This window comes from Podarcis pityusensis (assembly GCF_964106645.2).
Source record: "Podarcis pityusensis genome assembly, chromosome: 2".
In the NCBI taxonomy this organism is placed as follows: Eukaryota; Metazoa; Chordata; class Lepidosauria; order Squamata; family Lacertidae; genus Podarcis; species Podarcis pityusensis.
The window spans coordinates 58,935,611-59,179,325 of NC_138029.1; the positions used below are offsets into that span (position 1 = coordinate 58,935,611).

Here is a 243,715-nt window from a genome sequence, read left to right on the forward strand (position 1 = left end):
AGCCCATGAAGAATGAAAATGCTCACCGGCAGCTTCAGCATTCGAACAAGGAGTTTAAGGCCAAGCTGCAGGAAATGGAGAATGCTCCAAAGTTTAAATACAAGTCTTCCATCACTGTTCTGGAAGCAAGGACAGTACAACTGGAAGAACAGCTGGATGCTAGAACAAAGGTAAATAAAGTCCCCAGCAAGCAGGTGCAATGTACTGAGACGAAGCAAAAAGGTGTAGTACTGCAAGTGACTGCCTCAGTTTGGGTTGCTTCACTTCAAAAAGGGTATCATAGAATTGGCAAAGGTTTAGAAAACGGGAACCAAAATGACTGAGGGAATGGATAAACTCCCATATGAGTAAAGGATCACAGCATTTGGGGCTTTTTAGTTTAGAGATGAGGCAAGTAAATGGCAACATAACAGTTGCATAACATGGAGAAAATTGAGGATAAAAGCTTTTTTCCCCTCACATAAAACTAGAACTCATGGAGATCCAATGAAGCTGAATATCAAAAGATTCAGGACAAATAAAGCTACTTCTTTACACAATACATGAACTAAAGAATTCACTCCCATGAGAGGCAGTGATAGCCAACAGCTTTATGACGTTTAAAAAAGAGGATCAGAAATTTATGGAAAAGAAGTTCAGGCTACTGACCCCGATTGCTATCTTGTACCTCCCCAGTTGGAGGCAATATGCTTCTCAATACCAGGTTCTGGAAGCCACAGGAGAGTGTGCTTGCACTCAGGTCCTGCTTCCTGACTTCCCATGGGCATCTGAGTGGTCTCTGTGAGAACAGAATGCTGAACTAGGTGGGCCACTGATTCAGCAGGGGTATTATTAGGTTCTTATGAGAATCGTAATGCTGTCAAGGTGACCTTAAGTGAAATTCCCACAAAGCAATGGTTTGGGATGCCTACAAACAGGGGACAAGAGGTTAGCTCCACTGATTTTGACTTTGAGACAAGAGTCTTTGGCACTCCAAGAAGCCCCAAAGAGACATTCCCTCTAGAGTTCATGAGAGTGGTGGAACCTCTTGTTCACGACAGGGGATAAGTTGTGGCTCTGACTAGCTTAAAGGGACAAACACAGTCATGCGGGGTACATGAGGATAGGTATCATTAGAGCAGGGCAAATGTAAGGCCAGCTCCTAATGACTTTAGAACACAAGCAATGCATCTGGGAGGGGCATGGAATGGTGGTAGTGGAAGTGAGTCTCAGTGAAGGAAGTACAGTTGGGGCAGAGCAAAGTAAGAGGCCAGAGAGAAGACACAAGGGGAAGCAGCAAAGTTATAAAGAAGATGGGAAAAGGGATCTAATGAAGGATACAGAAGAAGGAAGAGTAGAGAGAGAGCACACAGAAAAGTGAACTCTGAAAGACCAAAGACAGAAACTGTCACTTAAATGAAAGCAGTTAACTGACAATACAATTCATTTACTCAAGAGATTCACTGTTGCGAAATAACCAGCAGGTGTTTGCTGTTGGGTGTTTTAATTGTTCATGAATTATTGTAATTTTTGTTTCCTGGTTGTGTGTGCATTTTTTTATGACAAGTAAGTAGTTCCTTGATGCGAGAGTGATTGCAGCCTGCTCCTTCTCATCCTGATCACAGAACCCTTAAGCATTATAGCTACATCTAGTCAGATATGCACCTTGTGTACCCAGCAAGTCAAAGGCCCTGCTTAATGAGGTTAGCCAGATAGCAGGTCACAATGCTCTACATCAGAGCTTTCCAAACTGTATATCGTGACAGATTTGTGTGTCGGCTGCAGCGTGTAGGTGTGTCACACGAATACTCCCCACACTCCTCGCAGGGCTGGAAAGGAGTTAGTTTGACCTCTGGTTTGCTAGTAAAGCTGAATTACTGTGACGCGAAATGATGCATGTCTAAAAAGTGTGTCACCAACATGAAAAGTTTGGAAAGCTCTGCTCTACACTCTATCCCCCCAAGGGTCACAGAAACATTGACAAGTCCCTTGATGACATCCTTTAAAATGCCTAAACCACCTAGGACACAGTAAGCCACTGTTTCGTGCTCAGTATTCTCACGATCCTATGACCATCCTCCTGTGCCACCTTGGCAAGATAACCAAAAAGGCACCAACCTTCACCACCTTCCTACTACTGATGCCATCTGCCAAATTAAGCCTCTGGTGACACCTACTTCCCCATCTAGCCATCTCTCCACCACATAACTGCTGGTCTCCAGTAAGTGAGCAGGCATATTGATCTTGTCAAGAACCTGGGCATGGAGCAGGCACCACTTGTATCCTAGTGCCTACTCTCCCTGCCACCACAAAGCAGAGACAGACAGGCATATTTGCACTTTGGCTGCTCTAGATACAGTATTTGCTTCTCTGCTCTGAGCAGCTGGTCCTTCTCCTCATCTTTAGCAAACCAGTACACAGAGAAGACAATCTGCTAAACATGTTACATGTTAAGACTCTTGAACCTGGGGGAAGACCTTTGAACCAGGCCCCCATACCAATTTCTGGAAGGGCTTTTCTGTGCCGGGTGATCAAAAGGGGAAGAATAAGAGTCTTTAGTACCTTTTAAAATCTGAATCAAGATATACATTTTTTTAATTAAAAAAAACCCCATTAAAATCAGTATCCAGTGTAAATATAGCCTTATTTAAAATGCATCTTGGAAGTGATCCTTCTTGCAGTGTCAGGATTGCAGTCTTCCACGTTAAGCCGATTGTGTGGCATAATGAAAGCTTGACATCTCTTCTCTTGGACACTAGTGTTGATTCTAAAAGAAAAAGAAAAAGAAAAGTGTGCAGTAGAGGGTAGTTAAGCCAATCACAATTGCATCTATCTGAAATAATGAAATTATTATTTAAAATGTTTAGTTTACTGTAATAAAGCTTTTAATAAAGCACTAGAACTGATAAAAAATAAAATAAAATAAAATGTTTAGTTTAGTCATGCATTAAATAAGGCACCTCAGCAATAAGAAATCCTGTAGCACGGCATGATCATTCTCAAAGTTTGTAATTTATTATGTATCTCCTGCAGGATGAACGAAAGCCATACTCCCAGTTTACTCACTTGTAAGTGATTCTAAAATAAGTCATTAACAAGTAAATAAGTCCAGACTAATTCATAGAACCATTTCAGCCCTTGGCAGCTGGCCTACTTACCAGATGCTGTGGTACTCCAACACACATCAGCTCCAACCTGCATAGGCCATCAACATCAACACTAGTTACTACTGTATTACAGTTGTGTAAGGCCAGCTGTGGGTGTTAAGTGGCATGTGCACACAACTATGCATAATATAAATAATAAATCTTGCCATGACCTGAGTTGCTGAAGTCAGCACTGGCTTTCCCCTATGGCTACTATATATTGAAATGATTGCAAGTGAGCCCTGGGACACTGCATTATCATATGTTAGCGTTACTAAAACAGATTTTAATGACTTTTTTAATACAACCAAGCAGACAGTCTGATCAGCACATACCTGTCACATTACATAGTTTTGATTCTTTTCCTGACACTTAAGTCACAACAGATCAAACTGGCTTTCACCTCCTCTACCATATGCTTAGCACAATACTATGTATTGTCTACAGGGACAATTTTCCATAGTATTTTAGTAAGCAGTAGTGCCATGCAATTATCAAAATGCAATTAGGTGCAACATTTGCTCAAAATTGCACATTTTGTGAATAGTTAAAATTTGATCTAGTGGAATAGAGCTTTGGAAAATAAGGACAACTAGGATTTGGGTAAAGGAAGTCAAAGAACTATTAGGCAAAGGGAAACTAGGGATGTTGGTAGTCTTTAACCTACCTCTATTTTTTTTTCAGCTTTCCCTAAAGCTGCATGCATGTATTCACACTTTTCCCTGCAACCATAAAGACAGAAAATGTTTAATTTATAATGGCACCAGGTTACATAAGTTAATGTAAATGAAGTCAAAGGGTTCTATCCAATGGCGGCTTTGCAATGTAATGTGCTGCATGAAAGCAGTTTTTTCAAAGTACTAGAACACTAAGATCAAGAGAGAACTAGGTTACTTTTGGGGAGCTATAATAAAATACTCAATAACGGATCACAACATTCTCTTTCCAATTGAATTAATTATGTGTATTAGGAGATCCTATTCTGATCCTAACCAGTTTCAGTATTTTCAAAAGTAGGTCCCTTCAGCATTTCAGGTTCCCCACCCCAAGAGTTCCCAAATCATGAATATTCACCTTTTTCATTATCTCATCACGGGTTGTGAAATGTGGTGCATCTTCAACTTCAATTCCCTCAGCCATTTCAGTTACCTTCTCCAAGAGATCTTTGTTGTAGCTGAATAAAAAGAAGAGTAAATGGAATATTTGTCCAAAATTTTGCTGTTCCTCTCGGTTCTCAATACTCACAATCCATGTGTGATTTTTAAAAAGTTTAGCCTTGTAATTTTAGCAGCTGAAACTGCAGCATACATTAAAGGTAGAAAAGGCTGAAAGGGTGAATGAGGAAAACTGGGTTCTTCTATCTAGACCAACTCAGTCTTCTTCTTGGATTTTTTTCAACAAACAAGTCCTGCCAGTGAAAACCTGTGTGCAAGGGACCTTCATTAGCACAATTGAGTTTCCTCCCTGCAACTCCAACCCCAACCCACAATTGGCTGCTGGTGGTGGGGGTGTCAGGAAAACCACCAAGAGAGGGCACACTGCTTCATCAGGAAAGCAGAAATGCTTGCACTGCTCTGAGCAACTTGTTTAGCACTGCACTGAATTCCTCTCATTATTCCCCCACCAAGCCAAGCAGTTAGGAAGTAAATTTTATTAAGTTTCTCCTAACAATGCCTGGAACAGATTACAGTGGTACCTCATGTTAAGTACTTAATTCGTTCTGGAGGTCTGTTCTTAAGCTGAAACTGTTCTTAACCTGAAGACCACTTTAGCTAATGGGGCCTCCTGCTGCCGCTGCGCCGCCGGAGCCCGATTTCTGTTCTCATCCTGAAGCAAAGTTCTTAACCTGAAGCACTATTTCTGGGTTAGCAGAGTCTGTAACCTGAAGCGTATGTAACCTGAGGTACCACTGTACTGAAGTGTGAAATGTATCTGCTCAGTTTTAGCAGGGGAAATATTGTTGCCACTGCGGCTGCAATCTTTACCCTCTCCTTTAAACACAGCAAGATCGAGGCTTGCTGTAACTTCTAAGTACTGTAAACAAGTATAGGGTGCTGCTGCTGCTGCTGCATCGGAGCCTTTCAACACCTGAGTCACATAATATTTTTATACTGAAAACCTACAATATGGTCACAGAAGCAAGGGGATTTCCACGGACAGAAACAGACATGTTAGCTGCAACTCGCAGCATCAGCAACTGTTAAAAAACTCGCAGGTGGGCAAATATGGAAGGGAACCATGTGTGCGTGCCTGCAAAAGCACGTGGGGTGGGTATTGTCTCCTTTTTTTTACTATTATTATATAATGTGTTTTGTGATTTATGTTGTAAACCGCCCTGTGGTCTTTGGATTAAAGGCGGTATATAAATTTAATAAGTTAAAAAAAAAGGGAGCGGAAGTTAGATTCTGCCGCCACATGCCGCTAGTCCTTTGGAAGGCGGGAGGGAGATGGGGCGGTACCTGCATCCCATGAAGATGTGATTGGCCCAAACCATAGAGAGCGAGAGCAGCTGGTCCACGCGGAGCGGAGAGAGCGCCTCCCCATCTCCCGGCGGATAATTGCGCACGATGAAGGCACGCCGCGCCTGCCAGTGCTTGTCGTTTTCCGAGTAGGAGCGGAACTGCTCGGGGAACTCGGCCTCGCAGTCGTCGCTCACCATCCCTCTCACTCTTCCGTGCTCTACAGCCCGCCAGAAAATAAAAGGGGGGGGGACTGCGGGGAAACGGATATGACGCACCCGTTCGAAAGCGAGGGCGGGGAAGAAAACAGGAAGAATAACATTGCCGCTCTGGCCTTGCCCTCTCTTCTCCTCCGGTGCACCTCCGGCTGCTGAATGTGCCCAACACTCCCGCTCTCTGGTCAGGTCGCGCATGCGCTATGGGGTCGTATGGTATCATCTTCCGTTCCCCAGCTCGCTTGGGGCTGTGGGATGGCGAGTTCAGTTGAGGCGTCTCAAATGGACGTCGTTTACATCTCTTCGCCCCCCCCCTCCACGCCCACTGCTGTCAGCATGAAACTGCCCCCACCCATCCTGTGTTTTCATGTGTTTTCCTACGTCTCCGGCTTCCTTTTCCTACGCTGGCGATTCCATAGCCCCGCCTGACGTCATCGGGATGCCAACTGCGCTGCGTCCCTTTCCCGCCCTCTCTGCGTCGCCTCACAGGAGGACGAGAGGGGCTGCGTTTGACTGCGCCAGATCCACGCAAAGGAATGTGCAGATTACGTGTTTTAACACCCCCGGCCCTAAAGCTTCAGATTCTTCCAAAGCACTTCACTCACTGATCTCTGAGGGGTTTAGCTTCTGGGGAAACGAGAGCCCATGATGTGCCTGCACACGTTATGCGCCAACCTTGATGCAGAGTGCAAATTCTAACTACAAAACAGAAAGGAGATGCCCGCGCTTGTGCTCACACTCCTAAATCTGCCCCCACAGGGATTATAATCCCCTGAATCCAGTATCCCGAGTTGGATCTTTGCTTCAGACTCATACAGTCTACCCTCTAAATGTCAACTGACCAGTACTTTCCCCCCCCTGGGGGTACTCAAGGACACACAGTACTTGCACCTTTCTTTCCAAAATGTTAAAAGTGTGGCATTTAACTGTAACAACTACATGGTGAGTACTGGCAGCTTTTTTCATTAAAAAAGCACTGCAAATAATTATGTTAATTAAAACCACTGTTCCGACAGAGTAGTCAGGCTATCCTATGCAAGCCTAGCTAGGCAGGCAAAGACAAAATGCCCCACAAGGTTCAAGAGTGACAGTTTACTCCAGTGTACTTCATACAGCATTAGATGATCATCTCTGAAAGGGAATTAAACCATATGATGTGGTTTGGGGATTAGATTATGCATGAACAAGCCTTATTTCATAGCACAAGGCTATGCATGTTTACTCAGGTGTAAGTGTGCATTGGATGGCAGCCATTTATCTTCCTGCCCACATCTTTAATTTTTAAGGCAAGGATGGGGAACCTCTGGCCCTCCAGATGTTGGTTTGCAGCTCCCATCATCCCTGACTAATAGCCATGCTGGCTGAGGCTGATGGAAGTTAAGAGTTCAACAACATCTGGAATGACACAGGTTCCCTATCCTTAATAATCTAAAACGGCATAGTCAAAACATGGCCTTTAATTATTTTCCCTTCCTCTTAACTGTACTTAGAGAGGCTAGTACATACACATTACAGAGGCTAATGTGCACACAAAGCCCATTATTGCAAAGTGTATCCTAAATCCCTGAAACTAAACTAGTTCCAGAGCCTCACCAGATCTCCTATTGCTGAAACCCTGTTTGTTCAGGTAAAAATAACTCCTCGTTGATTTCCACTATCATTCCACTGTCCCCTAAATCCCCAAGGCCTAATTTAACAGAAATATCTGAGAAGAGAAGAAGACACTTGGGGCCACTACAAGGCTGTGCCATGTTCTATAGTGTAATTAGCTCTGCAAAGCCAATAGATTTCCTTATAGCACATTCCAGCTAATACATCAAGGGACGAATCAAGGGGGAGTATGAGCACTTTCTGGTTCTCTGTTGAGCCCCGCTAATGTACAGCAGGAGCTGCAGTTTAGACTGGCTACCTCATTTACTAGTCCTTTTATATTGAAAACATGCTACTTTGCACCAATCTCTATCAACATGATGCCACCCCCCTCCCCATTTAGTATGATGACATTTTTTTCCTATTTAAGCTGTGTAGTCCTTCTCTATACAGCCTTGTATTATGCTGATGGGCTTCCCACTTCTGTCTCATTTCCTATAAAAGTCCCATCTCCCACCCTTTAGCTAATTAAGACTGCAATCCAATACACACTTACATGCAAGTATGTCCCATCCAGCTCAGTGGTGCTTACTTCTGAGCAGACATGTTTGGGATTGTGCTATAAGACAGCAATCCTAAACACTAGGGCATAAGTCCTATTGAATTCAGTGGGATTTCTTTCTGAATAACAATGCTTGGAAGTGGGCTGCACAAACTTCAGCAGCTTGCAAGGACTGTCATTCTTCAGATGAGTTGAGGTTGAACTACTGTATCATACGAGTTGGTCCAAATTATTGCTTTCCTGTTGCCAGTGCTCAATAAAATAAATCCTCACACAGCATGTAGATACAAGTTAGCAATGTCTGGAGTTGAATATTTATAGTATTTGACGGTTGCAGAATGTTCAGCAGGCTTCCCTTAGTACTGGAGCAACCCAGGCACAATAATCACAGGCATCTTCCAGATGTCTTTAGAAAACAACAACAGTGAAATTGATGTGGGTTTCATTTTCCATTCTCATCGTATTCTAAGCAGTCGGGGTGAGGGGGTGAATTTCTAGAATCTGCTTCAGTTTAAAAAGAGTGGCTTCATGCAGCATTCCCTTGCTGCTTCGCCTTTTTGGATTCAATTCTTTACCACTGTCTTCCATGTGGGGCACTTTGATTCCTGTGCTGTCTGTCAGAGATGCAGTACATAAGCGAGGGTGTCATATTTTTCAAAATGTGATTTAAGCCGGTCTGCATTTTAAGCCTATCTATGAAAAAACTGGTCTTTAGAAAGGCAGATTCTCAGGCTTGCATGCATCTTTATTTACTATAGATTGGCATAAGGCTGAAATTGTATGCAAGCTCTCACCTGGAACTTACTTCCAAGTAGACATATATAGGAATGAGGGATACATTTACAAAAATAAATAAATGTTGGAACCTTTCTCAGGACCAGCTGACAGCATCCTAACAATAGATGGTGTTTGGTTGCAGATACTGCCATTTAGGTATGTGCATACCTTGCCATTCCTATTGTTAAGCCTGCCTGTTTCCAAGTTCTGTTTCTCCCAAATTACAAAAACACACACATGCAGACATTGTATTCTGCTAGGACAGCCTTCTACCTACCTGCTCCCATTTTTAACCTTATTCATAGTCATCTTAGTACATTATGGGCTAGTCCATACTTGCACTTGTCCCATGCCTAGAAAGCATTGGTCCGAGAGGCTTTTCATTGGTCCCACTCCTTTCCCAGGGAAAATCCGCTCTTTAATTCTAAATCAGAGCAAAATGTCAATCCGGAGAAACCCCAAAATGCCGTTTGCTCCGAATGAGAGGTAAAGAGCAGTTTTCCCCAGGGGAAAGCGGCAAGATAAGAGGAAGTGTGGCCAAGCCCTCAGCCTACATTGCAGCAGTTCACTTCCAAACACTATCCAGCTCAGCTCCCGGTTTTCTCTTCTTGTTTGCTTACGTAGCCCAATCTTGGCCAAGAAGAATATGTGTGCTAGGAATATTCCCATTCCCTCTAGCATACTTGGGATAGTGCCTAAGTGTACAGGAACTTCCTGTTTCAGGGCAAATAACCAGCAGAATGACCTATATTGATGTGGAAGCCTATGATGCAGTTTCCATGCTCTTGCTTTCATTGAGTGCCAATTGCATTAGCTGGACAGTACTAGGGATGGGATGATACCTAGAAGGGGAAAAGGAAGTGGCAAAATACACTTGGTGGGGCATACTTGGGACTGTAGAGGAATGGGGAGTGGGAAGAAATGTTGGATTAGCTGTGAATGCCATTTCCTAGGGTTTCTTTTCTGCCTGACCCACGGAAATGTAGCAGGTGGTTTCCCCTGAAAAAATGAAAATGAACTATTGGTGAAACGATAAGGTAAAAATCTTAATCCTTGTACAACACAGTCCTATGCATGTCTGCTCAGAAGGAAGCCCCATTGAGTTCATTGGGGCATGACCCCAATTAAGTAGGAATAGGATTGCAGTTTGTTATACAAAGGAGGAGCACTGTGAGGTGAAAAGGTGACAATCCCATAAACATCAAGAAAGTCGGGGGACATTGCTTATAGTTTTTTTGTAGCACAAACTACTACAGGAAATAGCTTTATTAGGGATAATGGGGGGAAGAGAGAGACAAAGCATGTGTTGGAGTAAAAAATATGTTCTAAATGATTTGTGTAGGTAGCATTCCACAGCTTTACAGCCAAGAGATCAGTTGTACTGAGCAATCTGACAGATTGGAGAAGATTTTATTCCTAAATTCATGTCTGCTGAACCTATAACTGTAGGTATAAAACAAGGAAGAGTGTGTTTGCAACACTATACAGGCAATCTGCAACACTTTCTCTACTGTGGCTGTCTGGCACATCACTGTATCATCCCTCCAATTCTTTCTTCCTCTTCTTCTTCTTCTAGAGGGTGCACCTTGGCCTCTTCAAACTGGATGTTGTCTAGTCCTGAAAACCACTATCAGTTTTGACATGTATTCAAGATAATATGTATGTTCAGGGCTGTTAGTTTGCCAGCAGTTTCTTTTGCTGTATTGCGTCTTTCGTATCACACTTAACCATGAGCAAAGAACATACACAAGGAAAAAACTTTTAAAGATAAGAGCTGTAATTAACATCATAAGACTGTAGAAACAATCATATGCCCCAGAGATTTCCTGTCATTCTTGTCTCTCACCCACCCCCATTGCATTTTTAAAGCAGTATATTTTGTTGGCTGTTGAATGAAAATTAATATTCTGGTCCTTCATCTCGTTATCTATATGTCTGTTAAAATGGCATCTCTGGGTTGATACAAAGCACTTGTAACATAAGCAGCAGAAGACTGACAAAAGTGATGATTATCTATGTGTCTTCATATATTTCTCTCAGGGGTTTCTAGTAGTTTAACCAAACTGCTAGCTGATTAATACTTTTTGTAGGCCAGAGAAATCATTCTTTAAAAAATATGGGATGGCTTTTTCATGTAGTTTAAACATTTGAAACTAGAAAATGAATTTTACTGAAGGCAAACAATATTAAAGGATGGAATCCTAATGCACACATAAAGGGGGCTAAATCCCTTTGAAAACAGCAGAATTTAGAACTGAGTGAACGTGCATAGGCTTGTGGTATTGGGCTGCAATCCTGCACACTCAGCTGGGATTAAGAGCAACACGGTGAATTTATGAGTGAATATGCTTAGGGTTATGCTCAGCAAAAGGCTCTTAAATGAAGGTGGAGCAATTCTTGGTCTAGCTCTCTGGCTTTTCTAGGTATTGTCAGAGGTTTCTGCCTCTGGCTTACCAGATTTAAGTTGCAGTCCTGTGTACTGGGTTTTTGGGGAGTAAGCCCCATTGAACTCGGTGGGATTTACTTTTTACTAGACATTTATAGGATCGTGCTGTTAAACGCCCAGTTTAAGAGTCATTTGTGATTATTGAATTATATCATTTCTCCTCCTGGTGATGGGTGTGTGTGTGTTGATACATCTCCTTGCCAGGGGTGCAAGAGACCAGGGTGAGGTGCGCAGATACAGCTCCTTGCCAGGGGCACAAAGGAGCCTAGGTATGCCTCTGTTTCTAGTATCCTGGGAATCTGTCTCATCTAGCTCAGCATCCTCTAAATACTAGTTAGGGTAGTGGCTCTCCAGGATTTCAGCCAGGAGCCTTTCCAAGTAGGCAGGTTGGGGATAGAACCTTGGACTTGAACCTTATAGGAGGAAAAGCTGCTTAGGTAGGGGAATGATTTGCAGTGAGCAACCTATAGATGGAGGAATAATAATAATAATTTATTATTTATACCCCGCCCATCTGGCTGGGCTTCCCCAGCCACTCTGGGTGGCTTCCAAAAAAATATTAAAATACTGTAATACATCAAACATTGGCTTCATCAGCCCTTTGTCTTCTCCCCTGCTACAAATAACACCTTCCTGAAGTATTGCAGCTTAGCTTGGCTGGACAACTGTGTGAGCTAAGCTTGGGTTCCTGGATCTTTTCAGGTTTCCAGGACTGGGTATGAACAAGTTGCATGGGTGACCCATTCTAGCTACTGGTGATATTTATTTAATTGCATTTATATCACACCTCTTACTCCAAGGAGCTCAGGGCAGCATAGGTGGTTCTCTCTGCCCACATTGTATCCTCACAACAACGTTGTAGGCTGAGAGATTGTAGCTAGCCAATGGTCACATCCTGAGCTTCATGACTCAGTGGAGACATGAGACATGCTCCTTGTCCAACACTCTAATCTTGTACTACATAAACCTCTTAGAGGTTTTTGATGATTAAGTGGTATATTAGACAAAGATACAGCTAAAGGGAAATACCCATGGTCTAAACAACATAGAATCTTGGGTCACCTTAAAGACCTACACATTTATTGTGGCATAAGCTTTCGAAGACTACAGTCTGCTTCATCATTATGGCTAGAGACGCTATACCCATGACTGTGAGTTGTTGGGGAATACCAGTGAAGAGTGGTGTTGTGCTCATTGTCCGCTTGTGCGCTTCCCATAGGTATCTGGTTGGCCACTGTGAGAACAGGGTGCTGGACTACTTCATTTGATCCAATGGGGCTCTTACGTTCTTCAAAATATCTTGGATAGCTGCACTAGGAAGAGACCTCTGTGTGGAAGACACTATCATTTTAAGAGGATTGTGCTTAAATGTATTGTTTGTGGGATCTGAAAACAGCCTTCAGTAGGAAATTATCTGGGGGCAGCAGTGACTATAGTTTTTCTATTAATCCTTCATTTTGTAAATAGTTAATAAAAATTGGTTTGCTACATTTTGAACCCTGAGAGTATAAATACAACTACCTCTGGCTGAGTTCTGCTGGCAACTGAAGCAAGACAGTACAAGGCTAGACAAGCCATCATCTGACTTGGAATAAGACAGAGTTCACATGTTTCTGTGATAGGGTGGAGCTGAAACAACTTTAAGAAGCTCTGTGGCTTCTGCTGCTGCTGCATTTTCACCATCCAGGCGACTGGCTTGGAAGCCCTCCAAGTGGTTTAGGAATATGGTCTTCTGTGATTACATTCTGTTAGCCAGAATTGGTTGTGATCATTCATTTCCTGTGTTCAGCTGTTATGCAATGTTTCTGTGTTTTGATGAAGAGGTGCTGGAGGAAGTGAGCATTGTTATAGTTAGTGGGAGAAACAAAAGCTTTTGAACTTCAAATTTCTGGGAATAAAAAAAAGTACCTCCTACTGTTTTCTGGGAAAAGTAGACAGCAGAAAACCTCTCATTCTACAGTGTTGTGCAAAACTGTCATATGCAGTTCTTGGGAAGTAGTTGGCTATAATCTGCACTGTTCTTTCAAAAACTTTGGCAGCGAACCAGAGGACCAACCAACAGCATGAGGAACAAACTCTGTACCAACAAACATCATCCCCAACAAAAGACATTCTTGTGTTACATTTTGTAGTGGGGGAAACATTTCCCTGCCCTTGTAAAGAAAATAAATGGTGTGTAGGGAAGGTGTTTCCTTCTGCTGATGCAAATGAAATCAAATATATGCTTAATGCTTACAGTGTATTTGAAATATTGATTGCCCTAGATTGCTGAAGAATTCAGACTCATCACATAAACTAGAGCTAGGTGTGATGCTAATATGCCATTGATGGCTTCACTCCATTTAGAGAAAGGATAAGGAAGCTTTCAGTGGAAGTTGTGCATCCTCCACGTTTGGGGGGCTAGACACCACACTGTTTCATAAATCTCATCGAAATTAAATTTGGTCATACAGTTCCTATGACAATTCCTGAAGAGCAAGCATGCAATGTGTAAGAATGTGGATTGGGTGAGAAACAATACACTACTTGCAGCAGTTTTGTGCAGCCTCCAGGACCTCGACAGATAACAGAAAACCTCAACCTTCCTATTAAAAATGGTCCTTGTGGATTTAGATACCTGGCACTTGAAAATAAGATGGCAAAATAGATTACAGGCTTCAGTCATCCTCCATCCTGAAATCAGTTTTATAATCTCCAAATTATGTGAGTGGTTTCTTGGTGGTTTGAGCCTACCCAGAGATGGCTGTGGGCAGAATTTGTGCATTTGCAGGGGTTTGGACTAGATGACCCTTGGGTCCCTTCCAACTCTAAAGTTCTATGATTCTATGGTGAGAATGTTCACTTCTCCAAGTTCACTTTGAGATGTTGGTGTCATCCAGAAGGAAAGAGGATGGCAAAGATACAGGGGTTGAAAGAAGGGGTGGTGGTGGTTAAAGGGCAGAAACACAGTTTTGAATGTCACCAATGTAAAGGCTGCAGCTGAGGCCATGAGAATGAATATGAACTAAGAGATATTGTAGACTAGTGTGGTTGCCACAGGGCCTCTATGAGAAATAGATTGGAGTAGAGACAGTAACAATGTAAGTGGTGAGGCCATAAGCATCAAAGCAGGCCACACAATTGGAAACCTTTTGAAAAATATACCAAGGAAGATTGTCATTACCATTTCCTCTTATTTATTCATCTAATCAATTCATTTATAAATCACTTGCCACAAGGCACCCCAAGATGATTTATGATGTAACTTACATAAAACAGTTACGTAGATTAAAACAATTGCATATATTACTAACATGTGGCTAGTAAACTGAAATGCTTTTCATTTCTTGCTTATCGAGGCTGTTTCAGTAGCCTTGGAAATGCCAGGTAAGAGTCGTGGCCGTGCTTGGGATTACTGCCCCTGCTGTAAGATTTTTATTATCTATTTTTTTAACAAAAAAGCAGAGTCGTCAACTCCCATTAACCAAGCCTAGTTGTGTGTCCAGCATTCTGTGCTGAACACTTTACCCTCATTTATCCCATGATGTGCAGGAAGGCAGGAGACGGGAGCAATCTCCCATTCTTGTTAACGGGAATTGTGTACCTCATTCTCTGTGCATTGTGCTGAGAATGAACGGGGAAAGACGTGTTTGGAATCAGCAAAAAGCTTCTTCTATTCAGCTGGAAGAAAGCGCTGGCTAGAGCTGGCGAGTAGAGGGAAGAATTGGAAACAATTGCTTAAAAAGAGAATCGGTTGGATTTCTCCCCAAATTTCTGCTGAGGCAATGACAATTTGGAAGTGTTTTGCAGCCTTGCTCCCAACCTGGTTGATAACCTTTGTGTTGTGTGCAATAGTGCTGTTACCAGCACTTTCATTGGTACGTCAGTTTTTCATCTGTGCTAGCTAATGACTAAAACAGCCCTGGTAACGTAGTTGCTTATTTTCCAATATAATTATTTCTGAGCACTCCTACATTTGCTGCTTATCCCAGGGGACGGGCTCTCTGCTGTGCTGCTTTGATAGAGCAGTCCTTTGCATTCTTCTACACCTTCCCTTCAGGTGTGGCAAATCAGGTTGGCAGCACCGCACTGTTTTCAAGCTCTGGTGGCATCCCACCCCTTCTTCTTGGCTCTTAGGCTGGCTCTGTAATTAAGCAGGAGGTGGCAGGTAAACACTGACTTGTACACCCCTAATGATGCTACTTTCTGCCTTGACCGAAGACCCGATAGCATCCTAAGCATTAATGAACAAAGCCTCACAATGCCACCGAGAGCAAAAGCAATGGGGAATTAAGGTCCTGTTTACTTGAGCTGTTTGTGAGCAGTTAAGAGCAAAACCGTGTCATTGTGCAGCAAAGGGAATCAGAGAGCCACTAATACAGACTCCAGAGTGCATGCTGCTCACCCAAAAAATATGTGAAGTGCTGCATGTTATTCCAGCCAATGTTAAAAATTTAGAAGGAACTCAAAAAGACATCTGGTTAACTTCTTCTTCTTTTTTTTAAATATAATTTTTATTAACAGGCCAATCAAATCACATTATTTCCAAATCACATTAGTTCCAAATTATACAGCCAAATTTTTAAATTTTGTTGGGGGTACCCATACTTCAAGCTCCGAACGGGGGTCCAAGCATCACTTTTATTGCTGCTTTAATTAGACAGTTCAATTCAGTTCTATCTGGATAGTCTCTTTATTCATCTTCTTGTTGTTATCGTATATTCCTTTCTTTGCGATCTCTGATAAACTTCACAAGTGGGTTGAAAGCAAACATCCTGACATCTGGTTAACTTCTTCAGGGTGGGACCTTGCTTCTCTCTCTCTCTCTCTCTCTCTCTCTCTCTCAGGTCATTACCGAGGAGGCAGGTTTAGTCGTTGTTTGAGGACTATCCCTGCCTCCAGGTCTAGTCCTGACTGGAAGGATACAGGAATCAGCAAGGGAAACCCACATGACCTGAAAGTGTTGCTGTGCAATGCCAGGTCAATGATGAATAAAACCACTGCCATCCACGACCTGATTGTGGATGGAGGATTTGACCTGGCATGTGTGACAGAGACTGGTTGGATGAAGCAGATGGGCCTGTCCTTGCCACTGCTTGCCCACCAGGTTTCTCTTACGCACAGCAACCCAGGTCATGTGGGCAGGGAGGGGGGGTTGCAGTGATTGTTAGGAAGTCATTAGTCTGCACCAGGCGTCCTATTGGGAAGACCCAGTTTTCTGAGTGCATGTTCTGGAAGTTGGGCAATAGGGGCAGTACAGGATTCCTACTGGTGTATCGACCTCCCCGCTGCACCAAGGATTCCCTGCCCGAGCTGATTCAGGTCGTGGTGGATATGCTCCTGGAGACACCTAGCTTGGTTGTCCTGGGGGATTTTAACATCTATGCCGACACGACCTTACAAGGGGCCGCTTGGGACTTCGTGGAAAGCATGGTCTCCATGGGGCTGTCCCTGAATAAGTTTGGCCCAACTCATATGGGCCAAGTCTAGGACATGCCTTAGACTTGGTGTTTACCTCTACGAATGTTGGTGATCTGACACTAACTAAAAGCGAAACAAAAGAAGTGCCATGGTCAGATCACTTCCTGGTGCAACTGGACTTCTCCGCAACCCTTCCCCTCTGCAGGGAGGTGGGACCGATTCGGATGGTCCGCCCCCGCCACTTAATGGATCCAATTGGCTTCCAGAGAGTGGTAGGGGATGTTTTATCCCAAGTTGATGGCCTTTCAGCTGATTCCCTGGTGGCCCGCTGGAATGCGGAGTTAACCAGGGCTATTGACTGTCTGGCTCCGAAGCGCCCTCTCCGATTGCATGGAGCCCGGACAGCCCCGTGGTTTTCCCCGGAGCTGAGGGCGATGAAACAATCGTTGAGACAGCTAGAGTGCCGGTGGTGGAAAACTCATTCTGAATCAGACCGGACATGGGCTAGAGCTCAACGTCGAGCCTACCAAGTGGCAATGGCGATGGCGAAGAGGGCCTTCTTCGCCGCCTCCATTGCATCTGCAGAAAACAGCAGCAGGAGACTTTTTCAGGTGGTTCGCAATCTATTGGAACCACCTGTACCACTGGGGCCTGGTAGGGACCCCAAGATCTCCTGCAATGCTTTTGCAAAGTTTTTTGCAGATAAAGTCGCTCAGATTCAGAAGGAGGTAGACTCCACCGTGGGAGCAGGTCCAGGGCAGGAGAGTGCTAGAGTTCTGTCTGGTCCTGTTACATGGGATCAATTCCAATCTGTTACCTCTGAGGATGTGGACAGGCTGCTTGGACAAGTGAAACCGACCACCTGTCTCCTTGATCCTTCTTGCCCATCCTGGCTGATAAAAGCGAACCGGGAAGGGCTGGGCGATGGGCTCTGCGGGGTGGTGAATGCTTCCCTCTGTGAGGGAGCCTTCCCAGACCCGCTGAAAGAGGCGGTCATTAAACCGCTTCTTAAAAAAACATCTTTAGACCCGGCCAATTTGGCCAACTATCGCCCAGTCTCAAATCTACCATTCTTGGGCAAGGTGATTGAGCAGGTGGTTGCTGAACAACTCCAAGCACGCCTGGAGGAAGCAGACAATTTGGATCCCTTCCAGTCGGGATTCAGGCCTCACCATGGGACTGAAACTGCCTTGGTTGTGCTGGTTGATGATCTCTGGCGGGCTAGGGACAAAGGTGAGAGCTGTTTCCTAGTTCTGCTGGATCTCTCAGCGGCCTTTGACACCATCGACCATAAGGTCCATCCAGAAGGTCCACCTTCTGGACCGTCTAGAGGGGCTGGGATCTGGGGGCACTGATATACAGTGGTTCCGCTCCTTTCACCTGGGCCGTGTCCAGAAAGTGGTGGTGGGCGATGAGTGTTCAGACCCCTGGGCTCTCACCTGTGGGGTGCCTCAGGGTTCCGTCCTCTCCCCCATGCTTTTTAATATCTATATGAAGTCGCTGGGAGAGATCATCAGGGGGTTTGGACTGGGTGTTCATCAGTATGCAGATGACACCCAGCTCTACCTCTCCTTTAAATCAGAACCAGTGAAGGCGGTGAAGGTCCTGTGTGAGTGCCTGGAGGCGGTTGGAGGATGGATGACGGCTAACAGATTGAGGTTGAATCCTGACAAGACAGAAGTACTGTTTTGGGGGGACAGGGAGCGGGTGGGTGTGGGGGATTCCCTGGTCTTGAATGGGGTAACTGTGCCCCTGAAGGACCAGGTGCACAGCCTGGGAGTCATTTTGGACTCACAGCTGTCCATGGAGGCACAGGTTAACCTTGTGTCCAGGGCAGCTGTCTACCAGCTCCACCTGGTACGCAGGCTAAGACCCTACCTGCCCGCGAACTGTCTCGCCAGAGTGGTGCATGCTCTAGTTATCTCACGCTTGGACTACTGCAACATGCTCTACGTGGGGCTACCTTTGAAGGTGACCCGGAAACTGCAATTAATCCAGAATACGGCAGCTAGACTGGTTACTGGGAGTGGGACCACATAACACCGGTTCTGAGAGATCTGCATTGGCTCCCAGTACGTTTCCGAGCACGATTCAAAGTGTTGGTGCTGACCTTTAAAGCCCTAAACGGCCTCGGTCCTGTATACCTGAAGGAGCGTCTCCACCCCCATCGTTCAGCCCGGACACTGAGATCCAGCGCCGAGGGCCTTCTGGTGGTTCCCTCATTGAGAGAAGTGAGGCTACAGGGAACCAGACAGCGGGCCTTCTCGGTAGTGGTGCCCGCCCTGTGGAATGCCCTCCCATCAGATGTCAAAGAGATAAACAATTACCTGACATTCAGAAGACATCTTAAGGCAGCCCTGTTCAGGGAAGCTTTTAATATGTAACGCTGTACTGTTTTTAACACTTAATTGGGAGCTGCCCAGAGTGGCTGGGGAAACTCAGCCAAATGGGCGGGGTATAAATAATAAATTATTATTATATTATTATTATCTTTATTTGAAACCTATGATCTTCAGGGAAACATACTGGGATAGTTACTAGCACACCTAAGACACAGATGTGATAGGTAAAGCCAGCCATACCACAAAGATGGGTGCCATGTCAGATTTCAGGAAGGGACTGAAATCCAGTGGGATGTGGGTTTCCTAGAGGCATCTGGGTGGCTGCCTCTGTGGGAAGGAGGATGCTAGCAGAGGCAGTTTTAGGGTGGCACAACCAGTGCGGTCGCTCTGGGCACCGTGTGCTGCAGAGGGTGCCAAAATAATGCTGTAGAACAGAGCACGAAAGGCAGAGGGTGCCGAATTTTAGCATTGTCCAGGGCACCGCTGAAATTTGAGAGCTCAATGTCCACCACTGATGTTGAACCAGATGGACCTTTGGTCTGATCTAACGAGAACAGCTGTCATATTCTTATGCCAGTTGAATTGCAAATATTTATTGTGATTTTGCTTTTTCGTGTATCTCACAGTACCTAGGGGAATGTTATCAGCATAAGATAGTACTCTTTCCCTCTTTCTTGAGAAAAATCAACCACCAAGGGATTTGTCTCTTGGGACTAGCGTATGGAGGAATTGAATATTGTTTATAAGAGTAGTTGCACATCATAGACAACCACTGTGCTTGCCTGAGACAAAGATACTCCTGAGGGACAATTCCATGGGTGGTTGTATCCAGAGCAGATTCATTGCAATTAATGAACATGGCTAAGTTTGGTCCATTGATTTCAATGGATCTGCTCTGAATAAAACTTAGGTGACCTGAAGGGGGGGTGATGACTGCCCCCTGCTCAATATTGCCTCTCTTCATGGACTATGTTTGTTCAGTACCATGAAGCACAGCCATTAATTAGAAACATACTGGCTTTTAAGGCCTTATTGCTGTTACCCAGCATGACATCATTTTAGTGGTTTGATTGGTAGAGCACTGGCTGGCTGACAGCTGTCTTTAGGTCATTGGCATCATTTATCTCATTCAGTGTTTTAACGCAATGAAGACCCACAATATCTCTGCTTTCCCATCTCTTTTCTGCACAGCAGCTGCCAATTACCACTACACAGGTGTTCAAAGAGAATCTAAAGGATTTCAGATTTAAGTTTTGCCCAGAGGGTTTCCCCTCTCTTTCTTAAAGCAATTTGGTTTGCTAATCTCTCCAGTACAGCAATTCTAAACCTGAGGCACATATTTATTTTCCTTTAATAGTTTCAAAATTAGGGATACCCAAAGCGGGTGGTTTTATTTACCAGTACATCTTCTTTTGTCTGTCCTCCCCAACTGAACTTCTGGGCTGGGGTTCAAGTTGTATTTCTGTGCAGAAGAAATACAGGGCAAACTGGCTATCCAGCTGTAATATCCACAGAGATCTCTTGTATTCTGCCTCTCAGTTCCTCAGGAAGTGGACCAAACAGAACCTTACATATAGGTGCTGCTTCCTGGGTTCATCCTTTAGTTGAGATTCCTGCATTGCAGGGGGTTGGACTACATGATCCTCAGGTCCCTTCCAACTCTACGATGTTATGATTCTACAATCAAGGAAAAGGCAAAATGCAAAGCTTCCGTGTAAGCAATTTAGTCTGAAACATTAATTTATCCAGGGTGCAAGCAGTAAAAAATCACCCATTTCTTAGAGATGGGTGTGGATGTGGGGAAGAAATACTAAGTATTTTTTATTATTAAGATACTAAGTAAAAATTCGATTGCAGGATGGTATGTTTTAGCTATATTTTAAATGTAGCACAGGCATCCACTTCTCCTTCTCCCGCTGAGAGGAGCAGATTTCTAATATGTATGCATTACCTCTCATTAGGAAACGAGCATATTTAATGCTGGGTAGTTCTTTGAACTGAATGACTGCAAAAGGAGGGATGTTTTTCACCTTGAAGAGTTGCCATGATTTCAAGGCAACACATTCCTGATCACCTTTTGAGTTAATCTCAATCTGACATGAGCAAAGGTGGGATGCTTGATAGTTGGAAAGAGCAGCCAGAGTTGAGAGCAGAGTTTGGCAGTGATGTGAGCCAGAGGAAAAGCAGCAAGCTGGAGAGAGTAGGAGCCATGTTTGATTTCTGTTTGAATCCAAGATTGTAGCTATGGGGAAAATAAGGCCATTTTGGGGTGTTAATGCTGCAAACTCCTCCATCGTAGGCTCAGGTTGTACATGTAAATCATATATCATAAAGACACCGCAATCTCTTCTGTGCCTCATTTCCAAAGGAAACACAAACCCTGGGTAAGCGCCTGGAAGCCCTGGAATCTTGCGCTGATCAGAGACTGGGGTGGCGCACAACTATACTATCTCATTGCCAGTACAGAGATATGATTCAGCTGCCAGTCCAGTTGGCTTTTGTACATAGAGTGGTAGTGGTGGGGTGCCATTTTATCCTCAGGCAGCAATATGTCTTGAGCTGGCCCTGATGCCGCAGAAGCAGCCGCCAATGTGGCTGTATGCCTTGGAATTCCTGGCTGTCACCACTGGGTAGAATTCAGTGCAATGCTAAGTGGGGTTTGCATGCAGGGAAGGAGTTCTGTTCACACAAGGAGACTCCCTCCCCCCATGTGCACCCACTGAACCTGTCCATGGGATCCCCCATCCCTTGAGAGCATATTTAAGGGCCACAGGAGGGTGAAAAGGCCCTGTTGTGCGAGTGGACCCCGTTCCGTATTCCAAACAACTCTTTTGAATCCCACCCACCAGGGAGGAAAGAGGAATATGGAGTCTGCTATAGGCCCTTGTGCATGTGCCAAATTATCTTTCAATGATAAAATAGGGTCTTATGATGAAGAAAATTGTATCTGAACCTAAGATTAAGAGTAATGATACTATTTTACCTGTAATCAGGATAAAGGTGTGGAGAGGTGTTAATGTATCTTTGACATATGTTCCAAGAGCTCCATTGGTGAGCCTGAGATGGGGCTGCTTCACCCATTCTTGTTGTGTTCCGTCGCTCCTTTACACAGTCAGATCTGAGTCGGATGTGTAGTTATTCTGATGGCCATCTTCCCCTCTTCCAGTGGCCAGTAAAGACATGATGGACCCTGACCCACACATTAAATTCTCTCCTGATAAGCAGTGAAAGTGCACCATGGGTGCCAACTTAGAATAAAATATGGGGGGTAAGCACTTGCACCCCATTTGAATGGCAATGTCCATTAACTTTGGAGTGTGTGGGCCCCTCAAATACTTTATAGGGGTGCTGCTGAAAGGACCTCGAGAGTTGGCACACTGCCACATTGAGTAGAAGTCTGAGTTTGGGTAACCAATTCAGATATATACTAATTTTTTTAATACATCTGAATTGGTTGCCCAATTTTTATCCAGTTTACCTTGATTCCTAAATAGCAGAGAGGCTAAGCTAATGATGTTCTGAATTTAAGCAGAACACACCAATAGCGGTTCCAGGAATAAACTTTACAAGGTTGGTTGTCGTTATCTGTGGCTTCTGATAAAAATACAAATGTGCTAACCTGAGGTTATGCCTTGAACTGTAACTCCACATTCAATTCCTCAGAATTTCACCAAAGCCGCCGCAACAACAAAACAGTAGTTTAATCAGTGATTGCTAAAGAAAACAATGTGTCACATCCTGAGAATGTAGGCATCAAGCTGCCAAATCCCTGTAGGTGGGCAGCCAGCAGTGCAAATAGGAGAATGCAGTATTGATATCTGGGGAGGAGGGTGAGTCAGAGAGTTTTCTAGAAACAGGAAGTCAGGAATCACTCCTCCTCAGTCCGGCCCCAAAGTCTTTTCAGCTGCAAAACTCACTGGGGGCTAATTTGTTTCATTGGTCCCGGCCTCTCACTAGCCCTTATAAAAGGTAGGAGGCATCTCTTACTACCTTTAGGCTCCTCAGCAGTTTGTAAGTGGAGTTTACCTGTATCCTTAAACCTGCCTGCTTTATTTGCATCTGTTACTCCCTTTTCATTACTCTACTCCAGGCTTCCTCAACCTCGGCCCTCCATATGTTTTGAGACTACAATTCCCATCATCCCTGACCACTGGTCCTGCTATCTAGGGATCATGGGAGTTGTAGGCCAAAAAACATTGGGAGGGCCGAGTTTGAGGAAGCCTGCTCTACTCTATCCCATCATTTCCATTGGTCTCTCTAGTGCCTGATCTGGCAATGCCCCTTGTATCCCTGTAAGCTCCTAAAACAGAGTTCAACTTCAACAACTGGTCAAAGGAAATTATTCCATCTGAAACATTTGTTGGCCAAATTTGTTGGGGTGGAGGAGGATTGTGCATGTTTGGTCTGTAGGCATTGTCTGTCACGTCAGTTTGATGCAAATGCATCATTCTGGACAGATGATATCTTTATCATTGCATTCCAGTAATTTTATTCACATTCTCATGGTGATTTTTTTGGTGGGACTAAAATTTGTTTTTTTATTCTATACACATTTTTAAACAGTGTTTTATATATATGTTTGGTGTTTCCCAGTGGTATAGTACCAAGTGAATTTTAGAAAGCATTGCTAATATAGAAGCATTGGCAGTACCCAATTTGTAATGTGTTTGAAAGTAAAATTATCATTGTCTAAACAATCAGATAGGACCTACCGTAGCAACTAAGGCCTTGGTGTTTTACCTTGGGTCCACTACATATAAGCTCATCTGAACTATGTTGTCAGAAAACATCTCTGTACTATCGTGACAATTTCATTAGTCTGAAGATGGGCAAGTGTCCCCATATTGCAACCTCCACATAAAAGCATAGATGAACGAAAAGCCTAACAACTAGTACTTGTAATGACAGTATATAGTTGATAATCCTTACCATTCTACATTGCTATCTTCCACCACTACCATGATTCCTGGGGAAATTCCTCAAGCCCTTGGGCCACTGTACACTTTCTGAGCAGCAAGAAAATCTAGCAAATTGCATCCTTTGGCACCAGGGAAAAAACATTTCCCTTTAACCTTCTATGTCATTTTAAATCTGTTTGTGGGAGAGGGGTGTTACTGGTTTTATTTTTGTTTTTATTATGTATTTTGTATTCTCATTTTGTATTTTTATATTGTGAACCGCCCTTTGATCTTAATCAATAAAATCCTTCTATTTCCTCCAGCAGTGCTGTGCCCATTTTGGGTCTGGGGAGTCACTGTCTTGCCTCCTGCTACAAAAGCAAGCAAGCAGAGGTTCTTACCTGTAAGAAAGAAAGAGACTTTTATTCATGGAATGAACTGTACAGGCTCAGCAGCAGACAGAGTGCTGAGGGGTCATGATTCAGGACTTCAGGAGCAGGGCAAGAAGTTTAGAACTGGACGGAATCAATGAAGATGTCCCAACAAGTTTCCATGCCGCGTCTGCCAAGCTTTTAAAGATGAGGTATGGCATGTTCACTTGTGAGACTTGCTTGCTTTGCAGGAATGTTGGGATGGCATATGCATGCTTCATCAGGGTTGGTGAAGATCAATGGGATCAAGTTAGGTATTACTAACTCAATGAATGAGTATTTGGTGACCTAAAGGTATAATGACTGGGAACCACTGATAGCTTTATCCTCTGTGAATTTGTTCAATGTTAAGTATGTTTTGTGTGACTAAGTCCTTCCCTTTGTCTGTCTTGAACCTTCTGCTAATCAATTTCATTGGACAATTCAAAGTTTTGGTATTATCAGAAAGGAAGGCTCTCGATCTACTTTCTCTACATTATACATTATTTAACTTCTGTCATATCCCACTTACTCACTTTTTTCTAAGCTAAAAAGCCCCAATTGTTGTAGTTTATTCTCATGGGCAAAGGGTACAGCTCCCTAATCATTTTCCAACTCTAAATTTTCTTTTTGAGGTGAGTTAACCAGAACTGTACATGGTACGCCAAGCATGTCCACACCATAGATTTGTGCTGAGAGTGTTATGATTCTGGCAATTTATTTTCAGTTCTTCTCCAAGTAATCTCAGGCATAGAATTGGTCTTTATATAACTGTTGCACAATGAGTTGACATTTTTCATTCAGCTGTCCACTATGACACAAATACATCTCTTCTAGTTTGTAAACACCAGTTCAGCTCCCTGGTATGCAGACTGTTTGTAGCTTCTTCTTCTTCTTCTTTTAAAGAAGATCGACCATTTCCTGTGTCTTTAAGAAATTTTGGCTTGATGTCATCAGGAGCTGGTAATTTGTTAATGTCCTAGGATTTAATATTTTGTTCTATTTGCTTCAGTTCTTCAGACTTCCTTCCTGAGAAAGTCTGTTCAGGCACAGGTATCTGACCTACTTCTTCCACAGTGAAGGCAGACGCAAATAATTAATTCAGCTTCTCTGCAATCTTCCTATTGTCCTTCAGCATACATTTCTCTCCCTCCCTTGTCAGTTAGTAATCCTGGTTCCTGTTCTTCCTGCCTCTGCAGTATGGAGATAGAGACTGCAGGGTGCCTGAGTCTGCATGTCCTTTTCCAGACAAGTGCTCAGTCAGGGACTGTGGGCCTTGGAAAGGAACTGGGCCTAGTGGATTGGCCTACCACCTGTTCCTTATTTAAAGGAATTGTTCCTTATTCAATAATACTAAAAATTAAAAATTGGATAAGGAACCCTTCCCTGAAATGAGCAACAAGGCCTGGCCCAGCCTACTGAGTTACCATGTGCATGTTTTTGATATTAATTTTTTGTATCTTTATTTTATATCTTATTATGATTTATGTGGAAATCGTTTAATTTGGTTGTGTGCTTTTTGATGTTCTATTTGTTGTTTATGACTACTTTTGATAGGTGGCACACAAATAAAATTATGTAAGTATGTAAGACATCAAAGTTACCATTCCAAGCTGACTGTGTTACCCAGGCCTCAAAGCCCTCTTCAAGAGGCAAACAGAGATGTTTAGTGCAGCATAGGCTCCTGGGATTGGCAGGCTGCATGCAACTATTCGAATGGTCAGGTCTGGTATAAAGACTGGTACCTTGGGCCTGCCTTGCCCTGGTCAATAGACCAGGCTCCTGAAATACAGCTTCCAGTTCAAATCATTTAGGGACCCAAAGCACCATCCATGTATAAATTTGGGTACAGTTGCCCTTTGCCCTAAGTAGCCTGCCCTGGCATGCTTGCCTCTTCCTTCTTCCTGAAGATGTTTGCTCTTACATTTTCCCATATTAGGGGAATATGTGTTGACCACAGACAGAGTCTTGAAAATACCATGAAATTGTTCCCAAATTCACTTGATTTGCAAGACCTCCTCTGTGGCAGAGGCTTCTCACAAACTAATGTCCATGTGGCTTAAGCCAAACCGCACAGAAATTGTTCTGAGGATGCTGAGCCTCACTTATTTTCAACCACATGTATATTGTAACATGGAAACATTCTCTATGGCTTTGAAATCTTCCACATCTTGTTAAATTGTCTCTGCAAAAGGTCCTGTGGTTTTGACAAGCATTTGAATGTGAAAGTGCTGGTGACTGCATCCCAGGCTAGGCAGAACGGAATTCTTGACTGAAGGCTTAGAGATGAGGAGCTTTAATATGTCTGGAGTACCTGCTCAATAGGGGTCAGCACAGACCACTACATGAAAAGCATCTCTGCTTGAGCCATGTGCCCTCCCCAGCAAGGAAGGACGGCTGGGTTCCTGTGTAGGCACATAACGGGGGTTCCACTCCCCCAACCCCCCATGTAATGGGTGGATGGCCAATCAGACACATAAAACAGTTTGACACTGGGAGAGATGAAATGTACAATGGCGACTGATGCCAAACCAGGTTATAAACTATTGAGTGAAAAAGAAAAAGAAAAAAGAGCATTTGAATGATACTCTGTCGTCTTAAAAATACACACATAAAACTGCATTTTCCTTTTGAGAACTATAATTTTATGAATGAAGAAGCAGAGCAGTCAGATTCCTAGCCAGCTTAAATATACATCTGGAGTACATCTTATTGTTTCCATTAGAAGCAATAGTTCTTGAACACTCAAAGGATGGGCTTGCTAAAGATACCATCATTCTGTATACAGGCAGATGAAAGCAATGCCAGAATGTGATCCTTCGCCCGTCTTAGAGATGGTTCTTCAGGATCAACAACCCAAGCAGGTGCATCCTTGGCCCAGTCTGCCCCCCCCCATCCCTTGCCCCTTCCTTTTTCCAAATACTTTGCTTACAGAGCAGCTGGGCAGGATCCAAAGCAAAGTGCAAGTGAGACCCCAAACCCTGACCATCTTTCTTTGTTCAGAGGACATATAGTTTTTATATTTTATACATACATTATATTTTATACATACATTTACATATTTTATTTATTTCAAATATGCTTAGCCCACACTTCATCAGATGATCTAAGGGCCAGTAACAGCCACAAAAACCTAACAGTATTATCAAACTTCTATTTGTTCTATTTATTACTTCTATGACAGTAATAAAATACTTAAAACCACCAATTTTTACGTACCGATAGAATGGGCAAAACAGTGTAAGGCTGATGGAAGCTACCTAAATTCAAGCAGTTCAAGCAAGAGGAAACAAGTGCCGTTTTCAATTGGTGTCAAAAGATACAGAAGGTTTGTAACCAAGGTTGTTTAAAATAGAAAAACTGTATACACCCAAGAACTACAGGGTTTTTTAATATCTTTGATAATTCTGTGTCATTATTTATTTTTATGTTCTGTATTTTATTTTATTTTTGCATATAACTAAAAAAAACCCTTCATAAAAAGAGGAGAGGAACAGAGCGTTGGCACCAGCAGCAGCTTCAAAGGGAAGAAGATTCCTACAGAGAAGGGACTTTCTCACATAGCCACATCATATACTTCACCCAACACCAGCACACTCAAAACAGCTATATAAATCAGCATTTGCAAATCTATGTCATAACCCCGTGCCCTGGGTTTTTTGAGCTTCTGGCAATGCCCCTGCACCCAAGGGGCAGCCTGTCTCACTCTTAAATGTTTGAAATTATTTCCCTAGACCAGTTGGCCTCACCCTTGGGAGCTCTGGAATAGCGCTAGGGCAGGAGTAGCCAATGTGATGCCCCCCAGATGTATTTGTACACTACAACTCCCATCATCCCTAGCCAGTATTGCCAGTTGCCAGGAATGATGTGAATTGTAGTCCAGCAACAGCTAGAGGCCACCAGTTTGGCCCACCCTTGGTTGGGGACCATTCAAATTTATTAATTAATCAATACAATTTTCTTCCATGCTCTACCACAGTCCTGTCCGCTCATAACATTTTCAACCCTTCTTCTTTTTAAAGTCTTCCTTCTTTTCAACGTCTGGCAAAAAAACAAACAAAAAGGTATTTATCTTACATTCTCCATCATCTCTATATTTTAGTAAGTGTGAGGGATTGTATTGAAGCCACAACAATCATATCAGAAGACACAAAAAGCTCAACACCAAAAAAAACCAAAAAAAACCACCACCACAAAAGAAAGTGGATCATTGTCATTTTGAAAGTTGGCAGCATTTAAGGAAATAAATTTCACCTTACTTTGTAGCACATGGAACAATTTTATGAAGCCTCACAAACTCTGAGTGGGCTGTACCATTTCAGAGCACAGTCAGCTGCCTTCTACTGAGTGAGAAGAGGGAGCGGGTGGCACTGTGGTGTAAACCACTGACCTTGCTGATCGGAAGGTTGGCAGTTCAAATCCACGCGATGGAGTGAGCTCCTGTTGCTCTGTCCCAGCTCCTGCCAACCTAGCAGTTCGAAAGCACGCCAGTGCAAGTAGATAAATAGATACCGCTGTGGTGGGAAAGTAAACAACGTTTCATTACGCTCTGGCTTCTGTCACAGTGTTCCGTTGTGCCAGAAGCGGTTTAGTCATACTGGCCACATGACCCGGAAAGCTGTCTGTGGACAAACGCTGGCTCCCTTGGCCTGAGCGCCGCATCCCAAAGTCGCCTTTGACTGGACTTAACCGTCCAGGGGTCCTTTATCTTTACCTTTACTGAGTGAGACCATTAACATCTATAAGTCTACTTTGAGTAGAACTAGTACTGGATACAACCCATAATTTGGGATGAACATTAGAACTATGTTTTAATTGTCATCACTAATTGAAACAAAAACTAATATACAAATCCTTCAGAGCACAGAATTAAGGCTAACTGTTGTAATATCAGCAAGGTGCAATAGCACTCTGAATATGTTCAATATATCAAGCACCATTGCCTCTAGATACTCCCTTGTTGTAACACTGAATAATAATAATTTTTTGGTCATGTAAACTTTTACCTCTTGAGCATAAAGCTGAATCATCACACAGACCATTAGCTTTATCTGCAGTAAAATGTACAGTCTAGTGGGAGCCCCCAGCCCCATATGGTTTCACATCTGAATTGTTTTAAGCCATTTAAGTAACAACTTGAAACAACCTTCCTTTCCCCATATGTTGAGGAGTGTTCCTATTCCCTTGTACAAAGTAACTCCTGCCAGTCTTTGAAGAGCATGAATCTGTCTTTGATCTGCATGGAAAGAAGTGGCCCAGTCTTATGGTGGCAATACAGCTCTGTTTCTTTCACAAGTACCTCATCCAGAGAACATTATTTATGGTTGCCAAACATTACTGATCTTCATCAGGCCAGATTAACTTGAATTTATGCTATGTATTTCCATTCAGACACTAAAGGAGCTTAAAAGGGCTTATTCTTATCAGGCCTTCTTGCAACAGAGCTAAGAATGTGGGGAAACTTAATATTTGTGATGCAAATTAAAATAGTTGGGCAGGAAGAAGAAGCCATTGTTGCTGATCCCCAGATTTTACCATAGAAATGAAAGTCTCTTCTAGCTATTACTAAGCACATTTAGATGGGCTGCTGCTTTTTATGGATTCACTTGGTAGAACAGAGTACAGGAGAACTCTAGATTTAATTGACCAAATGCTTCTCTTCATAGTTCTATAAATAGCCTCAAAGAGACAAACTACATATTATGCAGGAGATTCGAGATTTAGTACTTCTTCACTTGAAGGGCCCAGACATTTTTGCAATTATGCTACCCACATTTTTCTACAACTTAATATAGCAGAAAACTATAAGCACTGTACATGAAAGCAATAAAAACACATCTACTACATTCAACAAAAGAGTCCTAAGAGCTAGATTAAAACAAAATGCAACTGTCTATCACAAATAAACTTCAGCAGTGTGCAAAACAAAACTAAATAGTGTGGGCTTCACCTAACAGTCCTGTCAGCAGAAGCACTGTACAAGGACTCCACTTGCACAAAGGGGCTTTCTGCCCCCCTCAACTGCCCCCATTCCCTGAAATTGTCTTGCGGGGTCAGGAGAACCCCCAAAATAGCATGCATTGGGGGGATTGTTCCATTTGGCAAGCTGAAATGTTTGCGCAGATGGAACAACTGGAAGAATGTGATGTTAAATTACCCCCTAAAAGTCAGAGTGCAGGGAAGCATGTAGATTCTTAAGAAATATCTAAATGTCATTACTGTCTTGACCTCACAAATTACCAAAGGGAAAGGACATCAGAAGGACGGTGCTATCACTGAGAAGGTCTGCTTCCATGTTGTCACCAAGTGATAATGCACTGATCATGGTATAATTAGCAAAATATCCTTGGAAGATTTTATAAATCTGTTCGGTCTGTCTAAGAAGAGGCACAATGCCCTTCAGAATTGTGAAAGGGGGGGAAACAATACAATATGTTGTTGTTGTTGTTTAGTCATTTAGTCGTGTCCGACTCTTCGTGACCCCATGGACCAGAGCACGCCAGGCACTCCTGTCTTCGCTGTCTTTGATATAGAGATATCAAAATGAAAAGATTTATTCTATCACATTTTAGATTACCTGAGATTCCTTTTACCTGAGGCTCCAAGAAATCAACATTCTGTTCCACAGGAATGAGAGACAGTAGAGGAAGACCTGAAGTTAATAAAGTATGTCTTAACTGTAGAGCCATGTTAGCTTTATTATTAACAGAGTGACTTTTGCTTTCCATGAAGAAAGTTCCTTCCATGTGAGCTTCTTTGAAGATTAAAAATGTTCTCAGTACTGACCCAGCAACCTATATATGTCTTCTCATATGCCTCCTACTTTTCTTCTGACCTACTGACCTGCATACATTTTTGAATACAACTCCTATCATCTTTTATCATTGGCCATGCTGGCTGGAGCTGATGGGAGTTGTAGTCCAAAAACATCTGGTGGGCAACAGGTTGGGGAACGAACAATGCTCTAAACTAGGGGTGGAGAAGCTGTGGCCCTCCAGTGTGGGACTATGGGAGCTGTAGTTCAGCAACATCTGGAGGACTTAAAAAACCCATGCCAGCATACATGAGCAGCATAGCATGTGTGAGATCCTCAGCAGACTACAGTAGACTTCATAGCCCATCCACCCGCCCCCAGTAAAGGAAAAATCCACTTTAGCTCATTGTCAGGTTCAGGGGAAATATACATAACAAGGAATGTGAACAACTTGTCAGTCAGGGTAGCAAGCATCCAGTTCTGGGGCTGGCACCCAAGTCTAGACCTAGCCTGGAATTCATTTTAATTCAAGTTTCATAAAGCACCCTTCCATTGAACTTCCAGGGTAATTTACAAAAACATTATATCATATATATTAAATATAACAAACAACATGTTAAAAAGAGCTAATATCTAATAATACATTTTAAAGCCTAGGATAATGAAAACATCTTTGCTGGAGAGTCTAAAATAGGCTTCCTCAAACTCGGCCCTGCAGATGTTTTTGACCTACAACTCCCATTATCCCTAGCTAGCAGGACCAGTGGTCAGGGGTGATTGGAATTGTAGTATCAAAACATCTGGAGGGCTGAGTTCCACCACTGAAAAGACTCTCCATCTCTCTTATTTCCACTTGCCTCATCTTGGATATTCAGGGCACCTGGAAGAATATGATCTCAATGCAAGGGCCATCAAGGATGACCTCAGTGCATGGACAGGTTGGTGTGGGAGCAGGTGACTCTTCTGGTACCCGGTTCACAAACCATGTAAAGGTTTGGAGGCAAGAACCAGCACTTTCCATTGTGACAGTTCCAACTTACTGTGTTTTCTGAGTGTATGAAAATAGATATTTTTGCAGCAAGTATAAATTAACATCAGTTGGGAGCTGCATCTATCCATTCCTGGAACTGATATGGAAGGCAGAGAACTTTTCAGATGGCCAGGTTTTAATAAAAATCCAAGTGACACACTTATGGTAAGAATCACAGGTTGTACTTGGTTCTTGTGACTGTTAATCAATGGGATATGTGGTAAGTTACAGTATATGTTTTCAGAGGTCTGCTTCACAACAGGAAGAATTCTTTTATCTCCACACAAGTGGGTGGATTACAACTTGGCAGCATCTCTTATTGGAGTTTAGCATGAAAATATTTCCCAAGAAATTAGGACTTTGTTATACAACTTGATAAAGACTGCATCTAGTCGAAACAGACTTTTACCAGTATTCTATATTCACTGTATGGTGCACTGCAACTATAAAAATGTATATTCAGTCCTGTTGTTCATGTTATTGTGTGTGCGTGGACCCTCATTGTGTATACTTTTGTTCTCTTTCGATACCAGAGGCATATGTTCCCACAGATCAGGCCTAGTGCAGAGCCCAGTGGATGCATTTTGAAGTAACTGAACAGGCTTCAAAGGCGGGCCTATTTATTTATTATTTATACTTACAACCTGCCCTTCACCAACTGACCCCAAGGTGAGTTACAAAAATGTCACAATTAAAAGCAAGTACAATTTACATTATATTCATAAAATAAGACCACAAAACAACCAATAGCAAAGTAACAAACAGTAGCACAGAACAGTAGTGGACAGCAATGCAGGAGGAGGAAGGCCATCTACTCTACCAAAGATCTGGTGCTGAAGAAGAAGAAGAAGAAGAAGAAGAAGAAGAAGAAGAAGAAGAAAAAGAAGAAGAAGAAGAAGAATTTGGACTTGATATCCCACCTTTCACTCCCCTTAAGGAGTCTCAAAGCAGCTCACAATCTCCTTTTCCTTCCTCCCCCACAACAAACACTCTGTGAGGTGAGTGAGGCTGAGAGACTTCAGAGAAGTGTGACTAGCCCAAGGTCACCTAGCAGCTGCATGTGGAGGAGCGGGGACACGAACCCGGTTCACCAGATTACGAGTCCACCACTCTTAACCACTACACCACGCTGGCTCTGGTGAAGAGGTGGGACTTGACCAATTGCTGAAAAGCATACAGTGATGGTATAAGACATACCTCAGAGAGGAGGTAATTCCACAACATGGGGGCAACCACAGAGAAGGCCCTCTCGTGTGTCACCACTCTTAAAACCACAGAGGGTGGTGGTACTCCCAAAAGGGCCTGTTCTGCTGGGAAGGTTGATGTTGGGCTAGAGTAGGGGTTTATATGACAGTACTGACCCCTTAAATTGGGCTTGGTAGAGAAGTGGAAACCAGCAAAGGTCTTTCAGTACTGTCGGAAGAAGAACTGGCTGGAGACACCATCAGTTCCTGTGCTACTAGGAGCTTTAATTGAGAAGGGGATGCACCACCACCTCTTTTAAGGGCCAATCCCTCTGCCCTGCAACACAGCGTTCAGCACAACCTGGATCCTTCCAGCCACACCCTGTTGGCTAGTTTTTATAAATCATGATGGACAAGGGTCAAGAGGACATAATGCATTGCAGCAGTCATCCCTGGATATCACTACAGCATGGATAAGTGCGGCCATGAGCGTAGCCAAGGGGGGTGGGGCTTGTGATATCAGGTGACTGACAAATGGGTGTTCCCACCTGCCTGTCAAACTTGACCTTCCAATGGACCAGATCCAGTTCTCCACCTTTGAGCTTAAGGAGAGGAGGCGTGGTCTTGGAGGACAATGTTCAGCTGTCAGGTCTGGTGTTCGCCACTCCTGCTTTAGGGGAAGTATAACCCCATCTGAAACAGCTTGACTATAATTTCTCTTCACAAAGACACTGCCTGTCCACAGAACTGAGTTGTCTTTCCAGCTCATTGCTGATTCCAGGCCCTGGTTCTGCTGTTCTACTTGCTCACCTTAATCCACTGAGGAAGAGACAGAGCTGGGTATTGTCAGCATGCTAATAGCACCTCACTTCAAATCCCAAAATGACCTCTCCCAGCATTTCCATGTAAATGTTTGAAAGCTGGGGGGACAAGACAGCATCAGTGCAATGGGGCAGAGCAGCAGCACCTTCTGAAATTGACAGGAGTAGAATTTCCCTATCGCCAAGTCTACAACTCTCAACCTAGAGAGCCCATCCAGAAGCGCACCATGGTCAATGTTATTGAAAGACCGGAGAATTAGCAGAAGTGTGCTCTCTGCAAATGTCCTTCTTCTGGCATACAGTGGTACCTCAGGTTAAGTACTTAATTCGTTCTGGAGGTCTGTTCTTAACCTGAAACTGTTCTTAACCTGAAGCACCACTTTAGCTAATGGGGCCTCCTGCTGTTGCTGCGCCGCCGGAGCCCGATTTCTGTTCTCATCCTGAAGCAAAGTTCTTAACCTGAAGCACTATTTCTGGGTTAGCGGAGTGTGTAACCTGAAGCGTATATAACCCAAGGTACCACTGTAGTTTATTCCATCTGGTGTCCAAGGCAGTCACCAGACCTGAAATCAGATTAAAATTAGTCCAGACAATCACTCTCATCCAAGAGCACCAAAAAATGGGATACGGTATTAGTGACTGACCAATAATAATTATCCTCAGTGTCCAAGGAGGGTTTTTTTAGGAGCAGCTTCACACCTGGGCTTTGAGACTCCAAAGCCTGCATTGATGAAACCCTCAGATATGCCCTGTCACTTTGTGCTCAGATCTTTATACATTAGCAGGATCGAAGCTTGTACACTTTTAGGGGTGCTGCAGCCTCCTCTTCCCTCCCCCACCCCAATATATACATAAACTGATTATCTTCATGTTTTTTTTAAAAAATAAAAATTGCAGACACAATTAGAAGTGAAGATTGCCACATGGATTCAGATTCCTTTCTAACATACATTTTTAAAATGTTAATTCCTTCTTGTTTCCTCTTTATTTCAAAGATCTGTGCTACTTTTAAGAACATAATTTGTCAGCTTAGAATACAAAGTATTGATCAAAGGACAACTGGCAACTCTTTTATACAGTGAAACAGAAATCCAAGCATCAGAACTCTGCATCAGCAACTGTAAGTTTTTAAAGCTTCATTCAGCAATTCTATTGCACCACATTCCACTTAGCACAGATGGTTTTATGGAGAAAAACAGATTTTCCCAAGCAAACATATTATATTAATTAGGCTTCTCTCCCCATTCAGGTTATGACAGACAGAACCATTGGCTCATAGCTAGAAATCAAGCTTATCTCCTGATCCTTTAATTAAATAACAATAAAAAATAACATTTTTTTGTTTGTTTATCACCCTTTCTAAATATTCATCCCAGGGTGGTTTACAATGAAAATGAAAATCACAAAGCAACGTCAATAAAAATATACAATTAAACAAAACAAATAAGATTATTAAAACTGTAACACAGTTAAGGACTGGAGTGAAAAACTTAATTCTCAGTGTTTAAAATACAACTTCCTCCCAATATGTATACTCCAAATTTAGCACTTTGTAATGTAAGGGATTCAGATACTGTACACTATTGCACTGATTTCATGCCCCCTGTAAGCCTTACAATGTGAACACCCTGCCTTCCAGATGTCATTAAACTCCCACCATCCTTGAACTCTGACATACTAGGCCAGATAATGATGATGATAATAATGATAATAATAATAATTTTATTACTTATACCCCGCCCATCTGGCTGGGGATTTCTGCACATCAGAAGGGGCACAGATTAGCACCCTTGCTGTAAGGTAAGCCAAATACTGTTATCCCCATATGCTCAAAGATCTGCATTGTTTGCCAGTCTGTTACTGGGCCAGGTTCAAGGTGTTGCTATTAGTATATAAAGCCCGTAACAGTTTGGGATCAGTTTCCTTGAGGGATATGCCCACACGACAACTTCAGTCTTTGTAACTGTTATTGTTACATGTGCCACACAGTATTCGTTCTTCACTTGTAAGGAATAAGTCTTTTAGTGTGACAGACTCATACTTCGGAACTCCCTGCCTATTGACATCAGGCAGACTCTTTGCTGTATCCTTTTTCGGGGCTTGTAAACAGAGGAAAGTGATTATAAATGTCCTTGTTTCCAGGAAGTACATCCCCGCCCCCTCTCTTATTACTGGCAGGCTTTCCTGAAGGATATTTGCATTTAGACAAAGGTATATTGATTGCAGCTGTTTTGCAGAGAATAATAGGCAAAGAGAGTAAACATAGTTTTTAAAGAGGCTAAAATATATCCTGAAATAAACAAAACTAAACTAACTAAAATAAAATACAGTGTGTTATGAGGAGTTTGTGACATTCCTAAGAAGTGAGAATCCCACTTACTTGCTTTTCTTTTTGTTCTTTGGAACTTTATAAAGACAGTGGAGTAAACTAATCAAAAGAGAGAAGTGAGGAGAAAGATGTGAAGTGGTGGGGGGTGATATTGTTGTGTTTCCATGTCTCTGTGTTCAAACACTGAGAGGAGGTATGACTGGAGGCAGTGGCATAGACTGGAAGGAGCCAGAGAAAATACCAGATGGACTATTGAAATGGTGGCAGGAGGATTCAAGATTAGGCCTGAAATGACTGAGGAAGCCTTCCTTAAGTTGTGGCATGAATTTAAAATAACGTTGCTTAACATTCATATTATTTGAGCTTGGTATATATGTTACAGTGGAGTGAAGAAATAGTTTGGTTGAAAGCATAAAGAAACGTATGGTTGAAAAAGTAAATATTGTGTATGTTAAAATAAACCAAACTCCATATTTAATCCAAGCCACCAAATGCCTGCCGGAACACAAAGGTTTTTAATGTTTTCTCTTCTGTTAACCTACAGGTGAAGGAAATCTAGAGCTGGTCTACAAAAAGCCTCTTTGTGTAAGTCCCAGATGGAGGGCCAGAGCTTAGCCCCCCCCCCCATACAGATGAATTGATGAAGGTGATTGGTTTTGTTTTACACCAATCACACTATGGTGTGAACCTGACCTCAAAATCAATAAAGTGGAAAAGGAGACTAAAATAGCCATGGCACAAATCAGCAGTGAATTAGGGGAGAAGAGCAATGGCAAGGATCACTCAGTCACTTGTCATTCACCATCTTGAATTGTGTGAAGAATTAAAAATGGTGATTAAAGTCTGTTATGGAATATGTAACCTGCAAGAAGTGATCTTGAGTGAGCACCCACAAGATCAGTCTCTCACGCTTGCTGATAAATTTCTGTGCTAGCACTATTGCATTACAGCATTTCCCGCATTCCATTAAGCATTGCTCAGCCTAGCTTGACAAGCAACTTGGCTGCTGTACCCTCTTGTCTTGCAGCTGTGTGAACAGCTTGCACTTTGGAGCAGTTCTCTGTACACCTTGGACAAGGGAGCAGCCAAAAGCCAAGGTGAGACTGCATAAAGTTAACTGAAATGTAATGGGTAAAAGCATGAAGTGATCCAAATGTTGATGGATGAGAGTTGGAAGCCACACTTAATAACTGTTGACAGTTTGCTCTGTAGAGATGCAAAATGACATTATTGTGAAGCTTTTGTATAGCTTTCTGTCTAAGGGTACTTGCTTAATGGCCTTGGAAGGCTGGTGGCTACTAGCTACTGCACACCCACCTGGTACTGGGGACTGAAGGAAGCCATTTGACTGTTCTGAACACAGCCAGAAAAAAGAGAAATAAGTCTGAAAGTTTGCAGCTTTCTGAAAAGAAGCAGTCTTGTGTAGACTGCGTGCTGTTCCTTTGGGGAAACGGATGCTGCTTTAAATACCAGCTTTGTTTGTCTAGGTGTCTGCCTGCTGCTCTGTACTTAACTTGCATTTTTGTAAAAAACTTTAAAAACCACAACATCAGAAGTCCTCAATATTCACAAGGGAACTGGTCCTGTGTAAAAGTTGCTTCTGAAACTTCCTACTATTAAGGAAAGTAGGCTTGTGAAAGAGTAAAGCAAGTGGGACAGGGGAGGAAAGGAACCCCACATTACAACCCTGGATGTTTTTAATCAAGTTGATTCATTCTAGTTTCTAAATCTGTAAGTGGAGACATCAAACTGAATTTTAAAGTCCTTTTCATTCAAGGTACAAGTTTAAGCCAAATAATAACCATTGTACTTCATCTATGACCTATGTAATGCTCAAGTCACTACAGTACTTTTCCGGCCCCCCCCCCCCGATATATCTGCAGGTTTTTACTAGGCTTCCAAATGCTGTTTCAGCTTGATTTATAGAAAATGCTTAGTCACTGACATTAGCTTTGCTTTTTATGTGTGAAAAAAGAGACACTCCTTAGCGTTCCTTTACAGCACTTTCTGCCAAGAAGCTGCAGCTGCTCTGCTGTTGAGAAAGCTGACTGACCAACTTCCTAAAGGTCTTCCTCTATGGCTGCAGATGAACTGTGGTGTAGCAGTCAGACCATCAAACAAAGGGATTGGGTGATTTAAGTCAAAATCCCCATGCAACAGTGAACTTCACTGAGTGAGTTTAGGATAGTCACCACCTCTCAGCCAACTTTTCCTCACAAGGGCTGTTGTGAGGACAGGGGGCATGTATGCTGCCTTGAGATCCTTGGAATATCAATCATGGAATTGTAGAATTGGAAGGGGCCCCAAGTGGGAAGTAAATAAATGAATAAACTTCTGAAATCGATGCACAGAAATTCAGCTACCTGCAAAAAGTACAGGAGACTCGTTTTTCCCCCTGAAGTCCAGCCAAAGAACAAAACAAGTACACAAAATCCTCTGCAACTAATCTGTCACTTTTCATCTGCTCTGATGAGAAAAAAAGTGCTCAATTCAGTTAAGATGCCCTACTTTTAGGCTGAGGAGACCCTGACAAATTTGGAATTTCTAGACTAGTTACTTCAGCCAGTTATTATTGGTAGGAAAACAAAAGGATTGTAAATCTGTGGATGGAAATTACCTCACAGAGGAAGGATGTGGACAATTTGGTGAAGACTTAACAGCTATCTTGAAACATTTGGCTGAGAGGCCTGCTGCCTTGTTATGCAAAGGCGTTGGCATGGCTTGGTCATTGTTGTCAGACAAAGGGTGCTAGTGGGCAATTTAACCTTTCTTTAAAGCCCTTACGAAAGGAATGTACCTTGACTCACCCTCACCTGCAGTGCCTGGGGCAGGGAACCTTTTTCAGTTGAAGGGCCATATTCCCTGCTAGTCCAAGGGTCCCCCAACACAAACCAGTGATAAGAAGGGCCAGGGACTAAAGTAGGCAGAGCAACAAATGTTACTTCTACCTTTGTGCAGGAGACTCATTTCTTCCAGGGCCGGCCAACGGGTAATTGCCTCAGGTGGTAGGATTGGCAGGGGCAGCAGATCCAGCCTCCAAGGAATGCACTGCTGCTGCCGCAGGTGAGGTGGCAGTGATAGCTCCTTTGAGGCCAGATCTGCCACCTCCTCAGCAACCCCCCATCCCCATGCTTCATCTACAGTGGTCTCGTGGTGAATAGGAGGTGCTGCTGGTCGTCTCCTACCCTTGTTCTTCCCCTTGTTCCTAATGTGCATCTTCACTCACCCCTTCTTCCCTGGCAGGGGAGGATGCCATTATGTGATTTCCCTCAGGTGTCAAAATGTCTTGGGCCAGCCCTGGTTTCTTCATGCACAGACATCCCTTCATCTAGTTCAGGCTTCCTCAAACTCGGCCCTCCAGATGTTTTTGGCCTACAACTCCCATGATCCCTAGCTAGCAGGACCAGTGTTCAGGGATGATGGGAATTGTAGTCTCAAAACATCTGGAGGGCCGAGTTTGAGGAAGCCTGGTCTAGTTCAATAAGAAGCATGAGCAGAGCCAGACAAAAAAACAGGGCTGGGGAAGGGCGTGGTTTGGGAGAGAGTCCTGAGGACCAAACATGGAGGAGGGCCATATTTGGCTTCCAGGCCCAAGGTTCCCCACCCTGGGTTTGTGGAGCAGAAATCTGTTTTACTTAATATAGGAGAACGTATTTATTATCATTATTTCAATATGGTTTCTTCCCCGCTTTATCCTCACAACAGCCCTGTGAGGCAATATGACTGACTGACTCAAGGTGAATTTCATAGCAGAGCAAAGATTTGAACCTGGCTTGGTCTCCCCAATCATTGTCCGATAGATTAATATGCTAGTCATACTATCATACTGGTTCTCTTGCCTGCCAAGAAATAAGCAAGTAGTTTTTGGATTCTAAACTGGTCTTACTTCTTTCTGACAAGTGCTACCTGCCTGAATGTTTGCATTTGCAGCCCCATCACCTGTCCACATTCAACAACGCTACAGCTCTCCAGCTTTGTTGTTGTTTAGTTGTTTAGTCGTGTCCGACTCTTCGTGACCCCATGGACCAGAGCACGCCAGGCACTCCTGTCTTCCACTGCCTCCCGCAGTTTGGTCAAACTCATGCTGGTAGCTTCGAGAACACTGTCCAACCATATTGTCCTCTGTTGTCCCCTTCTCCTTGTGCCCTCCATCTTTCCCAACATCAGGGTCTTTTCCAGGGAGTCTTCTCTTCTCATGAGGTGGCCAAAGTATTGGAGCCTCAGCTTCAGGATCTGTCCTTCCAGTGAGCACTCTGGGCTGATTTCCTTAAGAATGGATAGCTTACACACTCATATCTTACAACACTCAGAGAAGGGCTAGTTTGAAGTTCCATCCTGAGCTGCTAAAGTGATATTCTCCCCCTCCTCTGGGGCAGGCAGGGGAGGATAGTTAGTGGTTCAAAGCTATTACTAAAAAAATAGACCTCAGATCACAGCCAGTAGACAAGATAAGCTGCATTTCTCCCCTCTATGCTATTCTCCAACTCCAGAATTGGAAGCTAGAAATTGCAGCTTTGGATGTGATTGGCAGAAGTTAAGCGAGACCTCAGTACTGCTGAATCTAATTCACAAATTAAAACATTTGCTAAGAAATATACACATTGCCAAGTAGGAAATGGGAAAGACATGTGATGACATATTACAGTTCACATATTTTATTTGCCCCCAAACTAAGAACATTTCAGCAGAATAGTGTCCTTTGAATTTGACGACAGCATCTGTGAGCTGTGTAAGTAGGTTACTTGGAGCTGTGATTCATCATTCTAATATGAATTCCAGAAGTGTGCCCGTATTAGTCAGTAACAGCAAGAGGGTACTCCTGAAGCACCTTACCTAGTAACTCGTTTAGCCTGGCATGAGCAACAGCCTTTTTCAACACAGTGGAGTAGGAAGGTGGAAAGGAGTCATATCAATTGGCGTACAGAAGAGGGAAACCAGGACTCATCAAAGCTGCTTGAGGTCTTTATAATGAGGTTTGACTCACATAACCTTTCCCAGGGATGAAAGTGTATTACATGTTTCCCCCCCACCACACACCAAGATTACGGTATATCTAGCCTGGGGAACAGTGCTTGTGTGCCTTTAACAATTATATAATGGGCAAGTGCAATTCCTGATTGCTGCATTTCCAGGTTGTGGGGTAAAAAAGCACCTTTTCAAATTCTAGCTGTTGCACAGTTGTTAAAGGCACAGAGGATGGTACCAGAAAAAGGTGGCATCTCTATAAAAAAAAATAATTTAAGCCTCTAGCCCTTATATTTCCAGATATATTAAGGGAAAACATGCAGACAATATTTTGCTCACATTTTCAGTATGAAGCAGGCTTGCTCCTGCTTTCCTGCATCCTACCCAATGAATGGAAACCACTGTTTAATGATTAATTGATCAAGGAGAGGAAAGCAGCAATAGCTCTGCTAATTGGACAGAATTTAAAGGAGGGAAACTGGATTTTGATGTGTGGCTGTAGGATGGGCCAGGGATAAGAAACTAGTGGCCCTTCACACATTGTTGGATTCTAGTTCCCCACTACTGTTCTAGATTCAGCCTTAGAATTAAGACTTCACGATGATTGCTTAGTAATTTCTGGTGCTAATTTCAATTACTTGCAATGCATCTTACTGTATTACATTTACTATCCATGGTCTAGAAGGATTGTGTGACTTTATATTGGGGAGGTGCTTTGTGCTCAGTCCAGCTGTGCAACTGGGGGGTCAGAGCTTGGATCTGTTTGTTTCCCCTGACTTTAAATGCTTGTTTATTCCTGTGAAGAGAAAGATTGGTTTCCTTGACACCCCCCCAAACATGAATGTTATTGATCAAATTCTTGTTTTCACCGTCAAACACTGCAGGCGATATTATGGGGGGTGAATTATAATAGCTTCACAAACAGGCCCCACTGCTCCCAAACCTGAAGCTAAACTGTTTGACTGATGCAGTGCTATGGGTGTGATCTGAAAGAAGAATCAGGTTGTCACCTTTTTGTTTTCAGAAACTCAAAGCTGGGAGCCTCTGAGCGTACATGGAAGGCCTGTCCTTTGACAAGTGCCTGCTTCCTGCTTGTATTAGTGAGCTGGGGAAATCTGGTGGTGGAGCCTTTAATCGCAAGGGTAGCTTTGTGGTGCCATATATGTTACCCTGCCAAAGAGGTGGCCTTGGATGGGAGAGAGATGGTTTGCAGCATCGGGACTTAGGGGGAGAATCTCAGGTTCTGCCAGACAGAGCTCTTAAAAGTAAGAATCAAGTACCAGTCTGGTCAGCTTGTGGATGTGCCAATTTGTCCTTTGCCATGCGCAGCAAAATGTCTTGGGCCAGTCTTGTTTCATGCTAGAAGGTCTAGTCCATGAGACTGATTACTCTTATAGTGATGGCTGATCCTCTAATGACCTTCCCATGCCTAATCCTGCATCTGAGGACTCCTCTCTTAGCGCAGGGGTGAGGGTGTTGCTGAACTACAACTCCCATCACGCATAATGCAGGGATAATGCAGTTTGTAGTTCAGCAACATCTGGAGGGCTTAAGGCTCCACATGCCTGTCTTAGTGGAAGAGAAAGTACTCTCTGCTACGGAAGATACAAGAGCAAGTGTTTTTTAATTTTGTTTTTTAAAAGAAGTGGGAAAGCTTTTCCTTTCAGTCTGTGGCCTGTTGCTAGGAAAAATTACCTCAAGGCCTGTTGTTAATTTCCGAGACCTCTGACCCCACAGATTTGTGCTAATCTTGCCCATTAGCCTTGCCTTGTTCTTTTGCCTAATAGGCTCCAGGGACTGGCCTCTTTCTGAAGCACATCTTATTGATTCGAAGCCAATGATTTGACGCTGATATGGTTCTACAGACCATGTAAACTAAGACACATAACTTAGAGCAGCTAACTTGTGGCACTCGAGATGCTGTTGGGCTCTAACTCCCATCAGCCCATGCTGGCACCGTCAATGGTGAGGGGTGTGGGGAGTCCAGCAACACCTGGAAGTCCACAGTGTAGCCACCCCTTGCCCTAGAGTTTTTTGCGCCTTTCAAAGAATGTAAGATCCTTGGTTTGAAACTCACGGTTTTGTTTGGTGGAGGCAAACTATGAGCCTCAGCTCATATGGTATCTTAAGCCAAACCATGGCTTAGTGCTGTGTAGCGCAGCAGCAGCAGGACTGAGGAAGGAGCACAGCAGCCTCTCTAGGAACCTACGTGCTTGTATTCTTTGCACTATGCTATGGTTTGGCTTGGGGGTTACATGAGAACTGAGCCAATGAGAGAGACCATTCTGTGCTGGCAGAAGCTCCTTCCTGGACTTTTGTGGTCTTTGCTAGGAGCAAAACACAAAGCATTTGGTAGAGAATGCACACATTAATGTGCCTGATTTGCATAATTTGCAAGTAATTACATATCAGGCTACTCATATTGGGGGAACTGGGTTTTGACCATCTTAGCTGCTGGCATTGATTGGTGCTGACTCAGTTTTGGTCCTGGGCCTTGAACTGTAACCTAACATGCAAAAAAATTGAGCCTAGGCAAAGGGGATTCCTTCACTTATTTTGGTGCCTGGAAAAGCTTGATTTCTGCTTGCCAGTCTGCTGTTAAAGGCACAGCTTCAAAACTAGTTAAAAAAAAAAAAAGTTGGCAACCTCGTTCACAAGAAAATAGAGTTACAGGATCCCAGTTTGCATTCTTTCTGACAGTTCTTCGTACACTGGGGTGGGGTAAGTTCCTCTGGTTCCTCTAAATTAGATAAGGTGCAACCTTGTTGTTGTTGTTGTTTAGTCGTTTAGTCGTGTCCGACTCTTCGTGACCCCATGAACCAGAGCACGCCAGGCACTTCTGTCCTCCACTGCCTCCCTCAGTTTGGCCAAACTCATGCTGGTAGCTTCAAGAACACCATCCAACCATCTCATTCTCTGTCGTCCCCTTCTCCTTGTGCCCTCCATCTTTCCCAACATCAGGGTCTTTTCCAGGGAGTCTTCTCTTCTCATGAGGTGGCCAAAGTACTGGAGCCTCAGCTTCACGATCTGTCCTTCCAGTGAGCACTCAGGGCTGATTTCCTCAAGAATGGATACGTTTGATCTTCTTGCAGTCCATGGGACTCTCAAGAGTCGCCTCCAGCACCATAATTCAAAAGCATCAATTCTTCGGCGATCAGCCTTCTTTATGGTCCAGCTCTCACTTCCATACATCACTACTGGGAAAACCATGGCTTTTACTATACGGACCTTTGTTGGCAAGGTGATGTCTCTGCTTTTTAAGATGTTGTCTAGGTTTGCCATCGCCTTCCTCCCATGGAGCAGGCGTCTTTTAATTTCGTGACTGCTGTCACCATCTGCAGTGATCATGGAGCCCAAGAAAGTAAAATCTCTCACTGCCTCCATTTCTTCCCCTTCTATTTGCCAGGAGGTGATGGGCCCAGTGGCCATGATCTTAGTTTTTTTGATATTGAGCTTCAGACCATATTTTGCGCTCTCCTCTTTCACCCTCATTAAAAGGTTCTTTAATTCCTCTTCACTTTCTGCCATCAAGGTTGTGTCATCTGCATATCTGAGGTTGTTGATATTTCTTCCGGCAATCTTAATTCCGGCTTGGGATTCATCCAGCCCAGCCTTTCGCATGATGAATTCTGCATATAAGTTAAATAAGCAGGGAGACAATATACAGCCTTGCCGTACTCCTTTCCCAATTTTAAACCAATCAGTTGTTCCATATCCAGTTCTAACTGTAGCTTCTTGTCCCACATAGAGATTTCTCAGGAGACAGATGAGGTGATCCGGCACTCCCATTTCTTTAAGAACTTGCCATAGTTTGCTGTGGTCGACACAGTCAAAGGCTTTTGCATAGTCAATGAAGCAGAAGTAGATGTCTTTCTGGAACTCTCTAGCTTTCTCCATAATCCAGCGCATGTTTGCAATTTGGTCTCTGGTTCCTCTGCCTTTTCTAAATCCAGCTTGCACTTCTGGGAGTTCTCGGTCCACATACTGCTTGAGCCTTCCTTGTAGAATTTTAAGCATAACCTTGCTAGCATGTGAAATGAGTGAAATTGTGCGGTAGTTGGAGCATTCTTTGGCACTGCCTTTCTTTGGGATTGGGATGTAGACTGATCTTCTCCAATCCTCTGGCCACTGCTGAGTTTTCCAAACTTGCTGGCATATTGGTGCAACATATAAGGTGCAACCTTAGCAAGGAACAAAGAACTGATCTTGTAAGCAACAAAATTAAAATCCCTCTGACCTCATAGGCAGGGAGAATGCCCTTGTCCTTGTAGCGACAGCTCCAGACATCAGGCCATGAAAGCTAACTTTAGTCCAGGCTTTAAAAGGTTTCTTCTGCCATTAGACAGAATTTGCCTCCAAGTTTTCATTTCAGTGTTGGCATTTAATGCTCCTGCTCTTGGCCCCAGCTCTCTGGCTTTGAAACTTTCTCTGGCGCAGGCACGTGGGGAGGGGGGCAATGCCACCAACCAACAATATCTCAAGGATTATCTGAGCAGTAAATGCTAAGTAGGCAAAAACAGATAACCCCTCCTGAGTTCTCATTAACATGCCAACCTTTGTTTGCCAAGATCTGATTTAAAAGAAAAGAATACAGATCATATTTTTGGTGCTGTCACTTTAATGAAAGTATCACTTGACAAAACCAACAGAAGAGAGAGACATTTGCAACCAATTATGTTATTGCTGATCAGTCAAATTGCATTGAAAATTACATGTTGAGTTTTATTCAGGGCTGCTGATAAATTAACTGGCAGCCTAGTGCTGAGATCCAGTATCAGTCTAATATCACATTGGTTTAATTTGAAATGCAAAAGAAGTGGGGGCATTTGTGGCAGGAGGCTAATGTAAGCTACATGGTTATTAACACAGTGTAGCAATAGCCATCATTAGCAATGGCTGGAGGGATCCCTTTTTTTGTACCCCTTGACCCAATCAAAAGCAGCCTTTGAACAGGGTATAAATCAGAATGGGATTTGGCTGTGTCTTATGTAAATTCATAGCTGTGGCTACTTTTAAACTTCTGCTTTCACAAAATATAAAATTATTCCTCATAACCACAAGAGGAAGTTGGGTACTTCAGCATATAATTCAGAGGTTACCAAATCGCTGGCTAACAATCAGTTTATGGAGAAATACTTGCTCTGCACTCCTGCTTCTGGGGAAGATAGTGATATTTCCTCCCCACGGCAGATGCACTTCTTGGGGGTTTGCGCACAGCTCCATTTTCTTAATTAGTACTGACATTTTGAGCTATCAAGTCATAAGCTTTTTTGGGGGATGGAAGAGACCCAATCAACTGATGTCTTCAGAAAACTGTTTGATTTAAATGCATGGAAAATAACAGGTGAAAAAAGAAAAAGAAAATTCATATCTTAGGACTGGATAATAAGGATATTGTAGAGGTAGCAGGGTTTTTTTTGTTTTTTTACATCCATGGCTATTGGATACACCATAGAATCCAAGCTGCATGCCAATGACATTTATACTATGCACTCAGAAAAAATTATGTAGATTGATATATCTTGTTAAAAGAAAGCTCCAGTTTTGCTTTCCCCCTTTGCTCTTCATTTGGATAAACTGAAAGCATGCAAATCTAATTTCTGCTTTTGAAATCTGCATTGATTCCTCCTTTTTTGGTGCTGGCAGGGCTTCTCCACTTTTACCGCTGATAGGCAGAAATCCAGCCAGTGCAGCTTTTCCAACATAGAGGTACAATGTGCTCCGGTTGAATTTCTGCCTCTCTGTTTCATTGTTAAAGTCATAGGATGCTGTTAGAGAGAAAAGGTGGTAACCTTCCCTACCAGGACTGGCTGGCTGGTGCAATGTGGGATTCCAGAGTGTGGGATAGGTGATTAAATTCCCAACTGGCTACAGAAACCACAGGCCTCCAAACTGGGGCTAGAGAAGGGAAGGGCTGAGCTCGCCTTTTGACGCATGGTTGCCTGGAGTACAAAGGGTGCCGGGATGATTTTGAGTAGTCGCCTCCCTATTTTTTGTTCTCTATTGCTTCTCCTTCTGCTCTATGAGGGACAAAGAGGAAATCCCTCCAGCTCCCTAATTGTCTTCTGCAGGGTTTTTGAAAGCAGACTTTCCTAACAGACACCCAACTCTGAAAGGAAAAGAAGAAATTCAAAATGAACACAAAGAGATAGGTGTCTCAATACTGCAAGAGATTGCAGTACAAAGCAGTGTGGTGTGTTTCTTGAAGGTAGCATGGTGAGACCTTTCAGTGCATGAGAAGCCACTAATGGCAAGTGATACCAATCATGTTTAGCATCAAGTTGAATTCAGTTGCTGGAGTTGGCACAATCTGTGTGTTTGCGGTGTGTGTGTGTGTGTGTGTGTGTGTGTGTGGAGACTTTGGCAATCTTTTGCAATATGTCACTCTGTGTGAGGCCCCTAAATGGATCTTCTCAATTTTGCGCTCCCTTGCCTCAACGCCCTCTGTGGACGAACCACCTGCACCACCCTAAATCCTGTGCTGGTGTATGCAGGGACATTTCGAAACCTCGGATGGGTTTCAAAAGCCACCAGCTACATTCTGGAATTTGATGATTGTACTGGAATGGCTGGCTTTCACCTTGATGCTGATACCAAGAACTGCATGTGAGAGAATACAGAAGTTCTATGTGTAGCTGGCTCTCTTTAGCTCAGGGGTCAGCAAACTATGGTCCGAGGGGGCCATCAAACCGGCCCCCGGCCTTTGCTGCCCGCTCAGTCAGTCCCTGCATGGAGCTAAACTGGCATGGCGCACCGGTTTAGCTCCGTGCAGGGACTGACTTCCAGGATGCAGCCACGGCTTTCTATTGGCTGCAGGAAGCTCTTGCAGCCAATAGGAAGGCGCAGACACCTCCTCCCCTGCCATGGCTTCGAAAGCCAGCGGGGAAAGAGTGGCAGGTGTGTACGCTTGCGCATGTGTGCGTGCGCTCCTGCTCTAGCTTATGGTAAGAAACACGACTGGAGAGGGTGGAGCTTTTTGTGTTCTATTTCAGCCCTGAGCAGGACGAAAGATAAACCACATTACTGATTTTGTACCTACTCCTCTGACCAGTGGCAAATGCAGGACAGCATTTGCATGCTCAGTTCCCTTTGGAAAATAACCCCGGAAATCCACACCACACCTTTAAAGCACATCCAGTGCCCATTTAAAGCACATGACTTCCCTCTAAGAATCCAGGAAACTGCGGAAAGTCATGTGTTCAAAATGTGCCTTAAATGTAGTGTGGATCTGTTTCTTCTTTCTAAGCAACTGTTTACAGAGATGCATAGGTTGACCAGGTATTTTAAGGGCACAGCAGCAAGCCCTTGGGTGATTCAAGTTCCAAAGCAACATGAGTACGTTTCAGATTTAGTTTAACCCAAGAGCTATGGGCTCCAGCTCAGAGAGAATTGTTCCGTCAAACAACCTGAACTGTAGCCACTGTAAACCAAAACTCTAATGACAAAACCCTCGAGCAGTTTTCCCGATCAGCTCCTGCAGGATCTAGGAAGCAACAAATGCAGTTATTCTTTTTCCTTGTTCAAGGATATTCCTTCACATGCAGCACATATACCTTCTTTATTTATGGTGAGAATGTGAACATCGCACTTCTCTTCGCACGCTTCATGTTAAAACCTAGGTGTTTGGGTAAACTGGTAACTTAAATGTTCCAGAGATTTAATTACCAAAGCTGTGGGTGGGTGGAGAAATAAAAAGGTATTTAGAAATATAGATTACAAATAATTTAGAAGAGCTAGTAAAGAATAATCATGAGAAATTATCAGTCCTCCAGAGCCTGCCTTTGCATTCAGGGAAAGCCCCTAACTCACTGAGGGTTTGAGACCCATTGGCTACCCTCACCTGGTATAGGCGACCAGTCAAAACTGTTTTCCAGGGTGTGGCCACTGTCACATGCTGCCAGCTTCTAGGAGCCACAGGTGAGAGCTAAGTGCAGGATGGGGACCAAAGGTGAATAAGATACCCCAGAAGAAGCACAATGTGTCCCCCACCAGAAGTACTATGCCTCTCCTAACACCTCATACATCCCACAAAATATATTAACTTTTGAGGTACAGGTGAAACTCAGAAAATTAGAATATCGTGGAAAAGTTCGTTTATTTCAGTAATTTAACTTAAAAGGTGAAACTAATATATGAGATAGACTCATGACATGCCAAGCGAGATATGTCAAGTTTTTATTTGTTATAATTGTGATGATCATGGTGTACAGCTGATGAAAACCCCAAATTAACAATCTCAGAAAATTAGAATATTAAATGAAATCAGCAAAACAAGGACTGCAAATACAGTGGTACCTCGGGTTAAGAACTTAATTTGTTCCGGAGGTCCGTTCTTAACCTGAAACTGTTCTTAACCTGAAGCACCACTTTAGCTAATGGGGCCTCCTGCTGCCGCTGCGCCACCGGAGCATGATTTCTGTTCTCATCCTGAAGCAAAGTTCTTAACCTGAAGCACTATTTCTGGGTTAGCGGAGTCTGTAACCTGAAGCGTATGTAACCTGAAGCATATGTAACCTGAGGTACCACTGTAGAGCAATAGTGGACCTCTGAGAAGTAGAAGCATGCATATGTACTCAGTACTTGGTTTGAGCCCCTTTTGCATCAATTATTGCCTCAATGAGGCATGGCATGGATGCTATCAGCCTGTGGCACTACTGAGGTGTTATGGAAGACCAGGATGCTTCAATAGCAGCCTTCAGCTCTTCTGCATTGCTCGGTCTCATGTCTCTCATCTTTCTCTTGGCAATGCCCCATAGATTCTCTATGGGGTTCAGGTCAGGCGAGTTTGCTGGCCAATCAAGCACAGTAATCCCATGGGCATTGAACTAGGTTTTGGTACTTTTGGCAGTATGGGCGGGTGCCAAGGTCCTGCTGGAAAATGAAGTCGGCATCCCTATAAAGCTCGTCTGTGGAAGGAAGCATGAAGTGCTCCAAAATCTCCTGGTAGATGGCTGCGTTGACCCTGTACTTAATGAAGCACAGTGGACCAACACCAGCTGATGACATGGCTCCCCAAATCAACACAGACTGTGGAAACTTCACACTGGACTTCAAGCATCTGGCATTGTGTGCCTCCCCATTCTTCCTCCAGACTCTGGGTCCTTGGTTTCCAAATGAGATGCAAAAGCTGCTCTCATCAGAAAAGAGATTTGGGGAGCCATGTTATCAGCTGGGAAGGTAAACTGTGTTTCCGTGCGCTGCTCTGGTTTGTCAGAAGCAGCTTAGTCATGCTGGCCACATGACCCAGAAGCTGTATGCTGGCTCCCTCGGCCACTAAAGCGAGATGAGCGCTGCAACCCCAGAGTCGTCCGCGACTGGACTTAACTGTCAGGGGTCCCTTTACCTTTAAACTCAATATACATAAATTTTAATTAATGACTGATTACTTTGTAGCAGGTGACTTCCATTTTTTTATTAGTTATTTTAAGTTTTTCTCCATCAGTGTTTATGTTATGTGCCTAGAGATTTATTTCCAAACGCCACACAAAAATATACAGTGTCTTTCTCTTGGAACAAGTCTCTCAACCCTTTAGGCTGCCCCTCTCTGCATAATCATTATTTATCTTTGCTCTTAAAATGTTCCTTCTCTGAATTTGTCCTGTCCAAGAGGGCTTAGATCACTTCCCTTGCTGCACCATAGCTGGGAATTTGCAAATACTTTTATTCAGTTTGTTCTATATAGCACCTCTTACTTCCCAGATGCTGGCTTTCGGAATTCTGGAAATCAACGAGGTGCAAACTTGGATTCCCCAAATGCCTACTTGCATGAATAGAAACACCCCTTTACATTCACACCCCACAAGGTAGTTAAGAAGGTCCTCTCTTTGGGTGTTTTTGGGTAGAGACAACAAAGAAACACAGCAGTCCTGCCTCAATCAGAGGCAAGAGATGGCCTGGGCTGCCAATGTATACAGTATAGTGTGTGGGTCCCACTTAGACTTGTCATATTCTTTTTACCAAAAAATGGTGCCTCTGCAATGTGAATTTCACAGGCTTATTAAATGATGAAGAAAAAGGCCACACAGTGTAGGTAAGCACCTAGTGCTCATTGGCCCATTTATCTTGTGGGTTTCATAACAAAATGGCAGAGTCCAATCTTAGACCAGCATTGAGAACCGGAGAATATGAGCTGTTGCTTCAACTTCTTTTATTCCTTTCACTTTACAATTGAAGTAAGAGAGCCTTGGGCCTATGGCTGGCCCAGAACGTTTTGGTGTCTTGAGGCTGAAAATACAATAATAGTTTAAACAATATATTGATCAAAAATATCCTTCCTTTTAATAATTCCTGAAATCTGACACCCAATGCAGCCATTTAATTCTACCTTATTGCATGGGCAGCCTTGCTTTATACAAACAAAATAATAATAATAATAATAATACTTATATTTTTGTGTGTGGTGCTTGACTTCTTAGCATTTTAGTGTACAGTGGTGCCCCGCAAGACGAATGCCTCGCAAGACGGAAAACCCGCTAGATGAAAGGGTTTTCCGTTTTTGAGTTGCTTCGCAGGACGAATTTCCCTATGGGCTTGCTTCGCAAGACGAAAATGTCTTGCGAGTCTTGAGATTTTTTTCCGCTTTCCCCCCCTTTTTCTAAGCCGCTAAGTCGCTAATAGCCTTTTAGCAGCTAAGCCACTAAGCCTTTAATAGCCGCTAAACCGCTAATAGCGCTAATCCGCTAATAGGGTTGCTTCGCAAGACGAAAAAACCGCTAGACGAAGACACTCGCGGAACGGATTAATTTCGTCTTGCGAGGCACCACTGTATTTCTGACAAGTGTCCTTCCAGTAAATTCCAATAATCTCCTAGAGATGGTAATACTTAACATATTACAGCAGGCTTTGGGAACCTATGGCCCTCAAGATGTTCTTGGACAGCCAGCATGGTTGATGTTCAGGAATTATAGTCCACAAACCACCCACCCCTGTGCTATGGAAAAGTAATCTGCAGCTGTTCTTGCCTCACTGTTGAATGGGGTTTGCCAATGGAAGGGTTGTCTTATGTCTAAGGACCCAGATTGTAGCCTGCTCATGTCTAACAAGGGGGAATAACATTCCTGGTGAATACCAGCTCTGTTACTTGTTACCCCCGCCCACCGCCCGCCATTACTCTTATCTTGTGAAGTGAATTGAGACTGATAAGAGTGATGTCGGGATCTCCTCTGTCTACAGTCTGATAAGATGGAGTGGAAGAGAAGTATCAGTGCCTTTTAACTTCCAAGTGTTTTGTCAGAACAGGTAGTTGCCTCTTTACGGGAGGAACATGAGTCTTCCTCCTGATAGGGACCTGGAGGAAATGTGTTCGTGTTTCTTCCATGATGGATGACACAGCAGTTTATCCTTGAAATCGCACACCCTGGAAAAGGATAATCAGGTTTCAGTTTCAAAGGTGTTTTCACACATTTGGCTTCAATCAAATTTTCTCAAGCTTTCTCTCCAAACAAATATTACCTTTATTTTGTTTGCCATGTACATTGTACGGCCCAGGGAGTCTCAAAGCTCCCCTCTAGAAACAAGAGACTGCAACTTAATTCTCTTTGCCACCTTAGTAGCTTTCTAGAAGAGGGAGTTGCTGAGCTTCAGTGCCAGCACTTCTGAAGGCAAGAGGACAACATTGCAGCTAGCAGGTAGTCATGTGACTCAAGAGACCAATAGGGTTTGCTGTAGGGCAGGAGTGGGGAACCTAATTTGTATGCACATATGCAGTGCGTTTTTTCTTTAAAAAAATGTTCGGGGGTACTCTCATTTTGATTCAAGAAAATCACCATTTTATAGTTCAAATTAGGGGGGGGAAACTGTAAATGGACAAAAGTACAAAGATTCACAAAGTGTTTAGGGTATGCGTATTCCTGCGCACCCCTAGAAAAAAGCACTGCATATATGCAAATTTAGAAAAAAATACTGTAATTTAAATAGAAATACCAATATTTTACTATAGAAATACCATTTTACTATGGTGAGGAAGACTGTGACCAGATGACTTGTGAGCCTGTTCAGTTGTCCAGGTGCTAACTGTTAATGGGCACCCTCAAGTCTTCTCCTCTTCCTTCTTCCTTTATTTATTTATTTATTTATTTAATGCCTGAAAATGTGACAGGAAGGTTGGCAACATCAACCCCACCATATGAGAATCCCTTACAATCACCAATGCCGGGAGACAGACAGTCAGGTTGTATATCCACAGCGTTTTTGCCTAGTGCCTAAATATATGTAACAAACGTGCCAGGCAAGTCTCCCTGGGGAGAGCATTCCACAAACAGGGAGCCAACACAGAAGAGGCCCATTCTTATGGTTCTTTATCTTTATAATGGACAGCATTTCAAATAGCATTTCAGACAGAGGACTCCTCCAAAGAGATGACTGTCACCTGCAAAGTACCCTACTACTACTACTACAGCATCAATGAAAAATTTCTTTGTGAAAGGCTGATCGCCATAACCAGAAATGATGCAGAGGAAGCTGCCCTGGCCTACAGAATACATCATTATCTGGCACAGAAGCAGAGAATAATATTTACAGCCTTCCAGCACATAAAGTGGTTTTGCTGAGAGACGCTGCAAATTTTGTTTGTCATGGGTGTGGACTGGAGTCTGGAAGCAATGTGTCAGAGCTTACCAGGTCTACTTTTGCTCATCATCCTAAGTCTTTCCTCCTCTTCCTTAGCAGGATAAAGAAGCGTCCAGTTGGCTGAAGAGGCTTATCAGCTCTGTCTGTCTGGGTGTTAACAATCTATTTGTCTAAGTACCTGTCACATTCACATGCCATGTTTCCATTGTGACTCACTATATTTGTCTGGTTATTTTTTTTCCAGTTCAGGATTGTGTGTGTGCGTCTGTGTGGAGGCTCTCTGCCTTGCCTTATTGGTGCCACCATCCTGAGGCAACAGCTAGTTATATATAAACGTTGTCCAATAACAAATCAAGCTCCATTCATTGTCCCTTTGAGGCCGTTCCTATATCCCACATACAACTCCCGAAAAACTGTCTCTTAGAAACCAAGGCTGTGTTTATTTAAATCAACAAGCTGAAATAAGTCAACCTTTGAAATCAGTAGGATTTGGCTGTGCAAGATGGCATCCTCACTGGGGAACCATTGCGTTCTTTGTGTTTCAGGATGAAATCAGGGCTGACCCTACCATTAGGTAGTGTGAGGGAAGCCACCTCAGATGGCAGATGCTATGATGTGGAGAGTAGAAGCAAGATGCTGGTACTCAGAGCTGCGTGTGCCACACAGCATGCCCTGTGCCCTCTAAGCTAGCTTGTGATGGAAGACGGCTTTCCCATCAAGCATTACAGTCAGATTCAGCTACCAGTCTGATTAGCTCCCGTGCATGGAATGCAAAGGGGTGCCGTCGTCTCCTTTGGCTCAGGCAGCAAAATTAAATTTGATAAAATGAAACAGAAATCCTCCTACCTCCTCCTGCCACACTACCTGCTACCATCAGGGACCAAGAGCTCATTTAGACCTGATGTGCCACAAACCACCTTGCTGTGGTTTTGTGGCAGCAGGTAAAAGCAGATAAAGCAAATGAGTCAGGTGATCCACAGGCTGAAGGAAAAGGCAGCTGCCACAAGCCTGCTGGAAATATGAATTAACTCTTCCCCCATTGCCTGTGCTGAAGGCGCTGGCATGCTTTAAAGGTGGCAAGAGTAGTGGTTCCCCACCTTGTGATACTTGGGTTATGAATGTTTCACCTCCTCCTGGATTATATTTTAAGCACATTGCACTCTTACACCCAAAAACATACTACATATGTATTTTTTCAGTCTTTCTTCTAGGGCTTAATTCTGCTTCCACAGATTTTAATGAGTTCCTGAAATGGGTCTTTATAACTTGTAAAGAAAGTGAGTGAAGCTTATCATTTTGGATTTGTAGAATGAGTGTACAGAATGTTTGCGAACCATTCTTGTATTGAAATGCAAACAGAAAACCTAGACCAGGCTCCTGTTCTTCAATGTTTGACTATGTTGATGATGTTCCTACCATACTCAGGTTTGCTGTATTGCCTTAAATAAACATACTGCCCAAATGTGCAAATTGTTCTTGAGGGGGTCCTGAAACACACTGACTGTGAACCATACTTCTAGTGAATTTGCTAATGAACCCATCAACTATAAAACTGCTTTTATATATTCCTATATTATTATCTCCAGGCTGGTGGAATACTGCTTTCCACTATATTTACTGAGTCAATATTTGTTGTAATGAAAACAGAATCACCAGAACACTTTAAACACAAGATAACAGTTTACACTTTAGAAACTCTACTAAAATTTCTTTTTTCTTTTTATCAGTGGTGATATAGCTATCAGATGACACTTGAATAGTTTCCTGTTGCACTATCACTTACACAGCTGCAATTTATAATGCAGATATATTTAATAGCGCTTCTAAGCCAAAGCAAATTCTTCTAAAATGCAGTACTTGTGGAAAACAAATGTCATTCTAGCTATTTGTTGCTTATTGTGTGCATATACTGTATATACTGCTCCATTCTGTCATGCAGTAAATTAGGCACTTGCTTTTGGTAAATTTTTCCCTTGGGAACTAGAGGCTTTAAAATGGAATTCTTCCTCTGTTTCCCAGGAGAAATGTTGTGGAAATTGACTAAGTGCTTTATACACTGAGCAGCTGAAGGAAATCCATATAAAATGTTGGATCTATGCAGTTTTAATACATGCAATATATGTAGTTTCAGGATCAGTTGTGGGAATCCTGATATTGTGGTAAGGTTCTCTCTACTCAACACCTGTAACAGTTTAGTTTGGCTTCAAGCCCAGTCATGACACTGAAGCCACTTTGGTCATCTTGGTTGATGCCATTTGTCAAGATGGCAATGGGAAAGCATGGCTGATGACAGTCTCTTTAAGGGGCAACTTCTGGTCCTTTTAGGCTGAGTCATTGTCACCAGTACAACCCTGTTAAGTTAGAAAATGGGAGGAAAGTCTCTATGGCAGTGCACAATGCCATCTGGCATTACCCTACTTACAAGATTCAGGTTGTGTCTATAGCTGCAGTGGCACCAGCACCAAGTTGTTGATTCTACGTGCTTTTTAGTTTAGCTACACAATCATTTATTTATTTTCAATTTCCCCTCCGGTGTATTTGTACAAAATAGGTAAGAAAATTCTTCTTGCAAGAGACAGTTAAGTAAAAAGAGGTTAGCTATAAAAAAAAGAAGCACAAGCAAAATCTTTGTGGTAGATGTAAAAATTTCTAGCCACAGCTGAAAACCTTTTGCGTTTACAGCAGAAGTAAGGAATCTGTGGCCCTCCAGATGTGGTTGGAGTCCAAGTCCCCTCAGACCAGCCACCAGGCCAACAGTCAGGGATGATGGGAGTTGTAATAATGATGATGATGATGATAATAATAATAATAATAATTATTATTTAATAATTATTATTATTTATACCCCACCCATCTGGCTGGGTTTCGCTAGACACTCTGGGCGGCTCCTAACAGAACATTAAAAACACGATAAAACATCAAACATTAAAAACTTCCCTAAACATCCGAACAACATCCAAAGGTTGCACAGGTTCCCCATCCCTGGTTTGCAGTATTTAAGTTGTCCCCAATTATATCATCAATATTATTTATTCATCTATATTGGCCAATAGGCCCCTAATACATTAGAGCAGGTGTCTTTTTCTTTATTTAAAAAACTGCACCCCCCCCCTTCCCTTTCCTTAGCTTCATGTAAATATGTAGGCCTCTGGAATGCCCTCTTATGTAGTTAGTGTAGGAACAAACGTTTAAAAAGAAAGCCTGCACATTAAACGTTTGACATTTTAAGGGGTCATGTTGAAGCGGTGCAAAATATAAGGGATCTTGAACTTTTGGATAAATTGTGGTTGGGAACATTAATTCTTGTAAAAGGGCTGTTTGAAGGACTGTTGAATAATGGAGGCACTATTGGCCTGTGCTATGAACCATTCTGTAGTTTAATTTTGACAAACTTTGGTACTGCTCCAGCTCCCACTCCCCATTAGTGTTTTTTGGTTAGGTGGTGGTAATAAAAGAAGAATCCCCTCATTCTTCTAAGATGTTTGTCTCAACAAAAGCCTGTTTGGGGTCTAAGTGGGGAAAGGGCCTGTGAGTAACAACTGGAAGGAAGGACAAGGAGCAAAGTATTACAGTATATCCCAGCAGGAAGTTCTTTTAATAAGTAAATCTTGTAGTGATGACTTGTAGAGATTCAGAGAATGGTGTTGGATAAAACAATAACAACACAAAACATTTATTTGCAGCTTGTGACAAGCATTTGCATTTTCTTTTATATATACATATGAAACTATAAGGTGCCTTTTCTTCTACCATTGTGTCTGTTAATTACTTTTTCTTGTTTGTTAGCATTGGGGCTGTCACCTTTTAATGGGCAGAAATTCTGTGTTTGTAATAGAGAAAGCTTTACAACAGGCGGGTAGATGAAAGAAATGCAACTTTATTGTGGCTGCAAATTTTTGCACAGCTTCCACATATCTTCCTCATAAAAATGCTGTCCTATGTTATTTCTCAATTTAATCTGGATTTACCATTTCCGCAAAAAACCACAGTAAAAAAACACCTTAAGAACACAGTAGATTAAATGGAGATGGGGTGGTGGATATGGAATGGGATTTTTATGAGAATGCTGTAGAAAAACATGCATGCATGAACGGCACCAAATCCACAATAAATTGTTGTGTGGAAGCGTGGCCTGTGTTGGGAGAAACCAATTTTTGCCTTTCATGTAGCTGTTCATTGCACAAATCCTCTGTTTATAAACTAAAATTAAACTCTTAACCAGGCAGCACTGCATTTTAGGCAGCACTCTTGGCAGGATCAGGACCTGATGGGTGAGTTTATTCTGAACTGGAGGCTGCACAAGGCAAACAAGCACAAAGGTGGCAGGCAAAGCCCAGAATCTGAAATCCAAGTTTGACAACTGAGTGAAGGTTTTGAGAGTGCAAAGTTGTAAGGGATTAGAAGTTGTTTGCAGGAAGAAATAGGAGCCCAGGAGGTGCAGCAAATGTAAGTGAAATTGATAATACTGAGCTATAGAAGGATCCCGGTAGGAAGTGAAAGGAAAGCCCTAAGTGGGCAGTCATAGGACCTTCATGTCCTTATTCAGGGCTTCTAAGAAGATCCATGGACGCGGGTGGTGCTGTGGTCTAAACCACAGAGCCTAGGGCTTGCCGATCAGAAGATCGGCGGTTTGAATCCCTGCAACGGGGTGATCTCCTGTTGTTCGGTCCCAGCTCCTGCCCACCTAGCAGTTCGAAAGCACGTCAAAGTGCAAGTAGATAAATAGGTACTGCTCCGGCAGGAAGGTAAACGGTGTTTCCGGGTAAACGGTGTTTCCGTGTGCTGCTCTGGTTCGCCATAAGCGGCATAGTCATGCTGGCCACATGACCCTGAAGCTGTCTGCGGACAAACGTCGGCTCCCTCAGCCAGTAAAGTGAGATGAGCATCACAAGCCTAGTGTTGTTCGCGACTGGACCTAACGGTCAGGGGACCCTTTACCTTTACCTTTAAGAAGATCCATGCCACCCACAACCAAATGTGGATTATACTCTCCTACTCCATCAGTTCCTGACAAGAACCCCGCATAGTCCTCACATCCTCAGTCACCTCACTCTTCTTTCAAATCTTTTCCCTGTATAGCATTACCTCACTTCCTGATTTTTGTGGCTTCTTCTGTCCTTACAATAAAACTATGATCAGAATGTATACATAGCCTAATTAACATATGTGGTAGTAAGTTACACAGGTGTTATTTGAGTGTTTGGAGCTGCCTTACTATGAAAGCTGGTGTAGCTTTGATTTAGTTTTCTGTCTCCCAAAATTTCTCTGCTTTGAAGTATTTAGTGGCTCTTACATCCAGCTAGCAGGGTTTGTTGCAAGCAATTATTGCAAGGTAATTTATGTTTTTTATGTATGCTGATTCAATACTGTTGTATTAATTTGCAGAAATAAAAAAAATGGGGGGGGGGGTGCAATTGTGATTAAATGCAAAGAAGTAAAAGTGTGAGCAGCACCTGTTCAAGCCTTCAGCAGTCTCAGTCTGCAGAATATTTATGGGAAAAGTAAGTAAGAATCTTGCAGTTCTTGTAGAGAGCCCTCTTTAGTTACTGATTTAAGACCATATAAAACCCAATAAAAGATAAACTCTTTGTTACAAAACATCTGGTAATTCCACTTGTGTTTTCATCATGCAAAGGCTATTTCCCTTTTTCCTTCTAGATAAGCAAATGCAAGTGGGAGTATGGTCTTAGTGAATAAAGATGGGGGGGGGGGGAATAAAGCAGACATCATCTCCAGAGATTAAATTTCTTACGTATTAAACTGTTAAGTGCATCGTTCTGCCCTTTCAGTAGAGAGAATTCCTTTTGGGGTTCCCAGTAAAGTCTGCACAGCACAGCACCGCTACCATACACCATTCACATTATTGAACCATCTTCAGGGTTAGGATGTGGTTGTTCTTAGTGGGGCAAGGGGTCAGATTCAGCAGTGGCTGCTGCTACAGGAGACTGCATCAGATTTTCACTCTACTCCATTCCCACCCCAATTTAGCAACATGGTTTTCGTTTGGGTTATTGCTTTTCCATTTATCTCAAAGAAAGTATAGGGACATGGCAGGTTGTGTGTGTGTGGGGGGGTGGTTCAGTTCACGAGGGAAGGGTAAATAGAATAGCACATTTGATTTGTCCACTCTCCACATTTGTTATGGGATGTGTGGCAAACAAAGGAAAGAGAAGTGGAGTAAAATGGGATGCAATGGAACGAATCAAAGCATGGAATTTATCAGAACGGAGCAAAGTGTTATGTGTGTATATAACATTTTTACTATTATCTCAGTTCTGTAAATTGTTCAAGGATAGTTGGCCAAATCCTATAAAAAAGGTAAGGGCTTTTTTTTTTTTATAAGTATATGAGCATTTAGTATATTGAATTTATGTTTGAATTTGACACCCCTGCTTCAGAAGAGATAATATTATGCAGTGAACTTCCGTTGCTTGGTCCCTGCTCTTGCCAACATAGCAGTTCGAAAAGCACATCAAAATGCAAGTGGACAAATAGGTACCGCTCCGGCGGGAAGGTAAATGTCATTTCTGTGTGCTGCTCTGGTTCGCCAGAAGCATGCTGGCCACATGACCCGGAAGCTGTATGCCAGCTCCCTCGGCCAATAAAGTGAGATGAGTGCTGTAACCCCAGAGTCAGTCACAACTGGACCTAATGGTCAGGGGTCCCTTTACCTTACTACATTTATTATTATATTCATTTCTGCAGTGAGCAAATGTTTGCTGAACTTTGCATTTCCCGCCCCACTTTCAGTATTATGTAAACTGTGTTTCTTATTTATTAATCTAATAATTGTTTTCTAGAATGTCTAATTATTCAATACACCAGCGTGTCTTTATGTCTCCTAGGAAGATGAAGGAACAATACATGGAGTTCCCATGTGGTCACTGAAACTGACCAGATGAAGACCTCCTTCTCAACGGTGTTGCTGCAACCTGTAGATCAGAGATGGGGAACCTGCGGTTCTCCAGATGTTGTTGTATTACAGTTCCCATCAGCCCCAGCCAGCATGGCCACTGGTCTTACTATTTTACAAACGCAGAACACCTGATGAGGGTTTGTATTTCTGAAAGGGAAGCCGGTGGAAATGGGCTGGCGGGGTGAGAGGGGAATGTTGCTTATGATTGCTAAAAAGCCATGAGTAGTAGAAGACAAACCTAGACAGCATCTTAAAAAGTAGAGACATCACCTTGCCAACAAAGGTCCATATAGTAAAAGCTATGGTTTTCCCAGTAGTGATGTATGGAAGTGAAAGCTGGACCATAAAGAAGGCTGATCGCCGAAGAATTGATGCTTTTGAATTATGGTGCTGGAGGAGACTCTTGAGAGTCCCATGGACTGCAAGAAGATCAAACCTCTCCATTCTTAAGGAAATCAGCCCTGAATGCTCACTGGAAGGACAGATCGTGAAGCTGAGGCTCCAATATTTTGGCCACCTCATGAGAAGAGAAGACTCCCTGGAAAAGACCCTGATGTTGGGAAAGATGGAGGGCACAAGGAGAAGGGGATGACAGAGGACGAGATGGTTGGATAGTGTTCTCGAAGCTACCAGCATGAGTTTGACCAAACTGAGGGAGGCAGTGGAAGACAGGAGTGCCTGGCGTGCTCTGGTCCATGGGGTCATGAAGAGTCGGACACGACTAAACGACTAAACAACAACAAAGTAGAAGACAATCTACTATTGATAAAATCTTTGGCCTTAGTAAAAACAACTCCAATTAGTTCAAAGAAGTGTGAGAGATAGGGACTTCCGGGGGCGGCGCGAACGGCAATGGCGGTCCTCTTCTGAACGGGAGAGGAGGCTCCGCAGGCAACGGGTCGTCCGCTACGGCGAAGCGGAGACCCACTTTGGAAAACCCCAGGCGGCAAGAGCCTGGGGTCTTGAGGCTCGGTGGGCGCCTAGAGCGACCCTCCAAGTGCAGAAGGAACCCCGTAAGGGGCTCCGGAGCACGGAGGGGGGTTGCGGCGCTGTGAGCTGTTTCACAGCCTGAGGAGCGAAGCCGCGCTGCTACTGTCGGTGAGCGCTGATCCCTTTTCCTGCTAAATTACGGATCCGGACGAAAAAGCAACTAACTTGTGAGTAAAAGACTGAATCACTTGAATTTGAGACTCTAAAAGGGAAACTTAAATTGGCTTGAACTTGGCTGAGAGCGGAGAGACGTGGAAGCAGGAAGTCCGTCTTCCGCAGCCATTGAACTTGAAAAAAAAGCAATCAGCTGGAGGAGTGGAGGCTGAAAGAAAGAGACTCTAAGCTTTACAGATCTAAGCATCTATTTGAACTTGCATCTTAAAGTAAAGACTTTAAGTTAAAGATTTGGGATTTCTATTTGTACTTGACTTTCCTCCTCTTATTGGATTACAAATTAGAAGGTGAAACCCAGAGTCAGGAGCTGCCTGAGTACTAAGGGAGCTGTCAGTACTGCAGATTTGGATACTGTATATTGGAACTTGAAACAATCTGAGGGTATTGAGACCTTTTAAACTTGAAACATTCTTTTTGGAGATAAATAAGCACTGTCTGCAACAAAGTGACCATTTATAAACTCTGCTAAACATTTGTATTTGAAGGTTCTTGGACATCAAATTAGACTCTGAAAGACAGATTAAGCTCCCTCTAGAGGATTGGATTATAACAGTGATTTTACATACACTTTTTACTTTCGATTCCCTTGCTGTTTGCTTGCTCTGGACCTTTCCATTCCCATGGGAATAACTCAGTGTGACCTTGACTGACAGATAACGTTGGAATGAGTGGCACAAGAAAAAGAGGGAGAGCTAAACAAACAACTCTAACAACTCTAACCTCAGCCTCACAGACACGCAGATCATCTGTGCCTACTTTGCCCTCAGAAGTGGAGGGAGAGGGCGAAGCAGAGCAGTTACAACTGGAAGATATGGCCTCAGGAGCATCTGTTTCTGTACTAGACAAAATTTTCGAAAAATTGGAAGCTTTGGACAAGAAAGCAGATGCGCAATCAGCAAAGATTGATAAAAATACAGAATGTCTAAATAAATTAACCACACAAGTGGCACAGAATGCACAAGCAATTGGACAGCTAACGGAGGCCTCAGCAGAAAATCGGAAATTGACTGAGGACACTAGACAAAGATTTGAAAATTTAGAGCAAGAGGTAAGACCACTCACTAAACAAGTCGGGGAACACCAGATTTATCTCTCGATGATAGAATTGCGAAACCGTGAGAACAATTTAAGGATTAGATCACTACAAGAGGCAGAAGAAGGACATCTAACTGAGTTTTTGACCAAAGAATTCTCCAAGTTCTGGAACTTGGAAGAAAAGGACTTTAAAATTGTGTCAGCTTTCAGACTTGGAAGATTTATAAAGAAGGAGAGGCCCAGAGACTGTTTGATAACATTGAGATCAAAGGAGGAAAGGGATAAGATTTTGGGACTACACTTTGTAAAATCACTGGAGGTGTTGGATAGAAGAATTGAAATTTATAAAGATATCCCAAGATTACTGCTTGATCTTAGAGCCGCCTATTCTGAACTTGTTAAACTACTAAGGAGCAACGCAATTCCATTCAGGTGGGAATTTCCTCAAGGATTATCTTTTACCTTTAGAGGGAGAAAGGTCAAAGTGAGAACACTGGAAGAGAGAGATAAATTCCTGTCTACATACGGAGAGGACCTTCAAAAAAGAATTGAACTACCTTCTGGGCCTGAGGCAACGCCAGTACCAACATCAGCATCTGTGGAACCTGAAGACCCTGAGAAGATACCACCCCTTGAAAAATAACCAGATAGTTCAGGATGTCTCTGCAACTGTTGAGCTGGAATATTAATGGTTGTAACATTCCGGAAAAAAGGAAGAAAATATTTCATATATTAAAAAAAGAACAATTGGACATTATTTGTTTGCAAGAAACACACGTGACGAGGCTCCATAGAAAAGTGTTAATAAATAAAAGATTGGGCCAGGAATTTGTATCTTCGGACAAAGTTAAGAAGAGAGGCGTGGTGATATATGCAAAAGAGAGCCTGTCACCTAAATTCCTATTTAAAGATGAATACGGAAGAATTTTGGCTATTGAGATACAATATCAAGGAGAGAAATTGCTGATATTAGGAATTTATGCACCTAATGAAGGGAAATCGGAATTTTACAAGAAGTTGCAGGAGACAATGCTGGACTATCTAGACTACAACAACATCATAATGATGGGAGATATGAATGGGGTCGTATCAACTAACATGGACAAGTCACAAAGTCAAAATGTTACAAAAGACGGCAGACTACCTAAAACCTTTTTTGAAATGATTGACAATATGGATCTGATTGACATTTGGAGGACAAAGAACCCACTAGGAAGAGAGGGAACATTCTTTTCTGAAGCCCAACTGACCTGGACAAGAATCGACCAAATATGGATTTCTAGAGGCCTGGCACCTAAGGTCAGAAAAGTGGAAATCTGCCCAAAGACCTGCTCCGACCATAATGCAGTAAAGATGGATATGACACTATTACCAACTGGATCCTTTAGATGGAAGATGAATGACAATTTGTTTAGAGATCAGGAAATTACCAAGAAGGCCCAAAAAGTTTTGAAGGACTATTTTGAGATAAACATGAATAATATGGTGGAAAAAAGAATAATCTGGGACGCAAGCAAAGCTGTAATGAGGGGATTCTTGATACAACAGAATGCAGTGAAGAAAAGAACACAAAATGAGAAAAAAGACAAGATCTTGGATAAAATAAAAGAATTAGAGAAGAAATTAAGAGTGAATCCGAAGTCACAGCCAACTCTGAGAGAAATTAAACTTTATCAAACACAATATTCTAAATTGATAAATCAGGAAATTGAATGGAAGGTTAAATTAATGAAACAAAAAACGTTTGAGTCGGCGAATAAATGTGGAAAACTGCTAGCTTGGCAGTTGAAGAGAAGACAAAGATTAAATACTGTTACAAACTTAGAGGTTGATGGAAAAAACATCCAGAATCCAGTGGACATTAGAAAGTGTTTCCAGAGATACTTCAAAAAATTATACACCCAAGGGCCGCAAGATGATGTTGAGATTAAACAATTTTTGGCAAAAAATGGACTATCTAAATTGTCACAAGAAAATAGGACAATCCTGAATTCTAAAATAACACGACAGGAGATCGAACAAGCTATCCAGAACATGCAACTTGGCAAATCTCCAGGACCAGATGGGCTGACCTCCAAGTACTATAAGACATTGAAAGACTATTTGATACAACCTTTGATGGAGGTCAGCAATGAAATTATGGAGGGGAGGAGGGCACCGGAGTCGTGGAAGGAAGCGTTTATCACATTAATACCAAAGTCGGAAGCTGAAAAGACACAACTTAAGAACTACCGTCCCATCTCTCTTTTAAATGTGGATTACAAAATATTTGCAGACATTTTGGCAAATAGATTTAAGAAAGTTTTAAATGAAGTAATTCATAAGGACCAGGCTGGCTTTCTCCCAGGAAGACATCTGTTTGCTAATACAAGGAACATTATTGACATTTTGGAACTTTTGCAAACAGACATAAATACAAAAGCAGTATTAATTTTTATAGATGCGGAGAAGGCCTTTGACAATATCTCCTGGAAATTTATGATGGGAAATTTGAAAGAGATGGGAGTGGGACGGGGTTTTGAGAATGGGATTGAGGCGATATATTCAGAACAGAAAGCTAAACTGATAGTTAATAATGTGGTTACTGAAGAGTTTAAAATTGAAAAAGGGACACGACAAGGTTGCCCTATTTCCCCTTTGTTATTTATTTCGGTTCTGGAAGTGCTATTGAACATGATTAGAAGGGACCGGTTGGTGGAAGGAATTCAGGTCGGTCAGAAACAATATAAATTAAAAGCTTTCGCAGATGACCTGGTTTTGACCTTGCAGAAGCCAGAGCCCAGTACGAAAAGAGTATTACAACTGATTAATGACTTTGGTCGGGTGGCTGGATTTAAATTAAATAAACAGAAAACTAAGGTTTTGGGGAAAAACTTGACTAATACAGAGTCAGAACGGTTTCAGAATGAGACGGAACTTAATGTGGTTAAAAAAGTAAAATACCTAGGGGTAAACATAACAGCAAAAAATCTAAGTCTATTTAAGGACAATTATGAAAAATGTTGGACAGAAATTAAGAGAGACTTAGATAGTTGGTCAAAATTGAAACTTTCTTTGTTAGGCCGAATTGCTGCTATCAAGATGAATGTATTGCCAAGGATGTTGTTTTTATTTCAAACACTTCAGGTTTTGGACAAAACGGAGTGCTTTCAGAAGTGGCAGAGAGACATTTCTAAGTTTGTCTGGCAGGGCAAAAAGCCCAGAATTAAGTTTAAGATATTAACCGATGCAAAACAAAGAGGGGGCTTTGCCCTGCCAGACTTAAAGTTGTATTATGAAGCCGCAGCGTTCTGCTGGCTAAAAGACTGGCTACTTCTTGAAGACACTGATGTGTTAGATTTGGAAGGGTTCAACAATACCTTTGGATGGCATGCATATTTATGGTATGACAAGGTTAAAGCAAATAAGGCCTTTAAGAACCATATTGTCAGAAAATCATTGTTTAATGTCTGGACAAAATATAAAGACTTGCTGGAAAATAAAACACCAAGGTGGCTTTCACCTTTGGAAGCCAAGGCCCGAAAAAGACCCAATATGGAGGCTAAATGGCCAAAATATTGGGAAATACTAGAAAAGGATGGAGACAATTGGAAATTGCAGAGTTTGGAGAAAATGAAAGACAAAGTGCGAGATTGGTTACATTACGCTCAGATTAAAGAAGTTTTTAAAAATGATAAGAAACTAGGGTTCCAGGTGGAGAAATCGAAATTAGAAACAGAATTGTTAGAACCAAAGATTAAGGTACTTTCAAGGATGTATAACTTGCTGTTGAAATGGAATACACAAGACGAAACGGTTAAATCGGCTATGATAAGGTGGGCACAGGACATTGGGCATAATATCATGTTTGAGGACTGGGAGAGGTTGTGGAGTAATGGATTGAAATTTACTGCATGTAACGCCCTGAAAGAAAATGTAATGAAAATGATTTATAGATGGTATATGACCCCAGTCAAACTTGCTAAAATTTACCACCTGTCTGATAATAAGTGTTGGAAATGCAAAGAGTGTGAGGGAACGTTCTTCCACCTCTGGTGGACTTGCCCTAAAGTGAAGGCGTTCTGGGAAATGATTTATAATGAACTGAAAAAGGTATTTAAATATACCTTCACTAAGAAACCAGAGGCTTTCCTTTTGGGTATTGTCGGCCAAGGGGTGGCAAAGAAGGACCAGACATTTTTTATGTACGCAACAACAGCAGCAAGGATACTTCTCGCAAAACATTGGAAAACTCAAGATCTACCCACACTGGAAGAATGGCAGATACAACTGATAGACTACATGGAACTGGCTGAAATGACCGGCAGAATCCGCGACCTGGGAGAAGAGAGGATCGAGGAGGACTGGAAGAAATTTAAGAACTATTTACAAAAGTATTGCAATTTGAGTGAATGTTAAATAAGATGCTAGATCAAAATAACTGAGCACCACTAAATTTAGAAGTTTGTAAGAAAATAAGTAAGACTGTGAAATTTAGCTCCTTCTGAGAATTATAAGATTAGGAAATATAGAAGGGATATAAGAAATTTAAATAAGAGGATAAATTGCTGACAAAATGTTTTAACGATGAAAATGGGAGCGGGAGATGTGAGGAAGTCCAAAGAAAATGTGAAAGTATGTTAAGAACAATGTTATATTGTTTATCATGTTTATTTTTATTGTAAAATTTAATAAATTGCTTTAAAAAAACAACAACAAAGAAGTGTGAGAGATAGAGCAAAATGGAGACTGTGATTCTGCTGTTGATGTATTCAGTTGCATACTGGAGTATGCAAAGCATATGTGCCGCAGCTAAACTATCCTGCCCATCCAGTTCTTCACCCTGTCATGACCTGCTGATGATCATGCCAATTCAGTACACTTTGATATTTTGTTCCATATGCCAGACAGAAGGCAAACCATGCTTATGATTAGGGCTTGAAAACCCCACTGGATCCCTCCAAAATATCTAGCATATGATCAATGTTAATTGTATTACATTTAATTATTCCCTTTTTCTGGCACAGGACATGTGTGTTCCAAGGGCCAAAAACAATGTGATATGTTCCATGGCATGTGGTTCTGTAGCCTGACAGATCAGAAGTGGCTAAACACAAATGTGGGAACAAGGTGATAAACTGACCCATCCGTCTGCCAAACTATCTACCTAGAAACTTGTGTATGAGGCACCCCAGTGGCTTCATTGGTTCTAAAATACACCAGCAATTTACCTTATATCACTATCGCACTTCTAATGTACATATGCTAGAGAGTTAGTCATCAATAAATCAGAGGCAGCATGGTTTAATGAATGGAACACAGTGATCTGTAGTGACTTAGGCTTCGAAAACACAAAAGAGGATAGATACTCTGCCCAAGAAATGCACCAGGGTCTAAAAGTTTATAATATTACCACAGAGTTAAAACTAAGCACACAGTTTGAATGCTACTATGAAGGCCTCATTCATTTGGCTGAGTTCCATTTGTTCCCTGTGGAATATACCCTAATGATCACTTTTCTTAATATAATTGCTGAGGGATGTGTGTTAACTCTGGGATTTATTTATTTTAAATCTTCACTGGGAAACACATGAATGGTTTTCCTAAAATGGCAACCTCCCTGAATCTTGCAGTGGCTCTGAGGCATCCCCAGATAGTTTGAATGTATTGGGGTTCAAACAGTGAACATCCGGACAGAAAAGTTGCAAAGATGCTGACCTTATTTTGGCAAAATTGCAAATTTTGAGCTACTTAAAAAAAAAAAAAAGGCAAAAACAGCACTGTGGCATGGGCTTCCATACGTCTGGATTTTCCCAGACATTTGCTGCTGCTGTGAGTGCTGGAAGGAAGACCTGCTCCCTGCTGCAAGGCCCATTTCCACCTGGCCTAGGGCCGACTCACCCTGAACAGCTAAAAGGCTCCTGGGAGGCCACTGGGACATTGCTGGAACAATTTTTGGGTTGGGGCAACTGGCTGAAATGTTTTTAAATGTTTTAAACGGTTCTAATTTTGGTTCCTCTGTTTTGTTTTTGTCAGGGTGGTGGTGGTTAAATGTTTAGTTGGGGTTGGCAATTATTTTAATTTTGGTATAACTGTAAACTATTGTTGTTATTGGTTTCTATTGATTTATTGGTTTTCTATGTTGCTTGTATACCAGGATATTTTGTTTTTTAATGTTTGGTTGTGTGTTTATAGATGTTGTAAGCCATCCAGAGTGGCTGGGGAAATCCAGCCAGATGGGTGGGAAATAAATAGTATAATTATTATTATTATTATTAGCCCAAATTCCTCCTGAACACTGCTAAAGACAGCTGGATTCCAGCTATGTCCGGGAAATCCTGGACATATGGAAACCCTAGAATGTATAGTTCCAATACATGAGGTAAATATATAAATACCTCCATATTTTAGGACAAGGATGGTAGCTCAGTGATAGGGCATCTGCTTTGCTTGCAGAGGGTCCCAGGTTCCATCCCTGGCATCTCCAGGTAGCGCTGTCTGATATCTTGGAGATGCTGCCTGAACTGCAACAGCATTGCACTTTATGTTTCCCCTAACCACAACAATACTGCAATGTTGAGTGTTAGGAGAATGTAGCTATCATGTCAATAAGAAACTCTATGCTGGGAGGTATATCTGGTTTTCCTACCACATCTGAATAACACTTGCACATGTACCAGCGAAAAATCCCTTAGCAAGCCTACATCTTGAACCCAGAGCTTTGAGCAGCAGCTCCTGAGGAAAGTTCTACTTTTGAAAATGCACAAGGTTCTTAGTTAAGTGGGAACCACTCTAGAAAGGCAAAGCATTATTAACAAGTGGTGGTGGTGTGCGATGGTTAAGGAGGCACTTGGGGGAGGCTGCTGCCTTGAGTGGGCGACAGTTGATCAGGCAGAAGGCCTCCCCTGCGTGAAATAACTGTTATTTTATGAGAAGTAGGTGCCTGCCTCAAGCAGGCAGCGGTGGGTGTGGCCAGCTGGATGTTGGAGCTCTTCTCAGCGCTGCTACTGCCGCCGCCACCACAGAAAACAGACAGGCAAGAGCAACAGCAACAAACACCCTTCCAGCAACGGATTGAAGTGTATTGTTTGTGCATCACAAGGTCAAGTCGAGAACTACAGGAGGGCGGACCTGGCTCCTCTTCTTCCTGTGCAAACTGGGCAAAGTTCTTTTTCCTCTTTGCCCTGTGGAAAGCTTTTGGTAGTAAAAGAAGGCATTTGGAGGGATCGAAACAAACAGGCTCAATGGGGCAAAAATGTTAAGCGCCCCCCAATCTCTCTGTGTAGGGGGGGGTGTCGAATCATGCCAGTCAACCCCTGCTTTCAATCTCTCTCTCCCCCCCCCCTTTTGGCACGGTTGCTGAAAAGGAGCAAGTGCTTAACGTCAGCATGCTCCCGGCTGTAAGTGATCTGGATAACTATTTGAATTAAAAGCGACCCCCCCCATGCCCGTCTCTCTCCAGAGTGGTAGTATTTCAGCACAGAGGGGGCCGCGTAACTTTTGTGACCCGCGGGAAAACGATTCTGTTCCGATCTCGATTTGCAACCTCCCCCCCCCCCCGGCTTGCTTCACTCCCTCACCTCCCGTGCCCTCCTAGCGAATGCGAGCTCCCCCCCCCCCCCAGTCCCCACGCGCGGTTTTCGCTGCGAGGGTCTCTTTCCTCCTTTCCGCGGAAGAGGTTTCTTGGTCGGCGTTTCTTTCCCCTTAATATCCCTCGCCGCCCGCCTTGCACCTCATCTGTTATTTGCAAGAAACGTCTTTTTGACGCAGGAAGAAATGGCAAATTTGAAGTACGTCATTAATATGGCGCCAAAAGATTTTGTTAAGTATAAGCTTATTTTTTGTAAGGTTGCAGCAGCAGGCTAGTGTGTACGCCTGTGCATAGCTCCGGGGAGGTGAAAGCGGCGCGGTGGGGGGGGGGGCGCAGAGAGAGAGAGAGAGAGGAAAAAAGAGGGGGAGTGTGTATATATGAGAAGGGGAGGAAGCAAAGAAAGTGTTGCAGCTCTGTGATCTGTGTGTGCACTGCTGCCGCCGTTGTGTGCGCGCGCGAGGCTGAAGATCATTGCGAAAGTGACCTGATCAGGCTTGTAGAGAGAGAGGGAGAGAAGGAGAGAGGGAGAAAAGGAGAGCGAGCCCGTGTATGCAACCCGACCTCTTTCCAGCTGCCCAGGGCACAAGAGAAAAGAGATGGGGACTCAGCGCATCGGAGGGAGGTGAAGGCGAGGGAGGGGTGGTGGGTGAGCAGTGCGTTGGGGTGGGAGGCAACACATGCCGAACACAATCAGGGATGGGACCCACGTTTGCTACTGCCGCCGCCGCTGCCGCCGCTGCACCTGGACCTGCTGCTCGTCAGGGAGGAACAACAAACAAGAAAATAAGAAATTGAGGGAAGGGGGTGCGAGGGGGCGTGGGGGGAGGAAGAAGGTGGGGTGAAACCGCCAGCATCACCCTAATTTATATACTACTCCTTTGAAGAAGTCCCTTCTTCGCCAGCAGGGGAAAAGGGGGGTCGGAAGAGAAAAGAAGAAAAAGGGCAGTCGCAGGATTTCGGGCAATTGCAAAGAGATCCGAAAAGAAGTCTGGATTTAAAAAAGAAATAGGAACACGCAGGGCTCGCTGGATTTTGCACAGAGCGGCCATCTCAGCTGGAAGCAATTCTTTGGAATTGATTTTTTGTTGTTTTTGTTTTTAATTTTGCATCCATGGAGTTACTTTGTATCTACTCCTAAAAGAAGGGCATCATCTTCGGATCCTACAAGGGGGATGGTTTGCCCCCTGCGCAATGGTGCCGGATTAGTCTTTGCAAAGGGAGATTCCATGAGCGGTTACGTTTTTGGAGCATCTCTCCCCACACCTCTCTGGTAACCCGAGGGACAGTCTCAACTCTTGGAGGACGCTCTTTCCCAGGCAAGGTAAAAAGGGTGGAGAATTGCTCCATTTTTATTTTTTTTTTGCAGCTTCTCTCGATTCCCCCCCCCCCCTTGCATTTGTTTTACTGCTCCCTGACTGTGCTGCCTGCAAAGGAGGATGGGGGGTGGAAGAGTGTGTAGCGTTTTTAGACATGGATTGCGCATGTTGGTCAGTCATGTTTTAAAAGGGAGGCGGCAGGAATGTAAACAACAACTTTTTAAAGGATCAGAAGCCTCAGGAAACGTTTCCTCGAATTAATGACTGCGGCAGAGCTAACCCCAAAAGGTCTCGAAGCAAGAGGGTGGCCGGGAGAGGGGAGTTAAACACGTTTTATTGAGGTGGAAGGGGGAAGAAGGCGCTCGAGGGGCAAAAAAGGGTGGCGGGCGAAAAGTGCGCGGCGGGTGTGTGTGTGTGTTGTGCCCTGTATCCGCGAGTAAAGAGAGGTTCGCGCGGCAATTAGCAGAGACACGAGTTTCATTTTTGTTGATACGCAGCACGTTTTGGAGCCTTTGCATGTCTTGAAGCTGCACCCACATGATCGGCTCCTCTCACGTGCTAGGGTTGTGGGGTCCCTGCCAGCTCCTGCAACAGACACAAACAATGCGCCCAGGAGGCAGGCAGGCAGGCGAGGAGAAGAGGCGCCTTTCCTTGGCGAGGGTGGGCGAGCCCGGGTGGGCTTGGAAGGGCGCAGGCTTTTCCGGGGTGCCGGTGGCTTTTGCAGTCGGGCTGCACAGCCCAGCGAGGGCGGTGGGCGGTTGCCCGGGCTGGGAGGGGGCAGGGCGAGAGTCGCGCCGCTGGGGGGCATGGAGAGATTTGGGAGTGGAAATGTACAGGCAACGGCTGCGACGGAGCTGCGCGGTGGGGAGGAGGACTGTAGGGGGCGTGGCTGTTGTTTACCTTCTCAAACTCTCCCGGCTCCCAACGGGCTCGTCCGGGGGCGTCTCATCTCTTCCTCCATCTCTGCCACTGAATCCCTCCCTCCCTCCCTGCACTTCCTTGCAGGCTTTGCACTTTGCCTGGGCTGGGCATTCCTCCTGAGGGCGGCGCATCCTCTTTTCCTGCCCTGCTGCCCCCACCCCTCGTGCGGACACCCGATGCCCCGCTTGCGGCTGCTTTCTATACAGTGCATTTATATGGAGTCAGAGGGACAGAGACCTGCAAGGCGCAGGTTCTGCCCTGGAAGCCCACCCCTCGTCCCAGAAGTGTGTGGGCTGGTTGTGGTTTACATGACCCTGAGGACAGATGCTACCTCCCCCACGGTTAAACCAAAAGGCCTTTTCTTCCATTATGGTTGTTTGGTCTCTAGGGCTGAGTCCTCTGTCAGCTTAACCCCTGCAGGTCTTTCTTCACTCAAACATTCTTCTCTGCTACAGGTGCCGCTTATACCCCCCCAAGTGCTGAACACATTTCTGTCTTTCCCGGGCTTCGTCAGTTATCTTTTCCAGGCTGAGGGCAGGCATTCTGAATAAGGGGAGATACCCTTCAGCAGGGGTGAGGTGCCTGTGGCCCCGCAAGTGGTGTTGGACTCCAGCTCCCACCGGTCCCGGCCAGCACAGCCGGCAGGTTAGGGATGATGGGAATTGTAGTTCAGCAATGTCTGTAGGGCACTATGTGAGCTACCTCTGGCCTTCAGCCTCCTGAGCTTACATCATGGTGGGCGGTTGAATACTGGTGAAGGAGAAAGCAAACAAATGGCTGGGAATCTTTAGGCAAATTTGGGTGTCGGAAGATGCTCAGAATCAACATGGAATGAAAATAAACACATAGCTCACCCCATCCCTCCCAATCCTTCATTCTTGTGTTTCCCAAGGGATTAGATTAGGCCTCATTCAACACTTCTTTAAAATGAGTGTTAATCTTTTTTAAAACAAAAAATCTTTCCCATACAGCTTGCCTACCCCATCCCATCTTCCATTTTTTCTCTGCTCCTTTTCCAAACTCTTAGGCTTGACTTCCTTTTACATGTGATTTTTGTAGCAGTGCCTGAGCTTCCTACTCTTACCCAAGATTGTTCTCTTGCCTCTTTAACATTCTTTGATGCATTCTGCACTTTGCTGTTACCCTTGCTTCAATGGAATCTCCTTACCCTTCTGTTAAGTTGTCAGTTATTCTGTCACACACACCCCTTGCTATTTTCCTGTGCCACTGAGACAGTCATACCTTCTTTTGATACTTTTCCATTGCTGGCACACTGGGACTATGTCTCTTCTGTATAACTTTGCTTCTCCTGTAGTCCTTAATAGTATTAGCAGCCCTCAAGGATGCCCAGGTGCCCATCTTCTCTAGCTTCAGTAAGCCCCACAGCAACATGATCATGCTCACTCCGTATTCCTGTTCTTAATTGCAATCCTCATCCTTTTTGTCTGCTACTTGTTGATATGTGGATGCCTCCTTCCTTTGGTGGGACTGTGAACACCTGGAAGTACCATAAATCATGAGGACTGCTTGGTAGATTCTGGGTTATTGTCCAGAAACTTAGAAGTAAACAGAAATGCAGGTTAGCATTTAACTGTGTTAACTGTTGGTTAATCTCCCTCAAAGCATCTCAAAGATAGTCAGTTTCTCTTTGCCAGTTTCTCCCTCAGTCAGCTTCCTCTGTTACTCCTCTGTTACTCTTCATTCCTCAGTAAATGATGCTTGATGCTCCTTGCTTTTTCCACGTGTCCCTCTCATTTCTCATTTTGTCTTGCTTACTCTCCTTCTTCTTCTGTGGAATTGAGTTCATAGAAGCAAACATTTTAATCTCTCCTTGCTTATGTTTGCATAAAGAAAAAACATAATCTCCAGAAGGTTGATTTCTTCAAGTAGCTTTGCAAATTGTTGGGGCCTCCCAGCTGTCACTCTGGTATATAAATTAATCTCTTTGCCCTCCACCCTTGAAACTTTGAGCACATTTTCCCTACAAATCAAATGCCCGTCTTTGATCGTGCGGCTAACAGCATTTTAATTTTAGACCTAAATTGAATATAATATCCTAATTGCCTTTTCAAATGCTAGGGAATCTGTCAGCACCCCTCTTAGAAATTGCATTTGTAGTTTTAAGTTGAGGAAGATGAAAATGCACCTGATCATTGCAAAAAGCAACTGAATTTCAGATGCATCTGTATAGATCCCTAGGTGCTGTGAACCTTATGCACAGCAGCAACAGCTGTTTGCAAACAGGCAATTGATTATTCCTCCAACTGTCATTAAACGCAGTGCACTAATTTGGTAAATCTACATGCAAAACAATATCAGAAAGACCTTTGCAAATGAGTCTTTGGCTCCTGATAGGGCAGCAGTTCACTTACCTCATCTTCTCACTGGGGTTAAGCAATATTGGCCTTTAAGAACTATACTTGACCTTTAAACATTTGCTGGCCCCTGAAGTTGAAGCATATTTGAGACTGAATGAAAAATAGTTTGTATAAAGGTCAAGTTTGCTGTAGGAAAATTCAGCTTGGGTTTTGACAGCCAAGGCTGCTGAAACAGGGCAGGAAGGTAAACATATTCCTTGCTTATGGAGGCTGGCCTTACTCAAAATTTCCCTAAGGTTGTTGCCACTGAGGATATAATTGGAATAACTATAGTTGCCTGCATTAACATGGTCAGATGTTGAGGAGGACAGAACTTTTAATGTTAGGTAAAAGAGGGAGTTCTGTCAGGAAAAGCTTTTATCATGCAGAATTGAGAAAAGCTGTCCCTGCTGAAATTGCCTTGTTTATATAATTATTGAAAATATTGAAACCTTGGCTTCTTTGGACTTCTGTCATGCTAGTCCAAATAGGTATCTTAAAGTCGCATTAACTTCTGTTCTGTTTCCAAGAATCTTAAGGCCTGACTATGTTTACCCTGCCTTAACCTTGTTTGTATGAAGTTAAAAATGAGGAATGAAAGTTGTAACCTGTCAAATCTGGCTGTGTGAATGGAGCCCTGGGTACTCCTCTGGCACTAACACACATTTTTCATTAACCTTCTGATCTTGTTCTATAAATAACAGAATTCCTGTTCTATAAATAACAGAAAATGGGAGGTGAGAAGTTGTGGGAACAGAAGACTGAAGTATGACTTAAGTTGTCAGTTGTCAGATACATACGTTGGAGCTGCTTCTGATTTGGGGAAGATGTTGAATAGTTTGGGACAATAGTGCACAGATAACTCTGGAGAAGATAAATTTGCTGCTAGGGTTACTACTCTTGAGTTTATTTATCATTTTATTTATTCATTCCATTTATATCCCACCTTTTTTCGAAGGAGTTCAAGGTGGCATAGCTGGTTCTCATCTCTCTTTCTTTAATCTCTGCAACAACCCTGTGAGTTAGGTTAAACTGAGACTAGCCCAAGGTCATTCAGTGAGTTTCATGGCCAAGTCTCCCAGGTCCTAGTCTCACACATTAAGCACTATGACTTCACTGGGATAGATAGCTTTCAGTTAAAAGCTGTAGATGGTAGAAGTTATTTTTCTCCCTTTGCTAGTAGTGCAGCCAGCAGCTGGCTTTGAAAGTTGGTTGCCAAATCATTTTCAAGGTGCATATTTGCCAGTTATTGTAGGATTCCAGAATCGGCCTGGAGCATGCATATTCTGTATTTGGCTACCCACCATCTTTGAATAATTTTGTTTAGAGTGGGCTATGCTTAGTTGTATTTTTATTATTGTTATGCTTAGACATTACTATGTTGGTGATGCCCATCTCTCCTCCCTGTATCTAGATTAACATCTGTTGTCATTAACTTAATAATAATATAGCAATAATTTATTATTTATACCCCACCCATCTGACTGGGTTTCCCCAGCCACTCTGTTGCTAGTTTGTCTGGATATGTCTTTGGATAACCAAAGGGTTAGCAGAATAAAGAGAGTCAGAAAGGGAAAGTAGGATCATAAATATGTGTGATAAAAAAAATCCTCCTAGATATAGAAAAATGCAAAGCAGACAAAGTGAACACAAGAGAGTTTTGTTTTAAATTTAAATGAGCTTAGAAGTTGCTCCAGGAACCAAGATAGTGAGCATGGCTAAAGCAAAATCAAAAATACCCAACCCTAAGAAGTATGTGTTGATCAAAGCACACAGTGCTAGTTTAACCCCTCAATCAGAGTAATTGAGCCCTTGTTGCATCTTGAAATGTCTGAATGCAACTCTTTGGTAGCTTTTTGCTGGGTGATTGCACAGACAAAAATGTAGAGTAGTTTCACTGGATCCATCTACCAGCTGCTTTTTGGATACCAGAGACCAAGCAATTTCAGATGGAAGCTGCATGAGTCATGGGGTAGGAGAGAGAGAAAATATGTGGTGTTCGGTGACCTCTGAATATGGCCAAACAATGCTTTCAAAGCGGCATTTTTATACTGATGCTCTGCTAAATAAATAAATAAAATGTTTACATGCTGTCTTCAGACAGCAAACTCGCACAACAGCTTGCAAGATAATAGAACAAATCCAATGCTGATATAGCTGCTGATGATTAAAGCTATGTAAAGTAATACAGCAGAGCACAAAAATGCAGAGTATCCAAAACCAGCAGAGAACAGTTAAAATCACCAGGTTAAAATCATCTAGCTGACATCCTAGAAGACCTAGGCATATAAAAATGTATTCTGGAATCGGGCTAGGTGAGCCGATCCTGGGAAGGGAGTTCCAAATGTGGGGGCACCACAGCTGAAAAGGCCCCCTCTATTTACTACCTTCAGAAGAAGGGGGCTTGAAGAAAAGCCTCAGGTGACAAATGCCAACCGTTGGGGAGACTCATGTGGAAGGAGGCAGCCCTTTAGGATCATAGAAAGTTGCCATCAACTGGGTCAAGCCATTGGTCCATCTAGCTCAGCTTTGTCCACACTGATAGGCAGCCGCTCTCCAGGGTTTCAGACAGGAGTTTCTGGAGATGCCAGGGATTGAACCTGGGACCTTCTGCATGCAAAGTAGATTCTTTACCACTTCACTATCCTTCATTCCCCTTAGAAACCGAAGTCCCCAGCCATTTAGAGCTTTAAAGGCCAGCACCACCACTTGTGCCCAGAAACTGACTGGCAGCCACTGTTAGCTGGACAAGCAACTTACAGTTTTCTTCTTCATTCATTCATTCATTCATTTAATAAAACTTAGGCACTGCTTGATTGTAAGCAACCCTCAATCTTCTTATAGCCAGTCTTGGTTAGCAGCATAGTCACTGTATTTTGAAATAACTAAAGTTTCTGAGAAATTTGCAAAGTAGTTGCCTGTGCAGTGCAGTAGTTTAATTTAGAGACTACTGGAACATGAATAACTCTAGTTGGGCTAGCAGGAATTGAAGCTGATGGCAGGAGGTGCATAATATGACCTCCAGTGACAACACTAGATCTATCGGCACCCACAAAATACAAACTTGATTGTTTAGGTGGGTGTAACCATGCCCAGAATGGGTATTGTCACAATTTGGCTTCGAGTGTATTGCTTCTTGCCTGGTCCATTATTATTATTATTATTTTATTATAATATTTTGTAAAGAACAATTAGCAACAGAAGAAAATCAAAAGATGAAAAACAAAGCAATAAAATAGGCACATAGAATGAATACAGTTGCCCATGGGTTAAACCAAAGTCCAAGTAAAGACCATCAGTGTTGTCAGATTATGAAGTATAGTTCCAGATTTGCCAGACTTGTGACAAGGGTTGTCATGAAAATTATGGTTCTGCTGACCTAGTCCGTTATTGAGCCTTAACACTGGCCAAGTTAGCTTGTGATCCTATACTGTGGTTTATCACTATGTACATGAGCTGCATCCAACATAATTAAACAAGCCAACTTCATAGCCAGTGTTCTGAAGTTGGCTTGTTTGGAAACTAAGCAGAGTTGGTCACTGAAGTACAGGAAAATTAGAAGGGCCTCGCCCTCCCTGTCCTTTCACTTGTGTAGGTGATCAAGGCTGTTTCAGGGTCAAAACCAGGAGTGAAGCTAGATTTAATGGATCTAGATTTTTCATATGTTGGAGCTGGCAGAGGAAGAAGCAGGAAGTAACTTTTCTCTTTGTTTAGAAAGATGACTACAATTATTGGAGTCATCCTTTTCAACGGGACCTATTAAGTGGAAAATGTTTACAGGAGGCACACAATCCATACTTTCCACACAGGCCAATCTCCCATTCAGTTTCTAGATAATCCAAAACAAGGGTAAGTGCAGGGCTTTAAATATAATGGGACTTTTCCTTCATGGTCTTTTATTAGTTGCTGCTTCCTCAGGTATTCAGGTCTGTCATATTTTTAGATGTTGAAACGTGTAGTGCATTACATATTCAGCTATGTGCATAACTACTACTTTGTGTAGTTTTAAGGAAAATGGATTACAGTGGTACCTCAGGTTAAGTATTTAATTCGTTCCGGAGGTCCGTTCTTAACCTGAAACTGTTCTTAACCTGAAGCACCACTTTAGCTAATGGGGCCTCCTGCTGCTGCCGCGCCGCCGGAGTATGATTTCTGTTCTCATCCTGAAGCAAAGTTCTTAACCTGAAGCACTATATCTGGCTTAGCGGAGTCTGTAACCTGAAGTGTATGTAACCTGAAGCGTATGTAACCCGAGGTACCACTGTACTTTTTAGTGAAAGCATTTCTGCCAGAGATGGGAAGCGCCTAGTCATGCTGGGGGGTTGTATCTGAGGCTGGAGAATGCAATAATTTACACATCCTTTCCACAGGATCCCCACACACAACCAATGGGAATGCTGCAGTTATTGTCCTGTATTGTTACAGTATAGTATTGAAGATGATTGATAAGTAAACACAGGGACTGAAAAACAATTGAAGCTTTTTTGTTTGATTCTGTGTTTCTGATTCTATGGCATATTTCTCATTGAAAACTAGAAAGTAACTTAAAAATGAGAACTAGAATTCACAGGATTCTTTAAAAGAAGAAGAAAAACTGAATTCTTGGACACAAAAACCAAAATTTGGTGTATACAGCATGGAGGGGGGATGGGTCACCTTTGCTTTTCAGTTATGCACCAGGAAAACCCCTCTCCCACGGTAGAGGTGCAAGATACCACCCAGTGTGTGTGTCATGCTTGATGGTGCAAATGCAAGAGTTTCTCTTTGGATCTGTTTAGTTAGTCTACTCCCCTTCTCAACTTTGTTCTTTCTTCCAGTAGAGGGCCTTCTTATCAGTTTGGAAACTTCTCTTTCTTGGAATAAGTAGAATGCTAAAAATAAAAATTATCCAAGAGAAAACCAACTAGGATAGTTAGATATGTGGAAGGGACAGAGAACAAAGAGCGCAGTCCTACCATGTCTACTCAGCAGTAAATCCTATTGAGTTCAATGGCGTTTACTCCCAGATTAATGAGATTAGGACTGTAGTTTTAAAGCATGGTTAGGATTGCATCCTAAATGTGGTTAAGCATCTTAATACTAACAAGTACAGAACATAAAAATAATGAGTGCCAAGTCAGTTCTATGCATTAAATAAAATATTTATTGAACCATTTAAATAAAATATTTATTGAACCATATAGATACTATAGAGGAACTTTATCCATATTTTATTGGCTTGTGTATCTCCTTCTGTTCCATGGTATTGAACTTAGTACATAAGAATCCCAAACTTTATATTACTAAAGCTCTTTTTGGAAGATCATTCTTCTCTTTCATAATGTGCCTTTCTTTTGTTAGTCACGGAGGGAAATGTTAAGCGTTCCCATTGGTTCAGTGCAGGTAAAACCAATCAGAATAGCCAGATTGTTGACCAGGGCTGGTTATAGGAAGCATATTGCTACAACACTTCCACTGGTGACCGGTCTGTTTCTGGGCACAGTTCAGCATTTTGGTTATAAAGGCCTACAGGGCTTAGGTCCAAGCTCTCTGAAAGACCGTATTCCCTCATAGGAACCTGCTCTTCTTTCAGTTTCTCTACCCTCTCAGGCACAATTGGTAGAGATGCAGGTACAGGACTTCTCGGTAGCTTCTCCCTCCCTAGAGAAGCTAGACTGGCCTCCTCTTTGTTGGTCTTGCTGCAGCAGGTAAGGCTCTCTTGTTCCAACAGGCTTTTGGGAACTGACTGCTTTTAATGAAAGGGATTGTGCCGTGCTTTTTAAATTGCAATTATTGATATGTTTTAAATAGATTTTATATATGTATATGGTTTTAATTTTATCCATGTTCAATTGTTTTTGTATGATTCCCACCCTCCCCCTATGTTTCTAGCGGTTCTTATTTTATATGTAAGCTGCCTTGAGTTCTGTTAGGGGAAAAGGTGTAGTAATAGTAGTAGTAGTAATACTAATACTAATACTAATACAGTGGTACCTCAGGTTACATACGCTTCAGGTTACATACGCTTCAGGTTACATACTCCGCTAACCCAGAAATAGTGCTTCAGGTTAAGAACTTTACTTCAGGTTGAGAACAGAAATCGTGCTCCGGCGGTGTGGCAGCAGCAGGAGGCCCCATTAGCTAAAGTGGTGCTTCAGGTTAAGAACAGTTTCAGGTTAAGTACGGACCTCCGGAACGAATTAAGTACTTAACCCGAGGTACCACTGTAGAATGGAAAAGTTAGCTATATTATTATTTCCCAGCATCTGAAGTTTGAAAAATGCAGAGCACAAGCTAAACAAAATGTCAGCTTGGTCAGAAAGATGATAAAATGAGATCTAGGAGCTTAGTTTTCAGATGTACTCTGAGCCAATCTTAGGAGTGTAGGAAGCAGCCCAGTCAGACCACACTGGTTCTGCCTAGCTCAGTATTTTCTACACTGGCTGCCTATGGCTCTCCCAGGTTTCAAGCAAAAGCTTTCGCCAGCCCTACCTGGAAGCAACAGGGATCGGACCTCTCGCATGCAGTGCTCCATCACTTTGAAACTTGAAGCTAGTCAAACACTAGTCGATGGAGCAGGTGTGGAGGGGCATGACTAAAAAGCTTTAAACCTCATTTGCTTTACTAGCTTCAGGCTTGAAGATGGGCTTAGTGTATTTTGAACACATCGTGGGCTCTTATCATACACAAAAGCCCCAGAAATCTGAATTTGATTGATAGCCTTTGAGAACCATGAGAATGACTTCTTTGCTTTTTATTGTAGAAGAGGAATTTAGAGCACCTGGCTTGGACTCATTCTTTTCAGATTCATGAGCCCTCTTGTCTGAACCTTGAGTGAGGCCTAGTTTTTACTGAGGTACTAAATGTGGGTCTTGGATCACTTTATAGTGCAAATGAAGTTTTATACGGCTGTGAATGCTGTATGACTGCAAATAGTTCTAGCCATTCTGCCCCCCCCCAAAAAAAATTTCTGTTATTATTATTATTTGGTATAGAGTAGTATTCAATCAAGAGATGCAGCCTAGGCCTTACATAGTTTTGATTCACAAACTGTAGAGGGGAATGTTTTATGCCATGGAGCAAAGAAAATACAAAGAAGAGAATGAAAACCCAAGGATCAGTAAGATACTTTTTAAGGAAAAAGGTTAGCTATATTTTCTAGAAGTTACCAAGCAGTTTCCATGAAAGCTAAAAGGCAGTGAACTGTCCCGTGTGTTTTTAGCTGACAAAAAGAAAAGTGTCTGAAAATGGATTGCTAGAGAAGAATTATGGATTCAGAAAGAAGATTCCTAACATGCCACCGGGGGTGCTGTTTTCTTTTTTTTATTCAGGTATGTAGGAAGAACAAACAGGAATGTGGTTTCTTTCAGCCGTACCACAACTTGAGAGAACACAGAATTCAGTGTGTGCGTTTCCCTTGACCACCATAGGATAAAAAATGACTAGGGATGGGGAAATTTGAGCCCCAAACGGGACACTGTTAAGTAAGGCGTTCCAAAGGCAGATTATCTGATGACCAAACACTTTTTTCCTTTTCTCTCCCAAGACGGTATTTGAATAAATTAGTGATATTAAAGATAGAGATTCCATTCACATGTTGGAGTGGTTTAGGCATTTGCACATTACGGTTGCTGTATAATTCTCGCTTTCATGTTAAAGAGTGCCACTCTGGGAGAGACTTTCCAGGCAAAAGTACTTTAGATCTTATTAGCATCTCATTTTATTCAACTTCTTAGTGACCTGCCACAGGGGGAAGTATCAGAAGTTGCCTCCTGCAGTTAGCATTGTCAATTTAAAGTGTGTGTGTGTGTGTGTGTGCGCGCGCACACACACGCTTATGTGTATCACTTTGAGGCAATGGCTTTGTGGATTGTAAAGCTGTTGCAAAGCTTATTCCTACACTGGGTAGGCTGGCTGATTGAGCTGTGGGGAAAAGTTAATGCAGAGGTGTGCTAGTTTAGAATTTATGCCAGAATTCTGCCAGATCCTTGCAATATACGCCATACAAAATAATGTGCCTTCTGAAAAGTTGTAGAACTTGTGATACGCTTCTGAGGGACAAGGCTGCTGGACTTGCATATATGACTTGTTTATGCACGTTATCAACCTTAAAAAAAAGCGTGTGTAGAAATAATGTAAATAGAGGATTAGTTTATGAGTGGTTTTTAGCAATGAAAGTTAAGTGGGCTCTCCATGTTCCGGCCAAACAAATGACTATCACCTCCTGTAACTTGCTGTGAGCCTTCATAAGTATCTGGCTAGCTGAGACCGAAAACAGAGTGCTGAACTAGATGGCTTGGAATGATCCAGCAAGAAAATGGATATGTCCACAAGTGAAAGTTTTCAAATAAAATGAGGGAGCAGGCCATTGTAAGTCAGAATTTTCTACGCCTGAGAGAATGACACAGCTAATGCGTAAAGCAGAGGAAGGAATGCATAGAATGTCATTTCCCCTGCTGGATAGGGTAGCCTAGTAATCTAATCAGCAGGTTGTGGTTATTTAGAGACTCTGGAACCGCATATAACATCCAAAGCCTGGCAGGATTGACTCAGCTCTTCTTCCAAGGGGAAAAGGGAGAGCACAATACAGCTTGCTGTTAGGAGGCTCTTTGAAGAAAATCTTTGAAAGAACATTCATCCTTAATTTCTTTTTGGAAGAGTAAAGTTCTCAACCCACATTCCTGCAGTTATCTGCCAGGCCTAATAACGTTAGCTTGCTTACTGGTGGTCTGCTTTGTACATAAAGTAAAATTACTGCCAACACTGGGGCTTCCCTTACCATCCCTGTGTGTGGCACCTGTGCCGTGCAAGGACCACTGCCCCCACAGCATGTCAGATCTTTATAAATGATTATGGCTCAGTTGTTCAAGAAATATAAAAAGGTCAAACATAGTTGTCATTCTGTTGCACATAGATTTTGAGGAGTACCTTGGGACGGTTATAAAAACATTCTTAGATGCTTAATCATCTTTGGCAAATTTAGTTAGTAGATGTGATTAACCAGGCTCTTGCCTACGAAATCTCACTTTAACAAATGTGCTGGCGTTTAAGGAGCCACAATATTTTATTGTTTTTTTTGCTGCAACAGACTAGCATGGCCACTCTTCTAGAATTTTTATATCTTTGCAGCAAACTTACGCAGTGCCATTAGGCAAGCTGTGAGCACTCAACCCCAGACCCCATTTGCTATATGAGGATAATAATGCTGGCCATCCTTACAGGGATGTTGTATACTGAAGGAATGCATGTGGTGCACCTTGAGCACTAAAGCGTGTTTTTTAAATAAATGCTGATTATTATATTGTGACTGTTTGCTAACCTAGAAGGACTTCACCATAATTTCACACATTACAGGAGCAGCATGAAAAACATTAGCCTCTCAGCTTGGTGCAAAAGGGGAGGAGACAGGCTTTACTAGCATTATTTTACAACTGACAGCTTAAGTATCCTAGAAGAAGCCTGGTGATCTCTGCCAGGTAACTTGTTTACTCCCGATTCAGTGAGCTAGGCTCTGGAGTGCAGTGCCTGCTCATGGACCTCCTACACCTACAAGCGTTTCTCCATTTCAACTCAGTGCCGAGGAATTGGGCACACAGCATCCTGTGCCATTGAAGTGGCGCAGGGGACTCTGAATTGGCACAAATAACTTTGCCACAGCTGGCAACAATATTAAGAAGTAAAAGTCTCAGTGGAACTTAGCAGAATTTTGTAGCTCTGAGTCTTGCACCCTTCAGGATATTTTTGCATTTCATTTGCCCCACAAATACTTTTTTGCAGGAGAGCTTGTGAGGGACAAATATCAAGTCCTCAAACGAATCTTTCTCTGCCCATTCTTAGTTCCAAAGAGTAGAAGCTGCTCTGTTAAGTATTTATTTTTTTAAACTGACCTGGTCAGCAAAACCCCAGAAGGAAGATGCTCAGTTGGAATTTCAGCTTCATAAACTGTCTTCAAATCCATCTGCGGCATCTTTCTCTCTCCCTGAAATCTAATGGCCCTGAAGTGCAAGGCTGGTTTAATAACATCTGTTCCCCCTGAATTACTGGAGAAAAGTATTGATATAGCCATATTGTCAAGAAGTAATTTTAATCATGTTTTGACAGGGCAATTCTTTACCACAGCGTTGTCAGTAAAAATGTTTATGTTACTTTGCTGTTATTATCCTTCGTAGTGGCATGGTAAAACATTGCACATGTGCTGGAAATGAAGGCAGTGCTTAGGATTTTATGATTTAGTATTTATGGGAATTCCTTTGCGGATTGTCATCTTTTCCAAAGGATAATAGCATCCTGTGGTCTTGTCATCAAGTGCAATTTTCTCCTAATAGCTCTTGTGATTAAACCACAAACAAAACTATTTTCCACAGTTTTGTTCTTTCCTTCCTCATTCCTAGAAGAAGAAAAACAGGGTGGTGGTGGTGAATGGTATCTAGTCATTGGTACCTTAGAGAACCCCTGCCCTGTATGTTATGATTTCTTATGGTGGCGGCTTGTGAGATAATGTTGTACTTGGGGATTAAAATATGCTTATACTGCTTTAGTTATGATGAAACCAGGCATATTTTGGAAAATCTGAAAATGCACAGAAGCAGCAGAAAAAAGCTGGCTTTTGTTCTTAGGGTTTGCCAAATCAGGACCCAGAGGTTATGTGGGTGGTTTTAAATCCCCCTTTGTCATGAGAAAAGAGGTAGCCAGAGCTGCTTCTGCCTGTTTGTGTTCAACCAAAGGTGAACTGTTCTGCTAATGCCATCTTGGTAGTCAAGATAACCCCACAATTAATTGGTAGTTGTTGCAGCAATGAGCTCATATATATTTATACTCACTTGCTTTGATATAAGTTAATGGGCTTGCTTTGATGTTATCCTTATCTGTGGGCTTGGGGTGCTGGGCTCTGAGCCCAGAAAAGGGGAACTATCTGTTAGACTTGAGTATTTGCCATCCATGCCCTCATCTGGGCAGGTGAGGCAATGGGAAGGCCTAGACAAAGTGATGTTTGCTGCTTTGTGTATAAAGAATATATGCATGCTTGTTTGGGCATGGACAAGCCATCTCCTTTCTGTGGTGTCCATCCCATGTCTGCAAAGGCTGAGGGTGCTTACCTTTTTCCTCTCTTGAGAAGTACATAGAGCTAATGCAGGAAGTTGGAAGAGTTATTGGAAGAGCTCAGATTAATTTTACTGGATCCAACGTTTACCTGCATTGCTTGGAAATGTAAGGCATGTGTGTGCATGTGTATGCTTTCTCTTTCTATAAAAAATATTCCTTCTAGTAGCACCTTAAAGACCAACTAAGTTAGTTCTTGGTATGAGCTTTCGTGTGCATGCACACTTTCTCTTTCTATGTCTCTGTGGGAGGGGGCCCCATCCAGGAAGGTGGGAGTGAAGGGATCGGAGGATGGTACCCATGATGCTTGCTCAAAAGTCCTAATGTCCCCATTGGCCTAGAAAGTTTTGTGATATATGACTTGTGCAATTCGGACTAGATGTAGTGCCATCTGTTGCTAGATAGCAATATATAAGGGAGGAGGAATTGAGAGTAGGTGTAGTAAGGATGAAGGGCTCCATTTGTGTTGCATAGGGTATCACTGTAGTTACATCCAGCACAGTTAGCTGTGATGGTGTGTTCACAGCAGGGTTTCTGTACAATTGGTGTGTGAATCTCTGTTGCCCTTAATATTCTTTTTCTCTCAATATACTTGGTTCAGTGGACAGTAGGAAAAATGCTTTGGATTAACCATGGATACTGTTCTTAAAAAATAAAGGAAAGGATAAGAGTTCTAGGAATTAGTGTTCCTAGAAATAACTTGGGCCATGTCTGCCTTACAGTTTATATGGAGTGCAATCTGATTTCCATGCACATCTGACCTGTGTACAGATGTGCATTCAACCCTTATGCACCATAGCAGAGAGTTAATTGATGTAGATGCAATGGGTTTGTATGTAACATGGCATCTGGCATACTTCTTCCTCTTGGGAATCATTTGTTTTGCAAACAACTTCCACACCTGCATGCAAATACTGTGAGAGGGACGCATAGGCTTTTTTTTTTAGTGTTATGTAGAAACAATGCCACTTACCATGAGCTCTGACCATTGAGATACTTGCACACCCACCCACTTTGTATGTACCAGCGGAAAGAGTGGTAGTGATAATGTGCAGCACAAGTGAGGCTTTGAATAATTGGAAGACAGTTGGCTTTCGGTATGGACATAAATGAACTGAAGTAAAGATTAGCTTCTTCCATCTTAGAGATTTGGTGGTGATCTTGTGGTGTGCACCTCCCTCTCTCCTGTTTGAATATGAAATTTGGTTTGTGCCAAAAAATAAACCTCCAGAGTGGCTTCTTGTGCTTCTGGAGTGTGCTGGGGCATATCCTGATGTGGATCCTCTAGTTTAAACAGGCAGTGGTTCATTGGTTTGGGCACTATAGTACTGTAATAAAAGGTCATGGGTTGAGGAGAATTGTGCCAAGGTGCCATCTTTAATCAATAGTGCCACCCTCCCCTCAAGGTAAATGGCGTTTCCATGTGCTCTGGCTTCTGTCACGGTGTTCTGTTGCGCCAGAAGCGGTTTAATCATGCCGGCCACATGATCTGGAAAGCTGTCTGTGGACAAATGCTGGCTCCCTTGGCCTGAAGTAAGATGACCGCCGCTCCCCATAGTTACCTTTGACTGGACTTAACCATCCAGGGGTCCTTTACCTTTTTTTTACCTAGTTGCAGAAGCTCAGTAGGAGGCTAGTCTTTTAACCCATTTCATACAGGAAACTTAATCAGGAGCATAAATTTCTGGGAACAGAAATTTCTCCCTCAAACCCTTCTGAATGTCAGTCCTAAAATCTTGGTGAAAACCCTTGTGAATGTTATTGACTTGGTGCAATCCATTTTAGTGGCTTGTTGAATGGAGCCAGCCACCATGTGGTTCAATTTTCAAACCATTACCATGGGGCTATTGCTTGTCCAAGACTACATCTCCCCTTAGCAAAATAATTTCCGCCTTTTATTTGACTTCAAGTCATAGATCGGTGCTGTTGCCGCTATGGGCCATGGATGGTTTCTAAAGGGGTTCTCCCAAACCTTTTATCAACTTATTTGCTCCATTGGGCAGTTGGCTATAAGTAAGTGCTGACCTTGATCCATATTTAGATGCATGGTATCCTTGAGTTCTCCACGCCACAGTGATGGACATTCCTTAAATTTGTATTGTAGAATTGGTTTGAAAGTTTTGGTTTCCACGAATTCTGCATAATTAAAAATAAAACACACCCAAGTGGCAGAGGGATATACAGTGGTGCCTCGCAAGACGAAAATAATTCGTTCTGCGAGTTTTTTCATCTTGCGAATTTTTCGTCTTGCGAAGCACGGTGCTATGAGTTGCTCCTTGAAGTCAAGTCGCAACTGCACCTCTTCAAGCAATGCACCCTGGGTATTAACGGTTTTAAGAAAAAGGAAACAAACTTGCAAGACGTTTTCGTCTTGCGAAGCAAGCCCATAGGGAAATTCGTCTTGCGAAGCAACTCAAAAAACGAAAAACTCTTTCGTCTTGCGAGTTTTTCGTCTTGCGAGGCATTCGTCTTGCGAGGTACCACTGTAGAAGAGAAGTGTTACTGCACCTTAAACTGCAGTGGTTCAGTGATGTTCTTTTTCACTCTTTAAGCCCCTGGTAATTCTCTTGTCATTAGGCTAAGTATTCACTGGTATGGTTGGGTTAATGCGATGTGTGGATATCCTGAGATAACAGTGATTTGGTGCCATAATGAGTTTCCTGAACAGTAAGTGTAATATTCACTTTCTTTTGTTACAGATGGAAGAGAAACGGCGAAAGTACTCGATCAGCAGTGATAACTCAGACACCACTGACAGTAAGACCTTTAATTCAAGGCTTTGAACAAGATAACTAAACGATTCACCTCCAGCAGGGAAAGCATTTGAATAATTACTTTGCAGACAGCCAGGGAAAGCTACATTTTACTGGGTAGTCCCTGAACAATAAATTGTACATGGGGATTGCTTTTCAAAATATGCTACAAGACGTTAATATCCACTTGCATATCTGGCAGTGGGGTGCCTTTTGTCTGATCTAAGTGTCCTTCTCCTCCTGTGAATGGTGCGCAAGAGGAAGCCATAAAATAAAACTGATTATAAAACTTTGACTCAGACAAAACCCTTATTAGACAGCACACTGCAATCTATCTTCTCTCATAACAGCTTAGTCAAAGGACACTGGGCTTCAGGAAGGAGCAAGTGTTTGAAATAAACTTAACTTAAAGTAGTCTTTGGCAAGGCTGGAAGCTATCTGATGGCTACGTTACAGGAACAAAAACTGAGGAAAACACCAAACACAAGGAAGCCAAAAAGAGGCGAAGCCTCCAAGTGGTGCTTAGAAGTACAGCATTTTAATTGAAAGATGCAACATAGTCAACACATTTTGACATACAACTTCTTCCATGTTCAATAAAGTGTTCTGTTTCCAAGCATAATTTTGAGTACTGTATGGGAACTGTTCTGGCTCAGTTTTCCATCAGTAAATTGTGTAGTTTAGGCTCTTAGCACTTCAAGGGCAGAATGTTTGTTGGCATAAAAACAAACTGTAGGTGGTTAAACTGGGCATAGTATAGGAATTAGTTTGGGATGTGCAACATGAACACAATTTACTTTAGTGTGCAAATATTACGGACTCTTCTCCGTAACTTCCCATGCTTAAACAAGGTACAAGATGTGGCATTTAAAACCGTGTGACAATATGCAGCTACTGTCACTTCCTGGAAAAGGAAGGTCATGGCTGTGTTTACAGTTACTCTGCAGGAGAGCATTTGTCAACAGTTAAAACATCACCTACTGCATAAATACCAAAGTCCAACTGAGATAAGGTGGTGCAGTTTAATACTGTGATTAACAATGTTTTAACCCCTCAAGAGCCCTGAAGCTCTCCTGAAAAGTTTTTTTAGAGGTTTATTTTTTAGGGTTAATTAAAAGGATAAGACTAAACCATTGGGCAGCAGCTTGGCAGGGCTACTTTTGTAAAGGAGTCGGATTCATCCGCTGGTACAGCCTGCTGCTGAGAGGAAGGGGTGATAGTTCAGGGATAGAGCATGTGCCAGGCAGGCAGAAGGTTGTTGAATGGCTGGCATCTCTTGTTAAAGGATCTCCAGTAGCAGGGAATCTAGTGCAGCCTTCCCCACTGGTGCTTTGCAGTTGTTGTTAGACTCCCAACTCCCACTCAGTCAGTATTGTAAATGGTCAGGGACAATGGGAAGTGTAGTCCAGAGCCTCTGGAGGCCACCAGGTTGGTAAAGGCTGATTTAAACAAGACACTGCCAACTGAGTGGACAATACTGGTCTACATGTTCTAACTCAGTAAGAATCAGCTTCATGTGTTGTGCTTTGCCTCTTGAGTTAGCCATGTGAGGCTGGATGATTCCACTCTTAGGATCAGACACTTCCTGGGGATTTTCACTTGCTGACCCAAACTTCTAGGTGGAGTTTAACATTTCTTCCACGTTTAACTTTTTAATACAGGGGTGTACACATCCAGGACTTGATACATTCAAATGCAAAATGAGAACAGCATATTATTACACATCTTTCATTATGTCTATACACATCTTTATACGCAAGTGTCTTTCTTAAAAGCATAACCAACCACCTCTTAGAATAGAGCATCCAAAAGCTATATGCAGGTACAGGACTGTGATCTGCAGTGTTCTTTAACTCATGTAAGAGTAACAACACAGTACAAAAATTGGCTTGCATTTGGTTTTGGGTTAGATTTCCCCACACAAATGTTTTCAGAATAGTATACATGGGTGGGCCTCAGCATGGCCTATATAGAATTACTTCCATAGCCTTTTACCCCTTGAGGTAGTGTATGTGCATCATTACATGCTGGCAAAGAGTTTGTCTACCCATTCAGATTTATAAGTGTCAGACTCAAGGAGGAGTTGACATGTGGGGGGGAAAGTTTGCCCTCCTGACCCACAGAATAAAGCAAGTTTATTCTGAACCGAGAAAGCCAAAAGAGATAAATGGCAGCATAAGGTTCTATGTTATGATTTAATTGGAACAAGTCAAGCAACAAGGACCTTTTTAGCCTGCGGGGACTTTTACTGCAATGGCAACAGCAGCTTTCCCCCCCTCTTTTTTTTTTTTTTCCAGACTCTCTGCATGGAGAGCCATTAAAAAAATTGTAAAGGTGTGATCTCTAGCACTTGAGAGAGGATCAGAACAGAGCTTCTGCATAAACTATTTAAAGCAACAGCTAAAAGAGCAAGTTTCTGTGGCCTTCCTCTAAATAGCAGAAGCACATAACAATGGATGGTTTTATCAAATACCCTGGCTGGCATCTTAAATTGGATTAGAAGAGACTTAACACAATTAACAACAGTTTGTAATCCTTGAATGTCTGCAACCTGTAAAATCCACTCATTCTGTGACTGCTTGTGTGAGTACTCAGCACCTCATGTGAAGTACACTTCAATGACCAATAAAATTAAGGCTTGTTGATGACACTTGAGATGCTACGAGGGCTCTTTCCGGGCTGCTTCATTGTAGACCTCACCATGTCTAAAAGCTGCCATTCTTGTCACTTGGTAAAGCACCTGAGTGGAGTTGCTCTAGCAAGAGAATCCTCCCAGGACCATAGGAAGCTGCCTTAAACTGAGTTTATCAATATTTCTCCATCTAACTCAGTACTGTCTACATTGACTGGCAGTGGCTCTCCAGGATTTCATGCAGGGCTGTCTCCCAGCCCTACCTGGAGACGCCTGTGGGGCAATGATGGAGCAATCTGCTTAGCTGTGTTGCATCCTTCACTTTGGGTCTGCATAGGTTGGCTCACAGTGACTGAGATATATGATTAGCACAGGGGGGAAAGCAGGAAGGAATCACCCAACAAAGAGTTAGAGCTAATTAAAAACCTCAGCTTTGTTATTAGATTTCCACTAAGGTTTGTCCACTCTTAATAGGCTTAAAGCTACTAGCCCATAACTGAAGCAACACTTGATTCTTCACCTGGATTTGTATTTTCTTAAGACCCAGATGCTTATCCAAATTAGAAGCATTTGAAGTACAATAGCTACACAGGATATTCAAGAGCATCATTTAGCACAGTGGTTCTCAATCTGTGGGTCCCCAGATGTTGTTGGACTACAACTCCCATCATCCTTGAGCTCTGGCCTTGCTAGCTAGGGGTGATAGGAGTTGTAGTTCACCAACATATGGGGACCCACAGGTTGAGAAAGGCTGATTTAGGAGAAACCTATATTTCCAATCAAATAATGCATCTAGCAAAGAGATAATTCAAACAAGAGGCAACAGGAGCAAAACGAAGCTGCTGGCCTCATGTAGAACCAGTTTATATACCTCTGCTAACTTTCACCCAGTCGCTCTCTCAGAAGTTCTGGTGCATTGAATTATTCTCCTCAGCAACACAGTTGGTGTTCAGATTGCTGTCCATAGGTCCTGAAGAATCTTCAACAAATGAACTGTAAATTTCTTGTTAGACACCAGTTAGATGGTGATTAGACTTTTCTTCATGGAAGTCTTGCTGTTGTTATCTTAATGAATTTTGTTTTCGTTTGAAGGTCAGACAACATCAGCTTCAAGATGCTCCAAAATTCCAAATACAAAATCCGGTTGGTCAAGACAGAAGGAGAAGAAACCCTCAGAGGTAAGTTGCATTTCATCTTTCTATTCAGCCTCTGTGTTTGGCGGAGTGTGTGTGCGTAGGTTTAAATACAAAAAGTAATGATCTCAAACCTGAAGTTAAGGGTGGCACTTGACACACCAGCAGGGATCAGAGACACTAGAAGAAAGCCCATATCTCTCTCCTTAGAAATACATAAACAATTCTAGTGAACTCCCATCTGAAGATGCAGAAAGCACATCCAGCACCATTTTAGTGCAGGGCCAGAACTCTGCTTCTCATAACGCCTCTCCAGCTAACAGCTGTAGCTGGGGCTAGATCTGGTCTGAGGAATTACAGCTATATGACAGTTCCCAGTTGAACTTTGCTAGAGCTGTCTGTCTAATTGCTGTCCTTGGTCCTGCAATACCTACTATCTTTTGGCTTTCATTGCACTTTTGATCCAGGTAAACCCCTAGTTCACCCCAAACTTGAGTCCAAGACAAATGAAAGCCTCTGCAGACATTCATTCACTGTCATTTGTATTCTGGTTCCACTTTTTGTCTTGACGTGGTAAAACTTTAATTACATGTTTACTCCTTGATACGCTTACATATGTATATATTTTAATTTTGCACACTGGTGTGGAGTTGTTGGGTAAGCTGTGACCAAGCAGAAGGCATCCAGAGTTGTGGTATATGACCATCCACAGAAAGACTTGGGGACGGTCCAGTAAATGGCTTTCCATAGAGCTCACTAAAACCTAGGGCTAGCCTTGAGCATATCGTTTGTAGATGATGGAATGTTACCATCCTTGCAGCACTCATGGATCAGTGTAATGTGTGAATGAGCCTGACACAGTGGGAAATGCTCCAACAGATTTCCATATGGCTTCCAGTTTCTTTAGCTATTTTAAGACAATAGCTAAATTTGACTGGATGATGAGTATTCTCAGTAGACCACAGTTTAGAGATATCCTGCATCTCCCAACAAAAAGCAGTTTGTGTGTGCATTTGGGTGGTGCCAGTTTTAACTACAGCTAAAGATGCAGTGCTGCACTAGTGGCGTTTGGGATGAAGACTCCACGTAGTGCAGGAACGAATGTATTTTATTTGTTCATTCTAACGTTCATTGGCTGTGTTTCCACTGAAAACTTTGCTTAAGGCAATGCACAATAAAATTAAATGCACAGAATAAAAGAAGCAAAACAGTAAACTACAACTCAGCAGAGAACGAAGATCAAATTCTATACATCAGTTACATTTTTTAGTTTCGCTACCTGGTACTTGTGAAGAACAGCTCATTTGACAAGAAAGGTTAGTTATACATATTTCGCTAGGGCCCCAGGAAGTGTGTGACACACAGTACCCAACAGAAGAATCAGATTCCTCGGAGATGAGGTGAATCACTCATCACAAGCTGAAGGAGAAACAGCCTGGCCCTTTCAAATGACAACTCAGGGTTGGAAAACTGTTCTCTTTGGTTGCCTGAGGTGTCATTCTCCATTGCTCTAGCAAATACCATTCCTTTCCAAGATACCACGTTTCAGGAATTATGCCTTTGCGCAGACTGAGAGCACACATTACTGTAGACTGAAAACATGAATTTTGTTGCCATGTGGGAAGAACTGGCTGTTGATGGTGAACAGGAAAGAAGATATAACGGGTGCTTTTAACACATTTATTTATTTATTGTGGCTACACCTGTATGTGCGGTTACTGAGATAGAAAGGAATCAAAAGCATATAGACAGGCTTGAATAAAATGGCCTTGTGGGATCTAAAAAACATTCCCTGTCATAGCACTGGTGAATCTTCACTGTAGTGTAAGCATTATTAAATATTTATTTCTAAATTTTAGATTTTTTTTAAAAAAAGTACTTAGAATTAGACAGCACTTTCAAGCAGTGACTTGGATCCCAAGTTGCTCCTCCATTCACACCAGGGAGATGGCAGTTTTTGACTGCACCCACCCGTCCCAAATCATCCCCAAAGGTTTCACAGTCCCCAGGAGCGTATTTTCAGGGGACATCAGAGAAAAGCTGAGGCATGAAAGCCCCATGATCGTGAACTCTGTTGTGATCCAAGCCATTACAATGAAACTCTTACAACAATCCTGCAAGGTGGGTGTGTATTATCAGCCCCGTGCTGTAGATGTGGGTGTTGAGGCTGTGAAGCAACCAATGACTTGCCTAAATCTAGACATTAACGGCAGATGTAATACTCTGGGACCTGCTGATTCATAGCTCAGTCTTTTAGCCACTCTGCCACATTGACTCTCCAAATGAGCTAAGATGCCATCTCTGGCACACTAAAAAGCAGCCCTGGATTCTGGAAGGCGCAAGATCCAAGATGAACGACCCTAGGACTGTCCCTCTTGAGGCTGTGTTCTAGTTCCATCTTTGAGCTGAGATGCCCTTCTTGTTTCCTCTAGATAGAAGCATAGGCAGGAAAGATAAGGAATCAAAGGCATTAGTGCAACATAGTCATTAGCTAAATCAAGAGTGGTGCTTATTATGAAAGGCTGTGTGACAAGGGATTAGCTATGTGCATTTGCAGTGCAACTGGAAAAACGAGCTTCTTTGCAGAGGAAAAAAACACACCAAGCCTTTTGTCAACACTGAGGTCATTATGCAGCATTATCAGGACACCCAGCAACAAGCCTGAGGCCCGTTCCAAACAGTCAAGGTAGCTGCCATGTATCTGTGGAGATGGTGAGACTATAGAGTCCTAACACAATATAGGCTTCTGCCTGCATATGCGTTAGCAATGTGGTTTACAAACATGTGCCATAATGGCTCTCTTTTGGCAAGACAATATATATATTCCTTTTGACAGCCTGAAGATGTATTTAAGTGGTGATAAAGCATAGTGAAATCGTAGTATGGATGGAATTGCAAGGCTTTTCACTGTTCACCTGTGTCTGTTCCTCTTATTCAGGGGCTGGCTAGTGACATATACCAAGGGAATATGTATGTAAAGAAGTACAACCAAAGGAATTGGGGAATATCCTTCTTTTGGCTGCCGCAGCACAGGTTACCCAGATACAGTGGTACCTCGGGTTACAAACGCTTCAGGTTACAGACTCTGCCAATCCAGAAATAGTACCTCGGATTAAGAACTTTGCTTCAGGATGAGAACAGAAATCATGTGGCGGCGGGAGGCCCCATTAGTTAAAGTGGCACCTCAGGTTAAGAACAGTTTCAGGTTAAGAACAGACCTCCAGATCGAATTACCGTATTTTTCGCTCCATAGGACGCACTTTTTCCCCTCCAAAAATGAAGGGGAAATGTGTGTGCGTCCTATGGAGCGAATGCAGGCTTTCGCTGAAGCCTGGAGAGCGAGAGGCATCGGTGCTCACCGACCCCTCTCGCTCTCCAGGCTTCAGGAAGCTATCCGCAAGCCTTGCAAGCCCGGTGGGAGTTCCCGCGGGCTCACAAGGCTTGCAGGCAGCAGCCTGCAGCCCCGGCGAGTGTCCGCAAGCCTTGCGCGCCCGGCAGGAGGTCCCGCCGAGCGCGCGAGGCTTGGGGCAGCAGCCTGTCGCCCGAAGCACGGGGAGCCCTCCGGAGGGCTCCCCGTGCTTCGGGGGAGTGTCTGCAAGCCTTGCGCGCCCGGCAGGAGGTCCCGCCGAGCGCGCGAGGCTTCGGGCGGCAGCTTGTCGCCCGAAGCACGGGGAGCCCTCCGGAGGGCTCCCCGTGCTTCGGGCGAGTGTCTGCAAGCCTTGCGCGCCCGGCAGGAGGTCCCGCCGAGCGCGCGAGGCTTGGGGCGGCAGCTTGTCGCCCGAAGCACGGGGAGCCCTCCGGAGGGCTCCCCGTGCTTCGGGCGAGTGTCTGCAAGCCTTGCGCGCCCGGCAGGAGGTCCCGCCGAGCGCGCGAGGCTTGGGGCGGTAGCCTGCAGCCCGAAGCAAGCGAGGCTTGGGGCGGCAGCCGCGGCGGGGGGGGGGAATAATTTTTTTTATTCATTCCCCCCCCCCCCAAAAAACGAGGTGCGTCCTATGGGCCGGTGCGCCCTATAGAACGAAAAATACGGTAAGTTCTTAACCCGAGGTACCACTGTACTAAAAACAAAGACTGTACAGTACGTGGTTAAGTGATCTTAAGTGTGACAACCTCTTTTGCCCTTTTCCAATCCTGCAAGACCTCTGTCATCACCTTCCCATTGTTCCCTGAGTTTCTGGTTCAGATCTGACCTTGCTGTGTTTGGGATCCATATTAGCTGAGAGCTGCCAGAAATTGTCCCCTGAAACTATCAACTTAATGTAGCCATTCAAAGAACCAATAATAAAGAATATATAATGCCTCATTTACAATTATATTCTGCCTGCCTTTTGAATATTGAGCACCATTTTTGGTTGCTGTCTTATGGAAAGGATTTAGTAGACTTTGGAAAATAAAGCAGAATAAATTGACCAGGAACATGGACCAGGGGCCTTAGACAGCAAAAGGGAGAGATGGATGGTAGTACTATATCTGCATAGTACTGCTCTATACCAAAAGTGAATGAGGAAATGCTTACTTAAACACACAGGTTTTAAAACAGATGGAAGGAGATACTTTTACACAACTCACTATTAACCCACAGAACTAATTATATTGGGAAGGAGTGAAGGCTAACTTGCAACCAAAAAAGGTTTTTATATTTTCACAGAAGTGCATCAGTGGTTTTGACCAAGATGTCCAGAGGCTTGGAATGTGAATTAAATTCTGCATAAGCCTTTTGTATACCTCTTCTGAAATTGCCAATACTTGCTGCTTTCAGAAAAAGGGTTGAAAACATCACTTTCTAATACATAAGATTCAGAACAATTATTCACAATGGGGCCAGTTCTCAAACACACACTAATGAGAACAACACAATCCTATACTCAGAAGTATGTCCTGTTGAGCTATATGGGACCTGATCCCACATAAAGACGTGTAGGATTGTAGCCCTCAGTGCCTAATCTAGGTTCCAGTCCCACATCCAAGCTTAAGTGAAAGCATTAAGATAAAAGCCAATTCATTCCCATGGCTCCAAGTCCCTATCTAGCTGCCCATGCTGGTCTTGGAACTCACATTCCCATTTCTTGCCAAAAAGGTCCTGAACTTTGAGCAAAACAAAGCATTGCAATTCAAATTAAGCATGTTTATGAAAAATGGCCTTATCTTCTAGTTAAAAGCAGTTTTATTCTTTGTTTTAGTTTTAAAGTCCAAAACAGAATCAAAAGCTTTAGATCTCAGCCAGAAGCAGATTTCACACAAACACAGAAAAGTTAACCAAAGAGGAAGGAACTCTGGTGTTTTCCAGGGACGCTTAAAGCAAGCTAGGTGTCTAGCAGCCCCAGATTTGCCAATCTGCAGCTGCTTTTAAAAGCATTGGCTGTTGGTGGAGGGTTTAAAGTGCCAGTTGAATTCTAGTGAGATTGGCTAGAGCTTTTGTAGGTGAATAAAACAGCCTTGAAACGGATATAGAAAAATTAATAGGAAAGCAAGTGAAGAGGCTGATGGGAAGAGAATAAAGTGAAGTGGTTAGATATGAAGCAGAAGTGGTTTTGTGCCAAGCCAGTGAAAAGCAGCACATTATGGGAGATGGAGAATTTCAACAGTTGCACAGGGGTCTGACAAAACTGCTGACCATTATCATCTTCAGGTTTCTCTTGTTTGTACGCGTCACTGGGGTAATAAAGTTGAGTCTTCAATGCAGCAAGAAAATGGCTTCTAAAATTATCTTCCTCTAGATTAGGCTCCAGTGGAAGTCTGTTTATGGTGGTGATGTCCCGCTTGTTTCAGCACTTTGCAGAGCATATAGGCACTTCTCGTGGTAGGCATGTACTTACTGTAGACTGCTAGCCACAAATATGCTTAAACTGCTTAATTGATTTGACTTCCCTGTATTTAAAGCAATTTTATTGCTTGAAGAGTTCCTACTTGTTTGGTCCTGTTGGTCAGCTGACTGTCAGTTGGAAACCAGACAGCAGTGGTAGTGGTGGTGGGGAATCTTCAGAGCCCTATTTGAAGATCCTGGGGATTGAACCAGGAAACTTCTTCATACAGAGCAGATGCTCTGCTATTGAGCTACAGTGCTTCATGTGTAACATCAATTCATGGATTCCATTTGCACCCCTCTTCCTTTCCACCACATGCATCCATAAGGGAATGCCTTGCAGAATGGTAGTTTTCCCCAAAGTATAAATGCAAGTAGGCCTGAAAATGATCTGCCTCCACTCAAAGTTTGAGGACTGTAAATTGTAGTCCTGTCGGGCCAGTGAGTAGAGGCTGATCATTTTCAGGGACGCGGGTGGCACTGTGGTCTAAACCATTGAGCCTAGGGCTTGCTGATCGGAAGATTGGTGGTTCAAATCCCCACGATGGGGTGAGCTCCCGTTGCTTGGTCCCTGCTCCTGCCAACCTAGCAGTTCGAAAGCACGTCAAAGTGCAAGTAGATAAATAGGTACCGCTTCTGCAGGAAGGTAAACGGTGTTTCTGCGCGCTGCTCTGGTTTCACCAGAAGCGGCTTAGTCATTCTGGCCACATGACCCGGAAAAACTGTCTGTGGACAAACGTCAGCTTCCTCGGCCACTAAAGCGAGATGAGCACCACAACCCCAGAGTCGTCCGTGACTGGACTTAACTGTCAGGGGTCCTTTACCTTTACCTTTTTAGGGCCAGTGAACACACTTGGTTGCAGCTTGATCCTGAGATGTGCTCACTACTTAAATACAGGCTATGCCCGATTTGTGCGTGGTTGTGTTCTGGGTTATTGTGCATGACAGTGGAGCATGCATAAGCCCGCTCTGCCCTATTAAGCCCCATTCCACTCCCTTTCCTGGCCACCTCTGGGTTGCCGTGATGCGTGCGTGCACAGTTGTGCACATTCTAAACGTGTGTGAATTGGTCCTTGCCTGTAAACTGTTTGGTTTAGTACAGAATATACTGACCACAACACCCATGGAACTAAAAAACCCATAAAGTGTGATTCACCTAAAGATCCTGCATAAGGAATTCCACTTGTGCCATGGAGTTCCCCCCACCCACAGTCCCCTTCTAAATTTGGCTCTGGGGAACACTGGGAGAATCCCCAGAACAGCATACAGGGGGAGGAGCAATTGTTCTGTCTGGCCAGCTGAAAATTTTGTGCAGACAGACTGATCGCCTCAGCTTGACATTGAATTCCACCCATAACATTATGTTTATACTGAAGGAGTGTTATACTGGCCTTCAGGGCAGATTAGTCAGAACAGATGTTTCAGATTGGAGTGTTATGCTTTGGTCAGTTACTTTGGAGTAATCTCAGTGGCTTCAGTATACGTAATCTATGCTAAAGATTCTGCAAATCATAGCCTTAGGCTCATTTTAATACTCATGCAATAGCATGAACTGAGCATAAACAATTGTTCCAACACATTAATGAGCCTTCTCAGTGTGAGAACTACACAGCCTGCATCAGTGTCAGATTGTTCCTTTATGGGCAAAGTCTACAGCTGATAAAGTATTCAAATTAAGCAAATTTATGCAAAACTGTCTGATCTGCTAATTAAAAGCGGTTCTAAGCAAGACTTCCTTCAGTTTACTTAAGATGTCTAAAATGAAAATGATCACTTATCCTAAACATAGTTGCTTGGAAAGTAAATCTCACTGTTTCAGTAGAACTTTCAAGTAAGTTTGTTTTGGATCAGGGCTTAGAGTCTCATTTCAGAATATGGCAGTGTCATGGATTGGCTAGAAATAATGATACTTTGAGAAGTGGCTGATTGGTTCTGCATTGATTGATTATACAGTTTCTTTTAGATTCTGCCAGCCTTCAAACCATTCATGAAGTTAGTGCCCAGTTGACTTACTCTTGCTTGGTAATTCCAGAGCACAGTCCATTAGGGGCTAACCTCACTGGATTTTAATATTCTAGATTGCATTTTCTATGTCTCTTAAAAATAATATAACATCTAGTTGAACTTTTTTTTTAAAAGAGCACTTCATATTCGGGCAGGTATAGCCATAGGATGGCTTCCAACTCTATGACTCTATAAGTTGCTTATGAAAAGCTAGACGGCAGCCTTTATGATATTTGTTTATGATTATTCTTGTGATCTCAGGTTCACACAATCAAAGTATTTCCTCGGCCTTGAACCGAAACCTGTGATTGGTTGTTTGAGCTCCGAGAAGTAAAGAGTCATGCTGGTTGGGTTATCTTTTGTTATGGCTGTGGCTAATGTATGGGGCTATTGCTTCCTATTGATTCAAGGCTTTTAATTCTTCAGAAGTGTTTAAAAAGAATACCAACCCACTTTCCTAAGTAGGCAATAAATAAGAACCTTTGCAAATAGCATGTTGAAACACACTTGTGGTGATTTGATTCAGCCTCTGCCAGTCTCGGGAGCTCAGAGGAGTGGAAATGACATATATTTCCATTGAGCTGATTTTTAATGACAGTATTTATCATGTTAAAGCAGTAGCCGATGCAGAACCAATAACTCAGAAGGACAGATTGCCAGTCCAGCACCTGCAGCACTTCCTAATGCAGGGTTTCTTACTGGCTTTGGAAGTTATAGATGTTTGCTGTAGGTTCTTTGGGAGCGGGAACTTTTCTCTGGGTGAATGAATTCTCCATTCACAAACTGTGTGAGGCAAGAAGAGTTCTGAATGGATGACACAGAGCTGATGAATGGCACCACAGGGGCGCCAAGTATGGGGTGCTCTGGGTGCCTGAGCACCTACCCAAATTTTGTTGTGGGTGCTCAGCAGCCACACCACAGGGCCCCCACACAACTTCTGAGGTCGTGCAAGGCCTCGGACAGCATCTCTGAGGCCTCAGAGATGCTTTCTAAGGCCTTCTGAGGTTTTAGAACCTGACTTCCGGTGGTACCAGAAGTCAGGTTCGAAGGCTGGGGGGCGGGGCGGGTGTGATGTCATACGCTGGGCACTCATAACCTGGGGCCCAAGTTGGCTCCCCTGGTACACCATAGGCTTTATTAGAGCAACCAGTTGGCAATTCACCCATCAGTCAGTACAATGGCCCTAATCCAATTAAAGTTGGTGGTGCCAAAGTCCCATTGAAACCAGTGGATAAAACACATGGACTAACTTAAGTCCAGTTCCTTTCAGTAGAATATAAGGTCAAAGGGTTATATCCAATGGAATCCCCTCAAAGACAAAAGGCTTATTGATCCAGTGGCAGCAAAACACAGAAGGGAAGTGGTTTGAGCTTATTCCTCCTCTCGCTGACAGTTCCGTCTGCCTTTGGGAGTGGTAGTGCAAGGAGGCTGCAGGATTGAGGGTGAATTGGCAAAATATACACTCCCTTCTCATTGCACTAATGGGAACTTCCACTGCATCAAACAGGTTTCAGCTGCTATCTTGGCAGCTGTCACCAACTGAGTTTACTATTAGCAGAATCCGCACATTGGAACTCCCTGATTATTGACACCAGGAGAAAATATACATAAATAAGAAAATCAGGGGAAACATAAATAAAATACAGCATCTTCACAAGCAGGGAAAGAAAAGTAATACAATACAGTGTTGTGTGAACAATTAGTCTATCAAACTTAAATTTATATGTGCGTTCACAGGCTTGTCAGATAAATAAAAAAGATAATAGCATTGCTTCCTATGCTCTCTTTTCTCAGTTTTTTTTCTAACCAAAACTGTTTTCTGTTAAGACTAATACCTCAGACCAGAACATGTTCACACTATCCAGACCTTAGTTTCTGGCCACGCGTCTCCTAGTTTGGAAATGAAATGAAATCATACTGTTCAGCAAGGAATTTTTCCTTTGTACTTCTTTGTCCCCTTGGATACTTTATTTATAGGAAATTTCTCCCAGGAGGGCAATTTGCCATACAGGTAACTCTCAACTTAACACACATATAACTTGTGCACATTCAGCTTGATGTGCTTGACAGTTAGGGGGAGGGGGAAAGAAAGGGGGTGGGTGTCCATGGAAAAAGACTTTGGCAATCTCACCTGCCATTGAACCCAGTGTGTATTGGCTTTACACGCTGTCCCCAGAACGTAACCCCCATGTAAGTTGAGAGTGGCCTATCCTATTCTAAGCTGATCAAGGGTCTTTCAGAATTTTACTACATATGACCATGCCAGTGCTAACAAATACAAAATGATCCCTTTGTTTAAGTCTGCCGCCTCCTTTGTGTATAAAAATCAGCAGAGCTAAATAAAGAGGAATGACGGTCTATTTAATTAGAATGCTCTCATTTGTGCTGACAAAAAGGTGGTTTAGACCCCTGCCCATTCCATTTCTGCTCCTCTAGTGGTGTTCCAGTTAAGTTCTCACCAGAGTCTCTGACTCTTGAGTGGAACCAAAAGAGGCATCAAATCAATATTTCACATGATAAAGAGACCAAGCCCTTTACAGGCACGTTTGCATCTTTATTTACTTGGCTAAATTGGATTAATTACATAGTGGCGTCCCCCTTTTTTGCCTATGAACCTAACAGAAAAGACCTCAGTTGGCAACCCAAGAGCCAAGTGTGTCTTAATATTGGTTGTAGATAATGTTTTTCATAGAAGTCCAATAGAGTGTATAACTGATGAGGCTATATATTAAATGATCTGCTATTATATTTGAACAAGAAATGGCGCTGCAGTAGGATAACTGGGGCCATTCCCGATGCCAAGTGTCTCACCCATTTGGTCCAAATTTTAAATGTTGTCAATGTATAAGCATTTTCGAAGAATTGTAAAGAACCAAAATTTTGTTTCCAGAATGGGAGGGTGCTGTGCTGTGTGTCCTCTAACTACATCCCTCATCCATACCCGTTGTTCATTTTCATTCTCCGTTAGCAAAGGAACCATATGGTTTAGTTGACATGTTTCCAGTTCATAAGTTTATTTTTCTAGCCAAAAGCCATGACAAACTTTTATTAGGCAATAGTATTAATAAAAATAATACAGAACATACATCCACAATATAAAAATCCATAGTATAACTAAGGCTTTGTGCATCTCTGACAGCTAAAACTGTTATTTTGCCTTTTAAAAATCCAGCTTGCCAACACCCATGATGTAAGAGAGAAGTTTCCAGAGACACCAGCAAACTGAAATCCAGCTTGATTTCAGATTGAACCTCCGAATCACCACAACAATTTATAGTGATTTTCCTGATGCTTTTGCAGCCAGTGCGTAGATGGCCACTCTCTGTGTTACGAAGCTATTATTTTCCTTCAGAAGAAACCAAATCCTTTCTGCTGGGGTGTGCCTGCTTGCTTGTGTGAACAAGGGTTTCAGAAAGTGATCTCTTGGATCTCTATATGAGGGGCAGTCTAACAGATAATGAGTGATGTATTTTACCTGAGGTTGACCACAAATACAAAGTCTGTCTGAGTATGTTATAGCAGCCATCCAATACTGCAGTGGGTGTCGCTTGGAAATGCAGCTCAGTAAAGGCATTTCTTAAGGAAACTGGTGAGAGTTCGGTCAGATAATGAGCTCTGAAATGCTCTCTTCTCAAGAGTGGATACCAAGGGGGGGAAATGGTGTTTCTAATTAGTTGTAGGTTCCTTCTGGATTCTATCTAGAAAAGCCAGTCCTTTAGTTGACACTTATTCAAGGTCAAAATAGAGCTCATTTCTGAAAAATAATAATACAAACATCTTGACAAGCTGCTTTCCAGAGTTGGTTATCACCTGATTCTATATAGCACAGTACAGGAAAATGCTCAATAGGCACAGTAGCAACTTTAAAAATGTACTTCAGCTGAGTACAGTCCACTTTTGCCTTAATTGTTGGACTGGACTCTGTGCAAAGAAGAACTGCTCATATCCCTGATGGTAGAGAGTAAAGCTTCTGAAAAAAAGGAGTGCCAGAACTGCCTCAAGCAAAGCCAAAATAATGCAGCCCAACTCTCGTTGGGGCAAAATTTCCAAAGGTGTTCGTGGCACTATCCAGACACTTAATTCCTGCCCTCTTCTGTTCCATCCTTTCCCCTCATGGTGCCAACATCTGAAGCTGATCTCTTTGCCCAAATGGCAGAAGCAGTCATGGCTTCAAATGCTATTACCTTTCATCTTCCATAACTTCCATACTCTGCTTTCTTCTCCAGAAATTTGTTACATAGAGAAGGCCCACCTGAGCAACTAATTTCTACTTGGGGGTGTCCTGATTGTCTTTTGCCCAGTGGCTACGGAAAGGCCAAATAAACTAGAGCCATAAAGCTGATTAACCTATCATATTCCTGACCAGTTTATCATTCTATGAAATTAGAGGTGTATCCCTTTAAACGTTTCTCATTGTTTGGAGAAGCAATTAACATCTTCCAAGCAGATCAGTGGAACTGGTGTTGCTAAGCAGCAGAACTTTAAAGATAATTTGTCAATTTCTGCAGAAGGAAGAAAATAATAAACAGTCCTATTGAGAGAAAATTGCTCGTTTTCCAGTATGCAACTTTCCCTCCACCACCAGGTCTTCAGTTCACCATTGCTCAATTTATTCTTTATTTAGCTTCTATAAATAATTCGGAATTGAGTGGAATGATTGAGTCTTTTCCCAAACGCTAATCCTAGATAATTTGAAACAAAAGGGGGGAAATGTTCAGATTACAGTCTGAGTATATTAGCTGTTGGTAGCTTTCCAGACCACTTCTGTGGTTTCTTTTAGGCCTTTTCTGCAGCCTTCCATCACTTCTAAAGGGCCCTAGTTTGAACATTCATATTTTTGTGCATTTCCAGCTCCACATCAGAAGAAGTATCATCATCATCACTAGAGTGGTGGCACACTTCCTTGTCTTTGAATGTGGGAAGCTTATCTCTTCAGAGGGGCACTAAACAAGTGAGGTAGCAATATTACAAATCAAGGCTGTGCATGCCTTTCCATTTTCAAGGAAATAGATGCAGTCATTTGGCATAATATTAGAACTAATCTGCTGTCTCGGTCCTGATATGAAAAGCCAGAAGAGACAGCTTGGGAGTAGGGGATTCTAGGAAAGGGTAATTTAGTGATGGAAAAAGCAGAAGTTTGCAACCTGTGTGGATGTTCAGGTAAGATATTTGTCCCAAACATCCATTCTGGATTCTACAAGCTCTCTTGAGCTTTGATACCCTGCGACTGTTGCGTGTTTTCCATTCAGTCCTGGCTCACCAGGTAGCCAAAGCCTCACACACAGCTCAGTATATGTAAGCCTCTCAGCAAAGATGATGCTGCCAGAGGCTGCAGCAGGTGAGAACATGTGTTCAAATACAGAGAAGCCATGACCCCAATTAAAGCCATCCTGGTGACATAGAATGAACTAAATAAGTGGAGCCAGGTAGCTGCTGGAAATCAGTCAGTCAGTCAATCAATCAATCAATCAATCAAACAAACAAACAAAAACACCAACCAACCAACCACCACCACATTTCATTTTTATGGTAATGAGCTTGCTTGCAAAACAAGATTCCTTTCTCATCCAGGCGCATGTCAGGGAGAAGGTGTGTCCACCTGCTGCTACAAAAGAACCCCAAAGTGATTGATTTTTAATGCTTGATCTTTAATGCTTGATCTTCACTGCCTGTGTGCCTGCGGCATAGAGGTTGGGGGTGGGGAGGGAGGGAGGGAGAGAGAGAAAGAGTGAGTGAGTGAAGAGGGAGGGGGACTGCAATGAAAGCAGCAAACTGTCAGGTAGCTGACTGTCAATTAAGCGAACTGCTCTTCATTCATGACCTTCCGTTAGCCCACCCTCTGCCGAAAAGGCCTCCAGATGGTGGGGAGGGCGAGGAGGAAAAGCACTTTGCTGCAACAATAACAGATTACGGAGGCACGCTTAACTCTGCTGACATTTGGTCTGTGAATGAGATCTTCCCCTTTGTAGGGGTTCATTGGGTGGGAGTTCAGACGCTGCTTGGATGGGACAATATAAGCAGATAGACAGCCAGATTAGATGGAGTTAGCTTTTATCTCCTGATCCCCTATTAAAACTATTTGGGTGATTCACGCCATTGAAGATTCCCATCTGTGGCTTTCTTTCTTTCTTTCTCTTTCTTTCTTTCTTTCTTTCTTTCTTTCTTTCTTTTGCATGGACTCTGCAAACAGTATCAGTCCCCAAGCGCTAATGCATTATATAGTGCCCAACAGCTTGCCATTTAGTTCTGTTGAGAAATTTTCATTTTTGTAGTGCACACCTCTGCAGTCATGCCTGCAAGTGAAAACATAGTACTGGTTGTATGGATTTCTGGCTTCCATTTCCAATTTCCTTCTACCACATCAAGAACAAGACAGTGTTTCTCTCTTGTAACAATTTCCAGAGGGGTTAGCTGTGTTAGTTTCTTGCAGCAAAAACCGAAATGAGGGGGGGAAAAACAATTTCCCTCTGACCTTGCTGTTTACAATTCCTAACCACCAGCAGCCTCCAACCAAGCGTACAGATAGATAGATACCTGTAACTCAGGACAACACTTCATGCATCTGATAATGTGGACTGTATTCCATAAAAAATCTTTGTCTTTAAGGTACCACAGGATTCTTTGTTGTTTCCTCTTTTGTGCTCCAGTACTTCCATTTTACCAGAATATATTGATAAAAAGGTCCCAGCCATTGCATACCCAGATTTACTAATATCCCTGTTCATAGACACCTATAACTTAGCCTGACATGAAGCCCTAAACTATCCACATGAGAATACACTGTTTTATGTTGAGTTTAATACACTGGGTGCAAATTCTGTGTTTTATCGATGGTAGGTAGAAATGGGTTAGGGTTGGTTAGGCAAGTGAAGAGTTGAAGCTATGTGGGATGCTGGTGTTAAGGGCTTGGCAGAGCTAGGAACTCAAGCTTTGCATCAGCAGGACTATCTGGGATGGTTTCAGGACCATGGCTAGAGTGCCTATAATATTCTCTGACAGGCAGGTAACACCGACCATGTTTGAACAATCAGATCTTTGTTTAATAAACCAAAATGCTCACGAGCTCATGGTTTAGTGTGAAGTTTGAAAGTGTCCCATGTAACATGAGAGCAGAGAGCAAGAGCGTACTTGCGCAGGATGCAGAGCTCAAGGGAACAACGCATTCAAGCAAAGCAAAAGCCATTCCAGATTCCTGCAGGCAATCCCTTGCTTGGACGCAGGGGGAGGCAGAGCTGAAGTATCACTACAACTTAAACCATAGGATACTTGAAATGTCATTCCTTCCTATTGTTTAAGTTGTAGCATGTGATTCTCAGTTAGCATGCTTTAAAAATGGGAATAAACAGATTCATAGAGGATAAGTATGTCAATTCCTCTTAGGCATGATAGCTATAAATTGAACCTCCATGGCCAGAGGCATCCATCTATTGATTATTGGATGCTGGGAACTTTCATCCGGGGGGCGGTGAGTGGGCTTTGCTTCCAAGTCTCCCTCGGGGTCTCTGATTGGCTGCTGTTGCAGACAAAAAGGTAGACCAGACCGTGTCACATTGCTTTGCTCAAGCATTGCTGCTTGCTGCTTGTTTTCTGTACCAGTTTTGCACTGATGGGGAGCTTCCAATGTTAACTTTTTAAACTGACGCTGTTGGCTAAAGCTGCTGCGATAAATCCCTGCCCTGTTCCACAGTTGTTTTTGCCTGTGTCACTTACTGAAGAAGCTGCTCTTGCCAAGGTTTCAAAATGCCTATTTTCTGGACAAAGCTAAGAGCTTCTCCTGTGTCTTCTTTCTTCTTGGTCTGTCTGCTACTTCCGGACGCTATCAGTCACATCACCCTCTGATTCTTCTCTTCTTCAGGCTGTCCTCTTCCAAAACTCTTCCTGTCTCTCCAGCTGCCTTTTATTTGGTCAATTCCGTTTGGTTCTTTCATTCCCCATGGGAGCTCTAGAGAACTTACCGGTAGCCTTTATTTCTCTCCTCTTCTCACTCTGTATGTTTGTCTTCAGATGTTTTCTTTTTCTCCCTTTATGTTGAGGAGTCTCCAGTCTGCATTTCCACCCCTGCCTCTCTCCGTTGTCACTATGGCTGGAATCCAGACATGTCCACAATGGACCGAGAGGGCCAGCTCTTTGCCTCCTGTTTTCAGTGTGCAAGTTCCCATTGCAGAAGAGGCAAGCTACTTTTTAACATTGATAGCAGCTTGTTTCTTGGACAGTGGGAATTTCTGGTGCTTTTGCCCTGAGGTCAACCCTTCCATTGTGAACCACCCTGGGATGTTCAGATGAAGGATGGTATACAAATTTAATAAATAACAACCCCCATCTTTCTTCATGTCATGCTGCCCATTGAAATTCAATACAGCAGAGACAACATTCCCAATCTCTTTAGCAAATCTGTTTCCTCTCCTTGGGTTTTTTTTTGCCGGGGGGGGGGGCGGGGGGCGTTGGTTATTGTCAGTGATACTTTGTAGTCTCCTTCAAGCAGCCCTGGTCCTCTCGCCATCCTTTACTTTCAATATCGATGCTGTTTTTTGTTTCTTTGTTTTAGGTCTTTAAAATCCTGAAGCATTTAAAGGAGGCTTTTCAGAGATGGAGAGAAAAAGAGCAAGGTTTAAAATGGGCATAAAATGCTGTCATTAAACCACATCCAATATATGGGCAGGCAGATTGTCATGGTCACCAATCCTAATAGATATGCAGCGCTTAGCAGACTAGGCATCTGGTGGAGGCTTTGCTTTATCTTGTTTGCTCTGTCCCTTTAGGAGATAGTCACTTGGCAATACTCAGTAACTTAAAACCACCTCTAGCCTGATATAGTGACAGAGAACAGCAAACACATGGAATGTGTTTCTAAAAGGGCAACAGTGTTCATTATGTTTTAGAAAAAAGTCCTAGATTAGCATTGGGCTTCCTTTCCTTTTTTATTAGCTGTCTTATTGCCTGATAACTAGATATGCAAAACTGCAAGGATTCTGACATCTTTTGCAAATCCTGCCTTGTGTTTAATTAGCATTTATCTTAATCTCATTTTAATTTTTTTTTCCACACCCAGCAGCGCAATCAAATGCTACTGCGGCATTTTTTAACAATTATGTTATGTTGGCAGATAGAGACTTCAAGGAAGCTGACCTTTCTCAAGCCCAGACTTATAAAAGAGTAGGCTGTTAATTATGTTTTTATTGGAAGATGCATCCCGACTGCGTCTGGGCAGTCCAGCTTTGCTCTGTTTAGATGGGGTTGGAAATGTTCTCCAAACAAATGTGGTGGACAGAAAGAGCTGCTGGTGTGGAAAGAGGGGGCCCTGACTTTAGAAGAAAAGGTTGCTTATGTTTTTGTACTTTAGCTTTAATTGGGTTATCAGCTGCAGCTTCAAGGCTTAAACGAACTGACCTAAATATTAGATCTCTGTTGGGGTTAAATGTTCCCCCTTCCTATAAAGATTTGGTTTCCAAAGTAACTTCTGGAGCGTTTTAGCTCTGTGTTGAAAGTATAAAACTGCCTTTGAATCATTTATTACTGTTCACGCTGAGCAGTAGTTAGCTTGTCGAGAATAAGCACTCAAAACAAATTAAAAGGCATCTGAAGAAAACACCTGATCCATCTCTGTCCTCATGTAAGATCAGAGAATTTGCTAGAGAGAGACTGATTAGAGCTGGTGGTATTTGAGTATTATTGCCAGTTTTGTAGATTATCATTTCAGATAATAACATATAGCAGAAGGAAGGCAAAATTATCCATTTTCATTTACAAATGACCCTTTATTTCCTGAGAAGCGGGACGGCTGTAGTTAAATCAAAGGCTAATTCTTGACAGAAAAGCATTATTTGCCATGATGGAATTGTTGTTCTTGTTGCTGTTAGGATGTTATTTCTTTTACCCTCACAGTGTACATTAGGGGAATCTATAGAAGGAAAATAGGAAGGAGATGGGGGTTGAAATATTCTCATGAGAGCAAGCCTCAGCATAGATCTTGGTGTTGCAGTTTCATGTGTCACTGAGAATCTGGTTGGGTTTGGCTGCAGACATTGTCAAGAAAGACAATGGCTACCATTTTGTTTACTATTCCCACCCTTTCTCTGAATAACCTTTCCCCTTTCTATCCCCCCCAAGATGATAACCCCCCATTCTTCTAAGAGAAAACGAAACAATAAAATACATGTATATTTTGTAAGCCACTTTGAATTACTTTTGAGTTATTGTAAAAGAATAAGTGCTAATAATAATATTATATCTTAAGTCAAGGTGGTGATATGATTTCAAGGAGGTATATTTTGCAGCAAACAGGAGTCCTCTCAGTCTGGGCCATTTCAGAAGTGAAGATAAAATCTGCAGTCAACAAAGAGCTGCAGAACATCACAGCTTTGTGACAAGTGTAGTTGCATGAGTCACCTACAAAAAGGCAATGTGTGAAGTGGTCTTTCTTCAAAACAAGGTTTGCTGTAAAAGAAAAAAACGGTTTAAGCTTGTAGACAGGTAAGAGCACTTCCATTGTGTCCAGCAGCTGCAGAATGTTCCTAGGTATTATTACTCGGAACTAGGAGCATTCTTTCCAGCTTGCTGAGAGGCCTCACTTCTGGGAGAAGAGACAAAGACCTTTCATTAGCTCAACAGATACAGTGTTGATTCATACAAATACCAGCCAGGAAATCCCCTACTCATGGTGGAGGTAGACTCCATGCACATGCTTACCACCACAGTACACACATACATCTAGTTCCCTGTGAGCCTTCTAGCTTGAAAACAGTGTACAGTGGTACCTCGGGTTAAGTACTTAATTCGTTCCGGAGGTCCGTTCTTAACCTGAAACTGTTCTTAACCTGAAGCACCACTTTAGCTAAAGGGGCCTCCTGCTGCCGCCGCGCCGCCGGAGCACAATTTCTGTTCTTATCCTGAAGCAAAGTTCTTAACCTGTAGCACTATTTCTGGGTTAGCGGAGTCTGTAACCTGAAGCATATGTAACCCGAGGTACCACTGTACAGTATAAAGTTTGAATAAATTGGGCGGTATGAATACTTACCTTTTATTGGTTCACAAGTACACCTGGTGCAGATGTTATGGATGCCTTATGCATGTTGTTGGGGTCTTGTAACCCACCACTTACAAGGGGTTCCCAAGGCTGATAAATATACGAACAAGTTTGCCTTCAGGACCACGCTAAAATGTGGGCTTTCAAAATTTCCACTGGTGCTTGTACACACTTCTGTCTCAATCAGGTCATGCAGAAAAGTTAAGATGGGAGAAGTCAGAAAGCGAAGAAGCTTCCACCACTTCTAGCAACCATCTGCACCTCCTTAATTTAAAGACAGAGGGTGGGATTCACCTGTCCCCCCCCCCCATGTGCCCCTTGAACCTCCAGAACAGCAGGGGAGGGGAAGAGTGGGATGTCTTGGCAGGCAGGCTGATATGCTTGTACAGGCGGGACACTTGTAACAGCATGACACTGAATTCTACTCAGAGTATTTATGTAAACCTGGGACACTTTCTTTCAGAGGGATTACTCTGTATTTACTGGTAATGTACTAGAGTGCCATGGATTTGTAGTATTCATAAATAAAAATACAAGCTGAGTCCTCACCAGGGTTGTAAGAACCACCCTAATTATTATAAGTGGTATATGATCTCTCATGAACTTCCTCAAGGCATAGTCTAAAAAAGTAAAAGGTGACCTGAGTTACCCAGGCTAGAAAGATTTGCCTGGTTCTGTGCCAACATTCAAGTGCCACACTCTACTTAACATGTGGGTGAAACACAATCATCTCAGCTGAAAGACAACTAGCAAGAACTGATATGTCTTTCTGCTAGCCTTTTGTAGGCTGTACAAAAATTGTGCCATGAGAGTTAAACTGGTCAGTTTTTTGTGTTTCTGATCATTAGTAGATTATATGGTTGGGGTCTTTGGCTGCTGTAAACTAATTAATGGCATTTTTCTTAACAGTGCTACAATTAGCTTGGTCCTTTTCCAGTTTGCTTTTGGCATAAACCCAGTGGAGAGTCAAGAAGCATGCTTGGAGTCATGCTTACTTCTGATAACAAGGCAATGCAACCTTTAGTTTTGTGGGGTTGCTGCTGTGTTTTAATCCTTATGTTTAACAATCCAGCATCTTGATGGTTGCTGAATTGGGCTCTGATTTGAAAAGAATGCTTTCTAAAGAACCAGGTGTGGGAGGGTGGTTTTATTTATTTATTTTTTTGCTGCTCTGCCTGCAATAATATATAAAAGAGTAACATGTATGAGAATCAGCTGACTGCAGTTGCACTGCTGCATTTATCTGGACCAGCCATTCAATTACAAGAAAGAAAACATCAACATGCCCTAGGAAAGGCTAGCACAGTGGAAAACCTGAGTCATTTCAGTTGCTAAATTAGTTTTAAATTAAATGTTTCTGAGGCATTTTACCCATTGTCTGGAAAAAGGACAGTGTTTGGACTTTTGCTCAAGCAACCGGCGGCTTCCATATTAATGTGGAGTGCCATATGAAACTTGGATCACCTATTCGTCCTCTGATTTACACAGAAGTAAGGTGGGGTAACTTTTCATTTGATACATGCCAATTTCAAATCATGCTCAGAGTTCTGTTTATTTTTATTTTTATTTTCCTTGATACAGTCAAGGAATAAAGGCAATGAAAATAAAGAGAAAGATCAGCAACGGAGCATAGCAATTTGCAGTGCAGTATTATGCAGTTAAAGTAAATACAACCAGAACAAAACTAAAAGAAGGAAGCAGTGGGTGGTGGGAGGAAGAAAAGCGGCAGGAGAATAGGTCCTGGCAGAACCTGATGGGCGTGTGCTTCCTTCAAACAGTTTCCAGTACAACTCCCAAATGTCCAAGTGTCTATTCTCTTTGTGCCACCTACTGAAGGTAGCTTCCCCCCCATATGGTGCCAGAGTAGATGAGCCCTCTGAGCGATTGTGGGTGTGGTAGGAGTGGAGAGATATATGCTCTTTCCACTAGTCTTTGGACCAGCAACAGGGCACGCAAAGTCTAATTACTTTGCTCCTCTGTCAGGACCCACAGGATAACTGAACATAGTGTGAGCATCAAATAATTTTGGGGATTTTCCCAGGACCAAGACAATATGGATAATCCCCTCAGGACAGAGATCAGTCTGGGTGGCATGTTCATTTTTATCACAGGAACCTTGCCCCACAGACTCTGGGGTAAACATTTCCACCATTCCTAGTCACGCTGTATTTCCTTGATTATATGCATAAGTTTGCAGTTGACCATGTTGCCGCTGTCTCTGGGAACTAGAATTCCCAGATATGCTAGTTTAGCGGGACACAAACCGAAATTCCAAGCCTTGTAAAAACTGTGGGGCAGGACATCATCAAGGGATACAACTTCTGGTTTGGACCAGTTCATGCTGTATCCTGAGAGGTGTCCAAAATAATGGATGAGAGTTGTCAGTAAGTGACACAGGCTCAGTGCCATTAGTTTGAACCGGAAATGCTGTCTACCTCACCATAGAGGACATGGGCACCAGCTTTTTAGATTTCTTCCTCTGGCATCTCACTGCTGCTTTTTGTTCCCTTGTGTCAAGGAGGAAAGGATTGGGTGACATTCAGCTGAATATTTTTCCTCCCCCCGTGGAGACCCATTTGATGAGCAGTGTGGCAACCTTAGTTAGGACATTCCTCGTTCTTCAGTAATATCAAAACCTATATTTCCCTCTTTGCCTTTCTTTCTTGTCAAGCTTCTTCCGTTATTGGGAGCGGATTGGATAGGCCCAACTGTTGACTCAGTTGCGCTCTTGTGTGTCCATTTTAGAGCATTTTGTTATACTGTAGAAGTGTGTCACTGTGCATTAGTCTGGCTGGGACACACTTGGCCAAGAAGCCCTCTGGGTGGCCCTGAGGAAGTCACTGTCTATCAACGCAGACTTCTTAATAAGGTCCTTATGAGGTTAAAACATCTCTCTGAACTCCCTAGAGAGCACAGGGGTGGGGCACATTCACTCCTAGGCAACCTTCTGGGTTGCACTGCAGCAGTAGGTAGTGCCAGAGGCAAAAGTGGGAAGAGCAAAGGAAGCAGCACACCTCCGTACAGTGACTCTATTCCAGCTGTGTAAAGGCCACAGGGTTCTGTGCAAGCAAGAGGCATTATTGCAGTTCAAGACGTATTGCAGGCAAATGAAGGCACTTGAGAAAGACATGGAGCTGGGTATATGTTAATGAATCTACAACAAGTAATTATGGATTATTATTCTAATAATGGATGTTGGAGGGTTTTTTTTGAGATAAAGTCTTCATACTGGGCTGGAGGAAGACTATTCTTGACATTTAGTGATAATAACAACTGGGTACCCCCTTTTAGACTTTTTGTGTGGAAATGGAAATGAATGAACTTGGGGTGTCTGGGGTTGAAGATCGGAAAATAATGTGATAACAATAATTATGTGACAAAATATAATGATACATATTTACAATATTTCAGCTGCTACTAGCACCACCAGTATTACTACTACTACTGTTAGCAAGAAGTCAAAATCCTTTATGCGTCCAAGCTAAGCGTATGCATCTTTTGAGGAGTAACTCTGCTATTATTTGACTTAAAAAAAAATTCCATGGAACAGTTCACAGCATGTATATGCTAAAGGAGATGACTCATCAGAGAAAACAGTTTCAATCAGTCAATCTTTGTGGGTTAGAGTGAATTGCTGGGAAATTTCAAGAAACTACAGAGACAAGAAAACAAACAGAAAGTAGGGTTCAGTGAAGCTACCCTGCAGTACTAATTCCAGTAGTTATCTCCATGAGTGAGACTGTGCTGACAAATGGATTCCTAGTGAAGCAAGTACCCATAAGTCCTCCTGGGATACAGAGACATTCCCTTCAAAAATTATTTGTTTTGCACTTCCAACTCTTCCTTCAGAGTAACTTGCAAATAATTGGTTCCAAGTTTCCTTGACAGTGGTTCCTTTTGACAATATTCAGTACTGATGTAAGAGCTCAGCATGTATATAGGAGCTAACTTATTAGCCACATTTGCTTTTGTGTATCTAATAACTTCCCTTAATTATCTAAGGCCTGAAGAGGTTTCCCCCATAGATACATGGTACAGCCAGGTGGTAGACATGAATTTCTACTCCCAAAGGCCAAGTAGAGTGCCAAGGATGTGTCCTGCCTCTCACTGTCCCACTCTCATCTTCTTCTCCAGGTTTTTCGTACCGATCTGATAACAGCTATGAAAATCCCAGATTCTTACCAACTGAGCCCAGATGAGTACTACATCCTTGCTGATCCCTGGAGGCAAGAGTGGGAGAAAGGTGTTCAGGTGCCAGCAAATACAGAAACAATCCCTGAACCAGTGGTTAGGTAAGCCTGATGTTCTTCTGTTTGTGAGATACCTTCAGTTGGTTTTCCCCCCTCAGAGAGTGCCATGTTCTGCCTCCTATGATTCAATGAGGAATCTTTACATGATCCCAGTTGTATAGGGTAGCTTTATGGGGTTAACTTTTCCTGTGAGGGAGTTAGGAGTCAGGCCCAGTGCCCAGTGTCACCATGTGGCATCGTCCAATAGCTGTTACGGTATCAACAAACTGCTTTCTGATTTAGGGCTGTTTGATATGCCCGAGAGAGTCTCATTTCTTCTTTGACTCACTTGGGTTCTGAGCTAGAAGGCAGAAACAGCATTAACTTAGCTGTGCTGCTGTTGGAATAGGATCAGTCCCAGCTTTAACCACTGCACCAGCAGAAATCGGATTGCAAGCATGAAATGGTTCAAAGGAGTTAGTGGTTAATGAGAGGGTTTATGTGCACCTGAAAATCTACCTTGGGTGTGATTTTCCCTGAGGTGGCAATCCAAAACCTGCTTGCCTGGGTTAAGCCCAATTGAATTCAGTAGGACTTGCTTGTTACTAGACATGATTAGAATTGTGCTGTTACTCCAGATAATTCGAGTGGATTTTGGCTGCCAAAAGCCTACTGCAGGTTGCATTATATGGAATGCTGTTGGGGGATAATAATTCCCGGGCTGTTGCTATGCTTTCCACCCTCCTGATCTTTCCTATTCTGATGGCTTTGCAAAGTCACAGGACAACTATGGTAAGTTAATGTCCCCCCATCTCACCAAATTCTGTTTTCAAAGATTTTCATAAATCCAAACTGGACAGAACTGCATTCTATCTCCCTGCTTTCAGAGTTTCTTTCAGTGATACATTATATAGCAGGGATGTCCAACAGGTCGATTGCGGGGTGTCCCTGGTCAATCCCGGGACCCCGATGCCCCCCCAAAAAAGCTCAACAACTTTCTTTGGCTCATCATCATTTTTTTAATAGTGGGAGTAGATCAGTAGATCGCAGTCTCTTGGAAGTTGGATGTACCTGTTATATAGGGTCACTTGAAACTCTGAAATTGTTCTCCATGTATTGCACATTTGACCATCCCCAGGAATGCATTCTTATAGAAACCATAATGCGGTCCAGGCTGCCTGTACATGCAGCTTCAGGGAAGTAATTGCCACAACAAGTGTGCTGCCACAAGGGCACAAATTTCCACTGGGAATCTGGCTTTTTCCTTGGGCATCCTGTGACTCCTCATGGATGAGGCTGACTGTGAGACACCCCATGATTTTGAGAAGTGTTATCATTGGGACATATTGGCACAACATACCTAAGTGAGTGTCTGGTGCTGAGAAGTTAATGGTGTTGAATAGGCTTTTGTCTTTCCTTTTTTATGGTATATCTTGTAGATCAGATATTTATGGCTTGGTGCTGTGATAACCCGGTTTAAGACTTTATGATAGAATACAACTCTTAAGTAAGTATTTGTTCAAGATTCTGCAAAAGAATTCTGGCAGAGAACAGTTCCAAACCCAAATCTCCCATCTTCTGGCATCCTTATTAGCTTCTTATTAAACGCTGAAGCCCAAATGGAAAAGGTCCTATTTAAATTAATTCAAGGCTGCTCTTGCACATGATGTACTGCAAAAGCAACTGACTAGCTGTTGAGCAGGCTTCGGCCAATAATATCCCTGCCTCTGCATTTGCCATTTCTTTTTTCTTTCCTGTGTCTTTTCAAGTCAACTTTGATATCAATATCAAAGATCCTGGGGCTTTCTGCACTTAAAAGATGTTACATGTAATTCTGAAGCCCACTGTTAATCTGTGAAAATCAGTGCGTTGAAAGAGCTCAGGAGGATTTTAAGCGCATTAAGGTGTTTTCAGATTTCATGCAGGAAATTCCTCCCCTCCCCCCTAAAAAGGATGGAAATATTTCAGTAAAGTCAATAATTGCCTGAAGCACAGCTTGTCCAGCAGTGACAGCAGCAACAGCTGTTGGTGGAGGAAAGTTATGAAATAAACTTTTGTGCACTCATCTCCTTCCATAAGGATTTGGGGAAGGTTGGGGGATGAATGACACGACTGGAAAACAACCAAACTTCAATGAGGAATCTAAACGCGTCCAAAATGGAAGCCATAAAAATGGAATTTGAAGTTTATTTAATCCTTAAAGAAATGTTGGGTGGAATATCTATTTTTACCAACTTTGATATACAACCACAGTCTGTAGTCGTAAATGTCCTGCTCTAGAGCTGAAGGTTGATTTTGGTGCTGTGTCAAGATGAAAAGTGATAGCCTGACGTTGCCTGGGCCGGAGGTGCCTATTTAAAGACAGACTAAACGGATTCACTTTTTTTTTTTGGCAAGTATACTTTGCAGGCAAGCAGTTTGTTTAATGTGATCTGCTCTTTCACCCCACTGAGGAGGTAGCCAAAGGCTCTGGACACAGCCCAGCACAGAGGTGGGCACCCATAAAGCCTTTGAAATCAAGGCTTAAATGTTCCTAACTCCACGTTGGACTGAGGACTCTGAATGATATACCGAGACCAAGGGATTGCATATGGAAGCTGTGTTGTACAGTGCTTCAAAGGGGGAGAAAAATGCTTTTGCATAAACCAAAAGCATTTTTCTTGAGTAAGGAAATGTGTCCAGTCCTAGGGTTGTTGTGCTTCAGTCTTCATTATTCCACCATCTTTTCTGAACTAATTGAATCATCTGCCACACACTATCAAGCCATTGTTGGCATTTCACAATACCATCTGAAGAACTCTTGACTCTTGGCAAAGGTTATACTGAACCCATTTGTTCTGCCCTATCTGATTTCCAAGGTTCAAGCAGTGGCTTCTGTAAACCAGGCACTGATTTCCTACACCAGTCATGGGTAGACCTAAGGTTTGCAGGATCTACTTTTGACTGTTGTAACTAGAACCCCAAGATCCACCAACCAGAACTAGGTGCAAAATTGTGGCTCAGAGGCCAGAGCCAGAAGCAAAGTGGTGATTAAGAGGTAGCCTCAGTTAACTATTGCTCTCAATGAACCATACACTTGAATAATCTCTATATGCAAGTATAAATCTATATCCAAGGTACTACAAAAGAGAGATTTCAATGTATTTGAGGGGATATCCTATTTAGGGGCATTAGAAATGCCATTTTACTACAAATCATCCTACAACGTACTAGTAGATCCTGATGTACTTTTTATCCACTCTTGCAAGGGTCAGTGGTCTGAGACGATGAAATAAGTTTGATATGGGATACCAGCAGCGCAGCCTGGAAGTGTCCTGCACTTGGGAATCAGGTGATCTCAGATAGCCAGTCACATGCTATTGCCTGCTGCAGTCATTCAGTGTGTTCAACCCATCACTTAGGGAGGCCACCTGAGTCCCTATCCAGCTCCAGAATGTCTGCCGCTGGTAGACCTGACCATCTCAAACTACACAGGAGCACCTCTCACAGTTCTGCAGGACGTGGCCCTTCTCTGTTGGCTGTGGATAGGGTGCCACCCAGCAGAGTTCATCTGTGCTTCTATCCCTTTCCTGCATCCATCCTTGCTCAGCCATCTGCACATCATTCTAAATTAGTGAGTCGAGATGGAAACCACAGCTTCCTGTGTCAGTAATGCAGGTGCATCTAAAGTGCCCATTATTTCCTGTCAAGTGGCCATTTCAGTTTGCAACTTCTTACATTTTCTCATAGGCTAAAAACAAGAGTCCCACTTCCATAGGAACATATCAAGGCAGCTTTTATCTCCTAAGCTAAGTTTCAAAATAAGGAGTGACTTTTCAAGAGTGTTGCTACCACCTTGCAAGTCTGTTGTATCTCAGTTGTGACCACATTTTAAGAATGGGTAGCATAGCCACTTGCCATAAACGACTGTAGTTAGCGCAGGCAACAGAGAGAACCAGGAGTGTGGAATATAAATAGTGACACTGACGGCTGTCTTTATGGCAGCAAACAGGAAGGAGGGACAGGGGATGTATGCATGTATTGTTCCTTCTCTGAATACCCCAGGGGCATAATCACTTGTCCAGGTGTTTTCCACTTTCTGTCATATGCTAGATGATAGTCCCATTCAAAAGAGGAAGGCGGATTTCAAACACAGAGTTTATGACTTCTGGCTATAAACAACACTTTGCACGTTTCACTTTATGACAAAAACATGCACCCTCAACATTCTGTACGTGTGAGACCCTGGAAATATGTTTTCTGTTTTGTTCAAAAGCAGGCTTCAAATAAAAACTGAATTTATGGAGGGGTTTCAGACTCTTCGGAAATTTTCTTTCAGATGTTACAAAGTCGGTCCTGGTTAGCTGATGTTAGAACTGCTGTAGGGGGACTTTGTGATGTCTGAAACCACGTTTCCCCCATAAAGATGAAGTAGCTACATAGTTGGCCCTTGAACAGTCGCTCTAATCTTTTTTTTCCAGAGTGACTACCCTGGACCAGTTGAATAAGGAGCAGGTGCTTCAGGGCTTTACAAAGCTGCCCGTGTCTAATAAATGAGTAGATTATTTGGATTGATTTTGTGCCATCTGAAAATAGTCACAAAACCCCCATGCCAAAGAAGCCTTGGAAAATCCCACACCTTACTTACAAGAGGGATTTGGCTACTCGTTAGAGAGGGATGGCTCTGCCATGCAACTTAGCAACTACTCCCCTTTTTTCTGCAGTGTCCCCATTCCTACAGTATACACACCTGGGGAGGGCCTTAAAGCTGTTGAGTTGACATGTGGGGAATGAGGTAAGAATATGTGACTTACAGAACCTGTACATGAACAAAGCAGCAACTTTCTTCTTCTTCTTTTTTACCAGTTATACCACATCCTTCCACTGCAACATTTGGAATCTCAGACCTTAGTGGTTGTCTTCCTCTTAGTGTTTTCTTTTCAATTTGCTCAAATAAACAGCACAGATGACCTAATGCTTGCTCAAACAAAAATGGGCAATTGCCCCCTCTTTAAGGTCTCTTCATAATGGGACAGCGTAAATGCCTCTCTGAAAGTGAAAATGAAGGCTGTGGGGTTTTAAGCCAGCAAGGAGACAAATGCCCTGTGTTCTGTTGTGCTAATGCTGTCATTCTTGACAGTGATTTACATTGGAAATTCCTAGAGGGGAAAAGAGCCATACCAAGGTCTGGAAGCCACAAACACAGGCAATAGCATGTCATGACACATTTAGGAAATAATTCCGCTACATGCCATAGATAAATAATCTTCCTTAGTTAGCAAATGTTTAGATGATGCACAGATAATTTTTTTCCCCTGGGAGGGAAAGACAGAAGCAAGATAATTTCTCTGCCTGTTCCTCCTCCTCTCCCAGCAATGAAGTCATTGGCTTCTGAAGGAAAATATTTTTTTTGCTTTTCTTTTCATCTTTAAGCTTGGGTATCTATAAACTGACAGCCTACTTCCTCATTGCCTCTAGGTGTGCATGCCCCAGACTGAAAAATAGGTTGTGGGACATATTTCTAGTGCTCCTGAATTCTGAAGCTTGGGGTAGGGAAGGCAAGAAGGATTTATTTAAAGATATATATATATATATATGTTTAAATTATGATAGTGAAAGCCCCCTTGAAACCACTTGGTCAAGAAGTAAGAGTGCTCCCATTACTGTTACTGAATACAAAGGAAGGAGTGATTTCTTGATGGTTTTCTTGGGTCTGAGCCCGTTTGATCCAGCCACAATCCTCTCTCTTGTTCCCATTTAAAGTCTGCTTCATACCATGTATTAATTTCTTTGCTCTCCATTATCATTGTGTCTCTTACCTGGCAAAATTTTGGCACAGGCGTCTTGCATCATGAATTTGGGAAGGCAGGCTCCCAGTGCCTTACTCTTTGCACCATTGTGCTCGCATTCCAGAGATGATACCCACTGACCCGCTCTCCACCGCCATTCAGTATCATCACTGTGAAACCTGTCTTGCTTGAACCCATTTGCCTCCAGATTGTCTGCCCTGACAGCTATATTGCTCATGCCAGGCAATCGTTTCTTCATCATCCTTTTCTGTTAAAGTTCTGCTATTTCTTTATTTTTTTTGCAGAGAAGTTCACGGCAATTTTTTAAGAGACCAAATGGCTGCAACAATTTGAATTGATAATCCCCTTCAATAGTTTCTCCAAATCATGTCGGGGAGAAAGAGTCAGACAGAGTAGGGCCCACAACATGGCTCTGCCCCCAGAGTCACATCTCCTGCTAATCCTAGCCCTCACCGCTCCACACCTCCATTAGGGCTGAAGATCTGAAGTGGGGATCCTGGCTCCCCATGTGATTGGGATCCCTGATCATGCAGGGTTCTCAGGCATGCAGGGAACCTGCACTTGTTGAATGCCACTTGTGAATCAGCTGAATAAAATGGTAGAGTTCAGTGGTAGAAACCACAGCTTGGAAACATTAAGTTCCAGTTTCAACTCCTGGCATTTCCAGTTAAAAAAGGATATCCATAGCAGGGTACCTCCATAGCAGAGAACCTCTGCTTAAGGTTCTAGAGAACTAGATGGACCCCTGGTCTAACTGAGCTGAAGCAGTGGTCTTACTCTTTATAAAGCGACTTTTTATTAATGCAGGGAAATGTTCAATTGGAAACTTGTTTCTGTTAAAAAGGAATTGGAACCGCTTATGGTTAATGATAGCTATATCCCCCTTTTTGCAGTACTGTACTGAAAGACCTCAGAATGCTTTGCAAACAGTCACAACTTTCTGGCAGTGCCTTTTCTGTGTATAGGTAAAGGTAAAGGTACCCCTGCCCGTAAGGGCCAGTCGTGTCCGACTCTAGGGTTGTGTGCTCATCTCGCTCTAGAGACCGTGAGCCGGCGCCGTCCGAAGACACTTCTGGGTCACGTGGCCAGCGTGACGAAGCTGCTCTGGCGAGCCAGCACCAGTGCAGCACACGGAAACACCGTTTACCTTCCCGCTATAAAGCGGTCCCTATTTATCTACTTGCACTTAGAGGTGCTTTCGAACTGCTAGGTGGGCAGGAGCTGGGACCGAACGACGGGAGCTCACTCCGCCGCGGGGATTCAAACCGCCGACCATACGATCGGCAAGTCCTAGGCACTGAGGTTTTACCCACAGCGCCACCCGCGTCCCCTTTTCTGTGTATACTCCATGTGTAATATGAATCTGTTTGTAAGTACATTCTGGGTCATTGAGCAACTGTTCTTGATTAGTGTTTTCACTAGACAGTGTATTACAACAGCATCAAGGTCTGGTGTGTTAATACTTTCGAAACAGGGATGCTTGATGAGGACTTTTTCCCTGGGTGTGACAGGTTGTGAAATCAGTATCCTCTATAATTCTTGGATTTCACCTTAGTAACTGGTGAGGTGGTTCAATTATCAAGATGAACCATTGTTTATCGTGATGACAACAATCTGCAACAAACCTTGGGCTTGTGTACTCTCCCTCCTCTCTCCTCAGACATGGCTGCAATGAGCAGATTACAAGGTTTTGCTTCTGGTTGTTGTTGTTGTTGTTGTTGTTGTTGTTGTTGTTGTTGTTGTTGTTATAAACTAAAACTTCAGCCAGTTTGCCAATCTTAGCTATGGTTTGTTTGAAACAGGCCAACTTCAAACCATTGAATTCATTGGGGTTTATTCCCAAGTAAATGTACAGTGGTACCTCGGGTTAAGTACTTAATTTGTTCCGGAGGTCCGTTCTTAACCTGAAACTGTTCTTAACCTGAAGCACCACTTTAGCTAATGGGGCCTCCTGCTGCTGCTGCGCCGCCGGAGCACGATTTCTGTTCTCATCCTGAAGCTAAGTTCTTAACCTGAAGCACTATTTCTGGGTTAGCAGAGTCTGTAACCTGAAGCGTATGTAACCTGAAGCATATGTAACCCGAGGTACCACTGTACTTAGGACTGCAGCTTTCATGTATGCACTGGCCTCGGGTGTAGCTTCCCTCTCCTACCCTGTAAACATGTAAGTTTTAATTATTGTTTCTAGTCATTCCCATTCTGTATAAAGCTGTGCAAATGATACCATATTTTTTTAATGGCAATGTACATTTCTTGCCTGAATTCATCTCTGTGAGTAGCCTCGTTAATATTTTTGTAGGTCAGATTTCATAGAATTCTAATCAGCTGTACAGGATTTGAAGCACATAGCAGATGCATGAGTGCGCACACCCACCAAATACAGTTCCTCTTGTCTTTTAATAGGTGGTTGCAAATGCATGCATTTTCAATTGAAACGCTTCTGGAAACTTTATGTTGCTTCGATAATGAATCCTAGTCCTTTTAATGTTAGTAACTCTGGTCTAGCTCAGACCTACACAACTTTTGACACCCCCACCCCAAAAACCAACCAGAGTCCACAAGCCATACATTTCAGGCCACCAGGATCTCAGTAACAACAGCCAGGCTAGGACTGTAAAAACAGATTTGGATTTAGCTTCTGTTGGCAGTACACACTATCTCTGAGAAGTTCCATCCCACAAATTATTACGCTTCCCTCCCATCACATATGCAGAAATGTGCCCCTTACTCCACACTCACATTGTCGGCAACAAAGAGGGGGCATAGATCATGACTGGCATCCAGTGCCCCCTTAAAACTCCACTCTGTTTTCAAGAACTGATTTACGTATGCAGTATCTCCTTGGTCCCAAAGCCTGACAAGTGAGTATTCAGTTCCCCCTACTGCCCAATCCATTCCTACCACTCAGAAGGGCCTTTCTCATTAATGGTTTCTCTGAAGAATAGGCATTAACAGCTGGTGCATCGAGCAGCAAATATGCAACTAATATCACTGAACATTGCTGATATTTACAATACAGCAAAATTGCTTTTTGTCATCCAATCCCCTCACCCCAAAAATCTGTCCCTTTGTTTTTGTTGGAATGGAACCAAATCTTTACTTGTTGCTTAGTGTCTTGATTCGATTTGTATCCATAAGCCATTCCATAAAATACTGAAAATGTTCCCCTTAATCTCTTGTGTTTTAATAATAGACTCCCGATTATCCCTCGGAGACATTGCTGTAGGTCGCAAGTGCTTTTATTCTCAAGGACTCTGCGTGGCAGTTATCTTCTGGATGATGGACTGGAGTTCAGACTTAAATAATTCATTTGTTCAGCCTGTCAATTTTTTCTAGAAATGTTAAAAGTGGGAAAGGCATGAACACCAACACTTTTTGGACTTAACTAGTCGGCTGAGTGTCAGGCTATTTTAATACACCAATAACAGCTTGGGATCTATTTTAGGAATGCTGTCTACTGGATGGCAGCTTAGTCTTCCTGTTTGTTTATTTATTTTTAACCTGTTAAAAATGTATCTTCAGATACCTCCCCCGGAACAGATTTCCTGTGAAATTTTCAGAGCTGCATAGGAATGTGGCCAAGCTGCATGCATGTTCATATTTGTTGTGAAGGCTCAATGCATAATGGGATTTGTAGTGTTCAATTTTGTGGATCAAAATGGGGGGGCACATGCTGTCACTTAGTACAGTTGGAATAGGTTGCAGTGAAGTCAGCTTTGCAAGTGACATGGTCTGCAGCTTGCTGAGAACCTCCTGCGTTTCTTATTCAGAAGAGAATTGTGGCACGTATTGGTAGTGTTGTTGCTTGATGCGTTGAAATTTCAATGAGTTAAAACAACCACGTGTGCATATGCAAATGGGCACATGCGATTTTAAAATAGGATAATATAGCTATCGCAAGAATAAATAATTCCCATTGCTGCTCATGTGGTAACAAGAAAAACTTTCCTGGTCCATGGCGAGTCTGTGGTGGACTTGCAGAAAGTAACAGAGCAGCTTAGAATTGAATCCAGGCAAATCAGAAGAGAAAACCTGTTTTCTGACTCACTTCTACAGGCATTGTTCGCTGTGGCTAGGATGGATAGTAAACAATCATGGTAAGGGTTTTAAGTTTCATTCCTGTGATGAAGTGGATAAAGTGCTGGGACTGAATGTGAGAGATGCAGACTGAAATCCCTGCTGAGCCACAAAGCTCACTGGGTGGCCTTGAGCCAAGTCAGTGTCTCTCAGCTTAAAATTCTTGGGCCATTACTGTAGTCCTGTGAATTCTTTTGACCCAAAGTCTTAAAGGAGGGAGACACAGGCAGGACTGTTTGCACAATACTTTTCCACGCTTCTTCCCCACCCTCTTCACAATGCATAGAAAGCACATGTGCATTAGCTAATATAGGTTATGATTCCTGTGTGGTTTGGGGAGGATGGGAACAGGGCAGGAAAGGGAGCACATAAGCCTAAGCCCAACTCCTAATCTCATAGGGCACAGAGATGAGTTCAGAAATGCATCACATTTTAACTCTCTCAAACATGCCACCAGCTGAGATATTCCATTCTAGACGGTGCTCTTGGTAGAGCTGGAAGTGTTCCAAACCAAAGGTATTTCTCTGGTAGTAGACTTTAGATGCCAACTCTCTTTCTCTCTCTCTCTCTCTCTCTCTCTCTCTCTCTCTCTCTCAAGCTCTTTTAAAAACGAGGGATAAGGTTTCTAACACATTGTTAATTTCAATTTAATGAGCCAGCTCGTGTTTGAGAATTGGTATCAGTGTTGCCAAAAGTGTATGAAAATAAGCTTTGAAAGGGGGAAGGATGGAGCAATACATTAACTGGAGCCAAATTACTAATACAAAAGCATCTGGAATTATTTATCTAATTATCAAAGCGGCAATATTTTCAGAATTCTTTCAGCAATGAAACAGACAACTATTCATTTGCACTCCTCGGCTGAAAAGTGTGGAAAGTGCTGCTGTCCTCCCACACCCACCAATAAACTATAATAATTCACTTTCTGATAACAAATATCACAATGGCACTGATTCTCACTAATAACGGAGAGATGGTGAGATGTCTACCAAAGAGGGATCATAGCGTCCTTGGTGTATACATGGCAGCTGGAGCCCATATGTAATTTGGTTGCAATGTAAACAGACCAGTGGTTATTGATGCCCATTGAAAAGTTGGAGGACTTCATGGGAAAGTTTATTAACATTTAAAATCCTCTATTGCTCCCTGCTACAACACTTGATTTTAAGGATCATAGTCATGGCGGCTTAGTACATGCCATTCATGCACAGAGACGGGTTCTGTGTGTGGATTGCCCTTTTGTCTACCTTGCACAGAAGAGTTTTCGGGGCCGGAGTGGGAGAAGAATGCTTCCAATAGTTGAGGGAGCTATGATTCAGAGATGTTTGTTTCCAGACATTTTGGGATCTCTATTGACTTCAGTGGGAGTTTCTAAACTTCTGTCACCTCGTCTGCAGATTTTATATACCATTCCATACTGTTGTCTCTCAGGGTGAGAAATGATATCGGAGTGAGTGTGGGATTCATCCCCCCCCCCACTGCTCTGTCTATTTTTGCTTCTTGTACAACAGCACACCAGCACACCTGCTGCACTGTCATGCCTTCAGACCCAACCAGTGCAAGGGGACTTACTTAGCATGCTTGTTTTTATCCATAGAGTGTTGCTTGTAGATAGGATCACAGCTTTTACTTTCATTGAATGATATTTTGATGGTTTACCAGTGGGTAACTTCGGAAAACTTTTCATTCTTTCCTAGGATTTCTCCCCCCCCCCCAAGATAATATCACTAGCCCCTTCCCATGTCTGTGAAAGTCATAAGATTTGGCAAAGCTCTAAATCATTTTGCCAGATACATTTAATAAGCAGCTATAGTTATCAGAAAATGAAAAACATCCCTTTTACAGTGTGTTTCATTATTATTTTTTGAGTTGTGCTATTTTTGTAAGATAATTCCTGAGTGAATCAAGGTGGCAGTAAATAACAATGTGAGATTTCATTGAAGACTGCTAGCAGAACTATCTTCCCACTTTAATAAGCTGATTTGTTTATGGGCATTGGCCACGAAGGCATTATACTAGAATGTAGGTAGAGAGAAGATGACTGACTAATGCATTTGCCATAATAAAATTACGGATTTGCATAAGGAAATTAGTACAGTGGTACCTCGGGTTAAATACGCTTCAGGTTACATAGCTTCAGGTTACAGACTCCACTAACCCAGAAATAGTGCTTCAGGTTAAGGACTTTGCTTCAGGATGAGAACAGAAATCGTGCTCCGGCGGCACGGCGGCAGCAGGAGGCCCCATTAGCTAAAGTGGTGCTTCAGGTTAAGAACAGTTTCAGGTTAAGAACGGACCTCCGGAACGAATTAAGTACTCAACCCGAGGTACCACTGTATATGGAATGATGTAGCATGCCTATCTAGCACATTAAAGAGGAACAGTTTGTATATAAAATAAGAAAACACATTTGCTCCTGCTGGTTAGCATTCTTGATACCGAATACCCAGGACCTGGACTGAACCATTTTTCAACCACGCACCAGCTTCATAGTTCAGCTATTGGCATATTCTCCTCCCCCGCCGCCCCGCGCCTCTGGCAATTTCTCATGCAGTGTTTTAATTGTTGTAACCTGCCCTGGGACCTTGGGGTGAAGGGCGAGTAATAAATTTTAATAAGAACAACAACAGTAACATCATAATATTACTACTCAGGGGCAAGCCTAGGGTGATTTGTTACAGAGAATACCAGAATTTTTGGCCAACAAGTGTTCCCTGGCAAGCGGACTGGTATGGTACACATGTGGTTGCCACAATTATGCAATACACAGTTAAGTGCATGCTTACTGTATTGTATGTGTGTGCTCAGAAACATACATGAGGTGACCCTGCAGCTATTAAAACTAACATTTTTATTTATTTATTTTTGCTTCTGCAGCTTCCTTGAGTGTGTCAGGGCTGTTGCAGCCATTCAAAGCTGTGCCCTGACTGGCCTTGATGCAACAAGCACTGTCTGCAAATATAGTAACAGCTAGCCAGAAGGGATCACTAATTGCAGCAACGGAAAATGGGCTGTGCCTAAGGCATGAAACATGACCAGGACTCTGTACAGTTGTACCTTGGAAGTTGAACGGAATCTGTTCTTGAAGTCCACTTGACTTCCAAAGCATTCGAAAACCGGAGCATGGCTTCTGATTGGCTGCAGGAAGTTCCTGCAGCCAATCGGAAGCCCCATCGGATGTTTGTCTTCCAAAAATAGTTCGCAAACTGGAACAGTCACTTCTGGGTGAAGGCTGTTTGACTTCTAGGGTACGACTGTATCTTTTTTTTGTGGATATCCTGGGCCATATATTGCATGCTCCACACAAATGTTTCCCCAAGGACAGTTGTGTAGTGAAGATTTGAAATACCTGAAATGGCCGCTGGCTTCCAGTTGCATGGCACTTTATCGTGCATTCTTGCATAGTTGCTGTTCAGTAGGCACATGGAACCAATCACCCTTATCCACCTTTCAGAATGCATGCATTTTATTTTATTTATTTTATTATTTTATTTTAAAAGAATTAATAAAGATATTCAGAAAGTAAGGAACCACTGTGGTGTTATGAAGCAGCTACAGGAGAAGAAAAGCTAGAGGTGAAAACAAATCATACTGTATGAGAAAACCCCATGGCATCTGGTTGAGGCCGAGGGCCAGGCAAATGCTTTATTTATTTCATGGCCACATACTGCGCCCCCCGCCAGTAGTTAAGTCATGATTATTTGTTCCATCGAGGTCTCTTGGGCTGGAGTGACTCCCCAGGGGGCAGAGCTTCAGCAATGTCCTTCATTGGGAGGGCTGAGGAGATGGCAAAGTCATGGCTGCACAGAAGCAGCAGTGGGAGCAGCAGATTGGCTTTGCTGGTGTGTCTGCCATGTCCTGACCTCACTGCCTCCTGTTCTTCCTGCTAAGCATCAACAGAAGGAGGTGCTGCAGTAGCTCCACATGACCAGGAGAGCCATTCCTGGTCAAGATTAGTTTTTAAAAGGAGTATTGCATGTTTGAGATGTGACCTCAGACGCTGCTGTTTCTGGAATCACTATGCCATACATGTCACCCCTGTGTTCCAAATCTACCAATCTCCACACATCTGTTTGAGGCCCTGGTTAAATGGAGCAGCTCTTTAGCCCAAGGTGTAGTCACGGTTGTTCAGCCATGAACCCTCCAGTTCATGTCTAATTTGTAATTATGAAGATAAACTGTCAATCTGGAGTTGAATCAAAATGATCTATATGACTCGGGGCACACCAGTTATAGTCAAACAGTTGGATGTTGGGATAAATGTAAGTGCTGTTCACACTGACGCTCCTCTTACTGCATAGTTTGTTAATTACCTTCTACCTTTAATCAGGGGGAGAGGTGGTGGAGGGAGCACACAAGTTCAGAACCCGCTTTTGATCTTGCCCTATATAGAATTCGATGGTGAAGCAATATCTGAACAGGTCCCAATTACTAGTTAAGGGATGCTGCTTTTAATCCTGGCACGCAGAATATTCACAACAAATGTTCAGTGTCGTGGATGAGTAACACAGACAATAAATTTGTTGCAACTTGTTTTGGGGGAGCAGTAATAATCTGGGAATCACTTCTCTGCTGGGTTCCCAAGTATGTTTTGACTTCAGTAGAACACAAATCTATGCACATTTAGTCAGAAGTAAGTCCTGCTGAGTTCAGCTGGGCTGTGTTGATACCAAACTACTGCATTTGGTGACCAAATTGGCAAGGGATTTGTTCGCTTACTCTTCTGCAGAAGCCTTTTTGGTCTCCTAGTCTAGGCTGATATTACCAGAGCAGAGCCATAAGGCCTAAGTTGCTCTTTGTCACTTTTGATTGCACTAGGCAAGTCACTTCTTTTCACTGTACATCTTGTTATCCCATTTATCTTGCAGCAGTAACGATTTATTTCTCACATTTATTCCCCACCCTTTCTCTATGGACCTGGCGGCAATTTTGGTCCTTAGAGAAAGGACCTTGAGGCAGGGCCAGCTGTTCCCATATGAATTTGCCTCAAATGTTAATACCCTCATCAGGCACCTAGCTCTTAGTAGCCCCACCTTCTGAGGTTAGGTGAACAGCTGCCAGGAGCAGGATCATTCCCCTTTTCTACACCCTATTTATAGAATTCCCTACCAACCTGACGGTCCCTTTGATGATGATAGTGTGCCAGCTAAAATGATTTTATTTGCCCTGGCTTTTAGTGGCAAATAATAACAATAGAATCATAGACTTGTAGAATTAGAAGAGACCACGAGGATCATCTAGTCCAACCCCCTGCAATGCAGGAATCTTTTGCCCAACGTGGAACTTGAACCCATGACCCTGAGTTTAAGAGCCTCATGCTCTACCAGCTGAGCTATCCCAGACTGAAAAATCAAGAATGTTACTGTGCTGCTGCTGTTGGTTTTATTGATGTATTTTTTGTTTGTTTTGATATATTTTATGTTTGCTTGTTTTTTCAAAACTATTTTGTCGTAAGCTATCTGGAGGACTCTGCTCAAAAGGCTGGGTAAGCATTTTAAAATAAATAAATACACAGATTTCACTCCCATGTTATCCTTGCCACAGCCCTGTGAGACACAACTATGCCAAGATCACCAGTGAGATTCATGACCAAATAATATTTTGAACCCAGGTCATTCTGGTCCAATTATAGCTTCCTAGCTGCTATATAACACTTATTCTCCAGATATATCATATTACAAAAGCTATGAATGACAAATTACAACATAGAAGCAAATGCCAACCCATGGAATTAGTGTTCAATGCTGTGTCTAAAAGAGAGGCTTTTGCTGTGTGGGCTGAGGTGAACTGATGGTAGATTGTAACCACAAATGATATCTTTGACACATCTGGTCTGAAATACGTTTAGGTTTTGCCTCCTCTCAGTTGAGTGCATTGTTTATTTATTTCCCTTGTATTGTGCGCTTTCCAACCAGCTCAGTAGACTACTTCCCTTTAACATTATGAATTCAGGAACTAAAATTTCTGTCCGAATTTCTGTCTACAGCCCCATTCATGTGTGCCACTTAGCACTTAAAGCTACATACAAGCAGGGCAAGTGATGACGAAGGTGCTAAACTTCATCCCACCCCTATGTAACTGTGCCCATCGCCACCAACAAGTTGGAAGGCAAAGTCCAAAGTGGGGAGCCTCATTTACTAGTGGAGGCTGTACCATGATTTAGATGCCCAATTTTGCAGGGCCCTGTGTGATGTGGGAAGGCTCAGCAAGCAGAGGAGTATCTCTGCTCCAGCTCATAGAAAGCGGCTGGCTTAGCAATGCAGAGTGTCTGTAGAGTTTACCATGCTTGGAGACGCCTGTGCTGCTTGTGTGTAGCCTTCGCATGCAAGCAGCACAGCTGAATGGGGCAGTTGAATGTGTGAACTGAATCCATGGAACAGAATTACATTTGAGGTGATAGGTAGGACCCCCCCCCAAGCACTGGAAATAATGCAGGGGAACAAGTTTTTGTTACTCAACGCCATCCAGATGTAGGTCCTAAATTGGAATCAGTGTGGATTGAGTTACCCGCTAAACCTTTCCATCAAGACCTTCCCTTCCTTAAACATACTTACCGTATTTTTTGCTCTATAAGACTCACTTTTTCCCTCCTAAAATGTAAGGGGAAATGTTTGTGCGTCTTATGGAGCGAATGCAGGCTGTGCAACTATCATAGAAGCCAGAACAGCAAGAGGGATTGCTGCTTTCACTGCGCAGTGATCCCTCTTGCTGTTCTGGCTTCTGAGATTCAGAATATTTTTTTTCTTGTTTTCCTCCTCCAAAAACTAGGTGCGTCTTGTGGTCTGGTGCGTCTTATAGATCGAAAAATACGCTAAATATAAGTGTCTTCAAGAAAAAGATAGGCATAAATTACAGAAACGCATCCACTACCTCTGAGCTGCACAGTCCCTAAAAGGCACCAGAACTTACTCAGCAGAAAGTTACTCTTTCGTGGCAGCCCTCCTTCCTTATCATGCTGAATTCGGCCTTGAACTACTTGCCTCCTGGCTGTCTATCTGTTTTAATAGACCTCCCTTGTCATTCATATGCCACCAGGAATCATGGGAATGCAATTTCCCGTGGGACAGGCAATAGCTCTGCTTTGCACATAGAGGGTCTCAGGTTGAATCGCCAGCATAAGCTCCTTCCCTTGGGATCTCTGCTCAAGGAATGTTTAGAGCTTTTCATTTTCCCACCCGCAGACTGGGATGTACCATCCCACACATTTCACTGCCTTAATGTTTGATGAGCCTGGGGTGGCACACGCTTAGGACTCCAGGTTAACCCTATGCAACCCAATCAGCAGACAGGTAAAAACAAGCGATCTCATTTTATATACAAGCACTCCAGGACAGTAAAGTCCACTTCCTTCACAGTCTGTGATAAAAGTCATTGTTTGATGTTGTTCGCTTGCATGTTTGAAGTGGGCCTTCGATGTCTTGTTCTCCTTGCTTTCCAAATTTACATATCCATCGTTTCAGGGCATGCCCGTGTCCACCATGCATTTAAACATTATCTGAATATCTTTGATGTCCTCCATCTGGGCCATTCAGATGAATGTAGCTGAACTGTGTATGAACAAATGGATCTTGTACCTCCAGTGCAGGCTTTACATTTTCAGACATATCTGCTTCCAGAGTAAGGAGCCCTCCAGTGCCTCTGGCTGTAAATGAAAGCTTTTAATAGGGTGGTTTGCTGCACACCCTGAGAGGAGCTCTCAGAGGTTTCCTGTTCTAACATCACTTATTAACATCATCTTGAGATGACTCATCTCTGCCTTTCAGTTCGTCTTGTTACTCCCACCTCTGGCACGAACTTCAAACGGCTTCAAAGGGAAAAAAAATATATAATCAGCATACCAGACTGCAATAGTGAAGGAGCATCTCCTAGCTATTTGCTTAATTTTTGCAGGTACAAACCTTTCCACATATGAACATGTGGGATAAGCAGCCATGTGGCTCCTCTCTTCCATGGTAATGACAGAGATGTGGGGCTTTTTTTAAACATCAGCAATAACAGTATGCCCATCGAACATTTTTTTAAAAAAACTTTTGAACAATCAATTATCTTTGCCTGGGGTAGGGGAGGAGGGAACCAAGCCTAGCAATTGGGCTCTAGGTAGATGCTTCAAATCTAAAAACAAAATTTCCCAATTTTAATAGAAAAATGATTTCCCATATATTATTGTATTTTGCTTAGTCACCTTTAGGTTGAACGCATTTATTCTTTTAATGGTTTCCCCTTTCAGTGTATTTATCCCCTGCCCACTTTCTAGCCTGTTTGAAAAGATTCCCTCCGTACATAGGGATGAGTCACTCAGTTCCTGTGACATTTTCTACCCCCTCCAATGGTTATGATCAATTCTTTCTGTTCTCTTATCTCCCTGTATATACCATGCAGAGCCTTTAAAGTTCAAAAGTGTTATCTTGTTCTCTTAGTGGCAGGCTTATCTCGACATAAAGTTGGTTTCATTCATATTGTTCCCTCCTTTAAACTTAAGAACACTCATCCTGGGCTTTTTGATGTTCACTCTTGGTGCTTCACATTAAATCCCCATCTTTTTAATTCTGAACCTGGAACATTCCTATTTTCCACCCCACCCCAATACCAACAGAAGCAGCTAAGATATGAGGCAAAATTGCAGCTGCCAGACCAAATCTGCAATGGGTGTTTCACTTACAGTAGGTACGCTTGGCGCCTCCTGTTGGCCCAGACTGAACATCATTTTTAAGGATGCAAAGGCATGCTTTTAAAGCATTACATGGCAAGGATTTCAACTTCTGTATCTCTCTCTCTCTCTCTCTCTCCATAATTCACCATTTACACCATGACAAATAATAATGCCTGTTAGCTACCAAGTTATTTTCAAGGTTTAGGGACTGGGATAGCTAAAGGATTGCCTTCTGTTACTCAGACCTGCTAGGATGTTAAGATCAGTGGAGGAAGCTTTGTTATTAGGTAGCTTTTTACAATATTTTTCTTGCTGACAACATGGATGGGCCTTCTCTGTAGTGGCACCCACTCATTGAAACACTTTGTCTCCTGCTAGACAGGAGACTCTTAAAACACATTTCTTTTGCTGGGGCTTTCACCAACTAGTTCGTTGGCCCATTTTAGATATTATGTACATTCCTGACACTGGACAATATCTAACTAATGTGTCTTGCTAGCACAAGTGTTTACACTTGTATAACAGAACATCCTTCCTCTGCATGCCTTCTAAAGTTCCAGAGCAGATTTGGGGAGGACACAGGGGGAGGAGAGGGGGAAGCGCCATTGCACAAGTGTAAATCCTTGCACTGATGGGAAGCTTGAGTTGGATGCTGCCTGTTTATTGTTTGCTATTGATCTTCTTTAAGTCACTGTGTAGGGTTATATTTGCATCAGCCCTAGCAGTGGTAATCACTGATTAGGATTGACCTTATACTCAGAATTTGAAACCAGAGTTTGAAACAGATATGCAAACCCTGGTTATGAGTGAATCTGGTTATAAAGTTAAAGCAAACTATAGAATTAATGTGTGGGAGAAGGAAAGAAGAGGGGTATGGAGTATGCATGTCTGCATCATGTTTCTGATCTCAGTTGTGACTGCATTGTAACCTGATAGCTCTATGCCACCAGAATGCTGTTGGTCAATGGGAATTTTCATGCTGGCCAGATGTAAAAGTAGAGAGGGTTCCTGCCTCTTTATAGAGTTATGTAGAAGAGGTAATTTCAGCAAGTCATGCGAAGCCCTGTGTAGGAGTCTTTCATGGCCACCATAGTTGTGTTGCCAGTTTTTAATCTCTCCTTATCCTTTGAGGCTTGTGTGGTACTAGGGAAGTACTTATACTTTGCGTACATTTATGTGAATTGGTGCTCAACATATTTTAAAAACGCACACACAAGATCTTGTTAGAAGATAAATTCCAGATTCTGCACAGGCCTTCTTCAAAAGTGCCAAAAGTGATTGGTCATAACAGCAAGGCTCCTTTTCGAAAACAGCGATAACATAACTTACATCTGAATCTATGACTCATTCCATAACTGCCTCAGAAGTTACATGTAATTAAGAGGGCTGGGGAAAACACACAAATCTTGGCTTTCCCCACTTCCACCATAAGACTTGAGGTAGACCAGGAATGGGTAGCATCCTGCCCTCTGTATGTTGTTGGACTACAACTCCAATTGTCTCTTGACTATTAGCCATGCCAGCTGGGGCTGGTGGGAGTTGAAGTCCTCCAACACATAGAGGGCCACAAGACCCCCATTTCTGAGCTAGACAACATTTTAATAAGTGGGAGAACAAATTTGCAGTATCCTGCCTAAAAAGCGATACCATGAAAGAATTGCACTCTCATAGAACCTTCCGCTAGCCTAGAACATGGGCAGAATAGAAGGAAAGGATCATAGAGAGAAGGAGCAGTGAAAGAGGACGTTTATTACAGAATATGTGGCAGACAAGGGTGACCTTAGACCCATTAATTTCTCACCCATAATTAAAATGGGAATAACAGTGATCTACCTCATGGTAATAGTGTGAGGGTGAATGAAATAATAGTTGTATAGCACATCACATGCTGCAAATGCTATAGAGATGACTGATGATGATAATAAAAAGAATTTGGGCCTCTGGTGAGCACCCTTGACCTAACTATCCATCCTTCCTGTCTCCAGATGATGTTTCACACCTGAACCATAGTACATTAGCCTGCCTTTTATGCCTCTCTTTTATTTCCATTGTTAACATATTTATAGCAGGCAGTATTCACTGTGATGGCTTTTTTTTTTTAAGCCTTAAGTGGTTTCACAATGGTGCTGTATATTATAGTGCTGGACCCCTCCAAAAAAATAACTTTGGGGAAAGGTAGTCGTTTATACGTTCCTAGGGTCTCTGATGCCCTATTCATAGGTGATAGTAAGGAACACAATATCCCTGGGATAATGTTCGGTTTTAGATTTCAAGGAAACTTGAAGTATATTTTGGCACTGGACTTCACATCAGCCCACTCCTCTTTGGAGCTGGAGAGGAGGGGTGGGGCTTGTTTTTGGCAATGGGCCTATGAGGCTCTCGCAGCACAGCTCCACAACAGCAAGGCTCACAGTGCCAAAGTAATAAATTCCAGTCACCTCCTTCGGCTTGGAACTGGGAAGGAGGAGACCTGGGATCTTCCCCATTCTTATGCAGGGCTGAGCACCTCCACAGCACGGCACAACAGTGGGGAGGATCCTCATCCCCTCCCCAGCTCCATGGTTTGGTAGAAGGTTGAGTCATGACACACTTGCCAAAGGACGAGGCAACATTGGTGGACTTGTGGAGCTCTGGGCGTTATGCTTGGCATGTTATTTTTAGACCCATTCCTTAATTATACTCAACACTGGATTTGTCTTTATTATGCTTGCAGTATACTGAGTCCTTTTTTCCACTGAATTTTCTACAATCCACTAATCTTTTCCTGATAGTTCAAGACCTCATCAGTGTATATGTCGTTAGATCTCTCCACCTCCTCTCGTTTGCATCACTTTGCCTTTGCTAATGTTGACTCTTACGGGCCAGCACTCCCCAACCTGGTGCCCTCCAGATGTTTTGGATTACAGCTCCATACAGCCAACTCATGCTAGCTGGGGCTGATTGCAGGGCACCAGGTTGGGAAAGTCTGTTTTAAGCTGTTGTGTGGATTTGTCATCCAGCTTAGAGAGCTACTTTTCTACGCTTTTCCACTTTCTTTGGGATTTCACCATCCTGAATTAATTGAATGTTATCTGCAACTTTCCTAGCTCATTGTACATTTCTGGACTCCATATAATTTATGAATAAAGTAAACAGAACCAGTTGCAAGTAATCTTTGAGAACCTTATGTTTCACTTATAATAATGGTAATAATTATCGACCCCTAGCTCTTCTCTCTCTTTTTTAATTCACGTACATGATGTTTGGTGGTCACTGCTCTGTGCCCGCTGGCGGAAGAAGAGGAATGCAGGGGGAGCTCACTGCCCCTGGACCCCCCCGCCCATCCTGGGTGCCACGCTCCTGCAGGCAGCGTGCCCCACGCCCAGGACGCGCACTACGCCCCCGCCTACTCTCTGCCCCCCGGTGCCGGAGCATGAAGCTCCGCCACTGTCTGTGCCTTCTTAAGACCTTCTGAGGCAGAATGAGTCAACAAGTTTGATAATATTTGTTTCATTTATGTATCATTTCCGTTGAAGTGATTTCACGGAACAATAGAAACATATACAAAACAATTGCATATATAAAAGCAGATAAAACGGTTGCATATATAAGAACTATTAAAACAATTAACGCATATTAAAATGACTGCACATACAAAAACAATTTCCAATCAAATACAGATAGATACCAACTGGGACAAATAAGCTTTGTTGAAAGAGGGAACTTTCAGTGTGTTAGCAGCCATTACTCTCACCTATGGAACCCAGAGCAGGAAGTGCCTACCAGCAAATTGTTCTGGGGCCTTGGGAGCAGAGCCTTTATACTCAGTAGAAAAAGGGAAGGGTTTTGGCTGTTGTTACCAGGCAGGCACACTATACAGGTTAAAGCTTACTGAGATCCCAGGTTGAAAGCAGCAACCCAGAATAGTACCTCAGGAGACCCAGAACCATGTTTCATGTTAGCTCTGGAAGGCCTTTGGCCACCACACTTCATATTAATTAGCAGGAGCAAAAACCCAGTCACATAATGAGAAATATAGTTGCCTGCTCTTCCAGCTTTTGGGAATATTTCTCATTTTTTTCTCTGAACTGACTCTAAAAAGTAACAAGACTCCCTTCATTTCACCAGGGAGTTAGTCGCTGGCATAACTCTGGCAGCCTCCTTTCTTCTTTCACTTTTGAAAAACAAAAGTGGAGGTTACAGTGTAAGGACACAACTCACTGAAATCCTGAGAAAGCCCAGGCCACAGTTACCATCTAGTTTTAATCTATAGTCAAGATTCAGGTTGTTAATTATGTCAATATCTTCAGCCCACAGGCAGAGGTACCTGGCCTTCCCCCGAGGCAATTGAGCGAGATACTGTGTGTTTACCGTCCGTCTGCGACCTCCGGCAGGCTAGGTAAACAAACCGGCGATCCTCCTCAAACGTGAGCAGGACACACCCTCCTCCTTCCTCTCCCTCCCTGCACTCCCCCAGGGAGGGGAAGAAAGACAGACAGGAGTCCTTTCTACATGTTTTATTCCTGTCACTCAACAGTACATAGAAATGTGACTGTTCCCTTCAGACTCCATTAGAAGAGTCACCACTCCTCCCCTGTACTTCCAGCACAGATCATATGACACACTGAGCTAACATCCGGTGCTCAGTACAGAGAATAGGCTCCACCTTTTCTCCAACAGTACATCTGCACTGTTTTGCATTCCAGCCATCTGGAGCTGGCTTTTGCCTTGGTGCTTTTTCCCAACATCCTCCCCCAAAAGCATCAATTGGCAAAACATGATCCAGAGAAGAGAACAAACAGTTGTTATACATATAACAGTCCCCTGTTGTTTCAGTTCCACCCTTGGAACTCCCCACCACTGGTTTCACCAGTGTACCTCTCTGGTTGTCTGGCTTCCAAGGAATGAGTGCTTCTGCATTACCTTGGCTAGCTACCCTCTGTTGTGTCTTTGTCTCTGACTTAGACACTGCTTCAACCTGCTTTGAGTTGTTAACAATAGCAACACATGCAACAGCTAAGTTAGCAAACTCTTTTGAGTACCTCTTTGGTGGTATACCCTTTGTAACTCTCTCAGACCTGCGTATGAGGTGCTGATCCTCTCTGCTCACTGGTTCAACCTCTGGACTCTGTTGAGAACCAGTAGCAATCAGTGGTTCTTCCTTCACCTGTGAAGGTCTATCCATTGTGTGAGATTTCCTCTCAATGACTGTTACAACTGAACTCTCTGAGCTATCACTGTCATCGTCAGTACCACTGTAATCTGTGACATCAGAAAAATCATCATCATCATCTGAATCGTTACCTGTGGGAAATGTCTGTACTATCCGCTCTTGCTTTGGAGCACTCTCTAGGAACTTTGTGAGAATCACCTGACCAGATTCAGACAAAATTACTCTGTAGAGACCTTTTTCATAACCCACAAAAATGCCTCTGGCATTCTTTACTCCACCTGGAGCTTCTGTTCTCACATGAGACCCGAAAACCTTAAAGTAGGCAACAGAAGGTTTTCTATTGAACAGCTTCTCAAAAGGAGAACATCCCAACTCTGTTGAGACTTTTCTCAGCCACACATGAAGATAGGACGCTAGCGACTCGGCCCAATATTCATGTGGCAAATGTGAACTCAGCAATTGCGCATTCATCCCCTTTTGCAATTCTTTGTTCACTCTAACACAGACCCCCCCTGTTCCACGCTTCTTGCGAAACTGCAACTTTGTGGTCTATCCCTTTTCCATCCAGGAACTTCTGAAACTTCTGTAACAGAAAAACTTGTTTGTCATCTGTGAAAAGACAATCAATGTTAGCATCATGCATATTTTTAACCTTGTCACAAAACTCCTGAAACTTTTCTAAAGTTTCTTGCGGTTTCTCCATCATATAAACCCAAGAATAATCAGTGAAACAATCCACACACAAAAGGTAATATTTTGCACCGCCTCTAGATGGTTCTAGAGGACCAATCACATCAGCATACACCCGCTGAAATGCTCTGTCGACCTTCTTGGTCTTGGTCACCTTCCTGGTGCTCACACTGGTCACACCTGTGAGAGAGATTTCGTTAGAAACAGAAGAATTACATTTCATGTAATCACTTTGATCAAAAGTCAACAAATACAGTCCATCTTTCTCTTTGGCAGTAAGAAACAGTTCTCCATCTTTGTAGATCTTGCAGCTTTTAGCATCATAGGACAGTTTCAGTCCTTTCTTTGCAATCTGCGACACGCTCAGCAGATTAAATCTCAGTTCTGGAACCAGGTAAACATCACTTATAGTCAAGTTCAGACTCTCAAGATACACAGTTCCAATTCCGGTCACTTCCAACTCTTGACCGTTGGCCTGTTTCACAGCGAAGCTTTGCTTCTTCAACGTCGTAAACAGTTGTCTGTGCAGGCACATATGAACCGTTGTGCCCGTGTCAATTATGAACGAGTTCCCAACATCTGGCGTGGTTCCTTTCGCCATCATAGCCTTTGCAGGTTTCACCTGGCACTTGGAACGGCTTTTGCCTGACGCCTCAGGCTTCGTAGAGCTGCTCTTTGCTCCTCTTGACTGGCGCGGCTTCTTACAGTTTCGCTGTAGATGCCCAGTCTGTCCACAATTGTAGCATTGGACAGCACTCAATGCTACTCCATGCTCCCTAGTAGCATCAGCAGTGGGGGAATTAGAACTCTGTTCTTCCCTCCCCCTGTCAGCAACATCCATTGCACCTTGTTCAGGAACACCAACAGTTCCAACAGCCACAGTTCCTGCACTCTCCCCTCTGGGGTCAAAGCTCTCCTCAGCTTTCGTTGAGCTCTTAGGAACTTGGCCATCATCATCTTGGCTCACCCCTTCTGGGGTAGTTATCCATCCAGACTCTGATGAATAACTGTCTCTGGTCAGGGGAGATGAGTTAGGCAAGTCTCCCCCCCTTCTTGGCATCCATTTTGAATCCAAGCCTCTCTCACTCTGTCAAACAAGCTGTAAAATCCAACAGTTGTTTTTTCCTTTCTCACGCAGGCAAAACTGCAAGTTGTTTACGCCCTTTTGCACCTGGCAGCTAAACTCAGGCTGCTATGAAAAGTCCCTTCCAAGGGCACGTAAACTTTGTAGCCAAAACACTCTCTGGGTTTGTTTCGCTTTTCTCAAGCTTCATAATCACAGTCCAGCCCCTTTGCCAGTAACTTTCCAACTTTCCGTTACTTAGCAACAATGCATTTCAATAGGACATCTTATCTTTACCACAAGAATTTGTGGAATGCAGGCCTCTTCTCCCGGAGCTGTATTTTTCCAAGACGCAGCTCCCCGTGAACCAGTGAATTAATCAGACTGCGTTCACACTTTTAGCCCGAAATGCAGCAGCATACCTTGAACTCCGTTGCTTGGAAAACACTTCTTCTTTCCACCAGCCGTCTGTTGAGCCTCTGGCTTCTTTCAGACGCTTGCCTTCTCCCTTGGAGCAGAGGAGGACAATCCACCAGCCTCTCATGCAGATGTCCGATGAATCGCAACCATCCGAAGGCTGCCATATGTCAATATCTTCAGCCCACAGGCAGAGGTACCTGGCCTCCCCCGAGGCAATTGAGCGAGATACTGTGTGTTTACCGTCCGTCTGCAACCTCCGGCAGGCTAGGTAAACAAACCGGCGAGCCTCCTCAAACGTGAGCAGGACACACCCTCCTCCTTCCTCTCCCTCCCTGCACTCCCCCAGGGAGGGGAAGAAAGACAGACAGGAGTCCTTTCTACATGTTTTATTCCTGTCACTCAACAGTACATAGAAATGTGACTGTTCCCTTCAGACTCCATTAGAAGAGTCACCACTCCTCCCCTGTACTTCCAGCACAGATCATATGACACACTGAGCTAACATCCGGTGCTCAGTACAGAGAATAGGCTCCACCTTTTCTCCAACAGTACATCTGCACTGTTTTGCATTCCAGCCATCTGGAGCTGGCTTTTGCCTTGGTGCTTTTTCCCAACAGGTTAACAGGTTGGCACTTTTGGCCTGAATTTTAATTGAACAGACCAAAGAAAGTACTTCATCACAAAACACATAGTGCAATTCAACATTGCATTATCGCAAACATTCTGTCTGCTCAAGCAGATCACTTTGCCAGATGGAACAGTCCCCCTCACCTCCTCCGACACACTGTTCTGGGGCTTCTTCAGAGCTGTTCAGAGCAACTTTTGGGGTGAGGAGAGTGGGGCAGAACCACCGTTGCACAAGCAGAAGCTCTTGTTTAGAGCTTGATTTAATGGAGTGTGTCACGTGAATGCGTCCTGTGTTGTTGTTGTTGTTGTTGTTGTAATTCATTGCTACAAGACATTGAAAGGGGATTAGATAAATGCATGGAGGATAAGTCAGTCAGTGGCTATCGGCCATGATGACTAAATAGAACTAATTTTGCAGGATAATAACTATTTCAGGATAATAACTAAGTTCACCATTACATAGCCTTCTCTAACCTGGTTCCCTCCAGATGTTGGTGGATTGCCGTCCCCATCAGCTGCAGTCAACTTTGCCAATGGTCAGGGAGTGATGGGAATTATAGTCCAGATCACGGGGTGCAGTAAATTTGGAAAGGGTGGCATCTAGGACATCATCGGTATACAAATTCAGTCCATCCTGTGAATCTCATGCAGTGGGCAATTGCTAGGAAAACTCCCACCACAGCCAAACAGTTATCACAGAGTTTTGTGGCATGATTTGCTTCTATGGTAAAATAAATGCCATAGATATCTAAGTCAATATATTTAAAAGGTTGCCCTCTTCATTTAGGACTTCACACTCGCACTGCACAGGTGTAAATGTGTTGCTCAAGTCAAAAGTAGTGAATCCAAGCATTTAAAAAACACACCCAAATAACCGCTGTTAGTAAAAAGAAACTTGCAGCCCAATCAGTTCTAGGAGCCACATACAGCATCAGGTTTAATGCACTGCCTTAATACACTGTTGAACCAGTGGTGTAAAGCTGGTAATCCAAGACAGCTTTGGGACATAGGAGGAAAGTGGAAACCTGCCTGTTGCACTGGCAAGAGCCACCAGATGCAATGTAATGTTGATGTGCAAAGCTGTTTCATGGGTCAGAAATGGGCAAAGCAGGGGCAAGGACCCATATGTTCCAGCTTAAAGGTGTTCCAATAAGAGCTAACTGTATTAATTCAGGCTGTGAATCTGCAGGACCTGGAAGACCTCCTATGAAATACATGTTGATCTGACATGTATTCAGACTGGTGTATGAATAACCAGCATCTGGCCCCTAGTTTCCCTCCTGTCTGAGCAACAGCAGAGAAGCTAACCCACACAGTAATGCTACAGAGAGTACGGCTCAACAGAATCCATTACTCTCAATGTACGGTCTTGGTAGTGGCTCTCCTCCCCCCCGCCCCCCCCCCCGGGCTAATGGGAACAGCTTTACACCTATTACATGGACATTGTGAAATTCTGCACACTTCAGGAGACTTTCTTGGAAATGAAAAAATACTTTCCTTTTTTGTAGCCTCCCATCAGCTTTGTGTCAACATTGGAAGCCTTCTGCTGTGTTTGCAATATAAACGACTACAGCGGGATTCTGGTAGTTTGGAGACAAGGGCTGTTTTTAGTTCTAACCATTTTATGACTAGCGGTTCAATTACTTAGGTTCTCAGCTATCAAATGGACACTGTGATATTTATTTTAAGAGTGTGTCAAGAGGCTTGATTCGTGTACATTTGTAAATTAGGCACTGTGAATTATTGCTGTTAGATGAGAGGCTGATGCCTTAATTAAGCTATTAATAGCCAGCCATAATACCCAAACTCTATCCTGTGGTGTAACATATGGAAAAGAAACACTGAGACAAATAAACCGTTTTTGACATGTTTTGCCCTAATCTAGCGATTTCTTATGCATGTAGGACTCCAATATACACAGAGATTCCTCGCTTGAAGCCGTGTTACACATTATGTTCTTTTCTTTGTGTGAATTTTTTATCCGTTGATATAAATGGATTTATACACACCCAAACTACAGGATGGGCATTGGATTTCTGTGTTTCAAAACCTTCCCCCACATTTTACATCAGAGGACTGAGACAACATGAATGTGACTGATTTTCTAGTTTTACAGCAGTGAAATGTTTTTGTTCTAGATCGGGAACTGCACTTCTATTGCAAAGTATGTGTATCATACTTCACTACCAGAAGTTTTTATCTAGAACTCCCGTAGGGCTGATGAACAGTTATGGTCCAAAGCATATGGAGGGCAACAGATTGGTGAAGCCTAGTGTAAGATTCGGGGGGCATTGAAGGTATGAAACTTTTGATTGATGTGCAGGTTACACTTGTCATGTGGAAATTGCCCAAAACAGTGCATGTGTGGTGCCAGCTCTGCATGGTAGCTGTAATATATGAAACGGGTGCAGCCAGCTGTGTCCCTCCAGATGTTGTTAGACTCTTTAACTCCCATCACTCCCAGCCGGAAGAGTCAGGGATGGTGGGGCTTTTAGTCCAGCAACATCTGGAAAGCTACTGCTTCCTAACTCTGGTATAAAGCAATCTTGCAGTGTGAACTAGACTCATTGTGCCTCCATGTTGGATCAGATATTCTTGATGGAAGTCGATGTTGGTGTGGAAATGCTCCCATGTGATCAAGGTGGTCCACTTGGCAATCCATCCATTCTACACATTGCAGCTGTTGCATTGGTAACTCACAATGTGAAACAACAACAACAAATAAGCTTGCTGTGGCATAAGCTTTCACAGTTCAGATGCAATTTTAAGAGGTCTTCATGATGCGACAGTGACATAAGAATTGGCTCCAGGAAACATGAGCTAAATGCAACTTGCGTCCGCCTTCCTTCAGATGTTGATGCATTCAGAGCAAACTTTAAGAATGAAGCTGTGCAGGATCTTTAATCAGGCAGGTCAGAGGGGCTATGGGAACAGCTTGTGGGAAGCGTGTGATTAACAAAACGAGGAGCTATCAAAGAACTGAGAGGATGGTTCTGGAGAACAACCTATTAATGAGGTGGGCGTAACCTTAAGTTAAAACATAAACAGACTTTCTTTTAAAAATGGTATTGCTAGGCATTACACAAATCCCAGTTCATTGTCATTTTAAGAAAAGTCAAAGGCTGTAATTTACCTGTGAGAGTGACTGACAGCCTGACCCCTGCTAGGCACTGCACAAATGTAACTCATGGGATTTGTTATTGTCACCATCCCAGAACTGGCATAAACATGCAATTGCTGAGCTTTAGGCCATGCAAGAGGCATACTCAAGTCATGATGAGGTTGCCAGCAGCCCCTTCCCCAGGTCACAGGTACTGCTGGAACAGTTCTGTATCGTTCGCACAGGCACAGACTCTGGATTGACACTGTCTTTCCTTTCCCCTGGTAATTTAGAAATCATTGCATGGCTCGGTCTCACTTGTAGTGTTCAGGATGCTAACTTTAGCTGCAGTGGCATAAGTCAGTGTTTGCAACTAAAGTAGCCCCTCAGGACTGACTGCCAGAACTATAATGTTCAGTCCACATCTTCTCTTCCGTGATAATGTTTTTTATCTCTACCATAGAGCAACATGTAGAAAGTTAAGAGTTAAATGTAGTTACTCTGTACCTCAGGTTTTTAGGTGCTTGTAGCCATTATCAGCATTAGACAGGTGATTGCGAGACTGGGTGAAGATTTATTTCTCACCATTGGAAAGTGTCTCACCTCTAACTTCAGCAGAGCTTCATTTCAAATTCTCTTCTGCGAAGTGATAATTTTGAACAGAAGCCCTCAGGGAGACACACACACACACACAACACCCCACAAGAGTTGTGCATGCACAGCTCTCTGCAAGCCACCAATGCTTAAAACCTGAACTTTCAGTTATCTTGGTACAATATCATAGGTGCAATGTTCAAAGCCTTCCCCAACCGCATGCAGTCTGCACTTGCATCAGTATCAGAGCTACTGTATTCCATAGGCTTTCACCGCTCTACTTGAACAAGCTCTTTGGCATTATTCTCACCAGCAAGTGCTTTTAGCTTTTGTTTAACAGATGCTTAACACACCCTATCTCCACTTGTTTTGTCACAGACCTGTAACATTGCAGTTCGAATGCACAGAACAGGAATAGGGAACCTGTGGCTGTCCAGATGTTGTTTGACTTCAGAACCCATTGATCAGTAATATTTGGAGGGCCATAGGCTTCCTGTCCTTGGTGTAGTGCATGAGAGGCGTTCAATGATTGCATGGACTGAGCACACACATGTTGGGCTCTATACTTGTATTCCCCTGTGTGTAATGCATGGATGGGAGGTCAGCCCAGGAAACGGCACTGTGCATAAACTCTACAAAGTTATTGGATTAGAGAGACACCCACCCATCGCAGCTGAGGAAGTTACCTATATTCATTCCGGGGATTCTTCTGTTCACCATCATTTCTTCTTTAGAAATCAAACCTCCAGGATAGTGTCATTTAATTTCACTAAGCACAATCCCCTTTCATTGGGGAAAAAGTGGTGAATGAACATAGAATACAAATGAAACAGAAACCAGTCATTCCCAAATAACCCTAAATAACCCTACAGCAATATCTGTAGCTCTTTGCTTTTGTCCATGTGAATGTAGCCTTGGATAGGTACAGTGAATGATCTTTGCAGTTTAATGCCAGGCTAAAAATAAAACCTTCTTTCCGCTAAGGTTCAAAGCCCAGTGCTTTTTGAGCATCATCAGTTGGATGCATTTCAAACTATCACCTGTTGCAAGCTGACTGTTCTGTAAGCAAGTTATGTAAGTAGGATTAATAAAGGTTTAAAGCCTGGTCATGCTGTGTAGCTGGATCAGTTCAGACGTTCTTAGTGGCAGTGAAAAAGCAACACATTTATTGTCGCTTGATCAATTTGCAAAAGAGCACTAAGCTTTCTATTTAAAGTAGCTGCCTCATGATTTAACACAGACTTAGATTGTACTGATACTAAGATGTCAAGAGAGTGTTTAGGGCTGAAATCAATCATGGTGGCATTTTTAAAACTTCAACAGACCTTTAGAATAGAATTGAGCCTGCAGATTTTAAAGGAGTCTTTTCCTCTTTAATCCAATATACAGTATTTCTGGAGAATCAGTCATGCAAAGGATTATTAGACGGCATTCCAAGTATGGAAGACCTCACAAAGGACAGTTTTGTTATATGTGCAGGAAGCTGTATATAGAAAAATTGTGAGGATAAACAGTTCCTGGCAAAAAGAGAAAAGGCATAATTCACAAATGTATAAAAAAATAGTTTTGATTAAAACAAAGCCCTAAAATAAGGTCTGTTCAATATGGAACTAGCCATTGGGAGTGGAATTGATCTATATTCTAGTCTACTACCCTAGAAAATGTCTTCACAGAACTGTAGGTGGAAAGACAAAAATAATTATTATATCTGAAGTGGTGATAGAGAATTTGGTTACCACTGGTGACTTCACCTGTTGTTACACTTGCTAGATAAATATACATCCCAGGTTGAGGGGAAAGGCAAATTTCCTAGATACAATAAATTGTTGGCATCCATCTGTCTCAAGAGACAGTGCCTTATAAAAGTCATGGATTCAGGTATGGGGAAGGCTACCATCGCTTAGTATGCCTAGCTCAGGCCTGTTGGTTGAAAGCATTATTCAAGCTATAACTATTAAAACATGAACTATTAAAACACTGAGGTCCTGCTCCGAGGGCTTTCTGGCAGTTCCCTCTCTGCGAGAAGTCAGGTTACAGGGAACCAGGTCCTGTGGAACATCTTCCCATCAGATGTCAAGGAAATAAACAACTATCTGACTTTTAGAAGACATCTGAAGTTTAGGGAAGTTTTTAATGTTTGATCTTTTATCATGTTTTTAATATTCTATTGGAAGCCGCCCAGAGTGGCTGGGGAAACACAGCCAGATGGGCGGGGTATAAAGTATTTATTTATTTATTTATTTATTTAGGAGGATAAGCCTTGCTAATGGAAACCAGTGTTATTCGTGTAAAGAGAAGCTTTCGCTTCACCAACCTTTTTAAATATTAATTTTTAAAAAATCAGTATAACATGATAAACATAGCATATGACACAAACTTTAGTGCTTCAAAGAACATCAGTTGTGATCCTACTCCCACCCAATTGTTTAGGTAAGAAAGACACCACAGAAAACAAACACGAAACTTTTTTTTTTAAATGCTCAGGAATCTCTCCAGATTTCCCTTTCTAATACATTATAACCTTTGACCAATGTTCCATAAATCCTGAAAAATCACATTCCCTGCCTTTCCCCCTAGCCTGCTGAATATAAGTCAGTTTTTCCATTTCAGTGTGACATGCCAGACATTAAATAACCACTCATTCAAATCTGGTGTTGTATTTACTTTCCAGTGTGTAGCATAAACATTTTTAGCAGCTACTAGGGAATCCATCAAAACATTCTTCCTTTTACATTTACTTCCTTCATTAGTCTCCTCAGAATGACTTTTGGTTCTTTTCTATGTCTTCCCCTCTCATCAAATCCCAGGAACTTGCCTCCACTGGGCAATCTCATAAAACATGTCAATCTGCGTCAGTCCTAATGGATTCCCAGTAGCAATATATAATTGCTTGGATTCAAAGGCATATTGTGTGAGCAGAAAGGCACTTCAACTTGCACACCGTACCTCACCCCCAACCTGAATATCCCAGTTTCCCCAGTCCCTCTGCAGTTCCAGAAGGTTCCTTGACCCCCAGGAGTGGTTTTTTGGAGGGTGCAAAACATTTTTTTTATGTGGACTCTTCTGTTCCAGAAGATCTCAGTGAAACTGTTGAGGGACATTTCCTTCTCATCCCTCCTCCTCCCGCCTTCCATATTCTCTCTTGAAAGTGTAAGAGTGACGTGAACTGAATGATCACGAACATCCCAGATTTCAAATTATTTCCTGAAGGACAAGGAGGATGTTGCTCTTCCTCTGCTTGTTTTTGTCAGCACCAGTGTATATTGGCATTTGTGTCACAATGTGATATTTCCAGGGAGAGATGTGATCTTTGCAAATACCATGGCAAGCTTCAGCTCCTGAGTGTGCCGAGAGCTGTCAGAGCTGGCATCACAGCCCGCTTCTCAGGCCGAGCTCTTCCTGTGATGGTATATCATTATGTGTGACACTGTTGTTGTGTGCGTGGCAAGTGTCATGCGTAATGGTGCCAAGCTGCTGGAAAACAGCAGGAGAATTGACAGCAAATGCCCTTTCAATTCCCACCCAGAAACTACATGGGCAGACAAGGCCCCTCTCCTCTCCTCATCCTTATTTCTCAGTGTTCAAGGCCAATCTTCATGAGTGATGTGTGTGACACCTTCCCTTACGAAACATCCCCCACATCCCAGCACCTCTGGGAAATAGAGAACATTAAAACTAGCATAGAGCACTGTTGATATGCGGTTGCCAATCTGGGCTGCTACCCACATGTGCAGATGTCTACAGTACTAGGTACCACACACTTAGTATGTAGAAGTCTCCACATATGCTATGCTGCATACAAATGAACTGCTACTGTATAGTGAGAAATAGACAATGTATTTATTTATGAATCGCTTTCCCATGAAACATATTGAAGTGATTTAATGACCAAAACGTCTACAACCAAAACATACGTAATCATCAAATAAAAGTCTCACACAAGCTGAAATTGCCTGCCCACTGAGGAGCCTGTCTGCTGCATCTCTCAGTGATTCACGGCTTCAGCCTCAATGTCTCCCACTCAGCTTTTCCTGGGGGTGGGTAACTTTGCTGCATGTCTGCGTTGGGTGTAGTTGGATCATTTAGTTGATCCTGATGCAGAGATGTGCCAGAATTAATAGCCCTTCAGAGGAAGCACAGCCAAATCCAGAGCTCTTGCACACTCTCAAATGAACCTTTTTTGGGGGATAAGATTGAAACATGCCTGCAGCTGTAATTCACTCATAAAAAAAGAAACAAAAAAGTGTGCCCAAGCTGTCAGAAGTTTTGGGATCCCTAAGCAAGCCTGGCATGGATTCTTTTGCTGTTTAACGCCATTGCCAACAGGGAATTAGCTGCTAAACAGAACATAGACATGTCATGGTCCCTGCCCATGGCTTGATGCTTCCTTCTTCCCAGTCCTCGGGGCCAATAGCACTTGGACCTTGTACATGAGGTTGCTGTGCATGGGACAACTAAAATGTATGACAACCTACACTGTTTTTGCCTTTCCATTGTCTCCTGTAATGGTTCTAGGGGTTGCTCGTGCGTAAGCCGGTGCTTATCTCCCCGGCTGGGTGCAAACACCTGGCTGGGTTGCCTAAGTGAACCTTTTCTGTCCGGACAGCCACTCACCCGTGGCTGACTCAATCGCTGGCAGAATCCGTCAGTGGGCGTTTCTTAAACTTCTTCCAGCAAAGAAGCTCTTTGACGCCTAGTCTCCTCCTACTCTCTCTGCGTGAAAGCCTTCTGCGCAAGGAGGGCGTAGGCAGCGGAGGACCCCTACTCTCCCCGCTGGTCCCAGGCAAGGAGTCATGGGACCGCTTCGCCGCTTCCCCCATCTGCCCCCCTTCTCCACTGGTGCTACGCTGATTCTCTTCCCCAGAAGATGGGCTGCTCCTCCCGATCCCTGGACACTCTCTGGAATCCCTCTGGCCTTTGCTCTCTCCCTCCGGCACTGATGGCAGTTCCCTGACATCCCCTGTGTGTTTTGGCAACATTTGTGCCCTTTTCATTAACCATCTGGCAAGGATGCTGTCCAGAGAAAAATCACTTCTGGTTAAATCCCCTTGAAATCAATGAGATGCCAATTCTTAAATTCAACTTGGGACCAGTCTTTCATTTAAATGGGACTTAAGAACACCCCCAACCAAAAAATGCCCGCCATGTATTCCAGCCTTGATGTTCCACAAGAAAGGCAGATGCACCCCTCTTTTTTCTCTGTGGCTCGGTTTCTCATACTTAACCATTACGACTCAGCAGCTGAGTTTGCTTTCTGTTATTGGTTTTGTTTATAGGAAACCCTTCATCAAAAGACAACAGGGTGGTTTACAGTGCGCAGTAAAACAATAAAATCAAACAACAACATTGCAACCAATAAAACAATAAAATTCAAACAAGAATTTGCAGATCCATAGTAGCACAGCAGCAAATTAATAAATATAGGTAACCCAGCTCTAATGAGTGAGGATGGCACAAAGGCCTGGGTGAATAAAAGATGGTGATGAATTATCAGCGCCGGAGATGCAGGACACGGCACTACTGCAGAGAAGGCCTTCCCACAGTTCACAGAACAGGCAATGTCCACAGCCAGGACGACAATAGGATGGTGGATGGTGCAGCGAGAGCTAGCTGGTTTATGGAGACACTAAATAGCAAGGAAGTTGTCATTTTGTGAAAAAAATACAAAATTCCTGAGCTTCCCCACCTTTAGAAAAAGGGGCAGGAGGCTTAGAAAATAAGTGCTTTACCCTTAACAAGCACAGTTGTCAGTTTCTATTTTTTATAGACCAGAAGAAGCAGAATTCTTTGGGCTTATTGTCTCCTTCTGGAAGCCCTCAAAGTAAATGACTTTAATTGCTTGGCTTTGCCTACCTCAGCTGAGGCTGAAACAGCCTGTATTCACTTATCATTTTGTATCATATATAAAAATCCCATGGTTATTTCCCCTCCCTTCTCTTCCTGAAGTGGTGGTTTGTACATGTGATTATTCTGAGTGATATCCTCAGCAAGCTCCAGGGGAAAGAAAGCCTCCAGTGTCATAGGAAACATTATGAGAAGATTGATGCAGGCAGATTTAGCCGTAGGTAGGGTTATTTGTTTGACTTCAGAATCAAAACATGTGGGAGGTTGTTGCCGACAGGCTTATAGTAATGCTGGCAAAGCAACAACAAAAAAAGGGAAATAAAAGAATCACATCTAGTGGGAGGGTGGGAAGAACCACTTTAATTCATTGTGGTGTGAGCATAAGGCATTTGAGTTTCAGACAATCTTATGGGCCCAGCTCTACAAGCTCTACTATTGGTTGCACCCAGTAGCTTTTCCATAGATCAGGAGATAAAAGCAGAAACTAAAGACATGACTCAGTCTGTGCGTTGACTGTGGCAATGTGTGCCATAGCAGGTGGACGGGAAGTAATGAAGCTGGAGGGAAGTAGTCAGGAATTGAGTTAATCATCCCCTGAATTTACTTCAGAAAGAAACTTGTAGCTTTCGGTCCAGTGTAACAGACAGAACAACAGAATTAGAGAAAAGGAAAGACCAAAAGGCATCTTGTCCATCCCTGTAGATATATTCACAGGGTGTCATGGGGAGGCTGGCCGGATGTTAAATGAGCTCTTGCACCTTTAATATGTGGAAGGAAGAATTTCAGCTGAAGTTCCTAATTCTTCAGAGCTATTAAAGGTGCTTGAGCTCTGTCTTCTTTTACATCTGGTCACCCTATTCTGTTCATATTTGTGGCAAGCCTCTGGTGCACCAGATGAAGAATGTTAGATTAAGACTCTAGTAAACAAAATCCCATTACCATTGGGCCACAAATGCAGCACTAGAACAGAAAAACAGTACGCCAACATGGGAGAGTTTTTGGGTTTTGTTTGCTGCTTCCTTTGTTCTGGAGAGGTTCAATATTTTGCTATTGTAGTAGATAGTCTTTTAGTCTTTTAAAAAGCACTTCCTGATTGTCAGAAAGGTCAATAATTCCCAAACAAACCATTATTTTTGTGTCATTGGTTTTGACAGCACCTCAAAGGTCTTTCAAAGAGTCGGAAGTCAGTGCCACTTTTGAGGTGATTCTAAATTGGCTTTAATAATAAGCAGGTGCCCCAGATAATTTTCCTATTCTGGCACTTCAGCCCTGTAGAATTTGAGAAATTTTGGGAAGTGATTCCTTTTAACTTCTTGGTCATTTGTTTGTTTTTGGTGTGCATCTGCAAGTTTTGGAGTCTCATTGAACTCTTCAGTCAGAAATTACTAAAAACTGCCATCTTTTCTCTCCACGTCTTAACCAGCTTAACTATCACACCTTCTCTGAAGAAATCCTAGTGGCTATAGCTCTGTGAATATGCCAATAATCTTTCTAATTGAATTTTTAACAACTTCACAAAACTATGCTTCACAGGTTCCTTGGGAAAATCCATAATGGTCAAACCAGTTTCCATTTGTGGTATAAATATTGCTAAATTATTCTGCTCCAAAATGGTAAATTTTATATCAAGATGAGTTGACATTTAGGCATAAATTAAGCTTAGGCTTTTTAAATTTCAGTATTTAAATGCCCATTCTTGTAAAAAGGAACTGCTTCCTCCCTGTACCTCTCTTTTATGTCTATGCTTGTTTTCTTCCCTAGGATCGTTCCTGTTCTAGAACATGCATCACCACAAACCTCACCAAGCAACCTGTCCAGCTCTGACAGTTTAGATGTCACCAGGACATACTCCCAAAGAGCAAGTCGCTATGACCTGGATGAAATCGATGCTTGCTGGCTGGAACTCTTCAACATGGAGCTTAAGGAAATGGGTAAGTGGTGGTGGTGGTGGTGGTGTTTGTTGTTGTTTTTAATTCTCTCTTGGGTTGCACACTCACCAGTCTTAAACCAAAGGCAAATTTTCACAACCAGTAGGCTTTCGTGCATATTGTTGAAAAAAGAAGGGAAAAACTGTCCCAGTCTATGAAGGATGATGATCTTTGAGAAGTTGAAAGGCAATAGGCAAAAGTCAATCTAGATGGAGGATAAGGCTGCAGTTGGTTACTGGACATTGTCTGTTCTCTGCCTCCATATCAGAGGCAGTATGCTTCCAAATACCAGTTGCAGGAAACCATGGTATGCTGGGAATGCTCTTCTGCTCATGTTCTGTTTGTAGGTTTCCCACAGGCATCTGGTTGGCCATTTTGAAAACAGGATGCTGCACTAGATGGGCCTTTGGCCTGATCAGCAGGCTTTTCTTATGTTCTTACTGATATTTTTTTTAATAGCACCCATTACTTTGGGATTATTGTGACTCTTTCATATCCTACAAATGTTATAAGCAAAAAAGGGAGGAGGAGAAGTTATAATGACTAAGATGCATTCTTACTTTAGCAGTACATTATTTGCCTAGGACAATTATTTTGCACTAGTGGACATATCTGCCAATCACTTTGTCCCTTCCAGATTTGGGTAGAGTGTGTTTGGGGACAGCCCCATGGACTAGGACTCTGTATGTTACCAAGGCAAGATAGCTCCACGTTACTGATTTCCTCTAGCCTCCTGCTGTTCTGGTGAAGGGTCATATTTGTGAGCATACCTCACCATAGCCTATCTGAGCCTTCAATATACTCAGTTCTGTGAAGTGAGATGGTGCTGTGGCCTCCAGTTTTTGCAAGGTTGACACAGCCATTTACCGAACGTATTACAGCAAATAAGCTGGGAATTTACCACATATCTCCTTCACTGAGGGTTTTCCCCCCTTCTCAGGACTAAGCTATATTTATACAGTATACATGCACAGCCCCCACAATCACACTCTTATGAAAGATTGGGTTGAGGTAGATGTCACAGCGTGTGTGTAAAGGTGTGATAAACTCCATAACACATTTATGTCATTTCTCTAGGGCTGTGTCCTACATTTTTATCCTACACTAAAGTTGTAAGCCTGCGCAAACTTATTTCTGAGTATGCCACATTAAAGACAGTAGAAATAGGACTGTAAAGCAGTCCGGGAAGTTTTGACTTAGAAGTGTCCAAAGTCTTGCTTTAATTAGTACCTTGTTTCCCTTCCCTTCCATTGCTGGTTCCACAAATTCTCATATTGCAGTGGGAATTCCCTGCTTAAAAGTGGGTATGGGGACAGATCTGTAGCCATATGGATTGTAGATTTGTTGGCACATTGGTCTGAAAATGCAAGGTTTCCAAGAAGTCAAGTGACACCTTATTGGGGCCATCCTGAGAAAATAAGGCAGCTTTAGAGTTGTACCAAATTAGGACCCTAATAGGGGGTCCTAATTTTAGCTTATGGAAGGCAGTGTGTTGGCTGTTGCCTGTTCCTCATCTTGTATATTCCATTTTAAAAACAAACTAGTTCTTGTCCTCAAAGGAAAAGCAACAATGAAGAATTGCACAGAAGCTTACTGCTACATAGAGGGTAAGGAAAATACCTATTAGAACCTCTAGTTCACCCGCCTGATGACATGGAATTGCTCTACCTAGTATAATTTCTAATGCCTTTTCCATGCTAGTTTATATCCTCCACCCCTGAGATGGGATTTTTAGCTGTGCTGATTATACATGCCTCCCAGAAATAAACAAATATTCTACTTTTCTGGAGTACTTTCAATATAAAGTAGACATCTTTACCCAGAAACAGAAAAGCCTCAATATAAACAAAATGTACAATTAATTCATCAAGAACAAAACAGAAAAAGTCCGTTTTCTTTTTCAGAAGCTCATGCTGGCTATCAGCTCCCCTACTTGGTGAAAATACGCAATGTAAAGAGCTGCCAACCGATAACGTGATGAACATTTAACTGTGTCTGATGGTTTTATTGGTTGCTGCTGCTGCCATGTGCGATAATAAAGAAAGTTGGTCTAAAGTAATTTGGATCAAACACTGAACTACATTCACATATAGGACATTATAGGCAGCATAAGACTGTTTTCCTTTTAAGCAGAAGCTGGGCCATTTGTGTTTTTATTAAGATTTCACGCCATATATTGTGATCTCCGTTTAATCCAAAGCTATTGTATGGTTGTGACTAGTGAGACTTCAAAGGCATGAAAAGTCCCTTCGCTGTTACATAGCCATCTCTCCCTCCCCCCCCCCGAGCCCCCCTTCTTTTCTATCCTCCTGATCACTAGCTGAGCTCAGTCTCTTTCTGCCACAAATATATTCTCAGAGAATTTGCAAAAAGACAATGGGTTTTATCTAGTGAAGTCATCCCATTACTGCAAGGGCTTCCACCTGTAGCTCAAAGGTTCTTCCTATGAATCTCAAATTTAATCTCAGCTGTTCTAACGATTTCCTTTGACACAAACTTCTCTGCATCACTGCACATAGGACTGAGCTTAGATTTTCAGTTTCCATATTCTCGTGCTCCTGCTCCCTCCACTGTGGTTGGCATCTTAGGCTCCTCCTTGGGCCACAGTGGCAACAGCTATGGGTACTATTGCTTCACAAGAACACCTTTTTATAACTTATTTCCCACAAGAGACAGAGAAACAGTGGGAAACCAATGACCACCCCCCCATCCTAGTATATGTGAAGAGGACCTCCAGCTCCTATTGCAAGCAATGTCTTAGCCCAGCTCAGAGCCATAGTAAGATAATTTACTCCTTTTTTTGCCTTTAGAGGCAAGCAGAACAACTTTTCCAGCTCTGTTCTTCTATACCTCTTAGGGGCTAGTTGAGAAGCTGATGACCCCATTGCCTGCCTCAAGCATTATACCATGGAAATATCTGTTTGTGCTCCTAAGAAGGAGATATGATCATTCCAACTGACTTCCATCTTTTGTTGTGATGGGGGTACTTTTTCTTTAGCAGTTGCCCAATGGCCCCAAATACTGCAAATCCAGCTTTTCCAAGTAGCCCTACTTCCAAAAATTTAACACAGCCCTAACTAGAAGAGTTACCTGGCCTGTTTATTGAAATGCTAAGACTCTTCAAGGTATATTCCATTCTGATGGTCCTAGGCTGCTGTCCTTCTCTCGGACTAAGTCTCATTGAATTCCTTAGGGCTTATTTTTTGAACGCACGTAGGATCATTTTGTTTTGTTAATTCGTTAATTAGTTACAGGATGTAACTGGAAGTAGGCGATGTCTTTAGTCACCTGAGGCGAAGTGGGTATGAAACAGTTCCAGAGGGATGGTCGCAAGATCACATGTTCTAAATGTAACTGCACCATAATGTCCTCTATAATCTACTGGTGAAGGTAGCAAATAATAGAAAACGAACCAGCAGGAAGACTCCCAAGAGAATGTGTGGCTTTAAGCCAGAGAGCCCAGAGTCTGAAAACACAAATAGCAGCTTGCCCTAGAATCCAGAGTCTCCAAAGGAAGCTCTTTAAAAATGGACAACTGACTAAAGGAACTTTTAAGAGCTAAATACACATAAATAAACCGCAGCAATGCTGATGAAGGGAAAACCAGAAAGCCCTGTGTGGTTTGTTTGATGGCAATAAAATAAGTGGGCCACAGATTCAGCAAAAGATTTATAGTAGGTGTCTTGGCAGTTTCTAATACAGGAAATCAGCAAGCAGGCAAGGTAGATGCTTCTTGTTTTAAAAGCCAACTTGTGTAAAAATATTCATTGGACTGTAAGATGGCATGATACTGTATATTAAAGATTGCCTTAATATATCCTTTCATATTCAGTCACGATGCTATAATTCATAGGATGCAGTTGTATGTGTTTGTAGGTGTTTGTGTAGGTGTAGACTGTAGGCAACAAAACCATATCAAATTACTAGTGAAAGACTCAGAGACCACAATATGTTATTTTCAAATCCATTGTGAAATGCACTTCAGATTGTTCATCTAAAGCATCCCGTGGATCTTGGAATTCAGAATCAAAGGCTTCCCTACCGAACTGTCTGACCAAAGACTTGGAAAGCATGTTATGACATCAGAGCAACTAAGCCGATTGCAATTGGAGAGTTAGAATATTGGGGGTCTTCTTTAGGCATTTAATGGCATAGAGATCCTTGCATCTTTAGAGTAAGGAACCTGGCCACTTGCAAGAGTAACAAGCCTACTGTGGCATGAGAGCATTAGCATCAATAGTAGCAGAGCAATCAGAGGGGATGCAGTACTGTCAAAAAAGAAGTTTAACAGTATTCATTGTCTGTCATCCAGGCAGGCTTGCACATATTAATACTGAACTATCAAGTCATATGAGTGACTGGTTTTCAATACATATGTCTAAGCAATACAGAATTCATAAGAATCAGTGCTAAATTCTGTTACCTGTATAAATTATACAAATTGGACAACTTCACGTACTTTATTTTGCAATTTAACAAATTTGCATAATTCAAACATGGGGAAGGCAAGGAGCCGCTGAAAATCTTTGACATCACCTGTCTGACTTCTTGATATCTCAGCACAATTTAAAGCATATATTTCACACTATTTATGCCATTTCAAGCATATCTTCAAATCCATAAGAAGCAGAAATTACTCTTTTTAAAGCTGAAAGCTGATATTCTCAGGGAGTTGAATTCTCTGCTTTTTCCTGCAATACGACTATTGTTTATGCCAGAGGTTTTCAACCTTTTAAAGTCTACAGCTCAAAACTACATTCTTTCTGCGGCACATCTTCCCTTATTGAGTGTACCCTCAGCCTAGAAACTGTCCAGCACTGGCATTTTCATTCCTCCATCACTCTTGAGTATGGTAGACAAAAGTGTGTCAACTAGCCCTGGTGGAACGCTGAATGCACCAGGTCCCGTGGTACAAAGGTCTTACTAAGACTGATAAGTTTAAGGGTACCTGGTGACTCCCCCAGGTGTTTGTTACTTGATCTGAAGGGCACATTCAAACTCCAGTCTCACAGCTCAGTCTTTGGAGACACTTAGTTTAGGACAGTGATCACTCGTGATTTTTGGTATACCTCACATAATATTTTTATGACATTTTTCAATTTTAGCTTTGAGGTGCTTTCTCCCAAAAAGTTATATGCTGCATTGTATTTGCAGCTCCACTGTGCTGTTTACGTTTCTCTCTTTTATTATATTATCCTTTCTACCATTTTTCTTCCTCTGTTTGTCCTTCTTTGAGTCTTGGAGCTGCTTTCTCTACTTGCATAACAGAATGAAATAAAGGCATATTGGAGGGGCAGGAGGGGAGAAAATTGTAGCTGCTCAGGTACCGATGGCCAAGCTAGGAGTCCTTCCTGTTCCCCCAAGGGTCTCTTGTGCCCTTCAAGTGGGGAGGGTGGCCCCTACCGATTTGAGAAATCCTGATCTAATGCACAGTCTCCAGTAAGGCTTAATTAAGGTCTATTTATTCCTCAAGGAGGAAGGGAAAGCAGTTATTAAATTGAGCTTGGGTGCGTGGGAGCAAAGCTCTTCTCATGAGCAGTTGATTTCCTGATCAGTCTTGTTTGTACTGCCAGTAACAGCTGATTAGAGGCACTGTCAATAATGTCTCTGTGTTCGGCTTTCTCCTGATGAGGGGGGCTGAGAGATGAAGATACACTTGTAGATGGAACTGTAGGAGATGTTTCACATATAATTTCCTGAAATACAGTTTAGTATATTGGTCTTTTACAAAACAGCTAGCACTTGATTTTGAAATAAATAATTCTCTTGTACACTTTGTAGACCCAGAAATGTGTATACTTTACAACTGGTTTCGACTTTAATCATCAGCATCTATATTTTACTCAGTTTTTGGACCAGAGCACATATGCCTTCTACCAGAACAGACTGTTCATCCATCAAACCCAGTATTGTTCACTTTGCGTGGCAGTGACTCTCCAGGGAGTCAGGCAGAGGCATCTTTAACATCACTTGCAATGTGGTTTCCTAATTGGAGATGCCAGAGATTTAACTTGGGGACAAAGCATGTTCTCCAACACTGAATAGGGTAGTAGTCTGGCTAGTGCTTTCTGTGTTCTGCAATGTGTGTCTTATGAATGGGTAAGGTGGATAAGTAGAACGCAAACCCTACTCCAGTGGTTTTCAGACTTGGTAAGGTGCATAAGTAAGAATGCAAACCCTACTCCAGTGGTTTTCAGACTTTCTTGTCTGGACCAAACTTCCTTGTCTGAATAAAAATTTGTTCACGCCACACCAAATTTTTTTTTACCGATATATACATTGGGAAACAAAAAGAAACGACCCCTAGAATCATAGTATCATAGAATCATAGAGTTGGAAGAGACCACAAGGGCCATCGAGTCCAACCCCCTGCCAAGCAGGAAACACCATCAGAGCACTCCTGACATATGGTTGTCAAGCCTCTGCTTAAAGACCTCCAAAGAAGGAGACTCCACCACACTCCTTGGCAGCAAATTCCACTGTCGAACAGCTCTTACTGTCAGGAAGTTCTTCCTAATGTTTAGGTGGAATCTTCTTTCTTGTAGTTTGGATCCATTGCTCCGTGTCCGCTTCTCTGGAGCAGCAGAAAACAACCTTTCTCCCTCCTCTATGTGACATCCTTTTATATATTTGAACATGGCTATCATATCACCCCTTAACCTCCTCTTCTCCAGGCTAAACATGCCCAGCTCTCTTAGCCGTTCCTCATAAGGCATCGTTTCCAGGCCTTTGACCATTTTGGTTGACCCCTGGCAGTGCTTGATTTATAACAAGCGAAATCAATTACCTTATAAGATGAACATGGGGAATCCAGAAAGTATAAAACAACAAGTCTTCTCCAGCACTTTTGAACCGTGATTCTGGATCACAACTAGGGTTGTCCTCAGTATCGATTGATGCTCCCGTTCTCATTTTGAAAAGATACCTATCCATATTCTTCAATATAAATATATATAGAGAGAGACAGTACAGATACAGATACTATACTGTACTGAAATGTTTAAATGTTTCTTTGATTGTCCTTGAATCTTCTTGCCACACCAATACGGCACGCCACACCCTTTGAGAACCACTGCTCTACTCTGTTGCCCTTTTCATGTTCCGATCTTTATTGAATTAAGGATTGGTTAAAGATTCTTTAAACTCCCCCCTCCCGCCCTCCCCTGAGCTGTGTTACAATCTATTTTATTTTGTCTTTGCAGTGCCTTGTAGGTATCTTCAATTTATGGAACTGATCTTTTTTTGCGCTTCAGTGAATGAAGTCTGAATCAAAATCATTGATATATTGGTATTGTATCTGAAGTAGTGCTTAATACTGTTCCGTCTTTCATCTCCTTGGCACTGTGTATTTTATTTCTTGAATTGTGGGTGGGATGTGGGAAGCCATGTCCTTTTAAGCATGGATTCTACTTCCTTTAATTGTCAGGCCCACTTCCTTCTATCTGCTTTCCAACCAGTTCCTGTGGTATAGATCATCCTTGTTCATGTCTGACTACATATTGCTATTCATATATTACAAACAGGAGGAGGATGACATTAAGAGTTAGTTCACCCATTTGTCTTCCACATGTATGGTTACCAAGCTCTTTGATTTTGTAGGGGAAGTGAACTCATCTTAGGATAAAGTTTGCAGGAAATACCCTATAATCAGTTTAGAAGGCAGCTTTCATTTTCTTGGAACTCTTTTTGGTAACCCATGTGTTGCACAAGAAGCTTTCAAGTGAGGGCTGAATTTTTTTGTTCTCATCTCTTTTTGTATGAATAAGAAAACCAGTAAACCCACTGCCACTTAACACTGTGTTAACAGTTTTGAATGGAGGATGCAATCAATCATAGGAATTAGATGTGAACTAACAATTATAGAAGCCTTGGAAACAGATCTGGTCTACTTAGTTTTTCACCACTGTCAATCTGAAGCAGCTCCATTGGACATTCCAGAGCTGATTTTGTTGGTCTTTCATTAAATAAGTTATTACTTTTTACAGAACATGTGCAACATTGCTATTAAAATTGATTTTTTTCAAATGTATGCAGCCGTGGGATGCATTATTAAGTTCATAATATGAAGTATTTAAAAGCCCTCAAGTGATCAATACAAATAAGTGCTTTATAACTAGAGAGACCCGAGGTCTCATTGACTGCAATATTTGCCTTCATGGGGGCGCAGAAGCATAATTCGAGGAAAATGTTCTGCTGTATTAGAATTAAAAATCCATGCAGATCTCTCTGGGACAGCACTTGAGGAGCTAGTAGTGATTCAGTTACTGCTGGAAAATCCATTAGGATTACCACTTCTGATGTAGTGGATGTTCTTACAAAGAATGATAGAAAAAATGACAAAGCCAGATTTGTTGATGTTCCGATCATTTTACTTTGCCTGTGGTTGTGATCCTATTACAGACTTAATCCTACTAAAAAGCACCATTGAACTCAGTGGGATAGAACTGTGTTGTAACATAAGGAAAAGGGCCTTTTCAGTTGTGGCATTCCTTCCCTAGAGAAGCCCAGCTAGTGCAATCACTACTGTTCTTTGAGAAAACAGTGAAAACAGGTTTAGATAATTCTCCACGTTCATTTAATCCTACTCCAGGACCCCCAGTACAGGAGCAGTGCTTCTTTGGGAGCATTGGGGAGGTATGTAAGTTGCTGCTTTCCCTGCCCCTATCTCCTGGTAAGCCCCCCTCATACACACACAGGAACAGGGCTATATAGGGGCAGCACTGGGGGCACTTTGCCCAGAACCTCCTCAAAACCTGGAGCCAGTTATGCATTCGGACTTGAGAGGATACTAGGAACAAAATAGCCTCATAATCAGAGTTGTCTCAGAACAGTTCTGTGATAGGAGAGCTTTAATTCAGAGGCTGTGTGTGCTGATTATAAAGTGACTTCTAAAAACATTTTGCCATCATCTTAAATTTAAGAAATAATTGATGTTGGTGGGTGGCATAAAGGGTGCTAATTGGTTCCTGTAAATCTTTTAAGTGCATTAGCGGGATGTGCTCATAATGAAATATCTAGGAGCTTCATAGCGCACACTTGGCTCATCTGTTAGCTGTATTTTGTTTCATTTATGGAGAAGGGTTTGTATGGCACTCATCACTGTATCACCTGAGCATCTTAATGCACCACTTTAAAAAGAAGCAAGCAAGCATTGTGTTGTTCCTTTTATTCCTCTTACAAAGGAAGCAAAATCAGAGGTAAATATTTAGAAAGGAAGGAAGCATGGAAGGGTCCCATCAATTTCTAAATAATCCCTTTGACGTTCATGGGATATATCCAGAGCTGGTGATTTCTCAACAAGTTCACCTCCCGATCCTAACAGAAAGCAAGTTTTAGCGATTTCAGAGGAAAGCACTTGCATGTACTTAAACAGAGATCTCCACCAATATTGAAGTTCGGTCACCGGTATTTTTGATTTAGGACTTGTGAGTTCAGAAAGCACTGGAAAATGTGATTTTAATGAACTTATATGCTAAGAAGGTTTTTAAAAATATACCCCTTCCAGCTCAGAATTTCCTGACCCCACCATGCTGTAGCCAGATTGCATGATTTATCTTTTGACAGAACTCTGCCTCTAATTTCCATTGGAATATTTGAAATGATTTGGTATCATTGTCACTGAACAATCAGAGCACACCAGGACAAAAATCGTATGTGCCCAAAATCCAAAGGAAGGGTTTGGGGGATTAAGGGAGAGAACCAGTCCTATTTATTTCTCGTGCTTTGAAATCCCAGTTCACATTCTGATAGTTTTAATAGTTTTTATTCTTGCAGAATCCCTGTGGGGTAGGTAAAGGGCATTTTCAAAATAAAGCAGACAGATTTTAAGTGCCTTTCTTTAAGCTATCTACAGAAAGAACATTATTGTTGTTGTTGTTGTTGTTGTTGTTGCTATTGTTATTATTTATTAAATTTATATACCACCCTTCATTTACAGCATAAGAATACCAAATGAGAACACAAAATATGTAACAACGACGACTAAACCAATAATCCCCCTCCCACAAACACGTATAAAAGGTCATAAATTAAATGTAAGATACACATTTAGTGCATAGGAAATACTGTCTCTGATTTGAAATCTGCCTTATGCTGCTTTTAAAAAAAGGATGCCCACATGCTTACTGCTGAAATTTGCCAAAAGAGTAAAATAAAAAAGAAGACAAAAGACTTAGGGCTTAGGCAGTAGAGTTTCTTCCTGTTAAAATTGTAGGATTGCAGCAATATTTATTATATCTCAGTATCTAAGAATGGTTATATATGTTATACATATTAGTATGCGTGTGTGTGTCTGTGTGCGCGCACACACACAATTAAGTTTGTGCTGTTGGGAATCAACTAATGGCACAGCCAGTGGCCTTAAAATTGTTGCTCATGAGCAATTTTATCATCCTCTCCAATATACTCTGCAGGGCGAAAGGAGTTCTGGTTTCAGTAAATTGATTTCAGTTGAAGTGCAGTTTAGCTGGAAATAAGTCTCAGTTATTGCACAAGGTGGTTCATCTGTTAATATTTCTCTCTGGCTTATTAAGCAATTCATTATCAGAACACTTCAAAAGTAGAAAAATGTGTATTTAATGGGAAACTGTTGATCCTCTTGCCATGGGACTAATATGAGTATGCCAAACCACCACACCTCTACCACATAACATCATTATGAAGACGTGGTTGATGAGAGTCCATCCCATTCTCAATGATTGGAGCCTCACCCTTGCCTGATGCTAATCTCAGCGGAGAGATTGCATTGGCAATGCAAAGTGGGATCCTTTTTTAATAGTGTTTTGTAGTACTGCCCTGGGGGTAGAAATACTGAAGGACAGGATATATAAATATAATTACAAACCAACCAACTAAACAAACAAACAAACGGAGTTCTGTTTGTAAGTTTTGAATTTATGACTACTTATTTCAGACCATTGTGAGGTTTTGACACATTTCATTGCCTTTTGCTGTCTATGAAAAACACTAGAGTTGACAACCTTCTTACTGGCATTGCTCCTGTACCTGTATTTTTGCTCTAAAGCAGGACTGGCAGAAATTAAGCATTTGACACTTTCCTCAGAACATAGATCTGATGGGAAGCATCACCTGTTCTGTTTCTGCCTGTCATGCAGTTTTTAGGTGCAGCAGTCCTTCCTTTTAAAAAAGTTGGCAATTAGTAAACATCCATCAAGCAGTATTTATATCCATTGTAACTTATTTTACACAAGGAGGGATATAAATAGATAGCTTCCTTTCCATAGTGGTTGAACCACGGCTTTCCCAGGCCTGTTTTTATGTAGCAGGTCCCCGCTATCAGAATGCTCATTATCCAAAATCTCAGTTATCCAAACACAAAGAATTATACCAAACCTCACTACACAAATGGCTGATTCAGATATCTTGAACAGCCGAGAGTTTGCCCACTTCCTTACTTGTTTGTGTTTTGCTGGTTGGCGGCAGCCATTTTAAGCAGAAAGCATGGAGGGAGGACGAGAGATCAGACAAATTGGAGAGCTGGAGAGATCAGACAAATCCCCCCCCCCCCCGTTTGACTTCTGCTGATTGGCTGCAGCAGTCTCAGTCAGAAAGCAGGGAGGGGAGGAAGAACCAACAAATCACGAATTAGATCTGTCCCCATAGGAAATAATGAAAGTCATCAACTTGTTATGCAAACACTCGCTTAACAAACAATTTCCTGGGATATTGAAAAGCAGGACCTGCGTGTACTTTTGAATTCGTTTGTGTTAGTCTAATTACATAGTCCCTTAGCACTGTGTCTGGGATTGCAATAGTGATTCCAGCTCTCTTTCAAGGGGCTGCTTGCATATTACATTTCCCCTGCTGCTCTAGAGTGAAAAGCACTGAACTGTCTAGAAATGGTGCTGGCTCTGCGCTTTCTCTCTCTCTTATGCCTGTGACATACGTGAAGAACAAGATACTTGATGGCCAAGAGAGCTCCTCTGTTGAACGCTGTCAAAAGCCAATAGTTCCGCTCAGTAGTTTTTTTGAAAGAAAACTTTATGAATAGCAATAACTTTATATGATGCTGAGGAAGATAAATGGAGCATAAATGGAAAAAGAACTTTACCCTCAGGCCTCGTCGTTTAGCGATTCATAAGCCATTAATCGCCTCATACCCATCAAGTACATTTGTCACTTGAATAGGCTCCGGGGTACTTGTGAGTGGAGCTTGGCAAACTAATTACAGTGCTAATGTAATTACACATAAATGGAATGCAAGTGTATGTGTGTAAGAGACAAGAGAAGGAGATTGGCCGCATAACCAACGAGCGTTCCCGTTCATGCAGGCATCGCATATAATTCTTGCTTACTGTTTAAAAGCCCCAGTGGAGCTCCAGTCTTCTGCTCACCTTCAGAACTAAGCGAAGCCAGCCAGGAGATGGAAGAGGTTTTTCAGCAACTCTGTCCCATTTCTTGTGGGTTCAGCTGGCGGTATCACTAACAATGAAAAATTTACAGTCTTCATTGGCCAGAGGGAAAAGGCTGTAACAGAAGGCGTAGGGTAAGGATACAGTTGCAGGCATAAGAAGTTTGTTTCCACTTTGAATTAAATAGGCACTCTCTCAGTGCTTTTGTCAACTCTGGCTTGGTGTTACATTTCTTTTGAAAACCCTCTCCGTACCTTCTTCACCTTTGTCCTGCTCTATGAAAGGAGAACAGTTCGGACCCAATGCTAAGCCATAGTTTGTTTAAACCACGGTTTGTGAAGAAGTAGGGTTCCACTCACAGACAAACAAAGGAACAGTGGTTTATTTCATTTGAGGTTGGTTTCTTGTCCCCCTGCCTCTTTTTAGCATTTCAGGCCTAGCTTCTGTTACAGAGTTTTTATTGGGAGTAGTGACTTTCTTATTTCTTCTTATACAAGTGTTCATATTCCTGTTTAACTGCTGAGTTGAACGATGCAACCTCTGTAGGCCTACTTCTTCAGAGAGGTGGCTAAATACTACTAGATTATAGTACATTCTCTGGAATTCCATTTGCACCTCCTATCTATTCCACAGGTTGACAAAGATCCTTACCTTTTCCTTGTTCCAGTCTTTGACTGCATGCATGTGGGGTGCCAATTGCTGTGAAATCCTTGTATCCTTAGCAGCAGCAGAGGGAGTCTATGAGAGAAAGTCTTGTCTGCCGTAGCTGTGGCATAGACACTGACCTCTCCGTGTGTTTTAGGTCCCAAGAATACCAATTTAGATTACACATATTAAGAAGTTTATTCACCTTCCAAGGAAACATGAAGAAGTACCAGGTGTGTGTATGGGTTTTTTATTGTCCTTTACTGGACAATACCTGTCACATGCTCTTCATAGCCTTGATACATAGGGTCCAGCATGACTGCCTCAAGGGAGCATTCATGCTTGGGCTGCTTGGGTCCATGGAAATGGCTTTCTGGAGTCACTCTTCGGTCAACAATGTACTAAGTACAGAGGATTCGCAAATGTGGCTTTCCCAGAAGCAGAGCTGCAAAAAGCACTTGAGTGTGGAGGAACAAAGGTTGGCGTTGTCTGCTTCCTTCGTGTGGGTTTTTGCATTGGTTTTTAAAATGGGATAAGTTGCTAAGAGCAAAATTATGCTTTTATTATGCGTTCCTGGATAGATGTTAGGAAAATGGCCCAACGTTTTTCTCAGGTTTTTTCTTCCCACAGGCGTGCTGCAGAGCTAGGCTGGAGAGAGAGGGCTAGTCAGCAAGGAGGTTTGTGGAGGAAGAAGCCTGCTGTCAGGTAGAGTGAGGACAAGGTGCAGAAAACGTTGCCCCGTACCTCTGTAACCATGCGAAGTGAATGGCTGGGATGGAGATTTGGGGGGAAAACTAGGATGAAGTCAAGATAGTCTGATCAGATATGACACCAAACCATGGTTAATGCAAGTCAGGATTGCCATGGTTTCAGATTATGGTTTGTTGGTTCCCAATAAACCATACAAACCATAGCTAATTCGTTGGGAAGCGAGTTGAGAAGTGGAAATAAAACCACAGTTAAGCTAAACAAACCATGGCTTAGCATTAACTTGAAACATAGATTCATAGCAAAGGCACTGCCATAATTGCTGTTCTACTTAATATCTGTACTGTCTCTGCCTCAGATTTAATGTATGGGCATTAAGAAAAATGTGGTCACTTACAGTAGACTATTTGTTGTCCTCCACCTTAGTTTACCTGTTAGGCTGCATAAAAGAAAAAAGAAAAGAGAAGGCAGGAATCATGCAAACTAGGGCTTCCAAATATTGAAACTTGTTTGCTTGACTGGCTTTGAATTACTTAACAGTTGGTTGACATAGAAATAATTGGTTTACATTGAAATAAATACATGTTTTTTCTCAGCACAGGTGTCATTTAGGTTATTTGTAGAATGGAAGTGCTGATTTCTCATTTAATAGCACAGCAGAATAATTTGTTTAGACAGACCTTGCTTCAACTTGAATGGATTGTTCAGTTAATGCTTTCAGTCCTATGAAAGAATACTTCCAATAATATATAAACAAAGAATCCTCAAGCTAGCTAGCTTTGTCACATCTGGACTGTAATACACACTTCGGCTTCTGTAGCAGTGAAGAACAAGTAGAAAGGCACTTGTTTTCCAAAGCATAACTGGATCCTGAAATGGTTGATGAACTGACTTGTTCTCCTCCAGCTGATGGAAAGCATTCCAGTCGCTTCAGGGCTAGGGTCCTCCTCCTCCCGTTTTCCAGAGGCATGGCCCTTCAACTTTTGTTGATCCAGAAGGGAATGGATCTCCCTCCGTGTTCCCATGTTGGACCTGCCTAATGTCAGAAATACAGAGTCTTGTCAGAGCTCCAGAGAAATTTACAGTCCTCCCCAAAAGGATAACTTTGATCTTTTACCCAGCCTGTCATGAATTAGGCAGGGCAAGTGCAAGGGAAATGGAACATTAGTCCATTTGGTACCTCTTTGCTCCCTCTTACAACTGGGCGGTGGGAGTGCACAACAGTGTCTGCAGGTTCTGTGGGTGGAATGAGCATCTGGGGGCAGAAAGGTAAGGACAGCAAAGGGATTGCAGCCTAGACCACAGAGGTATTTTGGTGTAGAACACTCCGTTTTCTCTTCTCACTGCCATCCCCCCACATCACTGCTCAGCAATGGCATGATATAGGCTCTGCTCCTTTGGTGGGGGGGGGGGGAGGGCGGCCTGATCAAAGGGGCCTTCCCCAGCCATTCCTTACCCTGGTCTTCACTCAGACAAGAAGGGAAAAGGGAATAGAAGCAGCTCCCCAGGAAGAGGCAGAGAGAGAGAGAGGCACTGCAAGAGCTACAACAGGTTTTCTAGCATTGTGATCCTACTCAGTCCTCAGAGAAAAGGCATGTGTCGTGGTCAGAAACCTGCCAGGATTTGATTATCTAAATGCACATAGCCTCTCCTTCCTTGACTCAGGATCTCGATTAGGGAAAAGGCTTACCATTTTAAAGGGTGCTGATATGCATACTCAAGCTCTCGCTGGACAATGCTTCTTTATACTGCCATCTTCAGTATAAGCCAGTAGCTATAAAACCCCTCTCAAAAAGTTTTCTGTGTGTACTGTGCCATGAAGCAGTATATACTAAGACTGTGTACCAGCCACAAGCTTCAACCTGTACCTGTAGCTTTGGGAAGCAACCCATCTGTTTTAGCAACTTTTATGTCTTTTCAGCTCAACACATTATTTGAGACCAGATAGAACTGTTAGAAAAATTGCCAGAATCTGTTGCTTTCTTTCCATTGCCAGAATCTGTTGCTTTCTTTCCATTCACTACAATGGAAGATTGCAGACATAAGAGCCTCTCCAGAATGGATTAAGCCAGCAAAATTGTAGGCAACTGATTAATTTTTTTATTTTTTAAAATGGGGTTTCTGTTCCCCATAACATATTTTTGCAGATACAGAAAGAGAGAGCTTTCTATCAACTATGCTTCACTTTTCCTTTTTTCTTTTTTTTAAAAAGCCACCCAGGTCTACCTGGGACTTTAGGAAGTTCCTGATCCATTGCTTTGTTAACAGCACAATCCAACTACAAACTATGAAAACATCACCCAAATCACCCCTATTTGCCTTATAATTTGGGAAGTACACAGAGTCAATGCATGCTTCCTATTATAGATCAAATTTAGATTCTGTAAGCATCCTGTAGTCATCCATGAGGTTTGCCAACAGCAAAACTGGTACTGTTAGGTTTCTCTGCATGTTCTAGCGTAACTATTCTAGCATTTGAAAGCCCTAGCAGGGAATTGTGTTGTCTGGCTGGCTGAATCCCAGACTGACATAGACATGCAAGATGCCAATCCAGATCCTTGCCTAAACTTGTCAGGCCAAGCAAAACAGCATGAAAATGGATGGCTCTTTGAGACGCTCTTTATGTTGCCCAGGTGTCCAAGCACATTGTAGATCTGCATGTTTTCTGAGCCAATTACTCCTTGCCAAAATCCAGATAGTGGTATCTGAATAAATTGTTCAAATCACATACACCTTATTCTCTCTACAATGTTTAACTCTCCCTTCTCCCTCTTTCTTTTAATATTGTGCCTATCCTTGGTCTTCTGCACAGCTGTTAACACAAAACTGCTCAGATTTCTGCATTATTTTCCATAATTTATTCTGTGTACAACCTTAAGTTTTTCAAAGAATTGACAAGAGGTGGGGAAACAGAAATGAGTAAAGAGAGAGAAAGGACTGGATACTGAGACCTAAACGCTTGTGAAGGGGTGTGTACTGGGAATAGCTACAGGCCAAAGAGAATAGAGAACCAAAGTCCCAGCTCTCAATCACTGGCAGTGCTTCACCCAATGCTACAAAAAACCAGCTTCTTTCTACTTAATAGCTTTAACTAGGAAGTAACTACTTGTATCATAATCATACCCTAGATCAGTTGCTCCCAACCTTTTTTGGCCATGTCCCACGTAAGCATCTCTAAAATCTGATGCCTTCCCCCCATGAGATATAATTCTTACTATTTAAAAAGTGAGCTATTCACATGGAGGAAGCCTAAAATGAGTTATTAACTATTAATAACTCATTCTCGAATTTCCACCCCCTTAAAAATCAAATTGCCCCCCTGTGGGGTGTGTACCCCACATTGGGAACCATGGTCCTAGACCCAAGCCCAGGAGGGGGTGACATTTCAGGGTCAGGACATCCTGGACTGCAGGCCTGTTACCATGAAGAAGAATAAAAGAGGCTAAATTGCCAGATTTAATTATCTGTAACTATATGGGGTATCTGGACGCTGGTGGCACTGTGGTCTAAACCACTGAGCCTAGGGCTTGCCGATCAGAAGGTCAGCGGTTCGAATCCCCGCGACGGGGTGAGCTCCCGTTGCTCGGTCCCAGCTCCTGCCAACCTAGCAATTAGAAAGCACATCAAAGTGCAAGTAGATAAATAGGTGGGAAGGTAAACTCCGGTGGGAAGGTAAACAGCATTTCCAGGCTTCCCTGGTTCACCAGAAGCGGCTTAGTCATGCTGGCCACATGACCTGGAAGCTGTACGCCGGCTCCCTCAGCCAGTAAAGCGAGATGAATGCCGCAACCCCAGAGTCGTTCACGACTGGACCTGATAGTCAGGGGTCCCTTTACCTTTACCTTTACCTTTTATATGGGCTATCTACTAAAGGTGCATCATATATATCCACACTTTTACAGGGCTATGCATACCTTGAAAAAAATTGGGGTGGGGATATTTGGAGACCTGGGGAGGAAATGGCAAAATTCTTACACCTTTTTAGGCTCTCCTTTAGGTTACTGGCTCTGTAGAGCAAACACACAAACAAACAAACAAAACATGCTTATAGATGAAATTCTAGAATTTGTGGTTTGAGACACAAGAGAGTCCTGTGCCACTCTGTGTGACATGCTGTCTCAAGAGCGACAAGCCCCAAAGAGTTCCTGCTGGCATTTCCTAGTTTGAGGCACCAACAGGGTCTGGCAGCAGGAGGGTGGAACAAGCACTACAATAATCAAGGGCATTAACATCACAGGGAAAGTGGGAGTCCATGTTGCCAGTAGGATTTATAAGCCCCAGGACATATGTGGCTTCCAAATCCTGGCTTGCTTGGAAGCCGTTGACCTTAGTTTCAGAGATGTACATAGGGTCCCTTGCATCCTTGCAAGGAGCTGATACAGCACCCACCCATCCGCCTAAAAATACCACTTTACTGCACACTTTTGTGCCATGGTGCAGGAAGGACTGGAAGCTCCTCCTGCATTTAAATTCACTGCGACAGCGGCGGCATGCCACCACACACATACATCGTACACTCCATAGTCTGAAAGGTGATTTCTTCCCCCTCCCTGGGCCTGCGCCCCCCAGCAGGGGCCAGTTTCACAAACCCCCGGGTACGTCTCTGCTTAGTTTCCAGTACACATATGGCAGTAAGCTATGGTAAACTTCACTTCCTACTTCGTTTTGTCCACTCACATGAAGGAAGGAGTGAAGCAGCAGCAAGGGGGTTCTGTGTACTTGCATGAATTTCCATTCATTCATTGAAAACATGTACCTCCTGCTCTGCAACTGGAAAAGCTCCCAATTAAACAACTAGCAAACCAGGCTTTCAATACATGACGAAAAGAAAAGGGGATGGGAAGCAAAGAGGAACAGAAGCTCAACCTATTATTCTGTTTATTTTGCAGTCTGGATCCAATCTTTACACTATCTTGCAGTTGTTACTTTTCTGCCTGTATTAAGAGAAACCTTTTATTCCTCCCCTCTTTTGATCCTCACATTCAGTTCATCACATCATTGTCCCAGGGGTCATGGCCAGAGGTTAGGGTGCACCACCTTAGAGATCAACAGGAAGCTCATTGGATAGGAGCACCTGCAGAAGAGCCTTTGAAGATAGCTTACATTGATTGGTCAGATGTAACCAGTGTATTTGGTCTCAAGGGGAGTTCATAGAAGAATGGATCTGAGTGATGGGGAGCAATGTCTAAAGGGCGTTTGTTATTTGCGTAAAATTAATATGTATGCTCGTCATATTCTCATGTCTGGCAGTCATGCAGCCAGAAACATAAGAAACTTAAACAAAGGGACCTAAAAAGCCGAAAGGACACCAATCAATGCTCTAATATTTCAAAATAGGAAAAAAGGAAGCAGATCTGTGTTACAACTTTGTATTGGGTGCAGAGGAATAATTATTGGGCCCTGAATATGCGCTACAGGAGTGTAAGTTGTGATTAGCCAATTGTGTTTACACTACTGATTTTGCACTGAATGCAATGTGTGCATATTGCAGATAAATCACAGCATCATTCTGTACCATGAACATATGGTGTGAACCATAACTGAAAATCACTTTTATGATCCTGCTTATGAATAAGATAATCTGTATTGCTCTACAAATTTAGTTAGGTGGTTGTAATTGTGTACTTTTGATTTAATTGTGGTCATCTAACCTGTTTTCTTTTGCATATTCATCATTTATTTATTGATTTAGATTTCAGTTGGGAAAATATGATGCAAATATCCTTAGCAAAATAAAATGTGTAGCAGCAAGAGTGTCTTGCAAATATAGCACTTCTCAAAGTACCCCTCTGAGACACCCTGCTTATTCAGTGTTTTTAAAGGTAAGAGCTATGGTGCTCTAGTTAGCCTCATTGTACATGCTCAATGCCAGACTGTTCCATTGAACAGTGGGGTTGCATTCCTATTGGCCTTGAAAAAGTGTTGGAATGGGGAAAAAAAAAACAACCCTCAAAGAAGAAGTTGGGTGAGAATGAAGGCTTGGTGAAATTTTAACATTTGTAGATTTTCCTGCTTTAGTTGCTAGTTTTTATTTATTTATTTGTATCTTTTTAAAAACTGTATATCATCTCTCTCCCATTATCAACATCTTAGCTAATTAACAAAATATCAATAAAATGTCCAAAGAACAATTATTAAAAAACAAATAATCACGTGACTAAGGTAGCAGCCAGAAATTACTTTTGCTAACAAGATGCGTTTGGTATAATTTCAAAGTAAAGATTCCTGCTGTGGATCAGCCACTGACAGGATCACATTACTAGCTATTGTTACTGAGAAATCTGGTATAATGAGAATAAAAAGCAAACTAAGACATACAAAAAGTAAGCAGACCACCCCACTTTAGCATATCAGCTGACTAGGGAAAACAAAGAACCACTACCACAAAAAGGGGTCGATTTTAAGAGTGCAAGAAAAAAAATATTTATAAAATACAGTTAACATAAATACCAAAAAATACAAAACAAATTAATTTTTCACTTTTTGTAGCGTTTGTGAATGCCCCCTCCCTTTTAAATTTTATGCAGGGGTGTAAAGCAAACTAATAAACACATTGTGAGCAGTTGCCATTACTGTTAAAGTGGATCAGTTTTCACAAGCTTATTTGCATCAAAGCATTCTTTTTAAAAGTTCAAACAACAGAGAACATCCTTGCAAGACATAAATGTTGATACTGCCAAAGCAAATTATTGGCACTGGTTTGACTGATCTCATCCCTCTTTACTACCCACTGTTTGCCACTTTAATGGACACATCTTTTTGTTACTAACTGTGACACATAAACTCAGCCTTCAGAACCAAAAGCAGCTTTCTGAACAAGACCTTGTTTTACCAATCCATTTGTCTATTCAACACTATAAAGTGTTTCTTTTATGTGCAATGGCCTTGTGAAAATACCCTTTATAGGTAGTTACTTATGTAGCTCAGGTACAATGGCAGGTACTCCAGGGAGTTGATTCCAGGGCTTTAAAGCAAGACTGGTTAACAGAACAGTCATAGTCCACAAAGGGAGCAGGATTGTTGTTTCTTTAAGTAGGCACCAATTATAGTCAAGGGAGGCAAGGATTCTTTTCTATGCCCAGCTTTGGCACATATTTCGATTGGGCTAAGGTGATGAGGCTCTGTCAACGATGTGCTCCTTTTGCGTCGGTTGTGCTGCAGTTAAACATAACACCCACCCTTTCTCACTGCGACAAAGTTTGAGAACCCTTGACATTAAAGTAATTTGAGCGTTGTTGTTTTTGGTCTTTTAGAAAAGCCAGAAATGGATGAATTCACCTTGGAAAGAGTACTGGAGGAGCTGGAGACGCTGTGCTATGAGAACATGAACGTTGCCATCGAGACAGAAGAAGGTCTCGGCATAGAGTACGATGAGGATGTCGTGTGTGACGTGTGCCGCTCGCCAGAAGGAGAGGATGGCAACGAGATGGTTTTCTGTGACAAATGCAACGTCTGCGTGCACCAGGTGAGTAGCATTTCTCACTTTGCTGAGGCAGTACAGCCCCCACCCCCAGAAGACTTAGTTGCCTGGCACACACCAGAACCAAGAATGACAGCCATCCTCCATCCATTACTGCCGTGGTTTGTCACGTCCTCTCATGACATGGGAAAGTTTGGGCTTTTCTTCACAGTTAGCATGTGCACTGAGACAGCAGTCTTGCCTCAGAGGTAAGAGAGAGGAATCACTGTGCTAGGGAATAGAGGATGCCTCCAAACTCGTCCTGCCTGCCTTTTGCATTTCTTATTTATGTTCTTCATATGTTATTTCTCCCTGCATTTTGTTTTGTATTGTATTGTGTTCACATTATTGCTTACCATGATATTGGAGGAAAAAGAGACTTCCTTCAGGCCCACCTGAACATAGGCTTAAGTAAATTCACACATGCCTGTGTTGACCAATAGCTTACGCTGGTATAAAAACAGTAATATAATGGGTATAAGGCATGGGGCTAAGTTCTTAAGTTTCGCCCCATGATTTCCTTCCCCTTTTTTACTCAAGTATAGTTGAATCTGGTATATCTTTAACTACTCATTTACATGCTCTTTTGTAACAAAGTGCTGGTTGATGATTTAATGGCCTTGACTGAGCTGAATATGGCTGTGACTAAGAGAGGATCTTGGATAAGTCGCTCGCATTCAATTTAATAGACAAATACGTAGCAAATATCCTATACAGGTCTGTCCAGTCAAGTTTCCCGACTGTCCTTTAGAAGGAAAGAAAATCCATTGAAGGCCATTGAAGTCAGGCCATCAATAGTGTGAACCTGACTCTGGGATGTTCTGTGTAATCATAGGTAGCTTCCTTTAGGCAGAGACAACAGGCTTTCCCCTCTTTCTCTTTTGGCGGAGTTTCAGTGCTGTCACTTGCTAGCAGGATTTGCACCACAGCATTTTGGGATTTAGGAAAAGAGTTGTTGAGGAGGACACAGGGCACAGCTTCCATCACTGGTGTCCATTTCCTAGTGGATCACAGTTATGCAAGTCTTTGATACGTTAAAAGTAAAACATTATCATATCTTCCAGAGATTACTCTTAGGATGTTACAAGACTAGCATTACAAAGAGGAGTCAACTCTAGTACAAAAGGTGCATGTCCTTAAATAGAACATGGAAATGAAATGTGGTATTTCTACAGAAGTAGCCTCATGTATATGGAAAAAGTAGTCAGCATCATAGTGCTAGGAAGGCTATGGGCTTCTAACTTTTCCTTTCCAGTGAGTCTTCTTTTGTTTTTTGTTCCCTGCCCTCTTCATGTCTATAACAACTCCTCACTTATATGACCAGCCTCTTGTCACTTTTTTTCTGCTTCCGTGTGTTGTGACACAGTATAAGATGCTTTAAACACCCCCCCCCATGAGTTCTAATGCCAAGGAGGCCCAGGAATCATAAAGATTTCTTACACAGCAGAATATAGTGTGGGCAGGCTATATACCTGGGATGATCCAATATAATGGAAGAAAAGGGTTTCGATAACTCTTTAAGTGTTGTGTACATGAAAGAATTTCAGAACATGCTCCCCCCCCCCCCGATCAACTATATACAACAAGCTGCACCTGTCAGACAGCTGCAGAAGTTCACTTCTCCTTTGTATCTGTTTACCCTCATCCAGACAAATTCTTCCCTGGTTTATGTGCTTAAGCAATAAATTTATGCAAAAAGACACAGAAGTGGTCCCTTGTGAGGTTTTTTATTTGTTTGTTGGTTTTGTCTAATTGCTTCATTTGTCGATTTCACAATTTCCCCCAATACATTCAGCAGCTACAATTTTAAAGAGAAGTCCAGCAGGCGCAGCTATATTTCCATGGTAGAAAAAAGTTCCTGGTGTTGAACTTTTGTCTGTCTTACATGGGACAGAGCCTTTGTCAGAAAAACGATGGTGCTTAATGCACCTCATTGGAGAGTTTCACGCTGTGTTAAGAAGCAAGCATTTCTTCTCTCCCTCAAGGCTTGGGCTCATGATTGAATTCCTCCAGGAAGGCAGGAATTGCTATGTCAGACTGGCTGCATCCTGAGCAGTGGCAACCAGCAACCCCAGTCCCTTCTGTAGCCTCTTTAAGACATTGCAGTAAATTGAAATATGGCTTACCAAAACCATACAACTGAGCTGGCTCTCAGAAAGAAGCTTTCATCCACTTTGCTCCTCCTCAGTCCTTTTAGCAGTGCTACAGGTCATGGTTAACAAGGCGAGGCCTTAACTAGGATCCTGGGTTCAGACATTCTGCTCAGCCAAACCTTGACTTAGCTGCCCCACCATAAAAGGACCAGGGAAGAGCAAAGCAGGTGCAAGCTCATAGTTTGCTTTATCATGACATGCAAACCACATGCAGACGAGGAAGGCATGCCTTTCAGTTGCCCGCAAAGTGTGTCACCAGCAGTTTTTGCGCACGCTAAAATTTTACGACCTTATTTTGGCCCTCTACCAAAAAGCGGGTGAGAAAACTTTGCCTTTAAAAAACAACAACAGTCATATGAATTTCAAAATTGGAACTAGGTAGGGGTGCTGAGAGCTAGTCTTTGAAGGAAATACATTTTTGTTTGGTTCATTAGTACCCTTTGCTACTTCTTTGGGTGCAGCTTGTGTGTGCCCCCCCCCTTTGCAAACAAGCATGCTGTTGATCTCAGTGTAGGGATGCAAATGACAGGTGAATTTGAAGCCAGTTGATTATAGATTCCTCTTTGCTCCTAAGGATTTCTTCTTACTCCATTCTCTCTGGCACAGTTAAATCAAAGCTGTTTAAACACTGTGCTTCCAAGACACATGAGCTCAGAATGAAGAAAATGGATATTGGATTTTCTTTAAAAGTCCATAATGTGATTCACACACTAACCCACAAGTGAACTAACCTGGAAGGAAGAACACAACAATCTGGGACACATTGTGAATTTTAAGGAGCTTATAGTTAAAGATTGCAAACAGCTGCAGGAAAGAGCACAAATTCTACCTTTTCCAAGAGGAACTTTAAATTGTGCATCAACTGCCGTCTTGCCACACACGTCAGATCAATTAAATGAATAAGTCAGTAGCTGGTTTTGGATTACCTTTAGGCTTTAAAATTTACCACCTACAGAGGGACCTGCTAATGAGGCAATGAGCTTTTAACGTCTAATGTATTCATTCCAGTATTGGTAGCCCACACTGATGGGCTTGAGCTGTAGCTTGTGTGGAAATGAACCGGAGGTGTTACTCTTTCAACAAGAGTGCCTTGGTGACTTTCAGGGTGGCTTGAATTCAACATGAACATAAGGAATTGCTCTTTACTGAGTCAAACTGGTCCATTTACGCTGGGGGAGGGAGAACCTGTGACCCTCCAGATATTATTGGACTCCAGCTTCCATCAGCCCCAGCCTGCATGACCAATAGTCTGGGACAATGAGAGTTGTAGTCCAGTAAGATTGGGGTGGGGAATCTAACCCAAGAGTGTATGCTCAGACTGGAAGCATCATTCTCCAAGGCTTCAAGCAGGTCTCGGGCTTCTTTAATCTTGCTAACTTGAAATGCAAACATACTCCCTCCCCCCCATTTTTTAAACCAGGAGGTGCCAGGGCTTGAACCTGGGACCTGCTGTATGTGACAAAAACTACCCTCTAGAAATCCATGACTCTTTAGTACAGGCATGTCCAACATCCGTTTCGGGGGCCTAATCTGGCCCGCCGTTTGATTTAATCCAGTCCCCGTAGCAGTATACGTCCTGGGGTAAAATCCTAAAAAAAAAAAGCCCAACAACTGCAATCCTAAAAACAGCTCAACAACCTTGGGGTCAACTTCAATCCTAAAAACTCAGCAACTTCAATCCTAAAAAAAAAGTTTAACAACTTTGGTCGGCCCTCACGCATGTTCACTTCATCAAATCTGGCCCTCCTTGAAAAAAGTATGGGCACCCCTGCTTTAGGATGTTAATATGCCTAAACTGCCTCAAAAAAACAAGAGCCCAGTACCTGTGTTCATTCCTCCCATGTTCACTCCTCTCCCAGTTGTTCATTAGTAGCAAAGATATCAAGTTCTGGGATTGTCAAAACACCAGAGAGAGAGGAAGAGCTCTGTAATGAGATCATCATTCAGCCCCTATCGTGGGTGAGGGCCAGTTTAAGCTTAGGGATGTCCACAGTACATATTTATTTATTTTTTATTTCCATTTATTAATTTCTTCCTTTCAAATATCTCAAAGCAATCTTAACAACAATTTTTTAAAATTATTTAATTTAAATTAAATAATTAGTAAATTATTTGAAGTTCATTCTAGGCATAATTGCACAGTGATGTACCGTTTAAACATCATACATAATATGTGGGTGTATAATGAACGAAATCTGGAAGTTAATGCCACTTTTGGCATATAAATCATTTAAACTTTGCTGTGGAATCCTGAAAGGCGTGTTTGGAGCATGCCTACACACACACACACACACACACACAACCGTTGCATAACTTCTGGAATACTTAAGATTTGGACACTTGTGACTTGAACTCCAGTGCTTTGTAAATAATCATACTGAAGGATTCTCAAAGACTAAGAAAATAAGACAGAATAATGTAAGAAGTGCAATATGTCTACCAACAGGTTTAGCACATGGAATTAAATGTATCAGAGATAGCCACATTTAATTTGCCTGTCTTGGTTGTAGTGTATTTTACAGTGTTGTTTTCCATCCCTCATAAAAACAACTTACTTTTTGCAATATGTTTACTTAGGCTTGCTATGGAATCCTGAAAGTTCCCATCGGAAACTGGCTTTGCCGAACCTGTGCCCTTGGAGTCCAGCCAAAGTGTTTACTCTGCCCAAAGAGAGGGGGAGCTCTGAAACCCACCCGGAGTGGGACAAAATGGGTCCACGTTAGCTGTGCCTTATGGATACCTGAAGTAAGACACTAAATGACTTTCTAAGTGGTAGGTAGATGTGATGTAGATGAGATATATTTGGATTTCACCATGCCAGGTACTGTCCGGAACCATCACCTGTCATTCATGCCAAGGATTATGTTGACCATACAGGACTTAAGGATGCCTGAAATTAAAAGCTTATGGTTGTTGAGCACTGTGATCTCTAAACAGTCCATTCAGACATTCAGAACCTTCTCCATGCAATGTGCTATAATTATCCCCAGGGCTATTCACACTGCAGTTGTAACATGCATTGCAGGCATTCCATGGATACACCTGCAGTTTCCTGGTAGCAGTTTTCACAGTTTAATTGTGTTTCACACATTACATGGTTGATGTGTCGAATTTAGTTTGTAACAGAGCCACCCTTAGAGTTCTGTTCTTATCCTTTGAGAAGATACAGGATGGCCAATAATTGGTGTGTTCTGTGTTGTGCTCAGGTTAGCATTGGATGCCCTGAAAAAATGGAACCCATTACGAAGATATCACATATCCCAGCAAGCAGATGGGCTTTGTCATGCAGTCTTTGCAAGGAGTGCACTGGAACATGTATTCAGGTAAGCAGTTATGTGTAGTCGAACTGTGCACCACCCATATCAGAAAGATAAAGAAATTGTTTTAATGAAATGCGTGTAGAGAGTCACTGGCAAATAATATACACAAGCAACCAAAAGGCGCAACCTGTTAGGCCTTGCTGGGGGTTTATAACTTTTGTTATAACTTTTGTTTATTTATTTATTTCATTTCTATACCACCTTTTTCTTCCAAGGAGCTCAAGATGGTGTACATGGGTGTGTGTCCCTGTCAGAATGCTAGGTGGTAGTTGCTCGTGAGTAACCAGGCAGGACTCTGACCTGTCTTTTACAGGTTTTATTGTGCAAACTATATACAGTGAAGATACACAAGGTTCATGTCCGTCTTAGTCACTTAGGCAGAATCCAGGAGTTGCCCCTTCCGGCTTCTCCCCCAACATAAGAACTTAGACACCCCAAATCTCCACCTCCCCTCCTTGTGTTTCACCCCTCTGCGCAAGCGTGGCAACGGAAGTGGCGTGTGTGCCTCCTGGCCAGCCGGGCTAGGTGAGGCGCTTGGGCTCTCAACAGCATCTTCGAGCCCTCTCCTCACTTGGCTGGCCCCTTCCCTCTCTTCTCCACTGGAGGTGTGGCTTTTCCCCTTGCTGGAAGAGGAACTGCTCCTTAGAAGCATTGGAGGCTCCCTGTATCCCGACAGTGTCTCTGCCTCTCTCCCCTGTTCCAATGGCAGTCACCTGACACCCCCCCCCCCAAATTTTCATCCTCACAACAGCCCTGTGAGGTAGGTTAGGCTAAGAGATGGTGACTGGCCCAAGGTTACCCAGTACGCTTCTTGACTGAGTGGGCGAACCCTGGTCTCCCAGGTCATAGTCCAACCTGCTAACCATTATGTTACTTTACATTGACCTCACTGGCTTTTATCTCATGTGCAGCTTTTAGTTGGAAGGGAAAGGAGAGGGACTCCCCCTCTTCTCCTCTCCCAGTGTCTCCATGGAGTCAAGGGGGTTTGTGTGTAAATTATTTCCCTTCCTGTCAGGTTTTGCAGGAGGTAGCAGTAGAATGTTGGTCTTTTTTATCTTTAGTTCCCAGGTAACAAGAAATGCCACTGAATACAGTCAAGTGTTCTTTTCCACTTCTTTTATCACAGTATTTTATCTTATCCAAGCTCACTTTGATCTCTAGGAAGATTACCGAAGTGTTGATCTCTGGGTCCAAAGGGAGGATCTGTCAAAGATTGTTTGTATGTTGAGGCTGCAACTGTGTGAGACAGCTATCTGGTGGAAGGAAAGTCATGTGCTATATGAACAGAAAGTGTGAAGCCACCACCATAACGTTTGGGGCATTGTAAGGGAGAAATTTTAAAGCAATCCCTTTTAGCCTGAAGTGAAAGCTCTCACACATGTTTCATTAAATCTTTCCAACATTTGATTCAATTCCATTTGCGATGGCTCTGGGTGGATCTGCTTATTCACCCTGCCAGATGGAGATATTCTGTCATAATGGCAACTGCTTTTGAAGAACGGAAGGGCAGGGAAACGAGACGGCTACACTTGGCAGCGTTGGGGGGGGTAGGAAGAAAAGGAAGAATTCAGTTTTCTCTGAGACTTCATCCTCTTAGCTCTGGCTCGCGTGTTAGTTTTGAAATGCTCTGAGCTGAGTGGATTTGCATGAAAGGTCACCTGAAATGGAAAACAGGGTTTTATTGTCTCCTTTGCTGACATCCCACATTTCATAAGTCTTCATAAGACTGACAGTTAAGCTTTTGTTGGCACTGGCCTCGTAAGAGGGAGAACATTTTCACCAAAAGAAGGAATGAAAGAAATATGTAGATGATTCATTTGTTTAAACGTTTAAGCAATGACTAAGCATCAAACTGAAACATGGGGGGGGGGGGATTAGAATTTAGATCTGCCCCCACTCTCATCACATTAGGATTGCAAATCTCATTATTTGTGTTGATGTAGCATCTCCATCTGGGTTTGCTTATGCAGGTGAAATTTAGCATAGAAGACTCCACAATAGCTTTATAAAATAGCTTTTGGCCAAGGGCGGGGGGTAACTTTCCTGAAACCTTCCAGGCAAAGGGATCAAAATTCATGCAGCTCAGTGAAAGTGACAATAGCCAGGGACTTAGTGGAGAAAAGTAATGGAGTAGGTAATGGAGTAATGGGGTTGCTAGGAATTGTGTTACTTGTTTTTATAATCGTATACAAATCCTTCCTCCTTTACTTGTATGATTATATTACTATAACCCACCCTGGAACCTTATGGTGAAGGTCAGATAAAAACTATTATAAATACATTTGTTGTTGTTAAATTTATTACCCACCTTTCGCCAACAGGTCTTGGGGCGAGTTTCAACAATCTAAAATTAAGAATTAAAAACAGTTTAAACAGTTTTCAGCCATAGGAGTACCTTGGGCTCACAGGCAGAGCTGTGTCTTGAGCATTCTCTGAATACTCTATAATGAAGAAGCCACATGCACCTCTGTAAGAGGGGCAGACACAGAGAATGCCCTCTCCTGGGAGGTGGCGCTACCAAGAGGGCCGCCTCTGCTGATTTTAACATCTGGGAAGTCCTGTAGGGAAGGAGGTGGTCTGGGAGATAGTACCTTTAGGCAAGGCAACATCAGTGCAACTACACTGGTTTAGAGGTTCAACAGTGATACAGAGGATCATTCACAATAACCACGTTGGCGGGTAGACATATGACTTTGGTTTTCAAAGGGGCAGGGATATGCAAGAGTACAGTACTAAACAATTCCCTTTTTGAAGACTACGTCTACAACCCTATATACACATGAGTGTAAATCCCACTGAACTCATTTGGGTGTTTTGAGTAGGATTGCACTATAAGACATCTCCCTCCATGGTTTTTTTCTGGGGGGGGGGGGATACATTTTTACTGCTTGCTAGAAATATTTGTGGTTGTGGTTATGATAACATTGATTGACTTGCACAGAATGCCCTCTCAGTGCCCAACCAGGAAGAGGTATTTGCCATGGAGATGGGAGTTATGGTCCAGCGCTACCTGGAGAACAGCATGTCACTGCCCTTAAACAATGAGATAGCAGTATTCCAGATAATCAACCAAGTTCTTTTTTGATAGCATCTAAGAATTGCTCTCTTTTACTCTGAGAGTAATCTCTCCTATTCTTAAAACTGATAATCTGTGGCCACTTAACATTCCAGTACTCCTGTGAATAAGGAAAACCAAACAACCCCAGTAACTCAGGGATTCATTATCCTAAACATTCATGGGTAAACACTTGAGGTCCAGCACCAAGGGCCTTCTGGCAGTTCCCTCACTGCGAAAAGCGAAGTTACAGGGAACCAGGCAGAGGGCCTTCTCGGTAGTGGCGCCCGTCCTGTGGAACACCCTCCCATCAGATACCAAGGAAAGAAACAACTATCTGACTTTTAGAAGATATCTGAAGGCAGCCCTGTTTAGGAAGTTTTTAATGTCTGATATTTTATTGTATTTCTAATATTCTGTTGGAAGCTGCCCAGAGTGGCTGGGGAGGCCCGGCCAGATGGGTGTAGGGTAATATGAACATTAACACAATTCCCAACTCCTTCTACCTTTCAGTATATTCTTCCCTCCCCCCCACTCTGCTGTATGGTTTTATTCTGCTAGCTGGGCTGGAGGAGGGGAATAATGCATCAATAACGTCTTCATTATCACTTTAATGCAAGGTTCTTTGGTAGCTACTGCTGAACAGGTACTTTTCGTTGTTGACCTGTCAGCTCAGCTTGCTAATTATTTCCTATTTGCATTTCGGGCAGAGTCCCTGACAACTGCTACTTGCCATCTGTCAGAGGAAACCCAGGATGGGTGGCATTCTGTTTGTTTTATCTCTAAGGTAGCGCGGATAATCTTTCCTTCATAAAAGGGCACTGTGTAGGGTGTTGTTCTAGCAAAAGTCATAAACAATTTAATAATGATATTAATACTGTTTGTGACGCAAATAGGGAGGCGAGGGGAGAAACCGAGATGCATTTATTTCAAAGCCGGAGAGGTCCTTGCCCAGCTTTCATCTCAGCACTGCAGCTAGTTGTGTGCACAACAGCACAAAGGATCTTTCCAATCACTCATTTTAAAGTACACCCAGATGTTACTCCAATATAAACACAATTGGCTCCATCAGTAGCTATCTAGCTATGTATGCAGTAAAATTACAGCTTTGGCTACCGGACAAGAAAACTCAATCAAAGCTGTTTACTGCTGGCAAAAGCCTGTAACCTCAAAATGCAATAACACTTAGGAAAGTGACTCCGCTGCATCTTTTCAACATAGTCTCCCATCCCCAGCCCAGGTATTTATATCAGGCAGGCCTATGATAAAAACCGCATGATAGCAGAACAGCATTGCTTTACAAATCTGGGCACTGATACTGTGCATCCAGCAAAATGAATGAAAACTCAATACTCCGATCCTTAGGTCATGTCTGTGTCAGTGCATCCCACCACACCTTATCCCTGCATGGAATGCAGTTTAAAATATTTGGTTAGATCTGCTGTTTAGGGGCTATCAGATCACCACCCTGGACAGATTTCTGTTAGTAGCTCCACAAGTGGCAGTGTCCCATAGCACTGTCATGGCTCTTTTGCCCTCCTTAAGATCCTGCAAATATGAGGACCAAATCTGACATGTCAGACCTCTTCGTTTAACCCTAGGTCTGCCCCAGTCACAGGGATACGGGTCTGCCTTTTTAGAGGAAAGGGAGATGCTCAGGTGAGGGGAAAGTGAACTCTCTTTGCCCCAACCTCTTATATTCCCTTAGCATCGTCTCACCAGATGTTTTTCCTGGAGCTCAGCAGAGGAGAAAAGCACCTTAAGGGACCAGTGGGGCAGAGATAAAGCTGCACAGAGTGTGCATTTAAAACTGAACATAAAATTGTTTTTCCTCTTCCCTGAAATGCCCTCACACTCAATTGAGTACGTGTAGTATCCCGAAACGCTTCTCAACATCCTTCAGGAAGTGTCCCCTTGCGTTAATGCGATCATTCAAGCTGGAGCAACCATGGTTCTTAACAAATATATCTGAACTATGTAAACTGCTCAGTGTGGTGTCTTCAGCAATAAGGTCTTCAGAACAGCTCCTTATTGCTGTTTAACTGGCCATTAGCAGCTGGAATAGACTGATTTCTTATGGGTTATGGCTTAAATAATTACCTGACACTCGGAGCTATTAAAAAACAGTTAATGAATAGTGGGTGGATCCATGAGGAGACAGCAGAGTTACATACAGCTAGCTGGGGAATGTGTTATATTGGGTAGGAAATGGCACTTCAGATGTTGCTGCCTGGGGGAGGAGGGGGACAGAACAAATTAGATAGGGAGGGCTTTAATAAAATTGTTTGTTTTTTTTTCTTTAAAAGAACTGTTGACAGCTATTTAGCGACTGCAATGAGCGTTAATCAGTTAATTTTTATGTTACTAGCTTGCCGAAAGCTTGAGGCTCACTTTTTTGTTCTCTTTCTTTTTAATATATAATTAGAGGACATATATCAAAGGGGAAGATACTGTTAAAGGTCCAGTCTTTCCAGGGGCATTGCAAGCCCCCAAGAGTGTAGATTTATTCATGAACTTGTGACCCAGTCTGCGACCCAAAAATCACATTAGCTAAGGTAGTTCAAAAAGAACAGAACACTGTGGTAGAAACTCTGGTCTCACCACCACCCTCATAAACACACAATAATATAACATGAGTGTTTCAGAAGGGCAAATGTATGCTTCAGCACCATTAGTACATTTGTTGCTCTGCTTTATAGGCAAAATCTCAACCAGAATTATTTGGGGAGTGGGGGAGAGTATCTAAAGTCCATTTTCTTTCTACTGTTACTGCATTTTAGTACAAAACAAAAAGCAACCCACTCATTTATCAGAACTTCTCCATACCTTGCTCCTTTTATACTAGGGTTGCACAGCCTGTGGCTCTCATCACCACTCACCATTAGCCTTGCTGACTGGGGTGGATGTTTGTTGTGGCCTCAGAACATACTATGGAGGGTCACAGGTTCCTCTTCCCTGTTTTGGCACATGCACTCAGCTCTACTCAAAGGGTTAAACATATTACTTAGTTTAACAGGAGATTACTTTCTATGTCAGCAATGTTTGTGTCATATATAAATACCCTCACCTTGGGTATTTACCTCCAGGAAACCAGTAGAACTATGTTTACCACTTTGAGCTCCTTGGAGGAAAGCTGGTGTATAAATGTAATAAAGAAAGTATCCTCAATTTTTTTTGACAGTGGCAAAAAAAAAAAAAAGTCCTATTCACCATTCAGACATTACAAGTAAAATGTTTTTTTCTGACACATTTTTATTGAATTCCGTTTTCCTTGCCCTTCCCTGTGTCACAGTGAAAAAAGGATTCTGCAGTGTTGGACATGTGGGATAGGTTTAAATGGGTAGGAGAGGATATATTGATTGCAATTTATCCCACCAGGCCCCCATGCGTGTGGGTTAGCAGAGTTTGAAAATCCCATCTTTGGCACCCCAATTAAAAGAATAGGAATTAGTCTTCTCCTTTGGAGAAATTTCAACTATAAAGTAAGCTGGCTTCCCCCTTCTTACCCCACTTAACAAAGAATCAGGCAACAACTTGTAATGTAAGTTTAAAAATAAGATTTACCTACTTTATAATCATGCTTTGCTTCACAGCAACAGTAGCAGCAAAACCCCGTACCTAGAGCTGCAGCAAGCAGGGACATGACTATATCCAGCACTAATCAAAGGAAGAGAGAAGAGAGAGGAACAGGAAGTACTATATGCTGCTTCCTCTCCAGGAGAGGAGGGGAAATGATGTAACACACAGTTCTCTCTACCAATTGTATTTCTATGGTCTGAGTAGACACTCAGCAATTGCCTGTCAGCAGTACAGCTCTATGGTATTAGCCCCTTCTCATGCTAACTAACAAGGAATATGCATTAGTTACATTTGGCTGCTAATTTCCCACAGTTCCATAGTTCATGTTACCCCATGCTAATTAGTATTATATCATAGCTAGCTGACCTTTTGACCAGCACGCTGGCTTCAAGTATCAGTAACTTTCAAAATGTGGTAAGCAGGACAAAGGCATGGCCCTTGCGTTCTCTGAATAATTGGTCACCAGGGGAAAATATGGAGAGGAGAAATAAAAATCCTCCATCGCTCTTTTCTGATTTCCTACTTATCAGGATGTTAATGTTTGTGACATCCTACAGAAATTGCATTAGCCCCTTGGAATCCTTTTGGATGAAAGGCAGTGTAAAAATAAACAAGCCAGTAGATAGATAGATAGATAGATAGATAGATAGATAGATAGAATGACCTGTACTTCCTCTGGGATGCAGCTTGTTAATGTGAAATCAGTGCACTCTTCCTGCCCTTCCCCCCCAGAGGAGAGGCCACCTGGACAAGTTTTAAGAAGAGCAAAGAAAACAGCAGATCTCATCTTTACCCCATTCCACATAGCACCTCTTCCTGGATGGGCTTTCATTCTATTTTTTCTAGAACAAGGCTTCTGAGTGTAATCAGTGGAAATATAATAAAAAATTGGGAAAACTTGGCCTGGCCATGCAAAATACCTGACCATCACACTGAGCCAATTTGGTGAGACACAGGATCAGCTGCACTGTATAATTAAATATCTCCTCAGCAAAATCAAGTAGATAGATCCCATGAGGAATGTTTACATGAAGGAAAAACAGCAAGAACATAAACGTAGTGTGTAAGCAAGCTGCAGTGTAGTGGATAGAAATGTACTGTGGAAGATGAATAGTGAGAGAGGGCATTATGGAGGGGTATTTTTCCATCTCCTCAAGAAAAGTGAGGGTCTGAACAGAGAGTAATGTGGATGTGGTACTTTCCACCATCACCCTCCGTTAATTTTACTGCTAGCTTTAATTACGGCAGGAAATTTTTTGCTGTTGGTACTCTTGTAAAAGTGATCCTAGTTGAAATGGTTTTGCAAGAATACTCAGGTCTTCGCTCTACTTTCTCCCCCTACCTGTTGCAGTGTTCCATGCCTTCCTGCATCACAGCCTTCCATGTAACATGCGCCTTTGAACGCAATCTGGACATGCGGACGCTTTTAGCAGAGAATGATGAGGTGAAGTTCAAGTCCTTCTGTCTTGAGCACAGCAGCGGTGCCACTAAACCACCAGACGAAGCACGGACGGATGCAGATCAAGGCAAGCTGGATATGGAAAAAGTAACGCTGAGGAAACAGAAGCTCCAACAGTTGGAGGAAGACTTCTATGATCTTGTGAAGCCCTCTGAAGTGGCTGAGAACCTTGACTTGACTGAGGGGCTAGTTGATTTTGTCTATCAGTACTGGAAGTTAAAGAGGAAAGCCAATTACAACAAGCCTCTAATGATGCCCAAAACAGATGAGGTGGACAACTTGGCTCAGCAAGAGCAAGATGTGCTGTACCGACGCTTGAAGCTCTTCACACACCTCAGGCAAGATCTTGAAAGGGTGAGTAGAATTACAGGCTTTGTGAAATGTTCTGCTGTTCTACCGTTTCTAGTAATTCTTTAACTCCAGTGGCCTGATTATCCTAACAATCACTTTAAACTTCACAGCGCCCAGGCATAGCTTCTGTTCTGATCGCTATCTGTATATTCATTTTCGTTACGATTTTTACTCAAGGAGTTCCATATTTTTCATTTGCCTGTCTAGATCATCCTTTTGTAAAGATAACGAGAAAGGCCCCAGCCTTCCTCTTTACCTTGGAGCTAGTGAGAAGGCAGAATTTGTCCCCACAGCTGAGTGAGCTTCCGAGGGTTCAGTACAACAGTGGAGAAGATCCCCACCCTCTCTCCAACTCAGAGAGGAAGGTTTGGCTGGCACATGGATCCTCTTGGCCACATGGGACCAAAATGAGCACCAAACTTTTCCTCCTGTTCCTTGGGTAGCTTGTGTGACAGAGTGAAGGACTCAAAGCACTTTTGTCAGCCAGAACCAAAACAAGTCCCTGCTCCTCTTCCCCAGGTGACAAATGAGGGCTGCAGTCCTGTGTATATTTACCAGGGTTAGGCCGGAATGAACACAATCAAACTTTACTTCCATGTAAACCAGAAGTTGTGGGTCCATGCTTACTCCAAGCAAGCACAAAAATCAAATGGAAAAATGGGGGTAGGAATTGTGTGTGTGTGTGTGTGTGTGTGAGAGAGAGAGAGAGAGAGAGAGAGAGAGAGAGAGCGCGCGCGCAGAACAATACTATCTGTTGTAGGTCCATGACATGGAGTGTCTGTCAGCACAGACCCATTGGCTTGGTTAGAATTAGCTCTTGAAAAGCTCAGTAGGGAAGTCAAATGCCCATAAATCCTGCAGTCCCTTCCACCCCACCACACATTTTGGTCCCTCCTAAGCAAATTAAGGGACGTGGGTGGCGCTGTGGGTTAAACCACAGAGCCTAGGACTTGCTGATCGAAAGGTTGGCGGTTCGAATCCCCGCGGCGGGGTGAGCTCCCGTCGTTCGGTCCCAGCTCCTGCCCACCTAGCAGTTCGAAAGCACCTCTAAGTGCAAGTAGATAAATAGGGACCGCTTTCTAGCAGGAAGGTAAACGGCGTTTCCGTGTGCGGCGCTGGCTCGCCAGATGCAGCTTCGTCACGCTGGCCACGAGACCCGGAAGTGTCTTCAGACGGCGCCGGCTCACGGCCTCTAGAGCGAGATAAGCGCGCAACCCTAGAGTCGGTCACGACTGGCCGTGATGGGCAGGGGTACCTTTACCTTTAAGCAAATTAAAAGCACACTGCTAGGATAGCATAGACAGAAGGGTATCTTTTCTCATTAAATTTATTATTTCCTTTGTGATTAATTTTTATAGTAGGAATCAGTTTCTAGATAAGGCCAGGGAATGCTTTGTTAATAATCTTTTCAAAGGAGTGGTCAATGTTTGTGAAGTTGCTCAGTGTAACAATTGATGATGGCAGACCTTCATCTACTTTTATTTTGCCCTACTTTTCCCCTGCTGTGTCTAGTGCAGGCTGTGCTGCCACATGCAAGACAGTAAAAGGAAATTTATTAGAGTCCTGCTTTCTGAAGTTCCACGCTGCCAGAACTCTTGGACTCTTGTAAATTTCTCTTTTATTAGCTATGCATACAAAAACAAACAGTGGCGGAACCAACTGTGATGCTACAGAAAGTAGAGGAGATGGGGGCAGAGTTGGCACTGCATAAACAACTGAGGAGATGGAAGACACAAAACAGATTGCCTAGTGAACATCTCTTGAGAAAGGAAAACACAGAGAAGCAGAAAGGAAAAGCTAGGAATGGGAAGCAAAGAGGATTTAATAGTGCATGGGAATAAATGTACAGTGGTACCTCGGGTTAAGTACTTAATTCGTTCCAGAGGTCCGTTCTTAACCTGAAACTGTTCTTAACCTGAAGCACCACTTTAGCTAATGGGGCCTCCCGCTGCTGCCGCGCCGCCGGAGCACGATTTCTGTTCTCATCCTGAAGCAAAGTTCTTAACCTGAAGCACTATCTCTGGGTTAGCGGAGTCTGTAACCTGAAGCATATGTAACCTGAAGCGTATGTAACCCGAGGTACCACTGTACAAGGGCTAAGCTCTGACAGAGGGTATTTCAGGCATCATCCTTGTGACTGACTGCCCTAGTTGTGCCAGGTTCAGAGGTGAAACTGTGGAGGTTCAAATAAGCCATGAAAATATAAGATCCGTCCTGATCAGAGAGAGGAAGATGAAGAATCAAAGCATTTTGTAAAACATTGTATTCACACTTAATTTTGATTCTTTCTCCTATGATTATATGTGTGCTTACATTAAAATGTATTGCTTGCCTTTCTACCATAAACAGTACTCAGCAGCACTCTTTTTTAAAAATGCATCAATGTATATGGTGCTTCAAAAGGTTCACAGGAAATTCAATTCCTGATCTCTACCATGTGAAGCTGGGGGACTTTTATGCATTTTGTGAATAAATGCCACTGGGCCTTAGGAAGTGTTCTGTGTGTAAGAGATGAAGTGACCCAAAGAAATTGCTCTTCATGAAGGAATTTAATGCTTCACTTTAAAAAAAACCACACCTTTTTACCCCCTCAAAAATAAAAAAACCCCAGCTAGTGTTACGTTTCTTCCAACTCATTATTATTTCTGCACCAGCTGCTGCTACAGTCTTAAAAACAGGTTTGAAACCAGCATCATGCCCCCAAAATGCTATCCAGATCTCTTCTTATCATGAGGATGGGGCACCTGAGGCTATCCAGATTTTGTTAGACTCAACCAGTCCAACAACATCTGGAGGACCACAAGCTCCTCATCCCTGTTTTATGATGTAATTCATGGTCAGAAACCTGTTTTCTCTGCTCTTTTACAAATATTTTAATTGATATTAAAAACTATAAGAGAACCCAAATTAACTTTGTCCATAAGATACAATTGCATCTAGGACAAAATTGTTCATAAAACCCACTATTGACACAATTTCAATTCAAAAGAACCAGGAACAAGAACAGGGCCAAGAAGAGGAATATCACAACACCTGAGTTGAGGCTAATAGTGCAAGTTCTTTAATAAAGTATTGGTTTTTGTGGAGCGGGTAAAGGGGCAGGATCCTGCATTAAACAGGAACAGTAAGTGACAGATCACAGGATGAGGCATGGATTGAAAAGGGGGGAAAAACTTGTGCCAATCTGAAATATCTTTAGAATTGGACTAAAAGATTTTAAAAGTGGAATAGAGATTTCCTGAACCAGATATAACCTTTATCCTAGATGACATGATTATGCATTGAGAAACTGTGTTGGACTTAAAAGATTGATCTTCAGCCATGTACATTCCCTTCCCCCTTTATTTTCTTCCTGTAACATAGGAAAATGATTCTCTTGCTTACATTTCTGATCTCTGTAATTTTAGGATGTTGAAGCTGTGTTTTTAGCAACAAAGACAAACACAGCAGAACAATCTTCCACTGAAAGCCACTATCCTAAGTTCCCCCGAGACTCAGTGAATTCAAAACAATGCAGCTGTAAAAATTAATTTATCTTAATCAACTTCAGCAAAGCTTCATAATCTTTCAGTTACTTGATAGAGAAGTGCAGCTTGTTTATGGTGTGTGTGTAGTTTTAGCAATGCTGGTGAAAGTAGTTACATGGCCAATAAAAAGCATTTTTCTCTTAGACATATAAATTAAGAAACTGAAAGACATTCTAACACATATCTTGCCAGAGGCAGCTGTTTCCCTTGTAAAGAGATTTCAGTCTGATGTTCACTTCAAACCATAATAAATCGAAAGGTGTGTGTTAAAATATAGATCACATAAAATATATAGTGCATAAATCACATTTCTATACTTGAGTCTTGGGTATTTATTCTTACCGTTTTTTTCTAAAAACTTTTCCACCTCTAAAACGGGACCTTCCAGAATTTCTTGAGATAATACTAACATTTTGTATGGGTTTGCAGTCCAAACCATGTAGGTCTGACAGGAAAGTGCATCACTGTTAGAGCAGTCATGATACGTTTATGCAGATAAGATGGTATTGTCTTGCACCAGCTTCCTTCTCTGTCATCCACTTTCTTATTGCTTCCTCCACCAGTTTTATGGTGGGATTAGGAGCTGTCTGAGTATATTTCAGTGTGTGTATTATAAGACCAAGCAAGCAATGTATAGAGAACTTCACCTAGGGAATCATCAAAAAGAGCATACAGGATATATTGACAGTGTGAAGACTGCTTTCTAGGGTGTTTACAGATAAGACAAGCATTTTACTGTTTAAACCTTCTTCCCTAACACCTGCTATTCCCGTTACAGTGCCGTCCAATTGCTAGACCCATCTGGTGTTTTTTTCATGCCATAAACCTCCCATCATCCTCTGTTGGTTCACCTCAATTGTCCCACCTTTCACAACTAGTCCGCATTTCTTTTAACCCGTTTTTATACCACACCATTCCCAGTCTCTGTAGTCCATTTTCACCACCAGGTTTTGATTCCAAGCAGTCCATAGTATTTAGTTTAGAGGCTATCTTTGCTTTATTGCCCTGGGTTACAGCCTGAAAGTTCACGTAGAGGCCCCTTGTTGGCTATCTTCAGTTACAGATATTGCAGCTGGGGAAAGTGTCAAAGGAGTTGCAAAGTGTAATCATGGCTTGAGTTGGTATAAATTTACAGATCTGAACCTAATGCAGAAGTGGACTATGTGAAAGGGAAGTTCACAGAGCAAAGTGGACTATCCACCCAAACCTAAAGTTAAGGAGGGCAGAATATCTGGCACAATTCCTACCAAAAGGCAGCTATTTAAGCAATGATTGATCTCCCCACAAAAAAACCAACAAAAGAAACATCATTGATAGGTTTAAAATAAGCATTCTTTGATCACTGAGTACCCACAGGAGTTAGAAACTACTGAAAGCCTCATCTATTAGCTGGAGGTGTCATACCTTATAGTATTTAAGGCTTGTTCCTGTGAGCAGATTGATTCTTGTGTTATTATTCAGAATTAGCTGTCCATGTAGGAACTACTTAATCCTGTGAGTGCTTAACCAAACTTTTAGCCTGATCCTACCTATGTTTATTCACAACTCAGTCCCACTGAGTTCGGTAGGCTTTCCTCCCAAAGAAGCATGCATATGATTATATCCCTAAAAAGTAATTGTGCAGTGGGAGCCAAACCCAGGAGCTGTGTATTATTGAGGCATTGTATTGAATCCAGGATTCGGGCTACTGCACTCACGCAGGACCTTTGTTGCTTTGGCAATGGGAGAGCACAGCCAGAGCTGCCGTGAATAAAATTATAAATAAAACTTGCAATTATATCCTCATAAGATGATTGTTTTTAGATTTGGTGCACAATATGCATTTTACCAATCTACTCAAACCCTTTTAAAACCTTAATGAGCATGTATCAGTAAAGCCAAGTCCTCTACTTTTGCATATTTAGTTCCCTTTGAACTGTTACAGCACACATTCGTTTCAGGAGGGTGGTGTTCTTTTTCTGGCTAATTAGGACTTATTGAGGAATTAGTCATATTTTCAATTCACTTTTGATTGCTTTTACTTCCAAACTGACATCATATTTTGTATTCATGTTACTCCAGGAAGCCTTTATTAAAAAAGAAAGAAAGAAAGAAACAAAACCACCCATTCACAGATGTGACAATTTTAAAGTATTCCACTGTCCTGTTTCTTTGATTCTTTTGCCCCTCACATTATTGACCTTGATAGACCAAAACTGATGCGGGTGGTGCTGTGGGTTAAACCACAGAGCCTAGGACTTGCCAATCAGAAGGTAGGCGGTTCAAATCCCCGCGACAGGGTGAGCTCCTGTTGCTCAGTCCCAGCTCCTGCCAACCTAGCAGTTCGAAAGCATGTCAAAGTGCAAGTAGATAAATAGGTACCACTCTGGCGGGAAGGTAAACGGCGTTTCCGTGCACTGCTCTGGTTTGCCAGAAGCAGCTTAGTCATGCTGGCCACATGACCTGGAAGCTGTACGCTGGCTCCCTCGGCCAATAAAGCGAGATGAGTGCCGCAACCCCAGAGTCGGTCACGACTGGATCTAATGGTCAGGGGTCCCTTTACCTTTTTTATTCGCTACCCCGGTCTAGATTCCATTGTGTCTTAGGGTGGTAAAAAGCCCCCATGCAAAGCCATGTGTGCTTTGTCAGAAAAAGGGCACCTGCATGTTTCACTGGGTCAGTTTTTGCTTGCAAAACTGCATGGGCATTTTTTTACCTGGATATGTTAATATAGATAGGGACAACAAAGCACCTCAGTGGCAAAAAAAAATCAATAGATTCCAGGGGTATTTTTTCCCCACCAAACACCTTTCAGAAGCATAAAGAACCAGAAATTGTAATACCTTAAATTTTGGGACATCAGTTACTATTGTGCAGGTGACAGTCTCCTAGAAGGATTACATTGTAGGTCTACTCTGACATAAACACTGCAGTGAAAATGCACCCAGTCTGGATGCAATTTTCTTAACTGCACCCAGAGAGAAGAATAATTGTTTGAGTGCAGGGTTTATCCTCCTTAATTACATAAGGAACAGGCCCTTGTTTTTATTTGTCTTGCTGGTTATTTACAATTAAGATCCAGGAAGCTCACTGCCCAAAGTCTCACTCACATTAATTCATCAGTGAAGACAGAAGAAACCCAGATAATTGGGCAAGTGTAAATTCATGGTGTTTCTGTCACCATAAAGCTTTCAAAAAAAGCTTCTGACAAGCAAACAACTCTGTTTACTATTTTGGTTCCAGCTAGCAGAGATTAATGGTGAGGGGCAGATCAAATGTGATGTCAGAGATACACAGGCTCCTAAATACTTGCACTGTTTTGTAAAAGCTTACCAAAGGGATGCATAGCCATGGATATCCAAGGCTTACTAAAGAGATGGATATTCATCTCCCCCACCAAAAAGCGAGGGGGAAGAATGAAAAATGTTATGTGAATATCATTCTATGTCTGTATAAATTACTGGAAATATTGTTGAGGACATTGTGCATTAAGCACTCCAGTGAGAATTTACTTTTCCTCCCTACGTTCACGCCATCCCACAGTTTTTCTTCAGAAATACAGTGCTATTATGAGGGGGATTTGTTTATTTAGACACACATAGCCTAATCCAGTCAATTGGCCTACAAACATGGAATCAAGCTTCCACATGCACAGTCCCTAGTTGGAAGAAGATTCATAAACACAAGTAGATGTAAACACAACAACAACAACTATATTTATACCCCAGCCATCTGGCTGGGTTTCCTCAGCCACTCTGGGCAGCTCCCAACAGAATATTATATTAAAAACCATGATAAAACATTAAAAACTTCCCTAATCAGGGCTGTCTACAGATGTCTTCTAAAAATCAGATAGTTGTTTATTTCCTTGACATCTGATGGGACAGCATTCCACAGAACGGGTGCCACTACCGAAAAGGCCCTCTGCCTGGTTAGATGCATTTGTGATCCATCTATTAGGGCTGCACACGCATAGCTATTGGGAACTCTCTTTTTTCTGGAGTGGGTGGGGAGGAGCTGAATTTAGTCATTTTTCCTACCTTGGACACTGTTCCTCTTGTGCAAATACTTCGCTGAATTCAACACCCACCCACCCATCCCTTTTCTTTACTTGCTTGGAGATCGCTTCAGGACTTTTTAATGTAAATCTATATACAAATTTAATGAGCTAAACATCATGCAAGACACAGAGTTTGTACTTAAATTGGTTCAGAACTTCTTTTTGGTTTTGCTTATTTTGGGTCGTCCCCCCCCCAAGTGCCTGTTATACACACTGATGAAATAGCACAGTTTCTTATTAGTTTGATGCAGGTAGGAGTTGGCAGGGATTCTGAAGTAGGGGTCTCCAGAGAGATTTTTTGTTATGTGAATAAAGCTTTATTTTCATACCAGCTGCTGTTATTGTTCATGGGCATGAGTGTAACAGCATTGCACAGGGCTTTAATGAATCAGAATTTGGCCCAGTTAGTATATGAATGAACCAGGGCAGACTTAGGTCAGAAGAGGATGGGTATATTTAGATGCCTGTAAAGTCTATATTTACTTCACACTGTGCCTCTGACAGTGTGTGACAGGGTGGCTTAAATCATCAATGAAGTCCTGTTAGAGATTAGCAACAGGCTTTTCATGCCCCTGTACTGATTTGGAAAAGCAAATGTTAAAAATCAGGAGCTCTTCTGCTTGAAGACTGATCTTGAACTTCAGGGGTCAGGGGTTGAGGTCTCGGACCCCTGCAGTTGCCTCAGCATGATAATGTGTCAGGAAGTAATTTGACACTTGAACAGCTCTTTTTGGTCTCCTTGATCTGTGTCTGGGCTTTGCTCTCTCCTGAACAGCTATGCTGTCGAAACAGGATAGCCAACTGGTACAAGGTTTTCTTTTACCACTGACATTCCCTCTGCATACAGTATTTATGCTGAATGGAGCTTTTCTCTGAGGGGGATTTCTTGCAACTGGGTCATCAGTCACTGGTGAAATGACAGCAGCTCTCCTGAAGGAAGCAAGACAGAAGTGACCTTTGGGTGACTGGGTTTGTTTTAGAAGCACAGTCATTTGCTGTACACCTGCCAGAGAGAAAGGTGTTATTGTTTTGTGTGGGGGTTTTTTATTTTTAATTTTTAAAAAGAAGCATTTGGAAAATTCTGTGGCAGATTGCTGTCCGTGGGGACAAAGCAAGCCAGTAGTATTAAACCACATCCCCTGTCTTAGCACTATGAAGAGTTGTGGTTTTTCCCACTCCTTGTAAACCACAATCTGTAGCCAGAGTTTGTTAGTGTACCGATCATGGTTTGTTGGAGTGAAACAAACCATAATCTCTGGTTCGGATATAACACTAAGCCAGAGTTTCCTCTGCATGCCAGCAGGGAGCCAACAAATAGTCCAGAAAGATGCACTCATGGTGAACCATTAACTGTGGTTTACCATGCCATGCAAAGTGGGCCACTGTATCTTTTTGACATTTGTAGATCAATCCTGCTCCTCAAGGCTCCAGCAGGGTCTGCAAACTGAGTCTTTGCTGTATAATTCTCTTCCACTATACAAAGCTATTACTAGCAACACAAGTACTTTAAACGTAATGACAGAAAAACTTGCTGCAGTTCTACTGCAGAATTCCATAAAAGTACTATTTTATATAGACACATCCTGAACCAAGCTGTATAATTAAAACAGTAGGTTTTAATGATATTAAACGTATCCTACAGATGTTGCGATTTTAAAGTTCATTCCCGTTACCAGAGCCATGCTCAAACAAAATAATGTGTTGTACCAATAGCTCAGTCTTTGTTGGAAGGAAGGACAGCTGGGCTGCCTCTGGTCGCTGAAGGCACAATAGTTGCCTGCTTGAGAGCGGTTGTACCATAGTGGCTGGATTTTGAGCTTGGACGTAGATGCAGAAGACCCAAAGTCCAATCCTTTCTTATCTTGACATTCATTTAGTGGCACTGGCCAAGTCACTATGTCTCAGCCCTGCCTGGGTGACATTGTCATATGAGAAGGATAGGAGTTGTTGTATGAGAAGGATAAAATGAGACAATTTCATCTCTTCCAGCCTAGAACTTTGTTGTGCCCTGCAAGTGTAGGGTAGAAAATTTTCTTTAGAAGAAGCAGAGACTTATTTGTCAATAATTATTAAAAGATTCAAGACACTACAGAGGTTTTCTTACCCCAGTCTATGACTCATTAATATTTGCTAGTCATTGCAATTACACAACCGCCAACACTTGTAGTAAGTACTGACAAACATGCCCTAAAGTTCACCCTTATGCCAGGCTGTGTGAGGTTTAGATTGAGTGGCAATGTCACTCCACTCGGCTCCGCTGACTGATTTGACTGGCCACCAAACATGTGCACAGGAGGGCCACTGGTCGTATTGCTGCCGGCAGAAAGCCCCCCAGCAAGGTTTCATTGGATCTCGAGGTGGGTCATAGCTGTCTGCTTCAGGCCCAGTCTGGAACCAGTTGCTGTTTCAGGCTGCAGCAGGCGTGGGAATTGGGCTTGATCAACCTGCCCACCCTCCTCTCTGCTGTGACTGCCATGAGTGATTAGACTTCACATGCGGTGATGGCTCCACAGTTCTGCAAAGCCCTGTCAAGGGGGCGGAAGAGTTGGCACTGCAGCCTTAGTTACAACTAACATTAACTGCATTGGGGTGTTGGCGTTTCCTAAAATGGTCTTCTAATGCAGAGCAGACGTGTTAGCTGCAAACATTTCCCAAAGGCTTCAATATCGTGGGCAGGACTTTTTTTTCAGCCGGAACTCAGTTCTGGAACCTCTCAGGTGGGCGCCATTGCCATTATAAGAGAACAAGGGAGGTATTCATGGTGAATGCTACCTCTTTTTCTAGAAAAAAAGCGCTGATCTTGGGTAACAAAACATCACCCTTAATTAACAGAGACATAGGTAGCTTACCGCATTTTACTTCCTCTTTAAAAGAAGTTACTTTGCCTCTCCCCAGCACCAGCCATGGTCTATATATTATGTTTATAAGAGTTTGTAAGCTTCCTTAAAGTTTCAAAAACATGCAAAGAAGCAGTTAAATATTCCTTAAAGGCAACCTAAAATTAACAAGGACCCAGAAGAAATAATATTTCCTTTGTTTTTCTTTTTCTTCATGGAAGTTCTCCTGATTCAGAGAAAAGGGTCTTGAGAAAGTGAATTGTTTAACCCAATTTAAGGGCAAGATCTAGGGAGACTCCCCCACCCCAAGAACCAGCCATGTGTAAACTGGAATGTGCAGGTTAAGGTGGTTGTTTTTTTAGAGTAGTTTAGAAACTGTAGGATTTAATTCAAGCCTTCTTATTTTAATTATCTTAGCTAATATGCTTTGATTTTGGTTTTATTTTCTTGAAAATGTTTAAAGAACTATTTTTGAAATAAGTAGTTCTGTTCATTCCTTGATCCCTTGGATAGTCTTGACACCACTGTCTCTTCTCTGTTTCCTTCATGAAGTTCTCTTACACAGTCCCCATTAATTTCAGAGGGGTTTGCATAACTCCCCAGTGACTCTTGCCCCTTGTATCTAAAATGGGGACAATGATGTACTGCCAAATGTTAGTACGAGAAAAAATGAGAAGTGGATTGCAAAATACTTTTTACATTAAAGGCATAAGTTCTGCCTGCACTTAAGGTATAAGAAAGTACAGGGACTTATTTGAGAGATGTACTGCTGCAAGTTTTCCAACAGGGTGCTTTCTGACAAGTGCTCTCATAACCAGAAGAACCCACACTTCATGGCATGCGTAGTCCTCTCTCCTGCCCTCCACAGATCAACTCCATTCCCAGATTAAGAAGGCAGCTTATGGCAGCCTTTGCCTTAAGCCCAGGTATAGAAAACCTGCCACTCTCCAGATATGGCTGGACCCCAACTTTGACCAATGGTTGGGGATGGTGGGTATTTCACCAACATCTTGAGGACCACAGGTTACCCATTCCTGCTTTAGGTTATTGTCAGTTATTCATAGATATCGGGCTGATAACTGATCCAAGAGGGAGGTGTTTTTTTATTGGTGGTTTCTTGCCCACAGTATTTGCATTATTCGAGCTGCCTCCAGAGTGTACAAGAATGCAGGCATGAAAGATGGAGAAACAAAGTGTGCCATGGAAAGATTTGATCACGATAAACAAGAGGGCAAGGATAAGCAGAGAAATGGGGTGGCATTTTAAGTAGCTGAGATGCCAGTGGATTTTTGTCAGAATTCACTACTAAAGTAGAAACCGGGCTTTTTCTGTTTTGCAGGTTAGGAATCTCTGTTACATGGTGACAAGGCGAGAGAAAATGAAGCACTCCATTTGCAAACTCCAGGAACAGATCTTCCACCTTCAGATGAAACTTATTGAGAAGGACCTTTACCCAGGTATATGTTCCTTCTGGGGCCCAAAAAGCCTACTGTCAACATAATGATTATTGCTGATGCGTTTGCTGACATTTTAAAGTGATTGATTGATTGATTGATTGATTGATTGTAATGGGTATGTATGTGTTCCTGTAAAGATGCATTAATTCAAGAGCTTAATTTCTAAATATAAGCTGCAGGGGCTCAACTTTGTTGGATGTCATACTCACTCCCTCTTACACTCCCTCAAGCCAGTTTAAATAAGGAATGGTCAGAGATTTTTTTTTTAAAAAAAACACACTTAATGTCACTGTGTTAAGTCATAACATGACCTATAAAAACATATTTTTTTTGTTATAATAGGAAACTACCACCTAACCATTCCAGAGAATTAATTATTATTCATTTGTAATGCCAAGCCATGAAAATCTGAAATGGTACTACAGTTAATTGCCAGTTTGCCATTAGCTACCCAGGGCCTAGCTTACTTACACAGTAGAAGCTGTAGCTGTTTAAAAGGTAACCCAGTGTGTCATCACCCAGCTATTAATGGGGATAAGCAACAAGGTTCCTTCTGAACACATATGAAATCATCTTAGCATAGTTAGCAAGACATCAGGGCAAATCCTTTAATTTCCTGATTTGCAGAAGAGCCTGATATCGCAGCTCCTGCTGACCCTGTGCAAACAAGCCACATGTCACATCTAAGGTGGAAATCCTAACTGCATTAGTTAATTTCTGTTTAATCAACCTGACCTGTTATGAAATCCTATTGCAGAAGCATGCTGTTTGCTTCCCACCTTCTTTGGATTATTATTGCTCATCTTGGCCCCCAAGGCTCTAGACTTTAGTGTTTTTAGTGGCAGCATCTGGTTCACTAGCATGATTTGCCAGCAGTTACACTGGCTTCCTGGCAACTGCCTCTGACTCTATTAAGGATCAAAGGTTGAACTGCTGGCAGCTGATCTTTTTGCTCCTCTTTGCTCTTAGCTTTATCTGCAAATTAAGTTGTGGCTATCCGTTAATAAGGAGAGCCTTAAGATGCATGCAACCATCGGAAGATTTTAAAAATAAGCTCCTTTGAAAAGGCGCACACCCAGCCAAAAAGCACATAGTTGTTGAATCCATATCTTGTAAATTAAAAATTAAAAAAAAACCTCCCCTTTTGCAACAAGAGCACAGAACCCAAAACTCAAAGCTATGTAACATTTTCTCCAGAAGGAGCATCTGGCTGTCTGGCAGAGTTTCCAGTCAGTTGTTGTGCTTGTGGCTTTGGAGCCTCCTCAGAAGCCATCACGTGGTTAGGGTTTCTTTAGGACTGTCTGGACCATGTTCTCTTTTGCTGAAAGCTTTCTTCTCAAGTTCAATTTTGAGGGTCTGAGGAATGTGTTACCTGAGAAATGTGCGGTTCCACGTTTGTTTGACCATGATGCAAACTTTCTTTGTGCGCAGAAGATAAGATCCCATAACTACATTTATGGCAACCCTAGCAGAGGCAGACAAAAGCTTCCGAAAACTCGCCACATCAGGGACACCAGTGTAGGGCCCTCCAAATCCTATTTTACACGTCCCATCAGTCCCTGCTAACTTGACCAGTGGTCAGGGATGATGGGAGTTGTAGTTAAACAACATCTGTTAGAATAGACTCCTGTTGTGAATGGATCACTCTGTTTTTACCTTGTATACATTTGGGATTGTCATAGAAATGTCACAAATCTCCTGCTGTATACTTGTGTTTTGAGGCATGGTGTTTACAGTTTTTGCAGTATTCATGCATCGCTCGCTGCCAACTGGGGATCGTTGTTTATGCATCTAGTGGGCTCTGGTCCAGAAATGTTTATGCCAAAAGTAATATGTTAAACTGCAGTTCTTACCCTGGCTGCTGCCTGGCAGGACTTAACAGAGCAGTGGGGCCACAGTAGGATGTGCAGCCCTCTAGGTGGGTGGGGACATCCAAATGACTGATGCTGTGATCATGCCCAGATCGGCATCCAGTAGGTCTGGGCTAGCTCAGCCCTGGAACACAGGCAGAAGGGGAAACGTCCTGCTGCCGGAGCCCAGCAGGGCTGGCACAGGGACATCCAGGACAGCACAAAGGGGGTTTGGATCACAGTATTTTGTCAGCTGCTGTGTAGTGCTCTTTTCTCTATAAAAAGAGAGAGTTAACAAAGGAAAGAAGTCTAAACTCAGCCATATTTTCTTCAATATCTTAAGTTTTCTTACTGAAAGGAAACAACCACGATATAACAAAGTGTTAGGGAAGTTCCAGAATTTCCAGTGGGTTTAAGGTCACCTAATTCTGTGCCGGATTCTGGACGATGTGTTTTCCCTTTTTTTAATGGCATGACTCATCCTATTGCTGCAACAGTCTGTGGGGATCACACATTTCATAGACTTCATTTGCTAGGGTTACTTCCTCATTGGCTAATATTTCACTTCAACGTGTTTGTGCAGATTAGGTTGGGAGTCAGGTGTCAAACAGGAGCCTGCATAGCAGAAAAGGGGAGTTATATTTATGCTTAATTATTTCCAGATTGAGGGGGGTTGCAATAATTGGGGCACATTACTTAACAGCAGCTTTTCACTCAATTAATGGAAATAAACGGGAAAATAGAGATAGCAGTGGAATTAGGACCACTTTGGAAATTCTGTGTCCAAACAATATTGCCATTAGCAGAACTATTAAGAGGGGTGGGGGATGGGGGGAGAACAGAAAGGTGAACGTGGTAGGGATGTCATGAAAACCTTCAGTGCATCAAGAATTGATGCTTATCCCCAGCAGCAAGTTACACAGTGGCTAAGGGAACAAAATTCATTTCAGGCTGAATAATTTAGAGTCCTTCTTTGTGAACATTCTATGGAGCGTATATGTTCAAAATAGTGCTTTGCCCCGCTTGCTTGCTTGCTTGCTTGCTTGCTTTTTTGCAGACCTTGAATTTTCCGTAACTAGTAGCAAAGCAGCCAGCATTCTAGAAAACATGTGAATTTGCAACAATAATTTATTTATTTTAGTAGCTCTGTTTGAATACACTAATAAACTCTTGTGAAGATAGCAGTCATCATGGCACAACTAATCAATATAACCTACCTACAAGAATATTCAAATATTATCTTGGAATTTCAATTCCTATACAGTGGTACCTCAGGTTAAGTACTTAATTCGTACTGGAGCTTGTTCTTAACCTGAAACTGTTCTTAACCTGAAGCACCACTTTAGCTAATGGGGCCTTCTGCTGCTGCTGCGCCCCCGGAGCACGATTTCTGTTCTCATCCTGAAGCAAAGTTCTTAACCTGAGGTACTATTTCTGGGTTAGCGGAGTCTGTAACCTGAAGCGTATGTAACCCAAGGTACCACTGTATTACATGCAAAATGCCATAATAAATACAAATGATGACTGGTATCCAGAGTGAGTCATGGGTACTTCTGCACAAGCATGGGTGGTTTTTTTTCTTTCTTTCAGCCTCTTTCCACATTTGGGCATAGCTGTCAACTTTTTCCTTTTCTTGCGAGGAATCCTATTCAGAATAAGGGAATATCCCTTTAAAAAAGGGAAACGTTGACAGCTATGCCTTTGGGAGAGCACTAAGGTTGAGGAGTTTCCACCAGAAACAGTGAGATAAAAATACCATGTGGATGCATAGAACTTGTGCAATGCATTTATAGTTGTGAACCACTTAAAAGCCATTTTGGCATATAAGCAATATTTAAACTAATAAGCAATTGGAGGAATCCAACATAGCACTGAGCAGGTCACTCCATCAGCATACGTATTTCTCAAGTTTCACCCTCACAAGTTGTGGTGATAGCCATTTACTTGAATTTCAAAAAGGATTGACAAACTGATTTAAGAATTGGTCTATCAATGGTTAATGATAGCTGAAAGGTGCCTTGTGGACCTCCAGCTGTTGTTGGGCAACAGAGAGTCCTTATCCTGTCTGTGACTCCTTCCCTACTCACCCCTGTCTTTGCTGCAGAATTTGGATCGGAGCTTTTCGTTTGTGTTCCTTACACAGAGTATATATAGGCCTGCATGTAATCAGACTTCAGATAAGGGAACTGTTGTTTATATAGGGTGATAATGGTAACCTTGAGAATTCAGTTGAACTATATTATCCATGAGCCACATTTGGATTAGAAGTGTGTTAATATTGCATGTATGCTTGGGAAAGACTGTCCCCACCTGCTAATCTAGCGGTTGTTCCTGCCAAAATAAGCTGTCAAGGAGAATATTGCAGCTACCATTTGATTCACATGGCAGCTTCCATGCCGGTTTTGTAATTAGCCAGGATGTTTTGGTGCAGGTGTTTTGTTTCAGTCGCCTACTCCAAATGGTTCACATTTGCCAGTTTAGATTTTTATTTTATTTTTTACAGGAGCTGAACTGATTGGAGCTGAGTTGTCTTTTCTGTTTCAGTTGTAGTTGAGATTTGACTGCTAGCCTCAGGTGATGCAGACTTCCACAAAAGAGCTAGTGAGATTGAGAGAGACTTGAGACTGAAGAAGCTCTTTCCGGCTTCCTGTTAAGTGAAGTGGAGCTTTGCCAGTGACAAATGCGGAAATGGGATCAAGCCACAAATATCAGTTCTGTGATTTAAGGAGAAATTGCAGCTTCACTAGAAAAAGCAATCTCAGCCATGAACACAATCATAAGGCGGCATCTTTGTTTACTGCTCTCTCTGATTGTAAGCCTTTAGGCAGAGCCTCTCCCCCACCTCCAGCTGGGTATAGCACCTAATTATTTTACCTGTTTTAAAAATAGTTATAACAAGAATACATGGGCCTCATGCTTATCTCCCCATTTATACAAATCAAACCTCTATTTAAGTGAAATAGGAATAGGTTTTTGTTTTTGTTTTTCCGAGACTGATATGCAGATCATTCACATACATGCCACTCTGCTTTGGCAGTCACTAGCTAGACCTGCGATAATCATTTTCACACATACTTTCTACTTACAATGTGTTTGGATAAATAATCACTCTTGCCCTGGGAGTTTAATTTTGGCACATCATTCCGTAATCCCAGTGGTCACAGAGGCTATTAAGTAACCCCAAGAAATGCATGAGAGTTGCATTTCACTCTTTTGATCTGTAGCCCAGAAGCCTTTACTTCCAAAACAAATCTGTTTTCTTGGAAATGTGCTTAAAGTGGCCTTTCGTGCTGTCACTTGTGGTCACTTTGGAAGCTTGGCTTGTGAAAGATGAAGTTATGGAAATTCTTGTAGCTTGTCCTATATATCACAGTGTAGGTTGTATATTCATGTGATACTCCAATCGGCAACTATATAAGGGCTATTAATGGCGCAGCTTATGGCCCATGATAATCGGGTTTGCGGTTGCCACTAGCCAGGCCACCCTGCCAGCCCCTCCTCCACTTTGCAAGCAGGAAAAAAATGCATTATCTGTAGCTGCTGAAGGAGTAGTTAAATAGATGAAACTTTTCTCCTTCAAGGTTTCTGACTAATGTATTACCTCTCAGCACCCCTAAGAACAGCCAGGCAAGTTTCATGGAAGGAATAATATCTTACCTGGCCTCTCTCTATCTTTTAGCAAGTAGAAACCATAGCTGGGGTGAGGGGCGGGGGGGGAGAGATAACCACCTGGACCAGGAGCTGAGAGTTGGGGGAAGATAGCGCCCCCCCCCCCCCCGTTTTCATTTCTCTTGAAGCTGTTTATTTGTATGGTAAAGGAGGACTTGTGTTTATGCAGCCTGTAAATGTATCCCCCCCCCCAAATTGGGCAAATACTAATTTGCAGGAAGAGATTGGGAAAATATATCATGGGGCAATGGGAGACTTAACTCTGTTCCCCAGCCCAACTGTCTCAGTCTGTATCACACCTCCCTCCCCAGATGCTCTTTTCCAAAATTTAAAGAGATGGAAGAGCCAATTGTGCAACTTCCTTGTCTCATCTAGTTTCGCCCCCAGATACACAAAAATACCAAATCGCCACTCTAAGGAGGATGGGCACAAAGTTTTGGTATTGACTTCTTCAGAGCTTTGGTCTAGGAACTGGCACTTGCAGGTTTCTCTTTAACCCACTTCTGGTTTCCAGAGCAGGAAATGGTTGAGATGAGCAATAGACTGCCAGCAGCTTCTATGAAGTGGGCGCCCTGGTAGGAGGCAGTGGGCTGGAAGATGAAGTGCTATAGGCCATATGTTGCTCACTGTACTTCACATAATATATTTATGTCTGTACCAATTCCTGGGTGCAAGGGATGGAGGAGGTTTGCTTTTTTATGATTATGGGTCAATTAGACAAAAGATGAAATCACTTCCTCAGCAAGTAGTTACTCTGTGAGTTATAGCCCTGCCAAATTGGCATTGTTTGGAATCGAAAGCCTGCATGGAGCTGGTAGCCCTTGGAAATTGGCTGAATATCCTCAACTCCTGTTGCATTTAATTGGGCACAAGGATCAGTGCTGTGGATAATTCGTTATTAGTGTTACTATCCTTGCACGGAACGACATGCTTTCTGAACAAAATGCATTGTTGAGATTGACCCAAGATGTCTTTGTTGTCTTTTCTTTCTGGAGGGAGAAAATTCTTCCTCATCCATCATTAGCCCAGTGCAAGTTATTAATTAATGTATGCCACAGAGGTTAATGAGCAACATCTTGGTGAAGCACATTTGGCACACTTCACTTTTGGAGACGGCCCTCGTAAAGTTAAGCTTGCTTTTTTATTTTGCCACTGATGAATAATCATTTAGGCATTGCCTCTTGAAGTGGGAAGGGGCTGCCCGTTTAAAAGTGGGAGTTTTCTATTTATCTCCCGTGAACTGAAAAGCAACCCCCCTAGCTGTCAGGCTTTGAAATGCAGCTGTTGTTCCTTTTGACAGACTTCCTTTTCAGAAAGGCTAACATTCATATTGCTGTTTGGAAGCATTGCAGCATCTAAACAAAAGCCAGATACTTTTATTTGTTAAGTCAAGTGAAAAATGGGTCTGCCCTTCTCCAGTTAGCTGGCAGGAATTGAGCAAACATCAATGTTGCTTTTCTTTCTTCCTGGAAGTCAGTTCAGTACTTGTGAGGGCTGGGTGCGGGGAGGGAAGTATTTGATTGGCATGCCTGGAAACATAAATTCTCCACATCAGTGGGTTTATTAAGTGACTACCAAGGACAGCCTAATTAGTTTAAGCCAGCAGTTCTTGAACACCACCACCATTTGTATTCTTCCTCTTAACACCAGACCGTTCTGCATGCTTGGAAATAGGTTCATAATAGTACGGCCTATTGATGTGTACCATGGTAGCTGCTGTGTTTCTCTCTCAACCACCAGCCAGCATGTAGAGGCAATTCTCTTGCATTAAGCAAGTAATCTAACCATGAGCTGTCTATTTATCTCACATAACATCAAAACGGGTAGAAGCCTACTAAAACACAGGGTGTTAGCATTCCCATAACACTACTACAACAAGCTGTCCACCACAAGCAGAATCAAGTGTGCAAATTCATTTTTCATGTGGCATCCTAATACGGTCCTAGGTGTAAACATAAGAAGAGCTTGCTGGATCAGACCAGTGATCCATCAAGTCCAGCGATCTGTTCTCACAGTGGCCAACCAGATTCCTATGGAAAGCCGTAATCAGGACCTGAGCACACAAGAGCTCTTCTCTCTTCTGCAGCCTCCAGCAGAAGGAGCTCTAGGCAGGACCTCACTGAGAATGCCCGAAATCCCAAGGAATAAGTAAAAAGCTTGGAGAAGTTCCTTTGCTGGAAAAAAGTAATATTTTAACAAAAGTCCCTTGTTATTTTAGTATGAATCAGCCAAGGGAAATAAATCCTGGGGATTGTTCAGATTGTTTTGTATAAATTAAATGTTGGAGCAGGATTCAATTTAGTTTGTTGTATTTGTGGAATGAGGTCAACTCACACAATGGGACATTTTCCCACCACTATCCCGGCAGCCCCTAAATCTGCTCTGTGGGGAGGGAACCCAGAACAAGTTTAGGTGATACACAGGGGAAGGGGGAAGGCCCATTACACAAATGGAACTTGTTGCATTTGCATACAGCCATTGGGCTGTTTTGAATGGAATTGAAGATAAGCAAAGTGTCGTAAAAGATAAAGAACCAGTTGATTATGTCCTCCAATAGCTGGAATGCTCTGCTGTCCCAAACTTTCTAGAGATGTGCAAAACTGGTACCATAAAAGTGGATTGTGAATCAAAACCTAATAGTCTGATTTACGAAGAGAGGTACTTGACTTTAAAAGATACTGGTTTTAATCCAAGGAGTCTTACTTATTTCAGTGGTTCACATTGAGTTAAATCTTATGTATTCAAATAAACCCGTGTACCAGTGACCCCATTCGTGTGTCTCAAAACAAAAAAAGTCTTAGACTATGTGACATAGAATTGCAGCCTGTGATGCTTTGCTCATGGGCCACAAGGCAAATTTGCAATGTCCACTTTCCTAAAACAGTGGTAAATGATTTTTCCATATAACTTCACGATCTACTAGCAGCCATTGTAATACTTTGTTACATATTGTTTCTTCTTAGTTCCCTCTGTATTTCCTAAGTGTCTGCTGGTTGTGTTTAGTATTAATGATTTCTGTTTTTTAAACCCAAACAGAGCAAACTGGAAAGAAAACAAAGGGAAGAAGAAGTGACCCAAAAAGAAAAGGAAGAGATGATAGGAAAAGCAGCCCAGAGAAGAAAGAAAAAAGGAAATCGGGTAATGAGTTGGTGCTCGGGCAGCTAGGTAAGTTTGGCTTCAAAAAAGCAGCTTTAGCACCTGTGGAGAGGTTAAATGCTTTAAAAATGTTGCCCATGGAGCTTATGGGTGGGAAGTTTAATGATTGCCCCATTCAGAAGCTTTTATTCACATGTTAAGTGATCATGTGAACAGGACTGAATAGCTATGCCCCAGGCGTGTGGGCACTGGCCAGCAAGGTCTCAGAGTATCACATGTGCAGCATGCCCAATGGCAGGGACCGGCAGATGGAGTCTTGAGTCCACACACCCTGGAACTCTGATTGTTATTGGTATTGTAGAACAATTCATACATTAAAGAAAGAAGGTTCTACTGTTGGTGAAGTAATCTTCAGTATGACTCCTTTAGCAGGGCTGTTTGTCAGCCAGTGACTCTGAGGCCCGTGTTACCGCCTGCTGATCCTAAGATAACTTTTATTGAATTCTGATCTGATGAGGAAGTACTAATGTATTTGTGAACCCCATGTGTTTCGTGAAAAGAGTTGGCTATTTAGATCATAAAGAATCCACTCACTCACTCACTCCGTGGGAGTTCATCCAAGTCTAGGAGTTTCCATCTGTGTAGAGGAGGGATCCCTGACCTTTTTGGACTAGGCACTTCTGGAAATCTAAGAAACAGTTGTGGGCACCACAATATACCCATTTCACAGAAGAAAAGCAAGCAGTTCTCAGGTACTCCTCCTCAAACAACAAACAAAACAGCCGCCCACACTCCAAAACAAATAAAACAGAAACAGCCAAAAAAGAGAGCGGGGGGGGGGGACCCAAACAAGGAAAAGGTCCCCCAACAAACAGACAAAGCACCACCATGTGGGGCCCAGAGGAAATCTGGAGAAAGGAAGGATGCCTTCTGTCCCGCCCAGTGCCACCCATGGTTAAAAGGGGGGGGGGGAGTGAACATGTCAAATTGAAAATACTAAGAAATTGGAAGGGTGCCATTATGTATGCAGGTGCCGTGTTGGAGACCCTAGGATGTAAAGCTAATGATTCTCCTCTTGTTCACTCCTAGCTATAGAGTTTCATGTTACTATATCAGGGCTTTGTATCCAGCCATGATAAAATATTTGATGCAAATAGGTGGCCGTGTGATTCACATTCAGGCTTCCCCGGACTGAACAGTCTACTTAGGAGTTGTGCTATTACAATCATACGTAATGTAATATTTTGCCTTGGTCTTTCTGAAACTTCTGTCTGCCTAATTACTGACCCAAATTTATTTATTTATTTGTTTGTTTGTTTGTTTGTTTCCGTAGCCACCCTGTACCGTAAAGCCCCATGCTGAGTTACAACAATGTAATATACAATTATAAAAATTAGATTAAAATGTTACAATTATAAACAAATAAAACTGTTCTAATTGGAACAGAAATTACCTTTGTGACGGCGGTTAAATGTTTACTGAATCCTAAGGTGTCCTGTTCTTTTTCTGCTCCTTTTTGGTTTAGGTTTGTCCACTTCCTTTCCCATTGATGGGACCTTCTTCAACAGCTGGCTGGCTCAATCTGTACAGATCACCACTGAGAACATGGCAATGAGCGAGTGGTCCTTGAACAATGACCACCATGAAGACACCACCCCAGGCCTTTCTGAGGAACTTCTACAAGACGAAGAGACCTTGTTGAGTTTCATGATGGATCATTCCCTGAAGTCCCCGTTGAAGCACAGTGACACAGCAAAGAAAGCTAGGAGCAAAGTGCGAACGCACACGAAGAAGAAAGTGGCACGGAACGGCTTGAGTACCATCTTTAAGAGACACCAAGAGGACTCACATCACTGGACTAATGTGAGCTCTTTGCCAGATAGCACCACCAAGTCCTCACCCCATGATTTAAGAAACAGCAAAGCAGAGAAAGGTGGGGACAAACTTCAGCCAGAGCGCAAGGTGATGTGCGAAGTGAAAAAGTCGGCTAAGAAGGGCTCTTCACACCCCACAACTCTTCCAAAAGCAAATGATTCACATGCCTCCCAGAGCCTGATAAGTAACCTGAGCAATGAGAAGGAGGAACCACTGAAATATACTCCATCTTCTGATCCCAAACCCCTGGTTAAAGTGCCTGATTCAGTAGGTAGTCCGAAAACAGTAGTGAGGTTCAGATTACCAAAAGAAGGCAGAGGGACTCGGAGATCCCAGAGCGAGAAGCCTGCTGAGCTGGTTAATGGACCTTCAGGAAGTGAGAGGTCGAAAGTTATCTTACACCCTTTTGACAATGAGACTGATGGCTACTTCTCAGATGCAGAAATGAGTGACTCTGACACAGAATCTGGTAGTGGCAGAGGGCACCATAGCCAATTAGATTCAGGAAATGAGGATAATTTCAGAATGAGCATTTTGGCATCCTAATACGCCAGATAGACCAATTGTGACAGCTCTGTGAGCCCTAAATCCAGTTACAACTGCCATGTCTAATTTCCACCTGGTATCATAACAGAGGGTTTTGTTTTTCGTTTCGTTTTTAATTTGTATATATAGTTTAAGAAAAAAGAACTGTTGTTTTTCCTCTTCTCTGTTTGACTCAAAGCTTCACTGACTTATATACTGTAACAGTAGCTAGCCTCTCCTAGTCAAAACATGTGTATCATAGTGAAACAAAATGCAAGCATGTGCATTATTAGGGGCTAGTGCTTGCTGGTAGTGAGCAGGACATCCTAGAATTTTAACAAGGAGGCCTGAGATTGCCAGTATCTGTTGTTCATGCAGGGATGACAGTTTTATGGGCATTATTTAAACCAAGCAAATAGATTTCATGGTCTGCCTGGGATTGCCTCTGTTTAGCAGGCTGCAGAATGGGGGTACTATTGTAGTAGCCAACTATATACACAGAACTTATGGAAAAGAAAATTGTGTGTGTGCATGTGGGCGTGTATGCATACATCTGCAGGATTTGTCAGTGTGTGTGTGTGTGTGTGTGTGTGTGTGCGCGCGCGCAACTATGAAGTAAAATAAGCGATTATTTTTTAAAGAAGCACAACAAGCTTATTTGAAGAAAGCACTTAATGGTTGGAGGAAAGACAACATTGTATTTATGGTCTTTTAAATCCTTGATTTTTCTTTTTTACCTCCAGTTTGATCCAAGTCCATCCAAGGGTTCAGGAACCAAGATTTAGCCCTATCACTCACAACTTATCAGCTGGGCAGCACCATAAACCCTCATCCAAGGGTCTAGGTAGATAAAGAATGACATATCTTTGTTAAAGCTGCTCTGCTTTTAATCAGGATGCATCCTGCATCCAATAAATTTATCTATCTATCTATCCGATATTATTTACTGGTAAAACCTAAACCTTTGGTTGTCTGAAGCAATTCCCGTAATTTGCTCAGGTTGATTAAAGTAGCCTCTTACCAAAACACAATGGAGATAATAGGACAGAAGATGCAACTCCACAAACCTGAGAAAAATATTACTCAAATGTGTTGGGGTTTTGTTTTGTTTTTTTAATCAAATGGCTTCAGTTCCCATAAAAGAGGTCAGTCTACATTTTCAGCATAAATACCCAAATTATGGCTCCTGTTCAGGGAGCAAAACATGTAAACCTCCTCTGTACAATCATTTTACTGTAGACATCGAGAGGCGATTGAACCTTTTTTCCTTTGCCATTTCTTTTCTTTCTTTAAACACTGTAATGGAATTGATGGTTTTCCTACCCTTTCCCCCCTTGCATTTCATAACTGAAATCCTACTAGGAGGCCGTTGAAAGTGATAGACAGATGTCACCATTCTAAATATTTCAATACTGTTGTGCATAAATTGTGTCTAGTACGCCTTAAGTGTCATTCATAAACTCATATTACCTATGAGTCACACAGGTTTTCTATGTTTGCACTTAATTACACCATTACTTCAGTTTTGGCTTCAAAGGTCATGGTTAAGGTTTGCTACATACTTTCTTGGAGTGACCCCAGTGTGAGCTCAGGGAACAAAAACAAAAAGAAAAGTGAACTTCACTAAAACTTTTTGTTGTTGGTATGTTACTTTAAATGTGTGTATGTGAGCGTGTGCGTATAGATATAGATATATATATACTGGGACACTTCCGCTTGTTAATCCATCACTTTCAAACTGGGGGAGATGAAGACGTTGCAGTTGTTCAGATGAATCAGTTAAATTATTTTATGGATGCCAAAGAATATTTTGAGAATAGCACAGCCAGAAACCGGAAATTTGTCATTTTGGGGAGGGGGGGGTGATGAATGAATGAAAGCTGTTTAGCTGCAAAAGGACTAAATCAGTGTTCATGACACAGCTGAGGCATTAGGTTGCAAGCTTGCTGAAGATGATGCTTTTATCATTTGGATCACATCCCACCATTTTGATTTCTGATGCTCTTTGCTCATTGCATTCTGAGCAATGTTGGTTTTATGTTTTCTGATGCCAGACATTGGCTGTCCTTGGTTTTTTGAGAGTCAGTCATTTTACAAGCCTTCCAAAGTCCTTAATATCACTCCAGTTGAGCCACAACTTGGAGAACCTTTATTCTGAAAAGAAACCAAAATCAGGAGCCAAACACACATCAGTGTTTTTGCTGAATTGAGAAGTTATGTTTGCAAAATGATTTTTCAAAAGCACTGACTGAAATGGAACAATTTGGTATTTGCCTAACCCATACGAGTTGGCAAGTAAATTCTGCTCCTTAATTAAGGCTTGGTATGTTCAGATAATGTTAAATACAGTAAATAGGACTTAGTTTTATCTTATCAAGCTTGCTAGGCTTTAGCTACAATATCCTAGTTATGTCATACAAATAATCAATATGCTGCCTTTTAATGGCTCTTGCTTCCGTGTGCTTCAGTTCAACTATAGCTTAAAAAAAAAAAAGAGAAAGAGAGAAACAGAAATCCAGAATTCTCACTGTACACAGCTTTGTTCATCAGCTACTGCATAACCTGCCTGCTCACCAGTACAGGACAGCAAAAGGAACAAACTTTAAAGAACAACCAAACTAAAGCAGCACCTATCGTCTTGATTTGGATTATATGTAGCACTCCGAGACACTCCCATTGTTACTGTGAATAAGAAGTAATAGTGAACCAAAAACAAAAATTAAAAATATATGGGGAAAAAGAAATGCTTTCTTCCATTCTAGCACCTTCAGCCCATTAATGAGACCCTGTACACAAAGTCTCTGAAATTACACCATGGAGTTACACACTAGGAGAAGCCCCACAAAATGGAAGAGAGCCAGGGCTGCCGTTGTTCACAAGGGAAACCAAAGCCCTGTGGAGTCTTGGATCACAGCCTTTCCATGTAATACATCCACGTTTGCAACTAACAGGGAATAACACTGGGTGTATGTGGATTCTGGCCTTTTTGCATGGAGAAAGATGAAAGAAAAAGATGCAGACTACTTTACTGGAAGCCAGGAATATAACATTGTTCCTAACTAGTTGATGACAATGCCCTTCTGTTCACAATGCCCTTCTGGCTTGGATCCAGAAGGGGCTTCTGCAAACAGAAGTATGGGGTGCAGATTCCCCATGCAGCCCCCCACCTCCCATGATGAAGATTGGGGGGGTAGTATTTTAAACAATTGTGTCACACATGTGAACAAAAGAATACCATTGGATCCACCTGTGTGTTAGAAAATATATTCACTGTATTCAGTGTAGACAAGCATGCAGGAGGAGACGTAACTACTTTTACCTTGTTGCTTTGGCAAAATGTTAGTATTTTTGTATAACTGCTGTGGAATCCCTTGATATGGATTCTGTAATGTGCTTGGCCTGGCAATAATGCTCCTGGCGTAACTGCAGATGTGGCGGCGGCAGCCAGTGAGTGCCTTGGAACAAGGCATAGTCTGGAGTTGTAGAGGAGCCCATGTAAGCTGCCACCTTACAAGCAAAATGCAGTGCTAAGTACACAGAGGTGCTCCGTATGGTTAGTCCAGATTCACCTCTGGCATCAGAGTTTTGGTATATATCTGGCTGGCTACGCTAAAACGTTTGCAGCCAAAAGCATTGCTAATGAAAAGGGGTTTTCTGGCAGTGCAGCTCTGACTTACTTTAAATCATTTCCAGTTCTGATTATTTCATATGGTCTCCAGTAGTGACCATCTAAAGTCTTGTTGACATTTCTGTGCGGTTGACATATCTGCATATTGCTCAAAAATATTTTTAGAAGAACTCCAATCTTCCTTCGCTGTTTTGCACTTGCCTTTTTCTCAACAACAGCAACAACAAAGATTTGCGTAAAGGAAGAAGAAATTGTCCATGGAAAATATTTTTATGAACTGTAAATGTATTTTGAGATGAACAGAGAGCTTATATGGTCTATTTTATTAAGCAACGGTCTTTAAGATGATGTGTGAACGGCAAGCATTTGTATTTGCAATGTAAAGGATGAATCTCATTTCCTTTGGAAAAGCAGCGTCATACTTTGGCATTAACATGGTCATAACGATTCTCCTCTTTTGTTCATCAACAAGAATCAAATCTTGCTTTTAAAATATCAGTGTTCAGTCAACTGAATTTCCTAAAGGCAATTTTGTAGCATATTTTGCATCTCTTTGAAGATTTTAACATTTATTATTAAAAAATAAAATTAAACTATTATTTGACAGAGCTTTTCCTCAAAACACAATGGAGAATTAGCCATTTCTGCAGGAAGAAAGGAGAATATTTCAATCCCACCTGGCTCCCCCCCCCATGAGCTCCTCAAAGTGAGGTTTTTGCAAGCTCTCATAAAAAGACTCCTGTTTCCTGTTACCAGGTAGGTGTGTTAATTTGGTTGTTCTTTAAGGAAACTGTAGTATACTTTGCTCCATTCCACACAGACGCAAAACAGGCCCACTCCATATCAGTTACAGGAAACGATATGAATGTCACAGAAGGTAAAGCCCTTCTGTTTTCTTTGTTTCAAAGAAAGTGATGTGCCATTTGTTAATATAAAAGAGAAATATTGAAAATATATTGAAAAGAGCAATTTTAAATTATTTTTGGCTTATGTTGCGATATTTATTTTCTTGTATTAGAAATTCCTTTGTAGAGAAAAAAATGTATTTTTCATTAATGCAAAAACCTATTTCTCCTTTTGTACATTTTCCATGTTAGTTAATCCTTAAAGCAATATAATGTATCAAAAGTTGTTCTGTGTGAAAGCTGTATTATGCATGCTGTTTGTGTTGCTTTGGAATAGGTCTGTCTGCCATAATTTTCATCATGTTTTGATTCAGTGTATGCTTTAATACACATTGGGACCATGAACCATTTGCTTATAAAAAAAAGAAAAGAAATACCTTTGCATTCTTCAATGTGTTGGCAAATGCAGTCAATAAAGCCGTGTTTTCTGTGTACTTTTGTTTGGCTATTGAGTATTCAACAGGACTAACTCACCTCCATATCCAAAGGAGTCATCTTTTTCACCTTTCCATAAAATCTCAGTAGCAGTGAGCCTTAGACTAGTTAGTATCTATGCAATATTAATCAGTTTCTATCAAGATTGAGGGCATAGTTCCTTTTTAATTCCTCAGTACTGTTTTTGCCACAGGACTTTGAAAGTGCAAGAAAGCTGCAGAATAGTAAACACTGTAGAAAAGGGATGTATCCCTTCTATTATTAGTAGTAGTATTATTAGAGCAGGGTCCTTCAAAGCATGCCGCCAGCGTAATCATATGCACCGGAGTTTACTCCCAAACAAGTGCACATAGGACTGCAGCATCAGGAGTGTAAATGCCTTAGGCAATCTTAAACAGCCTTACCCGGAGGTAAATCCCATTGAACCCAAAGGTGTACACGGCAGGGACCAGGTGCTATACACCTCAAAAGTAACATTTTATAGGAGTAAGAACACAACACACTGAGCTGTGAATCAGTTGTATCTTTGAGGTGCCATTTCTTCCTAGGGATTTAAATTCTAAGGCAGGCATGGGCAAACTTGGCCCTCCAGATGTTTTTGGACTACAACTCCCATCATCCCTAACAGGACCAGTGGTCAGGGATGATGGGAATTGTAGTCCCAAAACATCTGGAGGGCTGAGTTTGCCTGTGCCTGGAACTACATCCTGCTTCCCACAGTGACCAAAGTCCACTGGTTGGGCATGAAAGCAGTTTCTTCTACTCCCCAGCCACTGGTCATCTTGACGTGCAAAGTATACACAGGTTTATCTCACTGTGTTGTATGTATTCACCTTCCCAGCCAGCATGCAGTATGTAAATATACAAAGAAATAGGGAGAGGGAAGGCAGTCGTTTCAATACATGCTTGTTATTTCTGTGGCTTCCATACATAATGCTTTAACCCCCATTGGTTATGTGTTCCAATCTAGTAACTGAATGAGACAACCACAAAATACAATTTAAGGTAAGGGCTTGGAGCTTATACTGTAATCCTGCAGGAATGGTTGACTATAATAATAGCGGGAACATATCAACAGTGGAGAAAAGTACAGATAGCCCCCAAAGAGAAGGAAAGACAGACCAAATTATTAAGTATTCCTTTGTAGCTTTATCCTAAGAGAGAATGATTCCACCACTCCCACTGTGTATTTCTGTTGTATCATTGCCTGATCAACAAGTTTGCAAGTTCACACTAGATATGGCAGGAACATACCCTTGTCATCTGTTAAACTGGAGAGACCTATACTGTCACCAAGGTAAATGGATATACACATTTTGAAGATGCAACCTACCACATTCTTGAAGGAAACATGCATGCAATATTGCATGAAGAAAGCTCATCAAGAGTACAGTTCTGGAGAAGATCACACACTACAAGGCACTTATAAGACAAGACACACTACACACTTATAAAACAAAACCAGCAAAATATCAGAAAATAACGAAAGGGCAAAGCTCTTTAATTTTATATCAAAAACTCTGAGGCTTAAAATCACAGTCATTTATAACAGCTGGGTTTACATGTTCTTTTCTATATAATTTTACTTTTACATATACATCCCGTAAATGAAAAGTATGATTTTGCATCCACAAACACAATATTCACATGCTGGGTCATTCAAAATAGTAGTAGGTGTATAATGTCTGTAAAGGCAGCTAAACTGAGTATTCTGATCTTTGTTTATGCGAAGGTGGCTCTTAAATCATATGAGCGCTCAACATGAAATTTTACACCGTTATACTTCTTACAGTATTTTAACTTTCTAAATTTGAGGGAAGTGGGAGGATTTATATATATAAATAAGTTTTCAGCGCCACATTGGTTTTTGCAGTTAACTACTGGTACATGTATCCTAGAATTTGGCATGCAAGTCAGGCCTATAATAAGCCTTAGAGCAGGAAAAAATTCCTGTGGGGAACCATCTGTCCCCTATTAGAATCCCCTCCTCTGGACAGATGCGTGGCCACAACCTGAGACCTACAGGGAAGTCATCACTGCTCTTCCCTTTTCAAGGCCCTCCTGGTTCTAATAGATAGTGGGGTGGGAGGAAGGTGGGGAATATCCTGCATGCCTTCCTTTGCCTCCCTTGGTTCCTGCCTTGCAGGTGGTGTGACACCACATAAACCACTGGTCCCCTCTCCTGAGTCACTCCCCTGGTCTGCTGCCTCCGCCACACACTCTTCAGGGCCTTGCCAGTCCCTGGCCACCCAGTGGGTTCATAGGCAGGATTGGGAGAAAATGGAAGGATTGGGAATAGCACTTTATTTTTCAATGTGGGGAGGGAATGAGATTTTTAAAAGCTAACATTAATCCAGTGGCCACTGATACATCTTTGGGTGACAGACAGCAAACAAAATCTAAGATCTATTTAGGAAGAGACTGGAATTGTGCTAGACAGTTTCTACCGCCTTCTGTATGTTTGAAGAAGGTAAAAGACAATTGTTCCCGCTGGCTCATAGCTAGACCAAAACACGAGTTCAACAGAGGCATTGTTTGTTCATCTTCCAAATGTCTTAACCAGACCAAATATAAACTTTTAAAAAGCAATACACCCCCATCTCCTTTTTCTGAAACTGCACATTAGGACAAATGGAACCAAATCTATTAAAAAGTAACGTTTTGCTAATGTAATACCCAAATGTAAAAGAAACAGCTGAAACATATAAACTGCTATCAGCGTTGGTCAGAAGCCAAAGAAAATAACAATAAAGTTGCACTCTCTCATATTGGAGATGAAATATTGGCTACTTTTGCTGTAAACATGAATAATGGCCATAAGACAACCGCCGGACTCATTCGGTGGAGTTTTTTAAAAGTGATAAATGGCCATCTAGTGGCAGTTATGGTTTCCATTCATAACAGAAATGCAGCTTCACCCAAACAAACGATAATCTTCCAGCCATGTGATTGTTCTCTCAGATCACTAGATGATTACCAGGGTGGGTCTGATTGTGTCAGAATATAGGAAATGTTTCCCCCTGTTGTAAACCTTGGCTCTCACTAGATCAACTCCCTGCTTTTATAAGACAATAAGTGGTCTGGGACACATTTGTAATGTTTTTTCGTTCTGGGCCAACTGCCATGTCTATAAGGTATGCAGTAAGGTAACTTGCTTCTGAAGAGATGCTGCGGTATGATGACTGCACCACTGCTTTGTTAACCAAAAGAGAACAGTAACTTTATTATGCTGAAATCAGTAGTGCTGGAAGAGCTACGAATGCATCCCAGGGCCTGATTCAAAAACACTCTCACCAAACCTAATGGTAGCAAACAGGCCATGGCCATCCATTTTTAAGGATGCTACAAGCCAGGTCTTTCCTATATTGGGCTCTACAGCCACAGCAGGCACTCTAACTCTCCAATGGTTTGACCTCACTCCCAAAGGCACACTCCTCCACTGTTCCCTGAGACAGACCAACAAGTCAAAGGCAAAAGGAAGTCAGGTTTTCGTCAAAGCACCCTATATATTAGCAGGAAAGCAGCAGGAGACATTCTGATTGGCAGGTTGGAGGCAAAATTGCAAGCACATTCAACTTGACTCCCCCACTCCCTGAGCTCGAGCCAAAAGGCTGGATTCAACCACACCGTTGTGCTAGTGGGAGCCAGCACAATGAGTTGTGCTAGCACAACTGGAGTTTCCATCCTTTCCTCCCCTCAAATTGGCTCAGGGTGGGGCGGGGGCAGGAGAATCCCCAGAACAGGCCACAGGGATAGGAGAGACTATTTCAGCATAAATGCTTGCACTGATGGAACAATCATAATAGCATGAAGCTGAATTCTTCCCAAAGTTTTGTGTGGTTACTTTAAATTACTAAATAATGTTCATCTTGCCTCCCGTATCCCAGATCCATCCCAGGTCAATAACGGGTCCCAAGGGTTTCCCCAATTTTTCTTCTTGCTAAAAGTGTGCAGCCTGGTCTGTTTTTAGGTTCCGTGTAGTTATCCAACCCTTTTCTCCCCCTCCCCCCAGCTAGGAATGGGGGAGAAAAGGGATGGGATTCAGCTCACAATGAAAGGCAAATCTTCCTCATTTTGCACTTTCTGAAGCAATATGCAAACCAAAATTTAGCCAACCTTCAATATTCACACTATTCTGAATTTTGCAGTTTCCCAGCCAAGTACAGTACTGTGCACAAAAATGCATATACTAGAGTCAAATGTGCACTAAAATGCATATAATAGTGAAAATAACATATAAAGTGCATTCTAGTAGGGGGAACTGCTTTGCAAAAAAAAGTGTCTGTTAGGAGAAATTAGCACTAAAATGTTGATGAATTTTCACAGGGACTTTTTTTGGTTTATTGCAAACGGATGTGGAAATGTGGGGAACTGAATGTAAGACTGGTAAAATGAGAAACTGAAATTGACGGATTTGCCCTCTTTCCGGGCTTTGCTTTTCAGCTGACTCTCCCTTCCTACAACCACCCTGGCTATTTCACATCCTGCTGTCTCCACATCCTCTGTTTCCTTTCCCACATTGATTTTACTATCACCAATCCCCAGCCTCTTTGCAAGGAAATCTTAGGTCTCCACATTTCCCCCCAGCAGCGCTGAACCTCCTGCTCTAAGCAAAGCAATCCCGTATGGCTTCTTGAAGGAGAAAGCCACCAAGGTTCAGTGTCACATATTTGCATGGAATGTGTCATTAGCCCTGGAATCTGCACAGTGTGATTAGAAGCGGAATTGAACAGGATGCTCATTGATGAGCTCTTTTCCAAGCATCACCAATGGCAATATAATGCAGTTATCTCAGTTACATTGTTCTGTACTCCACCATAGTGGGGTTGGACTAAATGACTCTCAGGGTCCCCTCCGACCCTGTGCTCTTGCTGTAACTCTGGATTCTGAAGAAAAAGAGGCTGCTGAAGAGGTCAACCCTCTTCAGAACAAGCTTAGCCTGGCAGATTATGTTATGCTGGGAGGTTGGGCCTTTGCAACAGATGGCCAAGTACAAATGACGTGTTGCCATAGAACAAAGTAGCTGGCAACACATCTCTCTTATGTCCCCTGGCTGGTGTCTGTGTAACTCTACTGACTTTGGGGCTGCCCCAAAATACCTACAGAGGGAGCAGTTCTGTGGATGCTGTGAATCTTCCATCTTATACTCAGGTTGTATAGTTGCATAAATAAAGCCTCATATCGCAGAAACACTAAGTTCCCAGTAACCTTCATTCAAAGAAAGGTAAAAAATGTAAAGGTAAAGGACCTCTGGATGGTTAAATCCAGTCAAAGGCAACTATGGGGTGCGGCACTCATCTCGCTTCAGGTCAAGGGAGCCGGTGTTTGTCCACAGACAGTTTTCCAGGTCATGTGGCCAGCATGACTAAACCGCTTCTGGCACAACAGAACACTGTGATGGAAACCAGAGCACACGGAAATGCCGTTTACCTTCCCACCACAGGGGTACCTATTTATCTACTTGCACTGGCATGCTTTTGAACTGACAGGTTGGCAGGAGCTGGGACAGAGCAACAGGAGCTCATTCCGTCTTGAGGATTTGAACCACCAACCTTCTGATTGGCAAGTCCAAAAGGCTCAGTGGTTTAGACCACAACGCCACCCGCATCCCTTGTTTCAAAGAAAACCAACCCAGGGTATATTCAGGAACCACATCTCATCTCTCAGACGTACGTGTGTGTGTGTGTGTGTGTGTGTGTGTGTGTGTGTATAACAGTACCAAACCCAGAGCTGTTGAGTGCATAGAAGTGGGGCTCTGAAGATAGTGATCTGTGGCTCTCAATAAGGAAGCTACAATCTGGAACATAATTCAGGTGATGGAGTCTTTTCCCCAGACTTCAGAGGGCAAGAGGGATAGAAACAGTGATTAAGCAATGTTATCCCCAACTGTACCCCTTTACTTCATTTACAGCTGAATAGCTCCTCCTGCACTCTAAGGAGGGAAATAATTATTGCAAGAGGCCCAACTACTCCTGTCCACGGATGATCTAAACCCCACCAGGAAGGGGTGGGTGGGAGCAAAGTATACAGAGAGGCATTGTACATGTGCCTACAGCTCATTGGTAGAGCTTTGCATGCAGGAGAGTTCAGAATCAGTCCCCAGCACCGGAAGGGTCTGAGAAAAGCCTCAAACCTGTGGTGCTCGATAGCTAGATGAATACTGAGTTAGCTGAACCAATGACCTAACTCAGTGCTAAGGCACTGTCACATGTAGCAGCATGCAAGTGATGTGGCGGGGCTGTGTGACTATCCTGACCTCCATCCCACTGGGACACTGCAGCAAAACAGGATGGAGAGAGGAGCAGCATGGTGGCAGCAAGGTCAGTGCTGTGGAAATGCAGTGGCAGAAGTGCCAGGGTTGGCTCTGCCATCATGTTTCCACCTCACACTGCCTGCTGCGTTTCATCCATACATATGTTCTCGCAATATGCAGTCCCTGCTTACGCACACATAAAACCAAACCACCTGTTGTAATGACAGGCTTTTTGATAGCAAACGTAAGACTGGATGATGGTCTTGTCACAACAAGATATCATAAGAGGCAGCATTAACTAGCCCTCCAGACGTGATGGAAGATTATTTTCTCTCTCGTTGCATCTTTCACTACATCAACAACATTTCTAGGTTTTGGAAGGCTTCTGAAATGCAAGCACAAATGTTTGTGTTTCACAGGAAAGTTCCCCTGCTGAAAAGAAAACAAACAAAAGCCAGACAACAGCTTTGTTTACAGCTTTATATGAGCCTGGCAATGAAGTTGCATAGAGTAGCCTATGGGGTTGTGCACAGCATTACACTGACTAATTCAGGAGTACCCAGCAAAAATTAAATGGAATAAAATCCAGCTTTGGTTAATGCTTCCAGAAAGGAATTGTTTGAATAAAAGGAGTGAGTGTGGGTCCATTTCACCAATGAATATGAAAAATGCTGAACTTACAAACTTAAAGGAGTGGCACAAGATATTTTATACCACAGCTGATTCAATGCTACTGTAAAAGCAATAGGTTCTCTAAATGTGAAAAAGATGGTGCTGTACTTGTGCATAAAGGCATTTAATTTTACACATATGCATTATAAGATCTAGCCTTCCTAAATTAATCCGTTTAGGGCAGCCATGCTGGGTACTAAAATAGCGCATTTCTCATGGATGTCCATGTAGGGATGTAAAACGAGGTGCACCTGCTGCAATTTGCAAGCGACGATTTGAAAACAAATCTACTATTAAGTGGCAGCGAACCAAGGGAAATATCCCGTCTGGGGGAAGCAAAGACCCTGGCTCACAGACATGTGCTACAACTTAAGCTTTTGTTGGAGTCTGCCAATTCTGCCAGGAGCGACAGAAAGGAATCAGGTTTTGATTGCATGCAAATGTTCAGGGGTACCTTTCTGAATGTGACAATTTGCAAGTCTATCATCTCCTAAGGCACAAGGCTTAATGCCCTTGCTGTTTGTCAATGGGAAGCAGCATCTCAATACAGAGCCCAGGTGCGTCCTTTGGAATACTTTAATAAATGCATATAGATATCATCAGATGGGAGAGTAACAAGGACAAATAATAATCAGCACACAGGAGTGGATTTGCTCATTCGTCGCAGGTGGCGATGTTTTCTCCTCAAGCGATGGAGGGGGAGGCGTAGATGGAATGCAAGGGTTATCTGCAGCAAAAGAATGTGAGGGAAGTCAGCCAATGGCTACGTCGGGAACAGGAATAATTCTGAGATGAGAACCAACAGCTTTTGCTGTTTGTGGCTGTTTGCAGAGAATGACTCAGCAAGCAATGCTTGTGTCACTCAGGCAGATCACCTGCAGACAGAAAGGGCTCTGGAGAGAGATTAGGACTGGCACAGAGGGGCAAATAAGGGAGGAAGGGGGCTTGCAGGAAAGAACGAAAGGGAACTCGCATCCAGGAGCTCAAGACATACTATCAGGAGTTTAATTAACTTGACAGAGCTGGAAGCAGCAGCAAGGAAAACAGCACAGCCGAGATGTATGGGTGCCAAGGATCCAGATGGATCCTTGCTGGAAGAATACATTCACTCCTTTGGCAGCTGCAGTGCATGATAATTCTGCACTGAGGAGGTGGAAAAGTTGGGCATTCGGTGGCCTTGTCTCTTGATGGTCTTAGTAAGAGAATTCAGACTACTAGACAGGCCAGGGTGGTGTTGTCCTGAATCCCCAGCTTCCCTGGCGAAAATTTCCCACTGGTGTAAACAGTATGTCAAACCCAAAGTTCAACAGTCAGAAAACATGGTCCGGGGGTCAATCCAAGTAAGCAAAGTCTGAAGTCCAGCAGTCAGGAAGCACAGTCCAGAATCAAACCCCAAGTGCAGTCCTGTAGAAGTCCTGGAGCATCCAAAATGAGGTCCCTCAACATGGGCCGTTGAGCAGACACAGCACCTCAGCTCTGCTGCCCTTGTGTACTTTGCATGTGGACTGCAGCATCTGGGCTTGATGAGACCTGTTCCAAGCCTATTCCAGCTTTGGACTCAAACCCCTCCTCCCAGAGCCAGTGAGCCCCTCCTGGGCTGTGGGGCCTTGCCTGCCTCAGCCTGCCACTGCTCTCTATGCTTCACACAACCATGCAGCTCACCAGATGACCTTGGGCCAGTTACAGTCTCTCAGGCTAACCTACCTCACAGGGTTGTAGAGAGGATAAAATGGAGGAAGGAGAGCTATGTACACCACCTTGAGCTCCTCGGACGAAAGGTGGGACAGAAACGTAATAATAATGTCATGGCATAAGCTGCAGCCCACAGGAGAATTGTCCTGCGCAAGTTCCCATTCTTGTCAAGGAGACTCGTGTAAGAGAACTTCCCAGGGGATTGGGCCTATAAGCATGAACTGCAAGTCAGCCCCCATCTGATAATTAATCAGGTACATAGACATATATAATGTGTAAATAAAAGGGGGGGCAAGTAAAAGGTAAATACCCTAACAAATGACCTGACAAGGTTCCAGGACCTGCAGAATGTGGGTGGCAGTTGAGACCAGAAAGAAACAGGAGCAGAAGGTGCCTAAAGGGACAAGAAGTCAACCAGATTGTGCAACTCTGCCAATTCTGTGGTTGGAAGCAGCATGTTAGAGTCTCTGTGGAGGAGGTGGGAAAGTTAAATGGAGAGCAGGGAGAAAATGGCCTGTAAAAACTGCTTTGTAGCATGTATGCTGAAAAGGGTGACTTAGGGTAGTGGAATTGCATGACCTGAATGTAAACCCCACTTCCCGCTGCATAGGAATGTTTCCGGAGGAATGACATTTCCCTCCTTTTTTATTCTCTGCACACACACACCATAAAACGCTCAGGTTCCAAGTCTACTGCTATGTAGCATATAATGGGAAGGAAAAGGTGTTCCTCTCCCTTAGCTGAAACTTCCCTCTTTCCATCAAGTTCTGAAGAGGCCTACAAGGCTCCTGTTCCAGGCTGGCTGGATCTGTGAACAGAAGCACTCCTTTTAGGGGCAAGGGATGCACTGCAACATTATGTTGCAGATTCCGCATCATTTTAAATGCCACTTTTGCCTTGAAATATTTATTATGTTCACAGGCCACACACTACCACCACCCTGGGCTGATAGAGAGGGTTGAAATCAGTGTGGCGCTAAGGGGATCATTCTGTCAACATAAACATTCCTGCTTGCCTGATGGAACTCCCCTTTCCTCCCACCATGCACTGCTCTGGGAGTTCTTCTGATCCTCCAATGTGGATTTGTTGGGGGAGGAGAGTGGGGAAAGCCCCATTGTGCTAGCAGGAGTCTTTGCACTGGCTACCACAAATGGATCCAGGTGGCTAAATCTGACCCCAATTGTCCAAGGCTACACATTGGACTCCAGTAGAAGTGAACATTCTATATCCAGTTCCTCCACCCCAACCCACACCCCAGGGGCTCTCACTTCAGGTGGTGATGTGAATGCTAAACCAACCGTGACCACAATGCTCATTTCCATTATGAACGTATTTCTGCTACAATTAGACATGAGCATAGATGGGGCAAGAAAACCGCAGCGGTTATATGTGAGTGCCTAACTCTGTTTGATGGATTCTGTTGGCTTCCTGGTTACTATATCCAGCCCTATGTTTCCCAGGACTATTTGTGACAGGTTTTGGGAGGACTTGCTGGAGGGCAGATGATCTAATGTTTTTCATGCAAAAAAAGAAAAATACCCTATCAAGGTACATCACGACTCTTCACATCAATAAAGTATATTTTTGTGAGTCAGATTTAGGGCAGGCTCCAAGAAGGCAATTTCAGCAAAGAACCACTAAAAAAACAAAAAAAGTAAAAAATAAAGGAGGCTTAAAAAGTGGAGAATTATTGTTGTACATTGAGTTTTAATGATGACATAATAGCTAGCCAGCTGTGCTTCTCCTTTGAAACAATGAATTACCCTACTGCCATTATAACAGGTACTAGGGAAACAGACGTTCCAAAAAGATGGAGGCTAAAAGGGCACTCATGCAGATTGGCCATTAGCGGCTTTGCTCTTGAGGCTGAAATTGTCAGATCAATAAAGCTGAATTTTCCCTGAAAGTCAATCAAGTTAAGTAGCAAAATAACACATGCATACAATGTTGCAACTCCTGCCAAAAAGATACAGAAGATAACTGCTTTCAGAGCCTCCCTCAGCAAATCCATCTGGACATAAATGAGACGTTGATCCAAATGTACCCGAGCAATTCATTATCCCTCATTAAGGGTTATCCAACACACAGTACTCCCAATTGCTAGAGCTTCAAATTTAGCAAAGGGGGATAAAGAGCCAGCATCCAAGGTCACGTTTGATTCTCCTATCCGTGGGATGGATGAGCCATGTTTTCCAGGCAGTGATCTGACAGGTGTCATGAGGCAGGCAGCCCTGGTCCCTGCCCCTCTTTATCAGCACACCATCCACTTTCATCTGCTTGGAGATGAAGGTGGCTCCGTAACTGCAAACTGTGGGAAGCTTAAGAAACCAAGGGGAGGGACCAAAGGAAGAAATGGAGACGACTTATTCCAGAGTCTGAAAATAGAACATGATCCAAGGGGGAGGCACTGCAGAGCTAGAACTGCGACCAAGTTTCCAGAGTATTCATACACCTTCTATACTGTGTCTCCTTCTCTTCCCTTCCCCCTTTCCCTCTGCTGTTTTCTTTTGCTTTACAAACATCTTAATTAAGGTCCAATTAGCATATGGGCTTTTCTCTCCCCCTCCACATTGACTGCCTGACTGGGTCCCAAAGTCCAAATGACACATGTGACAACCCGCTTTGTTACCCAAATTTCTGGTCCTATATTGCACTTCTTTACATGTTCCTTGTGCATATATCTTTGCCTAGTAAGTTGTCACTGAATTTATAATTCTTCTGATGTGCTAGCAAGGGGTGTGGGAGAAATTTGATCCCGTTCACATCTCAGTGCAAAGCTCCCTGATTTGCACTTCCTAGAACAATATGAGATCCAAAATTCAGCTATCCTTAGAAATCAAAATGCCTGTATTTGTGAACATACACAAATGCATTTTATTAAATGGCATACAAAAAAACCCCTGTATATTTGGCAAAATTGCATGCAAAAAGGTATACATATCAGGAGAAGAAATGCTTGAGTATTTTCCTGAGGAATTTTTAAAAAACAGTTAATTGCAAACAGACTTTTAAAAAATCACCAACTCAAGCAGACTAAAGACTAGCAAAGTTAAGACTGAAATAGGGGAAATGAAAATTGAGAGATTTGTCCATCCAACACCTGCCAAGATGGTTAGCTGTCTACACACACACACACACACACACACACACACACACTGCATCCATTTTCTGTGCCACTACTCAGCAAAGAGATATTAGAGAGTGGATTGTGGGAAGATGATTGTGGAAGTGTTCACCCACTTCCCACACACAAGCCTCACAAGCTCTCACTTTGATCTTATGGTAGAGGCAGCCTCCTACAGAAATGAGGATGACAGACAAGGCATTAGCGGAGAAGCTGCTGTGGAGCTGCAGCAAGAAGGTATGTTATGCACTGCACAAAACCTTCTGCTGCAGAGCCAGAATTTCCTGAATTCTCTTTCTTGAAACAATCCTTTGCAGACATAGCCATCTGATAACTAATGTGAAATCAGTTTGCAAAAAAGACAAAATGGAATACCCCCTCCTCTCTCTGTGCATGCCCCACACCCTCCCCAAATCTGCTCTGGGCAGCTGTGGGGAAACCCAGAACAGATTTAGGGGAAGCAGCTCTATTGCACAAGTGACAATCCTTGAGCTGAGGTAATGAGCTAGTTGGACACTGCCCATGGCTGCCTTTAGTAGTTGGAGGACCTCCAGAGCAGATTTAGGATGGCTGCAGGGTGCTGCTGGGTGCCTGCCTCTCTCCTCTTTCTACTGATGTAAGCTTTCCGTCATCAGGGCAGCATCACTGGATACAGCCCAATATAACAGTACAATCCTGTCCATATTGACAAAACAGAATCAACCAAAGTGAAAAGATAATAGCTGCCCGGGACAGCAAGATAAGGCAAATATATATATGAATTTCAGAAATACATGGCCAACATTCAAAATCCAAATGTTCAGCAAGCATAGGAACATTCATCTGTTCTTTTTAAGCTTTAATTTTTGTACAGTAATTCAATTTTTGATGTATGCTTCAGGTCCATCCTAGGTTAGTGGAGATTAATTGTCCAGAAATTATTTTATTAGCCTACAAGAAATTAGCTGGTGCTCTGAAGTCTTCCCCTTAAATCATCAGTGCTCACACTACAGTTGGTTGGCATATATACTGTTATGAGTTTGGGTGGAGGAAGTAGGCTTTATGCAAGATCCTTCTAACTCCTGGATCCAGCAAGTGTTAAAATATAAGCCAGGCTAGTTTCCTGCGTTGAGGGGATAACCTGCGTGATGGGCCATTAAGGGAAACAAAGGAAAGGGGCTCTGTGTGAAATGGCAAACTGGTGGGGCCCCCTCACCCAGCTCACGGTTAGTTGGACAAAGCCAGAGTTTGGAGTGGAGAGTGAATTGCTGTGACCTAGAGGTAAAGCAGCAAGCTGGGGAGTCGGAGCAACATTTGAGAGAAATGTTTGATTTCTGTTTGTATCCAAGACTGCGACTTTGGGAGAAACAAGACACTTTTAGGGTGTTGATGCTATGAACCCCTCAATCCCAAGTTCAGGTTGTAGATATGTGTAAATAAGCCATATATCATAAAGACACCACAGTCTCTGCTGTGCCTCATTTCAAATGGAAACACGAACCCTGGGTAAGTGCCTGGAACCCCAGAAATCTTGCACTGCTTGGAGACTGGGGTGGCATGCAACAATATGTCACCTGATTTCACTTTTGATTGAATATGCTTGTCATCAGATCTATTTTAGTTTAGCTGCTCTTCATTCTTCAGTGACCAAGTTTTAAAAACATTATATTGAGATTTTAATTTTAATGCTGTTTTATGATATTTTTATGATGCTGAATTCATTAATTGTAAGCCTCTGCTTGGTTTTCATAGAAGAAAAGCAGCATATACAGTTAAATACAAAGAAATTCAAATAAATAGGGTAGATATTCAATCTAGATTTCTCTCTCTCTCTCTCTCTCTCTCTCTCTCTCTCTCTCATATAACTCAAGTAGAGGTGTCAGTCTAGAATTTTTTATTGTGACCTCTACATTTACCACATGCTTAGATGCAAATGAAGTATTAGCCACAGACATAATTTATAAGATGCACCTCCTGTATAGTAAAGAAGGAACATGCAAAATTGTAAGTAGCAAGAGCAGCCTTCCTAGTTGGATCAGGTCAACAAGTATGTATGGTGGTACCTCTGGTTACGTACTTAATTCGTTCTTGAGGTCCGTTCTTAACCTGAAACTGTTCTTAACCTGAGGTACTACTTTAGCTAATGGGGCTCCCACTGCTGCAGGCGCGCGATTTCTGTTCTCATCCTGAGGTAAAGTTCTTAACCCGAGGTACTACTTCCGGGTTAACAGAGTCTGTAACCCGAAGCATTTGTAACCCGAGGTACCACTGTATGACCTCAAAGCTATTATAGGAGTCAGGGAATATCACCTGACTGCTCAGGCCTATCGGAACAAGATCGGAACTGGTGTGGTGGGTCTCCCTGCAGTTTCTTCCTGTGGCTATGGATGAGCAAATCTATTAATTTCCATTTCTATTGGTTACTCGTTTTTCCAGTGTTCAGTTCAGGCTTAGAAACCCTGGAAAGTGGCCGCCAGTCAGTGTCAACAGTACTGAACTAGATTGACTAATGGGTTCTGAATCAGTGTAAGGCAGTTTCCTATGTTCCTAGAGTCAGCTTCCTTATAAAGAGGAATCACTGGAGCCTTTTGGCATTTTGTGATATATGTTTATTACAGATATACACGCTGAGCATAAGGGAGCAGGAAAGTGCTTGAACAGACAGTGCTAGCCTTCATAACAACAACTATCCCTCCAAAATCAAACAGCATGACCTTGGAAGTAGCCGGTACCATTGTACTTATGCTGAAAGTTATGAAATGGCAAACACTTTGAGCGGTGTACTGCTTGCACATGGATGAATGGTTACAATAATTTGATTCCTTGTACCTTGGGGAGTCAATCATAATTTGTTTCGATTTGGTTGACTCCATTTACACATTATTTCTAATAGAGCAAGACACGGATCATGGAAACCAGAGACAATCACAGACATGTTCTTTCACTGACATGTAGTATGGTCCTAATGAAAAATGAGTTGGTAATTCCATAGCTTTGACCTGCCTAAAGAATCTATGAATCGGTTGTTAGAAAAGAAATGTGCCTCAAGGGACAATGTTCATGCCGGTATTTTCTTTTATTCAGAGATTTCAAATCTGAAGGATTGTGGGTTACTCAATTGGTAAAACATCTAGCTTTGACACTGGACTGGTAAAAACACTAATTTTCAACTATTCAAAGCAGAAATTAATTAGAACAATAGCAAAAAATAGAGAGAATTGTGCTAATTTCAAAAATGACTTTCTTCCTGAAGATTCCAGAATCTAGTCTCTCTTAATGTATAGCCACCCTCTACCCTTCAGCAAACACGGTACCATAATAAAACTGCTAGCACATTTGCAAATCATAAGCAGGGTCTGGTATGGTTTCAAATTGAATGTCAAGGTTCCTGCATTGCAGGGGGTTGGACTAGATGACCCTCGGGATCCCTTCCAACTCTACAATTCTCTGATTCATAAACACAATGAACCCAGTCTTGTTCTGTCTTCAGTGAGCAGTTATTGTTTACAGAGATTCCAGCACCTAGCACTGGATGCCTCTAAATACCTGCAGAGTTTCTTTCTTTCCTGAGGAGAAAGAAATATATTTTTTAAAACAAAATCACTTATGGGCAAAGTGTACCTGAGCATGTGAAGAATATCATTCCCATGTGAAGGGACAGAGCACTCATCTGTTCCAAGATTGCACTGCCAGTTCAGAAATGAACTGGTATGAGCAGGGCCGTCTCAAGCATATCCGGCACCGTGGTGCAAAGCTCCCTCCGGCAACCCCCACCCCCATTTCCCAGAGTTTTTTAGGGAGGACGGCGCTGCCGGCAGGGCTGGAAAAGGAGGTCAGTGGCTGGAGGGTGGCTCCTCTGGCAGGGAAGAGGCAGAGGCTGGACACAGCACCTCCCGGCTCAGCTGGCCGCCTCGTGCCACGGTGGCCACGGCAGATGGAGGCTCCGGGCGTGGCACTGCTTTGGCGCAGCATGGCGGAGGCAGGCAAGGGCAGCGAGCTGATGCTGGGAGGCGCCACGCCCAGCCTTTGCCTCTTCCCTGGCGCCCTCCAGAACTTGGCGCCCCGGTGCCCCGCGCCACTAGCCTGTATGGTAGGAAATGGAAAGTAGTAATTCAGTTGATGGGCTCTATTCTAGGCTCATTGCATGCAATGGAGAGACGGACAAAGACCTGCAGTTTCACCTAATGCAAGATGAAGAATGGTGCCATTCTTCTCTATGGTTCTTTTATGGAGCAGCCCAATTTGCATGAGTTCATGCCAGAAAGCTTTCAGTGCATCCATATGTACTACCCTGCAAATGCAGCCGCTTCCCCCCATTGATATGGCACCTTTGTGCATATGCTCTCAGTATCACAGTGCTCATTGAAATACTGTTAGCATAAATTACTCAGCAAGGTGCTTCCATTTCTGCCATTAGGTGACTGCTACTTACACAAAGGTAAAAGCACATCCTGAACCCCATGTGGAAAGTGGAGCAGGGCAGCAGGGAGGAAAAAGGTACTTAGGAAGTGGTTAAAAATCTCCTTCCCCTACTGCTTCTCTGTTCAAAATCACAAAGCTACTTTTCATTTAAAAAATAGTCTCTGGGATTCATGGCACACATTGCCTGTAACATGTGGTTTTCTCCCAGGTTTCTGCCACTCACTCATGGTGGCTGGGCAACATGGACATTGCTGAAAAGAACCCATACAGTGACTTGTTTCCTTGGAGGGCATCATCTCCTGCTCCAGCTATGCCTTTCTGCCTGCTCCCAAAGCAGAAAGTGGTGACTTTCTGAAGGAAATCCCCTTGATTCCCCATAAAACCCTAAAATGAACAAAACACATGAGGAAGCAACAAGCAGGAACAGTTATGGCAGGAAAAGATGGAGATCTAAGTAATATTTCCACCTCTGATTTCTAGAATTTCTATTTAGTAATGACAATAACAGATCTCAGTTTCTGAGTCACTTGTAAGAAAGGCTGTTTCCCTCTAGAACGGTCTCCTACTCATCCATATGGGCTGTTTAGTTTCAGCCTGTACATATTGTTGCGAGTTTGAGGGAAGGGTGTTAGGCTGTATGCATGAGTCCCTTTCTAATTTCTGGATCCAGCAAGGATTCAATTACTGGAATAGCCAGGCAAGCTTCTTGGTAATGGCCCCCTAAGTATGGGTCTTTAATTTAACAAAGGAAGTGGCTCTAGGCCAAAGGGCAAATTTGGTGGGGGGCTCCGGCAACTACCTGTTCATTAGAAGGACAAAAGTCAGAGTTGCATGTGTGAGCTGGGCTAGAAATAGGGAGAAACCAGAGATTGAAAGCCATGCCTGATTTCTGCTGGAATCCAAGGCTGTGGCTTTGGAGAAGCAAGACCTTATGGGGTATTAACACTGTGAACTCCATCACAGGCTCAGGTTGTATATATGTGTAAATAAACCAAATACCTTAAACACGCCACAGTCTCTGTTGTCCCTCATTTCCAAAGGAAACACAAACTATGAGTAAGTGCCTGGAATCTCACATCGCTCAGAGATTGGGATGGTGTGCAATGATATTGTTTCTGAATTACCCCGCCCCCCTTTCCTGTTAGGGAAAGTTGCAAACCTCCATTTACAAATCAGTCAAACAATCTGAAGTACTGTCTTTATTCAACAGCAAACTTTCCATACTAAATGAATAGGCTTAATTGCTAAGGATTCACACAATCAGCAAGTCTTGATCACCATGTATGGTATTAATGCAGCCTGGTTGTGTGTGCTTTTTCAAATTAAACAAATTAACAGAGCAATCCTAAACATGCATACGCAGATGTAAATCCCACAGGGTCTAATGGGACTTCTAAATCATTGTGTTTAGGATTGCAGCCTGATACATTATAGCGGTTTCATGAACCAACCTAGTATACAAATGGTATATACAAGCCTACAATGATGAAGATTTTCTCCAAAGGCTGTTTCATATGCAAAAAAATTTCCCACGGAGATATCACTTCCATGCTGCAAGTAATATGTGAGGAATGCGCACATATCTATTTCACTGTGCTTACATTTCATTGAGCAGCTACCATTGCCTATGGCTTCCCACATTGCAAAATAGTCAGAGAAGCTTGCGCCCAAACCCACAAAAATGATGAGATGGACACAGCAGTTTGCATTTAAAATGGGCAACATTTTAAATCAAATATAATGAAGGATTTATGGGGGAGGAGTAGCTTAATTACTACTTACCAGTGCAGATTCCTAAAATCTGAGTGCTTTTAAAATTAAACCAACTCCTCAGATTTTTTTTAGCAAGCTACCTTGGTTTGAGGTCCCCAAATAGTTAGCTTGCTACACCCCTGGGCCTTCACTGCTGGCACATTAACTGTGCCTAAGGATTTCAGCCCAGTTCACCCTCTGCTCCACCCTTGAGGCACTGGAGCAGCCAGCAAAACCTGCCTCAAGAAACCATTCTTCAGCCAAATGATTCTAAGCCCAGGAAAGGCAGAATGGATTGAAACAAATTCCACCTCAGCCTGAAAGCAAATGGATATGCTTTCCCTCAAGCATTCATTCTCTCCCTAGCAAACCAACAGGACATCAGGCAGGGAGCCACTGAGCCACCATTTGGGTCCCTTCCCACTTCTGTGATTCTATGCCTGAAAGGAGCTGGCTTCAAACCATGCCATGCATCCCAGACCACTTGATACAAGCAATCAAACTAAGGCTGAGATGTGAACCCATGCTGGACACCCATGCCACGGGGTACAAATGTAGCTTGTCCGTTCAGTGTAAGTAGTCTTGCCTGGACACCTTTTTTCCCTTGTCCTGTCATGTTGGCACCATTATCACAACATGGAAGTCTTTAATGTTAATGTTGTTTTCCCTCTGTTTTTCAGCAATAGTTCTGTAAGTCTTTCTCCGATTAATTGTTGGCAAGAACTGTCTGGAATACTGTTACACACCACCCCAATCTCCACAGTAGTGCAAGATTCCAAGAGTTCCAGGCACATTTTACCAACCAGAGTCTGTGTTTCCTTGGGGAAACAAGGCAAAGCAGAGACTGTAGTGTCTTTATGGTTTATTTACACATATAGACAACCTGAGCCTACTACTGTGGAGGGGTTTCACAGCATTCATACACCAAGAGGTTCTGGTTTCTCCAGTAAACCACAGCAGCCTTGCTCTTAAATGTTGCTCTCTCCTCCTCTCTCCAGCCTGCTGCTTCCTAACTTTGCTGCTTAACTTCTAACCCTTTTCACTAAAATTCTGCCTGCATTACTTCTCTCTATTCTTAACCCCTGGTTTTTTGTAGGCCCCACTCGCGTTGATCGGTTGTTGTGCTAACAACCCACCTCATGCAGGAGGCTAGTCCTGATTTAATTGGCTTTCGACACTTGGCTTAATTAAAGGATTAGCAAAGCCTAGCACAGCTCAGATACACATGGGTCTATCCTAAATACACATGAGTCTGACTATTTTCCGGTTTTAATTCTCCAAACCTTAATTAATTTCTAACAGCAGCTTAATCCAGAATTTAGGGTGTCCTGCACCCCACCCCACCCCGATTCATAAGAATAAACAGTACTACAAACTGTCCATTTACCCATCTTCCCCATCTTCAGCAAATCTCACTTGTGAATGTCATTTTTTCAGAGCAACTTACATTAAGATATGCAATCCAGTGTGAAGAATAATCTGTTCTGTATGTTCTCTAACATTTCCTTGGGACTACTGGTTCATTCTGAATAGTGTTCCCACAGCAGTGACCATTACGCTCCTTTGAAAATACACACCACAAATGTTCTCCATTTCTTCATTTTACTTGCCAAGCAACTGTACAACAGAAATATTCCGTTGCCTCTGAACAGCTTCTCCGAAAATCTCTGGAATGCCAAATCGTGCACCATCAGGGACCGTGGAATATCCATTAGGCATTTGAGCACACCCTTCCAATGCTGAATTTCTTGGTTTATCATCGGCTGATGTTTTGCATCAATGCACTGGTTCAGCCTCGACCTAGATTCAGTTTCTATCCAGTTGCAGAATGAAGTGAAATGCTTGGATGACTTTTTGTGCTGTTTCAGAGTGTTTCCAGTCACTGGTCCTGATACTCCCAAGCGAAGAACTGGCAGTGGCAGTGGCAGTGGCACCACCTGGAAATGTTTTGCAGAAGCAGCAAAAATCCTTGCTGGCACTCTTAGAATAGACAAGCCAGCACCTTTTCAGCTTATCTAAAGCCCTTTCAGCAAAAGCTTTTGAAAAATGACATTTGTTTTCGAGGAAAAGCCATATCCTCAATTTCATTTGGCCCACTGGAAGCCACAGAATGAGAAATATGTATGTAGAATGAGAAATATTGTTGATAGGTACATATAGTAGGGGTTCCTTCTCTTTTACTGTTTCGGCAGGAGTCTCATGAGAGGCAGAGTTCTCATCTTCTACATTAATGGAAATTGGATCATTTAGACAGTTCTCATTGAGAACTCCTACGGGTATTCACACAAATGCCCCACTTATACTATATGCCTCGCTGCAGTTAACAGTATGGTGATATCAGCCTAAATAATACTACAAAACTGACTGGAGTTCAAGGCAATTGCTTGACTTGGTCATGCGGTTACTGCCGCTCTATATTTTGGGGCAACACAACTTTCAGTTTTCTTTAAAAAGCAGCAAGGGAAGAAGGCCGAAGAAGCAGCTACAGTCTGGGAGACTGTAGCATGTCCCTTAAAGACCAATTATATCACTTCGATGGAGAGCCTACTTCATGTAGCTGAGGACAGAGTTGAGGACAGAATGTAGCAGGAGCCATTTTGTGTGTGAGCTGAACATAATAAAGAATATAGGCCTACAAATCCATGAGGCCTTACTGAGTGAGTACAGTGGTGCCTCGCAAGACGAAATTAATCCGTTCCGCGAGTGTCTTCGTCTAGCGGTTTTTTCGTCTTGCGAAGCAACCCTATTAGCGGCTTAGCGGATTAGCACTATTAGCGGTTTAGCGGCTATTAAAGGCTTAGCGGCTTAGCGGCTTAGCTGCTAAAAGGCTATTAGCGGCTTAGCGGCTTAGAAAAAAGGGGGGGAGCGGGAAAAAAAATCTCAAGACTCGCAAGACATTTTCGTCTTGCGAAGCAAGCCCATAGGGAAATTCGTCCTGCAAAGCAACTCAAAAACGGAAAACCCTTTCGTCTAGCGGGTTTTCCATCTTGCGAGGCATTCGTCTTGCGGGGCACCACTGTAGTGGAGAAGGCCAGCAGCAGGCCACAACCAGAAGACCTGTGAGACTGAGGTCTGCCCAAAGGGCATTGGAACTACATATTGAAGGAGGCGCTCAGGAGAAGCACAACCTGATCCCTCATGTAAGAAAAAAAAATGAAGCACACCTATCATTCTGCTTAATTTCAGAGCAAGAATTCTCACATATAACCTGTGCATGCAATAATTCTAACATGTGATCCCTAGCTTTGTACACACCTGCATAGGTCCTTGTAGGGGGTTCTCAACATCACATCTCCACCAGGCCCCATAAACACTCTGAGTGGCCCTGAAGAGCTGGCCATGGAGGTGTGGGCAGTATTCATTTTAGGGCAGGCCCTGCCTGGCAGACTAAACATCTGGACATGTCTCGTGGGGTCATGCCCCATCAGAGATGGGCCAGTTGCAAAAAGTTTTTCCCCACCCCAAAGCTGAGCTCAGGTTTGGAGAAAGGGATCACAGATATCCATGTACTAAGATCATCAATTGTGGAAATGAAATTGTCATTTGTTAGGAAGGACTGTAATTTTTGTTCAGGTAAATACTCTTGGCAGAATTCACTCAAACGGAAAGTGTTATTACTACTGTTGGAAATCATAGTGATGGTTTCTGCTTTGCTTCTAGCCACTTGGTCTCCTTATCACTGCTTCTAGCTACAAACTGCACAATGGCTTCTTCCAGTCTTAACACTGCAATTCATAACCTAGATAAGCAGAGCTTTTGATATAGGCCACTAGGTCGAAGGGAACTAAATTGGTTACAATTACAACTGCGTTGTTGTGAACTGAGCCATGTGCGCTATGCTGAATTCTCTTTTATGCGACAACCCATCTAGATTAAAGAAGACTCTTCATAGACGCTTCACTTACCCACAAAATAGCTAGAGGCAAGCTGTAATGGTCTAAGTAAGAAAGCCGTCTGACTCGCTCTGCGTTCTAGTGCTTGCTGGAGTACTGCCCACTGCTTAAAGTTCAGTTTTTATAAGTTTTGATCCTGTTTGAAAAGAGCATTACTCTCTAGCTTACATGAACAAAGGCTTGTCTTCCCAGCCTTGTAAATGTGAGTATTGGTATTTGTGCAGAAGCAGTAGTGACTTGCACATTATACCTAAGTTTCACTCCTGGATAATTACTTGTGAAGTCAAAAAAGATGATCTTCCCACAGTGCTGGTCTTAAATTGGAAAAGACCTACATCTCTGCCTCACCTTCACTTGAAACATGGTGGACATAAAGGGTAGTATCCAACGAAGTTCTACTCAGTGTAGGGCCATCAAAATTAAATAGCAATTGGATTTTTCTGCTAGAGCCAATCACCCAAGCTCTGTAATCTGTTAAGTTAAATGTAATGAAAATGAAAGCACACGAGAACAGTACAGTAGAGCAACTCAAGGGTTAGGCTAATGAACCATGCCAATCATTCAAACTAATCTGCTAGTTCATCTACACGCCTTACCTGGATTAACTGATTGCTTCACTGAGGATTTGTTTCAGGGAAGAAAACCAACCTGCTTACAGTTTGTTGAAACTACATCCATCTCAGATATATCACACTGAAGAAAAAGAGTTTCAAGTTCATGTCCATTCTATTCAGGAACTTTACAAATCTGAAAACTTTAGGGATTAATCTGCTACTTGGTAAGAGTTGTGGGCAGAAAGACATACCAAATAAATATCACCCATCATTGCATGACATATGCAACATGTTTTAATGGGTATTATTTACTGGCAGGATATATTAATTATATTTACCGTAATACTCTACAGATCCACATGTGTGGGATAGGGAAACAAAAGAAAAACAGTTGGTGCTTGTTTCTAAAAACACAGGGGTTGCACATAAAGAGCCACAGTAGCAGAATTTAAATCCAATTATTAGTGAAGCATAGGAATAGGCTTTTAAAACTTATTTTAATACTTTCCAGCTGCTTGAGGTATAGCTGACCCCCTTTATCCCTCTTGCAGAGAAGCAGACCACATAATGAAGTAAGTTTTAAATATACTTTACTTACAGTTATGCATTGTCCTTAGGAGCAGTGATAATAGGCAGGTAAATGTTCTTAGTTGAAAAATACACTGAAGGCAGCCTCAGATATATTCCTGAGACAGAGAGATATGTTGAGGCATGGCTGCCTCCATCACATGCAATGTGTGTGAGAGAGAACAGAAACAGGATACAAGCCTTACTTACTTCCTCTCAGGAGAAGAGGGGATGTGACATTCCTGAGCCTACTCTAGAAATTTAGAACTCTGTAGTCCTCTGTAGTCACATACAGCCTAGCATTGTTAGGTTTGACTGCAAATCTCTCACAATATGAACCTTATTGAACTACTGGAGCACACCAAACTGCTATTAAAATGGCCACCCTCCCAGTTTCTCTCCAGTTACAACACACACACACAACTGAACAATCCTTTAGTGCTTTGTGCAGTGTGAAAACATGGCTACATTCAACCATGAGTGAAAACTGATCGTCTAGATGGTGTTTGCTGAGTGTCCACAGAGAAAAGTTGAAGATCTCTCCCAAAGGAAAAATTTCTAAAATAAATAATTGACTGTTTTGGCCAAGAGTGTTGAAGACTCCAGTTTTCATTTTTAAAATGGTTCACATTGTGTTCTACTTTTCCTTATGTTATGGACAGACAAGCATTAACAAAAAAAAAAGTCTGCTGGTTTCAAACCCTATGACTTATGACATAGCTAAGGCAGTTTCTGAGCCAAAGGTGTGGCACTCAGCCTTAGGGTTGTTGTTGTTGTTGTTTTTAATTTGGTTGAGAGTGCTGCAGTGTTGTTGTTCAAATTGAAGCTCTATGTCTTTCTAGTATCCTACCCCGTTATTGCTAACTGGACAAATAATACAATTCGTTTGAAGTTAGTTCTGAAAGGTACAATCCCATGCAATACAGTAAATCACCAAGAGGCACAGCCCAACATTGTTTCTCGTTGCTTCTTTTCATCACATGTAATGGGGCGTGGGGTTCAGTAGTATAAAGACTGCAGTAGTCAACAACCGGCTCCTCCGCCAGAACTATTTATGTAGACACCCGTGCTGGCACCAGCAAAGTATTAAAAAGAAAAAGGTTTAACCCCCAGAGCAAAGAGCCTTCACTTGGAAAGGCCTGTTGACGTTGGCCAGGCTATCAGAATAAATAAGCAAGGAAAGAATGCAGCTGGGAGAGGTTCTTTCACTGGGCGATGATGAAAAAATAAATGTTTCATAACTTGGACAACTGAATGCATTTATGTAGGTAAATTTAATAATACCAAAGCCCTACTGACATGAGCACGAATTAAACTACACTGCTGGTAACTTAATGGCATGCACACACTGTGTGATAATGGACATTCATGGGTGGTTGCAGGCAACGTTTGGGGGGTGCCATACACATAGTATAATCCCCATGTCATCCTTGCCTCACACTATTTGTCAATCTAAGGAATACTCTGCTGAAACACTTCTCAAGCACTTGCTGCACAAATTTGTCCACAGAGAGTGTGGTAACTTACCTGCCCCTCTTCAAATCAATATATCAACACACCAGTATCCAGCCCCTCTATTTGGAAAAACTGAAAAATTATTACCTTAAAAAATGGTATGTACAAACAGTAACTGAGGGAAAGCGTAATAAAGGACAGCCTTGCATGCTACAGGGATGCGGGTGGCGCTGTGGTCTAAACCACTGAGCCTAGGGCTTGCCGATCAGAAGTCGGCGGTTCGAATCCCCGCAACAGAGTGAGCTCCCGTTGCTCGGTCCCTGCTCCTGCCAACCTAGCAGTTCGAAAGCACATCAAAGTGCAAGTAGATAAATAGGTACCGCTCCGGTGGGAAGGTAAACAGCGTTTCCGTGTGCTGCTCTGGTTCGCCAGAAGCGGCTTAGTCATGCTGGCCACATGACCTGGAAGCTATACGCTGGCTCCCTTGGCCAATAAAGCGAGATGAGAGCCGCAACCCCAGAGTCGTCCGCAACTGGACTTAACAATCAGGGGTCCCTTTACCTTTACCTTTAGCTTGCATGCTACTTTGAAAACATGCCCACCTGTGTGTATAAACCACGCAGATAGGAGCTACTACTTTGGATTTCATAAAGGTGTGTACAACTGCAAACCATTATGCACAAAGGCGTGTTGTGAATAAAACCCTCAGTGCATTTCAAAGGCTATGTGTGTACACAGCCCACATACAAACACTTATACTTCACTCACAAGCCACCCCTACCACCAGATTCCTTGGCAAATGAAAACACTATTTCAAGTGACATAGACCCATCTATGTTAATATGGAACATGCGTATGAAGATTACATAGGGACACACTTGCCTCTGGATACTTAGAGCTATCTAACTTGAAATTCAATCAGGTTGTTTTGGATTACATTTTTATCACTTTCCTTCTTGCTCTTTCTCCCTTGCTTGTCAGACACACAAACACATACTCTCTCCCTATTACTCATCCTTAAAAGGTAACATTTTCTAAGTAACAAGAAAATTGGTCTGGAAAACAAGTTTCTGGCAGCTGCTCTCTGTCAATTTCTGTCCATGAGTCAGCAAACGGCTGTGTAAACGCCAATGCTCCACAATACTCATCAGGCCCTGGCAGTGCCAAGGCCCTTCCCACTGCCAGGGAGACAAATCCATCATCTAGAGCTGCTGTAAAGACAGCACTGACATTTAAAACCTGAGGGCTGCCTCCATTTCACGGTGTGCCTCAAAGACTTCAGGAGTGCAGTGCAAGAGGTAGGAGGGGAAGTCTTCAAATTCCAGTAGCTGCTTTGGTACCAAGCAGTCTCCTTGTCAAATGAAAAGGAATTCTGGTGAGGTTGTGCAAAAGCTGATTTGTCTCCATCTTTTTAAGAATAACAAAGGTCTGTGGAACTTAGGGGCTAACTGCTCTGTTGTGGCCAGAAATTTGTGGACTAGAGCCCACGCGCAACTGACAACATAGGTTCTACTCCAGGCACAGGCAAACATCTGGAGGGCCACAGGTTCCTCACCCTGCCTTAGAGACATGAATGAGTATATTTGATTTCGGGAGGCACTGTTATGAGCTCATTCAGCACACCCCACAATATACTTCTCTCAGCAACCTGATACACACAATTTCAGGGGTCTAACTGGGCCACTCGATAGTATGTGGCTCTCCAGGCCTCTCTGTCTAGCCCAAAGAACTATATCCAGGCCACACACCCTCACTGGCCCTGTTTTACAACCTCCATGAGGGTTCTTGCCTGGCTGGAATGTGCCCCTCAACTCCAATAATGCTTCTCACTTGCATGGATGGAGGATAGAGAGTAGCATGCGAGTAGGAACAAGCCTACTGTGCAAAGGTAAAATTCACATTTGTCGCTCTGTTCACATTTGCCTCTGGTCTAATCCACCAATGGCATATGGTGCTGTGACCCTCAGGTTGAAAATGGTTCCCCATCTCTGCTATTATACAGAGATAGTCCTGATCCACCAACTGCTTGCAACTTGAATGCACAACCAGAACCAAGCACTGTTTGCTCAACCCTAGTCTTGTCATTAACCCCAGGTAACAGCTTAAGACTTAAATATTAGGTGCCCATAAATACATGTCTTAAAAATAAAATTTTAAAACAACATAAACGTGGGATTGTGTTTGCAACTGGGATTACAGCACGCCCTCTGCAATCCTGGACCATCTCCCACAGTTGCAATTAGCAACAGAGAGTGGGAGCTCCCATTAGTTAGAATGCTGGCGCTCAGGTGGTGGTGCATTACAAATGAGAAGGCATTTGTTTCCAGGGAAACAAACTGATCTTTTCTACATCAAACAATATTACACAATTACATTCTGCATTCAAATTCCCAGCATCTAGTTAAGATGTTCAGAGATGAGACAGAACATTACAAAAGAACAAACTAAATCCCGGCCGCAAAGGGTCAGCAAATATAAGGATGGAAGAAACCACAAAATATGCCATCTTGGAATAATCTCGGCACTGGAGGCAGTTCACTCTAACCATGCCTTATTTGCTGGTGTGTGCCTTGAGAGTTAAAAACCACTTCTTGTATCATATTATTATGACTGAGAATTTCCCTCTTCTCCTTAAGAATTCTCTTCCTCCATACCAACTGTGTTCAACC

General features: G+C 42.6%; 2 protein-coding genes and 3 long non-coding RNA genes across 7 annotated transcripts; 2 read left to right on the plus strand and 3 right to left on the minus strand.

Annotated features, from left to right (window-relative positions):
- Positions 1-2,542: 2,542 nt before the first annotated feature.
- CDKN2AIPNL (CDKN2A interacting protein N-terminal like) lies at positions 2,543-5,855 on the minus strand. Of its 2 annotated transcripts, XM_080996370.1 has the most exons (4): positions 5,585-5,855; positions 4,200-4,299; positions 3,793-3,847; positions 2,543-2,746 (listed from the first exon to the last, which is right to left on the minus strand). In XM_080996370.1, the coding sequence occupies exons 1-3, from the start codon at positions 5,782-5,784 to the stop codon at positions 3,836-3,838; spliced, it is 312 nt and encodes a 103-aa protein (XP_080852496.1). In that variant the 5' UTR covers positions 5,785-5,855; the 3' UTR covers positions 2,543-2,746; positions 3,793-3,835. The 2 variants fall into 2 exon arrangements, with proteins under 2 accessions (XP_080852496.1, XP_080852497.1); XM_080996371.1 differs by lacking the exon at positions 3,793-3,847 and having other exon boundaries at positions 5,585-5,854.
- Positions 5,856-5,991: 136 nt separating this feature from the next.
- On the plus strand, positions 5,992-68,861 carry LOC308471981. 2 transcript variants are annotated; one of them, XR_013983222.1, is made up of 7 exons: positions 5,992-6,741; positions 24,138-24,397; positions 30,797-30,890; positions 32,542-32,677; positions 35,009-35,133; positions 36,887-36,927; positions 53,623-55,336. It is a non-coding gene; the product is annotated as an uncharacterized lncRNA (long non-coding RNA). The 2 variants fall into 2 exon arrangements; XR_013983221.1 differs by lacking the exons at positions 30,797-30,890; positions 32,542-32,677; positions 36,887-36,927; positions 53,623-55,336 and adding exons at positions 60,720-60,927; positions 68,737-68,861.
- Positions 51,438-54,014, minus strand: LOC308471982. The gene is made up of 2 exons (XR_013983223.1): positions 53,923-54,014; positions 51,438-51,531 (listed from the first exon to the last, which is right to left on the minus strand). It is a non-coding gene; the product is annotated as an uncharacterized lncRNA (long non-coding RNA).
- LOC308471985 lies at positions 68,731-88,991 on the minus strand. The gene is made up of 2 exons (XR_013983227.1): positions 88,917-88,991; positions 68,731-68,870 (listed from the first exon to the last, which is right to left on the minus strand). It is a non-coding gene; the product is annotated as an uncharacterized lncRNA (long non-coding RNA).
- Positions 70,843-211,898, plus strand: JADE2 (jade family PHD finger 2). The gene is made up of 12 exons (XM_080996280.1): positions 70,843-71,880; positions 88,932-88,989; positions 92,710-92,795; positions 115,712-115,869; positions 153,574-153,743; positions 174,718-174,929; positions 179,654-179,821; positions 180,283-180,399; positions 188,382-188,843; positions 200,583-200,700; positions 209,256-209,384; positions 210,841-211,898. The coding sequence occupies exons 2-12, from the start codon at positions 88,932-88,934 to the stop codon at positions 211,734-211,736; spliced, it is 2,574 nt and encodes an 857-aa protein (XP_080852406.1). The 5' UTR covers positions 70,843-71,880; the 3' UTR covers positions 211,737-211,898.
- Positions 211,899-243,715: the final 31,817 nt, after the last annotated feature.

Excerpts from the sequence above, each read along its gene's own strand:
- CDKN2AIPNL (XM_080996370.1), bottom strand. The coding sequence starts at position 5,784 with ATGGTGAGCGACGACTGCGAGGCCGAGTTCCCCGAGCAGTTCCGCTCC. Across the intron at positions 4,300-5,584 it reads CACATCTTCATGGGATGCAG|CTACAACAAAGATCTCTTGG; the intron begins GTACCGCCCCAT and ends CTTTTTATTCAG.
- JADE2 (XM_080996280.1), top strand. The coding sequence starts at position 88,932 with ATGGAAGAGAAACGGCGAAAGTACTCGATCAGCAGTGATAACTCAGAC. Across the intron at positions 88,990-92,709 it reads TAACTCAGACACCACTGACA|GTCAGACAACATCAGCTTCA; the intron begins GTAAGACCTTTA and ends TTTCGTTTGAAG. Across the intron at positions 200,701-209,255 it reads TGAGAAGGACCTTTACCCAG|AGCAAACTGGAAAGAAAACA; the intron begins GTATATGTTCCT and ends AAACCCAAACAG.